This window comes from Rhyacophila brunnea, unplaced genomic scaffold (genome assembly GCF_057557595.1).
Source record: "Rhyacophila brunnea isolate RB1 unplaced genomic scaffold, BYU_Rbru_1.0 scaffold_2, whole genome shotgun sequence".
NCBI classification, from domain to species: Eukaryota; Metazoa; Arthropoda; class Insecta; order Trichoptera; family Rhyacophilidae; genus Rhyacophila; species Rhyacophila brunnea.
Window position 1 is genome coordinate 52850625 of NW_028232859.1, and position 288358 is coordinate 53138982.

Sequence of the window (288358 nt, forward strand, 5' to 3'; positions counted from 1 at the left end):
GACTGACAAAGTTTAGTGTGCACTGTTTATAGTGGATCTTAACAGTCTATGTCCACCCTTCGCCACTGAGACCGGGTATGGTTGGTGGGAACATTAGGTACTAGCGAAACTGTGCTAGCGCATTGAATTTTTCATCCTTTATACTTAAAAAAGAATTACTCTGCTCTTATTGAAAAAACAATATGTGAATATTGTTCACGCCCGTTACATTCGCTTTTTGTACACATGCCTACTTAGAAATGAAATCAATGCATGGTAGTTCTGCCTGTAGTGTTTGCTTGCGTTGTGGGAACTGGAAGTATTTACGGTGCTGTTTATTCCGATGGTGTCGCATGATTAAACCCTGTCTCGTCAAACCGGCTCACGACGCTGCCAATAGTATTACTTTGCAACATACCTATCACTCATTGGTATAAGCACATGCGCATTTATATGCATGTAATGTATGGTGTGACTGGTCAACAATGGTTTTTTTTAATCGGTATTATACATAGGAAGCAGTGGCAAAGGGTGGAGGTAGGCTGTTAAGAACTGACATAAAGAGTGCACACTAAACTTTGTCGGTCATACGTATTAAATTGAAATAAGACTACAATGTTCAGAGAATGTTGGTTAGTTTTTAAAAATCAATTAAACCCTGCCTAAGCCAAACCATAATAGTTTTCGTATGCTATGGGCGATCCGATGAAAATAGTGCACACTTTCTCAGTCATTCTTGTTTGTTTTCGTTGAATTAAGAATAAATATTACAAATGGTGTAGGTTAGCTTTTTTTTTATTCATTAACCCCTGTCTGGACCAAATCATAATCGTTAAAAATATTATTCTATCTATAAAATATCCAAAATGATGTATGATTTAATGGCATAATTTTAGATATTTATAGATATGAAATTATTTTTTGACAGTTATTTATTATGGCTTGGTTTTCGCATGGTTTAATTGAATTTTAAAAACTACATAACCAATACTGTCTTCTCATTGTAGTATCAATTAAATAAATGAAAACAAATACGTATGGCTGAGAAAGTTTAGTGTGCGCTATTTATGTCGGATCTTAACAGCCTACCTCCACCCTTTGCCACTGATAGGTACCAAATAAGTATTGATTTACTGAAATTCATCATATACCTATTTTATGGGCTGTGTAAATAGTATATATTACTAGCTGACCCGGCAAACGTTGTTCTGCCATATAAATTATTTCTAGTGAATATTTTGGTTGTTAAATAAAAAATAACGAATGTATCGTAGGTGTGTGGGGATGGGATATATGACAGAAAGAGGAATAGAGCGCTGTAGACGATGACCGCCGATAAAAACAAAAAAACATCAACCATTCATTTTCTCAATTCAAAATGAGTAATGATGTTCATAATGAATGAATTACCTGTGACAGGATCTCGTTGTTTAATGTTTATGCAATATCCGTCTTGTCCCTTCCAGAAAATTAGCGGATATTGAAGAGCGTCGTATGAACGGTGTGTGTCAACGATGAACTCCAGATTATTGTTTCTTCTTCGAATCACGATTTCTCGCGTCGATGTGCGGTCGCCAACCATGATTCCAGCAATGTCGTCAACAACAGGCGCATTGAATCGACGCACGTGCTCTCCAGCTGGTGTTTTTATCAGGATTGATGACAATAGCGTGATTGTCACTTTGCAATTCGTGCATGTGTGCTTTGAAGAATTTCAATAATTCATTGTGCTCATTCAACAGGGCGTCCAGTTCGCCGACGATGCGCCTGGCATTAGGCGAATTGAGGCTTTTGTAGCCGCAACGTGCATCCACATGATTGATGTCCTCACCGCCCATGAAGTAGATTTGTAAAAATTTATGTGGTTCGTTTGGCATTGGCAGCAATGAGCCTACTTTGTGGTATACTTGGCCTTTGATTTTGAACGTAGAATGGAATTGTTGACCATTTGCCGCAGTATTGTGAACTATTTCTGTTGCTCCGAACGAAGTCATTTGGAAGCATGAATTGAATGTGCGAATGGACTTCAGGAACAGGTTTGAATCTGGAACCGTGCCGCTGAGCAAGCCGTTCAATGATTCTGGTGGTATCTCAATTTCTGGTAGTTGCACTTTTCCTGATGCGCAACACATCCCGGCTGACTCATGTTTGAATTTGAGCGCATGACAATGGGAACATTCTTTGGGATGAGCGGAATATTCAATATCTGGCTCGTACTCGAATGCAAGACGAAGGAACGAAGCGGATGTAAATGTTCGATGTACTTGTTGGCGTTGTCGGTCATTTGCTCTGCGTGTGTTAACTACGAACCGGTGCGCTTGGCTCCGTTCCAATTGTCGTTGTTGATTTCGTTCAGCTCATGCCTCTTGTGATTGAGATGCACGCAATTGCAACATGCTTACACGCACGTTTTTGTTATATTGTTGGATTTGTTCGTCTGTTCTTTCTGCTTTACTATTTTGCATGTTTGTTGCTTTATTCGTTCGACGGCCCAAATGGCCCCCCTTGCGTCTTGCTGGCACTGTGCACTGTAATACACGCACATAAAAATAGATAAATTAAAATAAATCGTACAAAATTTTGCACGCACTGCGTTGTGATATGCCGAATGAAATGTCAAAATGACGCGACGCTTCTCTTGAATTCTTCTCGGACGTAGCGCCATCTGTCATTCAACAACATAAATAATTTCGTTCTGTTTGAAATACGAACGACGGTTAAATTTTTTCATACAAAAATAATAAAATCGCGATTAAAAAATGGGAGGGTGGAGGTAGGAGAGTTAAAATTTGGGGTTATAGGTATTTTTTTATGCCAAATAATAAAAAAAATACAAAAAAAAAATGTCAAAAAAATTTAAATAAATTTTCTGGATAGAGATACCCTAATCACCTAGCGGTATGAAATATACTTGTTGACCTATTCTCATACCTAAAAAATATACATAAAAAAATTCATAAAAATCGGTCGAGCCATTTCGGAGGAGTTCGACCACAAACATCGTGACACGAGATTTTTATATATATAGAGATAATATATACATATTGTGATCAACCAAGTAAATAATCCTCCAGATCTCCGAAATAACGCCTGCCTCTTCGAGTGTGTCGATAGTTTTATGTACCTCGGATCCGTGGTAACCAATAAGAATATCATAAGTCGCGTCCGGAGATTTATACATATGCAGTTCGCCGTATCACAATTCACCGTAAAATGTTGTATCTGAAATTCTACTTTTTTGGGTCGTATAGTACTGAGTAAAATTCATGTCTAAATAAAACACGGTTCTTGTCGGTTTACACTTTACAGGAAGACGGCATCAAAAAACTTTTGAAAATAGCTGATATACTTACTGGATTATTTGTTAGGTTAGGTTAGTAGTTAGGTTAGGTTAGGTTTTCATTCATGAATTCATGATAGACGGTGTCAACGGAGATGCTAGAGCGGCCGACGCACCTGGAGGACACTGCTCCAGGATAGGGGGAGATAGAAAAGTTCTTGGAGGAGACCAGGACCCACACTGGATTGTAAGGCCACTTATGATAACATATATACATATATTGATTTTCTTGACACTAAATGGTGTAAAATATTATGTCAAAGTAGACGATGCGCACGTGAGTGTGTTTTTCACAATATTTGATTTTTATTTATAAAAAAATAGTGCAGCTTAACTATAAAATTATTGTATTATTGTTACACTCAGTGGTGGCTTATACTTTATAGCATAAGCTATGTTTCGCAAAACACCTACTATACCGTTGTCAGCGAGTGAGGCATTCGAGACATCTTGGAAATATTCTTGGTATTGTTCAGATCGATTATCGAGAGTTCAAGAAAGAGCACGCTCCAGACACAGGTCTTACGTACTACAGGATGCATGGCTCCCCACAAGGGGGGGCTGACAGGGCTCTAGCTTGGGGGCCCGGACTCAGGAGGGGCGAGGCGAGGCGAGTCGACTAGATAACTGAGATAAACACACATCACCAATTTGTTGTAATAGTAAAAAAGTCGCCTGCGGCGCTATTTTCCTTTCAATAATATTATTGTTAGAAATAATTTTTTTAATGGTGTATCCAATACTCGACAACGTCATAATTCAAATGGATGTATATAAGTATACAAAAAAACACTAAATATACACATTAATTTTACTGCACACACCATTTGGAGAACGCTACTGTAGAGCGTCACACTGCCTTTATCCTTAGCGATAGGTAGGGGGGGGGGGGCGCCAAAGATCCTAGCCTGGTGGCCCGCTTCAGGATATGGGGCCATGACAGGATGTAAGGAAGGGTGGATTCTAAGTCATACAGTTTAGAGTTTAGACTCTTAGATAAATAATAATTATTATTCCGAAAACGATCGTTTGATTCTAATTAACATCGTCCTTGTATCGCATATAATTATTATTCCTTGATGGACATTTAAAATAGAATGTATGGGTAACAGAGATTATTTAGTTTCTAGTGGAAATGATTTTGTGTTTCGATGAAAGCAGAAGTTTCAACAAGTAATTTGCAATTAACTTTACTGGAAGATGCAAAGTTAATGTCGTCTGCTGAAATGATGGAGCAAAGGCGGCAGGGTATCATTTTACGTCAGGCTATCATAAAATTGCGTTAAGTTTAGTGCCAACTGCCGACTACTTCTACTATTCAACGCAGTGATTCGAAACGTCTGACACGTGTATCAAAATTTTATATTATCAACTTTTTATTGCATTGTATTTGTCTTGCTTTTTCATACAAGGTTTGTACGTATTTTGTGAAAACTGTTCCATTGTGTCGTGTATATAATAATACAATATGTAAAATAAAAAATTATATGTCATCGCATCTATTCTACACACAGGGTAGTTAATCATATTTATGTATGAGGCGCAGTGTTGCCATATTTTTCTATGCTAATTAAAGTACAAATGTGTAAAAATTATAGTATTTCTGAAAAATATATAGTACAGGAACATTTTACGTCTTGAATCCTTTAAAATTATAGTATTTTGGCATATTTGGCGTAAAACTATAGTATTTTACATTTTTCGCAAAATTTAAATTATAGTATTGTACTATAATTGTAGTACCGTTGGCATCAATGATGAGGCGCTTAATTGTTACAATAAGATAACCGTCTGAATTGTCAAAAAGTGCTATGTTTTAACAGCACCTCTCTTGGGTATGTTAACTTTTAGTGCGAGATCGACAGTTTTGACAGTTTAGGCGGCTAACTTATTGTAACAATTATAATACCTAAATACATAAATATGATAAACTACCCTCGATAGCCGCTGATAGCAGCCTTGTGTATAGAATGGATGCGCAGTTTTTGTTTAATTCCTTAATTGATGAGTTTTATTTTGTTCATTGTTTTTGCAATACTTAAATGTATTGAAGTGTAAATAAGTCCTTTTATTGTAGGTGTATTACCACTTGTGTTTTTCACTGTTCAATTTTCCCGCACATTTATTGCTTAGGGTTCACCATTCTGTTTCCGCTATCTGAAACCCACTGATACTTTCTTTGAGATTGTCGATCTAAGAGTAAGAAGTACCTACTTACTTCTTTTACCAGCTTTCGAAATAATTCGTATGTAGCTACTAATTGTCAATTGCACATGATGTGCTCAATCTCTCACTCACTATTATATTTACCTAATAGAGCTTGTGATTTTAAGAGAGAGAATTTAAGTAATTCCAAGAGCTTTTTTAAAGCTTTCTTGAACAAAAATTCTTTCACCGACAAATTTTGAGAAATTCTGTTTGGAATCGTCGTGAGCTTAAATTTTCAGTCGTGAAATATTTTTTCATGGTAACAATTTTTCAAATTCTCGAGATTCTCATTGATGATTTCTCGAGAAATGCGAATTTCGAAAATTCGTTTTATCATTATTTTTGGAGAAATAATTATCGAGACAAAAAATCTCGATCACATGTCTACTGCGGGCGTCTTAGCGGCTATTTACGGAATTATCCGCCTTTCAGATAGGTACACATCTATACCCGACCTCCGATTCGAGCCTATACACTACTTTCAATTTAAATTTTAATTTATTTTACATATTGTGGACATTACAAATTATAAGTTTAAGACGCTCACAACATGACAACAGCGCTAAGAAATCTAAACCATGACGCCACTAACAATGATCTTCTCCAGGCCCGTTTCAGACGGGATACCGGTGTCGCGCTCGTATATAATAAGGAGGCCTTTGTATTCGAATAAAAGGGTCTTTGTATTATGTTTATGAACACCCCAGAGATAATGAGTCAGAGCGTGTCCGGTACATGTTTCCGTCGGCCGCTACATTCTCAAGCCGCCGATACACTTGTTTTTATTGCTGCAGCCAGTTTTATGTTCTAATTTATAACGCGAAATTATGCGTTGACTCATTAGCTCTGAGGCGTTCATAAACATAATACAAAGGCCCGTTTATTCGAATACAAAGGTCTTCTATATTATATTGAGCGCGACACCGGTGTCCCGTCTGAAACGGGCCTTGCGATCTCTGTAAGTGGCTCAATGTAATACACGTAATACAATTTAGTCAACAATCTACGATTAAGACGCCATAAAAACATGAAGAATATAATATAAATGTTTTACAAATTGCCAGCTGATTTTTATTTCGAACAATCGCGTGACAAATGCGTCATAAGCTCATTCCTTCTTGAAATAATACAATATTTTGATTAGAATTCACTACAATATTTTAATCACAATGGGTAGTAAATTTCCGTTCATTATAATCTTTGATGTACCTATATGTTTTTCGATAAATTATTCCACGTGGCATTTATTTATCGAAGCGCAGTGATGTTATTCAATTTATCGGAATGCTGTTCGTTACCATAATGTTGATAAAAACTGTTTAACAGTTTTACCTTACACCCGAAGGATCAATTTAATCACGTGGAGGTGGAAACCGGTCCTCTTGAGAGACTTGTCTCTTGACCGCTGAATACCCTGCATTGCCCTTACACTAGATGTAACTACCAATTGTCAAGTACATATGCCCACAAACATTATAAAGGCACTCAGACAGACGACAATATTACTAATATCATTTAGTCAATATAATATTATATTATTTACCCATAATTATTTTGAAATACTACGACCGCGTAACTTTTACTTTTCCAAAAATGACGTCATAAGTTTTCTTTTTAAACCCAAAACCATTATTACATTTCGTCAAAAAATAATTTACTCAACGTAAATTGTTAAAAAAAAAAGTGTTGATATTGTCAGTATCATGGCCCCCACATCCTAAAGCAGGCCCCCCTACCTAACGCTAAGTTTATTTGCATGTGTGACGTTCAACAGAAAATTATTTTAGAGGTAAATAAAAGAAAGGCCCTTCAATGTATTTTTAGCGTCAAAAATTACACCGCACAACCTCATGGCGAGCACCGCAGGCGACTTTATTTTATTATTAGAGCAAATTCGTAATGTGTGTTTATCTCATATATCTGATCCACCCGCCACACCGGGCCCCCTGACCCCGGGGCCCTATAGGCTACAACCCTGTTAGCCGCCCCCCTTGTGGGGGCCATGGTCAATATAATGCCATCTTGGAATATTTTATTCTCAGAAAAAGAGTTTTGGTCACATTATCAGCAATCCGAAAATTGTGTAGCTACATATAAAATATCGGACATATAAATATTCGCACGTAAAAAAACATTCTGATTTCTGTGTGCGCGACATATTCTGTTCATCGAATTTCGTTATCTCCATACGAAAACAGACATCAAAGCATATGGATCTACACTGAACTGTGATCGAATAGAATTAATATTGTCTTTTAGTATAAAGTAATTTAACATATATGTAATATTATGTTGGTTTTCGGATGTCACCACGTATTCTTACTTCGTTAACACTATTTATATTTATATACCTACCTAAACGTATTCTTTATGAGCACAGAACAGATTAATCTTGTTTATCATAATCTTATCTCTTGAGAAATGGCATCTGCAATGAGCCCGAAACGTAGAGGGGAAAAGAGAATAAAAAATACACGGTATTATTAAACAAAATTACAATATAATAACAACATATTACCTGACAAAACTGTGAAAGTTTTATATTATAATTACGGATTATCATGAGAGACCCGGGGAATTAATCACCGCTGTTCAAACTTTGGAAGCCTCTGCTTAAATGGATGAATGGAGATAAAAGTTTCCGTAGTTAGGTACATATTTATTCTAATGTTGTTATCGATGATGTTAGACCCAGAGCGTATTGTATAACCAAAAGATAGACGTCGAAATCGGCGACGAAACGTCTTTGGTTCTAAACTGTTTTTTTTAACCTACTTTATTCGCATAATAGGTGCGCACACAAGGGGGTGGGGGTACGGGTCCGGTTCCCCTCCCAGGATAAAAAAAAATACATATTGTTTAGGTGAATGGAATAATAGTACGTCTACTTATTTGTCAGGACGTCGTGACTGAGAATCATGACCCGGATGATTTGCCTAGCGAACAGCCTTCTCAAAAAAGTACCCGCTCGGCATTGCGGGACACTTGGATGGTGCAATCATCAGGGACATCGAATATTTGCATTAAGAGCATACTTCAGTGAAACGGCAAATAATTTTCAACAGTAAGTGGGACGTAATTTCACACGCGTTGCCAATCGGAGAGCGATAGTCGACCTGTGAGCACGTCAATTTGTTTTGTGATGGCGTCGGAGGAATTAATTCTTAAATCGTGTAAAGATGACTAAAAAACGTTACGTATTTACTCGGAAAACAAAACATGTCAATGCATATATTATTATTATTACTTAAATAACAATAAATATAACATTAAATGGACGCATTTTGAATTTTTATGGCAAATTATGTTTTGTTCGTCACGCATCGTTTGCACAATCTGCGCGTCGCGTATTCACGATTTTTTTAGACCATGCATCAGCTGAAGTATATCCTTAATAATCTGACACGGCATGTCTAAGATAGCGTGGACATTTTGCTAATTCGGACCCCTACCGCGGCGTTAAAAATCAATTATAAATTATCATCCATAGACATTTTCTGTCTACAACGCCTATCGTACAATGAAGCATTTTAAAATTATTATCTTTAACAAAGTTTTGATCATTTTTGATATGGTAGTTTTCACAGTTCCACGATGGCCCAACGGCTAACGCGTCGGTTTATAATGTCGTGGGTCACAGATTCGAATCCTGGGTCTGGCAAGTACACATATTGTTTTTCTATTTGTGTTTGCCAGACAGAGTATGGACCTAATTGGTTGAGCAAGTGGCTAACATCCATTTCACATAAAAATAAAACTCCACTCTGTGGAGGCCCATATATGATCTTCAAATTGTTCCTTCATTAAACTTCATCTAAAGCACAATATTAACAATTCTTGCAATCAGTGATAGGTGAGTTACTTACTACGAATATAAAAACATACCGCAAAACAATCATACAGTTTACGTAATATTTTATCCAATGAGATAACTATTACTGATTACGTGATTTATTTTAAGAGGCATATAGGAGGTACTTATAAGTTCAATTTAAGTTATACATCTGCACGAAATTCAATCATTACATCCTTTTAGTCAAAATTCGTATAAAAAGGCTTACGTGGGATTATCGCAACGACGTCATGTTTTGGAAAATACGTACGAGTTTCGTAGAAGTGACGTCTTTGTCACACGTAAAAAGGTTGTATAATGTAGGTATGTCTACTATTGTTTTATTATGATTTAAAAATAAGTGTATTACGTACACTAAGCCATTAATAACGGAGGATTACATAACATTTTGTTTCTAGTGATATTGTAGTGCAGGATCCCATAGACTTTTCGTATACATAATATGCGGAACGCATTCTGACAATTGGAATAGGTTTTAGTACATTATCATGTAGTTATAAGAAATCGGCTTTGACATGTATATCATTGTGCAAATGTGTAAGTAGTGTTTGTAAAAACTGTGATCATGATACTTTACTTAAAGCAGTTTGAACACTTGACTTGTTGTTTCTTTTTTTTATAAATGTGTACTTAGTGTGGTTAGTGGTTATCGTTTTTTCATTTATTCACCTAGCTCTATATGCAACCTACACTGTTTCTGGATTAACCATAATACTAAAACTAATGTCATATGCTTAGATATAGTAAAGAAACCAATCTGGGTGATTTTATACAAGAATGCTACTAAATAAAATAATTTAAGCCAAGGAGGATCCTGAGAATCGATAATTTTGATCACATTGCACTCGCTATTTTTATTTTTTCAAATGGGACGAACCGTTCTACGACCATGCCGATGGCATGGTACAATTATTGCATTCTCAATCAATCCCTGATTTGGTCTTGGTTTTATTGAAGAATTCAGAACAATTTTTGGTGGGTTATAAAAAAAATATTAAAACCTCAATAAAAAAAAATTGACCACTAATATCGCCTGGCAACATCGACATTATATATCTTGGTGACCCCTAAAACCTATTCCAATTGTCAGAATGCGTTCCGCATATTATGTATACGAGAAGTCTATGGGATCCTGCACTATTGGAGGTACAGTAGAGAATATAAAATTTATTAGATACTTAAGGCTATAATAATACTTCAGCTGGGGCACGGTCTAAAATGATCGTGACTACGCGACGCGAAGATTGTGCAAACGACGCGTGCAGAACAAAACATAATTTGTCATAAAAATTCAACATGCGTCCATTTAATGTTATGTTTATTGTTATATTAGTAATAATAATAATATATTCATTGACATGTTTTCTTTTTCAAGTAAATGGGTAACGTTTTTAAGTCATCTTTGCACGATTTAAGAATTAATTCCCCCGTCGCCATCACAAAACAAATTGACGTGTTCACAGCTCGACTTTCACTCTCCGATTGGCAGCGAGTCCAAAATTTCGTCGCACCGATAGTTGAAAATTATTTGCCGTTTCACTGAAGTATGCCCTTAAGGCTATACCTCAGCTGAGACATGGTCTAAAAAGATCGTGACTAGGCGATGCGTGGATTGTGCAAATGACGCGAGCCGAACGAAATATAATTTGTTATAAAAAATCAACATGCGTCCTTTTAATGTTATGTTTATTATAATATTCGTAATAATAATAGTAGGTATATTCCAACATGTCAATACATGTTTTCTTTTTCAAGTACATGCAGAACGTTTTTTAATCATCTTTACACGATTTAAGAATATATTCCTCCGACGCCATCACAAAACAAATTGACGTGCTCAAAAGTCGACTATCGCTCTCCAACTGGCAACGCGGCCGAAATTACGTCCCACATACTGTTGAAAATTATTTGCCGTTTGACTTATGGTATTATGTCGGTATGTAAAATCAGTAACGTAACTAGGCAAAGTGCTGTCCTTATGCAGACTTAAAATGCCGTCATCTTTCAAATTGTAGACAAATTCGTTAGTTACTTATTTATATGAGAAAACAAAACATTATGGCCACAACAAATCGAAATTCAGGATGTTCACAACATGAGATTTACATTATAAGAAATATTATTCTCACAAGAGAGAATAATAATAATAAACATTAACGATTTTATACATTAAAATAATGTTTCAAAAACAAAATGCAAAGTACATCATTGAAAATGTCCATGTCTTTAGGGAGCGTATTTACTAATCTTGCACCCCTCGCTAATGGTGGCTGATAGGCTTGACTCGAGGAAACAGTTCTGACCCAGAATAGATCATGGCTGCGACCACATAGGTAATGGACAGCCGCATATAAATTTAAATTCTTTAGGACGCCAGGATTAGAAATCATCCCTCGTGATAGCAGTCAAAAATGTTTCAAGAGCAGTGAATAGCAGAGCCTACTTAGCATTGTTATTATTTATTGTCGGCTATCTTACATAGATAAATACACCAAAAACCTTTTGACATTTTCACGAATGAAACGTACCCTTAAATAAACAGTGGTTGTTTTAGATACGTTGAGGTCTGTGGTACTGACGTGTTTGGAGACACTCTTGTGAAAATATTTCCTGTGCGATTAACTGTAATTGCAATATATTATATAACAATGCTGTCAAGATTATGCTTGCGTGACTGCATCATCTGCTTCGTGGAAACATTCAAGAGTTTTATTATTATTTTCAATTCGTTTCTTCATTTTGCACGTATGATTTGTCTACCCCCACAGAACGTCACTGGTGCAAACAATAATTGCACATATCGACATTATTATCATATTGCGTGAAAATGTGTGCCAATACTTTAATTGGTGGAAGGAATAATTTTATAATACATTGTTATTGGTATAATATATAGAAGGCGGACAGCCAGTTGAATAACTGCAGACTAAAATGACACAAATATGACGTGTCAGCAGTGACATAATGATAGTTGTATTTTACCGTACCGGTAATTTAACCTACATCTTTTTCCTAAGAATACCTTTCAAATTACAACTGGCCTCAGTTGAAAGTAAAGGTAAATTTCCGATGCCATCACATAATTTTCTTGGAATACATTTTGCAAAACAATTCAAACATTATACAATGAGGATTTGAACTTGATGATTTTGAAATAAATTGAATGTCTCATGAATTCAATTTTCGTGACTGGTATAGAGCCAAAATCTAAATGTGGTAAGTGGTGGAAAGTTTTAAAGCCGAAAAATATTTTGGAGCAAATACCAAGAGTACTTATTACATTTTAAGGGTGAAATTTTTTAATGGTATTATTTATTCAGGCAGTCAATTATTTATAAATGTTACACGTTACACCTCAATATTAGGATGTGTAATATTATCATACTTATTGACGTATGTTGACTAGGTTTTTCAACGAAGGTGATTCTGGGCAAAATAAGCGAATAAAATTATTTTAATTTATTTTATTGAATAAATGAATTATTTGCAAATACCAGCGTAAACAGTCGGATCGGTTGATATCTCACGAAATTATGAGCATAAAATGGCAGTCAGAACGCGTTACCGAGGCCTGATTTCCCCCAACTGTCTCGCCAACCTTGAAGATTCGACTGGTTTAAACCAGATATTTAATATTAGAACATTACTTTGTCAATGGCTATGGCAATTATAATTTATAATAAATATAATTTTGAGAAATGCTAATGGAAATCAATGCTATTTGTCGGTAACTTATTTTAATTTTATATTTAATTACTTACCCTTTTCACTACACAGTATATAGGTACGTTGTGGATATATAAGATAAATTGTGAGTATTTTAACTTCTAATGGTACATTTTAATCTTTCTAAGACTCCTTAACAGTTTTCTAACGGTAGATTTGCAATCAAAATAGATTTAACAGTATTCAATTTACTCGTTAAATCGATCTAAGCCTATTTCTTTGGCATTAAGTAGGCATTAACAGCTGTCGTTAGAAGTAGATACTTATCTTCCTGTAACTTTATATTTATGAGTAATGGAATCAATCCGCGGTACGAATACGTACATAGATACCGCCAGGTAAGTAAGTGCAGGCTTATAATTAAGAATCTATTAAACCGATTACATTTTTATCAAGAAGAATAGATTCCAAATAAAGATGATGTAGGCATATACTGTCGTATGCATGAGATTCCCAAAAACCTTATAGGCTATATACTGCACGTTTGTATGCATGAGTACAAACGTAATTAGCTGTTAAGTGACGTCACGAATGTGAGATCTCATTTGTCCTGGTGTTCGTATTATAAAATTTCATTCCCCGATAAATAATTCAAAATTTTGAAATTGTAAATGTGTCTGAAAGTGTGCGAACGGTACCATATAAATTTAATATTTATACATGAATAATTATTATGAACTTTAAATAATTTATAAGCTATTTTATCACATGTATTTTAAAATTATTCTACTGTACGAAAGGTTGTATTGCCAGTAAACTTTTCCATTTGGTGGCAACACTGAATACATTTGGTGGCAATACTGAATATTATTATGACTAACTTCACTTCAATGGGACTTCAATTATTATGAGAAATGTCAAAACAGAATAAGAATAAATGACAGAAAATGCAAATGATTTAGATCTCTGTATAATATTATCATTTCGTCCCCTTATTGCAGAACTAGCCTAACTGATTTTTAGACATTTTACAGGAGAGCACTTTTAAACTTTATTTCGTCATTAATTTGAAAACTGTAAATACAAAAAAATTGATTTAAATATATGATAATGCATTGGTTAAATGATTTGTTTATGTGAAAAAAAAATACAAAAAAGTATATTCCGTCACATATTTTATGCAGATAGGCTACTTTTGCACTACAGTATTTGAAATCAGAACTATCTTATTTGAGTTAAGCTTGTTCTGCATAACTATTAGGATATGGTTGTACTCAGCGCTCGAAATGGGAAAGTTTACGAACCGGAGCGCTCGACAAATTTTCTGAAGATATTTACATAGTCATCAAATCGTATGTGTATTTTATGAAAATAAGTGTGTCAGATTTTCTATTCTATGGCCTATCTAGCTCAGACGGTCAATATATTTTTTCCACGAGACGGAGCGATAATTTTACAAATTTCACGAGCCGGAACGGCGCTCCGGTGCGTTCCGTTCCATTTCGAGCCCTGGTTGTACTACAATAATTCAGATCAGAACTATCTTAATTGAGTTAAGGTATTTGAATGCGAACATAAGGCAATAAAAAATGGTACCTTAAGCGCATTAAGAAGTTAGGCTAAATTTGTATAGCACTACAAAATAAAAATTAAATCTCAAGACATAGTTTTTTTATTCACAAAATCTACCAAACACTTCAACGAACATAGGTACTTATAATATACTGTAGTTATTAATGAAAGTTAGAGTTCAAGAAGTTATATAAATGAAAAGGCAATAAAACCTATTACTCATAAGCATTATTTTTAATTTAATCACTGTCGGTTTCATCCCTATTCACTTCTTGTGGTGAGGTGATCAGTCCTGTATAGAAGGAATGGTAGTCAACAGGGATTATTTTCTCCCGGCAAAGATACATTAGGTCACAATGTTTTAGCTTAGCTATTGGTATGACCGAACTTCTTACTGGCATCAATTTGAAGTCAGTTATCTTTTAAATTAGTGGTCTACGACTACGCTCAGCTGTATTAACTGGTGCAGGCGAATCTTCAAAGTTGTACTCGATTTGGAGTGTGTGTGGATTTTCTGGCATATCTGAGATTCGTTTTATCTTTTGCCAAGAAATTTTGATTCCACGTTCATCCTTATCCCAATTTTTGGTTGTTGATTTCAAGCAATGTAGGCGTAGGGTCTCTTCCTACATGCTGTCGTGCTATTGAATACCACTAGCTCGGCGTATATACTGGTATTTTCTTGGCAGCCCTTTTAATAACACTATGAATCGAATCAACTTCATTCTGCGTGTGACCTTTTCTGAAAAGATATGTCTTATTTTACAAGAGAAATTGGCCGCACAGAACATGTACATACAGTACATGAAATGGATACAATTTTTTCCAGCACGATTATCTGAAAAAAATATGAATTCTTTTATCCTTTCCGATACCTGTTGTTTGATGAAATCAAAAACACAGCTTCCAAATTTCACACACTCCTCTCATTCCAATTGATTCATGCCACATAAAACAATGGCCTTGTTGTGATCCTAGATCATAAATACTGAGATTATATGTGGCATACTTTCGTTTATGTTTATAGTATAAATGTGCGGCTTCTGATCTGGGATTTGTAAGACTTGTTGTTGCGCAATAGGAATGTTTTATTTAAGTTTGCCTGCTCCTTGACATTTATTTTAACTTTCGGGTATTTTTTTTAATTTTTTAGATGAGTATCATATTCTGCTTTCATAATATCTTTTTCTTCATTACTGCTCTGCTCATATTTCAAGAAAAAGTCACACTGGTCCTTCTTCGGAGTAAAGAATAATTAAATTCATTACAAAATATGCCTCTATATGTAGGTACATTGAAGCAATGGCTACTGTCAAGCTTTTTTCTTCGTAGTCCTTTTTATATAGGTCAAACATCTTTGTTATATTTAATGCTGCATCCAAGTACTGCTTCGTGGTCTTTTTTCGGCAATAATGGCTGCTTACTGTAGAAAAGCTGTTAATGTGATCCCTTACGTTTTGCTTCATGTGGTCGCTTACCCCAAATATCCTCTGCGACCCTCTGCTGTCATCAGCAACCGTGCTTGAATTAAGGTGGTATGAATTCTTTGCAGCAGTCTTAACCATTTGATAACGTATGCTCAATGAGTTTAAAAACAATTGGCATATTTTAATCTTGTTAAGATCTTCTGAAAGAAAATTGAGTTGTCAGTCATTTTACGATGACTTCTTTCTCTACCTTCACTTATATCAATTGTAGCTCTTTTTTTTATTAAATTCAACGAAGCGGTTCACGTTGATGATTTATATCACCTAAATTCCAAACTTATGAAATATTGCAACCCTCTGTTCTTGGGTAATTTTTATAGAACAACCAAATTTGCATGTTTGAGGAGAGGGTTCCTTCATTTGACGCTCACATATTACATTGTTTTTCCAGTTTATAAATTCGTTTCTAGAATTTCGCTGCTTTTTTATTACATTTCTGCGCCACAGAGCTTCATTACGATGTCTTTTCCTAGTCTTTTTTTTCCTGCTTGACTTGAGTTAATCACCTCTAGGACAGGTGCTGAAAGTCGATTTACAATATTACCAATACCATTTGATGAGTTTTCATCACTGTGTGATGATAGTGAATGCTGTGGTGGTTCATAGTCTGATCCACTGTCGGTAGAAAATGGGTCCACTTTCCCATCATTATCAAAAGAATCAGATGTCGAAAGAACATCTTGATCATCCATAAAATTATTGCAAACCTTGTCGATGGTTACAGAGTCTGAAAATATATACATCATTGAGCTAATGTGCGGGATAGAAGCAAATTGCAGTTCTTATTTCAGTCAAGAAACTGTTTATTTTTGTTGTAAAAGTGAACAATAAAACTCATAATTACCTCGTTGTTCTAATGTAAAGTGGGCCACTGTGGCACTGATTTCTCCTTCGTTATTTGGAGTCAGCGGGATCAATCGATTTGGTGTTGATTGAACTCTAGTCATGCCACTGAAATGTGTTAACTATCTCATCATCATCAACCGAATTAGATGTGGAAGGAGCCACTAGATAGTCCATAGAATAATTGCAAGACTTGTCGGTAATTACAGCATCAGCGTAATTACGTTGGCAGTTGACATTGACAGCGAACTAGTACATATAAATCCTAACTGCAATAGAAAGAGGCGATATTGCCAACGTGTAGGTGTACTTTTGCGTGCAGAACTAGCTTAACGTCAGTTAGGCTAATTTAGTTCCAAAATATTTTTAAGATTGAATTTAGGCTTGGAATGATCTAAGCTGATAACTTTTTTTATATTGATAATTCAGATACGCCTGTTCTGACTACAAATAGAGAATCAAAAAAGGAATTTTTCTGTCAAAAAAAAAAAAAATCACAAAAAATCAGTTAGGCTAGTTCTGCAATAAGGGGACGATTTATACCAATCACCGTATGACACTATTGATGTTTCCAGTGTATTTTAGAGTTGTGCCTTGTTTATTACAGTTATCTTACAATAATTAACTAGGTAGGTAGGTACCTATTTTGAAGAACGCAGAATGCTTCCACTTGTATATTTTAATGCCAGATACAGCAGTAGGTACATATTTTTGCGGTGGTTTAGCGGAGATATTTTATCGTAATCTTACGTAAGTCCATCTTATGTCTCCATGAGAAATATTGCAAGCGAAATAGGAACGAGGCATTTTATCAGTTACCTACCATCTAGATTATAGACTAGGGATCAAAATTATACGTATTTTGTAAACAGCACGACTAGGAACTGTTTTTAGAGTTCGCAAATGTTTTACAGAATCTACAAAACGAACAAGGGCCTCAACCAAACGTTTGTTGCAATGATTGCAAAATTAAAATGACATTTGAAAGTGACAGCTAAGGTAGCCATTTTGAATGGCGCGTGACGTCAGATCTTATAAGCTATTCGATGGAAAATCGGTTAAATAGCTTATAAAGAATTTGGGAATTTCATACATACGGCCCATAGAAGATAGAGCCTAGATTAACATTGGAACTTAATGAGCGTATACTTACTTAACTGTGGAAAAATAAAAGTACAAATAATTAATTTAGTTTTTTATTCTTGTAAAGTGATCCAATGATCACTTCAAGAATAACAAAAAACTACTATTGAATTAATAAGTATTAATAACTACTCTTTAAATGGCTACATATTATATAAATATATATTATGCTTCGTGCAGTCTCTAGCTAGATGGTAGCACTATGTTAGATTTAATCATAGCCTCCAGAAAGGGGGGGCTGACAGGGGTTTAATCTGGAGGGCCCGGCGTGGCTAGTCGGCCAGATAAGTGAGCTAAACACATATCACAATGTTGCTTTACTAGTGACGAATTTTCCTTCAAGAATATTGATATTTTAAAATACATGCTTGTGCCATAAAATTTTTGATTATTGTGTGTCGATATTTGACAACTCCATAATTCAAGTCGATGTATTAAATACCTAATAAAAAATCACTACAAATACATTGATTAGGTACCTACCCTTAATTTTACCTGGAATATCATTTGGCAAACGATACTGTAGATCGTTACACTGCCTTTAACATTAGCGATAGGTAGGGGGGGGGGGTCACCAAAGATTCTGGCCTGGGGCCATGGCCTTAAGGCCATTGGACCCGTTTTTTCCTGTCTTCTCAGAATCGTGGAAATGGCAAGGACGTTTAACACGAATTGACACATAATAAACACTTTATTTATTTAAAATCTAATAAATAATATTCAAATAACACTTTTTGTGTCATTAAAATTTTCTGATTCGCTTTAATTTTTAAAATAAATGACAAATAGTCGGTCCTGTTTTCGAAATTGGCCAAAACGACTGTCACGCCACAGTGAATTTTTGAACTTAATAATAGTTTTGCAGGTATATATTGTATGAAAGAAATGGGTAAAACAATACATTTCATTGATTAACTTACGTACTTTTTTTAATTTCAGAAAAATAAAGATTTTAAAGCCATTTTAGTTTGAGTATACATCAGCCAATTTTGAATGATTTTTTCTCACAAAATATTATATACTGCACAATAAAAATATTTTTTTATTATAATATAACATTCAAGTAATACTATAAATAATAATTAACAATGAAAAAATAAATAAAACCCTATAAATTCGGTACAATTAGTGACGCTATATTACCAAAACACGTCGTACGTTTTCATGTATTTATCCTATTTTCAGACAATTTAGAAATATAATTATTTTGCAAAATTAACAAAAAGAGACCATTTGATCGATTAATCTATATAGTTTTTCTAATTTCTCATTTCTAACCTTAGTAGGCTTCTGAATTTCAACGGGTGATGACGTCTTTTTTTTCCAAAATTTTTTACTCATAGAAAAATGACCTTTACTCGCATTGCAGTAACAATCAAATTGGCAAGACCACATAACGTAGACCAGGTGTTATAATTTGTGTTGACAAATCAAACATCATAAAATACCAGTGAATGTCAAACTGAGAAAAATGTAGTTATATTATATTATTTATTATCTTGTAATACAAATGGTTGCAGCATGTGAGATATTGTAAGATAATTGAATCTTATAACCACGATGGCTACAAAGAAGTCCTAAAGGTATTCGTTCGGTGCAACATTTATAAAAAAAAATATTTTGGACTTGAGCAGTTTAGATAAAATATAGGTGGACTTTAATTATTTTGATAAATACCTACTTGGTTGGGCTTAATACAGTTTTTATGTACCTGGGTCGCCATGTTTTGTTATTTTCAAAGGGACGTATCCAGGAGTATGTTTATTGGCATTATCAATAGAAACAAAATAATATTATTTTTCAAGGTCTATTTATTATCGATCTTAAGTGGTTTATGTCACAAATAGTAAATTTGTAGAAAATTTAAAGTAAAATACGTTTTCGAATGCTGTCATAGTAATGGCCACTGAAACATGTGTCATAATTTTCCTAATCGTCAAAATAATAATAAAATAAGTGTTTTGGGGCACAAAATCACGTATATGTTTTATGATGTATGTATTTTTCAGATGGTTTGTGGTAAAATCTTTTTTTTTCATACTGCCACAATTCAACTATTCATAATTAATTGTTTGTTAAATTTTTCATTGTGCACTTTGACTTAATAGGTAGGTGATAAAGTTTTTACCTTACTTTATTGTATTAATTTATTGTTAAGTGAGAATTAGCTGCTTTCGTTGTCAGTGTATATTTGAGGAGTGCGCATCCTGACGATGTCGAAAGGCGAAACCAGGATCGCATAAAACGACTCAAATGAAATAGTACAAAACTTTTAGAATTTAATATATTTAATGCCGAGTTGAATTGAATGGAATCACCTTAGGCATTTATTAGTAATTATTTTACTCAAGTAAAACATATATTGAGGTAAGAACCTATTTCATTGAATAATAAAAACAATATTACTCTTCACATCACAAGTGACAAGATTTATATGAATTGTGTATTGCCTGAACTCGTTGATCAGACTAACACGGTCGATGGATATAAGAAACCCTCAATATAATAATTATCAAGTTAACAAATAATAATATCAATTATCAATTAATAGCTATCAATAGAAAAGAAAATAAAATTATAAAAAAAAACAATTTATAATAGTTATTCTAATACAATGCATACCGTTAAACCAATACACTAATTAAGGAACCAATTATTAATTTTCTATACACTAATGTTCCGAAATCCTCCGCGGCGACCAAAACGTACTGCCGTCAAATACATGCTATTATAATAATTGTTTCTTAAATCATAATTGTTGTGTACTAAATTTAAAAAAAAAAAACGTTCCTCGACAAATATTCATTGAATTGCTTTCTTTTATGAGTCATTTTTTTATAATTTAATAAAAACGCAATAATAACAGAAATCTTTCATGTCATCTTGTGAATGTTTTAAACTTATAATTTGTAATGTTAGCTTATGAAAATGAATAAAATTATATTTGTTTACACTTTCGTGTTTTTTAGTATTAGATTTTTTTTTGAAAAATATTTGCACTGAATTTGAACCTAAATATGATAGGTTCAAGAAAAGGTGTCACTTCACAAATTCAGCATATCAATAATATGAGGTTCTTATTTAGAGGTCTACTATTTTTATTCTTATAATTTATTCTACCGACTACAAAAATGTTTATAAAATTTGTTAGGAAAAAAATATTATTAATTCAACACTTTTAAAACCTCTGATTTCGTATCTACTACACGAGAAGCCGAGCGAAGCGATTTTTGTTTTTTTACGCTTCGAGCATTGTTATTTTTCATGGCGCTTACGTCAAATTTGATTCTTGCGAATAAACCCATACGCCTTAACAATCATATTTTTTTAGACATGACAATTAATGTTTGTATTTAATAATCAAGACAAGGTGTGATTTTCGGACACATTGTTCGTAATGCATGGTTCCGAAAGACTCAAAAGGTTAATTGAATTGGCCGTTGTACCGAGTAAACGAACAGAAGACGAATACCGATAAGGTAGAGCAGGGTTTCTTAACCTTTTTGCGGGCCACCGCCCATTTGAGATTTGGGATAATAGCGGCGGGCGCACATCAGATTTCTAAAAATTCGTCAAAACATTATCTTGTATAGGTTAAGGCAGGGGGGGGGGGGGCAAACTGCGGTCGCGGGCCGCATGTGGCCCGTCGGGTATTTTTTGCGGCCCGCCATCATTAATTGTACTTCTGATTACGAATAACTTTTTTATATATTTTTTAAAAAATATTGACAATAGATTAAAATTTAAAGATTTTTTTGTTTCGTAAATGTATTATCTCAGTACGTCTTCCTTGCGTCTCGTCTCACACTATATAACCACTATTTTCTACGTTGAATATCGATTTCAATAGATATTGATAGTGTGCTGACAGAGCTACAACTTGAGATTATTGATCTGTGATCTGCAGTGTGACTGATTTAAGAGAATTGCATCGTCGTGAAGAAATCTCCAAATTTTACAATGCCCTTAATTCAGACAAATTCGACCAACTTAAAGATTATGCAAGAAAAATGTTCGTTATTTTTGGATTAACCTATATATGTGAACAAACATTTTCGATCATGAACCTCAATAAAAATTCTTTACGATCAAATATCTCCGATGCCGTATGCTAATCTAAGCGTATGCTATTTCCGTAATGCTGGAATCTATTTTCAAATTACTCTAAAAGCGTCTTTAGATGAGTAATAAATAATTTTACGTCAGAAATATTTTCACCAATCACTTTTTTCATTCTTGGAAAGTCTACAAGAGAATTTTTCGAAAAAATATTTATCCAAAACTGTATTTTACCTTTGAAGGCTTTTATAGAACTAATCATTTCTGCTAAGTATATCTTTATTTTTTCCGTGAAGTTCAAGATTTAAATAATTTATTTTTTCACAAATATCAGCCAAGTCTATCAGCCAATGATGATTATCTAATTGTTCGAATGTTTGATCTTTTGAAATGAAAAAAAATTAATCTGAAATCTCAAAAATTTATGGTTATTTTGTTGCGATTTCAATAAATAATTTTATTAAAATATATTTTGTTTTCTCGTTATTTAATACTTTGCCGGGGGCGCATGTAAATGACTCCGCGGGCGCACATGCGTAGAGTAACCAAGTGAAGTAATTTACTGCAGAACCGAAAGCATCCTCTGCAAGGATCCCGTAAGGGTAGGCATGTGATGCGTTGCTTAGGGGCGGAAAATTATAAAGGTTTTGCTGAATGAACGAATACCTATTATAAATTTGAAGAGCAGTGGTGGTTTTCGTGAAGCAGACGATGCGGTCGCTTCGTTAGACCGATATCCTAGTTTAAAAATACCGGAAGCATAAAATATCCTGGGAACCTATCTGATTATTGTATTGGGTAATAACACACTTGAAAAAAATCTCAATGTCCTGTTAGGGCCTTAGTTATCCACGAATCTAAAAACGATGACGTTTAAGAGCAGGTTTCGTGGAAATGCTCTGATACTTAGTTAGATGATGTGTATGCATTTTTTTTCCAAGAGTTTTGTTCCGCTTCTCTGTTATATTACAACAGAAGATTAATTTAAAAAATATGTAAGACACCTAACGAATTTGTATATACTTTCAGACTAAAAATAAAATGGGATGGCATTCTAACTATGCTTAATAAGGGCGGCACTTTGCCCATATCTAGAAACTTGTACGTATGCAGTTCGCCGTATCATACTTCACCGTGAAATTAATGTTGTATTGGTTTTATATGGCCGTATATTAAAGACCGTCCAACCTCTTTGGGTCGTATAGTACAGTACCGTATAGTATAGTACATAAAATCCATGTCTAAATAAAACAAGATTCTTGTCGGTTTACACTTGACAAGAAGCCAACAGTAAACAATTTTTGAAAATAGCCGATATACTGGACTATTTGTTCGGTTAGGTTAGGTTTTCATTCTTTAATTCATGAATTTTGCCAAAATCAGCTATGAAAATTGAATTATTGTCCATAGTGAATATAATTAAATTGGAGACCGTATAGTATACGCCGTACGGTCACCTCTTTTCGATAAGAAAGCTCACGGCGAACTGTGCCACGGTGAAATGTTTTACATACAATTTACATGTAACCCACTTTGCTGAGAGACTGGATTGAGAAGTTCGATAACTAATATACGATACTACTGCAGAAATACTATGACTAAAATCCTCAGTCACGAATGCGACGAAAAGGGAGAAAAAACAAAAATAAGGAATTAATAATATTAACAGCTTTTTAGACATACTTATTATTATGATAATCTTGTCTTCTGAAGTGGCGATATGTGTAAGTAGCATTACTTAGCAGTAGTTGTAATTGAACATCATTTATCAAAGTTATATGGGAAATTTTATTCAGTTATAAAATTGATAAGTTGCTAAGTAACTTAGTACCTATGTATTAACGAGATTAGCTTCAAGTCGTATTTGTGGCCATGTGCAAATATTATTCGACTATGAATAGCAAGTAGTAGTGATTTTATGTTCCCGTTTATAAATAATATTGACTCGGGTTAATTCGTTAATTAAACATCTTTAAAATGTCAATATTATAATATGCAGCTATTATAGACTATAGTGTCAATTAAAATGAATTGGAGTTATTTTCGTACATTCAATTAAGTACTAATTTGAAAACATTTTCATTAAATTTGTCCAGTTCTGTCTAATCGGCGGTATATTATTGGCGATTGGATTGAATTAGTCTATTTGATATAGGTACTCGTACTTATTCAATTAGAGACAGACAAAAATCGTAAATGGAGAATAAATTGTATAATTATTGTGTGTACAATATTGGAATTAACCACTGCATTGTAATAATTATTAAGCACAATTATTTAAACTCTCTCCACTATCGTGTTAATTGAAATACATTTTAATTAAAAAAACGACAAAGAAATTTTTATTTATAAGGAAAGGATTGGCTTCATTCCTAAGTTATAATATAGTTATTTAAACTCACAAAACATAATATTAATAAAATAGAAATACAAAAACAGGTCGCTATAGAGCAGGAACGAAGGGTGGAGGTAGGCTGTTTAGATCCGTCATAAATAGTGCACATTAAACTTTGACAGTCATACGTATTTGTTTTTATTGAACTATGACTACAATTTATAAATGGTATTGGTAAGTTTTTAAAAATCAATTAATCCCTGCCTAAATCAAACAATAATAGTTTTGGTATATTTTGGACGATATGACAAAATTGTGGACACTTTTTTTATTTATTTGTTTTTGTTGGATTACGAATTCATATACCTAACATATAACACACATTGTTGGTTCATTTTGAAAATTCATTAAGCCCTGCCTAAAGCAAACTATAATAGATAGCAAATATTATTTTACCTATAAAATATCCAAAATTTTGTATGGTATAATATAATGTTATAATAATTGTAGATATTTTGTAGATAGATGAGTATTTTTTGACTATTATCGATTATGGCTTGGTTTTTCGCAGGATTTAATTGAATGTTAAAAACCTACCACACCACCTGTAGAAATAGATACGTATAACTGACAAAGTTTCGTATGCACTATTTATATCGGGATCTTAACAGCCTAACTCCACCCTTCCCCACTGCTATAGATTATAGATAAATACACTGACGGCATTTTTGGTTTATGACTTAATAAGATGCAAGACATTGAATGCAAGAAATACGTGACCCCTTGGCTTGAATGTCTATTATTAATATTGAATGCGCGTTGCGCACAAATGTTACTATTAAAAATTGCATATTATTTACCGGCTTTCTCAAGTTAATTCTATATTATTTATTGCATCATAAAAAAATTACAGTCATCATAAATAAGATGACTATGTTTAATTTTCATACTTATATATTTTTACGTAAATGAATAGATACATAATTCAGATTATAAGAAAGCTTGAGGGTGTGTTTTTTTTAAATAAAGTAAATACTTTTTATTATCTTTTAAAAAGTATGTAATTGGTCCCTTTTTAAATCATAATTCATTAATCTCCTCCGAACGGTATCTTTGCAGTCAATGACATTTTGCAGTCGAAATAAACTGTTGATACTTTTCAAAAAAGTGCAGATTTTTACAACCTTGGTTTAAAAAAAATCTTTTTAACCCAAAAAAATAGTTCAATGAAAGTAAAAAGTTTTCGGGCGTTTTATGTCCGAGTGTGGTCCTGTTTAGAAATTTGCGAGGTTGTCTCATTTTTAACTTAACCAGTAGACCAAGGGTGCATCTTTTATTGTTTTACATTTAGGCTCCATCTTTATAGAATGTATAGCTTTCTTCAACATTTTTAGTTGTATCGTTATCTTTTCATTTAAAACTTCCATTTTCGAAATGCCTAAATAATCTGTTTATGATAACTTGATAAGAGAGTAGTATCGCAAGATAACATTGTTTTTGTTATTTTCTTACGAACTGGTTACAAATATACTAACTATGTTAAAAGCTTTCTATAAAAAGTTATCATAGCCCTTAGATAACTACTCTATCTCCGCTGCGATATTACTGTATTGTTATTTTGGTGTTGTTAGCACTATCTATTGCATATTAAAATCTGCTAAATTCAATTGTAAATACTAGACTTTGTTGTCGATGCTTATACCAGCGCATACAATATGTCCAGACTTCATTGTAAATTACACACATTCCCAATACCATAATACTAAATTAATGACATTTCAATACACGGTGACTCGAAGTTATTGGAGCTTTCAGTAAATTTTATATAAACTAATTACAAACTAATTATATTTACCCGATTGACAGAGTCAATAATGATAATAATATATTATTAGCACAGAACAGATAATAAATATAATTCCGATATGGTATATACCAATACAGTAAATTTTGATGAAGGGTTTTGATTGTATGAGTGTCTTACGTAAATGAACCACACATTATAGACGTGCAATAGTTTGTGTAATACACCAATATTAAATGAGCGTCAATGCATAAACCAAGAGCAGTTGTCAGTATTCGACTTATGACGTATTCTTGACACGTGTTTAAATTTATCCAGTATTTTTCCTTACTCGAGATCGGTTACCTGCTTCTCCTTACCCGTTACGTATTTCATTTCCCATTATTTCTGAGTTCCTTGATTATTAGTTATCGTTTTCCATTAAAAATCTGCTCTACGCTATGCGCCTCAGATAAAGAGCTCAGCTTAATTCACCCTACAAACGAAATGAACAAATAATGAAGAATTTTTTTGATATTTAATATAAAGGATTTTTATACCATTTAATTATGTTGTCCCTACAAAATGACCTTTTAGAAAATTAATAAAAACCATTCTATAAATTATCGGGATATCGTAGATGTAAAAAATGTGTACCTAAGGTTGTTTCAATAATTATATTTCGCTAAATATATTTATTGCTTTTAGGTCCTGGTATGCTGCCATATCTCACAGCCATACAGGAGCACAGTTGGCGGCAGTTGGTCCTAACAGAATACATCGTTCGACTCTAAGTTGACTGATTGCAGATCTCGCTATGCCCATGCAGATTCCGAGTTTATTGGAAAGACTGTTATCATCAGCAGCCATGGCACATACATATTAATTCTCGTGGTACAGCCTGAAAGATTCTGTCGCTTTAGCTGAACTTCCTCCACCATGCAGCGACTCTACAAAGGCGATGAACACGTTACACAACGAGACGTGGCGATAGATTGAAGAAATCGGCTTGATATTATGTTTCCCATATGCTGCGATGCTGGAGCATAACAGAGTATAATAAGTGTAAAGTCAATATTTGACAAGAATAATGTATAGTTGTCATAAAAAAAGCTTAAATATTTATAATGAAAGTGCAATTATAGTACATTGAGGTAGGCATACACGAATACGGGCACATAGTGCTGCCCACGTTGGACTAACATAATATAATATACCTACATAGGTACTCTGTATGTGTCTATTATTTTAATAATAAATATGTGATTAAGTATTCTTCATACTTGATTCAAAACATTAATATACCTACACAAAACTACTATTAATTTCTAAATTATTTTTAGCATAAGAAAAATTTTGGTAAAACCTGAAAAAGCTGTGGTTTTTAGTTTTGCCGTATATTGGTAAAGCACTCTCAAGAAAAACCAAAACAACGTTATATAAAACTCTCCTACGCCTGGTATTAACATATGGATTAGAATGCTGGGGACTCATCAAACAGGATGAGAGAAGTATGGATATCTTTGAGAGGAGAGTTTTGAGAAGAATATTTGGGGCTATTCAAGAAGGTGGCATTTGGGGGTCAAGGTATAATGAGGAGCTACACACACTTTATGGGGGCGAAAAGATCACGTGGCAGATGAAAATGTAGGGACTACGCTGGATCGGCCACGTGCATAGAATGCCGGAGGATATACAGGCGAGGCGAGCTATGTGTGCAACCCCTGATGGCGAAAGAAGACCTCGACGGCCGAAACTGAGATGGCTGGACTACGCCACGGGAGATTTAAAATGCTAGGTCACAGCAATTGGAGAATGTCGGCGCTGGAACGTCCAGATGGAGGAAGTTTTTGAAGGAGGCCAAGACCCACCAAAGGTTGTAGTGCCATAAATAAATGACGATGATAATTGGTAAAGGTTACATGATAAATACATTTTACATAGCACACATATAACAAATAAAAAACCTTGATTTTCTCTACATACTTATGTCAATATACAATTTTTATAACGATTGATCTTTAAAAAATAGTTATTATTATTATTATTATGACAATAAAATACGTCACACTGATAATACTTCTGATGCATACTGCACCTTTCCCACGTACTAACCGAAAAGGTATGCGAGTCCCTAGAAAAGTGCATGCACCGTGAAATTACCACAGAAATTATTTCCTGGCTATGTCCTATCGCTTTATAAACCTCCCAAGCTGTCATTGTATACAATATACATAGTCATCAAAGGAAAACAATAAAATTATATCATACTAGTCATCCCACCATACACTATTAAGTGAGTACCAAGAGTTCCCATATGTTTAAGGAACTTATATATTATGCAATCAGAATTATAATTATATTTACCTTATTGCATTGCATAATTTTCGATATTTTATAGATAAACGAATACTTTTTGACTATTATCTACTAAGGTTTGGATTGGGCAAGGTTTAATTGAATTTTAAAAACTTACTAACACTATCTATCTACACTTTGTCGTCTTAGTTCAATGAAAATAAATACGTTTGACTGACAACGTTTAGTGTGCACTATTTATGTCGGATCTTAACAGCCTACCACAGCTAAATATCTACATTATCGACTTACCAACTTTTGGTAGCAACCCCACGATTACAAAAGATCTTTATCCAAAACTATTAAGTACTATTTCTGTTTATAAAATTTAAATATTTAACATTTTGTCAGTTTGTTTCAGTATTTTACAGCCAGTGTACATACATACTTTACGACCTTAGTAATTTAGTAGCATACCTACATCACTTTCCTGTACATTTTGGAGCGATGTTTATTCCCATTGGGAATTTATAAAAAACCTATTTATATTGAAATAATATAATATAATATAATTAAATATTACCTGATTTTTCAAAAAAACTGTGTACCTACCTAGTAGGATATTGTTAATAGATCGATAGTGCTGGAGTGAAGAAGAGTAAGGATGCTGTCTGTTCCTGTGAGTTAAATACAATTTGTGTCGTCTTGATAATGGTGCGACAACCGAAATAGCAGCTATCGCTTAGACTATGGATACAGCCAGTGGCGCACCCAGGATTTAATATTGGAGGGGGGGGGGCAAGGAGGAGAATGTAAATTAGTCTATGGGACTCTCTTTTCTTCTTCATATAATTATTTTTACATATTTTCACAATACACGGCGGTATATTTGTACAGTTTCTCCTAGTTTTTATTAAATTGGAGGCATAACGGCGGTAACGGCGGTAACCGTTGAGCGTGTCATCAGCGACTGGCGGATTGGAAGTGACTAACAGCGACCATACTGGACATGTGCGCCTAGTATGCTAAAACATTACCTACTCAAATATTAACGGCTGAGGTACCCGCTTGGTCTAGAGAGCTACAATATTTATGCCGAATTCCACTGAAAAAAAAAATGTTCTTTTGACTTACACTACCACTGACTAGTGGGTGTAGTCGTTCTTTTCGCCGAATGTTTATCGTCGATTTTTTGTTTTTTAATATTGAGGTTCCAAAATATTAATTGAAAATGGACAAAAAAGTATTAGTGCATTTAACTTATACACAAACCTACTCAACACAACACAGACTAATTTCTCGTTTATCGGTCTTTTGTCTATTGCACTCGGTGTACCTACACCATGGCCCCCACATCCTGAAACGGGCCCTCAGGCTAGAATATTTGGCGGGCCCCCTACCTACCGCTATGATTAAAGACAGTGTAAAATACTACATTAACGTTTTTCAAATTGTGTTTTAGTTAAAATTAAGGGTAATACAGTGAATTATTGGCGATTTTTAATATATCTACTTTAATTATGGAGCTGTCAAGTATAGACACATAATAATAATAAAGTATAATAGCGCCGCAGGCGACTTTTTTTACTATTAAAGCTAATTTATGATGTGTGTTTATCTCACTTATCTGGTCAACCCGACAAGCTGGGCCCCCCACAGCCCGGGCCCCCAGACTAGAGCCCTGTCAGCCTTCCCCAGCCATTACCTACACCACTCCGGAATTCGGGTGGACACCGAGATTTTTTTGATAGTCCCATTAAGGATTGGGTTTCTACAAAAACCCGACATTAGTGTTTCGAAATTTTTGTGTTAGAAATTAAAATCATTTTTTGCCGTGTTTTTATTTGTCTAAGCCCAAGGTAGGTATAGTTTATTGGCTTTAAAATTCAATGTTTAAAATCACTCTGATAATTTTCATGTTTGGGGGGTGCCAGGGCCTCTTGCCCCCCCCCCCCTGGGTGCGTCACTGGATATATCTAGCTAGAGCTATCGTCTTTAAACCAATCTGTAGCTACAATTTAAATAATTTAATATAGTGTATAGGTACTATACTGACCATGTCCGACCCTAATAAGATCATATATTATGGGCCTCCACGGAGTGGAGGTTTGTATTAACATATGTCTGGGAAATGGATGTTAGCCACTTGATCTACCACCTATAAGGTTCATACTATAGATACACAAATTTAGATACATTATTAATACATTATAGATACATTATAAATACACAAATTGAAAAACAATATGTGTATTTGCCAGATAAAATAATAATATTGATATGTCACATCGCACATTGGTCGATAAATATGACGTGTTATTTTATGAGGTATATCACTCTTCCATTGCACATTCTATGTGAGGTACCATAGATTTTTACCATTGTTTTTTAATGTGCAGAATTCTTAGTAATGTTTTTAGTCTAGTCACGCGCAAGGAAGTGAATCAAAGTTCATAGCATCCGACTTTTGCATTGACCAACAGCCGATTACACTCTGACTCAAGATAGGTGATGGCGCATCACAAACAGATAAAAGTAGATAAAAAAAAAATAGTCAGTACTGAACATTGGGATTCTATATATATGTTTGTATTTAAATACTAAATTAATAATTATGTATGATTTAGCTACCGGTAGCTGTATTTGACTGTGACATTGCGATAAATAGTCACCGGAAGCTCAGTCATAGATAATAATGCTAGGTATTATTTAAACACGATCACATCTTCTACTTCTGGTGTTTGGTTTTATATGATTATATATATTGTGATGCAGGAAAAAAATTCTTCTTCTCGCCTAACAACGGTGGTATTTGCACTATGAACATAAACCTTTGTAACAAACATAAACCTCATTTTACTCTATATATTAAGGCTTCAGTTGAGGCATGGTCTAGAAAGATCGTGGCTAGGCGATGCGCGGATTGTGCAAATGATGCGCGCCGAACCAAATATAATTTCTCATAAAAATAAAACATGCGTCCATTTAATGTTATGTTTATTGTTACATTACCAATAATAATAGTATAATCATTGACATGTTTTCTTTTGTAAGTAAATACGTAAAGTTTTTTAGTAATCTTTACACGATTTAAGAATATTTTCATCCAACGTCATGACAAAACAAATCGACGTGAGGACACCTCGACTGCCGGTCTCCGATTGGCGACTAGTGAGAAACAGCGGTGCTGAATCGGTCTTATTCTGGAATTGAAAAATGTAGATTATTTCGTGCTTGGTCACTGTATGTAGAACGGTGTAGAATTGTAGATGACCTAAAATTAGTAATTGTGAATAGGTGCCTACTGTTTGAAAATACAAAATATATAAAAATATAAAACGGATGACTATAAATACAGATGAATTTTCGTATAATCGCAAAAATGGTTGACAATCGTAAAAATGATCATTACTCATTCATCCTCGCTGGAATTGTTTTACAATTACCTGCTTACCGCTGATTGTATTTTACACGATATATGTTCTAAAATTAAATTATATTATTATGTAGGTATTCATGAAATGAATATATCTCCTAAAATTCACCACATGTCATAATTATTTTATCCGACGTGATTTATCGTTCACATATAAAATATTTTATTTTATTAATGAAAACAAACAATAACATTGATTATAAATATGTATAAAAATAGATTTAAGGGAAGATGTTGCAAAAAGTAAAGATGTTTCCATATATAATGTATAATAGAGTGGTTGGGCCAATTATCTTGGCCGTCATACTTTATTAACCCACCTACCTCAAATCCTTATGTATTATTGTCGCAAGACCAGAGCGACCAGCAGTTACGGGTCATGAGACTACCGTGATTGCAAATAACATTCAGTGAGCTCGAGTGACATCAATAAAGCGGTCGCGTGCAGGATTATTAGCTTAGCCGTCGATAACTACATAGTGCCAAAACTCATCTGTTCAACCTTCATTGCACTAAATCTGACACGGTTTGAGCGAACGTTGCGTCTATCATCCATTCTGAACTTGTCATCATCATTCATCATCAAAAACCAAGTGAAACCGTGAGAGTGTCATTCCGTTTACCAGTGCGTGAACACCGAACCGGCTACAGCGCGCGCCAGCTCTCTCAATATAAAATGTCAGTGTCTGGTATCCTGTTAACCCCCCCCCCCCCTAGATCCGTAATCCACTAACCAGCATCTTCAAATTACAGTCCACTGCTAAAGCGCCACCATAGAGTAAAAGCCCAAAAGTATAAAGTAATTAGAGATGAAAAATAGAAAAGGGTTATTAAATAATTACTAGCTGAGCCAGCTGGCTCTCGCCAGTCTGTCTCGCTAGGTCTTGCAGACGGCTTGGCGGTGTTGGATTTTATTATAATTGTGAAGTATGCATAGATGGCGCCATAGTTTTCTCTTCGGGATGGATTTTTTATTCACGTCAGACAGTTTGACATTTCGCTGATAGTAGTAGAATGAGGTTGCGGAATCCTTCATCCAGCAGTGGATTGATCCTAGTTGATGATGATGATGATAACGATATGAGTATGTAGATAAATATAATATCACCAATTTTGATAAATACAGCAATTCAAATGACAGAAAGGAAAAGAATCAGGCTAGAGAACCCTTCATCCAGCAGTGGATTAGATCAGGTCGATGGTGACGATGACGACATTAATATGTAGATAAATATAATATCACCGATTTTGATAAATACAGCAATTCAAATGACTGAAAGGAATAGAATCAGGCTAGAGAACCCTTCATCCAGCAGTGGATTGATCCTAGTTGATGATGATAATGATGATAACGATATGAATATGTAGATAAATATAATTTCACCGATTTTGATAAATACAGCAATTGAAAAGACAGAAAGGAGTAGAATCAGGCTAGGGAGGGCTTTATCCAGCAGTGGATTGGTTCAGGTCGATGATGATAATGACAATATAAATATGTAGGTAAATATAATATCACCGATTTTGATAAATACAGCAATTAAAATGCAGAAAAGTATAGAATCAGGCTAGGGAGGCCTTAATCCAGCAGTGGATTGGTTGAGGTCGATGTTGATAAGGATGATATAAATAAGTTTATTATCACAAATTCGTTTAACTGCTAGTAGTAGAATCAGGTTGTGGAACCCTTCATCCAGCAGTGGATTGATCCTAGTTGATGATGATGATGATAACGATACGAATATGTAGATAATTATAATATCACCGATTTTGATAAACACAGCAATTCAAATGACAGAAAGGAGTATAATCAGGGTAGGGAGGCCTTTATCCAGCAATGGATTGGTTCAAGTCGATGATTATGATGACGATATAAATATGAGGATAAATATAATATCACCGATTTTGATAAATACAGGAATTCAAATGACAGAAAGGAATAGAATCAGGCTAGGGAGGCCTTTATCCAGCAGTGGATTGATCCTCGTTGATAATGATTTAAATAATATGTATAACACCAATTATTGTTGAATACCTTTTAAATATTTTTGGGTTATATGAGCCAATTTAATTGAATGTTTATAAGTTTCATTGGTTTAAAAAATTATCATTTAACAGCCATAAAAAAAATGTTGCGTTATTCAATTTTGACATAATATTCTATGGTTGATCCAGTGTTGCCATGTCTACTTAAATTTCAGTAGATCAAATGATATTTTTTGCCAATATACTGAATTTTTGATTTTTTTTCGAAATTCAAGAAATCTTCTGATATTTGTGTTTCTCTTGACCTTTTTTGATGTTATACACTTCTAAATTGACATAAAAAGCATTGTAACTCTACCCAAGAGCGCCATTTTACCCATTAATATCATCATTGCTTACAGTAAATTAATATTATTAGTTATTGTTATTCTTATTAGTTTTAAATCATATCTAATAAACCACATTTTTCAAAATCTACTGATATTTTATGAAATCTACTGAATTTTTTGTCAAAATCTACTGAAATTTTAAATTTTGACTTGGCAACACTGGGTTGATCGCATAGCCAGTGTCGCCATGTCTATCTACTGATTTTTTTAAATTTTGGCTTGGCAACACTGGGTTGATCGCATAGTCAGTGTTGCCATGTCTATCTACTGATTTTTTTTTTTAAATTTTGACTTGGCAACACTGGGTTGATCGCATTAGTCAGTGTTGCCATGTCTATCTACTGAATTTTTAAATTTTGACTTGGCAACACTGCAACCCAGTGTTGCCAAGTCAAAATTTAAATGTTCAGAAGATTTTGAAAAATGTGGTTTATTAGATATGATTTAAAACTAATAAGAATAACAATAACTAATAATATTAATTTACTGTAAACAATGATGATATTAATGGGTAAAATGGCGCTCTTGGGTAGAGTTACAATGCTTTTTATGTCAATTTAGAAGTGTATAACATCAAAAAAGGTCATGCGTAAATCATTTCAAGTTTATTATTGAAAGAATCATCAGTTAATTTACAATTATGGAGAAACACAAATATCAGTAGATTTCTTGAATTTCGAAAAAACATCAAAAATTCAGTATATTGGCAAATTTCAGTAGACATGGCAACACTGCTGGGTTGATCGCATAGTCAGTGTTGCCATGTCTATCTACTGACTTTTTAAATTTCAGAAGATTTTGAAAAATGTGGTTTATTAGATATGATTTAAAACTAATAAGAATAACAATAACTAATAATATTAATTTACTGTAAACAATGATGATATTAATGGGTAAAATGGCGCTATTGGGTAGAGTTACAATGCTTTTTATGTCAATTTAGAAGTGTATAACATCAAAAAAGGTCATGCGTAAATCATTTCAAGTTTATTATTGAAAGAATCATCAGTTTATTTACAATTATGGAGAAACACAAATATCAGTAGATTTCTTGAATTTCGAAAAAACATCAAAAATTCAGTATATTGGCAAATTTCAGTAGACATGGCAACACTGCTGGGTTGATCGCATAGTCAGTGTTGCCATGTCTATCTACTGAATTTTTAAATTTTGACTTGGCAACACTGGGTTGATCGCATAGTCAGTGTTGCCATGTCTACTGGAATTTCATTAGATCTACTGAAATTGTTGTCAGGAAAAGAAGAAATAATGATATTTGTGATGAACAAAAGTCACTTTTTACATGATTTTTTAAAAGACACTTGTGAGAGACACTTGTGAGATTATGTCAATATGCACGCTTTCACCAAACACAATCGTTGAATTTCATACATTTTTGTCAATCAATGGTATTTTGAAGAAAAAATCAAAAAATCTACTGAACTTTGAAAATGTTAGTTGGCAACACTGGTTGATACCTTTTAAATATTTTTGGGTTATAATGAGCTAATTAAATGTATATAAGTTTCATTGGTTCAAAATAAAAATTGATTCAACAGCCTTACAAAAAAAATAAAAAAGTGACATATTTTAAAATTTTCCTTGGTGTCGTAAAACGCCGATATGTCGTACGCCCGCGTTTCAATGAAATGATCATTTTTAATCGGAATTCGTATAAATGTTATTGTTTATTTGAATATTTATAGTTATCTATGGGTGCTTGTTATAAATGTGAGTTATTATATAGTGCTGTGCATTTTTAAATCATTAGGAGACGTAAATAATATCACCTGTCGTTTTTTACATAAACAACAAATAATGACGTATGTTACCTTGTTTTTAAAAGTGATTTTTTTGTGACTGTGTTAAGTTATATAAAATTGTGCTCACTTCAACTTACAGTCACTCGAATGCATCTCATAAGTAAATATGTGGTCAGTCAATTGAAATACCGTATGTTAGTATACATAGCGTAATAAATTTATAGTGTCAAAAGACTTGATTTCCGTCAGAGGTGTAGAAACTTAACTTAAACAGAGAACTTAATTCATAAAAATTTAAATAAATCAGTTCTAATATGTTTATCGATCAATCTTATTATGATTAGTTTGTGAAAATTGATTGTATATATCGGTTAAAACGCATTTTAAATTTAAAGCGGCCATCTTTGTTTAGTCGGTTCGAGTGTTGCAAACATTGTGAAAAAATAAATTCCCATATTGTCAATAATGTGACGTATGTGCCGGAAAGCTTTAGAGAAACATCAATATTATATCGCAAGATAACTTAAATTCGGAAAACCCTTCCTTTCATACTCTATATGACCTATTTGAATTTCGAACATTCCATAAGTGTGTTTGGCGTTTTAACCCATCGGACGTGAAGAATAAGGCACACAATCGCTCGCAAAAACGGGCAAATCTGTAGGATAATAATATATAGGAGATGAACGTAAAGGTAACATTTTTATAATATAATGTATATTATAATTATTTACATAGTATTATTTACATAGTAAATAATATTATGAAGTGGTAAAATTTATGTAGGTACCTACAATGTGAACGTAATTATGTAGTATCTACTAATATTTTCAGTATATTATGCAGAATAGCTATCAATGATAAATCAAATTTATAAATGGATTATGAACCATAACTAAATGCTGAAACTCTTGAAAAGAATGTAGGAATGTACAATTTTTCGATACAATTACAGCTCATCTGTAACGAAGTAGACTGTATATTTATATATTATTCAAGGTAAATTGTGACCTCAACCTTAGAAAATTACTTGTCTGGGTCATAGTCTTCGAGTTACAAAGCAATATAATATACATATCAAATCCATCTACGATCTACATATTATTATATAATTGAATGTAGGTATTAATAATAGTATCTACATGGTATCGATTTAAAATTATATCCAGCGCATCTATTCTATACACATTAAGGCTGCTTATCATATTTGTGTATTAAGGTATTATAATTGTTACAATAAGTTATCCGTCTAAAACTCTAAACTGTCCAAACTGTCTATCTCGCTCTAAACGTTAACACAGCCAAGAGATGTAGGTGCTGTTAAAACATAGCACTTGTTGACAGTTCAGATGGTTAATTTTTTGTAAAAATTAACGGCATCAATACATAAAACTATCGTCGATAGCCGCCAATAGCAGCCTTGTGAATAGAATATATGCGCAGCAATTGATAACACGATAAACTATTTTTTTATTCAACCAATAATTCTCAAAAATTAAGAATGTAACATTCTTTACTTACAATAGAAATACATAATTTGAAAATACCTCAGATACCTACTAGAAAAAATCATTTTTTAAAAAATACGATGCAATGTGCTTTACCGATAAAATTAACCATTTGGTAAAGCACATTGGCACGAATTCAGTGGATACAGTCGCGCGTTGAATTTTATTCAAATATTTTTTCTAGTGAGTATAGGTATATCTGAAGTGTTTTCAAATTATGTATGTTCAATAAAATTGATAAAATGTTCTGATGCGCAATTTTTAAACGATATTTTAACCAATACTATAAGTAAGTTACCATTCACCAGTGAATGAATGAATTGCATATTTTTTAATAAATACCATCTCTTTTCGAATCTGTTGGCATTGATTTACATCAATGTCTGGTTAAATAAGTTAATGCTCTCACTTAACGGCCTCCAGGTCTTTTTGGACCCATTTCGGATGTTTTCTACCATTGGATGACCAGATTTTTCTATTGATATTTTTGAATTAATTTAATATTTATTACATATAAGCGCAGTGGCACATCAGTCGATATAGTTTATAAAAAATACGCCCGTGTGTTCGCATATGCATAGTTGAACGAAAATTATGTTTGTAGTTGAAAGTTGTCCGATACTCATTACTACAATTTTGGTAATGAATAGCCAACATTACGATACTATTTCAGTTTTAACAGCATTCTTGAATTAACTGTTAATTCAAATATGCGGTAAATCGTAGTTACTTCAGAGCCAGTTATAGTACCGGGAGGTCACGAAATTAACCTTTATATTTAAGCATTTCACCGAAGACGTGATATTTAACGGACATACCCACATCAAGAGGCATTCAGGATGGAGTTATAACATTATACACAAATCATCATCATTATCATACAAACCTGTGTGGATGGATATTAGCCACCTCGAAAAGAGGTTTTTTTCGCAGATTATAATGTACGATTGAACACTGATGTTTTTAAGCAGTTGGCTTTGAATCTAAGCACACTGAAAATATAACACGTGGGTTTGTCAGGCTAGGTATTCGAACCCGCGACACAACGCTTCAGAAATGGGAATTCTACCACTCACTCATTGCTGGTGCTGTTGATATAGAAATATTTAACAATCCACATTAATTAATACAATTGCAGATTCATAATTAAGGGATGTTTCTTCTTCCGTCAATCCCCTGGTTAAATTAATCTACTTGAATGTTGTAAACTATACGCTGTCAGTAATCGTAACCGTTGTCCACCCAAGTTTAATTTTATTGGAATCACCACCCCTTAACAGTAAGTAATGCATCGTCGAGGCGTGTCAGGCGATACATTATTCTGTTTTGGAATGGCACCCCGACAAAACCGTCCGGACATTGCCGGCAAACCAAATCCGCCCGTACCAGTGCTCGTCAATACCGCCCGGACAAATCCGCCTAGACAAACCGCCCGCAAAAAATAGAAAAATATATAAAATAATACATGTGCTTAGTGCTTACACTACGTAATTGCGTATAGATAGAAATTATTACTACATACTTAAGATAATTAGTGTAATACGAGATTTAATCCGTTGCAGCTGTTGGTAGAGTAATAACATAAAATCATCAGTTTTTAACACTAAAAACAAAAAAAATGCCGATAATACATGTTTAATCTGATGTATCTGCATAGCTTATGTTTTTTTTATTTGTGTATCTAAAATATAATATTATGTAAAAATAAAAATAGTCTCATTTCTAAATTGTTTTGGCGGCAATGTCTGGGCGGCTTTGTCGGGACCTCAACGTAGAGATTTCAAAAAATGTAATCCTCACTATTTTGTCATTTTGTCAGGAGAAATATATACCCATTCTCATAGCATCTCACCCTCACCTGTAATTAAGTATGTTGCAGTGTTAAAGTATAAATAATATATGATCGACGGGATCCCGACCATGTGCGAAATAATTATGTGCTATCATTTACCACTTCACACCTTGAAATTAAACTCAAAGTCCTTTATCGTCTACTGGAAAGCACACCGGAGGTCTAAAGATTAAATTAATTACCCATTAATTAATAATATACTGTACAAATCAGTGATAATATGAAAGTTAAAGTGTCTTCATGGGGACTGTACTACGTTTGTGCTTTAGCTACTCGTAGTATTAGCACGGGAAAGGTTTATGTGAGTAAGTACTTCGATCAAAATGTTTGATTCGTTGCAGGCCATGTTATTTTATGGTATCCTATAAATGCATATGTGCAGTTAGTTATCTAACTACTAACATGCATTCGGTTTTGTTGAATGCGTTTTCTACAAAGCAATCTGCATCTGATATGTCAATAATAATACTAATAGTCAGCCTCACACTCGACGATTTTTCGTAGGTTTTTCAGACGAGATAGCGTTACTCTTGGTAAGTTACCAGTTATCACTAACTTATCACTAACTTATCACCATCTTATCACCGTACGTCCACCCCGAGAGTAAACAAATAAATATTTGTATTCGAAATAAGTTTGTCGAAATGAAGATAATGGATTATTACAGTAGAATATCGATACAGGGTGTAGGTAAAGCTACGAGCTACATAATATTACCTAAATTTTGTTATGGTCACAATATTGAAGCTCGATTTGACCAACTCGTAAATAAAAAAAGTATTTCAAATTACATACATTTATGTTTTCGACGTTTCTTATCGCCATTAATTTGTTAAATTACATTAAAAATTAAAACTATGATTTAATGTAGGTACATAACAGAAAAAAAAATTTAATGATAAATTTAACCATAAAATAATATGAAGGTAATAACATGTGACCTTTAACAAATTCATTTTTAATAACGTGTTTTTGTAATCGTAACTATCTTTGAGTTAAAAAAACATATTTATTTTTCATATTTTATTGTTTAAACACATTAAAATGTAAATTATCAATAATTAATATACTCAATTAAATTTCTCAACTCACGATGGCCGGGCGGCTTAAGCGTCGGCCTATAGCGTCGTGGGTTCCAGGTTCGAATCCTGGGTCTGGCAAGTACCGACACACATTGTTTTTCAATTTGTGTATGAGTCCAAAGTATGGGCCTAACAGGTTGACATCCATTTCTCCAGTTTACAGTGTTTACGCTTTACAGTTTATAGGAAGCCAGCAGCAAACAAATTTTGGAAATAGCCGATACACTTGGATTATTTATTAGGTTAGGTTTTCATTTTCGTTGAGTGCGCGGTATCAGTCATTTAGACGTGTTAATAATGGCAAAAGTTTTGCAAAGTCATAGCAGGAATCATCAGAAGTCATTTTATTTATCTCCTACTGTGAAGAAGAAAAACGACAAAATAAGCTCATTCGGCCTTTCAACAACGTTATCGAAAGAGTTACCGCGATGACGCGATCCTAAGTTATTGGGAAAAAATGTATATCATTGTATTTGAAATTTGCGATATTTGCGAAAATATATAGATACCTATTTAAGGAAGTGGGAAATAATATCTTCCAATCCTGGCAATACTCCCACAATACTTCGAAATCGAAAACAATACGAGCGCCGCCGCCAAGCATTACGTAAAACTTTTCGGTCTCTATGTGCACACATTCCACGTCGTTGTTTGTGATATCCTCTATGTGTACAAAACCGCCGTGTCCGGAAGCTTGTACGTATGCAGTTCGCCGTATTACAATTCACCGTGAAATGTTGTATCGGAAATATAACATGGCCGTATATTAAAGACCGTCCAACCTCTTTGGTTCGTATAGTACTGACATAAAATTCATGTCTAAATAAAACACGGTTTTTGTCGGTTTACACTTTACAGGAAGCCAGCAGCAAACAAATTTTGAAAATAACCGATATACTGGGTTATTTATTAGGTTAGGTTTTCATTCTTATTAATGTTCATATTGAATCTAATAATATTGAAGAACGTATATTATGTAGTATACGGTCATCTATTTCCGACAAGAAAGCTCGCCGCGAACTGTACCATGGTGAAATGTTTTACGTACAATTTACATGTAACCATAATATCATGGGGCAAACAACACTATCAAAACTATGCATGTATATTTAAATTCCTGGGTGTGCGTTCTGTTGGTGACCCGTGAGGCGTGTCGCCTGTAATAAAAAATAGACCTTAAAATTGTAACAATTAATTATTTTAAGTAAGTAGCTGGAGACAACGATGCACATATGCCCCCAATTTAATGTTAAATTAAACTATGTTGTATTTTGTTTACATTGACAATTTATGCGGGTTAATTATTTGGATAAACAAAAGGAAACAATATAATGGAAAAAAATGGTGCTTGCACCTCAATGACATTTGTCATTGTTGCACCTATATAATAAACCACGTAGACAGTGGCGGCTCTACCTTAAGGGTTTGGGGGGCCCATCCCCACTTCGTTATCATGTAACTATTTAATTAATTTTATCATACTAGGGAGCGAATCAAATGACCCCATGGTGAGTAAAAACACTGTATGTCGTTGTTCAAAACTGATAATGGTAAGTCTGTAATTATTATTATTATGTATTAATTTAGTTAATATTTTTAAACATGCATTTTAGATGTGGTTAAGTAACGACTAAGATAATCATAGTATTTATTCTGATGTGCATAATGTTTAATAATTATTATGAGAAAGTAGGTAGGTATGTTTATTGAATAATTAATGGCTAAACCCCACATACTAGTCAAGTCATCGAGCCGCTACTGCACGTAAATAATAATATTATGTGATTATTTCCGACACGTCGTGTTCAGCGTAGCCAACTTCGCGTTTTTCTTGCCAGGTCTGGCATTTTTCGATATGAATCTAGCTTGCATAAAATGCATCTAGCTTATGGCGTTTTTGTTAGCGTTTTGTGATTCCTCCAACAGCTTTAAATGTGCTGAAAATAAAATATTTAGTTTCTTTATTTTCTTGCATATCAAATTTCTGACCATCAAATAGGTATTTAATGAAGGTAGGTCGGTACTTGAGAAATAAAACAACATGAAAAAACAATAGGAGCTTTCTTTGCGTTATAGTATAGTATCAGATATTATACTACATATATTGTACTACAGTACCTTATGAGAGAACATTATGAGAGGACAAAAATACAGCATTCCCCAACTTGTCATTCAAGGAAAGATCAATGGGAAACGTAGCAGAGGACGGCGCCACATTTCGTGGCTTAAGAACCTCCGTGATTGGTACGAGTGAAGCTCCACTGAACTGTTCCGGGTAGCAGATTCCGGGTATAAGATCGCCTTGATGGTGGCCGACCTCCGCTAGGGGATGGCACAATAAGAAGAAGATATTATAATTTAATATGTGCGATTATCGCAGATTCCACTCCCTGGTATTACTTAATTATGGCGTGCATTTTTGAAGCAAGTATTAATAGACATATTTGAAAAGTTTTTAAATAACAACTGTCAGAATTTTAAATGAATGGTAAGTATTTATTTCAAAGTATCGGTATAAGCCCGCCAGTTTTAATGTTGAATGTAAAATATTGGTACAGCAAGAAATAATATTCAAAAATCAGTAGTAAAAATAAATAATCATTATTTAAATGAAATGGGCCAATAGATAAAATCAATATCCATTATTATTTTGATAGTATGAAAAGTAAAAAACATTCAATGGGGCGCACGGCATTTTAGGGTTACCATTATCGCATATAAAGTATATTAGTCTATGCATTCATGAATATCGGTAGTAACAAACTATTTATGATTATATTATTATTAAAAGAAGATCAAATAAGAAGTCGCAGAGGTGCAGAAAAAAGAGCTAGATGGACATTTCACAAAATAAATGCGAATAACCTCAAAGATTAAATTAATAATTGATCAAAAATATAGGTTCTCTAGGTAGGTACTACAAATATTACAGAGATCATTTTTTTAAAGTAAGTAAGTACCTATTATTGTCTAATTTTATATAAAAAAAATGAATCTCAGTCTTTTAAAATTACTAATTTAAGTAAGTATCTTAATTATTTATATAATATGTATATTATTATTTTTACTATTAGTGGAAATGCCGAATCAGATAATAATTTAATATTGTTAATTTCGTGAAACGTATTGCCATTGGCGAGCCAAAAGTCCGAGGACAATTATTAATAAGTCGTCCGATTTGTCTATGCTCTGATACTGATCAACGAACGAATAAAAAAATCGAGCTGTCAAAAGTTGCGATTATCGGAATGTTTTCCGATAATCCTAAAATGTTGTGTTATTTATATGTAGACTTGCATAACATAATATAACAGTAAAAACAATACAAATTTTATGTTTTCTTTATGAATTTCATAAACGTTTTTAGTAATAGGTTGTAGGTACGTAATTGAAGGAAAAGATTTTTATGTTATCGTTTGACTGGGTTTGTATTCTAGATTATCATTTTCAATCATCACATTGATCGACATCGGTCGTCTTTAGTAATAGGTTGTATGTAATTGATATATCATTGAAGGAAACGTCTTATTCTGTCATATGTTTGTTACCATTGATTATTATTGTGAATTTTTTAACACAAGAAATACCTACATTTATTGTAAACAACTGAAGTCTGTCTTATTATTTAATTCTGATACTGAAAATAATATGTAAAAAGCATTATACAAGTCTGAAGTATGTCTTGTTATTATTGCAAAGTTGAAAATGTATATAATAGACACTACAATTTATTTAACTCCGCAATGAAGTAGAGATTAAGGGTTTGAATCTCATAAGGTAAGGTTACATATATCTTTGAAGTGCGCTTAGATCAAGAGTGTATACCTAACAGCTACCTACAACCGATGGTTCGGAAGGTGCAGTTAAGTTAAGTTACAGCTGATAGTTAAAATGAAATAGTATCTTAAAGGCACTAGAAGCTTCCTCAGGAGACTCGCACTGCATCATTGAGCCATTTTATAGATACACATAATATGCTGCTACACTAAATGGGCGTAAGGTTGGCGTAAGGGATGAAATAATAGAGAAATACCATTCTAATAGTACAATCTGTTCTGGAGAGTCAGATAGAAAAAACAATACTATCCTACTAAATTTAACATAATAAGGAAGCTACTAAATAATTTATTTCTGTAAAAGAAAAAAATCTGCCCAAATTAGATTTTATACTGACAAATTGATATTTATACTTACCATTAATTATTTAAATAATTCCCGGAAATTATTTAAATAATTCCCTATCATAATTTAAATACTTCCATTGTTATATTATAATATTTATAATACTTACCAATGATCATTTTTTATTTGCTGTTCATATTAAATAGTTCCCACCTTTTTAATAAAATACTTGCTCGATTTTTTATTAAAATACTTGCTGTTAATGCATATATATACTTACCCAATAATTTGAAGCCCTTAATTATTACTTGCCGCAGTTTGTTAGATAAATAAAATATTTTTTGTCAATTTTGAAATGAGTTTCTCGGAAAATGTAGAGTAATTTTTACCGGTAGGTATACCGATTTTTTAAAAAAATTTTTACGTTTTTCCGAAAGGCAAAAAAATGGTATTTTCACAAAATCTAGCGTTTTTTCCTGCCAAAATAGTTTCTTTTCGTACCCCGTCTAGCATGTTTTGTTAACGACAGTTGGCAACACTGGTCGTGTTTGTATGATAATGATTGACGAATAGGTTTCAGTGTAGATTTTGATAACTAAAAGGTAGAGAAATGAAACATTACATAGGTAGGTACTACGTATAATATATTATTAATATACATATTATTACAAAATATATTAATCACGTTATTTTTATCTGTTAAAATATATTTTGTAGTTAATGGTGAATGTTATTTCGTTACGAATTTCGGTTAATTTTTTTCCACACCAGTGTCATATTATTCACAGTTATGCAGTGAATGAAAATAGTTATCTTTTTAACTTTCTTATCTTTTTAAGTTACGTACTTAACAGTTATCAGTTTTGAAGTCAAAGTGACATAAATAAACTGACGTTTCCGATATTACCGAGTCGGTTTGACTAAAAATACAGGGTAATAAATAAGTAATAAAATAAGAAATAAAATAACAAAAATAAAAGTAAATGGAAGTTCAGTACACAGAGTGAACTAGGTTGATATAACCTATCTTAAAAACCTATAAAACAACGTCCACCTAAATTTACTCTCACGTAAGTGGAATATATCAATATCCGAAGCAATTTGATTAAACGTAGTTGTTGCTCTCCCAATTGGCATTACCATTGGCAGGTTAGTTCTGTACCTTGGGAAAACAAACAACGGATGCCATCGATTTCTAAGATAATTATCAGAGACACACAAGACAATACCACCAAGAATGGCAGAGTTTCTTTATTAAGATTTTTTTTTTAAATCTTTTACAGTGTAATATAATATTATAAGACGTGTAAGTATTTAAAAAATGAATAGCACGATATATTTTTCATCAAAGATTAGTTACCTAATGGTATATAGTTTTTTCCCAAACTGCGACACGCGCGTCCACGGTGGTATCTATGAGAAGAATTTTAATTTGGTTGAACTATTTTTAATAAAAATGTTCGATGTGTTTATTATATTTTAACAATAATTATTGAATTATATTAGATATACACAATTCAATAATATGTATGGACTAGAATGAGGCCATAAAGAAAATGTGAAAAGCATGTGGATAGATTTTCACCACAGGGAATTCCTAGAAAAAGGGAAATGGAGTAAGTCCATTCTACAATCCCTACGTTCGGTGCCCTGGTTTGTAGAGTCTCCTTTGAAGAGAAACGAGCTTAAGCTGATATTGAAGCTAAGAACAGGACACACAATGGGTAAAAGATTTGATGTCCTCATCGGAAGAAGCGATTCGCAGCTCTGCGATGAATGTGATGTTTTGGAGGACATTGTACATATAGCAGTACAATGCCTTAAATATGAACGAGCCATAGTACAGCTGCGAATTGCGGATATCTTTGAGAATGTCGACGAGTTGAAAGGTGTCCTAGCGGTGGGTAAGACGGAAGAGTTTGGCAAAATGGTAAAGTTCTTTAACAGAATTGGAGTGAGGGTCTGATCGGCGGATCCTCTTCTACAAGCGAGTCGCAGTCAAAGCCTCGGTAAAATTATAAATAAAAAAATATATATTGTTATAGTTAAATTTAATTTTCGTATTCCTTTCTACAATTATTATTGTGGAAACAACATATTACTATCGAAGTGTAATATATTATTTCAGTTCTAATATACTTAACAATAATATTTTATAATAGTTATGGCCTCCTTTTCACGAGTGACAGTCAATAATCGTACCTACATATTATTAAAAAAGGAATTTATTAATCATATAAAGTTTTTGATTGAGTTGACGATAATATACCTTCTATATTTCAATGATTATTCACCAGTTCGTATTATTATGTAACACTGTCTCCAAGAAGTGTATGAAAATTGCTACCGGCGATTTAAAATAGGGTCAATTAACACACACGACGTTTGTGACTCACCGTCGTCGTCGTCGTCGTCGTCGTATAAGATTACTTTTTTCTTTCAAAAGACAAATCTTGGACAAGGTGATCTGTCACCGTGCAGTTTATCGATACATACATTAAAAAAACGCCTTCGAGATATAAATTAACATAACAAAGTCCACGGAAATGATAGCTCGTAACACGTATTTTTTTAATTATTCGCGAACCAAATTAGAAGATTCTGGCAAAGGATTGACGCAGATTTTCCTGTCTTCTCTACTCTATAATATTAAAAGTAAGCTAAAATCTGTTTCCGTTTCCATTATCTGTAGGTATATTTTATATATTAATTTTCATCTATTTCCCGTGTATTTGGATTTTCACATACTCCACGATATCCAACACACCCCAGTGGGTCTATTCTATACTTAACGACCGCTAAAGTGATAAAGTGATAAATATTATCAAACTTAGGGTAGGTTTGTATCAAAGTATTAGCACTTGTTGTAACAATTATAATAAGTTGGCTGTAATTGTTGCAATAATTGCTATATTTTAACAGCACCTCTATTAGAGCGAGATAGACAGTTTTGACTGTTTAGCCGGCTAACTTATTGCAACAATTATAATACCTCAATACAAATAATATGTAATAAATACTATCACTTTTCACTTTAGCGGTCGATAGTCGCCTTGTGTATAGAATAGACCCGCAGACCGGAATTCACGTTTCATAGATTGAATTCTGAATTTCCTGCGTTCAAACACTATTAATCAAGTTTCTCACAATCAGTGGATGGTTGGGCCAATTGTGGTCGCATTCATCCTTTCTGACCACCTACCCTCGAATCCTTATTTATTATTGTCGCAAGACCATGGCGACTAACAGTTACGGGTCATGAGACGACCGTGATTGCGAATAACATTGAGTTATCTCAAGTGACATCAAGGAAGCGGTCGTGTGCGGGATTGTTATAGCTCAATAACAGCTTAGCCGTTATAACTACCGAATGACTCAACAAGTATATGTTTGACTTTCGTTGCGCTAAATCTGATACGGTTTGAGCGAACGTCGCGTCTATCATCCATCCTGAACTTTTCATCATCGTTCATCCCAAAAGCATGTGTGAGTGCGTGAACACCGAACCGGCTCCAGCGAACGCCAGCCCTCTCAACATAAGGGTCAGTGTCTGGCATCCTGGATAACCCCCCCCCCCCCTCGATCTGTAATCCACCTTGCTAAAAGCGCCATCAGTGGAGTATAGGATTCATTTCTCAGGTCCGAATGACAACGTCGGCCTCACGAGAGCTTTGCACTGCCATATTTTTTTCTGCAGGTATTGACATTAATTATTTTTTAATTAGTTATTAACTTAATACTTTGGACGCGGAAGACGCACACGGTGCGTAATGACCAGGCGGCCGATCGATGTAATTAACGTGCATTTTAAAGGGGGCAATTAAAATCTCATTATCTATTCAGCAGCGAAAGCGTTAAGCTAGCGCTACACACCAATTGTTCGTACAGATCAGCATTCGTACCTTTAGTTTTTTTCTAAGTATTCTTCAGAGAATTTTGATTTCGAATACTTGGATATCCGTCTTTAATTAAATGCGTTAATTATATTTATAATTTTATGTCACAATATTAAACATTTTGCCCGATCAAGATTTTCATGGTCTTTAAATGCACCCTAGTAAAAATATCATCTGGTAAAAATTCTTAGAATGAACATTAATTTTATATTAAAAAATATGTAAGTATTCATTGCTTTGCTTAAACTTCTTACCAATCTGGATTTTGGCGTCACGTCTTGACGAGTTTTTAGAATTGGTTACTGAATTTGATGGCAGATATTTTTTTTAATTTCCGGTGATACAATAAGTAGGTACCTACACAATACTGAAATAAGTAGTGGATATCTACTACATATCTTTTTATGTCTCGCTTTCTGCTGGTATTCTTACATTATGTCTGCACGTAACTTAATTGTCAGTGTGGACTGTACAGTACCCATAATAGTAGTGATAAATGATAATCAGGATAGAATGGATGGGCCAAATGCTAGCATTATTTAAATTATCATAAAAAAAATGTTGTATGTTAAAATACACATTATTCGAATAGACAATACAATTATTATTATTTTATTTTGGCAATGGTTTTGTCTGTTAAGTCATTTTATGTCGAAATCTGTAGAAATGAACTAATTAATTAATTGATTAATAATTCTAAATAAATCCAATAGAACTAAAATATTAATTATTGACCCGTTATTAATTCAATTATTATGGCATTTCTTTCAACAAAAAATAACAATAAATAATATTAGTTGCAATATCTAAATGTATTTTTTATTATATATATTTATTTTATTATGTATATTTTGTTGTGATTTTGACTCGCTGTCATATCGCCTCTTCTCTTCTAGAAGGAGATCCGTCGATCAGGTCCTCACTCCTATTCTGTTAAATAACTTTACAATTTTGCCTAGCTCTTCCGTCTTACCCACCGCCAGGACACCCTTCAATTCGTCGACATTCTCATAGATATCCGCAATTCGCAGCTGTACTCTGTGAAATTCATATTTAGGGCAGTGTAGTGCTATATGTACAATGTCCTCTAAAACATGACATTCATCGCAGAGCTGCGATTCGCTTCTTCCCATGAGGACATCAAGTCTTTTGCCCATGGTGTGCCCTGTTCTTAGCCTCAGTATTAACTTAAGCTCATTTCTCGTCAAAGAAGACTCTACAAACCAGGGCATCTCTCGTGGTGATGGTAGAATAGACTTACTCCATTATTTCCCCTTTTCTAATGATGCCCTATGGTGAAAATCTATCCACATACTTTGGCACATTTTCTTTATAGCCTCATTCCAGTCCAGGTTTTCTGGTATCCACTGATATGGTAATGTAATATTGTTTGGGATACATGGGCGTAGCAAGGTATTTTAGCGTCCGGGGCAGTAACGAAAAATGCACCCATACGTGATACAAAACTTGTAGGTATATAATATGCTACTACTACCAACCTACCTGCTAGGTACTACCAACCTATAAATTGGTACTAAGTTCAATGTTATCTGATTACTATTAATATAATTGAATAATACTAATTTTATAACAAATAAACATACATATTTTCAAAAATGTACAGTCCTGTAAAACTGAAAAAATATATAAATCATAAAACTCTTCACATAGGTGCTTAATTGTGAAGGAAAGACGATTGATATTTAATTTTCAATATTACATTTGACCTTGTTTAGGAAAAAGGGCGTAACCCTCACAGAACAAATTTTACAGGGGGAGCAAAAAACGTTTTTTTTAATGATTTTGGTTAAATATTAAAAACATATAGGCACAGACATTGGGTGCATGATGATTAATGATTTGGTGTAATATCTTTTCGATCTAATAATAATTAAAGAAGTTATTACAGAAAAATCATTAACATTGAGGGTAAATGCTTTTTTCCTGAAATTAAAACTTAATTAAAGCTCAATTAAAACCTGAGTTTAGATAATAATTCGGCATTTGCAGCTTACTTCTTTTTTACAGAACGTGTCTTTAGTTGTATACACTGTTAATATCTAATAAAAGCACTTTTCAAAAAATCGAGGGTTACGCCCTTTTTATTAAACACAGTCGAAATTCACCAGACAAAAGACTAAGCAACTAATAAAATATAATCGATAACGTAATACTATTTAATATTACATAAACACATTTAAAAAAAAAAGTAATAAACACTATAAAGATTTGCGCCGCAGGCGGTTTTTACGGAATATCATTACTTTTTATCGTAATGATAAGAAGGTTAATTCCCCCAAAATTTGGTAATTTCAGGATGAAGTTTTCACACTTACACACTCCATATTATATTTTATTATATATATCTTCCAGAATCCGCCTCCAAGACTTGTTGTCCAGGGAAACTTCTATCCGTTATTCTACTCCGATTAAGTCACGCTCGATATTGTGATCACTTTATATATTATGTGATATGTTGGGAACATAAATGTCAGTTGTTATACCCTGCGTGCCGTCAATCCTATAACCTAACCATCTGAGTGGTTTTAACATTACGTGGGTCCAGTGATGTTCCGTGGGGGTAGGCAGATTGAGCGTCGCTTGGGGGCGGCACTAACCCGAAAGGCGGCAAATCGAGGAGAATCATTAGATATGTATATATAGAAATAGCTACCTAAACTTAGTAATAACGAACATATTTTTCCATTAAAGAATTCAGCTCACTGGTTAATTAATTATTATTACAATAAAAGTTTTAAAAGGACTTTATTTTTTTGTCGGGTTCGCGATGTCTTGTTTACTTTCGTTGGCCTTGGACGTCACGTCCTTAGTGAACAGCAATGACACGTGTAGATTTACAAATAATATTTGAATTGTAGGTAGGTACCTACATACTTACATTAATTTAATATTTATCCAAATATCTTTGGTAGTTTATTTGTCGTCTCGTAGATTCGCAATATTTTCTATGAACGCAGAAATGGCATTTAAATGAGATTAATTAGTGGTATTATTAGTAATGTATCCATACAACACATTTCTTAGATATTCGAGTCATGAAAGGATGATAAAAAGTACTGTAAGTATAAAAAAATGTGGCGGCATTTTGGCACTGCCTAGGGGCGGAATTTTGTCTAGGGACGTCACTGCGTGGGTCCTTGTTTAACTCATACAGTATTAAAATCAAATTCATGTCTAAATAAAACAATTAAAATACGTTATAAAAACCATCGGAATACATGGGAAAAACAGAAGAAAATAGGTAGCTAAGTATCTTATATATTTATAAAAAAAATCTGGTAGGTGCACGTAAGTTTTAAGTCGTACCTATGATATCTATAAATATATAATCAATGTATTTATTGATTCTAATATAATTGAAACATTACTGACAAACAACGCAATATTTTTTTAATCCCAATATTTTTTGGTAAAACAGTCCTGGGTGAAATGTGCTACGGCGAAGTGTAATAGTGCATTGTACAATAATAAATTGTAACCATATATTATGCTCATTTACGTACTTTTACCATAATGGGATGAGATATACAATGTCACGCTAGACTGGGGATATAATAATATGAACCCACAAACTGAGAAATAATACATTTATTGTAAGTGATTTTAAAGAATCACACTGTTAACACGAAAAACGTCGGCAATAAAATCTTTTTTATTTTTCCGTTTCGAAGAAACATTTTATTGTGTGAAGCAAGTTTAATGTCTTAAGTATGAATATCTTTCTTTGTTTAAGTTTTAAGTGTACAATTTTCTCAAAGAATCCTGCTCTACGACAATAATATCAGTGGTTATCTAACGCTTTATTGCTTGACCTAAGTGCTTTATTAAATGACTCGCTATCAGTGCAACTCGGAAACTTTATATTTTACGACCACAAGAATTAGAGAGAACATACGTCCAGTTTAGTCTCTGTTTATTAGAAGAATAAATGCATAGTTATATAGTAGGTATTCACATACATGTGATTTTAAAAGGATGGAAAGACCACGCCTATGACATTACACAGAGGATATTAATGTAGGTACGTGGATTATTGGTGATATATATATTTAATTAAAAAATCATCATATTGAGCACATAACAAATGAAAAGAACAGGTACCTATATCAAGTTAGTAGAAAAACAAGCCAAAAAATAATCTTATAAATAAGTGGCAAAAATAAATAAATAAAAAGCAACAATGTATGATTCAACAAAAAATAAAGAACAAAAATAATTCAAGAAAAATAAAAATTAAACAATAAATATTAAAAATAAAATTTAATTTAATTCATTTATCAATAAAATTTAAAAAAAAAACAAAATATATCATAGCGCATCACTAAAATATCTGTACATCTCTAGGGAAGTGCATTGGCCAGCTGCACAGCCCTGGCTGTTGGTGCCCGATGAACCTGACACGAGAAAACAGTTTTCATCCAAAAGAGGTCATAGGCTGCGATCACGCATGTAATTGGCGGGTGACGGGAAACTATACCACGTCAGAGGAGGGAAAAGTACTTTAAGACCTTCAAGAGAATGAAAGGCGAGCATGCCTTGAAGAAAGCTAGTCGGAAAATACTCATTTGAGAAATTATCAAAAGGAAAATATTTAGTTATATAGGTAAGTAGGTACATTGAAATAGAAATGTCAAGATATTATTTCTGGACACGCTCTTAATGTTTTTGAAGTTATACTTCTTTAGGCGCGTTTGGAAAATCAAATCAGAGTGTATTTTTAGCATGTGACATGTAACACATAATTTATTTTTTCACACAAAAATAAACGTACGAATCGATTGCATTCGAACCACCTATTGTTTGGTTATCAGCCGAACGCACTACTATTACGCCACAGTATGATACTCCAATCGTGACGATTATACAGTATAATATTATAGTTTAGAATTTTTCCGTTGTCTAGGCAGCGAATTTATTATTGTCGGCCATTTGCAATTCTTTACGTAAACAAACTATTAAACGTCATAGTAGCAGTTGTTACTTTAACAATAAAAACAACGATAACTAATTATATAATTTAGTAATATAATATAAAGTGTATATAAATAAAACAACGGCGTTCCAATAAGCGGTCTTTTTTCTCGAGTGTGTGATTTAATAGGATAATTAAGAGCTAGTCGAAGAATCTAGGTTTTCACAAGTTTTGTTTTTGTTTTGTTACGCCAAAGAAGTATAACTTCTAACGCGCGTATATAAGTACACACACCGATTTTTTTTATTATTATTTGTTTATTTTATGGTTTGCTGGCGTTGCTGCATTATTCAAGAATGGATAAAAATTATTATCTCTAATTATGAAGATACATATTTCAATTCGTATTATTTAAAAAATGTGTTAAAATAGAAGTGGTTTATATATATATTTTTTGGTAATGAGTAGGTACTTAATAGTCTTTTTAATCGCTTTGTGAATCTATCCGAGCAAAATGAATGCCCGGGGGGCGTATCTCTATTCTCAGCTAAGATTAGGGTAATAGTTTGGTTTCGTGACCAAGAACGATTTTTATTTCAATGTCTCTAAAAGTATTATCTCAAAAATTGTGTCATTGTTGAAAATTGAAAATGGTCGGCGACCCACCAAGCGAGCCAATTTTGGATTTAAAAACCACATTAATAAAAAATGGAATCTCAAAATCAGAAAGTTAATTCGAAGGGATTATTTTAAACATTGAATCGATAGGTTACCTACCTACTATTGTGATCTTACAATAAGTGCAAGCAAAATTAAATACATTTTAAATATTATAAAGTAACGACAAACATATCGTAAGCACGTCTTCACGTAGATGAGGGAGTTTTCTTTGCTGATTACAACACCGGTGTCCACAAACTTTGATAAATAATAATTGTTAATGAAAAATATAAACATCATAATTTTGTATCATATTTAGTCGACACTGATGCAATGAGCGAAGAAAATTCCCCCATGTTTGGAGCACTGGACCACCCCCCAAATTGTGAAGGAATGTGTTGTCACCACATTGGCACATCGGTAATGAATTTCTTGCCTCCGGGTATCGGTAAATATACTGAATAACCGTCGACACTTTAAAGAACAGACATTATGCATATAATATTATAATCATATTAGGTATGTACCTACATAATATAATATACTGTACACACAGGGCCCAAGTGATGTTAATGTAAAATGTATAAACATAGTTTATTAAAGCATTCCATATTAAAATAATATTATTTTAGATTTAGGTTTGTAATAATTGAGTATTACAATTCGATACATTCCTGGAAATGTTTGCTTACATTTCCCTACATTATTGTGAATTTATGCACGACTTACCAAAGTCTAAAACTCCTCTCATTGACTAATTGACGTACGGAAATACGAGAGCTTTAAAGCTCGTGTAACCTTCAATAAGCTTGATTGTTTTTGTTGAACTTGCTAAGTTTATTATCTAAGTAAAGTTCTTGGAATACTATTATTGCGGAAATACTTACGACTTACTTACACATGGATGATGCAGTCAAATTAATTGTACTTACTCAATGTTAACTATTAAAGGCATTAGCGCATTACAAACAAACATATTATGATATCAGATATCATTTTGAAAATATTGTTTAATATCGTGGATGTGGACAAAAATACAATTTGAGTACCTACCTTGCTATAGATATCAAAGACGGTAGCCATTACTAATTACAGCTAGCATAGGCTTTGCAAGATCAGCAAGCCTATTCTAACATATCATTTAACATCAAAAAAGAGCTAATTGTGATAAATATAACACATTTATCACTTTACGTATTTTGGCGGTTAATTATATAAAAAAGTTAACCATCTGAACTGTCAACAGATGATATCTTTTAATTAAAGTCAGAAGGGTTTGACCATGCTAACTTTGAGAACGAGACGGAATACGTCAATTTTACATATTGAGAATTGAGATGCAAGACCGACTGTTTTACTGCAATCGCAATGACATGCCAATACAATTGTAGGTATGTCTGACGTGTCAATACAAAATTCTTGTATTCGGCTCATTAGCGACTAGATGGCGCTGGCTTGGCTTTTCCGCTTGGATTCGGCAGCACGAACATATCCAAATTTTACCAACATGTCTACCAACCTAAATTTTCCCCGTATTACGAATTAGAGAAAACCGCCGATAACCGTTTAGTGTAAAGAATATCTTCCATGCTAATTTGTAACAATGAACATAACGGAAACGTGCTAAAGTGATAACCGTTAAGAATAGACCTGCAGTACTTGGGACAGTAGATAAGCTGAGTGATGCCTTGCAAACCAGATACCTACATGTATTTGAATCCCATTCGGTACATTTTTTTAGGATACTTGGATTAGTATTACTTTTGTGTATTTATTGACTGAATACGCAATGAATAACCTTAGCAGTGTTACCGGAAAATATTTTTATTTTTAATGTAATAATAATTATTATTATCTAAAAAAAATAATGAATGCATGTTTTGTGCTCACATAGTTTACAGTGTTTACACTTTTTGATATATTTTTTACATGCAATGAATAAATTTGATATGTATTTACAAAAAACGCTAATAGCAAAAACAGTAGGTACCTACCAACACACTTACACTTCTTATTTTATTATAATAGGTCAACAACCGATTGCAAGAACCTGTTTTTGACGACTTTGCTCGTATGAGCATAACAAAACGTTATTTATTCTGCACTAAAATTAACTTCTTGATAAAAGTATCTTGGGCTTTCCACGAATTAGACATAATGAAAATATTCTTCTTCTTTGGCTATATCGGCTCCTTAGTTAGAGAATATGGACACCAAACACGTCTCAAAGAATTCCAGTCGCTCACCAGTATCATGCATCTTCAGTAAGTAGTCTTATAACATTCCGTAGCTCCACCATATACACTCTTTGGGTGGTATTTTGCGGTCAGAATCTGGTTGGCTTGAAGAACAGGCAAACCAGGTTGAAATTTTCTTGAAGTAACAGTAACACGTGGTGGAGCAAGGTCCAACGTCGCTTGGTGAGAGGCTGCATGGTTTGTCCTCTTATTCACTCATTACTAATAAAGTTATACGACCCACACTCAATATCCGCCCCAAAAATATGTCCTTGAAGCTTAGTATTAGGTGACTGTCTGAGCATTCATAAGGTGCCATGACTCACTAACGTAAAGCAACACCGTCAGAATGCAGGCGTCAAATTGGCGACATCCAGTTTTAACTGAGAATAGTGAGTTATGAGTCCTATACATTACACATCGAGTTCAATATAGTTTCAGCGATTCCCATGCGAATATCGATCTCTCTTTGCAACGTGATATCTCTAGTGATGTGCACCGAGGTATTTAAAGCTATCGACATTCCCGATCTCTTGTCCATTGTTAATCAGAAGCAAATCTGGATCAGGACAGAACAGGACAAAACGGTTGGTTTTATCTCCATTGATTTTCAAATCGATGCTAGAAGAATTGTTATGCAGTATGTCGAATGCCCTCGATTGGGTTGTCAAACAGGAAATCGTCATCGACGTATTCTAGAATCTAGATTCTAGATCACACAGCTTCACCGTGAGGGTAAAAACTACGCCTCAAATGGTATTGTCTTTCGTAGTATGAATAAACAAATATGATGACGAAGAGAAACGGAGCAAGGACACAGCCCTGTCCGACTCCGATCGTGACCTTAAACTATTATGACAGTGTCACCAATTTTAATACATAATTTGATATTCTCATGCAGAGATTTTGATTACGACTACAATCTTGGGAGGGATCCTGGAGCATTCGAGCTTCAATATTGCGGTCATACGGAAATTAGATTTGATATAAATAAAAATGATATCAACTTAGACACATTTTTTATAAAAATACATTTATGTTTTCAAAATTTCACCGAAACTAAAGTACGGATAGTATCCCCTCATAGGGGATTTTGTTACTGTCTGAAGAAAACATTCATCGAAGATCGTGATTGTGTACCGGCGCATTGATTTGCGTTTACGATCAAGTACGTTTTTTAACAGTAATTTTATATTATTACTAGCTGAAGTACCCGGCTTCGCATAGGGTCGCTTCGTGGTTATATTTATCTTAGATATTTGAAAAATAATAATAGGTAATTATTTTTTTAATATTAAAAAATCTTTGTAATACAATATGGCAATATGAAAATAATTCTAATAGGAGTAAAGGTCAAACATAAGAACACTAAATTAAAATCGAATCCAAAATATGAAAACGTTATTAATGTTATTAATATGTAGTAAAAAAAAAAATTAAATTGGATGGAACAAACAAACAACAAACTTTGTATTTTATATAATAATAATTTAGAAACCTTCGCAGGTGTGCGCACAACAACTGACAAAAGTTTCATCGCAATCGGATGAATGGTATAGGAACGCATACGAATAGTAGAAGAAGATGATTATCTAAGTCAGAAATCTTCGTGGGCACGCGCATGACAACTCACCAAAGTTTCATTGCATTCGGATTAATGGTATAGGAACGCATACAAATAGAAGAAGAAGAAGATGGTTGTACTAATTCAAAAACCTTCGCGGGCGTGCGCACAACAACTGGTCAAAATTTCATCACAATCGGATGAATGGCATAAGAACGCATACAAATAGAAGAAGAAAAAGATGATTGTACTAATTCAGAAACCTTTACGGGCAAGGGCACAACACTTGATCAAAATGTCATTGCAATCGGATGAATGGTATAGGAACGCATACGAATAGAAGTAGAAGATGATTTTCTAATTCAGAAATCTTCGTGGGCATGCGCACGACAACTCACCAAAGTTTCATTGCAATCGGATGAATGGTGTAGGTAGGCATTCGAATAGAAGAAGAAGATGATGGTTGTACTAATTCAGAAACCTTTGCAGGCGTGCGCACGACAACTCACCAAAGTTTCATCGCAATCGGATGAATGGTATAGGAACGCATACGAATAGAAGAAGAAGAAGGCAGTTGTACTAATTCAAAAACCTTTGCGGGCTTGCGCACAACAACTGGTCAAAATTTAATCGCAATTAGATGAATGGTATAAGAACGCATACGAATAGAAGAAGATAGAATAGAAGAAAAAGAAGAAGAAAATGGTTGTATCAATTCAGAAACCTTTGCGGGCGTGAACACAACACTTAGTCAAATTTTCATTGCAATCGGATGAATGGTATAGGAACGCATACGAATAGAAGAAGAAGAAGATGGTTGTACTAATTTAGAACTCTTCGCGGGCGTACTCACAACAACTGGTCAAAATTTCATCGCAATCGGATGAATGATATAAGAACGCATACAAATAGAAGAAGATAGAATAGAAGAAAAAGAAAATAGTTGTAACAATTCAGAAACCTTTGCGGCGTGAGCACAACACTTGATCAAAATTTCATTGCAATCGGATGAATGGTATAGGAACGCATACGAATAGAAGATAGAATAGAAGAAGAAGATGGTTGTACTAATTCAGAAACCTTCGCGGGTGTTGACACAATTACTGACAACAATTTTATTGCAATCGGATGAATGGAATAGAAACGCATACGAATAGAAAAAGAAGAAGAAGATAGTTGTACTAATTCAAAAACCATTGCGGGTGTTACCACAACAACTGACGAAGGTTTCATCGCAATCGGATGAATGGTATAGGGACCATACGAATAAAAGAAGATAGAATGAAGAAGAAGAAGAAGAAGATGGTTGTACTAATTCAGAAAACTTCGCGGGTGTTGGCACAATTACTGACGAAAATTTTATTGCAACCGGATGAATGAAATAGGAACGCATACGAATAGAAGAATATAGAATAGAAGAAGAAGATGGTTGTACTAATTCAAAAACCATTGCGGGTGTTACCACAACAACTGACGAAGGTTTCATTGCAATCGGATGAATGGTATAGGGACCATAAAAATAAAAGAAGATAGAATGAAGAAGAAGAAGAAGATGATGATTTTTCTAATTTAGAAACCTTCATGGGTGTACATACAACCACTTACCAAAATTTCATTGCAATCGGATGAATGGTATAGGAACGCATACGGGACAGACACACAGACAGACAGACATACAGACAGACAGACATTCATTTTTATATATTAGTATAGCCTATACTCTTCCCGCAAGTGCAAGCAATAAGTTTACAAAGTTTTATTGCAATCGGATGAACGGTATGGCTGCGCATTAAATACGAACAAACAAACACACAAACACACAAACACACAAATATTAATTTTTATATATTAGATTTAATTTAATAGTGATAAAATCATAATGCAAATTGTTAACCCTCAGAGGCTACTCAAGACTTAATACCCAAAATACCTCTATTAACTATGCTAATTATTCTGGTCTGATTATTGAATTTATTTTCTAGTAACTTGCTTTAGTTTAAAATTTAGTAATTTACTAAATCATCGAAATGTTTTCTATAATATATTATAAAAAACAATTATAATAGTTTTATGAACAAATTATTGTCGTCGTAAGAATATATCATACATAATGAAAATATGTTCCCAGAATTCCCATATATGTTTCACGACATAGCATACCTGTTCCTCTGACATACCTACCTGGTATTCTCTTCTTAGACAGGGTTGTATTACTGTGAGTATAAAAAAGCGCTCAATAGATGAAAGAAAGTGTTCGAAACTGATTATCTGATATAAATTGAATTTCAAAACGACGTCAAAATAAAGATTTTAATTATGTAGGTAATCTAGTATTTTTTTTAAATTTTATCTGGCATTAATTAAAAATAAATTATTCATAAGCTATGAATTTGTTTTATATTACACGAAATACTATGATCTGATTCTAATAGATTGATTGTAAGTTGTGGTTTGGACAGTTTGCTGCCAAATGCACTTGAATAAATGTGCGTATGACTCGAAACCTAATTATTCATGTCCACATCTGAATTTATTGTGTTCAAATTAAATACTGTTTGGACAGTCCACATCGTAAAAAATGTACGCATCGTTTCTTTCAATGAATGATTAAGAACTTTCGCAATAGTGACACTTGTTTATTTGTCAGTGCACACGCTTTAATTCCGCGGTAGAATACGGAAAATATGGACATTTTAATAAAAAAAATAACATTTAAAAGGTAGGTAGGTACCAGGGAACTCAGAAATAATGGGAACTGAAATACATAACGGGTAAGGCGATAGCAGGTAACCGACTCGAGTAAGGAAGAAGCCGGGTTAAACTTACACACGTGTCAAGAATACGTTTTACGTCGAATACTGAAAACTGCTCTCGGTTTATTCATTTACGCTCATTTAATGTTGGTGTATTACACACACTATTGCACGTGCATAATGCGTGCTTCATTTTCGTAGGACACTCACACATTCAAAACCCTGCATCAAGATGCGGCGTATTGAATATAGCCTATCGGTATTCTATTTATTATCTGTTCTGTGGTAGGTACTTACTACTTATATACAATTTTTGAAGTTTTTATATACTTAATATTTATTTGTTTTTTGACTGATGTATATCGGGCCTTTTAAAATTTCTAGTACCCACTCCTACAAACAATAATACACCCCTTGTAAAAAAAATGTTTATCCAATAATTTTGAAACTTCATTATTTCGTCCTCAGTACTGTACCAGAAAGAAAATTCCATTGTGAAATGGCATTGTCGCGACTTACAGACACCAAGTTTTCATCCCGTCTTGCCAAATAGCAATTCAGATTCTTAAGTTCAAGGCACCCCGAGGTAGAGAGCAATGTCGCATTAGTTTCACCAGAACTATTAAAGGATCTGATAATGGAATACCAATGATGCAGTTTGGATAAAAATCACGCCGTGAAGATGAGCATGGAGTATCGTCGAAGAATATTGAACACCCAACGAAAGTTGAATGTCTATAACCCAACTAGGGTCGACGAAGTACATCGTGGTAGAACCATAAATTATTGTGTACACTGTACACGAATTAGAGGACGACACGTCCTATTTCGATTTAACGATTTCGGCGGGCAGGACACGGAGACGGAACGGAGGATTTGCGCTCGAATAAAAATTGCAATAACAAGTTATTAAATCTATGAGTAGCAATCAAGGCAAGTATATACCTATAATATAAGGCATGGCCCCCACAAGGGGGGGGCTGACAGGGCTCTAGCCTGGGGGCCCGGCGTGGCAAGTCGACCAAATAAGTGAGATAAATACACATCGCAAATTTGCTCTAATAGTAAAAAAAGTCGCCTGCGGCGCTATTTTCCTTCAATAATATTATTGTTTAAATTTATGTGGCTGAACAATGCAATTTTTAATTGTGTATCGATCTTAGATTATAGAAAAATATAGATAGAGCTATTGCAAGTGTTTGTCCCTTGAAACATGACGAACTTTTTCACGCACTTGCCTCGCCCCCTCCACGCTTCCTCCGCGACCCTTTCCTAGGTTATTCGAAAATATGTGTGACTGTGTGCGTGTCGTAGTGTTGCCAGATATCAAATATTTATTCCAATGTTATAATTTTACAAGCGATGTTTTTATAAATTATATTATGGCAACACTGGCGTGTTGGCTATGCACTTGGTAAAACATTACTCACCAAAATCGGCTCATGCAGAGGGCTTGGTATCGATACTCGACAACTCCATAATTCAAATGGATATATTAATATATACAAAAAACACTAAATAATATTAATTTTACCGCGTACACCATTTGGAAAACGCTACTGTAGAGCGTCACACTGCGGTTATGCTTAACGATATGTAGGGCGCCCCGCCAAAGATCCTAGCCTGTAGGCCCGCTTCAGGATGTGGGGGCCATGATATAAGGTCATTACATAATAAGCATAAGCACTACAAAATAATGAAATATTGTTTTCAGGAGATTCAATTCAATTCAATTCATTTTGTTTCTTAACATATTGTGGACATTACAAATTATAAGTTTAAGACGTTCACAACATGGCATGAAACATTATTATAAAGAAGAAAAAAAGTAATAAAAGCGATAAAAATGAAAATATAAAAAGAGAACATTATATAAACATACAAAAGTAGTGAAAATACAATAATTATACATCTATATAAGCTCAAATAAGTACCTACCTACACCGAGTTTGCTAGGACGACCTTATTTTAAGATCAGTACCTACTTGTTCGCATTCTTGATGATTTAAAAACATGTATTTGTGACTTAGTATAAACCACATAATACTAACGATCGGCTACGACATCATCCGCGTGAAATACGAAAAATAATCTTTTTTTTTCGTGATACTTCTGAATTAATAATTTGTTCAGTGTGTCTTTTTTAAATAAATAAATAAATACTCTCAAACGGTGGTGATTTTAGGTACGTGGATGTCTGTGGCACTGACAGGTTTGGAGGCACCCTTGTGAAAATTTTGCCTGTGCAAAAACAAAAGTTATTTATATATTATGTTGTCAGAGTTTTATTATGTTGTCAGAGTTCGATTATTTTTTAAACTAAGGCGTCGATATTTCCTAATGAAGCGAGCGCATCATAGGTTATTTAAAGAAAACTTAAACTGCTCTCAAAATGTTTCTATTCGTTCCTTTATTCGCCACCCTCCTTAATGCGCAGCCCTTTGCAACCCATGACCTTCCTACCCCACGGGACGTCACTGCATATTGGTCCAGTAGTATTTTTTAGCCAGTTCTCACATCTAAACTCGCTCGTCTCACGCACAGCCATAAATCAAACCTTCTAGAAAGTCGCACATAGGCACCTAGCGACAGTCGCGCGTAACCTCCCAAAACGTGGATATATTGGGATGCGGCGATCGGCGAGCCGGTATAGGAATGACCAATTTGTAGGTGTGCGTATACGTTCTGGCGGCTTCGACTCGCAGCCCAAGACGCATGCGATTTGTTGCTAGCAGCACTAGATGTTTTTTTTTAACTAAAAAGTCGCATTCTACCAATGTGCGGGGCTCCATTTGTGTTGTGTTTTGTGAATAACGACGACTTCAAATCGACGTATTCGACACGTTGCAGACGAGACGAATTCTGATGTCTGAGCCGGTTTACATTGGCAAACAAAAAAAGCCATATTTAGAAATCATAGATAGACATGTCAATTTTATTGTTGAGTAGTAGATAATTATTTTGAGGAGCGTGAACCAAAACGTATTCTTTTAGCCATACACAGGGAACTTAGAAATAATGAGATACCTAACGGGTAAGGAGTAGCAGGTAACCGATCTCGAGGAAGGAATAATCCGGGATAAACTTATACACGTGTCAAGAATACGTCATACGTCGACTACTGACAACTGCTCTTGGTTTATGCATTGACGCTCGTTTAATATATGTGTAATTATACACACTATTGGGCGTGCATAATGCGTGTTTCATTTCCGTAGGACACTCACACATTCAAAATCCTGCATCAAAACGTAGTGTATTGAATATTGCTTATCGGAATTATATTTATTATCTGTTGCGTGGCCATAAAAGTGGAAAGGAATTCGTGCACAAGAGTACTGAGGTAATTAAAACGATTTCCGATGAGGTACTAAGGCTTAAAAAGTTTGAAACATATTCATTAAAATCAGAAAAATAACCGCATGAAAACGCAATAAATTTATACGATGGACAACAATGACCGTATGCATAGAAACTTTTGATTCGGTCAATTTATTCGATAAACCTTTGAACTGCATTATCGCTCACATTAAAACAATTCGATTACAAAATTCAACAGTTTCTTGAAAATTGAATACTATCAAGAGTTATACATTATTTATGATTAGCCAAAACGTTTTTATAAGAAAGTCGATATTTTTTTTTTTTGTAAATTTGACAGTCGATTATTCAAGGTGTAAATAATAATAAATAACGTATGACTATTTACACAAGGTCAGGGTTGTTACGATGTCAAATTAAAAAAAAATGAATTTTGTAAACCTGAACATCTGGTTTATACAAAGAGATTTTAATTTTAAAGGGAATTTAAATTTTGTACTATTCTATTTGAGTCATTTTTGCAACTGGGTTCCTTCTAGTCGATAGTATTAATTTTAGTAATACCTACATATTAAAACAATAAAATTATAGCATTTATGAAACGTATTCGTTCATTTGGTAGCTAAAAAGTCAGAGCAGAATAGGTAATTAATGTTTTGTAAGTTTTGCAGATTTGAATTCAAACAATTTAACATTCTTGAATGGAAGCTGTAAGGTATATTCAGTGTTGAATGATACACTTATACTAATTCAATAATAATTGATCATAAGAAATCATAAATAGATTTGGTTAAGGGGGGACATGCTCGTCGAAGGTCAAAATTGAGTTTTTGTTGTATTTTCAAACCATGATCCTGGACACTCCTTAAACGTTGTAGATAATCTATTTATATAATTTTGAAGCCTTATTATCCTTTATAGTTATTTTAAACATTTGATGACTGCATAAAGTATTTTTGTTACATAAAATAGTATTCTTTTAAACCTCTCGCTCTAATGTTTTAGAATATAGTCATATTTCGGTACATAACTGTGCAGTGGTGTTAAGATTTTTTACATTTATTAATTTTTGGATGCATTTATAAAACCATTAGTATAATTTATTACGAGATAATTTTTGTAAAATATTCACGATAAAAAAACATATTGATAATCTCTGTGATCCCAAATTTGACAAGAATTAGGCATTTTATTATTCAAAAAATCGGCAAGATTAACACATTTGAAGATGATTCTAAAGATACTTATTATAAGCTATGTCTTTGACCATTCAAGTGTGATAAAGATCTTATGAATAATGATTGCTTTATAATAATTATTGACCTAAGAATAAGGTAGTGTTTTTTTGAAATACGCCATTTCTTTTATCATTCCCCAGTGGTTAAGCTACAACATACGGCCGTAGCCATAAATTGACAAACTATAATTAAAGTAGGGAGTAAAATTATGTTAACGCGCGTGTTTGAACATGTACCTAACCGAATTTTTTTTAATTTTTTTTTAAACGGTACATGTTCAAACACGCGCGTCAATATCATTTTACTCCCTATTTCAATTATAGTTTGTCAATTTATGGCTACGGCCGTATGTTGTAGCTTAACCGCTGGGGAATGACAAAAGAAATGGCGTATTTCAAAAAAACACTACCTTATTCTTAGGTCAATAATTATTATAAAGCAATCATTATTCATAAGATCTTTATCACACTTGAATGGTCAAAGACATAGCTTATAATGAGTATCTTTAGAATCATCTTCAAATGTGTTAATCTTGCCGATTTTTTGAATAATAAAATGCCTAATTCTTGTCAAATTTGGGATCACAGAGATTATCAATATATTTTTTTATCGTGAATATTTTACAAAAATTATCTCGTAATAAATTATACTAATGGTTTTATAAATGCGTCTAAAAATTAATAAATATAAAAAATCTTAACACCACTGCACAGTTATGTACCGAAATATGATTATATTCTAAAACATTAGAGCGAGAGGTTTAAAAGAATACTATTTTATGTAACAAAAATACTTTATGCAGTCATCAAATGTTTAAAATAATTATAAAGGATAATAAGGCTTCAAAATTATATAAATAGATTATCTACAACGTTTAAGGAGTGTCCAGGATCATGGTTTGAAAATATAATAAAAACTCAATTTTGACCTTCGACGAGCATGTCCCCCCTTAATGCCTGGCGCCACCTATAAGGTCAAGTTACTACCTAATTACCTCCATGATTTTCATAACAACACAGTTGGTCGCTTTACTTTGGCGAATACTGATACATCCAGGATGGTATAGAAATATTATATTTAATTTGTATCTATAAGTCGTATGTTGGCCGATAGCTCATAGGATAAGAATAGTCACCCGGACAGTAAAAAATATGAGATTCGAGTCCCACTTGGTCAACCTTTTTTCTACGAGTTTTTCAAATAGGTACCTATGTTTCTTCTATATAGCAACAGAGAACCTAATGGAAAAATACGAAGCTTGCAATTTGAGTTTTTTTTTGATAATTTACAATAAATATGTATCTGAAAACATTAAAAAGATTTTTTTTTAATTCAAAGATAAACTTACAATTGTAAAAAAATGTGAATTCGTTGCAGGGTCACATCTTATTATTACATTATATTTTATGGTTATATTTATTATTAAAATTTAGTTTATTAAGTTTTCATTTTTTACGTTTAAATTTTTGACCAATTTATCGTTTTAATATGTTTTATATTTATTTTAAAAAACATCGATTTTTATAAAAATATAAATGTGTATAACATGAAATCCTTTTTATTTTTTTTATTATTATTTAAAACGTTTCTGTTTTTGATTTCGATCTGTCAAAATTAAAACGGACCGCTAGCAGCAGTAGTAAGTAGTAAAACGGACCGCTAGCAGTAGAGACCGATAGCGTCTCTACCGGGGAAGCGTGTGAAACTCAAAAGTGTCCGCCACTTTTAGATGCGGTTGTAAAAATTGAAGTAGAAATAAAATATCTCATACAAAATCGAAGCAGGATACTTGAATAAGCGCTTCGATACTGCTTCGTTTATCAGGAACGCAGAATGCAAAAGAGGTAAATTTTTATTCGTAGGGTAAAATTATTTGGCTCATACAAAATCGAAACAGAAAATAAAATATCTCATACAAAATCGAAGCAGGATACTTGAATAAGCGTTTCGATACTGCTTCGTTTATTAGGAGCGCAGAATGCAGAAGAGGTAAATTTTTATTCGTAGGGTAAATCACAATTTGGCTGCAAACGCTGGCAATCATTGCAAGCAACGCGGCGATAGCTACTGACGACATTTCGGTTTTGTGGACGGGCCAGTTTTGTGCGAGTGAGCGCGGTGAGCGGACGCGTGTCCCTTGTCAATCGTGCTGCCCTGATACAACAATATCGCGAACTCTCGGATATCTTACCTACCTGTTAATTTGAAACAAACCGTAAGATCGCATGATTATGTTGCCTGAAGCGCCGGTATACGATTCAAAGTGATATTTCCAAGGATTTAGTGGAGTGAAAATATTTTTTAAAAAAGGAACTCAGAGTGATATAGGAAGAGAGATAATAATTATTTTATTGCTATTGTAGTGGTTGATCATTTTGGATTTTTTTGTGACCGGTCCCGAAGAATCCCATCTACCTGGGGATCGCGATTGAAGAAAGATATCCCGCTGCATTCACACCTGAATAAAAAAGACTTCTTATCCGGTGAGTTATAACTTGGAATAAAATTTATTAAAGTATGCATTCTTATTTGTACAAGTGTTATGTTTACATTTATACGAAATATAATAAATAACACGATGATAGCAAGTTTTCAATAATTTATTATCGGCAGTGGCCTACTTAAATTATTTAGAGGAAAGAAGGTTAAAATGTTTAATAATGCATACATAATGTGTACTTTAAAACAACAAAAATATTGCATAATCGGATCGTAAGTTAATTAAAAAATAAAATAGGAATTTCATTACAATATTTATTTGTGCAATGTGATAAATAAATGATTAATAGACGTTTTAGTTACATACTGCAGAAATTCCACGTGATTATACTCATTGCCATAAATTAAATAAAATGCCAAAATTGACATTAATAATTATTGAATACATTAACGACTAATTAAAATAATTGCTACGTGAAGGCAACAGGGATTCAAGTCAAAAAGTACTAGTTTAAGTAATTGAACATTATTTACGCTTATTTTATACGAATTGCCTAATGAATTACAGTTCAGATCATAAATGAAATAGTACAAAATTTAAATTCAAATTCCTTCAGGTAAGTCTATTGAATTCAATGACATTAATCATTGATTGAATTACATATTTTTCAACCAAATTATAACTTTGATTAGGTATGTACCGCAATATTTTTAACAAGTAGAGATTAACTTTCCCACTGTCTTAACTATTGTTTCCAGGTAGCGAATAGGTACTCCACACGTTGTATTAATTTTTATACTAATGATAATGACGAGGACCGGTTTCGTCCGCCTAACAGAACATTATCAATGTCACATGAAGCAAACGAAACCGGTTCTGATCTTTATTAAATTTTGTGGAATACACAATATTATTATTTGTGTTTTATTTTATTTATGGATGTACTGAAATATGACCATATTCTAAACATTAGATCGAGAGGTTTAAAAGAATACTATTTTATGTAATAAAAATACTTTATGCAGTCATCAAATGTTTAAAATAAATATAAAGATAATAAGGCTTCAAAATTATATAAATAGATTATCTACAACGTTTAAGGAATGTCCAGGATCATGCTCTGAAAATACCATAAAAGCTCCATTTTGACCTACGCGGCGCACGTGGGCCCCTAGCAAATAATTTAGTTGTATTACTTGTATTATTGATTGAACCGGTATTTACGTGTTAGAACTCCATTATAATGGTTCTGAAACAAAAACAACTTTAGTTTATCTGACAGAACCATTCCACATGTTTATTTACTACAGGACGATCTATGCCTAGATTCTATGGTATAGGTATAATCCTAAAAAGTATAAGTACCAACAACTTTGACAGTTATTAATAATAATCCATCTGGTGTCCTTATGAGGTTTCCTATAAGCTTATTTTAGAAAGCGTCCAGAAGAAATTTCTTCGATGTCTTTATTTTAAAACATTTAACTATTTTCCTTTCGATAATTCGTCAGATGATTATTTTTCGACTGCCTTTCTACAAGGCATGCTTACTTTTCACTCTCTTGAATCTCGTCGGTCTCTTCTGCTGTTGAAACACTTTTGCCTGTTATCGCGAGGGATGGTTTCCAATCCTGGTGTCCTAATGAATTTGAATTTCCATGCGCCTGTCAATTACCTACGTGGTCGCAGTGCAGTCATGATTTATTCTGGATTGGAACCGTTTCCTCGTGTCAAGCCTATCAGGCACCATTAGCGAGGGGTGCAAGACTAGTAAATGCGCTCCCTAAAGACATAGACATTTTCAATGATGTACTTTGCATTTTATTTTTGAAACTGTATTTTTCTGTATAAAATTGTATATTTTTCGTTCTCAAAAATTATATTTTTCTGTATTAAATTGTACTTAAGTATGTTTTGATTTTTTTTTTTTTGTTATTATTATTGTTATTATATATATATATATTTCTTTTTCTATATTCTCTTCTCTCTTGTGAGGGTAATGTTTGACTTATAATGTAAATCTCATGTTGTGTACGTCTTGAATTTAGATTTGTTATGTCCACAATGTTTTGTATTCTTAAATAAATAAATAAATAATATATTTTTAATTCATAGACTGACCACACGACTACATAATTGATAAGCAAAGTTTATTTATTCACATCGTTAATAATGTTAAAATGTTATTATATACATAAACAATGTGTGTAAATGTGGTTATCATTTATTAATTATTTTACTTCTAATGTATTTTTAAACATATTTATTATTACAACTCTATGTATTGAATTTGCTGTCCTTGTCTGTTATTGATAAGATAATGTAACAAATAAATAAAATGTCACAAGAGTAACTTTTGAGATTTTGGCACATTGTCCAAGAATCTACCTACAAGTAAGTAGCTTGCATAATTATTATTGGAACTCAAGAGTAATTATTATATTTTGAAACTAGAAATGTAAGATAGGGAAGATAATGGATGCAAGTTTTGTTACATTACTTCACTGTATACTCGTATCTGAATAGGGACTGATTCCTTCAAGTAAAAACATGTGCAAGAAATATGCTTTTCTACAAAACAATGAAATGACATCGCCTGTCTTTTTTGCCACTTACCATCCATTCAAACTTCGACAAACAGAATCTTTTGTTTCTTTCATTTTATCTTGAACAGCATGAGCTGCAAAAGTGTCCCGTTAGTTTTTAAATTGCACTCTCCCTGCTCTCAAGATGTTATCTGTTTATACATGAAAAAACGGCATGAGACGTTTCAAAATAATTATTAGAGAAGTATTAGAGCTTCCGACAACAATGTCTCGGAAAAAATGCTTACAGTCACGTATTCAAATTTCCATTTTTCAACTAACTATAATAGCATTAATTCTGTTATCAATAACTTACAAATCAATAATCATTGTTGACATGATATGTATATTACTGATGACATGGCAATTTGTCGTTGACAAATGCGACTGCTTTCAGTTAATTTTTAAACTGACTGCTGAATCAATTCACTTACGGATGAAGGCGTCGCCAAGCTGATTCCATTCCTATCGTTCCTGTTTGTTGCGTTGTCACGTACCTACCTACACACTTCCGCAGAATTATCTCTTCGATTTACCGAGCACAATATCTAGGTACATTTCATTCGCTGCATACCTCTTGACCTAACTTTCTGACTTGTGTGTCGTGCTCATTTTCATTTAAGGTTTTATCAAATGCCTCTTTTGCACCGTTGCTGGATAACCATCTCCCTTAGCTCCTTCCGCTCTTCATGGTCCCTATTTTTGGTCGCTGCCACGTATATCTATCGAAATATAGGAGTTCGTCTATCCAGTTGGTTTTAGAGTATCCTTGTAGACGTTTAGCGCCTCTGAATGACGCCATTTGTCCAGCGGTTGTCCACTCGTCAAGCAACGTTACAGCCTATTTACCATTTCATCGCTTAATCTTGTCTGCCTCCTTATCCATTAGTTTCCTCTGTGGTCTTTCAGTGTTATGCTCAAAATGCACCTTACTATATGTACTAATATTATTATATTGTATTAAACATATTCTTACCTAGAATATGAGGATACAGATAACTTGGGTGAAAGTAAATGGTATTTCTACCATACAAACGATATATCTGTGTAGTAGTGGCAAAGGGTGAAGGTAGGCTGTTGAAGATTCAACATAAATAATCCACAATAAACTTTGTCAGTCATACGTACCTATTTGTTTTTATTGAACTAAGTCTACAGTTTACAGTCGTGGGTATTCAGCGAAAAGGCACTAAGTCAAAATTTTGCTGTTTTGACTTAATGATGAGGTAATCTTATTAAGAGTACGCTCTATAGTCTACAAAAACACACACAGTCATATCTATAAAACTGGCGAAGATAATTTATGTTATAAGTCAAAAAGACATACATCAATCAGAGAAAAGGCACTAAACGGACTTAGTGCATTTGCTTCTCTCATTCTCAGGCTGTATTCACAAAATTCTGCGTGCGAAACTGCACTAAGTCATACTCAAAGCAATATCGCAGAAAGGAATTTGCCTTTTATATGTATAAAACAAGTTAAGACCGTCCAAACTTTCAAACTCGATTATCTCAAAACTAGTATTTTTGACTTAATGCAGAATACCCACGAGATGGTGTTGATTAGTTTTTAAAAATCAATTAAGCCCTGCCTTAACCAAACCTTAATAGTTTTGGTATATTTTGGGCGATACGACAAAATTGTGCACACTTTTTTATTCATACTTATTTGTTTTCGTTTCGTTATTATTAAAATACATCCTATTACACATATTATTGGTTATTTTTTTTCAATTCATTAAGCCCTACCCTCACCAAATTATAATAGATAAAAAATATTATTCTATCTATAAAATATCTTAACCCAATGCTTACGGGCCGCACAAAATTGTGTTTTTGCTAATTACTTTTCAAATGCAAATTAACACGTTAATTACAAAATTAATTAAAAGGTCCCGTAAGCATTGTGTTAAGATATGTAGGTATGTTTTAATTGCATAATTTTAGATATTTTATAGATAGACGAATATATTTTGACTACTTATTATCTATTATTGCTTGGTTTTGCAGTGTTTAATTGAATTTTAAAAACTAACCAACACCATCTTTAAATTTTAGTCTTATTTCAATGAAAACAAATGCATATGACTGACAAAGTTTAGTTTACACTATTTATGGCGGATCTTAACAGTCTACCTCCACCCTTCGCCACTGCTGTGTAGGTGCCCAATTAATATGTCAATGGATGATATTAATTGACATAATTCCTTCTCATACAGGTCCATGGTGGACTTCTAGTTTAAGGTACTTGAATAATTAAAATAAAATAATACGTCTTTGTAGAATTCATATGATTAGGTTTAAAATTATCGCTTCTTGAATGGTCAATTTTTTATCCATTTTTTTATACTTAATTATAATTAATTATTGTAGGTAGGCCAGTACCTTCTTACAAAAACAGTACATCGTAAAACTTCATTGAAATAGTGATTGCAGGCATGGTCACAATTAGTTATGATTATTTGTAGTAAATACATACTACATACTGGTATTAAGTATTACGAATATTACCTATTCTGGTACCTACTTATACAGATATGTGTATACTATGTTACTCAATGTCATATCTACTGGTTATAATTTTATATCAATGGACAATGACCATGAATTATTCTTAAGATCTCCAAAATTGCTTAATAATGTTATTTATTTAGTGTGCAGAATTACCGGTCATAAAATAATATGATTTTATAACATAATACGATTTTTTAAATATCAAGTTCCAAACTACAAGAAGATGTATTTATTTTATTTTGATTTGGCTTAAATTTGTAGTACGAGATAAAATTATGTATACATACTTGCTATGTTATTATTATACTCGTAATTAACGATTAATAGAGACTTATAGTTTTTGTTACACTTCTTTATTTTTATACCATTAGCGCCGTATGTGGTTGTCTTTTTATGTATGTATGCCTCTTCTATCTGACTGGTTTCGGTATTTCCTACAACGGATGGGTCGACAGGCGAGCGGGAGGTCAAACACAACGTTTCGTGGTTGATGTCGATGCAGACGATTACATGAAAAGTAGTTCAATGAAGTTTTTTTATTATTGTTTAATTAAGGTGTAGTCTTTAATTACCAGAGGCACCTAGCGGATATATACGAAGCTTGCAATTTGAGACATTTTTTTGATAATTCACAATTTAAACTATAAGTATTAATTAATAAATATGTACCTGAAAACATTAAAAAGAAGAAAAAAAAATATTTTAAGTCAAAGATAAACTCACAATTTAAAAAAAATGTTATAAAATGTGAATTTGTTAAATAAATATTATTTTATGGTCATATTTATTATTAAAATTAAGTTTTCTATATTTTAATGACGAGATTTCTAACCGATTCATAGTTTTCATATTTTTTTATATATATTTAAAAAAACATCGATTTTTATAAAAAATATAAATGGGTACAACTTGAAATCCTTTTTATTCAAAGACGCTTTAAGGTGAACCCTTTCTAAAAGAGGCACCTAGCGGATATATACGAAGCTTGCAATTTGAGACATTTTTGTGATAGTTTACAATTTAAACTATATTAATTGATAAATATGTACACGAAAACATTAAAAAGAAAATTATTCTTTATTTAAGTCAAAGATAAACTTACAATTTAAAAAAAAAATGTTATAAAATGTGAATTTGTTAAAGGGTCCCATCTTATTATTAAATATTATTTTATGGTCATAATTATTATTAAAATTTAGTTTATTAACTTTTCTATATTTTAATGAAGAGATTTCTGACCGATTCATAATTTTCATATTTTTATATTTATTTTAAAAAACACCGTTTCTTATAAAAAATATAATATATGAATAGGTATAACTTGAAATCCTTTTTATTCAAAGACGCTTTAAGCCGCTTGTCGACCTAGCTAGGGCGTTTTAAGTTTATCATAATATATTTATTTATCCACAGTCGAGATTTATATCTACTCACTACTGACAGCTTATCCGGAAGGAGACATACTTTTTTGTGTTCCGTCGTTGCGGGTATTAGACGGCAAAATATCGCAAAGATCGGCCTGATAGTTTTCGATTTCCGAAGAGGGAAGAAGAAGAAAGATAATAATATAGAACTGGGGTAACGATTAGTCCCGTTGGTATGATTCAAACTTTCAAAACGATGGTGAATGTGGACGCTTAATTTTACTTAGGTGTCCATTTCAATTTCCTCATATACCTACCTACTTCGGTACCTACTGATCTAAGTAGGTACCTACCTGTATCAAGAGATTTAAATAATTTTGGTTTAGAAAGTTCATAATATCAAATAAATAACTAATTAAATATTCCGTAAAGTAAACAGCTATCCAATCGATTCGCTTATTTATTATCAATTAAAATAATCACCAACATGGAACAATACCTTTATATTAATTTCAGTAAAAGTAATCAGGAAAAATAACTGAATGTATTTAACTGAATAAAAGTTAATAGTCATATATTGTCATCATCAGCCAGGGTCGATGCACTGCCGGTAGAAGGCCTCCCTTAGCTCCTTCCACTCTTGGTCATAATATGTATACATATTGTATAAATCTATCACTCAAGTGCATGGTCGTGATTTTTAAATATTTACCATATTGGTAAATATAGCACAAAATAAAGTTTTTTTTTTAAATATACGTCTCTAGTTGTTTGTTTCGTTATAACTAAAAAACAACATGCACATGTTATATTATACAGTCAGTACCAATCTACTGAAGTTTCATCTATATATCTGAAAAGGTTCTGACATTAAAAGATAAAACTTTTCAAATAGGTATAACGCATTATAATGTATCGCGTTTAGGTAACGTTGTCACATAGCAGCGGTGAAGTGGTGAGGTGAGGTGCGGGTAGAGTAACGCATGGGCATGCAGTCATTATATTCTATCTCAATGATATGAAACCAATCAAATCGAATCATTCTATGTTTTTATACCTACTGTGTACCTATATGTCTACTTTTTATGTCCGTAATCCACGCGAGCATTCGTTGGTTAACAATATTATATTGCAGGTAGGTGGTATAATACTTGTATTCCCGTTATGATATCTCAGAAAAATGACTTTCTTTTAGTTGATGTAAAAATTTCACCACTAATCGGGTCAGCATAACTGCAAGCGGTGCAACATTAATTATTATGATTTCTACCGGTCGTTATAACAATTAAGCCAAAAAGGAATTATAATCAAGTCGGCTTATTATAAAGTATGACGTCGCAGGTATATTATTTATTACATAAACACCTGAAGGCAGTGACGTCCCGTGGGGGTAGGCAGGTTGAGCGTCGCTTGGGGGCGGCAGTTACTCGAGGGCGGCAAATCGAGGAAAATCATTAGATATATATAGGAATAGGTACGAGTAGGTACCTAAACTTTGTAATAACGGAAATATCTTCTGGTTAACTATACTGGTTGGAAAAAATGTATTAATTAACATAAAACATTAAAATTAAATGGCCAGCTGTGAAAGTAAAATGTATCTAATGGCCACACGCCAGGCGTGTCTTTAGCAGTGAAAGAGTTTTAAACAGGATTGTATTTGTTTTGTCGGGTTCGCGATGTCTAGTTTACTTCCGTTGTCCTTGGGCGTCATGTATTTGATGACCAGCAATGACACGTGCAGATTTGCGAATTATAGGTAGGTAATTACTTACCTAATTAATTTATCCAAATATTTTTGCCAGTGATTCGCGAGTTTTGAAAGTTGCCAGATGTATTTTTAAATGTATCTGAAATCATGGACTTGAAATATTGTCTTAAAATTTAAAAATTTAAATTTTCTGGTATATATTTTGTTAGTAATGTATCCATACAACGATACTACTAATAAGTGGCTAACATCAATTTCTCGTAAAAACAAAACCTGTTACCTAATACAAACCTCCACTCTGTGGAGGCCCATATGATCTTATTAGGATCGGAGATGGTTAATGTATATATATAATAATCCGTTATAAATAACACGAAAGTGTTCAACAAACACACATTTTATAATTAATAATCTGAGGTTAAAATTATATTTTTTTGTTGTATGTCAGGTGAGGCTTATTAAGACGATAGGTGCATCAGTGAAACGGCAAATAATTTTCAACTATAGGCGTAACGAAATTTTGGACTCGCTGGCATTCGGAGAGCGAACGTCGAGGTGTGAATACGTCAATTTGTTTCGTGATGGCGACGGGGGTATTAATTCTTAAATCGTGTAAAGATGACTAAGAACGTTACCCATTTACTTGAAAAAGAAAACATATCAATGAATATATTATTATTGTTACTAATAGAACAACAAACAGAACATTAAATGGACGCATGTTGGATTGCAATCCGCGCATCGCCTAGCCACGATCTTTTTAGACCATGCCTCAACTGAGGTATAGCCTTAATACTGTTTATTATTATGTACTACTTATTTATACTAATAAAAAGAGAATTAACAGATATACAATAAAAATACTAAAACAGAATAATAATGTAAAATTAATATTAATACTTTTAGGTAAGTATGTAACTACATATATATATATAAAAAAATATTTGGTTGTCGTAGTAAGATCAGGGCTTCGAACCGGAACTTAACCGAAAACCGTTATTCTATATAATACCGCTCAACACGTCGTACATCTTGGGTCTTGGCCCTTGGAAAATTTATGACTTGGTACGGCCGTGTGTTGCAGCATAGCTATTGGTTTCGGAGCATGGTGCCAGGCTGTCAAAAAAGTACCATAAAATTTTCTAGAAAATATTTTTTTAATACAAATAAAATCATTTAAAAATTAATCACTCGGAGCTAAACCGGAAAACCGTTCTTTTTTCGGAACGAAAACCGGAACCAAACCAATATATATTTTTTTACTTGAACGGGGACGAAAACAGAAACGAAAAAAATAACGGTTCGAAGCCCTGAGTAAAATGTCGTAAGTATCTCCAGTCCCCTGGAAACCTCAAGAGACCATAATAGCGACCATATAATACTGTTGTAGTTCTATGGTTGATCGTTGTCTCAGGTGCTCAGCTGTGCAGCACTCACCAGTTCTGTCAGCCAAACCACTTACTTATAATAAATGTATGATCGGTAAATCGTATTAAATTGCAATGTTTCATATTTTATCGCTGTGTATTACTAGTATCACTGCACTCCACCTTAAATAAATATCTTTATCTCAAGTAAATATGATGGTAAAGAGGTTAAACTTTAACCGGCAGATAATTGATATAAGATAATAACACAGCATTAAAGATGAAACGGTAATAAGATGGTTTTTCCTCATAACAGGAACTAATTTTGAATGAACTTGAAGTTACTTGCAGATTTTTCATTTTTCTCTTGTTTACTAAATCAGAGGTCGAGTTTGTTAATAGAATTGTTATTAAAATTATTATGTATAGTAATTATTCTAGTATGTCAATTAATATAATCGAATGTCACTTAGCATGTTTTTCTTGTAATCTGTACCTACTCTTATTTAGTTCATTGTAAAATTTAATTTCTGATCGAATGTCGGTCAGTCCGTTGAAGCAGGGTTTCTTTTACCTACATAATTGCGATTAATTAAGAATCATTTAACAATCGTCTACAATATAAATACTAGGAGAAGTTTAATAATGACAAATACTTATTTTAAATAAAGTAAAATAATCACTATAGCGTTACAGATAGACAAACAAAATGACATACCTATCTAGCATTAGTTTTGGGTATTTAAACCAGCCATTGGCAATCTGTGGCCAGCGAATCAGATGTAATCCGAAGTTTTTTTTCAGACCAAAATCTATTCGCGTATTTCTTTCGATATTTTATTATTATTGTTGCCTCCGCTTTGCCTTTTGTAGTCCATGGAAGTTTGAGAATGCAAAAGGTTGTTGAAGTCTGCTTTAAAGCGAAATTATTGTGTTAACACTAAAATAAACTTATGTATACAAAACCCATGTTGACTTATGGGTTGGAATAACGAGCTTTATCAAAAAAGATGAGAGAAAACGAGACATATTTTAAAATTAAATGAAGAGTACTGAGAAGCCGTACCTACGTAAATGAAGAAGATGTCAGGTGGCAAGGAAGGTACTACCACGAACTATGAGTGTTTTACGATGATTCCCCCGTAAAATACCATGTTCGATGGTAATTGGAGCATAGTATATGCTTAGCAGATTTTATTGTAAAGTTGTACACCATTGGGTTAATCGAGTCCTTGCTTTGTGTCCAAACAATCATGCCAGACGCGGGATCCGATTAAGTAACCCATGAATTTAGAGGATTAACGTTCTACCACTCCTCGATTACTATCTTCATATCCTTTGCCCCATTACTGGGGATAGTGTTCAATGAATTTACAAAGCGTTGCCAACAATTTCTTTCCATGTGGAGTGATCGTATTGATTCAGTTATTCTTGATTAAGTCGCTTTCTTGATAATTTTGCTCCATCTGAAAGGCGCAGCTCCCTGTAATGCCACCAGGGATCACTTCTCCTGCTCGAATTTCTTCTCACCACGTGACCGAAAAATTGAAGAACGCATCTCTTGCAGTTAACCGATAGGCGTTATTTAATGCCAAATTCTTACAATACAGAGACATTTGTACGCCTGGCCGTCCATGAAATGTTGAGCATCCTCCGCCAGCACCATACCTTGAACGCGTCAATTATCGTCCTATTGGATTGAAGTCCAGGTGTCAACACCATATAGCTAAAATATTAGCTTTTTAACCGGTCTTTTTTTAGTGGTTTATGTGATGGTGCATTTCCGACTCAAGTAGAAAGCCGATACATTCACAACGACTGGTCCTACCTTTCCACCCCTCCCGTTGTTGTCTATGGATGACCTTGTCATTGCCTGTCATTGTTCTATAGAGTACTCATTCTGACGCGTCTGTCGTAGATGTAGATGAGTTAAATGAAATATAATACACTAGCATTAATAGACTTTCTACAAATGTAATGCATAGATTAATGCTACATATTTTTTGGAAATCGATATTACCATCGGTTTTTGTGTGAAGGACTAGTCTGACTTTGACAGCTGATAAATAACAGGAATGTATATTATTTATAAATAACACTGATAGTTATTTTATTTGATTTGAGAATTTTTTATAATTCAATTTGAAACGAGAAAGGGCGAATCAATATATCAAGCAATCTGGGATCTGATTTTGACAGCTGAACAGTGGACCACTCGTTGCTTGTACAAAAAGATATGCTCAGGCTTTATTAATCTAAAAATGGCGCTGGATGGTGCGCATGAGACTACTCCTTCTCTGCCATATATCCTTATAATATAATATTAGTCATTCATTAGTTAATCACGTAAGTAATTAACATTAGCCGTTTACCTGGTGAAACCAGTTTAACCTCAATTTATTGTGATGATTATATTGATTGCTTTGTTACACATATTGCGATGGCTCGATGGGTGTAAAATTTATGCAATAATTTCACTTTTATAGAAGATGTACGGAAATACTATTGAACCAGTGGCGGTTCGACGACTTTCTAGGTGGTGGGGTTTAGCCATTAATTATTAAATATACACACCTACTTACTTTCTTATATTATAATTATGTACCAAGCTACTTATAATAATATGATTTCATTAACGGGGAATCAGTTATTTTTCATAATAAATAATATGATTAACTAAGTCGTTACTTAATCAGATCTAAAGGGCGTACATAAAATAATAATTCAATTAATAATAATTATTATTATAGACTTACCATTATCGGTTTTGAACAACGACATAGAGCAAGCTTTTTTTACTCACCTCGGGGTTATTTCAATCGCTCCCCAATATGCATATACTAACGCTAATGCATTCACACCGTTTGTGGAATTAGACTTTTGTAATACGACGACATGATGGGACCGAGCCATCATCGGTCAGTGAAAAATAGACTCCATAGCTTTCTTAATTTGTACATAAGTGTCACCGTGAAATAGATGTATTATATTAAATTGATTATTTTATCATAATGTTATTACATTATTTACAATCATTGCTTCATTTATTTGTATAATAATAATAAATATCTCTATAAATGGCGATGGGTTTGGATGGACAAAATAGTTGATTTAAACATGTAATTAAATACATAGGTATATTATGACAATGATAAAAATATCGAATATGAGGTGTACCACCCTTGCATAGGCATGTGGTGATGGTCCCTACGAACCCCCTATTTAACATGTCTTTCTTTTAATGATATAGGTAGTTACACTTTAAAATTTGGCCGTGATAATAATAGATTGAATAAATACACAGCATATTTTTTTTCATCGGCAACTAAAGAACAGGTAAAACCTCCTCGCGAGGAATGAGTCGTTGACCGTTTTAAAATAATTTAGTATGCAAATAGAAGAAGTTTTATTCTATAATACCGAGATTATGTAATTTTACCTACTTAAGTATTCGCAAGTTTTTTTTATATGTTAATATGTGTATTATATAAGTATCTAAATTACTTAAAAATAGACGCTGAAATAGATAATTGGTTACCCAGATGTCACATATTGATAACGATACTCATAAAACCTGTTAAGTAGGTACTAAACTCGTTGTATTTTTTGCTTAATATTATAGTTTATTTATAAATATTATCTAATACTATCTTAACGCTCAGTATGTTGTTGAAGCATCCTGTATGGTGTATGCTTATCATGCCCCCCACATACTGAAGCAGGCCCCTAGACCAGGATCATTGGCGGGCGCCACTACCTATCGCTAAGGTTAAACTTAAAGGCAGTGTGACGCTCTGTAAAATTAAGTGTATTCGGTGTATTTTTAGCGATTTTCTGTATTTCTTCATACACATCTTAATTATGGAGTATATACAGTATCAAAAGTTGCATCGTACAACCACATATTTTAAAATGTTAATATTCTTGATGTAAAAAAGCTATTAGAGCAAATATGTCATTTATCTCACTTATCTGGTCCACCCACCTCGCCGGGCCCCTACTGGATCCAGCCCCGCAGGCTAGAGTTTTGTCAGCTCCCCACTTGTGGGGACTATGATGCTTATTTGGGTGACTTCTTACCACAGAACAGATAATAAATAGAATACCGATATGCTATATTCAATACGCCGCATGGTGAAGCTGGCTTTTGAATGTGTGAGTGTCCTACGAAAATGAAGCACGCATTATGCACGTGCAATTGTTTGTGTAATACACCAACATTAAATGAGCGTAAATGCATAAACCGAGAGCAGTCTTCAGTATTCGAAGTAAAACGTATTCTAGACACGTGTGTAAGTTTAACCCGGATTCTTCCTTACTCGAGTCGGTTACCTGCTATCGCCTTACCCGTTGTGTATTTCAGTTCCCATTATTTCTGAATTCCCTGCTTCTTACCATCTACCAATCTGAACAAATGCGTCAGCATGGATTAGTTGAGGCACTACCGGTGCCTTTCTGCTCCTGCTATCTTGGCAATCTGATTTTGTGACTGGGATTTCCCTCACGCGAGAGAAGAAGATAAAATAAAAAACATAAACAATTTTATACAGTAAACTAAAATTTCAAAAACAAAATGCAAAGCACAGCACTGAAAATGTCTATGTCGTTAGGAAGCCCGTTGACTATTCTTGTATCTCTCTGAGAGTTCTGACCCAGAATAGGTCGTGGCTGTGGCTATATATCCATCTAATAGTATGTATATCTATCTAATAGTTAAATAGTGTGTTACTGTGTTTATTAGTTGAATGTCCTTTTTAAATATTGCCTGGTATCTATTTTTTTTAAACGTGATACGATATCTCAATGGGTTCAAACACACATATTATCATGATACGAACAAACCTCCACCGCAGAATCATTATATACTTAACTAATTACAATAATTATAATTAGTTATGTAAGTATATAATTATTATTGCGAATTATTGGGAAACGTTTTATTTTTGTAGTAAGAATCTAGTCACAAGAAAAATCATTTCAGTAATAAGTAGTGAGTGATTTTCTGAGAAAGTAAGCAGTTACTTAGGAACAGTAAGACAAACGAAAATTTATATAGGTAGTATATTGTGCTTCAAGTCTGATAGCCTTTTTCTGACATAACTAAGTAGGTACTACTATGAATAATGATAATAATCTTTCAGATTATGAACCTACTCTATGTGGTTAATATGTAGCAAACACGAGAATGATGTAGTAATGTCTTTTGAAACAACTAATGGACTAGTATACTGAAATGTAGGTATATAATATATTAATTAGTTATTATAAAATTTTTGAACTATGATAATTTGATGATATATTTAATAAATGTGTCTTGAATTGAATATGAGTGTGTAACTAGCATTTAAACACATTGTTTCGACCTCTAACATGCATGCCAAAATCGACAAGCTGTTTACTACATTTTTTTTAAAACGATTTTTTTGAGTATTTTTTTAACCTAGAGTGAATGTTAAAGATAACCAACTGATTGGCATATAAGCGAATGTGTGAAGGATCAAGAAATTAGAATATCAACATGTTTACTCTCAAGTAATCACTAACATTTTGCAAAAAAAAATAGACACGCTGAGCAATCGTAATTTTCTCAATACATACCTACTGATCTACTAATTTTAATCAATGTCATGAATATTACTTAAAATGCCATGTTCTCTATGTTTTCATATACACATGTTAGTTTACTAACGTATTCTGTTTCTGTAATGGTTAATTACACTGCAGACTTGATAACCCACCGATCGTTTGGCCTGATCGAAAAATGTCATTTTGAATCTTTTCGTCGAGTCGTGAGCGAAATAAAAACACTTTATTACCCTATACAACTAGAACTAGACGATTTGGTTGAACGATTATTGAGAACACACGATAATATCAAAAGAACACATCAGGTATTTTTACCTTTATAATAATTATCACCGTATCTTTTAAACAGACATTTATATTGAAAAACAAAAAGATACCTACTTATAGCAGTATCGAAGGGTGGAGGCAGACTGTTAAGATCCGCCATAAATAGTGCACCAGGGAACTCAAAAATAAAGGGAACTGAAATACCTAACGGGTAAGGCGATAGCATGTAAACGACTCGAGTAAGGAAGAATCCGGGTTAAACTTACACACGTGTCAAGAATACGTTGTACGTCGAATACTGTAAACTGCTCTCGGTTTATGCATTTACGCTCATTTAATGTTGGTGGATTACACACACTATTGCACGTGCATAATGCGTGCTTCATTTTCGTAGGACACTCACACATTCAAAAACCCTGCATCAACGTGCGGCGTATTGAATATAGCCTATCGGTATTCTATTTATTATCATGTTCTGTGTAGTGCACATTAAACTTTGTTAGTTATACGTATTTGTTTTTATGGAACTAAGACTAAAATAATTGTCAGATGGCGTTGGTTAGTTTTTTTAAAATCAATTAAACCTTCAATTAAATCAATTAAAGTTTAAAAAAAATATGCACGCCCTGGGGCCCCGCTCCGCAAAACGCTGCCAGTGAGGCCTTACATTTAGTTACAAGTAAGACACTGTCAAGCTATATAAGCTGCTATACCAATAGGCAAGTCTGGAGGTAATCATTGTAATCCTAGTACTGAAGCACGATAACAATGATTTGACTGGTACCTAATTAAGTTATTATTATTACGTCATGTGATATACATTGTATATCTCCTGATGTCACACTTCTTAAGCAGATTAAAAAAGTATCTATATTCTTATAATAGATCACACGAGATGGCAACATTATATTCTTGATCAGGTGACATTTTAATTATCGTTTTATTCACAGTTTCCCAAACATTATAAAAATGAAATAGATAATAGGTAACATTTCGATTTTATCATTAATGGAGGATCAACGCTTTCGTCAAGAAATATGATAAAAAATTGAATTGGTTTTGTGTAAATTATGTTACGATTATTTGGTTAAATACTTAGAAATGTAAGCTTTTATGTATTTACATAATTTCTTATCATACCTTTCCTAGAGAACAGTGAATTTGTAAAATCTTCCAATCGTTTTTGATATCAGTGGGTCTATTATATACACAAGGCGGCTATCAACGGTAATTTATCACAATTAAGTATGTATTGAGAAAGTTACAGGGCTAACCGTTTATACTGTCAACACGTGCTATGCTTTACACCCCTTCTCTTGGCTGTGTTAACTTTTTAGAGCGAGATAGACAGTTTTGAAAATTTAGACGTCTAACTTATTATAACAATTATAATACTTCAATTCATAAATATGATAAACTACCGTCGATAGCCGTCTTGTGTATAGAGTAGAACCACAAGAGTCGATATATTTAGGTATTTTAAAAAGCGATTCTTATTCTTGTCAAGTATCGATAAACTTTTTTTGATAACACATCCCTATCTATTTTGTCTTAATACTACTAGGACCTACATAATATATTGAGTTATATCCTTTATGCATTGTCTCACATAACCAATGACATTATTAAATGGACAACGCACTCAATACCTTGCAAGTAAATTCGCGCATAGCGACATTCGCACATGTATAGGTAGACGTCACGCAATTTCCATTATGCGATATCACGCATCGGGAATTTATAGCAATATGACCTTTATTGTAATGGCGTAAGAACAGTGTTTCTAGTGTTAATGTTCATTTGAGCGAACCCGTTCGAACCGAACTATTAGGTAGACCCGCAATATCACCTTTATTGTAATGGCGTTAGAACAGATTATGCCATTCGGCAGACCCGACAAAAAAGTGAGTGTCATTTTTTTCCACATGCTTCGTCCATATTAATGTCATTGCACATAGCACATTCATTTATGTATGTAAACAAACGAAAGGATGCATCGGAAAAAATGCAGCCACGCTTTATAATATTATTTACAGTATTTACACCAACGTCTTTTTTCCATGTTCGATCAATTATTCTAAAATTGTGAATAAAAAAATAACATTGCAATATTACCTTTATTAATATGTTTAGAATATTGACGCGATCTGAAATAAAATGTTGAAGCAATATTCGGATAATCGATGACATGTTTATTGTGGTTATATAGAATGACGGGACTTTGGGGGGTGTTTATCGGTGTAAAAGTTTCGGCAACATATTGGCCTAGATTTTGTCAGGCCTCAATAATTCTAAGGTTTCAAATCCGCTGCCGAATCGGCACTCGTTGGACGTTCGGCAAGAGAATTCATATTATGCAGTCACTCTACATTCTGCTACCTATTCCACATTGTACTGCTATTATTTCTGATTCAAATTAGATTTGATCCGCCAACGGTCAAGGTCCGTCTAGACCGGAGCAGGGTTGCCAGTAACTAACTCTACAATACTTATGACAGCTCAGTTGCAGTCTTGAACATAAACTGAATTTATATTCTCTAAAGTCTAAAAGATAAGTTGATTTCAATATGTAAGCCAGTTGCCATGGACGAAAGTTTTGAAGCAGGGTTTACTTTATTACTTTAGGGCCTAGTGCTTCCCAACCTAATTTCTGCAAAGCCCCACTACAGTAAGCACATAAGTAAATATGTATTATGTTGTACATGTACAACTCGGAAGAAAATGAGTGCGATCCTTGTGCTATGGTTCGTCTTCACACGATTTTCAAGATTACCTGTTTGCCCCCCAAAACATTTAAATTGACCCTCGGTGGGGCGTATGCCCCACGTTGGGAATCACTGCTTTAGGGTATAAAATTAATGGACACAAAGCACGCCGACTGTTCTTTTGAAATATTGAATGCGAGTTTATTTTACGCGACAAAATTTAATACGTATGATGAGATAGACTATTGAAAGTGACACATATCTATAAAAAAATACAGCGAGATCATAGTTATATCACACCCGGAAGGGTATGGCAGTTTATCCACGCATTCGTATGGCAGCAAATTTTCAATGCCAAGAAATATAGACTAAACATACATAACTTGAAAATACCTCAGAAAATACACCCACTGGAAAAAATCATATTTGAAAAAAAATACGATGCTCGACGGGATTTGAACCCGTATAACCACTGGTATCGCGCCACTGTGCATTAACCAATTATGCTACGAGCCTCTTATCTAATTGCGGCAATTTAAACTAGTAGGTTGACACGAACAAAAACGCCGACCTTCAGTTAGTGTTTATGGCAGAGTATGGTTTAACGACATAACTATACCAATCTAGCCTTGTAGTCAATTCTACTTCTCAATAGCCGTGCGACAACCTCACGACAAGGTACAAACAGAATATATAAGTCCCATGGTTCTAAACTATGGAAGAATCAAGAATGAAATGGTCAAAAAGACTATGAACAGGTAACCACTAGCGTAATCGTTTAGTATTAGGAAGTAAAATGTATGTTGTTTACCTTTTCTTTGTAAATGTAATAAAATTTTACGTAGAAAATTTCGCCTCCAAGGATCGAGACTGCTCAAGTGTAATTGGAACGCTGTGACCACAGGCCTCGAAATGACACGTCGCGTAGATTTGGCGCGATGTTATTTTGGAAATAATTTCCGGGAAATCTCCATTAAACTTAGAAAATAAGTTATGGGAGAGATTGTTTACGTAAAATTTAGCAAGTACATGCTTCAATAATTTTTATAGCAATAATGGAAATGTATGAAAATTGAAAAAGAAAATTGAATATTTATAAATTTATATACTGTATAATTATGAATAAAGAATTTTAATATTAATTTTATCAGCACAAGGTAGAGGCGAACTACCGTTATAAAAATACTGTAAACGCGTACCTATATTTATAGACGCGTAATTATAATTATAGATTTTGTTAATGCTATAACTTACTGACTATAACGAATATTGTAAAAATAACAATTGGAAAAACTTAAGATTCTGGTACAGATGGGTCTCTACCCATAAACAATAATAAATCTTAATCGCGTCTTGGATAAATAAAAGAATCAAATACTGCGACTAAAAATACAAATTGACGCGTGACCTTGAACCTTAACTGAATTCTGTTCGACTAGAATTTACGGCCCAGCTGTGTTGAATTGCCAGATAAAAATAGATTCAAGGTTACGTTTAGATTACTTGGAAAAGCCACTATTAAAGACTAAATAAATTTGTAGTCGCTTGTAAATAACATCTTGTTAGGATTAAGCATTTATATATTTAAGTTGAAATGTTAAGTATAATATTATAGTATTTTCACGTAATAATGTTCGTCCGAAAGGTAAATATCGAATGAAACGTTTTCTGCGACTCCAAATAGTTTTATTAAAACTTAGTAAAATTCTATTGGCCTAAAAAGGCCAAGAGTGGTGGAAAGGACTAGTACGTGGGTGTCAACCTTTCGTTTTGACATTTTAAATTTAAAGACTGCCATTCCCTTATTTAGTACCCGAATACTTATTCCGATACCTCGATGGAAAGCTAGAAACTTTCCCCTTCGTTCGAACACGAAAAATCATATAAAATCAACTATTTTGCCTACGTCATCGCAACGGCGTATTTGAGGGACTTGTTCTAGAGGGTGCTTGAAACACCCCTATTGAAACTTTATTTTGTGAAAATAAGGTAGAGTAATTTTAACCCGATTTAATTAGAAGATATCTCTATTAGAAAGTTGCCAGGAACGGGAGATATATGTAAATTTATCCCGTGAGAGAAAGATATACATCTGCTATCCCTTACGGACTGTTTCCTGTTAAACCTCTATCCGAAGGGTATAAAAGGTGACCACTTTTCCCGTAAAATCATTAGTTTCTACACTTCTCACCAGCGATCTCCTACTAAGCAGCAGTCCTTCCGCGGATACGAGACACGGTTCTCAGTAACATTCGTGAAATTTACCTACAATAAGTCCCCATCGACGGGCAAAAAGTAACGCGAATATCTCGTATCTGCCGGTCGTGACGTGTACCGCAAAACGTAGCGCGAATAACACGTATCTGTCGGTAGTGACGTCGGCCGCTAAAACGTAGCTCGAATACCACGTATCTGTCGATAGTAACGCGCTCGCGGAGTAATTTCATTTTTCATTACTCATCATACGAGGTGACGTAATCGAGATAAATTACGTGATCGGATTTGTTTTATAAAAACAAATTAATAAACTCAGTTTGTAATAATAAATTTTACAAATCTTTTTCGGAATTATAAAATAAATTTTTGAAACTTTATTAAGTAAACATAATCATAAAATAAATTTTAGTAAACAAATTCATAAACATAAAAACAAATTTTAGTAAATAAATTTGTAAACATTAAGCAAACCTTTTGTAAACAAGTCTGTAAACACAAATAAATATTTGTAAATACACTGTGAACATAAATAAACTTTATAAACAACAATAAAATAATTCTATTCTTTTATAAACCTAATACTGTGTGACCAAAGAATAATTTATATTTTCTTTCTTATGGGAAAATATTTCATGAATTAAAAATATCCAAAGAATATCTGCGTATACATTCTCTGAATTAGGTGTGACTTTTCGGGAATTTGTGAAAGATTTCACAGAGATCCTATAGTGAACAAATAAATAGTTTACTGATACTTTAATGAGATTTAATTACGGGGACAATGACAGTTATCCTTATTGTGTGACCGTGAACTCTAGTACCTGAATAAATTCGGCACCACACCAGCTGAGAGTTTTATTCGGGAATTCAAAAGTTGTGATACTACAAAGGAGATCCACCTCTCCTAGTTCATCACTAGTCTCCTCAGTGACGGCCCGGTAGCATTATTGAGCTAGCCGTGAGCCGGGTCATGTCAAGGTCCTAAATGAAATGCTTATCAAATGGAAGGTTACATTCTCAAACTCTTGTGAGTTAGTCGTTGAATAAAAGAAATGGTTTATTAAATAGGTACAGACAATCTGTTGTTAAACATGCTTTTGACCAGGGCTGTGAGTAGAATCGGAACAACCGCGAGTAATTATGTTTTCCCTGTTAATTTTCCATGAATAACCCTCATATCATTATGACATTTTAAGAAAAATACTATTTTTACTCTAACCTACTAATGTCAAAAAATTATGTCAACCCTAGTTTAAGTATTCTAATTTGCGATGGCATGATTTTTAACAACTCTGTATCGACGTCGTATCGCCACTTTTTTCTCGAGTGTTTTCCATTGCGGTTTGCCTTTAATAATAATATTCATGTATTTTTTTGTCCTCTAAGTTTTCTGAAAACTTATTGCGAATTGGGACACAATTTGTTATTTATATATTTTAAAATATTTCTGAATGTTTTTACATTTATCATGAATATTGTGTTTCTGTTTTATGGAGGCTGCATCCGACATCGGATTCTGCTCGTACATTTTTTTTCGTAAACAGATAATCAGACGAATGGGGTGAAAACATAAATCTACATACCTTACAATCCATGCTCATGTTTTTACATAATTGTTCATTTATTTATGTCTTATGACATCAATTTTATGTTAATGTGTTCACTTTATATGCAACTTGCATGGTACCTACATTCCATGTGATTGAAAAATTACCTATTCGTACATTTTAATACGGTTTATTAATTCGCTTTCTCAACTTTAATCTATTTTGATAAGTGTCATTTTGATATTGAAATATCCAATGTTAGGGTGTAACCTGTACAAGTTAATGTGTTCATAAGGTGAGTCGCACATGCAAACTCAGCGACTTCGCGTACGAGATTTAGTTGAGATTCACAGCCGAAAACAACGTCGACGTAAAATTGTTCGTTGGAAAGACAGTTGTCAGCAATTGCAACAAAATTGAAAGGTATTAAGGACGCATGTCACTGAAATGCGTTGATCAAAAACCATGCACAGAATCCATACTGTACATAGCGCGTGAGCCGTTTTAGTCCAAGCGAATGCCGCGCAGGTGATATTCGTATATCTCTGATTGATAAATTAATAAATGTACCCATTTTTGGGGATTGCTAATTTTTCCTAAACTTAAAATTACCCTTTCTTTGTCTGTTGTTCAATGTTGTTTATCTGGTATGCATATTTTAATAATTAAGATTTTAGACATTTCCATCGATTAATTCGCGTAGCCTTGATGCCATTCTTTCGGAATGTGCTGATATCAAGTCGAATGTCTCTGTCTTGGATGCCTAAAACTACGAGCTCTGGATTCCTGTTTGCTAAAAAATTAAACATACCTGCTCAAACTGTTAATAATATATAAACTATAATACCTTCACCTGAGGCGGCTCTCGTGGTGCAGTGGGTAAGGCGCTGGCCTTCCACCCGAGAGTTCTGGGTTCGATCCCAGTCATGACATGACAAAAACGTTTATGTGTTTTTCTCAAAGCCTGGGTGTTTGTGATTGTTCAAAATTACTAACAACCACCTTGTACGAAAAAGCAAGGACTTGGTTATTAATAATTCTAAAAAAAAAAAAATACCTTCACCTGGTTGGCGAGGACGGTTATCGAGTACTCTTTTGCGGTTTCTTGCCTGTGACAACTTTTTTAGTCATACGTTGCATTGTTTATCAGTTTATCCAGTTATATTATTCTTCGTCTGCCTTATTCAACGTCAACTAAACTATTCACTATAATTCAAATTGACAAAGTTCAACGACGGTCGACAATTGAAAGTTTTGCGCAGTAGACATTAAAATTTCGACTGGAACTTTTTTATTGCCTTAAAGTAGGTACCTTCTAGGGATGGTAATCCTGGATGAAATCTCGAGATTATACCATAAAATTATACAAATATTAAAAAAAAAAACAATTTGTATACATTCCTGTACTTAGATCATATCATTATAGGTAAGTGAACCAAAGTTATTCAATGAATTAAATATATAGGTAGGTACCACACCCACGATGGCTGCGCGGCAAGCGTTGGCCTATGCCCTATACCGTCGTGGGTTCGAATCCTGGGTCTGGCAAGTACACATTTTGTTTTTCAATTTGGATATGAGTCAGAGTATGGACCTAATAGGTTGAGCAAGCGGTTGACATCCATTTCTCGTAAAACAAAATCTGTTAATACAAACCTTCACTCTGTGGAGGCCCATATGATCCTATTAGAATCTGACATGATTGAAAGAATACTATATTGAGTTTTTTTTATTAATAACTGTTTAAAAAAAACAACTTATTTCATCAATTTATTAATTTAACTGTTTGCATAACTATGAACATTTGTATCGTCCAATACATACTTAATATGTTATGTACCTACTATCACCTCCGAAATGGGAAGCGAGCGCTTTACATACTCCCTATCGCTTGGTTTCCTGTCAGAAGAATAGCGTAGTCCAGTGGTTCCCAAAGTTGACTGGGCTCCGACCCATCTAACAAAAATTTCCAATCTTGGGACCCACCTCTTAGCTGTCTTAGAGAAAAGAGGGCATACATATTGGTAATGCTCAGATTCCCTAGTGGCGAGTCGTGGAACTTAGTCTTATTTGTTCTAATTGAAATAAAAAAGATGTTTTTTATAAGTGTTACCAATATGAATGAAAGACTGTTGAAATAAGAAACACACTTAAATATTAAAAAAATATTACTTAAATACCTACACCGGCAAGGTTTTTTTGCAAAGTTATTTCAATGGGAAGGATGTATTTGTTTCTTATTTTTCTTCATTACAGTTTTAGAATCAACTTCAACTTTAGTTACTTTTAATCGCAGTGAGTTTGATATATCCAATTTATTTCGGTATTTAGTTTTAATGTTAACCATAGCCGAAAATCCGACCTCACATAGATATGAGGTAGTAAAGAGGAGGAGGACTTTCATAGCTTCATCGAACGAGCAAGGATAATAATTATCAGCAACTGAGAGCCATAATTTCGTTAACTGTTTACGATTGAAACTATTTTTCAGTGACGTATCTTCTGATAAATCAATGAGTGTTCTTCACTTGCTTTTGTAGACATACTAGTTGGTAAGTCGTCTTGAAATGGGTTACAAATCCAACGCAACGAATCAAACTTTTTCATGTCTTCCCCAAAATAGTCGTCAAAGTTATTTATCAACAGAGATAAATGACTGGAAATTTCAGACAGTACGTTCATCTTAGGCTGCACTTGGTTTTCAATAATAAAAGAGTTTCAAAACAATCATACTTGCAATTCTGTAACTGACTGTGCTGCCATCTGTAGTGCATTGGCAATTATAATTATTATTATTTTATCACAATATTTTCCGTAACTTAAGTTTATTTCAATTTTTAGGAATTATAAATAGCTGAATGAAATATCAAATTTATCATGTATACATTGGCGAGGGCCCACTCAATATTCGCTCGCGACCCACTGGTGGGTCGCGACCCATAGTTTGGGAAACCATGGCGTAGTCTGTTGTTTGTGTACGAAAAACACGGATAGTTACTTAGAAAACTGCGATATTTAATTACTGAACACAGATTGCTTTGGTTACTTTATGATTTTTTTTATAGTGTTATAAAGATATTATACGGTCGCAAAAAGGTTGTAGTGTACCTACTTGAAATCTGCTTCTGTTGCGTTCTGTTGATTTTTTTTAAAACTAAAGCCTTGATGCAGCTTGTCTGTCCTAGTCCAAAAATCTACAAGGGCATCTTGCTGCAGCCAATAGGCAACGAGTCGGATAGTGTGACATATCCGCGCCACATTAAAACATTGCGGGTACGAAACAATACTTAAATATTATTATTATTAACAATGAATAATTACATTTTTAGTCTCGTTGTCAACGATGTTCATATTTCTATGAGTCTGTCCGATAATGATTCCAACCTCTTTCAAATGTGACTGTACGACAGTGGCGAAGGGTGGAGGTAGGCTGTTAAGATCCGCCATAAATAGTGTTCACTAAACATTGTCAGTCATATACATATATTTCTTTTCATTGGAAAAAGACAATTTACAGATGGTTTTGGTTAGTTTTTTAAATCCAATTAAACCCTGCGAAAACCAAGCCATAATAGATAATAGTCTATAAAATATCTAAAATTATGCAATTAAACCATACATAACTTTGGATATTTTATAGATAGAATAATATTTTTGTTTTTTTCCCTTTGGTTTAGGCAGGGCTTAATGAATTTAAAAAAATGAACCAACGAAAACAAATAAGTATGAATGAAAAAGTATGCACAATTTTTTCGTATCGCCCAAAGTATACCAAATTTATTATGGTTTCGGTAGGCAGGGTTTAATTGATTTTTAAAAACTAGCCAAAACCATCTGTAAATTGTAGTTTTAGTTCAATAAAGACAAATAGGTACGTATGACTGACAAAGTTTATTGTGGATTATTTATGTTGAATCTTAAACAGCCTACATTTTGCCACTACTACACAGATATATCGTTTGTATGAAGAAAATTTAATAATAAAAAAAACATTTGGAGCAGTGGAGCACTTCAAATTTTTAGTGCTCCTGCTCCGGGTAAAACCCCATTGTTCCACTGCCCCGTGCTCCTGCTCCGAGCTCCGCTCCAACGCTATGCTTGTAACCATATTATGTAATATTATACCCAAATGTAACTTACTGGCCTTGAAGAATAAAATTGTCTCCACGTGCTAAAAGCTAAATACATCAAACCCACCCTCCAAGAATTCTCGCTCAATCATAATATAAACTGTAATAATAAGTTGACCTAATGTCATTACTCATTTGTTTACAACACCTATTAAATTTATATATACTTAGTGCATTTTAATAATACTATTATTACCACATATACATAGTAATCACTAGTCCAATGTCCTTTGTATCTCAATTATCTATTAATTGCACTGTCAACATTACAAACAAATGAAGGTAGAAAAAGTGTAAGTCAAAACCTATGTACGTCAATGGAATACGACGTACGTATATAATAAACGTGCTAGGTACATTGTAATACAAGAGTTTTTTAATGTCCTTTACTCTTTTTTTTTAATCTTCCATGCACAGTTTGTGAATGACGTCAATCTATAAGTTTTTAATAATATGATATTACAAATAGGGATGTGATAAAAGTATTGATACTTTTTGTCTGACATTTCGGTAATAAGATAAAACGCCAAGACGCTGTACAGAGTTTGGGTTAATGTTAATCTAATCATTTGCAATTATTTTAAGCCTATGGACGGACTATGACTTGACAGGTTGCCCAGCCAACGTTGCGAAAAATCGATTGCTGAATTATGTATTTTTCGTCGAAAACTGATAACTCGTTGACCTTTCGACTTCTACATGATGCATATGAATAGAAAATTATGATTTCATATATCTACTTGTCTGATTGTAGATTATTTATTATTCATGTGCGTATTATCAAAGGCATTTACATGTTATGAGACATTTGGATTAAGTACCTACTTGTTGAGTTTTATTCAAACTGGATTTGTGTTTTTTGTTCAAAAATTAAGATGTCATCACGTCGTGATGAACAGGATTAGCATAATATTTTACACGAAAAATCTAATATACCACAGAATAATATTATCGACCATAGACAAAGTGATTTAAAAATAATATAATGAGGCGCATACATTTTTATCTGCTAGAATCCTAGTATTCAAATTGCATTCTTTCGTAATAAAAAGATAAATACCGATTAAATATGTAGATAGAAAAATAAACTTATAAACTGCGTCTTAGTATATAGCTAACTTAATTGTTTGAATCCATATTATTGTATCGAGTGCTTAAAGTCAGACAACGTTATCTACAAAAAAGTGTTTTTTTTTTTGAGATAACGTTATTTTACATTTACGGCTACATGATAGTCAAACAACGTTATGTCAATCTTTTCTAATTTCTTATTAAATCGTCAGTAAAGCTTAACGCTAATTACATAAGTTACCCTTGTTTTCATATTTTTTTAAAACTATCCCTATAAATTTTAACATCATCATAAGCAAGATAAATGTACAATACACAATACATTATAAAATATTAACATTAGGTTTTAAATAAACATTTCCCTTGTTAAATTACAAGAATCTAAAATAACGATTTTTGGCTCTCCTGTAAAGTTGCACTTTTGTAGATAGTGTTGTTTGACACTAAGCCCTCGGTATGTACTTAAAACTTCATACAAATTTTTTGCCAAGTGTTTCTAAAGCGCGACCCAAATTGAGGTGTATGTCGCTTACTGTCACGGGGTGCCGCTACGGGAGAAAGTGTGTATTGTCGTTGTTATTGGTGTTTGAAATGTTATCAGACGGATGCTCTCATCCCGTAGCACATTTTGAACCTTAAAACGAATATTGTCAGTTAGTAAAATCTTCCGTAATCACTAAAACAACAATGAGGTCCCCTCACGTTGAACTGCACTGCATCGGCACCTGCATGATGTTTTGAACGTTTTTATCATATTTCATATGCCTCCACTTTTCGAATGTCATATCAAAATCACGTTTTTTTGTTTTTAGCGGTTGGCACTATGTATCTTCGATAATAAAGTTGTCTATTATCTATGATCTGAAGGTTGGATACTTTTCAAAATATTATCTATGGATGTCATGCCGCAAGTATTTTAACGTACGCACACGTAGAAACTGTTAAAATGAATTGATATTACCATGAATAATTAATAATAATTCAAATTACTAATACATTATAGTAGACACTCTTCACCAATGTTATTCTTCAGTGAATTTACGGAGATGGTGCACGTTCAAAATATTCTGCAAAATGACGAAACCATAGATTAAATTTTCGCCGCGACAGCGTGACAGTAGGCGACATACACCTCAATCTGGCTCGCGCTAAACCGTTTTTGGAAAAAAGTACCTGTGTTTAGATATTGAGTATAGAATATAGATCTTTCCAAGTCGCTTTGCATTATAATTCAGAATGTTATATTATGTAACAGGTAAAATATGTCACAATATTTTGATGACTTTTTTTTGACTTTTGCCATATTTCCACTAAAAAAATATGTTTGTTATTTGGAGGGACGACAATTTTTGGCTGGCACCAGGGAGGCAGTCACCCTTGGTGCATCTCTGCTAGTGCGACAAACCGCCACGTATATGTTGCTACGATTTACACTATTTTTACTCAAATACGCATATTTTACGTACATATTTAGAACATTCTGACAAATCGGTCACCCTATTTGCGTCATGGAAAGCTGCCACTGGGTCAGTCCCTTTGCAAAGGTATAAAAATTATATTATATATTATTAATTGTATCTAAGTATATTTCTGATAAATGATCCTAACTTTATAAGTAATATTATATTAACATTATTACTTAGTAAATTACATTATCACTTACTTTCATAGGACTAATCACTAAGCACATATAAGTCAACAAACTTAGTTGTTTACTTAATAACTGGGATAAGATAACTAAATTGACATACGATATCAACTTTAGCTGATAATTCCGTGGGTTATTCAGATGTTCCTGTAGGCTTAATCAGAAAAAGAAAATATTTGTTTAAATGATTATTATTATAACCGTACGTACGTACGAAATATACCAAAGTATACCAAACCTATTATGGTTTGGTTTAGGCAGAGCTTAATTGATTTTGAAAACTAACCAACACCATCTGTAAATTGTAGTCTTATTTCAATGAAAACAAATACATATATATGACCTAAATTACTACGAGTACTATATAATATAGATAGATAAATTGTAAGTACTTACCATACTAAAATAATTATTCATTGACTGGCTAGACTAAATACATGAAAAAATATTGAAGTAGTGCCAGATGAAAATTGCTCAGTGTCATGTCAAGTGAATTTTTTCAGTAGTCCGTGAAATTGGTGACAAAAAATTGCAACCAACGCATACACACTTACTTTTGTTAGATTTTAGAAGTAACAATATAAAATAATGATTTTATGGCGAAGAAGCGAATTTTGGTACCTACAATTGATTTATAAATACATTATGGAAGTATTATTTATGAATATATTATGCAGCACAGTAACGAAGGGTGGAGGTAGGCTGGTAAGATCCGCCATAAATAGTGCACATTAAACTTTGTTAGTCATACGTATTTGTTTTTATTGAACTAAGACTACAACAGATGGTGTTGGTTAGTTTTTAAAAGCAATTAAACCCTGCCTAAAATCTATAAAATATCCAAAGTTATGTATGATTTAATTCCGTAATTTTAAATATTTTATAGATAGACGAGTATTTTTGACTATCATAAATTTTGGCCTGGTTTTCGCAGCGTATAATTAAATTTTAAAAACTAATCAATACTATCTATAAATTCTAGTCTCATTTCTATGAATACAAATACTTATAACTGACAAAGTTTCGTGTGCACTATTTATGACGGATCTTAACAGCCTGCTTCCACCCTTCGCCACTCAATTGTAGCATGTTTTGTTGTACTGTAGATATTATGATTAACGGGGTCAATTTTAACAAAGATCCCTCCCAGATTTCAATTAAAAATAATTTAATTACTCTTAAACGGGGAAATTCTTTTAAAAAGATTTCATCAATTCATCAAGTAATTAAAAGTCACACATGCTATTATATGAATAAATTGTACACATAACCATGTAATTAAGTATATTGTTACATTTATTGTTGTTAAAATAATATCAGTGCAGTTTGGATGTGCGCTGTCTTCAGGGTCCAATACATGTGTGTCATGTTTTCAGGTTTTTATTCTCCCTCCCAGATTTCGAAGTAATTAAAAATAAGTCAATTACTCTTAAATGAGAAAATTCTTTTAAAAGAGTTTCATAAATTCGTCAAGTAATTAAAAGTCACACATGCTAGGTATAATACGAATGTTGCACATATCTATGTAATTAAGTATATTGTTATATTTAATGTTGTTTAAATAATATCGGTGCAGTTTGGATGTGTTGTCTTCGGGGTCCAGTAGATGTGTGTACTTTCATGCTATTCAGGTTTTTATTATTTTCTTGGATGGTGAGATGCTACGTCTTCTCGGTCCTCTTATATGAAGTAGAGGCTTGGACGCTCACAGAAACGATTCTCAAAAAACTTGAAGCTTTTGAAATGTGGGTATATAGGCGCGTGCTTCGTATCAGCTGGAAGGACAAAGTTACAAATGTCGAGGTGATGTCAAGGATGAAAAAGACCAAAGAAATAGTCAAACTAATAAAAACCAGGAAACTGGCATACTTTGGCCACATCATGCGGCATCCCGAGAAGTATCGCCTTCTACATTTCATCATTCAAGGGAAGATCTCCGGTAAGCGAGGCCCTGGTAGAAGAAGAACGTCCTGGCTCAAAAACCTCAGGGACTGGTTTGAGCTCAGCACTCCATCCCTATTCAGAGCAGCGACGGACAGGGGCCAAATGGCCAAATTCATCGCCGACGTCTGATAACGGATATGGCACACAAAGAAGAAGAGATTCTTTTCTTTATATTTGTAATGTTTAATCGCCCCCAAATTATTAGGGGTTATTAAATCCCTATTCGCCGATCCCTGATTTACATGCTTTCGTGTGTAGTTTTTCATTGAAGGGATAATATGGGTCACCGCCTATGTCACGTATACTAGATTAACGATCGCTGGCTAACCGTCGTGTAGTTTATCTCTCTCAAACAATATTATTGTGTCTGTCGGTATGCCGGGCTATCGCTTGGTGCAGCTGTCGTTTTGGTGAAGCTGCTATTATCAGCTGTTTCGGCAGTTCCTTTCATGTCAGATATCAGCAGGCCCTATACTTGTATGATTAATTTTCGGTGAAATTTTAAGAAGAACTCAGCGCATTCTCATGTTATTTTTGTATGTAATAAATAGAAATAAATAAATAAATTAATTCATCGATTAGTATTGACGACCTCTCTTTACCCCGGCGTAGTGTAAGTTTACTTATTTAGGTGAATTTATATAGAGTATACATTTTATAACTTTGCATTTTTTGCACTCTTTATTACACTGATACCCCTCTTTGCCTGATTACCTCGCATAAAATAAGATCAAGTGATATTCACTTAAATTAATATAATATGTAAAAATAAATAAATATATATTATGTACTTATATGTAAAAAAATATTTTTAGAGTATTATATTACATCTTCATCCTAGAGCCGGAGAGCAAAGTTATGAATCATATAGTCTACCAGGGTATTTTTCAGTAAAAAAAAACACCACCTACGTTATGCAATATGCATACGAAATTAAAATAATTGTGTTTTCAAAACGTAAAAACAAATGTATGATATTTTTTTAATGATTTTAAATTGATTTGCCATATTGTGTGCCATACAAATATACGATACTAGGCCTTGACCACATGGCGCGTTTTGACTCGCGTACATTCCAGGTGCATGTGACCTCATTGAGCCGTCCACATACACTCGCGCCGTGAAGACTGTCGCGTGCGGTCAAGGTACATGTGACCTCATTGAGGTGTCCACATGCACTCGCGGCGGGACACACGTCATGTGGACAAGGAATATTTTAAGAGAAGACTTTGCACGCTTAACATATTTCATTCATATATGACGTCACGCCCTACGAAAGGAAGTGGTTTGATATAAAGTGTTGATTTATGACGAAGGGGTTTTAGAAAAAGTGACGCCAAATAATCGACAGAATATAAACTATATCTTCTGAGGATCTCGTATGGTTTCCGGACAAAACAGAACATGAATAAACAGAACGGTGACAAATCATAACAGCGATAAACATAGCATATCTCGGTTAAAAAAGTTATTGAGTTTGATATGGACGGAATTCGTAAAATTTCCCGGTCAAAAGGAAATTCTTGGCGGAAAGAGTTAAACATTGTCTAGACGTTCATTGTGAACGAAGTTAAAATTTCTTGACAATTTTCGAGAACACAATAAAACTAATTTCGAATTCTTGGGAAAAAATATTCTTGGTTTTGAGAATTCTCGAATCTCGAGAAATCGCGAGTCACAAGTGGGGTAAATTTTTGTGTGAAGTGACCTCCGATAAGAGATGGCACGAGAAGATGATTTAGAAAGAGTTACTGCAAATTATTCTCAAGAGAAATGTTTGTAGTCTACTGATTTTTTGCTTTGATGATATCTTATAGTATAATCTAGGTTACTTCAATGTTCCCCGATCTTTCATTAGTCATTATTACATTATCTAAAACAGGTAAGTGTAGTTTGTCTCGAACAAAAAATATGATCTGATTATTCTATTTGTAACCGCAGACCCGAAGCAAATAAAAATCGATGATTCTTTTATGGTCCGATTCAGATTAGGCTTTGATTGCTTACAAAAAATGATTTGTTGGGTATCATGCATCAATATAAAACAGGTTTTGAAGATACAAAATGCTTTCGGATATCGAACGTTCACCGAAATGAATCACTTGAATTTTTCCTATTTATTGATGTGTGTGTTCGAAATAATTAATTCATAAATATGCCTTAACGTCTTGATTTTTCATTCATTGATAACTTGATTTTTGAATAATGAATGTAAATAACGTGTCATAATAAAGATACGATTTTCAATTTTGTAGGTATCTAGCAGTAGCGAAGGGTGGATGTAGGCTATTAAGATTCGCCATTAATAGTGCACATTAAACTTTGTTAGTCATACATATTTGTTTTTATTGCACTAAGACTACAATTATTTACAGATGGTGATGGTTAGTTTTTAAAAATAAAAAAAAACCCTGCCTGAACCAAACCACAATAGTTTTGGTATATTTTGTTCGATACGACAAAATTGTGCACACTTTTTCATTCATACTTATTTGTTTAAGTTTGATTAAGAATATATTATATTACACATATTGTTGGTTCATTTTTTAATATTCATTATGCCCTGTATAACCAAACTATAATAGATACAAAATATTATTCTATCTATAAAATATACAAAGTTATGTATGATTTAATTGCATAATTTTAGATATTTTATAGACAGACGAGTATTTTTTGATTATTATCTATTATGGGTTGATTTTCGCAGGGTTTAATTGAATTTTAAAAACTAACCAACATCATCTGTAAATTGTAGTCTTATTTCAATGAAAACAAATACGTATGACTGACAAAGTGTGCAATATTTATGGTGGATCTCAACAGTTTACCTCCACCCTTCGCCACTGGTATCTAGTACTAGGGAATGTTTATACAAATTTGCAATTATCATATTGTTGCAATGTGGGTAGATGACGTTTCAATTCCCTTCATTAGTATTTTGTTACATTTTATCGTGGTGTCTCTCAAGTGCTTGACAATTATTCATATTTAATAATAAATTTATTCTAAAACCACAAATATTAGGCAAAACGAATATGTTTTATTTACCGCACTCCAAAATAAAAATATAATATACAGATAATATTTGATGTAGATAATAACAATAATTAATAGACCATACAATACTATATTAGCTATGAGATTAACCGCAACATCATACATTACGTTGATGTACCTACTGCAAGACAAACTGTGTCAAGACATTCAATTTTAAATCCAAATTTTAGACATACATTCATGTTAATATTTTCAAAGATTCTTAATTGAGTACTCATAAAAACACTCGAAAGCAAAAGAATGCGATCAAATAGAGTTTAATAAACTATTTTTTATTCAAATAATCAGGTTGGAGCGGACCCTTTTTTGAGTTGCTCCGGTCCAACTTCACTCGGGTACCTAATGCCGGGTCCACACTGGCAACATGTCGCGCGACAACCTCGTTAAATTTTACGATAAGTATGATAATAATCGTAAAATTTCTTAAGCAATTATGATAATTATCGTAAAATTTAATGAGGTTGTCGCGCGAACATGTTGCCAGTGTGGACCCGGCATAATACTTGCTCCAGCTCCTCTCCAGGATCTTAATAGGTTAGGCCTAGTTAATACGTTAGGTTAGGTTAATAGACCAGGGTTTTCAGATGTAATCAGAAAAATAGAACGCCCGGCAGTACATGTGTTTTCCAATTGGTTCACGACCACGTGTATTCTATCTAATTACGACGAAATTGGCTTAGTATTCATACATATTCCAGGCGATTAAAAAATTGCTTTTATTTTGGCAATCGGCTTTTGTAGTTTATATCAGGTATCAATAGATATGTATATCTGAGGTGTTTTCAAATCATAGTTAACTAAACAACTTTAATGGAAATGGGAAGGTACACAGTTTGAGAAGAGACAATAATTGGGTTATTCCAGTCATCCAGTGATAGCCAAGATGTAGAAACCGTCTGAAAGGTAAACCTAGAGGACGGATGGATCGAGTACCGCTGTTGCAACGTGTGTGACAGAGAGTAAAGGATTCAGCTTGGAGAGACTTTCATTCAGATGTAAATTTAAAATGATGACGCACTTAATGTGAATTTACTTTTTGAATAAATCTTAGTGGTGTGCAATTAAAATAATTGATAATCATTACCACCATAAATTTTGGATACAAAAAATTACAAGTTTGAATTAACAATTGCATACCTGCGTGATTAATATTATTAATAGATAATTAGTTAACTAATATTTTTAATAAAGTTCTTATATTATATAAAGAGGTCATAAACGAACCTTCAATTGTATTAAATTATTTAAAAGCATTTTAACTTCAGCATTGATTTTTACTACACACGTTTCACGTTTACGCCAGATCGTCTCGATTTAAAAAAATAAATAGTACCTACTGGTTTGTTTACTTATCTCGAATCGAAAGAATTGACAATGTGATGTCGTATGACATCATTTAATCCGTACTCTTTCATCTCTCTCACCGTGTAATTATTTGCGTGTACTGCTAATCGTTGGTGGAATTCCATCATAATTAAAAATGTTTTAACAGACAAAACAAGTCTTTATTTAGAAATCTGCGAAAGAAATACAAAAAAAATATCACTATTAATAATATTACACCGCCCCCCAATACCACCATCAAACACAGCCACTCGTGGTAAGCATGCTTCTAGTCACACACTATTTGAATGTAATTTTGCAGAAAGCAGACAGCCCGCAATTTGGGCAAGAATGAGGTATCGCATTTAACATAAATAACACGATTTTCTACGTTCTGCACAAATCACACAGGCTCCCTTTATCCAAAAGTGTTCTTCCATAAAGATCGCAGAATATGCCACATTCAATTTATAGAAAACAGTCAAACTACACAAAAAAGACAATTTTCCAACATAATATGATATTTAACATTAAAAAAGATAAGGACTTGTCCAGATGGCGCGATTTGGCTCGCGCGTAAGAACTCGCGCGCGTTCCAGGTAGGTACAGGTGTCCTCATTGATCCGACGACATGCAGTCGTGGCGAGACACGCTGTATGTAGGTATGTAACATGATGTATAATTATTATACTGTATCCAGTTTTAAATAATCAAACCTAACACAAAAGTGTCTATTTTTCTGTTAATGTTATAATATGTGGACTGGCAGATTTTTACATAATTACGCTCATTTATATGGGATGTCTGCACACGTTGCTACGTAGCGTACCTTACAAGCTTCCCGTATTTTTCCCATGTCTAGATACTCAACGCTTTGATTCTGACAGCTTTAACCACTAGTAGAACATTCAACTGATGGTCACTACAAACTGTCACAGTGATAACATAAAGTCTTACACAATCCTTTCCGGAAATTTGTACGTATGGAATTCGTAAATGTTAAAAAAAATCGGAAATGTTGTATCAGAATTATTTACAGGAAGCCAGCGGCAAACAAACTTTGAAATAACTGATATACTGGATTATTTGTTAGGTGAGGTGAGGTTGTTAAGGTTAAGTTAGGTTAGGTTAGTATCTAATCAAATTCGAAAATGATCCGCGAACAACGCATATTTTTTTCATCTCTTTCCGATAAGAAAGCTCATGGCGAACTGTGTACGGTGAAATGTAATACGTACAATTTACCATGGTAACAGCGCCCTCTGTGCCAAGAACTCATAAAAAAGGAAACCAGTTTTGTGCACCTTATAGTTAAACAGAGTGGTATTTAAACAAATAACGTCTAATTAACTACGTGTTACTACAGTTACTGTGTTCGTTTGTTAGTTATCTTTTACCTGCAAATATTCTGCCTAGCTTCGCAATATTTTCCTTTTGCCTTATTATTTCATTATGAATTAGATTTCAGTTAACAGTTAACTGCAACAAGTTAATAACTACATCGTAGCCATGTAATTACACGCGGGTAAATCATTATATTTGATCAAATTCCGTTACGCTATTGTATGTTTTGAAAAATATTTCAGGCGAGCTGCTTTGAGCAAAGATGCAAGTAATACGAAGTATTTGTATGCGCAAATAAATAAGATTAGGAACACAAGATAAATATCGTCTTTTCAAATATTTATTCAGTGATAGGTTATTTTGCTTCGTGTACGTAAGTTGTACCTACTTATTCCACGGTGACTTCATTTCTCGTAAATATTATGCTAGGCTTGAAAATAGAGTAAAGTACCATCTGTAATCTAGAATGTATAGTCATACTGGTTCGCCCTATTTCTATGGCAAACAATAATAAAATGTTATTAAACGAATAATAATTGTTCACATGATTTAATATTGCAACATTCTTTTATTTCTTCGTCTTCGGCCATATCTTCGAGCATATTATGGAAACGACGAGGCACCTCCAAAAATCCCTGTCGCGCGCCAGTCTTCTTGCATCGTTCCGTGTCAAACCAGCATCCCGTAGCTCCGCCGTATACACTATATTGAGTATAGATAATATTTAGCAGTCTTTCAGGACGCCGGAATCCGATTAGCCAGGCAAACCAGGTTGAAGTTCTCTTCTGGCATCCGCGGTACGTAGCCGAGCCAGGTCCAGCGTCGCCTCTTCACTCTCAGCGTGATGCGAGGCTGCTTGGTGTGTTCTCTTATCTCCTCGTTGCTCCTAAAGTCATACACAGTATCCGTCGCAAACATCTGTTTTCGAAGCTCAGTATACGGTTGCTCTGAGCCTTCGTAAGGTGCCATGATTCGCTTCCGTAAAGCAGTACCGTCAGAATGCAAGCGTCGAATAAACGGTATTTGGTTTTGACCTAGTACAATCGTGAGTCCCAGATACTCCGCATCGAGTTGAGTGTTGCTCCAGCCATTCCCAATCGGATAGCCGAGCTCTCTGCAAAATTCCATTTCCCGTGATGTGTACCCCCAGGTATTTGATGCTGTCGACGTTCTCGATGTTTTACCCCTCATAATCGGAGGAAAATCTGGATCAGGAACATTCACTATATGTAAATAAATAAATAAAAATCATTCTCTATTCTAAGTATCTTCCGAAACGTTCAAATGTCGTTGAATTTTTTTAATAATTTTAACATTATTGTTTACTTACGAATTATTTATTATTTGCTAACACCACTGACTAAACTCGTGTATGTTTACTTGCCAATAAAGTTGGCCATAAAAAAAATTGATAATCAGTAAAAGGTGAATTTGGGAATTTAAAAAAGATTTTTTTGAAGACATTTTATCATCCTTCAAATGATTTTAAAACACACTCCACAATTTCCATTCCTGATTTTCTTATTCTATTGATGCAACGCGATCTTTAATATTGGAAATAATACCTATCATCCTAATAACACAGGTGTATATTATGCATGAGGTGAGAAAACCACTCATTATTACTACCCAAAGTTCATGGCAGTAGAATCTATTAAACATGCACTGATCGAACAAAAAATAAAGACAGGGTTTAATGTCAAACGTTGCTCAACAGTCTACGTTTACTACGATAGAACCCAGTGGTTTCCAAACTCAATAAGGATGTGAGCGACTTTCAGAAATTGAATTGTCTGGTGAGTTACTTATACATATGTATTCCTTCTTTATAATTATTTATAATCGTTCTCTATCGTACAATACATTAAATTATTATATTACTTAAAATAAATTAGGACATCGGACTTCCAATAAAACATAAAATGCTTACTTTAATTATTTATTTATAAACATAATAATACTTAATTGAAAAATACGAGGGTGGGTCAATAAGTCCTTAGAAAAGCCGACAAGTGGCGCGACTAGTACTGTAAGCGGTTTGTTTTCATGCAGCGGCACTACCGATTCAGTATGCTGCGAAGTTTCAATCAGATTGGTCGGGTTGTTGTGTGTTTTTCGTACATTTCAAAAAAAAATTTGCTTGTGGAAAATGGAAAAATGGAAAATGGAGAAAATTGAGTTTAGAGCTGTTATTAAACATTTTAATATAAAAGGGTTAACAGCAAAGGAAATAAAAAATGAGTTGGATTTAGTTCACGGCATATCTGCTCCTTCACTTGCAACTATTTATAACTGGTTATATGAATTTAAACGTGGTCGTACATCAACAAAGGATGAACCACGCTCAGGACGTCCTGTAGAGGTGACTACACCAGAAATGATCAATAAAATCCACGATATGGTGTTAAGTGACCGAAGATTAAAGTTGAGTGAGATAATTGAGGTTACAGGGATCTCAAAAGGTAGCGTCATTTCTATTTTACATGACAAATTGGGCATGAAAAAAGTTTCTGCAAGATGGGTGCCGCGTTTGCTCACAGTCGACAATAAACGCAATAGGGTGGTGGCCTCTAAAGCCCTGTTGTCGCTCATGCAACGCAATCCGGATGAATTTTTTCGTCGCTTTGTGACTGTAGATGAAACATGGATACACCACTATACTCCCGAGACGAAAGAACAGTCAAAGCAGTGAATTGCGAAAGGCGAACCATGTCCAAAGAAGGCGAAAACCGTAAAATCAGCTGGTAAGGTTATGGCTACTGTATTTTGGGATGCATGTGGAATTATTTTCGTTGACTATTTGGAAAAAGGAAAAACAATAACAGGGGATTATTATGCATCTTTATTGGACCAGCTAAAAAACGAAATTGAAGAAAAATGGCCTCATTTAAACAGGAAAAAATCCTCTTTCATCAGGACAATGCCCGTGTTCACACATGTTTACGATCAATGGCTAAAATTGAAGAATTGAAGTTCGAATTGGTCGACCACCCACCGTATTCGCCAGATTTAGCCCTCAGTGACTTTTTTCTTTTCCCAAACTTAAAAAAATGGCTAAGTGGACAACATTTTTTTTCAAATGAAGAAGTCATCGATCGGACAAATGCTTATTTTGAGGACCTTCCGAAAACTTATTTTTCTGACGGTTTAAAAAAAATTGAGAAACGTCTAACCAAGTGTATTGAGCTCCAAGGAGATTATGTTGAGAAATAAAAAAAAATACAAAAATAAAAACTGTTTTAATGCTTTTTTCTAAGGAATTATTGACCCACCCTCGTAGTTAGCGAAAAGAATGGCATTCACTTTCCTCCACAATTTTTTCAATTCTCGATGAGTATCTTGTCACTCCCAACTGAATGTAATTATTAAGATGTAGGTACAGCTGTGAGTCTATTTCTACTTTTAACCACCTTCATAATGGAAAACGTTGATTTACATAAGTAGGTAGAATAAAACAATGCCGTCACTTCATTTCAGAGTCTAGTGATAAAATTTGAGAGGAAAATCCATAAATATGATAAAATATCATACGCGAGCTACCAAAAGTGCCATCGCCAGCTACCGGTAGCTCGCGAGCGACCATTTGGTGATCACTGGTATAACCATGTGATGTAGGTATAAAATTAAATTAATGACAGTATAGTATTCCATAGCCTTCAGTACTCTAGCGTTTGTATATTTTTTGTCTATGTCCTTATTCAAAATATTGACGTACAAAATAAAAAATGGAAGATGTAATATTTACTATTCTGTGACGTGTATTTTACTTGTTAATTGATGATGCGTGACGTAATTATTGACGCCGACGACGTATCATTAAATATTTTTTAATAAATAATAACAAACAAGTTTTTTCTGTCACGGCCTTCAGCGATTGTACGAAAGTGAAACAAAAATACTAATTATTAATTGTTAGACTTCTTCCGCCGTCGCAAAAAACGATCTCACTCAATTAGTATGTGATTATTGTAATTTATGTTTACTTAAAATGGAAACTGGAAACTAATGATAGTAATGATATATCGGACTTGGCCCTATCGATTAGCAATAAATAAGCAAATTGTTTAATTAGTTCTAATGTAATTGGAATAATATGTAGCTGATTAATTTTGATTTATGTAAACCTTTTCGGTCCATTCGCCAAGCGAAGATGTATGTATTGTTTTTATTACATAGCACTTTTTTTTTTTTTTTTTAAAAGAAGAGAATATTATATATAATAATAATAATAAAAAAAACATAAGTACAGAAAAATAAAATTTCGAATACAAAATACATAACGCGGCATTGACTAGTCTTGCACCCCTCGCTAATGCTGCCTGATAGGCTTGACACGATCAAAAATAAATCGTAGCTGCGACAGGCGCGTAAATTCAAATTCTTTAGGACACTGGGATTGGAAACCATCCCTCGCGATAATCTGCATAGATGTTATGTTATAGCATGATCAAACGACATTAAGAAAATGGTATGAAAGCTTATTTTGTCAAAAAAATATTCTAGTTCATTAGATTGTCCAGTGATTCCTGCCGACGTAAATGTATAAAACCAAACTATTGAAAGTAGTTGCTTATCGCCATGTTCGTGATGTGGCTAATATTCTTCAAAATGGTATTTTGTTGTAATTTTACTCTAATGCCGGCGATCCATTGGCACGCAAGTCGGACGATTTACAGTCTTCGGACTTTTTTTTCGCGTGGAGCACCCCTGATCTGCGGACTTTTTAATCCGCAGACCAGGCTCGTTGGATTTCCATGTTTGATATTTTACTCTCTGAGTTGCCAGACTTCGTCCGTCGATCTCTATGCAAATTCGATTTGACATTAATACGCAATCATTCGGACCGAAAAAAATCTGTAATTGTTTTAAACATTTTAATTGATCAATTTCTTAATTTACACATTAGAAAATGAGAGATTTATCAATTATTCTTTTATTAAATTTGAATTTATGAAATTCATAAAATAAAACGTAAAACTTGTGTTGTTTTCACTGCTATATTATTTTATGCAAGTCTACATATAAATAACACAAAATTATAGGATTATCGGAAGACATTACGACAATCGCAACTTTTGACAGCTCGACTTTTTTATTCGTTCGTTGATCAGTAGCAGAGCATAGACAAATCGGACGATTTATTGTACTCGAACTTTTGGCTCGCCAATGGAGCGCTGGCAGTATATTTATAATCAATCGGACGAAAAAATGCGACATGGAGTCAGTACCCTGCATCTAAGCTGGGCGCAGTTGTATGATAGCAATCATGACTACGCAAATAATTATTATATTTTAACCCAATTTTGTGGTAATTAGTTTCCAATACCAGTTAATATCTCAGCAGTTTAATTTATAAATTATTCAAAAAAATGACTAAATACTTACTTTCATATATAGTTAAATATTACAACCAAACAAAAATATTCACATGTTGTTTTATTCGTTAGCTAATTTCCAGAGCGTTGGAGCGGAGCTTGGAACAGGAGCACGGAGCAATGGGTTTTTACCTGGAGCAGGAGCCGGAGCACCGAAAATTTGTAGTGCTCCACTGCTCCGGATGTTTGTAATATTATTATTAAATCTTCGTCCTAAAATCCGGTAAAAATATTATATTTGACACGTTTTTGCAACACTGCTCAGTGATAAATAAACTCACTTTTTTAAATAATGAAAATTATGAATAAACTTTGTTTTAAAGCTTTTAATTTTTTACCATTTGTATACATATAATACCCATGTTTACCCGGAGCAGAGCAGACCCTGGAGCTGAGCTGGAGCACGTATAAGGTCCCGGAGTGGAGCAACTCAAAAAAGGGTCCGCTCCAAACCATTGCTAATTTCTACACAAAGTGCTCTCGAAATAAGTTCTATAGCGTTTCACGTTTCAACGTATGGCGAATATTTCCTCAAATATTATTTTCATCCGACATTTATACAAGCTCAAAGATATTGTGTTTTTATTTTATGTCAATGTATTTTAATGTAGGTGGGTTTACCTTTATTTATACGTTCATTTAGCATCATAAGTTATTTTGTTTTAAAGTAGATACCAATGCTAGGCAATTCTGGATAAGTATTTATATTATTCTTAGAAATGCTAAGGTAAATCCCACTTCTAATAATATGTACGTGATGTACGGGTATACTATAATCAATCATAGTATGTTTCCTTGTTGAACGTTGGATATTCATTACTGTAAAGTTTTAGGAAGCATACTAATTCGTAGAACTTTAATAGTTAGGCACATACTACAAATCAATCTGGGTCATTTCAGATCAGTGAGATGATATATTTTTTGTCGACATGTTATAATTAGACAAACAAAGACTCTAATTTGGTACCCATTGTTAGGTATTTTTTTTAAATTCCAACATCGTTTTTCCAGAAGGGTTTCAATTAATCTAATTAATATTATCCGCATCTCGATTTCATGCAGAACTAGATAATATTATATACTCAGTTAAACCTTACATATTTGAAGTACATTATGTACATCATAGCCCCCGCAAACTGAAGCGGGCTCCCAGGCCACGATAATTGGAAGGCCCCCCAACCTATCGCTAAGGCTGAGGGTAGTGTAATATTCTATACTTAACTAGTGTTCTCCAAATGGTATTCCGCGGAACTCGAGGGTTCCTTGTATTTTTAGTATTTTTAAATAAATCCCCTTGAATTGTCGGCACTCGGCGTCATATTATGAAGCACTGATCGCTCTTCTCTTTTGTGACAGCTAAGTAACATGCCACCCTTCGCCATATTGGATAAATAGTAATTTTTATTAGTCAGGAAACACATTTTAAAATAATTATAACATAAAATTCTGCACGTGAATATCAATCATCATATCACACCAAGTTGCACCGCATGGAAGAACAAATTTGTGGGTGTGTTTATCTCACTTAACTGATCGACCTGCAACGCCAGGCCCCAGGCTAGAGCCCTGTCAGCCCACCTTGTGGGGGCCATGGTAAGTTGTTTTGAAATGTTGGACCCATCGAGGAATCATATACAAGGTCCAACGTTAATATTTTGGACACAGAACCGCCGCTCCTGTATTTATTTTAATTTTTTATGCTATGAGTTTTATTCAGTTCAAATAATTATAAAATAAAATTCTATTAGCAGGTGACTTTTTTTATCATTGGAGCAAGTTTTTGGTTTGTTTACTCACTTAACTGGTCGACCCGCCATGCTGCGCCACCAGAATAGAGCTCTGTCAGCCCTTGTGGGTGCCACGATGTCATATGATACAGACATAATATTATTATGAAAGTAACATTATATTATTTTTTAACACGACGTGTTTATGTATATCCCATTTCTCCACACTCCAGAATCGTACCTTCTTATAAACAACACCTAAGGTAACGACTTACCACCATTTTTATCTTCTCTAGGACCATCCTATCAGACACCTTATAGATTAAGAAGTCATTTTTAAATGAGATACATATAACAATCGAGTCAACTTTATATCGGATATTCGATATTTGAAAAATTACAGTACCTATCCGGTATGGTATGATTCGTGAATACGTTAAATATCTCACCGACAATAACTTACTAAAAAATGGCTTATCTTGGCAATTCAAAGTCGTCTTGCTTTCGGGGACGATCGGACATTATCGCTTGGCAAGTTTAAATCTGCTTGAATAGGTATGTAATTTTTCATGTAAACACCGTTCTCGCTATACCGTAATCATAATAAACAGACACTGGTTTTGGGAATCATCAACATGGCTTCAGATTGCAGACTAACGTTGATATTATTACATTTGTATTTACGATATTCACAAGTTTCTTCCAAATAAGATACACATGCAGAACAGCAGAACTTACACTATTTTAATGAGGGTTTATGTGTGAACTATTTCATAGTTTTCTTCACAATTTGTAGTTAATAAAATATAAAATGCTTCTGATTATATCGAAATAGAGCACTAAATAACGAGCGCCTACGTCCTGCGTTGTATTCAGGCGCAGGACCGGCTTTGAATCCTGTTCTGCAAGGGGAGTGGGCGCAGTGTTACTTGTAACATTGCATTATATTGTGGGTGCAATTTTTCAGAGATTCAAAAGTTATGTTATCAAACTATTTATATTCACATCAATTTAAGTAGGTACGTATTTTTCTCTTTCTCTATAGTAAGATACACAGAAAATATTATTAGGATACCACACTATAAGATTAGGGTACATTCTTTCACTGTGGAGGGACATTTGTGTCGCTAGATTTCAAAATCAGCCAAGTCCATAATAGATGAATAGGAGAAAAACAGCTTTATGTTTTCTCAAATACACAGTCACTAAGGTGAAAGTTTATATTATTTCGAGTATACAATATTTAAAATTAATAAATTCCACATTTTGATAATGCAGGAATGTTAGAAAGCATTAGTTCTTCAGCAATTCACAAAAAAGTCAAAAATACCTAAAGGTGGACTTGGCTGATTTTGAAATATAGCGACAATTTTTCGCCCTGCCATACAACTAAAGATAATAAATAATGTGTTTAGGAAACAGTGGTGAAAACTGAGGTAAACTTTACTTATATTATTATTATTTGAACTCACTACACTGTATGAACAATTGAACATAAACTATAAGTCAACAGTATTCAACATACATAATGACTGCTTCCATTGATGATACTATGAGCGAAATTATAAATAAGAGACCGGCGTGAAACGCGAGAAATGCTGGTTCGATTCCTCCCGGGTGTCGTATTTTGTCAAAAAAAGATTTTTTCTATTAGTTATAATATATTCAATAATTAGAATGTTACATTCTTAAATGTTTGAATAACAAAATAGCTAATTAAAATTATTAGCAAGTTCAAGTAAGTTAAAACAAAAAAAAATCTTGCAGTAATCCCTGACGTCGGTTAGTAATTAAAGTAATACTTTGATTTAAAATACAAAAGCCGATCGCCAATAGTAACTCAATTTTGAAAGCACTTCAGAGAGTATTAAGAGCCATTCGTTAAAATTTGTCGCAATTAAGTATGATGCCTATAGCATAGTGGTCTATGTGCATGGGCGCGAAACCCGAGAGAGCAGGTTCGATCCTGTTGGGTGTCGTATTTTTTTCAAAAAAGATTTTTTGTATTAGTTATAATATATTTTCTCATAAACGTTTTCAAAATTATGTACGTTAAATAAGAGACCGTTAACAGTGAAACATAAGCTATATCACGTTGGAACAACTTTTATTTTTAGTGTGGTGTTTCTTCTTGGAACGAGACAATATTTTCAAGATATTTGATATTGTCATAATTATTACTACAACGGTTAACATAAAATCTTTCATTTGAATTGTAGAAACAGTTTAATGTGCTATGAGCTACGCGAACTGTTTTAACGTTATGATGAATAAAACAAAAATGACTTTATATCTCTCGCTTGATATCACCTGTGATTGAAAGAATTACAACCGAGTGGGTCGGAGAGTTACGCCAAATTGTATGACACCTTTTGCGCCATCGAGACTGCAATGCCAGCCGGTCTCTACAGCAACCGAGTTCAAATAAAATCATTCATTATTAATTGAAACGGCATTGGCCGATCGTTAACTCCGCTGGGATAGCATTCGACTATTATTTAAATATTATTATTTATAATAGTATTACGTTGCAATCACCTACGCATGTCTTCGTATGGATTTAATTATTTATAGTAGATAAATAGCATAACATACATAATTCTGAAAACATAAAAAATAGCAAATAGACAACCGGCAGGAATCGGACCTACGTCTGTTGGGTTTCGCGCCCTGTGCATTACCACTATGCTACGACTGCCATTCGTAATTGCGACAAACTAACTATTGGCCTTATTAATACCTGCTCATAAGCGATCTCTAAATTGCTAGAGTGCGAAAAGTTTAAGTTGATGTGCGGTGGATTGAAGAACTAGAATCCCATCCTTTCGCGTTTCAGTATTCATTTCCCTCACCTTAAGAGCGTACTTCAGTGAAACGGCACATAATTTTCAACAGTAAGTGCGACGAAATTTCTCACTAGTCGCATAATCGGAGACCGACCGCGAGGTGTCCGCACGACGATTTGTTTTGTCATGGCGTCGGATGAAAATATTCTTAAATCGTGTAAAGATTAGATACTAAAAAACTTTACGTATGTACTTAAAAAAGAAAACATGTCAATGAATATATTATTAGTAATATAACAATAAACATAACATTAAATGGACGCATGTTGGATTTTTATGAAAAATTATAATTCGTTCGGCACGCGTCATTTACACAATCCGCGCATCGCCTAGCCACGATCTTTTTAGACCATGCCTCAACTGAAGTATATATATATATAGCCTTAAAAGCATTTGACGTTGAGTGCGCGGTATCAGTCATTTAGACGTGTTAATAATGGAAAAAGTTTTGCAAAGTCATAGCAGGAAGATTATAAGTCATCTTATTTATCTCCTACTGTGAAGAAGAAAAACGACAAAATAAGCTCATTCGTCCTTTCAACAATGTTATCGAAAGAGTCGCTATGACACGATCCTAAGTTATTGGGAAAAAATGTATATCGTTGTATTTGAAATTTGCAGTATTATAGTACCTATTTAAGGAAGTGGGAAATAATATCTTCCAATCCTAGCAATTACCACTCCACAATACTTCGAAATCGAAAAGAATACGTGCGCCGCCGCCAAGCCTTACGTTAAACTTTTCGGTCTCTATGTGCACAAATTTGACGTCGTTGTTTGTGATAACCCAGCAGCAAACAAATTTTGAAAATAGCTGATATAATGGATTATTTGTTGGGTTGGGTTCGGTTGGGTTAGGTTAGGTTTAGTTCTTGAATTCATGAATTTCGCCAAAATCAACTATAAAAATTGAATTAATGTTCATATTGAATCTAATAAAATTGGAGACCGTATACCTACCTAGTATACGGTCATCTCTTTCCGATAGAAAGCTCACGGCGAACTGTGCAACGGTGAAATATTTTACGTACAATTTATACGTAGGTAGAGTTGGGTATTTCTCGAAAAAATTTCAATTTTGAGATTCGGGATTTCCCGAAATGATGAAATTTTGAATTCTCGAGATTCAGGATTTCAAGAAAAGAATTCTCGAGATATCGGGAAATTTAAAAAAAAAACCCGTAATAATCCTAAAATCAGTGTAAAAACAGACAAATTCCAAAAAAATATGATTTTTATTGATAAATAGAAGTAGGAAAACAAAAATAATTCAAAACATTACTTATTAAAATAGAATTTCAAAAAACACAGTCTGTTAATCGCTGCGTCTGACAATCGCGTACGCTTTTGAGACAGAGAAATTTCTCTGACAGAAAATTCCCTAATTCCCCGGGATTTCCCAAAATGTTAAAAATTTCAATTCTCGAGATTCGGGACGGAAAATCTCGAAAATATCTCGAGAATTCCCAAAACCCAACTCTACACGTAGGTACTTAACCAGGGAACTCAGTGTTCTGTATACTTAACCCAAAACCGTATTTATTGTTCACAGGAGAAATAAAATTGTTAACTGAACGAACAAAATAAAAATAAGTGTTTAATCATATTTTGTGTCTATATAAGCATTTGATATTGAGTAATATTAGACAGATGGATATTTTTGAAATATAACAGGCATAATTAAAGAGAGTAATACAGTCTATAATATGTTACCACCCTCACAGATTAAAATAGTCTAACCCTAACCTAGCCCTATCTCTTAAAATGTGTCCCCTCAACGATATTATCATCGGATGATTGATGCATGACCACCTAAGAAGTTGATATAAAACATAAACCACCGGCTTATTGTCAACTACACATGCCATACAAAAACCCGATAACAACTCAATACAAAAAAACTCTAATGGAAGTTTTTCTAAGAGGGATTATTTTGACTGTTCTTTTGGAATTTCATAATGGTTGTGAGAAGATCCAGAAATATCTTAATGTTTAATGGATCACGTTTGAGAATTCTTTAAATAAAGTAAGTCACAAAAAGAGCGTAAAGAGGGGTTTCTATTTACATTTATACTGTATCAGCACTGATGTCACGACTGCTTTTTAAATCCAAAGATTTTTCATTATTTTATTTTGTATAGGTACCTACTACTTACTTAGATTCTGTATTGTTGTTTCCCAAACTTTCGACATCTCTGTAGGTACCCCTTTTATAATTTTCGTAACACTGAGTACCCCTCGTCAAAAAATGCATATACTTTAATAACAATCAAAATAATATTTTTTTTCCTTTTTTAGTAAGTATATAAACGAAAAATAAAATATAAATACAATAAATTAAAGTTATATTAAAAATAAAATTCATTATAATTAAAGAGAAGGATGAAATTGTTTATGTTGAGACGACAGATCATCGTAATTTGGTTTCTTGGCTATTAATTTTAATCTGAGATGCGGTTCCACATCCACGAAACAAATGTTGAAAAAGCAACTTCACGTAGATAATATGAAGTTGGAAAAGGCAAGATGTGTTTCAGGACATTCTCTATTAAAACTGGATGCACATGTTGAATTTGCAACCAGAATGATGTTAAAGTACACTCCTTATATTTATTTTTTAAGAATCCGTCTGAAGTTAATTCAAACAATTGCTCTTCTTCCGCATGCAATACATCTTCTCGCATGGATATTGTATTGATGTTGTATTAAGACGATACATCAGTGAAACGACAAATATTTTTTAACTATAGGCGCGACGAAATTTTGGACTCGCTGGCATTCTGAGAGCGAACGTCGAGGTGTGAATACGTCAATTTGTTTCGTGATGGCGACGGGGGTATTAATTCTTAAATCGTGTAAAGATGACTAAAAACGTTACCCATTTACTTGAAAAAGAAAACATGTCAATGAATATATTAGTATTGTTACTAATAGAACATTACATAGACGCATGTTGGATTTATATGATAAATTATATTTCGTTCGGCATGCGTCCTTTGCACCCGCAATCCGCGCATCGCCTAGCCACGATCTTTTTAGACCATGCCTCAACTGAGGTATAGCTTTAATGCTTGTTGCACCAGGTACAGTCAAAGCCCGGTGCAGCACGTATCCCCATCAAACTCTTCCCGTACCCCAAGGGGTAAGCGTACCACATTTTGAGAAACACTGCACCTAACTAGTCTAACTAACCATGGGTATACAAAGTGTATAATCCAATAACATACGATAATATTAACAAGTTTATATTAAGGGGGGACATGCTCGTCGAAGGTCAAAATTGAGTTTTTATTGTATATTCAAACCATGATCCTGGACACTCCTTAAACGTTGTAGATAATCTATTTATATACTTTTGAAGCGTTATTATCCTTTATAGTTATTTTAAACATTTGATGACTGCATGAAGTATTTTTGTTACATAAAATAGTATTCTTTTAAACCTCTCGCTCTAATGTTTTGGAATATAGTCATATTTCGGTACATAACTGTGCAGTGGTGTTAAGATTTTTTACATTTATTAATTTTTAAACGCATTTATAAAACCATTAGCATAATTTATTACGAGATAATTTTTGTAAAATATTCACGATAAAAAATTATATTGATAATCTCTGTGATCCCAAATTTGACAAGAATTAGGCATTTTATTATTCAAAAAATCGGCAAGATTAACACATTTCAAGATGATTCTAAAGATATTTATTATAAGCTATGTCTTTGATCATTCAAGTGTGATAAACATCTTATGAATAATGATTGCTTTATAATAATTATTGACCTAAGAATAAGGTAGTGTTTTTTTGAAATACGCCATTTCTTTTGTCATTCCCCAGTGGTTAAGCTGCAACATACGGCCGTAGCCATAAATTGACAAACTATAATTAAAGTAAAGAGTAAAATGATATTGACGCGCGTGTTTGAACATGTACCGTTTAAAAAAAAATAAAAAAAAATTCGGTTAGGTACATGTTCAAACACGCGCGTTAACATAATTTTACTCCTTACTTTAATTATAGTTTGTCATTTTATGGCTACGGCCGTATGTTGTAGCTTAACCACTTGGGAATGACAAAAGAAATGGCGTATTTCAAAAAAACACTACCTTATTCTTAGGTCAATAATTATTATAAAGCAATCATTATTCATAAGATGTTTAACACACTTGAATGGTCAAAGACATAGCTTATAATAAATATCTTTAGAATCATCTTCAAATGTGTTAATCTTGCCGATTTTTTGAATAATAAAATGCCTAATTCTTGTCAAATTTGGGATCACAGAGATTATCAAAATAATTTTTTATCGTGAATATTTTACAAAAATTATCTGGTAATAAATTATACTAATGGTTTTATAAATGCGTTTAAAAATTAATAAATGTAAAAAATCTTAACACCACTGCACAGTTCTGTACCGAAATATGACTATATTCTAAAACATTAGAGCGAGAGGTTTAAAAGAATACTATTTTATGTAACAAAAATACTTCATGCAGTCATCAAATGTTTAAAATAACTATAAAGGATAATAATGCTTCAAAATTATATAAATAGATTATCTACAACGTTTAAAGAGTGTCCAGGATCATGTTTTGAAAATACAATAAAAACTCAATTTTGACCTTCGACGAGCATGTCCCCCCTTAATTATTTATAAGTTTGGATACATTTTATAAACTTGCATATTATTGAGTTATTGAATTTAACCTTTCAGTGCATGGCCAGATAATAGAAGATAAATTATTCTAATTGATTTAATTTTGTAGGTACTATTTTTATTCCTTTTGAGTCGTAATACGTGATAGTCGTAGATGAGTGTTGTTTTTTTACGCACTCCTAATAAATGAGATACATCGATCTTTAAATTGAACATGCCATAGATAACTAAGGCCTTACGCTCATGGAAAAACTAAAATCCGACCAACTGGTTGCTGATGGAACTCATGCCAATGAAAGTATATATATAATATATACAAAATATAAACGGGAATATTCTGGCAGCCTGCAGGCGGGGGGGGGGGGGTTATTTCTCAACTTCTGACCCAAATTTTAAATTAAAAATCGGTTCCCCATCATTAACTTTTGACGTCTTGACTTGTCATTGCTTATTCAGTTCAGTTCAGTGCTACCAATTTTGGCAAGAAATTATGAGTTTTCATAGAATCTACTGATATTGGCACTACTGTTTTACTGTGGACTGGAAACTGAGATACTGGGAGACTAGCATGTCGCGTCTCTTCAGTTTAATAGCGAACGTTTTGATACTGAGAGATTCCTGTCTTTCCGTTAGCGAGCCGCCATTGAAATACATTAGCTAGATACTGGCTTGAATTTTAGTTTCAGTTTCGTCTTTTTTGAGAATTCTCGGGAGCGGAAGGCCTGAAAATCGTTTATGCACACGCCGAGTTAGTAATGACAAACGAAGAGTATTCTATTTTCTTTGGCCCAGTCTGCAAGAAGGCCATCTGGTGACGTTGCTATAATCGGCAGCTTTAGAAGTTCTTTGGTGAACCGTAATTCGTCAGATTTATCAAAAACCGACCCGACGAAAACAACCACCGATAAAGTGCCTCACGTTTAATGGTACAGAAAGCAAATTGCCTGATGGTGGACAACGACTATCGAGCCACCGAGGTTTGATGACCTATAAATATATTTACGAGCCCTAAGAATAAGAAGGAGGGCGGAAAACCGGGAAAATTGAAGGAGTCAATCACTCACAATAATTATTATTTAACGGTATTCATATGGAAGTAGTGGCGTGTTTTGAAATCGCAGAAATTATGACATAAGCATGTTTTATTTGCGCGAATGATTTCATAGAAACAGCATTTATTTGCTAATGTATTTAGCAGTGTTTACAGCCTTCTCAGAATGATAGTTGCGGATAGGTATTTTTATGTGAAAATTCATGGAGGAAATTTAGTTGTGTAGGTTGCTTTTTTTTATTTACGTTTGTTTTTGCCGTTTCGCAAATTTATTATTCAGGTACTTTTTACAAATGCATACATATACTTGTTGTTTTTATTTAATAAAACGCATTTTATTAAATAAAAAAAACAACAATACAATGCAGTTCCACCATGAATTGACAGTTAACAAAATAAAAGCATACATATACGCCGAACGGTCAGCTGTTTTTGTATCTGATCAAAAATATTGTCATACGCCAAAACTATTTTAGAAGTACATACTTTATTATACTATTTTCCGACTAACTTTCTTCAAGGCTTTCCGCCCTTTTTGCCCGTCTTTCATTCTCTTGAAGCTCGTAGGTCACTTCTGCTCTTAAAGCATTTTTCCTGCTCTCACGTTCCATCCCCGATATTCTGGAAAATTTGAATTTTTATGCACCAGTCAATTACATGCGTGGTCGCACAGGCATGGCCTATTTTCTTATTTTGGGTGAAAGCTGTTTCCTCATGTCAGGCTCACCAGGCACCAATAGCGAGGGCTGTACGGCTGGTCAATGCAGTCCTTAGAGATGTTTTTAGCGATGCATTATGTATTCTGTTTTTTAAATTCTATTTTATTGTTTAATTTGTATTTTTTTGAAGTATGGTTGTTTTTTTATTTTATTTCTTTTCTATAAAAACTATTTTTTCTTTTGTTTTTTTCTCTACCTTGTTTTTTCTCTAGTTGTTTTAATTGATTTTTTTAAATTCTAAACGTCATGTGAACGTCTTGAATTAATAATTTGTTATGTGCTCAATGTGTCTTTTTTTAAATAAATACATAAAATGCAATGTATACTTACCGTTAAACTTCTCAAAGTTCCAGTTCGCACACAAGGGGTCGCGCAAGAACGAAATATAAATTATTGAGATTGAAATAATCTAATACTCTCCCAACTAAAAAATATGCGTAATAAATTATAACTAGAAAGTTTCAAATAATTTTTGGCATGTAAGAATATTTAGGAAAATCACTTATCGTCTATTAGTTGTTATAAATTGTAAATATAAAAAAATAAGTATAACTCTCTAGCTACTATCATTATCGAATATGACGTATCCGTTTTTTCGTATCACATGTATATAAGTATATAATGGCAGATTGACGAAAAACTGTAGAGGATGCCAAAATACTACAATACACTAATTACTGAACACTAAATACTTATGTGAAACCAATATTTCAGACTTTTCTCAGCAACGATTCGTTCGATTAATCTGAAACATTACCAGAACTAAAATACGACATCACTATCTGAAAACGATTCAAAACGCCTTCAATACAATGCGGTTAAGAATTCTTAGTATTGCTGGTAATGTATTGTTTCAAAAATCAAATAAACCACATTCTTCACGGAATAAACGATAGTTGGGATATCTGAGGCTACGATTGACAACATAGGCGATCAAAATAAAGTTGAATATAATTAGCCCACAGTTTCATTAATTATTCTTAGAATTTTTCAATCTGCCATAAACACAGTGTATTCAAAGTAAATGCATGCGGTAGGTGACTCTGAAGTTGTGGTCGCCGGGTTACAATTTAGAATCCCCATGCTCTTTCAGCTCTTCTCGGTTTTTCTGGTTTCCCGTTAATTCCCCTTGACTACCACTGTATGAATGCATTTGTCCAGCAGTCGTCCATTCGCCAAGTGATATTGCCAATTGCCATTTTATCAACATCGCGACCTCTATCACATCTTGTACTATTGTCTGCCTCCTTATATTTACTACAAACTTCTTTCAATGGCGATACAGCACAAGTCTTGGCCTACTTAATTCTGAAGTCTCCGACTATATTAATGGTGCACGCCAAGCAGCTCCAACGTTTCTCTCGTCACTACCAGCTACATATAAAGCGGAGCCTTGATCTTCCCACCGAGAGCTTGGGGTTTCTCGACTTTTTTTAATTTCTCGAGATTAAGAATATTTGTTTTATCGAGAAATCAACATTATAATCAGACTACCTCTTGCCGATTTGTTTTATTTTTTAGCTCTTTCGGCATTCGGGGAAATGTAAGAATATCTATTAAAATGTCAGTTATATTTATGCTTATTCGATCAAAAAAAAATCAGCTATAAATTTAAGATATTCCGTATTAGTCACGACTATTTTTAAGCTTTTCTTATGCCAATATATACCGCCAATATTTTAATATTGCTGTTGCGGCAACTTAGCCTAATAATGATTTCTTGAATTCTCGAGAATCTAATTAACGATTTCTCGAGAAATGACAATTCTCGAAATTTCAGAAAATTATCTCTCGAGATCCACATTTTTTGATTAATTCTCGAGACGAGATTTCTCGATCACAACCTCTATCTATTCGCACTGTTTTGTACCAGTGCTACCCTACCTATCTGAACCAAATCAAGTGTATATTATACACAGGTTTTCACTGTGTCTAACATATACACTAAAAGTATAAAAATATCTCTTCTTCTTTGCCTCTTCTCATCCTAGATTATGGCGGCTCTGTTCTAAAAGGTCTCATCGTCACATATATCCAGCAAGTTTTGTGTTCCTCCGTCCAGAGTTCTACACAGGGAACAAAATTTTGTCTTACCTGTTTCGACAATCTGCACGATGGTTGCCATGGCGTGCATGATTTCTAATATGATTTTTTTCGCAAATTTGCGTGTATCCCTCAAATATATCGATGACGGTATTGCGTTCCCGATTACAACCGGTTTCTTACCTTTATGGTCATATTGCCTTGGCGAATAATGTTTCTTATGCAAATGTTGGAAGGAGCAATGAAACATAAGCCCACGTATCTAGTCTTCGGTGGATGAGTTATTTACATAAACTTTACTGTGGCCAACCTACTTGCTGCAGTAAATAAGTAAATAATATATCGTTCTAGTTACTATCTAAAAGCGAAAGTGTCGTATGATTTAGATTGCAGAATATAAAAAAATAATGTGGCGAACAATTTTTATAGAATCATTAATTAGTAGCTATTTTAGACTAAGCGCCATCTTCCTTTCGTACACAGCATTTATTACGATTTTTAGTTGCATTGTGTAGGCAGTTTATATGCGTTCCATATCTGGTAGTACGCCGATTTGCCATTAGCCCTGTCCACATACGGGCTTTTTTCCGTTCGTCTCACGAATGCATCAGCTATGGAAGTACTAGCGCAGGCAGATCCGACCCCCTTGGATTTCTGTTCAACACTCCAGCAACTTCGTATAAAACGTATAGGTACTCTACATTTACGTGTATTATCTATGATTTGACCATGGATTAGACTTGACGAAATGAAAGCTTTGATGAATCATGTAACCAGCGAAACAATTGCTTCTGCTTGACGCATGCACAAAACTTCTCGGTTTAAAACCAGAATTTAAAAATTGAAGTGAAAGTGGGTGATGAAGTGATTAGATGAGGACTATTCATCATAATAATATGCCTTAGCCCAGTATAGGAAGGAGCTTCTGCAATTACCTAGAGCCTTTAGCCGACGGTGTGCGGTAAAGGTTGAGAAATCAGCCGTCCAACCACTATCCGACTGAGGAGTTCATTCAGTCATGCGGAATCTGAAAAATTAATAGAAAATGAGAAGATTTTATTCAATTCGTCCATAGTAACAGTGAAATCAAAAACCAAGGTATCGAGCGACCTTAGTGATTAATATGTCTTGAACTTTGTTATCATGTAGAGGTTGTCCGAAGTAGTGATTCATTCAAAAATTGGGGCAATAGATCAGAACGGTACTGAAGGTGAACCAGTAGTCAACAATTTAAAATGAGGTTATTGGACAGTAAGTATTTCAATATGTTTATTCGTATTATGAAAGGAAACTATCGCGTTACATATATTATAATATTTATCAATATTTTATAGGTTATTTTATTTTATTTTTATGCCCTGCCTACTTAAAATAGAATACGTTAGAATATAAATTAATTACAGCTAAATTAATTATTACCGCGTCTGTTTGAAGGATTACAGTCAAATTTGTACAGCATGTCGAAACCAATGTCCTATCTCTCGTTCATGATGAGAGCATCTATAGGTGTTTTAAAACAATATTATAGTATCTATTTTTGAAGTCCATAAAATGTCATGCCAAACAATCCGTGGAGGGCAAGCGACAATGATATTAGTGATCGTAAAGTGACAAGCTATGTTGTGGGTACTATAGTAAATGGCCCACTACAAGTGGAGATTCAAGCACATACCTATTGAAAAAAACAATAAATACTTTTATAAGTTTAATGAAGACATAGAATTATTGTAATTAATTCTAATTCCATAGTAGAAAATAAATAGGCATTCCGACAACCAAAACAATGGTGGCTAAGACATAAAAGCTTGCTCTCGTTTGTTCGCTGTATTGACGAAAACGTGTATTTTACAAAGATTATTAAAATTAACTGATATCTATGTGTTAGGTACTCATTATACACACAGTTCTAAGATGTCGAACACCGAAATTCTTGTTGATTGAATCTCTCCTATTGGAATAATAAGAAACCCTCATCAATTAGAATTTAAATTAAATTTCTGTCATATCCCTGCAGTCCATAGTATTAATTTTTAAAAGTTTTCATATAAGATGTCGATATATTATGCCTTATTTAAAAATACAGATATTTTTTACTATAAACTGAATTTCCATGTATCCCCAGTCGATAATAAGATTTTAATTAAAAACTAAAGAGTGTACCTAACATTATTATGTTTACATACATAATTTAAAACCTTGTGAATTATTCGTTGAATAAAAAAATAGTTTATTAAATTATTAGCAAGTGAATGTACCTACGTTATAACCAAAATTTGGACTGATCCTGACACCGGTTAGTAGCGTATGTATACACTTTATAACTTTGCACTTTTTGAAGTTTTTACAACACTGATTCGCCTCTTTACCTGATTACCTCGCATAAAATAAGATCAAATGATATTCACTTGTATTTATATGTAGTAATAAATAAATAAATAGATAAAATATGTAAAAAAATATTTTCAGTATATACCTAATACATACTAAAAATATTTTTTTCATATTAAGTACTTAATATTATTACTTACATCATTTTCATCGAGTACAAAGTTATGAAGTGGCAACTCTAACTAAGGTAATTCAATGCTTTGATTTTAAATACAAAAGCCGATTACCAATAGTAACAGAATTTCGAAAGCGCTTGAGAGAGTTTTGTAAAAACATTATTTGACTTTATCGCGATTAGATAAGGCATAGCTTAGTGATCGAGCGCATGTAGGCGAATCCCGGGAGGCGCAGTTTCAAATTTTTGGAAAGATTTCAGGAAAGATTTTTTATAGTTATTATATATTTCTCAGCGGATATATTTTATACACAAGGAGGCTATCGAGGGTAGTTTATTATATTTATGTATTGTGGTATTATAATTGTTACAATAAGTTAGCCGTCTAAACTCTTAAAACTGTCTATCTCTCTCTTTAAAAGGTGCTGTTAAAATATATCACTTTTTGACAGTTCAGACGGTTAACTTATTGTAACAATTAACCGCCTCAATAAATAAATATGATAAACTACCCCCGATAGCCGCCTATAGCTATCTTGTGTATAGAATAGATACATACGCAAAAGTGTTTTCAATTTAATAATATGTATTTTCAATAAAAGAATGTTACATTCTTAAATCTTGTGAATTATTCGTTGAATAAAAAAATAGAGTTTAGTATTTTATTTTTTCATCCATAATAGTATGTATTAACTATTTTACATTGATATTATATACATATTATATTATATCCTATATAATACATACAACTTATAAACTACTATAACTGTTGAATGTTCCGCGAAATGACTTTATTACGGTGATCCGACAATATTTTTAGAGAGCTACTCGTGGCAATGAAACCTGAACCATCATAAATAATATTACATATAGTGTCTTTGCCTTTATTTTATATTTTATTATGAGGTGTACAAACCTCACCTGAGGGCATTTCTATATTGTTAATCATAATGCCACCAGGTCTGACAAAACTGCGTCCCGCTACCTCTAGCCATGATATTGCAGGAAATAATCTTGGCAATGGTTTATTTTATTTTATTCTTTCAAAGTATTTATTTTTCTAGGCCATGAATTATTATAGAATATAAATTATATCGTTTTAAGTACCTACTATTACCTAAAAGCAGAGCGAAATATGCTATCAAATGGGGTTAAGTTTGAAAGCTAATTTTAATAGACAGATAGCCCGGTTGCACATACAAAATCTTATATGGCCATAAATCAGAACCGCCAGTAATGTTGCAATTCTCTTCCGCGCACACAGCCGGGACAGTGACGCAATGCGACCAGCTGAAACGAATGACATGCACATGCGTCGCTGCAACACGTTGTATCTTCGAATGGCTGACAGCTACGAGCTCATTTAGTTACAAACATAAGTTTTCTACCAAAATTTTGCATCGACATGGTACATTAAATTACACGTATTTTGTGACTGCTATCAAAATCATTATCTCAATCATTATGTAAAATAATTATTACAATAAGTGTTAATACTTCAATACAAACGTACCCTAGATAGCTGCCGCAGCGGCCGAAAGCAGTCTTGTTTATATAATAGATGCGCTGATAGCATTGTCATATTCTGCATTTTTTGTGTAGTTGAAATAATTACAAGATAAAAAGAACTTTTTAAATACAACGTTTTAAAATTTTACTAAACTTAACTTGACTTGACTAGCTTAAACGATCAAAAAAATTTGTACTTGATAGAAATAATACTTAAATGTCATTTTGACATTTCATATTGATTTCCATAGTAACGCACGTTTATATTAATAATTTAGTTGCTAGGACCCCAGACCTCTAGCAACCAATAATAGTGGATTGGTTTACGGATTTCTTCCGAAATAACTTTTCATACAAAACAGAATTAATTGAAAATGAATTCAATTCTTCTTAAAGATGGCTAAAAGTATTAAAATAATGCATTGGCACCGTGTTCTGATATATTCTAAAAGTTTCAAATGTCTAGCTAGTCGGGAAGTTAGTTAAAAATCGATTGCAAGATTTGTACTGGATAAACAACCACCGGACAAATAAGAATACGACCTAATAAAAACGTTGTAAAATGAGTTGTATCTATATTGCAATACGGGTGATTGTTGCAAATTTGCGTTCATGTATATAGCTCATTTATTCTGCTGTAGTTTAAATTTACTTTGATACTGAAATTTTGTATGGTAGCGTATTATAATTGAATAATCCTTGATTTATTTAAAATTATTTAGTTCTAGAGTTTAAGAGTAAAATTAATATTGGAAACCAATTCACTTTGTATGTAATTTGATAGGCAGACGTCTAAGACATGTTTATTGAATAATATGCAGTTTCAGTGCAGCTCACTCTTCAATTTCGGGAGTAATATTGCAATTCGTCGGCAATAAAATTACTTTCTCACACGTTGTCTGTGAAGGTGACAGACAACAACTATCGGGTTTCTGAAATTATTTTGCTATTCGGCAATCGTAAATTAATTACTGAAGGAAGTAATAATTGTTTTATTTTTGGTGTTACATAAATCAACATGCGTAAATACCGATACCTACGTGTCATCTGATATATTATTTCCGATTTCGATATAGAATATAATATTATGTAACACAGAATAAAGTAATAAATATAATTCATACACACATCACACATCATTTTTAAGCAGGGTTTTAAATGTGTGAATGACCTACGAAAATTAAACACACATTATAAACGTGCAATAGTGTGTGTTGCAACCTTAAAATACACCAATATTGAATGAGAATCAGTGCATAAACTGAGAGCAGTTGTCAGAACGAAGGACAAGCTTAGAATGACGTATTCTTGACACGTGTTAAAGTTTATCCCATATTCTTGCATACTCGATATCGGTTGCTACACCCGTTATGTATTTCAGTTTCCAGTAATTCTGTGTTTCCTGATATGTAACAACACAAAATTTTAAGGGCATGCAGCTTTGAATATAATATATTTTACTTATATATAGTACATAATTTGCACTGAGGCGGGGCGGCGCAAGAGTTGGCGATGGACCGAGGGGAGTGGCGCCAACTTGTGCTTGCCCTATGCCCCAATGTTGGGACGTGACAGGGTGGAAGAAGAAGAATTGGCACTGATTTAGAAATAATTACAATTACAAATTACATAGATTATTTCAGCATTGCTTTTTCAATCCACGGGTCACAGACTAGAAACCTGCTAGTTGGATAATGTATTGTGTGTTTTGATGCGGAGGATGACAAAATATATTGAGCGTATGGTACCTACAGCTTGCAACCAATTCTCGTAAAGAGTCTGCCAGATAACTGTACACTGTTTTCATATGCTTCGTCTAGGAGAGAAAATTATGATTACATAAAATTTGTACATAATATATTATTATCGTAACTGTGATTGATAAACAACACAAAAAATAGATTTGACTGATAACTGTAATTCGTCATAGATATTATTATTTAATACTGAGAGTCACTAACTGTTCAGAACAGCTCCGTTAACCTCAACGATCTTATGTGGTAGCGAGAAGCCCGTGGCTACCTTTAACTGGTCATTTCAGCGCTCCGCGTCCTCTTCAGCTGTTAACTTTGTTAGTAATTACCATCTTCTCTGAATCCGAGAAATTTACCAAGTGTCTATATATAATGACGCCGTGGGCTGATCCTGGATGCCTTAGGATTCTTTTGAGAAGTGTGTTCTATGGTTGTCCATTGGATTCAAAGAGTATTTTCCAACACATTGTACAGACGTCATTTTATCTTTAGTGTCCATATTTTCACACCATAGAACAGATTGATCTTGTGTTTCTTGTTCCAAAAAGGTGTAAGTAAATGCATATTATGTAGAAGACAAACGATCGTGCCTGACGCTCATGGTGTATCTTTGCTCATGGCGATGAATGGATATAAGTGATCACGGTTAAAATATAAGCGCGAGTATTAAATAATATCTGTATTTCTTTTATATATATTTAGATACCTTTTTAACAAGGCAGACAAAAAAAAAGAGCTGGCATTATTGCTTGAATTTAGAAGGTTGTGCTACTAGTAACGAATCAACAGTGATAAAACAGAACATGACAAAACATAAAATGACAACAGAACAACGATAAATATAACTATGTCTTTTCAGGAAAAATATAAATTTAATAGTGAAATCGTTCTATCTCTATTATGTTGATAGATTTTTAATAGCACAGATTTTCAATACGCCATAATAAATCAAATTATATACCTAATTTCTGCATTCCTAACAGCTAGAAAGCCTCAAATAAACGGGACTTAACTCGGTGTTGCCGGCAAGCTTAGGATATATCATCTTAATGAATATAATTATGTTCAAAATGATTGGGTGACTAGGTACAACGAAATACTGACATAACCTAACCTTAACCTAAATAAATACCACAAACATTAATGTTTCATTTTTCCCCTGGCTGTTCTGTTTTGTCATGTTCCGTCCGTGGTATATCTATATTTTATGTCGGTATAAGTATGTAGAATTATACATAGTTCAATAAATACATTTATTCGTATCGAGTTGAAAAGACCTGCCTGTGATTAATGCAGTAAAGCGACAACTAGTGGATGTACATGCAGTTATCGTACCGGTTCTACCAAAGCCAACCGAGTACTAACTGACTTATTAATGCGAAAACAGAAGAACACTGAAGAAATTACTGCGACCGGTTTGGGCTGGCTATAATAAAGTTGAAAGCACTTAGAAAATATACCTTGGAGAGCTTTTTACCTTAAACGAAGAAACACGCGCTTAAATAAAGGGAAATTTTCCCTTAAGCGGAGTTTATCCGGCGTACCATCTGTCTATCTTTTAACTTATGTGATGTATACCATGCTACCTCTGAAGGCTGTTATGGATCTAAAAACTAGACATGTGTATTGTCTTATATCGCAAGAATGGATTGTAATTTGACAGATTCAGACCATGTAACATTGTCATAGTTTCTCTTATTCTCAGAGAATGTGTAGACGAGTAGGTATAATCAATTCTTCTGAATTTAGACACGACAAACCATTATTAACAGTTAATTGATTGATACTACCATATAGGTATTGTGGCGATCTAGTAACAGTAGAGCAAGGTTTCTAGGGTTGCTGAGAAATCCTGGTTTTAACAAGGATGTGTGTAATCTTGTTATACTTTCAAGATAATTTACTCAATTACTTTCATATAAGTACCTAGCCGTCATTAAGTTCTCGCCCTTTTAAGGCTCTTATCACCCCTTGAATATATGAACTAATCCCGTTTAAATAAATATGAAGTTGTCTAGTAGGGAGTGAACACTGTGATTCGCCTTTTAGCTTAACATTATAATGTCATCACTGAGTCTCCAGAATGTGATATAGATTATAGAGACTATAGAGGATTTTGGATTGTTTGTTTATTAATTATTCGTAATTTCTACTAGTTATTAGTTAACATTAATTGCGTTTTATTTAATTAATAATACAATGTATTTCCACACTGAATGACAGTTACATCATAAAATAAATTGTTCATGAATTAGACCGATATACTATGATTTCTTCTGCTTGTAGTGTTGTCTTCTATCGAGGATTAGCGAAACAATAACATGGTTTACATTTACATGTAAACAGAGGAAAAAAGTGTTCCAATTAATGGAGAGCACCTCAGTCACCTGCGCTTTGCAGATAATATTGTTATACTCTCACAAGACCCGAAAGACCTCCAAGGTAGAATGCAAGAACTCGCGGATGTCAGTCAAACGGTCAGTCTAAAGATAAATGTCTCAAAGACAAAAGTGATGAGGAACTGTTTTTCGGACCCTGCGATTATCTGTATTTCTGGCACCTAACTCGAGCAAGTCAGCAGCTACATCTATCTCGAACAGCAGGTGTCCATAGACGGAAGCATGCACGATGAAATTGCTCGAAGAACAAAGCTGGGATGGAGTGCTTTCGGACGTCTGAATAGTATCTTCAAGAGTGACCTACCATTATGTCTTAAGCGTAGGGTGTTCAACCAATGTGTGCTACCCGTGCTCACGTATGGCTGCGAGACGTGGACCCTCAACACGAGAGATGTCCAAAGGCTAAGAGTCACACAGCGAGGCATGGAGAGGTGAATGTTGGGCATCACGCGAAAGGACCGTAAGAGAAACGAATGGGTTAGGAAGCAGACAAGAGTACGCGATGTAATAGACGTTGCCAAACAGCTGAAATGGAGGTGGGCGGGGCACATTGCTCGCCGAAGGGAAGGCCGCTGGACAAATGCCGTCATCCAATGGTACCCAAGGGGTACGAAACGGCCACAGGGTCGCCCTAAATCCGCTGGATTGACGAACTGGTAAAGTTCGGTGGAAATACGTGGCAGCGAACGACACAGGACCGAGAGAGTTGGAGAAAGCTTGGGGAGGCCTTCATCCAGCAGTGGATTGACCCCGGCTGATGATGATGACATTTACATGTATTTGCCACACCATAAATTCTACAACGTGCCGAACATTGAATATTGACATTCTACCAAAAACCAAATCAATATCTTTTTTTTCGCCTATCAAGAAAAGTGAAAATTTTGAAAAATAATTTGCTATACCTACGGAAAAAATGAACACTATATTTTCCCAGAAATGTATCTAAAAATTTACAAAATATCTCATCCTATCCTATTATCTGTATACATTCAATAGGTCCCGCACTATAAAAATATACCTATACGAATTTCAATTAAATTGACACCGACTATTTTACGTTGTTTTATTTCTCATGTACCGACCTACATTCATTAAGTACCTATTTTCAGCATATTTAAAGCTGTTGGAGGTATCAAAAAATGTTAGCAAACATGCCACAAGCTAGATGCGTTTTTCTTATCGAAAAATGCTAGATGTGGCAAGAAAAAAGTTGGCAACGCTGGACATTGATAGTTAATATCTGAGATTTTATATACTCTAGTCAATAAAGCTTCTTTCTGCATTATGCTTCTATCTTTATGAGCAGAACTAGTTCCGAGATATCATCCATATAAAAATTTCGTGACGTACAGTATTTTGAAAATGGAATGACATTTTCATGACAATGCGCGGCATTATTTATTAGTTTACGGCGAAGTAAAACAATGTCGAATTGGACAGAATGGCGATTTATATTTTAATGACGGCGTTTTCCACGCCAGTTTACAAACGGATTGTTTTACTTTGAATAATCCTGTTAGTTGCATTTACTCTCTTTGCCTTAACGATGTGAGAAGGAGAAATTTCACGTAAATCACAACTGCAATAATGTAAAGGCGATATTGTACTTTGAGTAGGCAATATTAAACCGTGTCACGGTTAATACTGGTATCCTATAATACATTCACTGGTTTGACTATAGCTTTAAGTGTTTCAAATTTGCTCCGGTTTGATTTTAAGATATCAACAAAGGTGATTCGAATATACTAATTACGATTTTATAATGAGGTTATTTATTTTGCGAGTGATTCACAATAGGTAAAAGTTGTTTAATATAAAACCTGGTGCGCACACAGAAAAATGATGATAATTTATTTTTTAACGCGGCGGTAGTCTAACAGGTGACATTGACTTCCGCATTTACCACGCCTATTATTTATATCATGTTTTCCGGGTGCATTCCCTATACTCAGCAGTTTTACATTTGCAGCTATAACCTAAAAGATATTTCGACATGTCGCATCAACAAGCGGTTATCGAATGCGCGTGGTCTAATTGTCATGATTATTAGGATCGTTAGTGTTAGAATATTAAATCAAACATTGGATGCCTCAAATGGTTGCACCAATTCATGGGTGCCCTAAATCACATGCTAACAAATTTTGTATTTTTTTCTTTCCCAGGGGGCCAGGGGGGGGGGGGGGGTGATACGGGCCCGAATCCCTCCCCTTTTGTGTGCGCCAATATAATACGATGCTTTTATTAAATTTACAAGTGTCGCGATTCGTACCCAATACTCACAACTTCGTAAGCGGGCACTATTTATAATGCCGAAGTATCACATGACGTGAGTTCTGCAGAGGTAGTTTAGCATCTTGTAAGATGCACATTAATGGTTATTTTCAACAAACTTGAATCTTACACATATATTTAATTTCCATTGCAACACATGGTTATTTACTTTCTGTTACATAATTAATTTATATGCCACTTATATGATATATTCTAAAGAATAGTTACATAAAAATTCAGGTATATATTTTTTATGCTCCGGCTATGTATGCATATTTGGAAAAAAAATGAAACACATTTACATTACTGCTAACTTAGAAATTATCAATAATAATTGAAGGCGTCCCTATAAAAAGGGTCTATATGCAAAAACAAAAATGTTCAGGAGAGATTAAAAACACAGCGAAATAAATATAACAATTTCAATGTTTTAATTTTAAGATAACACGTAATTGAGCAAACAAAAAAACATAATAAAAAAATCAATGTAAAAGTGTCAAATTGTACATCGTATACCTCTCTTCCACGTTAGCTAATCTTTTCGAAAGAATTTTGATAGAAGTGTGGCGATATTACTAAAATCATATTCCCCACTCTGTGTATATTGTTATAGGCCCTTTAAATACAATAAATTCACTTTTGATACCAATGTATTATATAGACTCTTTTTATTGGGACGCCTTCAATTGAATAAAGCTATATAACCGTAGGTGATTATTATTGTAAAATAAATACAAACTTCTCAAAGTAAATACATACATCAATAGTTTGTTACTTGTAGCTGTCAATAATAAAACATATGTTATTTATGAATAAGTGAATCAGTACCAATTTACATTACAATGCACGTAGCTATTCAAATAAATCGCCATGTTTATCCAAGCAGCTCGTGATTATGTCACATAAAATCACCAACGAGCAAGATCGATCTGTCAGTGCGACAGAATACTCCTGTCAAGGCTAAAATAATTTGTACAACCTTCCAAGTTGACAGTGAACTATAATGATTACCCTTTTCATCTCGTGTGACATTAATATTCATTATTTCATATTTCTTGTTACAGGATAAAGGGGGAAACTGAAAGACACCTTTTGCTGAAGAAAGATATTTTTTATACTGAAAATCAGCTGCTGTCGAAGTATACTTTTCGACCCTCTCGGACATCAATTTACGGTATGTATTTTTATTATTAATTTAATAATATTTTGTGTAAATACTATAATTGGGCAACATTATTTATTTGCATTTTACATTCAGCAATGTTCTGAAATTGTGGAAATACGTCTGAGTAATTGTAGTGTTTATTCACTGAAATGTGAAGTAAGTATCCAAAATAATTGATCAGAATCAAAATAATATAATATTTACCAAAACGTGATTGCTGATAGTACATGTAGTATAACGTATAACCACTGCAATTATTTTGATACATTAAAAAAACAATCATTCATAATATGACAGTTTATCAATAATTTGAGAATATTGAGGATATTATTATTTGCATATATTCTGAAAGCAGTGAGATAAAGTGAAGTTTTGAGATAAGTATGCTAATTGATTCATGAAAGTTATACCTACATAATGAATCACTGAGATTTAGAAAAAGAAATTGTAATACCACATTTAAAAGAAAAAAAATGCCGCATTTATTAAAATAATCCAACAAGTACAAAGCAACGGTGGGATAATTGAAATAACTCACTCCAAAATCCTTCTATTATCATCTATTATTAAACCGCAGAGAAAACATACTAAACATGTAGTTAATTCATTTGTATGACATAAACATTAAAGTTTAATCCTCTCAAAACTAATATTTTTGACTTATCCCAGTGTTGCTTTCAAGTAGCGAAATATGCAACTTTATATTATTATAACATAAGCGAATTGATAATTCAGTTATATAATGGAAAAAGGGCACCTTAAAACCAGCTGGATTGGTGGGCTCGTCGATTTCAATAGATATACGTGGCAAAAAAAATAAGAAACCAAAAGGAGTAGAAGGAACTAGGAGAGGTATTTGTCCAAAAGTGGATCAACGAAGGTTACTGCTTTCGGTGTAAGCTATTTCTTTTTGTAATTTCACAATATCTATTAATTAATTTCTTATGTTTGTATTTCACTATTATAATAATATGGTTCTGCCATGTTAACTTTTGTCGAATCAATGCAGGGATCTAAAGTACGTAGGCGCGTATAATATGTGTATCACAGAGGCTTAATTAAGTAGAAAAAAAATGCTGAAAATATTTCATGAAAATGGCTGTCAAAATTACATGTTCTAAAATAAGCACCGCATCACTCAGTCAATAAAGAATCTTCGTCGCATTTAATGGCAGTGCCAGAAAATTGTCATCTTCCTGTTGCAGATCTATCGCAAACTTCGCCACGCTTATCTCGAATAAATATTATAATAAAACTTTTAACAGTTAACTCTTTCTATCCCAAATGGGTTTGTCTCTTTGTAGTTATAAATTTTACATTCTCTGACTTTACTATCTATCAGCAATGCCTACATATTATATTACGACATTACGTTGTTAAAAACATTGCGTTTGGAGCTTTAGGATAAGAAATTACCGCACACAGATCAATTATGTTATTAAACAAATACCACGAAAGACTCTAGGCAGCCAGGATTCACTTCGGATTGAAAAAGTCAACGAAAAATACGTACTATATACAATAATATACATAATATTATGTACTTTGAAAACATCTCATGCATATAATCTTCACACTAGAAAAAATCATTTTGTAGAAACCCGACGGGACTTGAACCTGTATCTGCTGGATTCGCGCCAGTATGCTTTTCCAATTAAGCTACGGGAATCTTATTGAATCACGACAATTTCAACTAGTATTTGATAAATGAAATGCTTATCGAATTGCGTTATACTATTAATTAAGGTACCTATCAATTAATTCCTTAATCACTAACCGCCGTCGCGGATCACTCTGTTATTTAGTTTTTATAACGTACTTACACTTGCTAATAATTTTAATAAACTATTTATTTTATTTAATGAATAAGATACAAGATTTCAGAATGTAACATTCTATATACTGAGTATACATAATTTGAAACACCTTATGCATATACACACTAGAAAAAATCATTTTGTAGAAAAAAATACGACACACGACAGGGCTTGAACCTGTACCTGGTTGATTCAGAATAAAAGAAATAGTTTATTAAAAAATAATTACAAGATAAAAAGAACTTTTTATAAACAACGTTTTTAAATTTTCTGTTGAATCATATAAACTTGACTTGACTAGCTTAAACGATCAAAAAAAATGTTCTTGATAGAAATACTGAATAATGAAATGTCATTCTATATTGATTTCCATAGTAACGCACGTATATATTATTTAATAATTTAGTTGCTAGGACCCCGTAGCAACCAATAATGGTATCGAAATAACTTTTCATACAAAACAGAATTAACTAAAAATGAATTCAATTCTACTTAAAGATGGCTAAAAGTATTAAAAAAATGCATTGGCATCGTGTTCTGATATATTCTAAAAGTTTCAAATATCTAGCTAGTCGGGAAGTTAGTTAAAAATCGATTGCAAGATTTGTATCGGACAAACAACTACCGGACAAATAATACGAGCTAATAAAAACGATGTAAAATACGTGGGAAGGAGGGTAAATTCACTCCCTAGGTATATACCTACTAGTGTTTTATAAAATATTAGTGCAATTTATTTTTACGTGACTAGTTCTTATTTCCGCAGCTCAATGTATTATTTAGAATTAGATGTATGTACATTTTGTAAGAGGGTCAAATTTGCATAATAAAGGCCAGGTGTCGTCTTGTTGTATCGCGCGAGCCGCTAATGCGTTTGTCCTGTAAGAATTCGTGCAAACTTTTGTTTAGTTTTCATTTCCTACTCTCCTCATCTCTAACATCTGCCGATAGTTGTTTGCAAAAGTTCGTACACAATATTAGATTGTATAACATGACAAATTTCTATAGCTGGTGTTACTCTCGGATGATTTGACTCGTGAAATATGATGATTTGGTCTATTCATCGTCAAACCGGCTTCATGGTGATTTTCATACATTATCAACAGTAAATGTATAGCATTTTATTACACGGTTGTGTGGTAGGTACTTACAAATTATTGTCAGTGTTAACTATCTATCACTCGAATCAATTTCTTTTTATTGTAACTTTGGAACCCGTTGTTACATCGCCTCTTCCCGATTTCTTATCCGTAAGTTTCTAAAATTTGGGACATTGTATCGATATGTATATAGGGTTTTTTTCTAACCTTTGTCTTGATAGGCTTGGGAGTAGGGATTCCAATCCCGGGATCCCGAGCTATTTTCGATACCTATGAATCCCGGGATTGATAAACATTATCCCGAAATTTTCGGGATTGATTTTTTTATCATTTTTTATGGAAAATAAAATAAAAACGAAAATATAACAGAAAAAATACTTTTAATAACAAATAACTACATTAGAAATAAACTGAGTTTGAATGAAGTTTGATTTATACCAATGTGTAAGTTGCCGATTCATTTTATTTTTTCACATAAATTAATAAAAAAGAGAAAGATTGGAAAAAAACAATGCTTAGCACTATTGACAGAGTAATTCCACCATGATCTCATACGTTTTACGGCAGTTTCATATTTGGCTGACCAATTTGATTTATGAAGCGGAAAGGCCATAAGTACACCACCATGATTTGCTTTACTATTTTAAATCTCGCTAACCCATTCATTAAGTCTTTACTATCAGAAACAGCAATCTCATATTAAATTCACATTATTATTTATATTACAATATTATTTACTCCATTAAACTTATGTATTTCCAAGATTGAACGTAGGTATACATTATTAACAATAAATGTCTTAAATTATACTAGATTTATTTTTGACCGATTTTATCAATGTTATTTGTAAATATAAAAATTAACAATGGAAAAAAATGTCAATCCCGGGATCAGAATTTTGGCTCGGGATTGGATTCCCTACTTGGGAGTGTATCGAATCTTATAAACACAACCGCAAACCATGTGTCGCAGTAACAGTAGGTAGTAAGTTGTTGATTCTGTGTGTGAAAGGGAAATAAAGACAATTAGTCGTAATAAAAAAAGTCGAATTGCCAAATTGGCCATAGGTACTGTATGTATGCATAACGAAGGAAAGTACGAGCCGAAAGAAGTTATACAAAGACGTAAAAAACTCAGTTTTATATTAGATCTTTGAAACATAGTGTTTTTCAAGATTTGATTGTAGTTTATATCCGTACCAATCCGTATATAACGCCCACGATGGCCGAGCGGCTTATGTTTAGGCTTATAATTTCATGGGTCCAGGGTCTGGCAAATAGACATATTGTTTTTCAAAATTCTGTTTGGAGTATGGACGTAATAGATTGAGTAATGATAACATCCATTTCTCGTAAAAAAAAACTGGTAATACAAACCTCCACTCTATGAATGCCCATTATGATCGGACATGGATCATCGCTGTTCAATAAATAATATTAGGTACATTGTTTTTTGTTTTACAATTTTATTTTGATAAACATTTTACTTAGGTATTTGTAGACACCGATTGTTGGCATTTCACGCAGAAACTTATCACGGTCTAGTTATTCCAAGCCGATTCCTTTCAGTTGCATAATGTATACTTATTACGTTATAAGTAAATAGATGAAACCCAATCATTACGCGAGACAATTGCTCCATGCGTAAATTGCGTGCGTCGTATTCACTGCATGGAAATCACTTTCTGCATGTAAGAATAATCTGATCGCCAAACTGTGTTTAATATGCTATTAAAGCCATCGACCGGTAAAACTTATTTAAATAATACACATACATCCTTTTCTATAATCTAAGCATACATCTTTCCTTTGCCTTATCTATGACAGAGCTCCCCAATCGGTGTGGCACACGAAATGATTGTTGCGTGCAGTAAAATTAAGCGCATATTACCCAGCGTTCCATTTGACGTGATGCACCGATCAACACAGTGACGTTCCTTGGGGGTAGGCAGATTGAGCGTCGCTTAGGGGTGGCAGTTACCCGAAGAGCGGCAAATCGAGGAGAATCATTTAGAGAGGTATATATAGAAATAGCGGTACTGCTCGGTTATCAGGAATACAGCGGAAAACACATTTTGAACATAGCCGATAAACTGGATTATTTATTAGGTTAACCTAACCAAACCTAACCTAACCTAACCCAACCTAACCTGACCTAAACTAACCCAAAATAACAAATACTCCAGTATATCGGGTATTTTCAACATGTGTTTTCCGCTGTATTCCTGATAACCGAACAGTACCGAAATAGCTACCTAAACTTAGTAATAACAAAAATGTCTTTCCAGCTCACTGGTTGGAAACAAAGTGACTGTAGTTTTTTGTCGGGTTCACGATATCTAGTTTACTTCCGTTGTCCTTGGACGTCGCGTCGTTGGTGATCAGCAATGATATGCGCAGTTTTGTGAATTACATTTGAATTACAGGTACGTACATACTTACCTAATTTAAAATGTATCCAAATATTTTTGCCGGTCACTCGCGAGTTTTGGAAGTTGTTGCATGTATTTTAAAATGTACCTTTCTGAAACCGTGGACTTTTTATTTGTTGTCACGTTTGTATATTGAAGCAGAGATGGCATTTAAATTAGATTTAGTGGTATAGGTCTTGTTAGTATATCCATACAACACATTTCTTTGATATTGGTGTCATGAAAGGATGATAAAAAATACGGTATAAAAATGAGGCGGCATTTCGTCTTGGGACGTCAATGGATCAGCACCATAATTCCCTACCCATTATGCACTCTTATTCAGTACAAAATAATTCTACAATCGTCTGCAATCCAATTCTTGCACGTTGAAACATGAGAATCGTATCACTAGTAGTAGTGCCTGTACACGTGCATGGATTTACTGACACCAATAGAGTGCAAATTAAACTATCGCGATAATAACTGTTTAAAGTGCTGACTGCCTTGCCAATCAAGTGTAAGCGAGACACGTTGTCGTCATTGTATGGTACTATTTGACTGGTTGTGAAAATTGGTAAACGTCAAAATGCTATGCGCAGTGTAGTTAGTTTTTTTTTATCCTTGCAGGTTCACCACTATCATTCTACTACGCATGCGCATACCTCATGCTACTGTCTGACAACGAGATTTCGTCGATAGCAAGAAGTCACTGTAGTCGCATATATAAGTCTTCTCAGTGACTATGTGTCATGGTGACAACGCATGTTTAAGTAATGAAATCAACCCTGTGTAACCTTTAGTAGTTTAGTCAGACCAAGCGTTTACATTTTTGTTTTAAAGTAAGAATATGTGTGTCTGTTAAATAAATTTAATATTCTCAGACTTAGATCTACATTTAAAGTTCATCTTGACCACACAATACAAGCAATGCCGAAAAAAATATATTTACATTATTTTAACAAGAATTTTAAAATACATGTATGACAATAAATACTTATGTGGTTTTCCTCGTCACTGTAATGTGTTGCTATCAAAACAAACATTACGATTTTTAAGAATCTTGTTGGTGGGATATAGTCTTATTAGTGAATTAATGAGTGTCAAAGTTTGAAGTACAATTTATAGTATTTGTTGGAAATTTTTCATTTAAATATTATATTCAATCCGAATCTAAATTCAAACGATGACTTCCTTAAAATCACATTAAAGCAATAATTATTGTCTTATAACTTATAACGCATTTTCATACTTGTACGAAATTGTACATAATTAGTGTCTTAAGTACCTTATTGTACATACATGTAAAAAATATTTAAAATGAGATTATAAACTTTTAACGATGTTTTTTTTAATTATATTAATACTATCGACCGGAGGGTACTTGATGGAATTTGAATTTAAATTCTAATGGATTTAAGTTTTGTATTATTCCATTTGAGTCGTTGTTTGCGACCCGAGTTTCGCCTTTCGGCATCTTCAGGCACTATGTGCACTCACCGACAGGTAAATACACAATGACAACAAATATAATAAATTAATACAATAAAGTGGGTAAAAACTGTATCACCTACCCATTAAACCAAGGATCACAATAAAAATATGACAAACAAATTATGAATAGTTGAAGCGTTTGAAAAAAAACCCCTATCACTAATAACACAATCAAATCAATAGGCGTATAAATCGTCAAACCCTAATAATAGATCATTAACTATTAATCAACAAATACGACCTACATACAAGAGGTGTAAAATCGTCAATACTAGGAAACAATGGCAGTGTATTGGGAATTTAACGAAGTAAACTAATGAGATATATCAATAAAACCTATCAGTCTTTAAAAAAGTTATATTAGTAACAAATATTCTTAAGATACAACGAATGGATAGGTAAATCCATTCCTCGTTTAATTGTTTTTTATGTTAATTCAACACATTAATGAAAATGATCAAAACTACGCATTTATTATAAAATTCTCATTGCACTGCAATGATGCATCCGTAGCTAGTGGATAACAATTATCATATTCACAAATTTAAAGGAATGAATAACGAGTATTTTATATATATTTTATTGAACTATCGTTAACGTGGTAGAACTCCATTATACTGGTTTTAAAAATAAGTATATTATTAATTTGACCTATTAATGTTGACAGCTGTTTCGAGCTATAAATCCACTAAAATAACTGAGTAGCTGAAATAGCGAATAAGTATAGAAATCCAAAGAGGTAATGCAGTCAATGTTTTGGGTAACTCTTGAGGGGACTGTGGCTATGTGGCCACCTACTTATATCGTTTATTTGTACACTTTTTGTCATTTATTCTTTTATTGATATTGTTTCTCTATATAATTTATTAGTTCTCTATAAAATTATAAATGTAATGTAGGATAAAACTATTTGTTTGCAATAAAAAAATATTTAAATTGTATAAGATAACTTATGTATTTTAGATACTCGTGGAAACGGTCATCGTACAAATCGACTGATCCCTTTGAAGCACATTTAAAATTAAGAGCCAACAGTATTATCGTAGTCATTTCATGATTTAATGTTATGGTAGTAATTACTAGTGAAAAAGTTTATTGTAAAATACACCTTTTAAAATGTCTAAGTCATTAAAAACTTAAATGTACACTTACATTTAACTTACTTAATTACTTCAATACAATACAAAGTCATGCCTTTGTTGTCAGTCTAGTACCATGTGCCATAAGGTTGGCCAAAATGACAATATCTCGACACCTCCTACGTAGAGTATTGTAACTTCAAAATCGCAACTTTACAGGAGAGCGGTTTAAAGATATAAAAGCTTGGTGTAAGTCGACCTTTTGAATGTTTTGCACCAAATTTGGGATGTCAATTGTAAATTATAAATAAATTTGTTTTGCATTTAAGGATATCTAATATTTTCTGTGGTTAATCAGAAAATGCAGTTACAACATTATAGTGCGGAAAGGAATTTGTTCGAAATATTGTATAAACCACATACAATAGTTTACGGCGGAACCTCTTACATGCATTTAGTTGTATGTGATACTTATCATAATTTACGTCGTCATGATTTTGGTGAAATATATTGTATATGTTAGATACAATCCTTCACCTAGGATTTTTTGCGTATTTAAAATCATAATTCGGTAATAACAATAATTAAAAGTTATTGTATGGGTCGTCAGATAGGTAGGTTGGAAAAAATACTCTATATAAAATTGCTTTTATTGTCATTTAATAAAACATTAAATAAATTTAAGACTTTCATGACATGATAAAAATTAAACATACAGAAAAAAACAGAGAAGAAATAATTTCAATCAACAATCCAATTCAAGAAAGTACGTAAATATTGAAATAAAATTAAAAGCAAAAAAGAAAAATTACAATCACTTTAAGCCAACGTTTTTCGAATAACAATGGGTGATTAAGTGGAAGGGTGCACTTCAGGTTTAATTTTAGTGAAACTGAAAAAGAAATCATTCTGCAACTATATTTTTAGTTTGGAATTAATTTTCAATTACATGATGCGAAAAAAGAAGCATGCACAATTTAAAACATATAACCGAAAGAGATTTTTTACACTGACATATTAATTATTAAGCTGATTCCTCAGAAACTGCTGGTGGAATTTCAGTGGTAGGTATTAACAGGTATAAAATTACTGAAAAACTCAAGATAACGCCCAGGAATGATTCCATTCTTGCACATATGCAGTAAATCATCTGTCTTAGCTTTTGGAATTGGCAATATTTGTGAATAAAGAACCTTTACCGAAAATAAAGTTTCTCGTTTCGTGTGCTATGTGTTACTTTTCACGACCATGGTCGAGTAGACAGTGCTGGACAAGTCGCACTTATAATTAATCTTAAACGGATCATTGTGATTTATATTAATTTGTATTAGTCCATATATGATAATTTAATAGAGCTCTGAAATCAAACATGCTATGTGATTGACAGTGGCGACCGGTGAGTTATTTTACTGGGAGTTCACTTTTTTCACCTTTTGACTGCCGTAAAAAGGCATTTGCCTTCATCAAAACTTCACCAAAAAATCAAAAAAAAAAACTATTGGTTTTTTTAATTTAGTACATTTAAAAGAAATAATAAATAACTCACTATTTATTATTTGTTGTACCTCTAAAAACAGTTTTTCTTGAAAAAAAAATGGATTTTAAACTTTAACACAAACTATTTTGTTTTGACCGAATTATTAGTAGTACCGAAATATCTCGTATCTGGCAGTGACCGGGATTTATTGTTCATTTGTATGAGAAATCCATTCTTCTGTTTTTCATCGACACAAATTTTTCAATTACGCGTTTGTTGAAGTCAGGAATCTCTTGTATCATTCTTTTTTCGATACTGAGCATACATAATGCGTTCAATCTTGATTGCGCGATGGTGTTTCTACTAAAACACTTGATCCGTTTGAGTGTGAAAAAACATCTTTCGCTTTCCACTGATGTCATCGGAATAGTAAAAATTAAATTTAATAGTAAAACCGTTTCCGTAAATGTGTCAATGAGATTTTTTTCGATTAAAATGTTTTATAATGCTGAGGCGCCATCAGCATTATAAAAATTATCCAAGCTGTAAATAACAGACAATTCATTTTTGAGTTTATTTTGATCTCAAAAGTCAGACGTATTACAGAGCTAGTTTGAAGAGATATCATAATTGATAAACATTGTGAATTTAGTTATCAAACTGAAAAAAAACTTGAAGTTTATTTTTAAATTGTACTTCGCCTAAATTTGAGAAATGTTGTCAACATGTGCAGAAATTTAAATGCGTACTGTGAAAAGAATTTATTTTTATAATAATATTGAATAAAAATTGTCATACAATAATTGTACGTCTGATACGGGCTGAATCTGCGTTCGGGCCGAGAGCGACTTGAACTGTCGCTCCCGAGCACGTAGAAAAAATATTTACGTATTGCTGTTCCACGCGCCAGACGACGCTCTTTCTCATTGCAAAGAAATCGAAATTAGATTACTGGGCGCTTTGGTCGAGCGATGGCGAATATCGCTCACATCAACATATAATATTATTATTTAAAATAGCCGGTTAAAAACACATATTAGAATTTGTTTTTGTATATGAATTAATGACTACGGTAATAGATCAGAACACTTTTAATTAATCAAATATAAATTAAATACTCATTTAAAAAAAGTCTTTTCGCATAAATTGAGTGGGTGGGTGTGCACCGCTCCAACGCTCTCAAGGGAGAATCGCCACTGGTGATTGATCTCTACCACATCCTCAGGTTTTCCTTCTTGTTTTGGGCTTGAACGCAGTCCTCTTCATTTTGCGTACGTCCCCTTTCCGAAAATGTGTGCTTTACATTAAACATTGTATTTATGGACCAAATACAGTCATGTTAAAGTCATAAACAATGCGATTTCTGTTCTAGCCTATATTGTTAGAGCAAAACCTGAATTCTTTTGCTTATAGACCACAATAAGTAAGCAACTTGAGTCCTCATTTGCATCTCGTTTGCCTTCAGCTTTCTGCTATATGTATCATGTACCTACCTTTTGTGTAAATTGAAAAACTGTGAAATTTCAAACTGATAATTTACGTTTATAATAAAATGTACTTACTCAAATTTCCGTGAAGGGCATTCAAAATTTTTTGGAAGTCAAAATTCGCAGATACAATTTTGCCGTGTAATGATTGAACATCATGTTTATCAAATAATCTTAACTGACGAGCAAGGTTCTTGCCATAAACTGGGAGTTGCTCCGTGGATGCTACTTGGACTTGTAAGTTTTTGAAAATGTGACATTGGTCACACTGGTCCATTTTAGGGACATAGTGACACAACACAATTTAAAATTTTCATTGATTATAAATAATAATTGATACTGCCTTTCTGTTTGAGCTTTATGTGTGTATATTATGGGTTCATACCATTCATTATATAGTTTAAATAAATGGGTAAAATCCAGGTCGCCATCTAAGTAAAGTTTGCTTGATCGCTGTCGAACATAATCTGATTCGACCAGTTGGATGGATTTAACATGGTCGGAAACACTGGTATTCATATCATCAGTTAATACAACATTGCAATTTTTGTGTCGACTTCGTTGATCAGGTGTTAAAACGGCAGTTTCATTATCCACCTTGTCCAAAGCTGTGAATACGAATAGAGAATGTAGCTAGAAACTTTTTATGCAGACCTTAACCAGCTTCATGTTATTTTCATTTTGATATATCATCAGATGATATTTAATGGTAAAACTTCGCCACGACTAAGTTTCAGTAAAAACTCTGCGTTGCTTTTCATTTATCGCTAATTTAGCAACATATTACCACTTTTATTTCGATCACCCGAAACCTTAGCCACTATAATTGAGGTTTAAAAAAAATGATTATATAGCATTATAAATCTCATAGTTTGTGATAACAGTACCTGATTTTTTACAAAACTAGCTCTATATTTTATAATATATCCAATTACTTTTACTGTTAATCTTTTCGAGAGAATGTAGTCTGTTTGTATCAGCAACGCTGGCACTAGTCTCATCATCATCACAAATAATGTCTAAAAGTTCCATTATCATATTTTAATCAGCACCTGAAGGCAGTGATGACTCTGTTAAAAGCAAAACAACTAAATAAACATGAATTTATAAAAGTTATCACGCGTATAATGTTGCAACTAAAATTGTATGTCGTCGTATAATATGATAAGTACTACATACAATTTATTTTACTAAAATAAGCACGACGTAAATTATTATAAGTGATAGATACAATATTTTTTTTCAGTTTTTTCCGACGTAAAATATGGTAAATATTACATACAATAATAGTTACACGCAAAGAAACGTCGTAGACAATGGTAAGTATAACTTACGATACTTTTTGTTGTTGTACGAGAAAAAGATTAAAAATATTAACTTACCTTGAATCCTAAAGTCACAGTTTCCCTGGGTAGAATTTATTTCGTCCATTGTTGTTTTACTATTATTATCCGTTTCTATAATATTATACGCTGTACTATTAATTTTCCCATCTGGCCTAATCACACATTTTTGTACACGCATAGATTTTCTATCAATTTTTGTATTCTTGACACTAAAGTAAGGCAGTGATGACTCTGTTAAAAGCAAAACAACTAAATAAACATGAATATATAAAAGTTATCACGCGTATAATGTTGCAACTAAAATTGTATGTCGTCGTATAATATGATAAGTACTACATACAATTTATTTTACTAAAATAAGCACGACGTAAATTATTATAAGTGATAGATACAATATTTTTTTTCAGTTTTTTCCGACGTAAAATATGGTAAATATTACATACAATAATAGTTACACGCAAAGAAACGACGTAGACAATGGTAAGTATAACTTACGATACTTTTTGTTGTTGTACGAGAAAAAGATTAAAAATATTAACTTACCTTGAATCCTAAAGTCACAGTTTCCCTGGGTAGAATTTATTTCGTCCATTGTTGTTTTACTATTATTATCCGTTTCTATAATATTATACGCTGTACTATTAATTTTCCCATCTGGCCTAATCACACATTTTTGTACACGCATAGATTTTCTATCAATTTTTGTATTCTTGACACTAAAGTCCTGTAAGGGCGGATATATTGCGCAATATTTGTTGACATTGTCTAGATCTCTTCATTATGGTATTTAATATTTACCAAACCATACAAAAATACAATATAACCGAAAGTTCACAGTGGTAGCGGTGTGTCACCTCCCGTCCGAAGTGAAGTATCGTAATTAGCAGTAACAATACACCCGCGCGGCAAGATCTCCGCGCGTTTCCCGCGTATAGTATTGCTAAATACGTTACCATACTTCACGTCGGAAAAATTTCAAGAAATTTGAGATACAATAATATGCAATGCTTGAAAATTGCACTTATAATACGAATTTTGAAATTCTGTAAATGGCATCATATGTAATACATACTATGGATACGAAAAATGAAAAAAAGTGAAAAACGTCATTTTGTTAGTTACAATATTATACGTAGGAGGTGTCGATCTGTTGAATTTATCCATATAATCGCGAAATGTCACACTCCTGCAGTTTCCGGAGTAATTAATAATTCAAAGAGTATCTCTTATTCTTATAGGTGGATAACTTATAATAGTGATAAATATATTTATATTACGTTTGTATTACATAATATAAAGTAATTATAAGAACCATACTGTATTTTTGAAGTATACGGAGTCAGCCGACATCAAAATGAGATGTATTTTTTCTTTAAAATTGTGCAATTTTCTTAATTGGCCATGTCACGAATTACGTAAGGCAATGGGAAATTTGTGCATATTCATTGTAATGCAAAAACAAAACATGCGAAGTGATTTCCCAGGCATCAATCCTTGACCTATGTCTGTTAATATTTTTATTATCCATAGTACTTATATGTGCGTGTGTATATATTTTTTTATGCAACATGTCTCATTTGAGAAGAATAGTGTTTATTAATAAATTTGGCAGCCATATTTATAATTCCGACCTACGTATTGAGGATATGACAGAACTGCCCACCTTAAATAAAATAAAAAATGCACAAGATTATTTCGTAAGCTTGCGTCATTGGAAATTCCATGATATTCTGAATCTGGATATAATTCATTATTGATTATTGATGGAGAAATCAACTAATAAATATCTCATACCTTTACCAAAAGAATTAATTTCTCCATTCTAGGCTCGCTAATTGCTGTAAATAGTCTAAATACTATCTCAATATCCTTATGGCTAGGAATATCATTATTTTATATGATTTTATCGGTAAATTAAGTTTACTAATAGTAGTAATAATTATTCTCACTATAACTCATTTCAAATGAATAATTTATATTAGCAAATGTTCCAAAAAGAATAAATTATATAGTCTTGGTCGATCAAACATTTCATTAAAAGATCTATCTAATTGTAAACCTAGAAAATAAACCGTAGTGGTAAATATTATGTAACCAACCATTAAAAACCATCATTATATTTATTATTGCTAGTTTGAATCGACCGAAAGAAAGAGTTCACAAGACCAAGGATCGAATGTGAATAAAATTGTCACAGTCTGATACGCTGATTGACGCTAACCTACAAGAAAATAGGAAACAAACAACTCTCATCTATGACGATGGCATATTTCTTTTTCTAAATGTCATGTTGTGAACGTCTTAAACTTATAATTTGTAATGTCTACAATATGTTAAAAAAATAAATAAATTGAAATTGAAATTGAATTAAGATGTAATCTTCAGATGTAGTCGTAGTATTATTGAAATGGTGAAACTATTTTTGGATTAGAACTATTCCCGGTGAGGTCACAATACATAATATTATGTAGTTTTCCCAAAGCTTGGAAGTTTTGTTGATTGTTTCACTGCTACCATTACTCAGTAGTTTCCAAACTTTATGTTACTACGCCACAATTTTAATTTACGTTTGACGCCCTCCTATTCAAATGTATAAAAATGTATTTTTTACACGAACCAATAGATTAGAAGTTGCACCCACTTTGAACCAGTATGCACCCACGAGTTTGGAAAATTTGGAAAGTTTGGAGTAATGATTACTGTTTTTCCATAATCGCACTACTATCATTGGTCATGTAGTAAGTACTAATACTATAATTAGCTAGGTACTAGACCTTTATTATTGATCAACAACATATCGCCATTCGGGTGAATTACTTCTGAAATTGACGTCATTTAAGCCTCTTATGGACTGTCAATCAGGATGGCGGTAACTACGAAGAATAAGAAAGGGAATCAGCATTTACGCACGTGGTTGCGTCAACCAGTCATAGTTTCTGGTTGCTGGCAAGTGGAAACCATGGCTGCAAGAGACTAGTCGATAGTGCGTAATAGGGCAAAGGAGCATTCTCGTAACGAATCGTGTTTATAGCCCGCTTAGGTACATAATAATATAAGATAAAATTTCATGAAAATAATCATGTTATTATCAAAAATAGTATACGTTAGTACTAACGGTTAGTATATAATATTATATTATAGCGGTGGCGAACCTATATGATTTTTCATGGCACGCGTTTGGAGAGAAAAAATATGTATAATAATACTTAATAAATGACAGATCGCATTGTATATGCAAATATTCTTCAGAATAAGCATTACGTTTAATTTCAATATATAATTGCATAGTACGGTCCTTAGACTTTATGCGTCATAAATAATATTGTTGCACTAACCTTATCAGGCGGCGGGGAATGCTGTGCCGCAAACCTCTAATTTTGATCGATTGACAATGCTTGAGACCACTTTAGAGAGGGAATGTCTCATCTGATGAGTGCAATTCTAGTGTAAATTTGTGCGTAAAGAACCAAACGAATAAAAACAATAACAAACAATTTCATTTCTACCCACAAAAATGACTGCACCAAATAAGTAACTTGGTGAAGCTAGTAGTAGTAGTTCTGGCAGACAGTTTCAAAATTGGTGCACCGAAATGTATGACGTAAGCCGTAATTGAAAAAGTGATAAAGCTATATATGTTCTGTGAGTGGTATCTAGAACATCATCATTTTTAATAGAATTTTTAAAAAACTATTTTTTCCTTATAACTAACTGCTCGGTTCGTCAGACAGTTGAAAAATAATATTTGGGAAATTTTGGCACGCGTGCGTAAAAAGGTTCGCTAACCCTGTTATATTATGTATAATTTTAAACATCTCATGTAATGATGTAAACTCGTTTTGTTTCTATTAATGATTAGTCATGTATTTCCTATTAACACAAGAGTGCGAAACTATGAACACTACGTAAAAGTTGTACCTAATGTTACTAACATTAATATTTTTTGCTAAGAAATTGCATCATATACAGAAGTCTAAAGTCCTCTGTTTAAACTTGACGTAATGTGTGATTTCTTAGTACATATTTTTGTTAATCGAGATTCAACACATAAAAATAAGCAGTGTTTGTATTTATAATGTATAATGACGGGGTCAGATGCGTGTAATGTAACGCAAGTTTGTATGGACGGCACACGATATCCACGCGAATCCTGTTCGGGTTCTCGAACACTGCGAGCACCTTTGTGTTCGTGTTAAAAACCGACAGCCGATGAAGACAAATTCGCGTTACATTACACGCGTCTGGACGCGGCCTAAGTGCAAGAACGTAGTGGTCACGCGGGGGCGGCGCGGTGGCGTAAACTCAAACGTATAACCGTGTGTGAAATATTTGTAGACAGTGTCTTTTGGGGCATAATACATACGGTTATACGTTTGAGTTTCGCAAGACGCCACTGCGCCGCGCCCGCCAAATCACTACGGCCGAGCACTAAGGCAATAGATTTTCGGGTTACATGTCAATTGTACGTATTATATTTCACCGTAGCATAGTTCGCCGTGAGCTTTCTTATCGGAAAGAGATGACCGTGTATTATAGTATTACGGTCATCTCTATAACACCGAGATGAAAAAAATACACGTTGTTCGTGGAGCATTACAGACAATAATGTTCCTTCAAGAATGAAAACCTAACCTTACAATAATAAGCCAATATATCGGCTATTATCAAAATTTGTTTGCCGCTGACTTCCTGTAACCCGACAAGAACCGTGTTTTATTTACACATGAATTTTATCTCAGTACTACACGACCCAAAGAGGTTGGACGGGCTTTAATATACGATCATATTATATTTCCGATTTAAAATTTCACGGCGAAGTGTGATACGGCAACTGCATACGTACAAATTTACGGACACGAGATTTTTGGGCTCAAAAGATAGCAAAGACTAAAATTATTCACACTTTTTGTGATTAAAAAACATAATATTTTCATTTATGGCGAGTTAGAAACAGGGTGACTAAGTGATAAAACTTATTTTAACGTTAACATAAAAAATAAACTAAAAGTCATATGATGAAATTTTCGCGAATTACTTAAATTTAAACTACAGGCTGCATTAAAAATATTCAGATTTAATCACGCGTATGTTGGCAACAAAGCAATAATTATTTTGCCAAATTATTAGTCAGCAGGTGATTATTATTTTATTTTATTTGTTGTATAGTATTTACATAATATATTAAGTACATTAATTATAAAAAACATAATTATTTACATTATTATATTGTGTGATGCTGATGCAATAAAATTAATTATTAATTCTTGGTTAAGATATTCTTATATCGTAAGTTTCACCATCCTGAGGCGATCCACTATTGAATGAAAGTCTTTATTAGCTCTTTACATTCTTTTTGGTCCCTTGCAGTTTAAAGACACGGAGGTACGTGAATGCTGGACATAATCAGTTTGTCGATTCAGCGGTTTTTATGACGGCCCCGTGTCAGTTTTATGTGCCTTGGGTACCACTCAATGACTGAATATTTTTAGAGGTTATATATACATTAGTCGAGTGACATGCTAGGTAGTTTCCATTTCATTGGTTGGGCGACATTGCACATTGCATGCATCCTTATCAATAATTGATCTATTTTGTTTTTTGAACAAAATAGATAGTTCAAGAAAAACATGAACCCTTAAGGCTATACCTCAGCTGGGGCACGGTCTAAAACGAACGTGACTACGCGACGCGAAGATTGCAGTTTTTGCAAACGACGCCTGGCGAACGAAATATAATTTGTCATATAAACCCAACATGCGTCCATTTAATGTTATGTTTATTGTTCTATTAGTAATAATAATATATTTATTGAAATGTTTTCTTTTTCAAGTAAATGGGTAACGTTTTTAGTAATCTTTACACGATTTAAGAATTAATACCCCCGTCGCCATCACGAAACAAATTGACGTGTTCACACCTCGACGTTCGCTCGCCGATTGCCAGCGATTCCAAAATTTCGTTGCGCCTATAGTTGAAAATTATTCGCCGTTTCACTGAAGTATCGTCTTAATGTAAGATAAGTCTCAAAATTTAAACATTGTGTGACGTGTGGCATTGAAATGTGCATTTTGAACATTCCGCGGAAATACCACAAAAGCAAAAATGCACGCGTATTTTCTAATATATTATATCAATTAAGTATATCTAATTCATACTGATTATTTTGACTAAATAAAATGTTGTGCTATTTTAATAAAAATATGAAAAATAATCAAAAGACATGGTAAATATTTACAAACTTTTTTACTGACTATTTGGCAGTTTATCCACATTGCATATTATCACAATATAGGTATGTATTAACAATGCGATATTAGTATGTATGACACAAAGGTGTGTATAAAGAAAACCTTTTTATAGTATTAAGTAATTAGGTAGTATTATTTAGGAGTATTTTATTCGGTAGTATATATTTTCAAGTATATTTATCAAGAACAAAAAAAAAAGATAAAGATTATGGTGAGTTCCGAGTGATAATCGTAATTCATAGTATTTTAATTATGTTTATGGTGGTCTTGTCTTTTGTGGTATCTACGCAATTGGAATTATTAAAATATTTTTAGACATGATTTCCCGACCACCGTGCGATGCAATTAAAATCACCATTCATATAAACGTTTCCCGCGTTTTTCCTTTCAGTCACCGAATGTCGCCCGTAATGGCGGACCGTGTTGGATAAGCTCATGTAATTCGATTGCAAGCAAGCCTGTCAGTCAGTCAGTCAATCGCGACGCGTACTCGATCACGAACATCGCGCAACTGAATCCGAATGTAATAACAGCATCTTTATTATACCTATACAAAATTATTTAAATTATTCTTAATTTGAATTTACAACGAATGATGTGAAGTTTAGTGATTTGATTTATTGCCGACAGATCTAGTTGTCTTTAATAGAAAAAGTGTTCCATTTTTAAACAAATAAATGCATCTAGAATAATTACGCCAATGAAAAAAAAAATTAACAACATTATATACCTACTATTTTAAAGATGCTACATAATTCTTTTATTTTTTAATAATAATAAATTAAATACAGATATAAATTAATACGAAGTTAATAATATAAAAAAATGGTTTTGTAGGTACTGAATTTGTATTCAATTGTTGTGAAATATATTACTCATAAATATATAATTATTGCAATATTTTTTGGGCTACAATAAATTTAGATATATTTTTGCGATGTAATTAGTGAGTTTATATTAACCAATCAGCATAAATTTTATTTTATTTCTGAGAACGCTTATGTTTTCATATTAAAATTTATTCGCGATTTTGCAAAACACCCGTCTATTATGCTTAAATAACGAATTTTATTGATTTAATAACACGTTTTACGCGAAGATTTGTGCACACTTTGAATGGTAACTATGAAGAAATACCGACATCATTAAAATTAAAATATTATTGCGATTGTGTTTGAAAGTTTATTGTATTTTATAATTATGTACTAAAATACTAAAAATATGTTTCTTAATTTGCCTTGCATTTGATATTCGCACATGATATTAATATCTTTGGTGTCAAGAAAGCGGGAGATAAGACATAACGCTCATAATACTGTACAGTGTAGATTATATCTATAACAATAGTAAAAATCTTTCAAGTTTAGCCAAGAAGGGCGTCAGGGTCATTTAGATTATTTACAATTTTATTTTCAGTGTTTCAAAAAAGTTTTTTTTTTGTAGGGGGTTAGTAAAGATTATAGACGTTGCAAATTATCACCTACACTATTTTGGATTAAACACGTTTTAATAATAACAGGAGAGCCAGTAAGAATTAGTGGTATGTTTTTGCTTTTTTTATAATACATCTTGCGAAAAGCACTACTCTGATGAACTAAACTTGTCCCCTTATATTTTAAAAAAATGTCTTAGGGATACATTTACATCTTAACTTTATGCTCTTAACTTATCATTCCTCTTATCATTCGGTCCAGATTAATGAATATATAGATTTATTTAAATATAAAACCAAACGTTTAAAATGATAATATATTCTTTTATAATAAGTATTAATTTATAATCTAATAATATTAAGCGATTTTATTGAAAAGTGACCTTAATAATAAACATTTTAAGATGGTTTTAGGAACAGTAAAAATTGCGTTGATGTGATTTGACTGATAATAATTAAAATCGGTTTATGTATGGAATATAAAATTATTATCATTATTTGATTAACGGGTGTAGATACAATTAGATTTTACTATGCGTAATACGTACCTATGGTTTATTGTTAAATGCGGTTAAAAAATATACCAATATTTTGTGGTAAACCGAATTTATGAATGATCATTAACTAACCATAATACCGATTAACTAAAATTCACACCTCGTATCTGACATTCAATATTTTTAGTAAATTTTGATTATTGAGTAAAAATGAAATTAAACAAAATCAAAATTACGCTTAGTGCAAAAATAATTTAGAGTATTTTTCGAGGAACTTAACTGTGGTTTTGTTTTTATTTAATTTTATTATCAGATATTTTATAACTTTCTAATTACACCTATCGAAAATATTGATTGTCAGATACGAGGTGTCAATGTTAGAACACCGATGTGTTGTTACCAATAATAGTATAATGACAATGACAGTGCTTAATTAATATGAAAGAAAATTAAAACAAAACATGGTTATTAAATAAGCATTTAGTTCCTAAAACTATGCACATTAAATCTTATCGAGACTTTTCGTCGAATCTATCGAAATTTCCCAAACCATTTCACCTTTATCGATATTAATATATTTCCAAATATTGAACTTTGAATATTAGTAGGTAACGCTAATATTGTTGATACATTTTATAACACTGTGTTGTTATGCTCATTATTTTATTTAGGTATTAACGTCATAATCTAATCTTTTGGGCTCCATAAATATAGATAAATATATTTGGACTATGATAACCTTCATTGACTATCGACTTACCTTAAAATTTTGGCAACTCAAGTTTGTGTTAATGTGATGTTATTAATGTAATATCGTGTAATATTTCATTACTAAACTTGAAATTAAATTCAATACATTTCAATTGTTTCTGTTTTTCAGGAAAACGAATACACCGAAGTGAACCGTTTAAATTTATTTTTAATAAAATACGTTAACAATAATTAATAATATATCGTGTTAAAAAAGAGGACAATGAGACTTGTATTGAGTTAAAAAGTGTTTTTAATTGACAATTACGTACATTATTATCGCTGTTGAAATGTTTTTGTCTATAAATCGTTTCAACTGGAATGAGTTACTGACCTATGGATTATTGTTTTGAATTGATAACAGACTTACCCAGCTGAAAATAAAACGAAATAGACGCCATCTGAGAATTCTCGTTAAACTACAAAAAGGTTAGTATTTTAATATTTATAAATTATATATAAATTTTTCTTTCTGAAATAATGTTAAACTGTATCACAAATAATGTATTTGGCACAGCGTTTCCCAAATGGGTTCAGCGAGCTAAACTTATGGGTTACTGTTGGTTGAAGGATATGATTTTAACAAAGTGATTGAAAAAGCTACATATTTTAATCACACTTAAAATGTTGATAAATAAAACGGTACATATTACTTATAGCTCGTGTTGGCAAAGTCCTTTGCCATCACGAGCTAAAGTCTTCGTTTAATTGTTTGGACTGCGTCAAAGTTATTGACATATTTTCTAAATCATGTATTTCGTGCATATATTACGCCGAATGTACGAAATTGAATATTACATGAAATGGGCAAAATTTTGCCTAAATCATGAAAAATGCAAGCCCGTTGCCTTATTCATGAATTAGACAAAATATCTGGAGATTGCGTGAATTCAGCAGTATTTTTTCTGCCTAGTTATTTTTTGCAACTAAACTAAATGTTCAAATGCTCATGCATTGGTCAAAATGTACATATATTATCTATGGTCAAAATAGATGATCGCGCTCCGGTGGTGTTTTTTGCAACTAATCAAACTAAACAAATGTGTCAAATGTCATTGATTATAATATAAAAATATACCAATCAATAACTACAATGACGTTCATATCCATTTACTATGCGCAAAAATATCTAGAACTATAATATGATAACGGAAGAATTTTATTGAAAAGTATTTTCGCGATTTGATTCGTGCTTGGGTATCAATCGTGCAATGGTCGATTGAATGTTTGTGATAGTTTGTTGACACTTGATAGCTAACCTCAGAATGGACATTCAGTTGAATAATTTAATTCAGAATTACAAAACCTAACCTAACCTAACCTAATAATAATAATATTATATTATGTCCAATTATAACTAATAAAACCATCCGTATTAAATTTACTTTTTCTTCTGTCATGTTGACAGTTCAAGAGTCCATACCCGGGCGAATTCATGTACTCAGCAGAAAATTTACCTTATTCATGAATAAGGCAACAGGCTTGACTATTACATGAATTAGCCAAAATTTTGCCCATTTCATGTCATAGTCAATTTCGCACATTCGGTGTAACACATACATATTCAAAATTGCTTATTCAATGTTTTGTCATTTTCAATTTTGAATTTCAACTGTGGAGAATTTTCTAGACTACCTAGTACTATTTACACATGCAAACACTTTGGAATGTACACTCCCAAGATTTTTCCGTAAAAATACATACATACTTACGTTATTTTAATTTCAAGATTTGGTACTGTGTGCCTGAGTAAAATATTCGAATATTTGTTCAACATAAAGCTACGTAATTTAAATTGTTCTTATCTTGTCGTAATCAAGTATGTATCTACGCATGTTAATGCTTTACATTAAAGGCTAACATATTTGTTAATGTTTTAATAAATTTATATTCTTTAATTAACTATTTCTTTTATTCAACGAATAATTCACAAGATTTAAGAATGTACCATTCTAATTATTGAACATACATATTTTTTTGAAAAATACTAATTAGTATGAGTCACCTCGTAGCATAGAGGATAATGCGCGGACGAAGCGTAAACCCAAGAGATGTAAGTTCGATTCCTGCCGGGTGGCTTACTTTAAAAAAAAAAAATCTATTGCTTATAATATATTTTTTCAGAAGTGTTTTTCAAAAAATTGTGTATGTTTAAATTTATATTCACAAGAACATTTACTATTCCTATTAGGCAGTTTACAGATACAATTTAGAATTTAGATCTTTATAATATGGGGATAAATAGATTTTGAAATTGTATACAAATTATGTTAATATTATGATTGTGTCTGGAAAATGTGTGCAATCGATGCAAACATGGTTAATTAAATACTCTCTTAGAGTAGTATTTATTAAGAGCATACTTCAGTGAAACGGCAAATAATTTTCAGCAATAGGTGGGACGTAATTTCGCATGCGTTGCCAGTCGGAGAGCGATAGTCGACCTGTGAGCACGTCAATTTGTTTTGTGATGGAGTCGGAGGAATTAATTCTTAAATCGTCTAAAGATGACTAAAAAACGTATTTACTCGAAAAACAAAACATGTCAATGAATATATTATTATTATTGCTTAAATAAAAATAAACATAATATTAAATGGACGCATGTTGAATTTTTATGACAAATTATGCTTTATTCGTCCCGCGTCGTTTGCACAATCTGCGCGTCGCGTAGTCACGATCGTTTTAGACCGTGCCCCAGCTGAAGTATAGGCTTAAGAGTAGATATTTATTAAACATACAACATGCTAGTATCCCAAAATATCTCAAAATGACTCATAACTCATCTGAGTTCCCCACTCCAACTAAGTTGATGAGTATTGTCGTCTTCCACTCATTTTTGGCTCCATTTGTGTCTCACAACAAAGTTTGACCGCGTACCACGCATTCATTAATAACAATAACATGTACCTACCTATTATTTTTGTCAAAAATCATATAAGGAATAATCCAATAATCTCGGGATCTCAAGATTAAGAAATCGAGCTACTATTGCAATTCCTAGCAGAAGGCGATTAATAAAAAAGTTTATTAAATTATTAGCAAGTGCAAGTACGTTATAACAAAAATTTGGAGAGATCCTGACATCGGTTAGTAATTAACGTAAATTATTAATACTTTAATTTAAAATACAAAATTCATAGCGCAAATGCGCAAATCCCAGGGAATGCGAATCCGAATTCGAATGCTGCCGTTTTTTTTCTAAAAAATCCAGTGGTATATTATTTCTCTCAGGTGTTTTCAAATAATGTATGTAAAATTAATAAATTGTAATAAATTTTCCACCTATCTTATATAGTATCTTCTTCTTCCACCCTGTCACGTCCCAACATTGGGGCTTAGGGCAAGCACAAGTTCGCGCCATTTCCCTCGGTCCATCGCCAACTCTCTCTCTTTCTCTCTCTCTTATATTATAATATAAGATGGATTAATTCTCCAACATTGAAAATGTCAAATATCACTAATAATTTTACTGTGGACAACAATGCAAAAAAAACAAGTGCAGAATATTTGCACTTACTTAAAAGCATTATAAATCTTTATAATAATCCAACTGTTTAATTTTTTAATACAGTGGGGAAACTAAGCCCCTTCAACAAATACGTTGTTGTTCCGACATACCACAATAAAGCAACCGATATTTTGTAAACAAAAGAATAATCTATTACCAGCTGCTTGCTACATTTCACTTGGTCGCCAATACAAGCGCTACCTAGCAACATGTTTGATTTTCCTCCCTCTCAAAACCGTTGAGTGCACAATAATGAGACTGTATTATTAAATTAAGTGGATATCTTGCGACAGATCTGAGTCGAGATAATCATCTGGTTAGCAATCTTGAAGCGAATTCGCGACTACGCCTCCAGGTTTCCTTGATGGAATCCGAAGACCCATTCCAGTTCACACGGCTGTCTCGTCTCGAATTCATTCTATCGTGTACGAGCTCTTGTCTATTTGCCTTTTGATTTTATGACCGGTCATTTGGATATGAATGAAATAAATAGAATCGTAATTTTACTGTATCATAGATAAGTATTTCTACTAGAACTAGTTGGTAGACACATGGATCTCATAACATCAGTTGCGAAGACTGTATTTTAGAGGGAGTTAAGTTAAATGATTTGTAACTGTAAGAATATAATAGGTAGGTACATAGTCATTCAGGAGTTTTTAACTTATGGGTCACGACCCAAAAATTAGGTCAGTCGGTATATTGGCTGGGCCGCGAATCATTCATCTACATTTTTCAAATAATTAGCCTACAATGATTATTTTAAAAACGTTGAGTAAACCAAAACTATTATCCTAAATTAAGTTACGGGTCAAGATGGTTAAAAACCCTGCGGTATATAATACGACATACGAAATCTATGGAAATTTATAAACTCACAAGACAATATAAATTTTGTATATTTTACATACATAAAAACACGCCATATAATTTTGAAATTAAAGCTGTGATCAAAATGCACCCCTTTACAGCGATCTTAATATGCAGTGCAATGCTATCTCTCTTTACAAGTGATTTCTAGTCGTTTGAATTTTGAAGATTCATTTACATTTATTTCTATTTTACCATCAGACATCATCATAGGTTTTCATTAATTTTATTCGCATGAATTACAGTCGATATAATCTATATAATTTATAAAAATTATATAGACCACTGTTTGCTCACACTATAGAAACCAATTTGGATGTTGGCCTCCTCACGAAGAGGTTTTTTCAAAAGCTGATTTCATGAGAAATTAATGTTATCCACTTGATCAACAAATCCAGTATATGTTCTGGATTCAATCACACATTGAAAAATAACATTTGAATTTTCCTGACGCGAGATTCAAACTCGAGACCCACGATTTCACACGGATGGACACTTACTGCAACTTGTCCATCGATATGTCTACAGCACAGGCTAAAATAATATTTCTGTCTCTTACGTTCATCTATTGAAAAATAGGTGATTGAGAATTATATACTCTCTTGCATTGCTGTATAAAATACCTATTCATACCCATCGGGAAACGTATGTCACACTTTAATTTAAAAAAAAATATAGGTACATGTGTACCTACAGTACCTATACACAGTTCAGTATAAGACGAATAAGTTACTAACCATTGTGTATATATTAAAACACATGTCATTTATTGAAAAAATACTTAGAAAACTATGTTTTTAATATATGATACAGGTAGATATCGTATCGATTTAAATTTGTATTTATGAAACAGGTAGGTACCTAGTGAAAGTTGAAGTATGGAGCTTTTTCATTAGGAAATAATATGTACATTTCCATTCAATATTATGTATCAAACAGGTATGTCGGATTGTTTACAATAAATCATCAATGTATCTATTTGGCCAAATGTAAGTGTTTATCAATAATCGATGCCAAAGATCGTGGTAAGTAATGTCAATATGCCACTTATTCTGATCACACCACACACCTGTCGTGCCAAATATTTATGCAGTAATTAATGACATTTAAGCTATATCTACGTTTCGATATTTTTTTTCGATAGTACCTACTCTTTTATATTTGACATTGATCTACACCTGATATACGTATAATTTAACACGATGATATAATCCCGTGATACATAAATAATATTCACATATCTGCAGTAATTAATGACATTTAAGCTATATCTACGTTTCGATATTTTTTTTCGATAGTACCTACTCTTTTATATTTGACATTGATCTACACCTGATATACGTATAATTTAACACGATGATATAATCCCGTGATACATAATTTCTAAAACAATTATATTTTTTTCAGTAATAGTGTGCATATGCACAGGTTATTTTATAAATCTTGCAACCTCTATTATGTTGCGTATTTTTATCGACGTCTTTATTTATTGGATTAAATAGATTAAGTAAATGAATAAAAGCCATACCTCGTAAAAGCACTATTAAAATAACCTCCAATTAGCGTAGGCTTGCTCTGAGTTGCAGAGGAAATGGTAATTTTACTCTTAAAATAATATAATATATTTACCTTACTTATTTATACCTTTATTTATATGGTGGTAAAACTAAAAACAAAATAGATTAAATTGAAATCAACACTTCGAAAACCACTGGCTTCATTGATCTTAATATGAGTGAAGAGCACGGCTTATATACTTTGATTTTTACAAAAATGAGGGGTGTCACATATACACCCTATATTATTATATACGCATAAGTAATATGCATAAATGAGAAAAAAGTCGAGTCGAATCAACGCTTCTCAATTTATCAATTCCATACAGAAGTACATATTGGAAATTCCATATAAGTTTGTGAAAAACTCAATCTTGTTTTTCTTTTCTGAATACTAGTGATCTTAGATTTTCTCCCCTTTCCTTTCGCACACAGATATAGTCGACACAATGATACTAGTTAACTATGCAAACCATGTTTTTGTTTAAACGTATTTATTTTTGACGTAAAACGTTTTACAATTAGGTACATAGGGTGGGGGAGGCGAAAGACGCTTATACTACGCGACTTAGGTACTTCTCACTTGACTAACCATTACAAAGACATAAACACGTACAAATATAATAACTTCTGTCTTTATTTTGTTCATCCTTCTTTCATAAATGCAGGTAAAACATTTTAGTACTCGCAAAAAAGATCACAACACTCAACTTGTCGACGTGATGTTTTACGTAAAATTTGTTGCTCAATCGTAGCTTTAACCGTGCAGTTTGTTTCGTAGTAGTTGTTTTTATTACCTGTCAATTTTGATCTGACGTCTGTTTAGATCTATTAATATTAAGGGCGGACGTGCTCAGCGTGGGTCAAAATGGAGCTTTTATTCAATTTTCAAAGCATGATCCTGGACATTCCTTAAACGTTGTAGATAATCTATTTATAATTTTTTTGTAGCCTTATTATTCTTTATATTTATTTTAAACATTTGATAACTGCATAAAGTATTTTTATTAAATAAAATAGTATTCTTTTAAACCTCTCGCTCTAATGTTTTAGAATATAGTCATATTTCAGTACATAAATGTGCAGTGGTGTTAAGATTTTTTACATTTATTAATTTTTAAACGCATTTATAAAACCATCAGTATAATTTATGTCGACATTATTATAGTGAAATATTTACGATAAAAAAATATATTGATAATCTCTGTGATCCCAAATTTGACAAGAATTAGGCATTTTATTTTTCAAAAAATCGGCAAAATTAACACATTTGAAGATAATTCTAAAGATACTTATTATAAGCTATGTCTTTCACCATTCAAGTGTGATAAAAATCCTACGAATAATACTCGTAATTGCTTTATAATAATTATTGACCTAAGAATAAGGTAGTGTTTTTTTGAAATACGCCATTTCTTTTGGCATTCCCCAGTGGTTAAGCTACAACATACGGCCGTAACCATAAATTGACAAACTAAAACTGAAGTAGGGAGTAGAATCATGATAACGCGCGTGTTTGAACATGTACCGTTAAAAAAAAGATTTTTTTTTTCGGTTAGGTTAGGTTAGGTTAAATTAGGTTAAAATAAATATAAAGAATAACAAGGCTTCAAAATTATATAAATAGATTATCTACAACGTTTAAGGAACGTCCAGGATCATGCTTTGAAAATAGAATAAAAGCTCCATTTTGACATACGCTGAGCATGTCCCCCCTTAATGCATACTTGCATGGTGGAGAGTTAATCAATCTTTAACTAACCGTAGTTAAATGTAATATTAGGTAATATTGCTTTAGTTTAATGCTTGGCAATGAAACAGTTAACCTCCCAAGGTCTGTCAGGTTCTTGATAACTCGTTGTAACAAGCTTCATCCTCTTTCATAAGCTATGCCAAAAACGAGCTTCAATATATTCGCGTACTAATGTCGTTTCTTCGCGACGAGTACCGTCGCCTATCGAGCGCCGTGCCGATAAAAATACATCGCTGATAACAGTAGGTACCGCCGTGCCAAACTTTTCTCGATACTTCAAGTATTTTCACATCTCCGTATGATATTTTGAGATTTAATTTCTGTGTTGAAACTGTTAATATTGTGTTGGTTATTTTTTCGTCGCGAAGTTTTCACAATATTTTCTTCCGATTTCCTGTCACTTCGTTTCTAATCTATAAAGAAAAAGTGAGTATTTTAAACATTGTAATCTGTTATCACACAATATGTGTGTAGTTTTAGTCTCTACATTGCAGTTAAAAATGATTAGGTGTCTATTAAAAATATAACTGTATTTATATTATAATAATTGACATTGACATTGACTTGTAAGATCTGGAAATTTAGCTGCATATCCTATCGTGATCATCGTGAGTGATATACCATAAAAATATACTTAATATATTAGATTGTCAACATAATACTAATACAATATTTATCAGTAATGGCAGTTTATTTGCGAGGGTGCGATATATTATCCATGTTCCTTATTGACGTTTTAAATAAAGCACTGCGTTGATTGCAAGCATGTTGATTTAATAAAAAGAAGAAAGCAATTATCTACTTTTGGTGCCGTCTGCTATTGAAGGCTTGCAACAGGTTTGCAGTACCTAACTACATTTCTTTATCTTCTAGGCTTCGACTTAGATCACAGCAGCGTAATGTGAGATCTGTAAACGTATAAGAGTATCATATTAATATTTTATTTAGTAAACTATTTATTTTATTCATCGGATAATTAACAATATTTAACATTGTAACATTCTTTATTGAACATAGATAATTTTAAAACACAGAGAAATATATAACCATGTAAGAAAAACACTTTATGTATGTATTAAATTATTAGCTAGTCCAAGTACGTTACAACTAATATTTGGAGAGATCCTGATACAGGTTAGTAATTAAGGTAATTAATATTTTGATTAAACAAAAGCCAACTGCCAAAAAATAATGCATTTTAGTAAGCGCTTCGGAGAGAATTTTAAAAACTACTAGGTAGTTAATTCCAGCGCAATTGGGCACACATAGCTTAGTTGGCAGAGCACATGGGCGCGAATTACAAGGGCGTCGTAGTTTTTTTTTTGCAAAAATATTTATTCTAGTGGTTTTTATTATATTTCTCTGAAGTAGTATTTATTTTTCTTTTTATAAAAAAATAGTTAACGGTACCTACTACATTAAAACAATCTTGATTTTATCTATATTACCACCCAAGAATCACTAATTGTATTTTCAAATAACACGCATTAAATATATAACTATAAATTTCGATAAACCTTGAGAGGATAAGATTTCAATCTCATTTAAAATAATAATTTATTTCCACAGTTGAACTTCTATTTATTGTTGATCATAATGTAAGGCTATTGCTATCCAAATTAAATCAAACAAATTAAATTCAATATAAACATGTGCAGTTAATATGACGTTTATTGTTACTGTAACGTTAATTACCAAGGCTGTAGAACAATGAACTTCCTCTAAAAACCGTACGAAATTACTAGAGCGGATATGACTGAGATTTATGTGCATATGTTCTAGTTTGTATGTTATTACTTAAATATATCCATTATTTGTTTTCATGGTATGGCAATTGGCAACACAAACGAACAATCAAACATGCATGATTAGATTTAAAAGAAAATTAAGTCCAATAAAGAGCGAGCTCCCTTCGATTAGTTGCATGCTATCATCAGCTTACAGATCTCCGTGAGCTATTTCCAATTTGCAATTTAGTTATTGTAATATGTGCAATCGATGTTGATTTATTAATAGTAAAGTATGAATTGGACCTTGTATTGTTGAAACGTTCTAGTAGTGTGTCGGAGATCTATGCATCCTATGTCCTCATTTCTAGATTCTCCAGTAAATAATATTTAGTTTTTCTTGTGTCTACGCTGGCTTTAATCTTGTAATTATGTATGACATAAAAGGTCTCACAATAATCTGACAATTAAATTATAGAGAATGTTGTGTTTTAGTCCATGATTTTTAATTGTAAAAAATATTCTTTCGTCCAAAGCCGTGGAAATGAGAGAGTAACACGTAGAGGGCTAAATATTTTAAAATTAAGCTCTCAATAAGATAACTAATGTTAACCAATGATGAAAAATACCTAATTTCACATTGCGGATTAATTTGTAGTAAACTTCACAATGTTATTGCCCGCATATGTAAAAAAAATATACATTACATACATTTTAACACAATTTTAGATTCACTAGGATTGTTAATTTCGTACATTATTATATGTGTAGATATTGCTTAGCTTATTAGAATTATTTTTAGGCTTTTTGTTTAGAAATTTAAATTTGTATTATACCTATTCATATTATATTGACATGGTCGACTTGTACTAAAATCAAAATATTCACATTCAATATAGGTTATTTTTGAATTTAATAATGTTTTTCGTATCCACCTGTTATTGGGACTAATACTTTATTATGTATTAATCAATATCGTATACTTATATAATAGCTTGGTAGGTACTCGTTAATCTTAATAAAATAAAAATATAATATTGGAAATATAGTCCGTAAAGGCCGAAGGGACATAAATGTGTAGATGGACAACTACACCGAACTATTATTATTTTGAATATTTAGATGAACGATCACAAAAACTGCGCATTTCATATATACCTAGTTTACCGAAACGTCAAAATATCTGACAATGATGGATACCATAGTTATGGATTATAGTCGCCATATTTTAATACAATAAATTACAGAATATTAATAATTATTCTATGACTATCACACTACAAATGCTGCGGAGTCGGAATTTCAATTTCAATTTCAATTTATTTTTTTAAACATATTGTGGACACTACAAATTAAAAGTTTAAGACGTTCACGACATGACATAGAATCAAGTGTTCTAATACTGTAAGCTCGTAAGACTCCCTCTAGTTAAATACGTCAAAGTTAAAACCCTTTCCTTTTGTCAGTATTCGATGTCATGATAAAAAAAAATGTTATTGACTCAAAAGAAAATTTGTAGAATTTAATTTAGTGTAGAAATATTGAACTTTAAGAGGGATATCATGTTTATTGATTGTTGTTCAGTTGATTTCTTTGGAAATATAAATCTTAGCAGATATATTACTAAGTTTGCATATTTTACCTTGGTAAACAAATAAGTATCTATAATATAAGTGGATCATATCAATAATGTACAGAAGTATGCACTTAAAATGAGTTAAATTAAATTAAATGTTCATAATATCATGTTATTATTATTAGAAATTTATTAGTTTATCTCAAATAAATATATTTATAACTTGATAAATGTATTATCATTATCAATAAAATAATACTAGTGAAGTAAACCGAATGATGTAAATTGTAAATGGATACTTAAAGTTTTAGATAAGACATACTGTTTTGAATTGCAGAACATTTTTTTGAAATCAGGAAGAAGTGATTAAGTATTTCGTGATTTCGGATCCTGACCCCCAACCTGGAACGAAAAAAATACAAATTATTTGTTTCTGGAATATCACTTCTTCTTATATGCTGTAGAATAACATTCACAAAGGGTTGTACCCCTGTACTCTTAGCATTCTACGATACGCAAGGCCTGTGTAAGTGGAACACCTGTGGTACTTATGAATTGGTGCAACCATCTGACCATTCAATGTTTCCTTTAATATCCTTACAAACTAAAAGACAAGATAGCGCGGATGACACAAACGGACACTAATGATTCTAATCATAATTACAATTAGGTCAGTCGCATTCTATACCCACTCGTGGCCAGGTTTTCATTACTAAAAAGCAGAGTGTCTGTGTATGAGGGATCAATACGGAAAAGTGCGAGAGTCCACATTCGAAGCGACGAGAGCACCTACAAGATTTTGTTAACCCAGTCCTCTCCTGCTGCATTAAAAACAACTTATTATACTTAGATATTTTTTCGTAATGGACCACCTCCAAACCACTTTTCTGTGCGCGCTCCTGATTATTGCAATTTTGTAAAATACTAACCAGTCAGTAACTAACTATTCATTATAATAAATTTCTTTTGTTGTGCTAACCGTCAATCCATGGTGGAACTGCATTGTATTGATTATTAATTTAATGAAACGCAATTTTTTTAGTACTTATTCGACTTTCTTACTCAGAATTTTTTCCTCAGAGGGACATTTTCAACTCACTCACTGAGGCGGACGAAACCGGTCCAGATTTATTAAATAATAAAAGTGGAATAAGTGCTAAAATTTGCGTTTTATTAAATTAATCAATAATAATAATAAATGTAATTTTGTTCGTTGTACTCCAACTAGGGCTTCACGCAGGGCGATGGCCTCGCACAGTTTGCGAACCGCTGTCTTAAATCGTTGAATGGAAGACAACAATCACCGCCTCATTTGAACGGTGACATATTTTGAACTTATGACATTTATTCGGTTTCACAAAAAGAAACATTCCCTCGCATCTTACAAACGCAATCGTAGCAACACCTCGTAAGTGATTGAACTTGATTTTTCATTTGGACGCACTCCAAAATACCACAATAGGCATATAGTGAAGTTTCTAATGCACGCATACTATGTTTGTATTTTCAGCGAACTTCTCTTTTTTTTACATTCTAATTATATTCCACATAGTCTAGTCTAGACGAATGTGCATAATATAATATGTCCGTAAACAAATTAAAATTGTACAAAAACACGTTATAATTAATGAGCGTGTTTTTTTATTCTTTTGTGGATGGAAAACATATGTAAATGTACTGTAATCGTCAAACAAGCAAATGCGACATTTATTTCAAACATTTTTCGGAAGTAAAGTCGGAAGTAGCAACGCGTGGTTTATCATCCCACTCAAGGGTATTTTTAGGGTTCAAACATAATAAAGATAACTGACATTAACTAACACAGAACAGATAATAAATAAAATTCCGATAGGTTATATACCAATACAGTAAATTTTGATGCAGGGGTTTGATTGTGTGAGTGTCCTACAAAAATGAAACACGCATCGCAGCGTGCAATAGTGTGTGTAATACATCAATATTAAATGAGCGCAAACGCATAAACCGAGAGCAGTGTCAGTATTCGACGTATGACGTATTCTTGACACGTGTTTATAATTTACGAATTTATCCCGTATTGTTCCTTACTCGAGATCGGTTGCCTGCTTCTCCTTCATCATCATCATCAGCCTGAATCTATCCACTGCTGGATGAAGGCCTCTTCAAGCTGCTTCCACTTCTCTCGGTCCTGTGAATTGCGTTGCCACGTACTTCCGCAAAACTTTATCATTTCATCGATCCAGCGGCCTCTAGGTCTACCTTGCGGACGTTTTGTACTTCTTGGATACCACTGGATGACTTGATTTGTCCAACGATTGTCTCTTCTTCGAGCTATGTGTCCAGCCCATCTCCATTTAAGGCTTTTAATAAACTTTATTACATCGCAAACCCTTGTCTGCTTCCTTATCCACTCATTCCTCTTTTTGTCATTTCGCGTTATGCCCAGCATGCACCTCTCCATACCACGTTGTGCTACTCTAAGTTTCTGGTTTCGTTAGGTATTTCAGTTACCAATATTTCTGAGTTCCCTGTTTTCAACTGTAGTAATGCGTTCATATTTAGTATTTTTCTAAAATGCATTTTATATTTAAAATTATTATTGTTTTGTAACTGTGACATTTTAAATAGATACGTGGTATTTCACTGTTGACAAACACATCTTACTCACTAGTCAATTTGGCTCCACTTAATATGTAATATCAAATAATTCTCCGCTGTTTCAAAAAATCATCCGCCCACTATCAAGCATTTCTTTCGGATACTTGAAAAAAAATTAGAGCTTTCCCGGTTTTTATTTTCTTCTTAGCTTTTCTGTCTGGCAGCTTTTGCCACGGCATCTGAATGTCAAAAGAGGGGAAGTTAATTTTATTTTTAGAGTAATGTTTTTAAATTGCAAACCCACATTATATATTACAATTATTGCAGACGTAGACAATAATATGAGTGCTTTTATACTCATTACTTTGACTAGACACTGAAGAAATAAGCTCAAAATATTTTTGCTAGCGTCTATGTTAAGTTTATAAATGCATATTTCAAATTTAGTTGAACTGGGGATTAATTTAAGATATTTTTCACTGCAATGCCGATTATATGGGATAGATTTTAAATTCAAATTCCACCAAGTACCTAAACTCAGTCGATAGTATTAATTTACATATATAGTTTTAAAAAGCTGTACGATAAAAAAATATTTACATAACGATATTACAAAGTAAAAAAAAATATGTAAGTGGAATATTTCTGTTATTATTATTGTCCTCAAAGTTACTGTCACTTCAATTGGCACCATATGGCAGGTTAGGTTAAATGTTAAATTAGCATATTGGAAGATAGAGAATAGCACTGATGCACTCGATTTCAAATTAATACAATTTGTAAGTTATTTAATTTTGTTCAGACAAAATAATTACTAACGCACCTTGCCTTACCAGAAAATTTATAAATATTATAAAATATTTAGTATTAAGTATGTAGTTTATTTGTGTTTTTTATGTTGTGTGCATTAATAAAAATTTATAACTCAGTAGTGCAGAGTTATAGGTATTGCAAATTTGTCAGATTAAAAAAAAAAAAATTAATATCCAGATATTTTTATCTACCAAATTGGGCTAGACTTGTTTTCTAGAGATCAATTTCGAATACAGTTCGTATCGCATCCGTTTTGGCCGCCGAAAAGAATACAAATCATTGTTGTAGGTGTATATTTCGGATCGCAGTGCAAATAAATGTCACGTGACGTGCATCTGGCAACAATTCAAAGATACGCGGTTCCTTTATTTTTACGACCTTGCAACATTAGCCGGCCTTGGACATGACATATTTATTTTCCAATTCACTCTGCCCACTCGGCGGTGCTTATTCATTTAGTTCGAAAGTGAATTTTCTATTTTCCTGGTTTCAAAATATCGTTAGTGAAAGTCGAAAAAACGTGAAAATTTTATGACACTCACGTATATATATATAATATAAATATTTACAGTGCGTTGGTAATGAATTCCTTGGCATTTTAAAGGTGGTAGGTACTACAGCAGGTCAGGGGACATAATTACAGTATTGAAATACATATATCACAGAAACAATCAACCTTGAGAAAATCACATACGTGGATGCCTAGTGATAACGTGTCGGCTTATAATATCGTGGGTCCCGGGTTTAAATCCCGGGTTTCGCAATTTCACATCTTATTCTTCGATGTGTGTTTCGACCCAGAGTTGAGAGTATGGACTTTATAGGTTGAGCAAGTAGCTAAAATCCATTGCTCGTAAAAACAAAATATGTTAATTAATACCTACAACATCCATTTTGTACAGGCTCATATAGTTTTCTTGGGAGCGAACATGGTGAAGTTGTAGTAGTAAAGTAGTAGATGAGGTCACACTGGAAATTCAACTCGTAACCCCAGATATGGAAGCCAGTGCCTTGCGCGTTGGACTATGATAGACGGAGCTTTTATAATTGCACAATTTTGTCAGAATCGCACTGTGATAAAAACGTATTTTATTACCAGCATTCAAGAAGTTTTTATGCAAATAATCGTAATTATTTAAATATTATTCACATAAAAACGTAAATTAAAAATATTAAATAGGCATGTACCTACGTACTTAAAAAAAAGTATAATTGTTTTGATATTAAGATATTGGAACAATTGCTCCTAATTATTATTCATTCAATGGGGATGAAAATACACTGAATTATGAGTGAATTTGTAATCTTCACTGGAATATATTTAATTGATATTTTTTATAATTAATTTAAAAATAAACTTCCAATTCAGAAAAAAAACTGCGCGTTCTTTCGAAAACAAATTTTAAGTAGAATATTTTCTTCAGTAAAAGTAGTTTAATAATAAATTCTTTATAAGGTACCTAACAAAACGGTTTTTGAAAAAATCATAATCTCATACCTACTACATTTTAACGTTTAAAATATTTAAAATATAAATAAACAATAAGTAGGTACTTATATATTATATTTATGTTTTATTTTTAGGTTTATTTTTTAATATATCGTCGCTGTAGATTGGTTTGTCGAATAAACCAAATGTCAAATGTTCAGGAGACAAAAAACAAATTTCATTATCCTATATTTAAATACATGGAGGTATTTAAATTGTTGTTTTTACAGCATATGAATGCTGTATTCATAACAATGTAATTTAAAGAAAAGGGTGGTTCTTGTCCATTTAGATACAAAAAATCATGCAATTGAATATTCTTAGATGCGTATCGATTATTTAAAATCAAAGTTATCAATTAAATGTATTACATTGCAGGATTTGCTAGAACCGTTACACTCTGTGTAAGGGATTATTTACACGGACTTAGAACTAATCATTAGTACTCGCTACTCTCACTACTGATAAGTAATAAACCCTTAGTATGAGTAGTGATTAGATGACATTCTACTAATGATTAGAACTATGACCGTATAAACAAGTCTTAATGCTTTGTTTTTAGTAAGGTAGGTTTCGATAAAAATTATGTTATATTGAGTGATATTATACATAATATTTTTGTAAATGTAAAAGGCTTACTTACGTTTTTAAATACTGAAATGATGCGTTGCTATGTCTTTATTTCAGGTATGTATCCAATTAGCTCCCTCCCGTGTTGTTTACGTTGACGTGTAATTGTAATGATTACCTCACAACTGATTCATTCCCCCCGAATACCGTCTTTGAAGACACACCAAATCTATAAATTCTAATCTATGCCAAGTGTCATCTGACACTTCTGTACGAATTTCTTTTTTTACGAAGAATACGCTTTTCTAAAAAATGTGAAGTAGTCTAATAAAATATACAATTATTAAGGGGGGACATGCTCGTCGTAGGTCAAAATTGAATAAAATGCCTAATTCTTGTCAAATTTGGGATCACAGAGATTATCAATATATTTTTTTATCGTGAATATTTTACTAAAATTATCTCGTCATGAATTATAATAATGGTTTTATAAATGCGTTTAAAAATTAATAAATGTAAAAAATCTTAACACCACTGCACATTCATGTACCGAAATATGACTATATTCTAAAACATTAGAGCGAGAGGTTTAAAAGAATACTATTTTATGTAACAAAAATACTTTATGCAGTCATCAAATGTTTAAAATAAATATAAAGGATAATAAGGCTTAAAAATTATATTAATAGATTATCTGCACCGTTTAAGGAGTGTCCAGGATCATGGTTTGAAAATACAATAAAAACTCAATTTTGACCTACGACGAGCGTGTGGGCCGTTAAATGAATCAAAACGAATGCACTTCTAGTAACATCAATCTGCACAAATCTAATCTAACAAATGACGCAAATTATTCTTATTACGCATGGTTTGAGTAATTCCTGTGTAGGTATCTCATTCTAGGTACATAGTCTGTTTTCTCTATATTTTTCGTTTTAAATCTCACCTCTGACAATGAGTCAAAACCTGCTCAATAATTGGACTCATGCTGTTATTACTTATTATGAACAGATTTGTGATTCATATTCAAATTCATTTATTTGCAAAGGGTTATCAAGTTATCATCATTACAAACTCAAAGTGTTCACAAGAAGACTCGAAACGTATAGAAAAAAAATCGATGTGTCTACTTATGTACGCGCGTTAGAAGTTATACTTCTTTGGCGTAACAAAACAAAATATTATTGCAGAATTTCGACTTTGCAACTTCGTCACACGCCAAAAATACACTCTGATCTGTTTTCCCAAATGCGCCTAAAGAAGTATAACTTCAAAAAATAAAATAATTCAATATTATTATAAAAAAATATACAAAATGAGACAAGAAAGTGAGCTTATTATATCTAATTTTAAGAATTTATGAAAAATAACGTCGGACTGAACTCACCAATGCAAGTGAATACCTAAATCAATATCTGAATCAATTTAGTTCTTCTTCTTTGTCGGGACGTCATGACTGAGGATAGTGACGCAGATGATTTGGTCGTCAGACAACTTTCTCTACGGCTTTGCTCCATTCCTATCGGCATTCAACGGTACGCAGGGTATTCGTCAAAGTGAAATCTGTTGCATTCTTGATTTTGTCTGTTCATCTGGAGTTAGCTCTTTTTCGCCTCTTCTGACCTTCAACCCGACATAACATCACGAGTTTTCTAGGTTGTCTGCGGGCTATATGACCAAAAAAAACTGAAGAACCCAGGGATGACAAATCTAAGAGAATCTGGAGTCTGGAATCTGGTTAAACTGTGTATAGTATCCAGACATACAGACATAGACAGACATTCTATGTGGGCATTATTTGGTATAGCAAAAAAAATATTTGCATCCGAAGGGTCAAGTGATTTAAACGAAAATTACAATACGATATTATATTAAAAAAATATATGATTATACTTTGTACTACAACGATAAGATAATTATTATGATTTTTTTGACATTATGACAAGTTCATTTTGCGAGTATCGAAGATCATTCTATGAATACGGATATCAATAATCGTATAGTCGTTTATGTATATATTTATCAGATTTTTAAGATTAACAGTTCTCAATAAAATTAACTCACCCAATTAGAATTACACCGTAAAAATTGATAAGATTGAGAAATTCGGGTCTTTGGAAATCGGACAAATATTACATTACATAAGTATGAACTGCGACCGTAGAAAATATTAAGCATCTTGCCATACATATAATACGAGATAATAACTGTGGGGACAACTGATATCAGTTCGTCCATTCATTATCGTAAAAAATAAGTAATATCTATCTAAGGGTACTTGATGAATATTGAATTTTAATTCTAATTGGTAGGATTTTTGCACCAGTCAGTTTTAGCGACTCGTCGTTTTGCCTTTCGGTCTCTTCCGGCTATAGGTATATACAGTGCTCGAAATGGAAAATTTTACGAACAGGAACGCTGAATAATTTTTCAATAATGTGCAATATTAGATATAATATCTGTAATATAAAAAAATATCTTAGTTTTACATAATGTACTTTAAAAAACATTTTCCCCATCACCTTCGCCCGAATCAGTTGTTTGTAACATAAAAAATATATCATAATATAAGTTTACGAAATCGTTTACTAAAAAATACATCATTCATAATAATAATAATTATACAAATATGTATACCTTAATGTAAGTATATGAATCTAATTGGAGTAGGAAACATAAAAATATATGAAATAATGGACAAACCAATACAATTGTCCATTTGTTTCGTCAGTAGTTTGAATAAAAACATGTAAATAAGTGTAAATGGAAACATGAGTGAAGATACCTTATCGTTATTGATTTTTGGGTTTTCACCACGTGTACTTCTTCCTTCTTTCCTCGATATCATGTAATATCTCTTGATAATGGCCTCTGCAACAAGCCCGAAACGTCGAGCAAAGAATGAAGAATTACACACGGTGAAAACGCAAAAATCAATTACGATGACAAACAACCGTGAAAGTCTCAAACAGAAGATAAGTACATTGGTTAAACCAAGTTAAATGCTACTTTATTTAAAGCTAGTACCTAAATTGGAAATATTTTGATTAAACAATTTTTTAATCACATCAAAATCCATCATGTACGAAAAAGTAGGAGCATGGTTCATAATAAATTAATTTTATAAAATTAAGTACTTAATGAATACACAAGTTTTACGAATGTAGCATTCATTATTAAATATGCATAATTTTAAACAACCCCAGACTTGTAGATATTAGAAAAAAATATTTAAATATTTACACCATGTGGGCATGTGGGATAATTTATTCTAATGGGTTTCTGATGTTGTTGAAACTATTAATTATTATGTAAGTAAATTCCCATTGGATTCCTCTATGATTTTATTTAAATGTATGCTACCTCTTTTATTTCGTCAACATCTATCGCATTAGTTTTCGCAATGTATTATTTGCTCAATGCAATCTATATGTTATGTATTATATAATATATAGGTGCATATGAGGGTGAGAAAAAACACGTCACACAGTGATGTTCCTAAACAAAATGCCGCGTCAATTTTTCTACAGTATTTTAAATCTCCCTATGATGACTCAAATACCTCTGTAATAAGGAATCTGTTCTATGAATATATAACAAAAAATACCTTTGCGATAATAGGTATATGAAATTAATAACTAATACATAATATTTATTCGCTTTTTATGTTACTAGGTATAAGATAGAGTTTAGACACTTACCCAAATCACCGGAGTGTAAGGTCCTATTCGATACCCAACTTCTATAGGGAAACAACTCAAAATACATTGTTCTAAGATTTCGTCGTTACCACTTGGCAATACCTACACAGTTTTGTTATTTTTACTCATTTGTACTCTGCTATTATTGTACATTAGGTACCTATATAAAAATCCTTAGTACTATCATAGTACCACTATGTTTGTGGTTTGCATAGTATGCGACAAGTTTCTCCAATCACACGACAAACAATAATTCAAAACACCAACAAAAACTCACAATCAAGACACGATAATTATTATAGTACCTACTTGATTTAGGTGGGTATGTACTTTTTTATAATTATTATGGTTTTATAAATAAATACTATGACGTTGTAAACGACCACGACCACGACCTCTTGTTAGTCGAGGATTGCTGTTTAAACTAATATTTTGTAAGAAAATTTATTCTTTCAAAGCCCTCAAATCAAAAATTACATGTGCTATTAGTTATTGTTTATAAAACCTTTTTTTGAGATAAAGAAATCTCTTCCTTACGTAACATTTCTGTGTATTTGGGAGCAATAAATCTTCACCGACAATATTTTTTTCAATGCACATTAGGTAGGATTCATTGTATTATTATTGAGTAGTAAACAGCTTTGCTACGTAGAAGTTTTGTGAAACAAAAAATATGAACTAAGTAGGTACCTACCTATATTGCTTTAATGATTTATTTCAAAGGACCGTATTACTATGGTTATTTTAATATCCTCAACATTCAACAATATATTTTTTCCATTAGCTTTATTTTCTGTATAACATGAAGGATAGGTAAAGAGTTTAGGTAGGTACCTACCTACGAGAATTTTTTCACTGCGAAGTATTTCTGCCGAACTAAAACCGAAATAAAAAAATAAGAGTAGGTACCTAACTCTAACAAATCTAGGTTATACTATGAACGTTTAAATTTGTTCGTTCCCCCTGATGAAGATGCCCATACACGCAAAAATTGTACAGAGACCACAGACATTTTAATTTACTTGCACAATAGTGTTATTAAACCTCCTTGGATGTATATCGCTCCATACCGATGGGAAGACACACCTTGTTGGTTGCATACCATATAATATCAACAGGTCGACTAATGAACGGCCTCGATTGTCTTATGATGTATTGTGAAAACTATGAATGCGTCAAGCCTACCTAGTACCTAAAGTTAGCTATCCTATATCCTATATTTTACGCAATCGTCAATCGGACAGTTGTTGTTTTGTTTCTTCCATCCATTTCTCTCCCGTTTCATTCCATAAAATATTGTGACTTCCACTCCCGTATTGATTACAAATTTAATGTACTCAAAATCATAACTGTTTGGGAACCCGTGATTTACACTCTTACCCGAGTCAGCTAAGCCCTGTGGTTCATACCAAAGTGTCTAAAATCCAAGCCTTGGTAGATACCTACACAGAGGTAATTTATTTATTCATAAAACATTAATTAACAAATGAATTATTTTTCACAATACCTATGTAGATATTTCATGTGTTTTAATTGAAAATCAAAAAAAAGGTGCGTAATAATTTAACGTTATTATCGATATTAGTAGTAGGTACCTACCCTAAATAAATGATGTATTTTGTGATTTTGTCTGCAAGCAAAAAAACTTGTTGAATAGCACTGAAGAATAGAATAATATAAGTACTATTATCTCATATTGTCTTAAAGAAAACGGAAGAGAGCAATACAGTCATGTAAGGGTGCTTTCTTCAATAAAAACTGTATTTTTTATTATCAGGCATGGGTTGTCTAGAAATGCATTGTTAGGAAAAAATATACCTAGATGCATTTCTAAGAAATTTGCCTGTTATTATCGACATGTACGAATTATTAAAAATCAGGGGTAGTCAACAAGTAAAATCATTGTTTAATAAATTTTTTTTTTTTTATAAATATATTTATATACCAATTCATATTCCTCAATTTCACCACAATCTGAACCGGAGCGCTATATTAAATATTCTGATGAGGCTCGAGAATGTTACGAGACATCTCGCTATCAGGATTCCACGAGAAGGAACGGTAGATTCGAAGAATCCACGAGACGGAACGGAATTGTCAACGAATTCACGAACCGGAACGGCGCTCCGGGGCGTTCCGCTCCATTCCGAGCGCTGGGTATATATATATACATATATATGGTAAATTTACCACTGACTGACTGATAACTGTTGATTGTATATTTACCAGTGGCGGAGGGTTGATGTAGGCTGTAAAGATCCGACATAAATAGTCCACACTAAACTTTGTCAGTCGTAATAATTATCTGTTTTCATTAAACCAAGACTACAAATTGCAGATTGTGTTGGTTAGTTTCTAAAATTCAATTAACCCCGAGGAAACCAAGCCAGAAAGAAGAAAAATGCGCGTACAAAAATTAATATGACAATTTTATAATGAAGTTATTGTATTGGCGAGTCGGTTTGATATCGACGGAGTTATCCTACAATTGCGTGTGTACGGGACGGCTGGCGTCCCATCTTCAGCGTCGCCGAGCTCCCGAGCCATGTAATGTCGGGGGCAATTGCTGCAATTGCCGGATGGGACACATTACGGGACAGCGGTTCGCTATTTCGGTCCTACCACCTCGCTTGCTCTACATTCCTGATACCTCCGCGACCTTCAAATGCTAAATATTATATCATCCTTTCATTCATGCGTTATGCAATAAAAAAAATTAACCTCGATATAGGTAGGGATGTCAAATGGGAAGATATCAGTATAATTATTGTGACAAGGAACATTATGGTTACTCGGATATATTAACACCAGGGAACTCAGAAATAATTGGAACTGAAATACATAACGGGTAAGCAGAAGCAGGCAACCGATCTCGAGTAAGGAAGAATACGGAATAAATTTAAACACGTGTCAAGAATACGTTATATGTCGAAGACTGACAACTGCTCTCGGTTTATGCATTTAAGCTCATTTAATATTGGTGTATTACACACACTATTGCACGTGCATAATGCGTGTTTCATTTTCGTAGGACACTCACACATTCAAAACCCTGCATCAACATGTGGCGTATTGAACATAGCCTATCTGTATTCTATTTATTATCTGTTCTGTGATTAACACATTATTATGTTTCCGTAACCTAAGCTAACCAAACTAAGTAATTCTTCCTACCTATATGTCATATTATCATGTCATTTGCCAGAAGAGAGTTGTTTGAAACAACTTAATTCAAATATTTAATAGATGTATAGATAAATTTATGCATCATATTTTAGTACCTACAACTATTCATGAAAATAATGATGGATAAATCTGTATATATAAATAATAAATAACTTAAATATGATGTTTCACTTCTGTAAAATATTTCTAATGTGAGAAAACAGTTCTGCATTCACTGACGAATTGTCCCATGCATCCCATTGGAATCGAGTAAGAAGTGATAACTGTGTTAGTCAACTTGACAGCTCGCGGTTAACGCGCTTGTGGGCGACCGTGTTAAAAAATATCACGCCTGACAGTTAACTTCCCGGGATAATTAACTGGCTGTTCAATAAAAAGAAATACGTATGACTAACAAAGTGTAATGTGCACTGTTTATGAAGGATCTTAACAACCTTACTTCACCCATCGCTACTGGGAGGTATCTAATAGTCAGAAATTTAATGCGCATGAAAATAAATAAACTAAATATCTAGCGCATTTTCAGCACATTTAAAGCTGTTGGAGGCATCAAAAATGCTAGTAAAAACGCCACAATCCAGATGTGTTTTTGCAAGCTAGATAGTGATGCCTATCGAAAAATGCTAGATTTTACAAGAAAAACGCTAAATTGACAACACTGGTTTGTGCGTCAAGTGTAGCACCACTTTTGTGGAAATGCAATAAAGGTACCTAATTCTTTTTGTATTATCCATCGAAGTGACTATATTATACCTGTGTCCAGTCCAAGTAAAAATATGTATAAAATAATATATTATGTAAATATTATACGTACGTTAAACTCTCAGTTAAGATACAATTAGTATATTATGTTATGATACAAACTGCCTACGGCTACATGCAATGTGGATGCGGAAGCACTTCCGTATTAAAAAATCGTTCAAATTTATAGATCAAGTTTAATAGGTCTAGTCTAATGATTTAAAACAAGTAGTTATTTTATTTTTATTGGTGTTAACTTTTAATAATAATTGCATGAGTGATAAATTAAGATTGATGGATAAATTTACCAAAAAATTTATCCAAATTATTTCGGCCTACTATTCATTAAATAATTTATTTTGTGTGTAACCAAATTTTCTTTTTTTTATAATTTCACCGAGGCTTTGACTGCGACTCGCTGTCATATTGTCTCTTCTTTTCTAGAAGGGGATCCGCCGATCAGGTCCTCACTCCAATTCTGTTAAAGAACTTTACAATTTTGTCAAGCTCTTCCTTCTTACCCACCGCCAGGGCACCTTTCAATTCTTCGACATTTTTAAAGATATCCGCAATTCGCAGCTGTGTCATTAATATTTAGGGCATTGTACAGTTATATTATGTACAATGTCCTTTAAAACATTACATTCATCGCTTCTTTCCATGAGGACATCAAATCGTTTACCCATTGTGTGACCTGTTCTTAGCCTCAGTATCAGCTTAAGCTCATTTATCTTCAAATGAGACTTACAAACCAGGGCACCAACTGAGGGATGGTAGAATGGACTTACTCCATATTTTTTGGTCTTCGTTATCTTCCACATCTCGGAGAATTACGATCACACTGGAACACTGCAAGACTATGAATCAGCTGTCTGGGATATATTATATTGAGACGAATACTAAAAGTATTTCATGAAGATAAAATAACGTAAGATTACCGGTAAGGTCACAATCATGGACCCCACAAGGGGAAGGGCCCGGCGTAGCGGGTCGACCAAATAAATGAGATAAGCTAACTTCTTAAATTTGCTTTAATAGTAAAGAAAATCGCCTGCGGCGCTATGCGCTATTTTATTTCGGGTTTATTACCATTTTAAAATATTAGGTTGTGTGATGCTACGAGTATCTTTGGTTGTTGTGTGTCGACAACTCTATAATTCGATGTGTTAAAAAATCGCTAAAATACATTTTATTTAACCTCGAACACCATTTGGAAAACGTCACTGTAGGTAGAGCGTCAGACTGCCTTTAAACTTGGCGATACGTAGGGCCCCCCGCCAAAAATTCTGGCCTGGGAGTCCGCTTCAGGATGTGGGGGCCATGGTCAAAATACAATGTATTATGAGTATTATGACATAATAAATATTGTGATTGTTTAACTTCTACTATTGCAACACTGTTTCACTTCAGTACTGTAGTACTGTCATTGGGTCGCTTAGCATGCTGTAAACTGTAAAGTATAATGTTAACAACAAGAAGAGAGAAAAAGAATAATAAAATTTAATCTCTTCAAAAGATTCATCATCATCATTTACTTGGTGATGAATTCGTGTTCATTCTAAATTCGTTATTTTATGACTTCTCTGTTAAATAAATTGCGGGAAAAATAATCGAATGGTTTATATTTTTAATTACACAACCTATGATTAAAATGATATATTGTGTTCTGTGTTTTACGTCGAAGAATATTGTTAATATGGATATCTATAGTTTCAATAATATTATGTTGATTGTTTTAAGAGGTTCTGAACCTGCGTTTACTTGTTCGTAGGTCATAACAATTTTATTGAATTTATCAATCACTTGGTATCCGCCACATATAAACAAATAATACGGCACGTGTATCGCTCACATAGTGCCTACTTTTTATAAAGTATATTTTACGCTTGAGAGTATAGAATCTAAATATTGTAGTGGTAAAGACTGTTTCATCGGGTCTCTTTTCTAATAAAATGTCGATTACTACATTGTGAGTGACATCTTAAATTTATTATTATTACACTATGAATGGATGAAGCAAAAATGATGTTTGTCTCCGACCTACGTACCTAATAACTCTTTTACCCCATGAGAGGTGTTTTTAGAAATTAAATCTCTTACAAATTCCTCAATAAAATAATAAAGGTTCCAGCGTCGCTATAATTTCAAGGGTATTATTATGAACTAGTGATCGCCCAGGATTTCGATGTAATTTAAAGAACTTAGGTATTTGTTTTTATCCTACTTTTTTTACTACATATTTGTTTTTTATCTATTACTATTTTTTCACTATTACTATTTTACTATTAGGTACTTTTTACTATTACTGTTTTTTTATAATTACTATTTGTTTTTATCATAAGTTTTTATCGTACTCATTACTCGTTATTTTTTAAATTAATGAAATATACAACGGTTTTCTCTAGGCGCGCGCCTTTAGGCCTCACATTCGATTGTCAACGCGATAAGACAACGATTGGACGTATGTGCATGCTCATTTACCCACACATCACCTCACCACTCCGCCGCTGCTATCTGACCATATAACCTACTTGTAAAGCGCAAGTGTGTTTTTTTTTTAAAGTTTTATTTTTCCTTTGAAACCTTTTGAGTTATCAAGACGTAACTTTAACGCATTACAAACAACGTAGTCTAGCTGTGAAAGTTTCATCGGTGTTGGTCAAATAGTTACAAATAGACATAATTAAAAAAAAAAATATTTGTAGTTTGTCCTAACGTGTGATGGAAATAGTCAAAACGATGGTCAAAAGTAAAATATTTCGAAATCACAGACGGACACTTAAATTTTATAGTTCAAAGTAGAGATTATATTATCATGGAGTGTTATAATCTTGACATTACGATGAGTCTAGTGACAGATTGACAAGGGCAGCTGTTGACGTGACAGACGAAAGCATGCGGGAGAGAGAGATGGCATCTCAGCTTAAACATGGAGTAGGCAGGTGAAATTGGTGGGTATTTTAAAAATACTTTTTACTACGGACAGAAAAAATGTGTACAGAAATAGAAAACAAATGCAAGTGTTATAGTAATATATCGACGCCTTCATCTAGAAGGGGGACATTAAACATAACTCGCAAGAAAATATCGTAACGGAATGAAAATGAAAATTTGTACTAAGCCCGTCTAAGCAAATCCTAGGTAATGTTAGTATCATGAAAATTGCTTTTTTTATTCCTTACAAGATAATATATTATGTATATATTACGTATATGTATAGGCCATTAGCGAAGGGTGGAGGTAGGCTATTACGATCTGATATAAATAGTTCACAATAAACTTATCAGTCAGATGTATTTGTTTTCACTGAACGAGGCCTACAATTATTTACAGATGGTGTTGGTTAAATTTTTTCAATTCAATTAAACACTGCGAAAACCAAGCCATAATAGATAATAGTCAAACAATAATTGTCTATCTATGAAATATCTAATATTATGCGATTTATTAATCATACATGGTTTTGGATATTTTATAGATAGAATAATATCGTCTCTGTTCTGGCGGAACACACTAACTGGAGAATACTAGTTTTGAATAATTTGACTTTGAAGTTGTTAAAATGTTTGAAATGGTCTATCATGTGAGTTTATTAAGTAATCGTAAAAAGGATGACTTTAAAATAAAGACTGTTTATTTATTAACCCAATGTTTATGGGCCGCACAAAATTGTGTTTTTGCTAATTACTTTTCAAATGCAAATTAACACTTTAATTACAAAATTAATTAAAAGAGCCCGTAAGCATTGTGTTGAAGGTTTCCAGACGGTAATGTTTGAAATAAGGAACATTTTGGTATAACTAACTCAATATGTCATTTTTTCGAATTAGTGTCTACTTCTAGGCAGAGGTTAATGAAGTTTATTAAACTAACCAACAACATGTGTAATATGTATTCTTAATTTATCGAAAACAAATAAGTATGAATGAAAAAGTGTGCACTATTTTGTCAAATCGCCTATAACATACCAACACGATTATGGTTTAGTTTAGGCAAGGTTTAGTTGATTGTTAAAAACTAACCAACATTATCTGTAACTTGTAGTCTTAGTTCAATAAAAACAAATAAGAATGACTGACAAAGTTTAATGTGCACTATTTGTGTCGGACCTTAACAGCCTACCTCCACCGGTGAGGATATCCGTGTTTTTCCATGAAAACCATGAACAAAGAAGAAAATAACTGGGTGGTAATTTTATTGAAAATATAATATACCTAGTAATACAGGGAATTTTATAGTGCGCTTGTTTGGCCGCTCACTATCGTGTACATCGCTCCGATTTAAATTTGTGCCTACTAAAGTATTACTCGAATTTATAATGAATGGTTGTTCAGCGAATACATTTTCCAATGTTCGACATTATTTTTAGACATAGACATCCTAATAGTATTACTCGATTATAATAAAGTGACATAGTTTGGATGAGTCGGTTAGTTTTTGACATTTTCTGGCAACACTCACGTGTTTCATACAAGTGGTGTGGTTGGGATTTTGATGCGGCTTCTCTAAGAATACCATATTAATATTTTTAATATCCATTTAACGGCGTATTAAGAGTTCAAACAATATGTCATGTTGAGTAACATAGAATATTGGGGTTGCGGATGTGACCCAAATTAATTATACTTTAATAAGCTTTATTTAAATGTCGAGTACACAGTAAATTTGTATTGCACTCGTCAGTCCAAGGAGATTAGATTGGATAATTATTATTGGTGGGAAAATGTCCTTAATATAATTATCCACTATCCGGTATATTATAGGTAGCTCTTGGTTGGGATAAAAGAAAGGACGACTCCGTTTTTCGGATGTTCTGCCTTCGGCGATATTGAAATTACCCAATTCATCTTCCTGTGCCATCCGTTATCGGACGTCTGCAATGAATTTTGCCATATTTTACTTGTATAACAGGAATATTGTATGAATAAGTATTGCACCTTTTCTTTAATGTGAATTGTATACTAGACACCAATAATAATTAATGATTTGGAATCTAAGAGCCGTTTCAGACGGGACACCGGTGTCGCGCTCGTATATAATATATGAGGCCATTGTATTCGAATAAAGGGGCCTTTGAGTTATGTTTATGAACTCCCCAGAGCTAATGAGTCAACGCATAATTTTGCGTTATAAATTAGAACATAAAACTGGATGCGGTAATAAAAAACAAGTGTATCGGCGGCTTGAGAATGTAGCGGTCGACGGAAAAGTGTACCGGACACGCGTTGACTCATTAGCTCTGGGGCGTTCATAAACATAATACAAAGGCCCCTTTATTCGAATACAAAGCCCTACATATTATATACGAGCGCGACACCGGTGTCCCGTCTGAAACGACCCTTAGTGTTACGTTAACCCTACGAACTATTTACGAAGCCGTTATGATTTATTTCTATCAAGTAAAAGTTAAATAATTAGTCATAATTATTCAGAACACTCAACCATTCTATACCTTCTGTCTGTTTACTATGTGGGTATAGACGTAGTAAAATCCTAATATTTCAATTAATAATTCAATAAGTAATATTTTATCTAAGATACAAAAAACCAGATCTCAGAAATAATGGGAACTGAAATACCTAACGGGCAAGGAGAAGCAGGCAACCGATCTCAAGTAAGGAAGAATACAGGATAAATTCAAACACGTGTCAAGAATACGTTATACGTCGAATACTGACAACTGCGCTCGGTTTATGCATTGACGCTCATTTATTATTGGTATATTACACACACTGTTGCACGTCTATAATGCGTGGTTCATTTTCGTAGGACACTCACACTTTCAAAACCCTGCATCAAAATGTAGTGTATTAAACGGCGGCTGATTTAGGAATTATGAGGTTACTTGTGTAAATACGTATGAATAATTTTTTTGAGGTTGCGAAAGTTAACATTGCATTTTACAATGCAGAGGACAATGCAACTCTCGGGTCTATGAGGGTTACATCGGTTGTGAAACACTCAAATGATGGCAGTCCCCATTAGCACAGCTTGTTTACAAACACGGACAAACTGTCGTCGGATAATTTTGATTTATGATTTTGATTTATCGTTCGTCACCTATCCGTTTCCGGCCAAGAATCCCGCCCATCTTGGTACTGACCTGCAGGTGACCTTTGAGGACGATTTGCGATAAGGATCCACCCACAAAGAGTAATCAAATAGTAGGCTCAGACGGTCACGATAAATGGAGTTTCGTACTTTGTAATCTATAAATAATGACTAGGTATGGTCATAGTCCAATACCAAAATTAAGAACATTGTCATCTGTTGCAAAGCTAACTACCTAGCGATTCAACGTTGTACCTATAAATCAGCACACATAGACATGTGAATGCGAGTTTCCTTGTTATGATTAGTACAGACTCCATAGTCCAGATCAACAAACATAATAATGATAATATGTGCGTGAACAAATGAATGTATAAAAAACAACATGTTGTTTTTTTGTATTCATATTATTTTGTATGCGTGCAGATTGGTCTGGATTATTTTGACTGGAAAAGATGTCGACATTATGTAAAAGTAACTAATAATTAACCCGGTGCATAGTTGACACTTTGATAACATAATACATTACATAGAACATACTAACGTCGCTATTGGTGATCAAAGTGTTTTTCTGTGGGTATAATTTAAAAATATTTAATTACCATACAATGATAAAAGTTTCAAAACTGCGCACCATAAATTGAATAATTATAAATAAATTAATAACTAATATAGAATTTAGATAATTTGCTTAATCATTGAATAAAATGCACGCACCGCGGCTACAGTATCCCTTGCATTTATAGTTTAGACAATACTACTTGAATGCTGGTATTACCTATAACGTAATACTACGTTGATGCACGTGTACAAAAGTAGTTTCAATAGTTTGATACTTAATATAATAATATTATTATTTTTATTTGCTTTGTCGGAAACAAGGTAATGCTAATGACATTCAGTACTATATTTGCTTGATTTCTGCTTAGAATATTTATTTATAAAAAGAGTATTACGGCATTACAGCTATTGGCCAATGCGCCATAATACTTAATAAATACAAATGTATATAAATATCTTAATTACAAATAACAATAAAAAGACAGCATGTGTAAATATTAATGAAATATGATAATTTATACAATTATAAATTTAGCCTATTTAATACGTCCACAAACATTATATAATTAATAAAAAACAAATCAACCTTTATGGTGCCATCAAATAAGCTAATTGCACGATATACAGCATCATGAAACATAACATCTGTCCTGCGACGAGGTATCTTGAAGACCGTGGAGCTACGAGTGATATTGGTGGGAACATGAAAATTAATATCGTAGTATATTCTTGGGTTTTCACCGTGTCTCCTTCTTCCTTCTTTACTCTTACGAGTAAAGAAGGAAGAAGGAGACACGGTGAAAAACCCAAGAATATACTACGATAAAAAACAACCGTGAAAGCCTCAAACATTATATGAAAATTAATATTTGCCAGTATATACGGATTGTATATGAACCCACGAATAAGTAAAAAGAAATGCTTTAAAAGAACAATCACTATCCGGGTAGACAGGGATTGCATTGATAGCATACCCAGAAGAAAACGAGTCGGGAAATTCATTTTATTGTCATTATCATAAGGAAAGAACCCGTATGTTCTTAAGTAGAGAAATCTTAGAAATCTATTGTGTATATGTATTTTATTTGTTACCTGTCACCCATTATGCGTTATTGGCTACTTAACGCATAATCCCATTCGTTTACATAATTATAGCAAGCTTAAACATAGCGCCCGCAGTGCTTATCGTATTTAATATGCTGTGAACTAAATTACAAATTATATGTACTCACATAGTATTGCTTTTGTTATACTACTATACTACTACAACTACTTCACCCTGTCACTCCCCAGCGGTGGGGCACAGGGCAAGCACATGTGCGCGCCACTTCCCTCAGTCTATCACCAACTCTCGCTCCTCCCGCCACGTCAGACGTGAAGCGCGTAGTTCGCTTTTGTAGCATCGCTGCAGGGCCATGGCGACGTGTGTCGCACTCTCTGCCGGTATCCGGAACGCATGTCCCGGCTACGCAAAGCGTCTCTTTGTTATTATCTCAATCACCGAGTGCTTCAGTGTCTGTGTAACGTGGTCGTACTAATGTAGCTAACCTTAAAATTCAGCGGAGACATCGATTTTCAGAGCTTAAAAGCCGAGGCCTTTCGTTATATAATGACAATTGTAGGTTTTGAATTAAAATTTTAAGAACAAGGATTATAGCCTTAACTGCTTATACTATATCTTGGTTGCGGACGCTTGGATCTGTGGAACTACGGATCCTGGACACTTTCAGATAAAAATGTACACTTCCGACATCCCCTGCGCATCTATTCTATACACGAGACTGCTATCGGCCGCTATCGGTGGCTATCGAGGGTAGTCTTTCATATGTTTGTATTTGAGTAGTAATTTTTTTACAATCATTTAGTTGTACTTGTTACAATAAGTGCTATGTTTTGACAGCACCTCTCTTGGCTGTGCTAAATTTTATAGCGAGATAGACAGTTGTGACTGTTTAGACGGCTAACTTATTGTGACAATTATAATACCTCAATATAAACATAGGATAAATTACCCTCGATAACTGCCGACAGCAGTCTTGTGTATAGAATAGATGTGCTGAAGTACGTAACACTAAATACAATGCTACAAATTCAGCAGTAAATATAGATATGATGGTGGACTGCAATATAGATATGTTGAAAGGATTTGCAAAATCAAATATTGGATTATTATTGCAACTTTGAGACAGAGTGTGATGGTTTTGACCTTTCCTTCAATCTGATTCCTGGCCTCGGCAATCACGTGGCTTCCTGCTGAGTGCCGATACGCTGATATGTTCGCTCTTGTTCGTGCCAGGAAGAAACGTAATCAACATCGAATATTTGTCTACCTACAACGGAAAAACCAATAATCTTCACTGTTATAATGTGAAACGGCTTAAAATGATTGCTCTGGAAGTCCACAGGTCTATAATTATTATTATATAACTATTTATTCATTACGATTAACGTATTAATATTTCACCTGCAAGTAGGGATGTCAAAAATGTATCATATTTTTATTACATTCAGATAGATACTTTTCTTTTATGATACCATTAATCTTTGGTCCTATTCCTTTTGTATTAATGTCCGATTACTGTTTTTCGATACGATAGCGACATTCGTATCAATCGAGATTTTTATTTTTGTTTTCAAATCAGTGGATCCGAAATATTCTTTTCTTCCCTGGTGAAGTTTGAACAACTATAAAGCTTTCTTTTTATTCTTTCACCCTGTCACGACCCAGAATTGGGATAAAGGACAAGCACAAGTTCACGCCACTCCCGCCATTCTAGACTTACAGCGCGTTGATCGCTTTCGTAGCACCGCTGCAGGGTGAGGGAGGTCCGGCCACAACGACGGGACCCTTGAGGCTGTGCTAAAAGGGTACGAAGTGTCGCACTCTTTGGCGGCAACCGGGACGCATGTACCAGCCTCGTAAAATGTCTCTTCGTGCTTCAAACTTTACTGAGTTATAAAATGATTTTTTTTACCTTGAATGGCATCTTTAACTCACTTAAATTTTGAGTCCGCCTTTTTCCAAAAATACAATAAACGGTTACGAGTTTTTTTTTAATTCTTGCAGAAGGAATCCTTGATATAAATTAATTATAAACTCTCTCGTTAATATAATATTATATATCGTGTAACTAAAGGCACTGCGATATGTAATTAATTGTTCAGCCAAATCTCTTAAATGAAGTCTATATAACCAATTAGTAAGGAACACCACACACCCACTAGTGTCTGTTGGTCGAATACCTTAATTCAGTGCATTTTTTTACGTCTGGCCGTGCAGTATGTATTTATAAAAGTCGTAGACACTTTACACACCTCTACGGTGGTCTTGACAATGAAATGTGCATAATATTGTGATAGTATTTTACCTGTGGCACGTAGTTTTGTAATTTGACCATAGACATCGATTAGTAAAGAATGCGAATGTGACATTAAATTTGATATGGCATGGTATGACATACTACCTGCCATCTGTTGTGATTGATTCAAATTAATCAAGCGTAGGTATGATTTTCAATAAGTCTAATAAAATCTTTAAAAAATCGTGGCTTCTATGTTAAAGCCTACATAATATTATTGCTTCGAGTATTAACCGTATATTCACCTCACTAGTGCTAATAGGTGAATGGTAGACCCTCAACTATCCGTACTAATTTGGGCTGACTGTAGCCCGAATAATGTTAAATCCGGATAAAAAATAACAAAGCATTTATTTTACTATTTATTATGATTAATCTTTTTATTGATTATATTTTAATTACCACACGAAACTGATGATTAAAAAGAAATCTGGATTATCGGAAATCCGGATAATACTTATAATTAGGGGCAGGATTTATATGCTAGTGCATGTTTTGTTAGGGTGTATGCACACATACGAGAGTTGCACAGAAATCCGTTTTGAAAGACACAGAATCCAAAAATAAAATTTTATTGTGCATGTAAATGTATATTTGAGACGTTAGAGCATATTTGAGACATTAGTGCACATTTCATAAATAAATGCATATTTTAGGGCTTTTGCATTTATGATTTTTTTTTTTTTTAATTATTTTATCGAAATATTACTAAATTATGCAGGTAGATAGTTTAGATGCACTTGCATTTTTTTAATGGCATGCCAGAAAGTCAACTCGGGCACCTTTATTTAAATTTTGCCCAATCACCTCTGTGGACGTTGAGAGATTGTTTTCCGCACATAAACAAAATACTGACAGATTTGCGGAAAAATTAAATGTCTAAACACAGATATTTTAACCTATTTTTTCAGACAAAAGCACAGCAAATAATATTTAGGAATACCTAGTTAAGTGTGTCGTTTTTGTTTTTTTAAGTGGTGTTTAGTTTACATTGCATTTCTTATTCAATTATTTTGAATTAAACAAACTTTTTGAAAATTGTAATTGATTAACTTTATATTGATTATTTGTGTTTTTTTTGTTATAGTATTATATTGATTAAGATTATTAATTTGTTATTCGATTTTATATCAGTAATATTGGGTGAAGTGAGTATTTACAATTTTTTTCATAAAAAATGACAAATTTTAACTGCATATTTCTTCGGTTTTAGTGCATATTTTAATGATTTTAAGTGCATACGTGCATGCATATAATCATGTTTTATGTTGCATATAAATCCGCTCCCTGCTTATAATATAAGTATAATATATAACTATTTCTTTAATTCAATCAATAATTCATAAGATTTAAGAATGTAACATTCTATATATTAAATAAACACACTCGCGTGATTCCAGCGGTTACAGGTTCAAATCTCGTCGGGTATCGTATTTTTTTTCTATAAAAGATTTTTTCTAGTGGGTAGGTAGGTATATGCAATATTTTCAAATTATGTATGTTCAATATAAATAAATTTCTTTTGAATTGCCAACGACCTTTTCATCTGTCTATCCAGGCCTTGACTTTAAAAGATGACAATTAAAATATTGTCATTTTTTTTGGTTTTATTTTATTCAGTATCATCATAATAAAATATGGTTTTTAAAAAAGCTTATTATTTGTAAATACTTACCTATGTTACATAATGTAGTTATCGTAGGTACCTACTTATTAAATGATCAAGTTATCTACCTACTAAATATATTTTAATTCTTTTGTAAAGTAATGACACCCACGGTGGCCGCGCGGCTTAAGCGTTGGACTATCACGCCATGGGTTCCAGGTTCGAATCCTGGGTCTGGCAAGTACACATATTGATTTTAAATTTGTGTGTGAGTCAGGGTATGGACCTAATAGGTTGAGCAAGTGGCTGACATCCATTTCGCGTAAAAAACAAAAATCTGTTAATACAAACCTCTACTCTGTGGAGGCCTAAACCTAACCATATTCATAACACTTTGTATTTCTCCAAAAATCCTCTCTCATATAAATTTATTATAGTGAAATCTCTCGGCTTAATATTTTGGGAGGCAGTATTTATTTAACGGCTTTCGTGATATGATCCTATTAGGATCGGACATGGTAAAAAAAAAATATTAGTGTATTTTTTAAAAATACTTCCAGTAACATTGCAACAATAACACGCAATTATTTTTTTCTGTTTTGCAATTGACAAATACATAGAAAAATATCTTATTCACGATGGAATTCCCATCCATTAAAAAGATATTTTAGCGGGCACTGTATTGTAATTCAACATGTCATTAATTATGTATTTGAAGTTAAAAAAATGTAAGTTCAATCGTAAATGGACAGATTATTTTCATTTTGTACTATTCAAAATTATAAACACATTATTAAAAAAATTCTTTTACACTAACAGTATTTATCTGCAGACCAGCGTTGTCAATTTAGCGTTTTTCTTCCAGATCTAGCATTTTTCGATAGTTGAAGTTTGTCGCAATTAGTATGTCACCTCGTAGCATAGTAGTCTATGTGCAGGCCGCGAAACCCAAGAGATGCAGGTTCGACCTGCCGGGTGTCTTACTTTTTTCAAAAAGATTTTTTTCTATTGGTTAAATTATATATTTTCTCAGAAGTGTTTTTCAAAATTATGTATGTTCAACTGTATTGATATTGTACATAATTATTTCAATTTTAAATATGTAATATTAATATTACCTAAGTACAAATTTTATAAGTTAAGAATGTACCTACACAGCTTCTTGCCATGTTAATAATATGTCGAAGTCGCGCTCCAATTGGTAAGTATAGTTTAAAACAATAAATATTATTTTTATAATATAATAGTGAGTGTACACATACATGTCATTACTGCCAGCAGTATTGTGTTAATTAAACTAACGCGATAATAACTGTTTAATCGCAAAAAAGCTGACTATAGCGTCAATAATTTCATTCTTCAAGCGTAAGCGAGATCGTGTACGTGTGCAGTTTTCCGTATTACACTTCACAGTGAAATGTTTTATCAGATATATTATATGGCAGTATATTAAAGACCATCCAACCTCTTTGGGTCGTATAGTACATACTGACATAAAATTCGTGTCTAAATAAAACACGGTTCTTGTCGGTTTACAGGAAGCCAGCAGCAAACAATTTTCGTAAATAGTCAATATACTGGATTATTTGTTAGGTTAGGTTAGGTTTTCATTCTTGAATTCATGAATATTTCCAAAACCAGCTATGAAAATTGAATTAATGTTCATAATTGAATCTAATAAAATTGGAGACCGTATAGTATACGGTAATATCCGTCCGATAGAAAGCTCACGGCGAACTGTGCCACTGTGAAATGTTTTACGCACAATTTACATGTAACCAAGCGAGATGCGATGTCGTCATTGTGTGGTGCTGCTTGACAGGTAGTGAATATCCGTAAACGTCAAAATGCTTGTTTGAAAATTCGGAAGACTTTTTTGATCCATGCATGCAGTCTTGCAACTTGCACGATAATACATATTTATATTGTTGCGGTCGCGACAATACGTACTGCCAGCAGTTAATAAATGCATGTGTAAGCGGACTATAAGTAGTTATTCAATTCAATTCATTTCAATTCATTTATTTTTTTAACATATTGTGGACATTACAAATTATAAGTTTAAGACGTTCACAACATGACATTTAGAAACAAAGATATATAAATATAAGAGTTTTACATTGCATAATATATATATATATATATATATATATAAGTGCGATGCGAGTACGTTTCACTCATGTCGTCACTTCAAGATATAAATTTATTGTAGGTATACATTAAATTAGCTGTAATTCACTTACGATCACAATCAATACACTGTTATCACTGTTATCAGATTAATATTATTAGTTGCTACGGATGTATTAATACAAAATGAAATTGAATAAAATAATTATTGTTTCTTCCCAATAATTAGTCGGTGTATTTGATCAGTGTACCCACCACGTGTTTCAAACTGTTCTCAATAATCATTTTATTTTCAATGTACTCGACAAACAGTAATCTAATAAAATGAAGTAATAAAATTATCAATAATAATTAATATTAAACATTGACCCCGTAACTGTTTACGTAGGTCTTGTAATAAAGTAATTGATAATAGTTCACATATCACACTTTACGAGCGCTATTATCACGGCAAAATACTTAGTAAGATCATGATCATTGATCACACATGTACCTACATGAAAATACATATTTATGTTTCATAGTATTTTTCTAATTATTAGTCTCCATTCATAAAAACGATGAAACACAATTCCTACAATGTTATCTAAGATTAAGTAAAATAATGTATGACGTTTTTCACTCAATAGTTTAAATCAGGGGTAGGTAACCTGCGGTTTTGTAGGCCATTAAGCGTCTGTGCCAATATGAACCACCGAACGCAGCGTCTGACCCTCCGCTCACCTGTCGATTCTTCCGCCGTAGGAAATGTAGTAGTCAGTCGGCGCGGTATGCCTGTATGGGGATAGACTCAATAGAGAGAAAAACTCAACCACCAGACGGTGTAATAGGCAGGCAGCCTATATGCGACCTTTTGAATGAACCCAAATTTTGTAGCATTAATCACGAAGAGAAGATTTACGTGGCTGAGACATGTATTCCGGATGCCGCCAAAGAGTGCGGCACTTCGTACCCTTGTGGCACAGCCTCAAGGGTTCCGTCGCCGTGGCCGGCCCTCCCTCACCCTGCAGCGATGCTACAAAAGCGACCTACGTGCTGCAGGTCTGACATGGCGGGAGGCGCAGGAGTTGGCGATGGACCGAGGGAAGTGGCGCCAACTTGTGCTTGCCCTTTGCACCAACGTTGGGACGTGACAGGGTGAAAGAAGAAGACCTATATATCGCCTTCTCCTACATAATCTAAACCAAGTTAAGGACGACAACCCATACCCATATGGAATCTAGAACTAGATGATCAGCTAAAATTGCGTACCTACATATTGCTACCAAATTTATATTCAAATTCTTTTCTACAAAAAAAAAACTGTCACAATAAAACATCAGTTAGCTTTAAAATTTAAAAAATACCAATATACTATAATATATAATAATACTTATCAACTTGTGAATTTATTAGTGCTAAATCCAATTATATCACATTTAAAAAAATGTTAATTAATTAACATAAGAATTTGAAAACACCTCTGAGAAAAAAATAACTACTAGAAAAAATCATTTTGAAAAAAAACTACACCCAGCGGGATTCGAACCCGCGACCCCTGTGATTTGCATTTGGGATTTTTATTATATTTTGCACAGATGTGCTCGAATTATATATTAGGTATGTGCAATAAAAAATGTTCCATTCTGAAATATTGTGAATTATTCGCTGAATAATAAAATAAATTGTTTATTTATTAGTTTTGTTTTACAAAATAACAATTTTAAATGCAACTAATTAAACTATCTTCAATGCGGCCTTAAAGTGGCCTTCTAATATGAAAAGATTCTCCACCGTCTCTAAACAATAGAAAATCATTATCTTGTTATCTGTTACAAAGAAATTTTTCGAAACCGATAAGTATCTCCTGTATTGTCGATTAACTATAATATAAAACGTTTTACGTAATTTTTATCATACTTAATTAATACATACAATGTCCAACATATCGTGTACAATGTCTGCCCGTGATATATTATTTTTAATAATTTGCTTATGTACTAATTTTCAATTCATTTAGTTGAACAGAAAATTAAGATTTTTGTGTTACTCATTGTTTAGTCAGTTTAGTGTATTACAACGAATTATTATATGGTGAGTACATACTTGATTAATTATTAAATTATCTACAAACTACATATTCCTATCGCCACTTTGATTAAAATTAATTAATCACAGACCTATTCGTGACCATCCCATGATATCTCATCGCATGATCCGTCATTGACGCACTTTGGAAAGTGAACAACCTCTGGACAATGTGCTTTTTAAATCTGAATAATGCACGATTCTGTACCTACCCATGGTGGAAAATTGTTTGATACTTGCACTATATTGACTAAATAAATGATTCATCTACGATTATTTTTTTTTAATAATATATGAATCACCGTGTTCGGAAATTTGTACGTATGCAGTTTGCCGTACCACAATTCACCGTGAAATGTTGTATTTGAAATATATGGTCGTATATTAAAGACCGTCTCTTTGGGTCGTATAGTACTGAGGTAAAATTCATGTCTAAATAAAACATGATTTTGTCGGTTTACACGACGCCAGCGGCAAACAAATTTTGAAAATAGCTGATGTACTGGATTGTTTGTTGGGTTAGGTTAGTTAAGTTAGGTTAGATTAGGTTTTCATTCTTGAATTCATGAATTTTGCCAAAATCGGCTATGAAAATTGGCGCAGTTCCCGCCTGGCTTCCTATAAACCTCGGTGCTATAGAGATGACCGTATAGTATACATACGGTTATCTCTTTCCTATAAGAAAACTCACGGCCTGGCAATATTGCACGAGTACGCCCTATCCTATAAATCAATCTTCGATCTTACTCTAATTGATGGTCAGCTCTGCGCACAATTTGTCGTTCCACTGTTGATTATACCATGCATGTAAATAAAATTTTCGGCCTTTGCAATACGGGTGATATTCGGAAACTGGTGATAACGGTGTTAACGCATTATAAGATGATATTCGTAAAAGAGATAACTATATCTTGCTGCGCTTTTCTGTCATTGGTTCAGTTTCAAATTGACAATCGAATATACATTATTCAGCCAAGTAATCATTAATGGTTGAAACTAGGGAATCCAATCCCGAACCAAAATTCTGATCCCGGGATTTCGGGATTACAATTTGACAATCCTGGGATCCCAGGACTGGTCCCGGGATTGGCATTTTTCCAATCTTTCTCATTTTTATTAATTTATGTGAAAAAATAAAATGAATCGGCAACTTACACATGGGTATAAATTAAACTATATTCAAACTCAGTTTATTTCTAATGTAGTTATTTTCCATAATAATTGAAAAAAAAAATCAATCCCGAAGGTTTCGGGATTATGTTTATCAATCCTATTCATAGTTATCGAAAATAGCTCGAGATCGCGAGATTGGAATCCCTAGTTGAAACTATTGGACACGTAGGTATTCAAGTCTAGATCTTTGATGTGCAAGAAAATAATTTCCTCTCCATTTTAGAGAGATAAAATTAATTTAGAATGCGCAATGTCGTATAATATTTAGCGGATATCATTGAGGTACTGAGAATTTAACTGTTGTATAATAATTAACTTTTCACTAGGCATTCAGTTAAATTTACTTGAATATAATTATTATCTTTCTCATTCGAATTATAGCGGTTTTAAAATAAAACTCCCGTAAACCAATGACAGGATTCTTGATTTACCGACGTAACCAAAGTTAACGTTTAATCATTATTTATTTTAACGACCGGCGTAATTTTAAAGTAACCTAACCTGACTTTGAGACGTGGCTATGTTGAATAGGTAATTCATTGCATAACCTTGTATAATGTCAATGCTATGAATATTTACTGCAAATTATAAGGTGCAATAATAAATTAGTCCCTTAATAATTGACATTCCATATTGCTTTGGTATTCCGGTAACAGTGCGATTTGTTGATATTGACAATATTCGTAAATGCAGTGACAGGAAACAGAAATTGTAAACAATATCTCAATAATATGATAGCATCGAAACTAGTTGTTGTTTTTGTGATAATCATAGAGTGATCCTAAACTCCCGTACACGAACTCTCAATAAGAGGAATAAGAGGATATAAGTTGAACGAAAGATAGTAATCGTAAAAATTAATGTTTACATTAAAATAAGTAGTATATTCTTGATTTCACCAATACTATACGATTTTAAGCAGTTACTATTGACACTGTATGTCAAATAATAATGGACGTGACCCCCTTAACCATCGATTGTGTCAAATTTGTGACAAATTGAGATATATGTATGTACGTGTTTTCAATGTCAGTGAAGTTGAAAAAACAAGGAAAAACTTTATTAACTATTTTTTTATTCAATGAGTAATTCACAGGATTTAAGAATGTAACATTCTTTTATTGAACATAATAATTTGAAAACAATTATGAGAAATAATCACTACAAAAAATACTTTTGAAAAAAAATATTAACAAGTGCAAGTAGGTACCTACGTATACCTATATTTGGAGTAATCCTAACACATGGGGTGTCTAACACCGGTTAGTAATTAAGGTAATGCAATATTTTGATTTAAAATCCAAAAGGCGATTGCAAATAAGTAACGCAATTTAGAAAGCGCCCTAGAGAGTATTGTAAAAACATTAGTAAAATTTGTCGCAATCAGATAAACCACGTATAGCATAGTGGTCAGCGCACATGGGCGCGAAACTCGAAGGGCGGAGGTTCGTATCCTGCTGGGTGATTTTTTCTAGTGGTTATATATTTCTCAAAAGTATTTTCGAATAATGTATGTTCAAGAAAAACTGTATATTTAATGCAATCATATGTATTATCTCCAATGACGTCCCGTGGGGGTAGGCAAATTGAGCGTCGCTTGGGGGCGGCAGTTACCCAAAGGGCGGCAAATTGAGGAGAATCATTAGGTAGATATATAAGTAATAACGGAAATGTCTTTCCATTATAAAAAAATCAGCTCACTGGTTGGCAACAAAATGTATTAATTAGATACCTACTATAAAAGTTTTCACATGATTTTTTTGTCGGGTTCACGATGTCTAGTATACTTCCGCTGTCCCTGGACGTCACGTTCTTGGTAAACAGCAATGACACGGGCATACCTGATTTTAAAATTTATCCAAATATGTTTGCCAGTTATTCGCGAGTTTTGGAAGTTGTTAAGTATATTTTTTAATGTACCTAGTTACCTATCTGAAACCGTAACCTCGCAATATTATATATTTGAGCAGAGATGACATTTAAATTAGATTTATGGTAAGTATATATATTGTTAGTAATGTATCCATAAAACACATTTCTTAGATATTGGAGTCATGACAGGATGATAAAAAGTTCTTTATAAAAAAATGTGTTGGCATTTTGGCACTGCTTAGGAGCGGCATTTTGTCTAGGAACGTCACTGATTATCTCTCTTTTAAAATGAGTGACACAATTTAAAGCTAATTTTATCTCAGCTTGGTAAAAAACATGGCTTGATTAACATCATACCATAAGTGATACCTGTAGATTTATAGCCTTACTAATAATAATTATGATGTGCCCTTTTATTAGCAACACTCTTCGTCGTTACACGTGTAAAATTGTTACCTGAATTTAGGTTAGATTTTCGATAGCATTGTGTACCTACGGTTATAGAATAGTAGCTTGCATGGGAAAGTATTTGAATGATGCTGTTTCTCAAGTCGATGCAACTATTAAACTACTACTACTGACGATAAATCATCTCATGTAGTTGAAATGCATTAATTATTAGTTTATGACAGACCGGAAAAGAGGTTGGACAAGTTGCCATAAGTGAAACAAGATGGACGTCATTTTGAGACATTAAAAATCAATTCTGTACGATTTATGTCGTTTGTAAAGTAATTTCGTTTATATTTTTTGCGACTGTTTTCATTATAACTATTATAAAGTAGGTAGGTATTACCGTAAATATGTGGTTACTTTTGACTTTGACAGCAAGAGACCCGTCAATTGAAAAATTCGGCGTCATTTTAATTAGAACGAGGATATATTTTTTTTATTCAACGAATAATTCACAAGATTTAAGAATGTACATTATATAATATGTTCAATAAAAAGAATGTTACATTCTTAAATCATGTGAATTATTTGTTGAATAAAAAAAGTTAATTAAATTATTAGCAAGGGAAGGGTAAGTTGCAACAAAAGATTTGGAGTGATCCGCGACGTCAGTTAGTAATGATGGTAATTAATACCTACCTACGTTGATTTAAAATACAAAATCTGATTGCCGAAAGTATAGGTAATTCGTTTTACAGTGGCACCATGGGTACGGCAAATGCGGCTTGCAGTTGTAGTGGTATTGTTTGCTAGCATTGAAATAGGCATTGTCGCAAGCAATTCAATACACGCGCGAATCGCCTATGGTGCCACTGTAGAATTTATAGCTCAATTTAGAAAGCACTTCAGAGAGTATTGTGAGAGCCGTTAGTTAAAATTTGTCGCAATTAGATAAGACGCCTATAGCATTGTGGTCGATGTGCGTATGCGCGAATCCCGAGAGACGCGTGTTTGATTCCTGCTGGGTGTCGTATTTAAAAAAAAATTTGGTTATTTATTTTCTCAGAAGTATTTAAAAAAATATGTGTGTTTAATAGAATGAGAATAAGTGAAAATTTTTAATTTTAATAGAAATAAGTATCTATTAGGTATATATCAACTAATAGTACAATTTGAGTGTATGTCTGCCCGATTGTTTGGCTATAATTAAAAAACTACGCGACCAATATTGATTTTGCAGTTGCACAGCTTATTCTCTTATGGTACATTATTGGTAGGTACCTACAATTTTAGTATACTTTTAGAAACTTTAATCTCGATACCCCTAAATAAACATCTACACAGTTGCAAAAATATGAAGTCGGCACAGGCAAGCGCGCGACTAGGAATCGAACAAATCCTGTGTCAATATAGTTTGTATGGCATGAGTAGAGAAAAATGTGGCTAGAAATTAATAAATTAATACCTAATACGAATCAGTTTAATCTGTTTACTTTCTTTTTCCGTATATAATGTGGACGAAGTCGTGGCCGATCATTATATAAAATGAGCGGCATAATTAATGTATGTAGTCAAGGCCCACTATAGTCAGGACGTGACATGAAACTGTAAATTTCTATCGTAGTGCTAGTTATTGCACACACTTTAAGTCCAATATGGTAAACTGTAGTAGAACATGATGATTGTTTAATAATACTGTAATATTGATTTGAACAAATTTACGTCAGTCGAATGCATAACTATTCTAACTCACATTTGAAATATTTTAAAACGGAGTTCTTTGGAACAACCTGCTTAAAATATTTATTGTTTTTATAGATAAATGTATACATAATATTTTAGTAGGATTATTATATAAATAATAAATATCTTAAATAGGATGTTTCAAAGAACACTTGTGTAAAATATTTTAAATGTGACTTAGAATAGTTCTGCATTCAACTGGCGAAAATATGCAATCGAAAATCTTCATTTACTGCGAACAGGTTACCGCATTGCATTCTAAAATAATCAATCACTAGCACTACTTCTTTTCTTTCTTTCGACCATGTCCGATCCTAATAGGATCATATCGTCGGTGTTTTGTAAAAAGGGCGAACCAACCATTTTGGCGAAATCGAGATTTTAATGAAAATACAATATGTACCCCACTAGCTTTGTTGTGTAAAAACGGCGAATTTTTATCTCCACAGGAAAGTACTTAAAAACGATAATCGACTAAAATTAAATTAATTAAAATTACGAAATAAAAAGCAAATGTGACATATTGTGCCTTTTAAAATATTATACTTATAATAATACATATTATAATGACTGTATTCTTACTAAGCTTTATTATAAACTCGTTAAATATTTATAATCATCTACAGGTAAAAAACAAATAAATGTCAAAAGTTAAAAATCCTCCTCCTGTAAAGTAGCATTTTGGTTAATTCGCCCTTTTTACGAAACACCGACGATATGGGCCTCCACAGGGTGGAGGTTTGTATTAACAGATTTTAGTTTTGATGGATGTCAGCCACTTGCTCAACCTATTAGGTCCATACTCTGACTCATACACAAATTGAAAAACAATATGTGTACTTGCCAGACCCAGGATTCGAACCTGGGACCCTCGACTCTATAGGCCGGCATTTAAGCCACGCGGCCATCGTGGGCGTCTACTCCATTTCACTACTATTGTAATTTTAATTCAGTAGCCCGGCCTGTGTATAGCCGACTATGGTATGTAGTAGATATTTTTTTTATTACTAGGTACACTGAGCCCATAAATTGAATTATTGGTGAAAAAATATTTTATTTTAGTTATTATCAACTTCCACCTCTTTTTTATGAAGAGAAATATGACTATTTTTATTGGTATTTTTTTTAGCCAATAATTGTTCGAATAGCACTACGTCAAAACTGGTAGGATGAACTGACAGACTTGATGAATTGATGACTTGCTTGGGTTTCCTGGGACTATGTCTTTCAAAATAAGTCCAATAGTTTATGATCATAGTAATTATTTTTTTGATTGCAATCTTGTCTACAGACATCGTATAATAACGGAAAACATGAACTGAGTGTTAAATAAATACATACAATTTGACTTGTTTTCTTTAAAAATTACTACCTGAGCTTAATAAGTTAAGCATACAATAGCAATGCGCATCGTCAAAGCACAGAACACCGTAACTTCCAAGGTAAATCCTCCCAAATTGAGATGGCAAAAAAATTACTGTCTTGAGAGATACCTACGACAAAATAACTTCCTCGAATCAAAATCCGTACCTTAATAGTATGTAGGTACACATCGCCTCGAATAGTTGTGTCTAAACGACTTTGAGCTGTAAGTAAAGTTGTATCTAATTGTAAGTTATGGCGAACTTGTTCACTTGTTTGACAAAATAATAAAATCACACAATAAATGCTACGTAACTACTGTTTATCAAAATCCGGTGGAGGAACATTTTTTTCTCACAGCTCTTTATCTGAAAAGGTCTTCGCCGCATACACTGAGAATAATATTTTACAACGTTTTTATTAGCTCGTATTCTTATTTGTCCGGTGGTTGTTTATCCATTATAAATCTTGCAATCGATTTTTAACTAACTTCCCGACTAGCTAGACATTTGAAACTTTTAGAATATATCAGAACACGATGCCAATGCATTCTTTTAATACTTTTAGCCATCTTTAAGTAGAATTGAATTAATTTTCAGTTAATTCTGTTTTGTATGAAAAGTTATTTCGGAAGAAATCCGTAATCCAATCCACTATTATTGGTTGCTAAGTGGGTGGTCCTAGCAACTAAATTATTAATATATACGTGCGTTACTATGGAAATCAAAATGACATTTCAATATTCTATATTTGTTTGTTTTTTATTTACTTCATGTCAAGTACAAGTTTGAGCATATTGAGCATAATAATTGAACAGAAAATTTAAAAACGTTGTATATAAAAAGTTCTTTTTATCTTGTAATTATTTAATATTAATAGTCTCGACCAAAGGTACTTGATGTAATTTGAATTTAAATTCTAATGAATTTAAGTTTTGTACTATTCCATTTGAGTAATGTGTGTGAGTGTGAGAAAATCGATTAGAATACTGTTTTTGTTTAGAATGTTTTATTTTATAATTGTACGTTTACGATTAAATTTACATTTTGTTAAAGTTATTTCGTATAGGTAGGTACCTACGTCTCTACTTCTTCTGAAATCATTTTCAAAAATTTATTAACTAGGTGGGTATATTGTAAAAAAAAGTGTGTTTTAGAGATTCTTTTAATCCAATTTCGCAATACATCTCTATGGGTATAATATATAATTATGTACCTACCTATCCAAAGTATACTAGGATTTATGATTAAAAAAGCATTATTTCAAAATAAGTAGAAAACCAAAAAGAGTTTTGGCAATTAGTGTCGAACAATCTGTCAAAATGCCATTATAAATTAAAACAGTCAAATTTTTATTAAAATATTTTTTTTTTCAAAATATGCCGCGAATATTCTTTTAGTTGATGAATCGTGGAACCGAAGAAATGTGGCGGGAAGAATAATAATTGTACGCGAATAATGCGCCAAACACCTCTAAATCATTGAAAAAGTTAAAAATAATAGGTTCATCCAATTTTTGTATTAGAAACGTCACTTCTAAATTGTATTAACCTATAATACATTTGGATATATTTTATTGCAGTTTCTTTGAATGGAATATTTAAATAAATTAATGATTATTTGTATTATTAAACTTTGTATTTTTATTTCGCATCTGCCAGTTTTTGTTGCGAAAAATTATATAAAATAATATGACAAATAATAGTTGTCTGTCACTGTACGTATAATAATAATTATTTAACGATGACATGTAAGAAATCTTTGGTATCTAATTATCAAAGTACTCTTACAGAATAAAGTGATTACAAAAAATAATATAGAGCCTTTTACAAATAACTTGCCTAGGCGTGTTAAAAAGAGGAAACTTGGCACTCGGTCTTGGAATTAATATAATAAAATACAATAATTATTTCTCCTTGGTTTTTCATAGTTTCGTCTCCACAGTTATTATTCTGCACTAATTGTTGTTCCTGATTTTCTTCACACGCTTTCCCGTCGATTGGTCGCAGTTGGTCCACCTCTTACTAACACCAACAAATATATAATATGTGAATAATAAAATATATTGTATATTAATTAGATTTCAATATATCCCACGATGGTCGAGCGGTAACGCGTCAGGCTTATAATGTCGTGGGTCCTGGGTTATTATTACTATTGAATAAATTTCAATAGCTCACTGACGACATAAAATTTAGCGATGAGTTTAAATTACGTATTTTCGTAAATAATTTTTTTAAATTATCTAATTATTAATTATTTTGGACAAAGGTGAAGTCATAGACAATAATATTATGCGCAAAGGTTTAGACTTAGAGCCTACCGTATTGCATACATTGCGATAGACATGTTGTCACGTGACATAAAGTCCATACAAAAAAATTAATAGATGGTTCGCAATAGCAAATTTTTTAAACCGTTGACAGATGGTTCTGTTGTCTGTGTATACATATTTATAATACATGTGTAACTACATATACGACAGATGTCGACAAATATTTTTTTAGCAGAATATAAGTGATTATTTAAATACATCAATATGCAATTAAAAAATATTTTCTTAAAATGGTGGGCTTTTTTTTTTAAATAATCACCTAGTACGGAGTCTTCGCCACTGCAATACATTTAAGTATATTTTATATTTGTACTTATTTTGTATACTGACCATTAAATATCATATATTATTATTAAAAATTATGGACACTCAAACACATTGTAGGTATGTAGTAAAACCATTTAAGATATTTAAACGCTAACGAAAATTGCGCCTTTTTACCAATAAACAAATATAATTATTAGAAAAGCGAACTAAATTCTACTTTTCGTCGTAATTTATAAGATAATAATATATATATAAAATGAAAATGAAATAATGTTAAGGGGGGACATGCTCAGCGTAGTCAAAGACATAGCTTATAATCAGTATCTTTAGAATTATTTTCAAATGTGTTAATCTTGCCCATTTTTTGAATAATAAAATGCCTAATTCTTGTCAAACTTGGAATCACAGAGATTATCAATATATTTTTTTATCGTAAATATTTCACTTTAATAATGTCGACATAAATTATACTGATGGTTTTATAAATGCGTTTAAAAATTAATAAATGTAAAAAATCTTAACACCACTGCACTTTTATGTACTGAAATCTGACTATATTCTAAAACATTAGAGCGAGAGGTTTAAAAGAATACTATTTTATGTAATAAAAATACTTAATGCAGTCATCAAATGTTTAAAATAAATATAAGTAAAGGATAATAAGGCTTCAAAATTATATAAATAGATTATCTACAACGTTTAAGGAATGGCCAGGATCATGCTTTGAAAATAGAATAAAAGTTCCATTTTCACCCTTTTGAGCACTTTCGCCCTTAAGAACGTTATTTTTTTTATCAAAATACTGAAATATCTCGCTGGTCCCTGCAATCGCATTTTTAAATACGCTACTAATATTTTTGAGAATATATTGTGTACATTGTATTATGCCATATAAATAAGTATGGGACATTTGATTCATTACAAGATTATATTATATTACTTTCTGTCACCTGCGCCATTTTGATAAAATTGGCACTCTTGGCGGTGCCCGGTACCTACACAGTATTACACTCTCGAAAAAAAAATCATCGTATGATTTATATTTCCGCTGCAAACATAATAGCCACAAAGGTCCCGTGAGATCAGGTCAGACCGGTTGTTAGTAGTAACTTGAAAGACTCCTGAAAAATAACAAAAATCGCAAGGACCTCTTTACAACCGTTCAGAACTCCTTTGGCGGTAAAAAAAAACAACTAATAAAAATTCGCCTATTGTACAATACATATCTCACAAAAGATTCTGTTTTAGTGGGAACTCAGGATCTGTGAAAAAATAAACTAGATTAGTATGTGATATATTATATATATATATATATATATATTCTGATTCTAGGAATTATGTTGTAATACAACTATTAGAAATTATTTGTTTTATTATGGTCGTTCAATATTCATACGAGTATGTATGTATATCAGTGGGGAAGGGTGGAGGTAGGCTATTAAGATCTGATATAAATAGTGCACACTAATCTTTGGCAGTCAAACGTTTTTTTGTTTCATTGAAGTAAGGCTACAATTTATTATGTAAATAGTGTTTTGTTAGTTTTTAAAATTCAATTAAACACTGCATAATCCAAGTCAAAGTAGAAAAATAGTCAAAGAATATTCGTTTATCTATAAAATATCTAAAAGTATGCTATTAAACCATACGTAATTTTAGATATTTTACAGATAGAACAATATTTTTTATCGACAATGGTTTGGTTTAGGCAGGGTTTTATTGAATTTTAAAAACTTACCAGCACCATCCGCAAATTGTATTCTTAGTTCAATGAAAACAAATAAGTATCCCTGACAAAGTTGAGTTTGAAATATTTATGTCGAATCTCAACAGCCTACCTCCCACCCCTCGACACTGATGTACATACACACTTGGTGTTCTTTAATTCTCCTGATTTCTATGAGTATGCACATTTTTATGTACTAGGTATCCGAAAAAATCCAGTTTTCCGAGTATAGAATAAGTCGTTTTTAAAAATTATCATTTTTATGACTATTAGTTAGGCTTCACAAACTTTTTCACGCCATGGCACACTTTTCAAATGTTAAAAATTTTGCGACATACTGAAGAATACTTACGGTGGTACTCATTCCTTCCAACACTTAAATTAGTATATATTACCTATGTAATTTTAATATAATATAATACCGTTATAATCTATAAATATTTCATCTCGATAGGTACTTACGTATGTTCCATATTGATTATTAAAAGTGGATTAGAAAGTAAATTAATATGTTTAGTGATGTTTGATTTAATAAAACGCAATTTTTTTTTGTAGTACTTATTCCACTTGGACAGTTGAAAATGTCCCTCTGAGGCGGACGAAACAGCTCCAAATTTATTTATTAAAGTGGAATAAGTACCACAAAAAATTTTGCGTTTTATTAAATCAAACGACAATACAATACAGTTCCACCATGAATTGAAAGTTAACAAAATAATAGAAATTATTTGATGTTTATTTTATAAGCGGAGCATGTAGGATCTACAGAGTGTAATTTTTTTAAGGGATGAATATTTGTTAGCTATTCGACCAATCCGTTGGGTCTTTGCACTGGCTCAAACACACATTGAAAAAAACAACGTGTACTTTTTGACCATCCGCGAGAATGAACCCGCGAAATCACGGCTTGATATTCTTACAGAATCAACTAGGCCAACATGAGTTTAATTAACTTTAATATATAATTATTGAAATTGAGAAAAATTAGGTGTTCAGTTACATGATAAGTAATTAATTCTTTTAATTAGATGGGTACTTGCACTTTCGGAACATATCATTAAAAAATAATTTTAATGTCATAGTCATCGTATCAAGTGCAACGAGTCTCGTAACGTTGGGGAGACGCACACCGGTGTGCCACGCCATGCTTTTTGGGAAGCTCTGGTCCTGAAATCTTATCAGTTTTATTTAAAAAAAAAAATAGTATGTTATCTAAAATGAATATCACTTATCTTATAATGTAGATTGTATAAAATGGCGCCAGGATGATTAATGCAACGCGCCTTCAGTCAATGTTTAATTTCCATTTAAAGTGTTTCTAGATTAGTTTTGAGAAATTATAATTATTAATAAAAATTGTTCTTGCGGAAATATATTCTGCAAAAAAAATTGTGATAATGTCTAGTTGCTTTAAAAAAATCTAAGTGTTCTTGTGGTGAGAAATGTACAAATTATTACCCATTAAATAATAATATTATATTGTTTTATTGCATGATTTTACATCGTATCTCATCCAGAGATTATATTAAGTTACTCGGTAGATATCTAATGAAGTTATTGTAAGATAATAGGTATATCTTATAATATTATTATTTCTACAGCAAATGACACCAACACTGAGTTGGATATTGTGAGATGTATTGAATGTTATTAATGTTTTCTGTTTTCCTTCTTGTATAAAATTAACCATTTAGTGAGGTCTAAAACTATTATTTAAAGATAATTAATAGTTATGTGTGCAGAACACGTGCGGTAGAGTAGAAATGAGGCTTGTTTAAAGTAGTTTATTGAAAAGAAAATGGTTTTCTCAATTTTGTAAAAAGTGTAGTATAAATTTATATTCATGTCATCTCATCTCTCTAGAAAAATTCCCTTGTGTAATTCATTCAATTGGCTGTAAAGATGAAATATTTCTAAATGAGAACTATTTTCAATTTGTCGTGTTGCACCTATTGATAATCATTGGACATTGGTCCATATAAAATAAAAGGAAAATATCAGAGTCTGCCAGACAATTATTTAAATACCTATTATAATCTCTTCATAAAGTTTTCAGTCTGGTCATATCTAAATTATTACTTTCAGTCAGTAGAAGATTATTTTTGTTTACATTATGTTTAATATATTTTTTTTTTTTTTTTTTTACAGATTAGCGAAACGAAAACGATGAAGATCGCGGGGCTGTTTTTGCTAGGGGTGTTAGCGGTGTGTGCGGGTGCTGCTCCTCCACCGCTGTGCCCGCCAGAATGCGTCTGCTCCACCACCAATGAAGGCCTCCACAAAGCCGCCTGTTCTTCCACACTCAACCTCTACAAGTTCTCCTTGAGAAACAAGCACAACAACGTCAACATTATCGATCTTTCCAACAGTAGTATCGCCAAAATCAATGGCGACCTTGATAAATTCACAGAAGTCGTCTCGATAGACCTGTCTTCCAATAAGATTGAACAATTCGAAAAACTTTTGAAGAACTCGAAAAAATTGGTTCATTTAAACCTCGCCCGCAATGAAATGAAATCATTTAGTGCATCGTCAATTCCCAGCAGTGTCAGTTCTTTAGATCTCACTTCGAATTTATTAACGGATGTTCCTTTAGACTTAAACTTTCTGACGGATTTAGAACATTTGGAATTATCTGGAAATCCTTTATCTTGCTCTTGTGAAAATTTAAAAAGACTCAATGGTCTCCGAAATAGAGGTATCGTTATGGACAGAATAATCTGTTTAAGACCATCCAATAAAGGAGTGTTTTGGGGGGAAGTGGACATCTTTGATGTGTGTTCTGAAAAAAAGTCGCATCAAAATGGGAAAATTCATAATTTAATGGATGACATGATGCTCGGAGATCAACCGGATGATGTTGAAATGATCGGAGTTGAAACAACACATAAAAAATCAATGACAATGACGGCTTTGAGCGATTTAGACGAAGGAGAAGTTTGGGAAGATGACGGAATGCAAAACGATGACGATGCTAAAGAATTTATTGGAGTCGCTAGTGAGAACCATTTAAAAGTCTCAAGCACTCCACAGCCAGACATTGATCTTATTGACGGTTCAGGAGATGATTCAGTTACGGAAATTATCACATCAAGACAAAGCGGCTTGAGTTTTGCTCAATTAAAAATAGATGATAATTTATATGAAAACACTACTACCGATGAACCTGAAGGATCGGGAGATTTTGGTTCTGGCATGGATTCCACAACATTTGATGATGCTGCAAATGCCACACAATCGACAACGATTGATCCCAATATAGATTACTACGATGGTAGCGGAGACGATCTAGAAAATATTACCACTACTACGGAACCGTTTATCACGGGAGTATTCAATCCATTTTTCTACAATGGGAATTTTGATGACAACACTACAACATTGGAACCCTTCGTTATTCCTGACATGCCATCAGTTTTTCAAGGAAAAGTTGATTGGGATGCTCCGGAAGAAACGACTACCAAAGCACCGGAACCTGTTGAGGAGATATTGACAAAAGTGGATATTGGTCAAGTCGAAAGCGGTCTCGTCGAGGCATCAGATAATGAAGCAAATAATGAAGAGCTACTCGAATCCAAAGAGGCCAGAAGTTCATTGGGTACATATGTTTGTATAGGAATACTTGTAGTTCTTTTGGTGGGTCTTATCGGTGTGGCTACAATCAAGAGTCATATGCGTAAAAAGCGCAATCAAAGACTTGAAAGACAAGATAAAAAAGATGTAGAAAAAGCAGGCAGGGAAATGGTCGATATGAATAAATCATTATTAGGTAAGCCTGTGATTGCACCTAACTCGAAGAAAGTCAACGGTAGCTATGAACTTGTTCCTACTCACGATACTAAAAAGAAGAATGAGAATGGTAATATAGATAATAAGAAAAGTGTTGAGGAAAATATTCCTAAGGTGAAGGTTCCTGAAGTGAGTGCAGCACCCAACGGGAATACAAATAAGCCAAATCCAAATGTTCAAGTACCTCACCAGGGTAAATACACTCCTCTCGAAGACCCTCCACTCGTTGGAATTATGCCACCAATGTCGGAACCCGACGGTCCTATGACAAATGGTAATAAACACCCAGAAATGAATCTATTACCCCCACCGCATGAGGCCATGCCAGTGTATCAGCCGGATTCTGGAAGGGTTCGAATAAAATTGACTGAAACTCCTAAACCAAAAACACCCGTTCTCGTAATGAGAAGCCGATCTGATGCCGATGGAAAAATCATTACCACGCCATCTCTGGATCAAAGTCCCAAACACAAGAGTGATACTTGATTATAGACATAGTGATGTTATTTTAAATAACTCAGGGCTTCAAATAATATTGTTGTGTTTTAAATGAGAGTTTATAATGATGAGTATAAAATTTGTGTGTAGCAAAATTATAGGAGACGACAATTTGATTTCTTTTATGATTTAAAATTTCTGCCAAAGTGTTTGTAGTCCTCGGCATTGAACGTGCCTTAGTTTATATATTGTAGAAACATTAATGCGGGGAGAATTCGATTTAACAAAATAATTTATCTGTTTCATACGTTTTAATCAGATACATGAATATATTATAAAGGTATATTTTAATTGTTATCTATCGCATCATGTAGGTACTATTTATTATAGAATTTAAACGGAACGCTGATGACTTACGACGACGACAGTTGAACGCTTTTAATACGATTTTGAGAATGGTGCATTTTCTTATTTATGATTAATGTTTAAGTGAAATTATTACCATGCAAGGCTAAAGTGTCATTTATAATAAACTATAAAAGAAAATAAATAATGTGGTTTAGAGCTCTTGGTACTTATATAAGTGAGTGAATGATGACGCTTAGTCTTCAACTGATTAAAATAAGAATAATTATTGTATACCTAGGGAAAACTATTTTTTATGAAGATTTTTGCAAATAGTTCCTCTTCTAGATTCAACAAATTGTGATATATTATTCTAATCTTAGTGATTTTCTTTATAGAATGTTATCTATAGTCAATGGAATAAAAAATATTTTTTTTTTCACTGTTAATTCTTGATGGAACGACATGTTATTTATTGCAACAAACAAATACTTTGAAATGTTTAATTATAATTTTATTGGTAACTTATTCCACAGTTATTTATTATATTATACTTTACCAAGATCGCAAGAAGGCGTCCTAACAGATATTTTTAATTAAAAATACCCACTAGGATTAAACAATACCCTGTTTACACGTGCATGGATTTACTGCTGATTGTACGTATTATCGCGACCATAACAAAAAAATGCTTGTGCAAACACGTATTATCGTGCAAATTGCATGCATGAATCAAAAAGTTTAGAAGCTTCTAAACTTTCACGCGACAATTGGACTGTGCAATATGTGCGCCTGCGCAGTAGAACGATAGTAGCGAACGAAAAAAACGAACGTTAACCGATTTTCGCAACCTGTGAAATAAAATGACAGTATCATGTCTTGCCTTCTCTTGAAGAATGAGATTGGCGAGATAGTCAGCATTTTTACGTGTAAACAGTTATAATCACGATAGTTTAAAATACACACTATTGATGCAAGTAAACCCATGCATGCGTGTACAGGCACTATATAAGTCTTGGGTGCAATATAATAATTATTGGTAAATAAGTACTAATAAAATTATAACTACATAATATACATTTTAAATTATTTATTATTTCTAATAGCAATGACAAATAATTATCTTTATCCACACTGTTTTATTCTTGCAATAATGGTTTTTGGATAGCAGTCAAGGGCGCCCCATCCTAATGTGCATACGGGCGGCAGAACCGAAAAGCCCATCCATTTGTAATCATTAATTAAAAATAATTTGTAAATTTTTATCAAGAAGTATGCTTACAAAGTTGAAAGTGAATTCTTGAAATATTATTTTGTTTCCATAAAAATAATTACATAACCTTTATTCAAGTCACCCTCTCACAAATTACAACATTTAAATTATCGACCTGAATGATTTTAATGATTGGCAATCTATGATTATTACCAACTGGTTCAAGTTACACATTTAATGATGGTGTTACACACTGGACATTTTACTGAGACTGAAATTATACAGGCGGCCTGCACATTTGGTTTATAGCCATTGGCCGAATAGTTACCCTCACAGTTGGTCACATCCCTCGCGGCGGCCCTGACGACAGTAATATCAAAAGAAACATATTTTTTTATAATATTTACACAATATAATATAGGTATGTAATAGTTATTATAACCTGTTCTTTGTCTTTGAAGACAGTGTTTCCCATAATTCTCTATGGTGATACTGAGACACAACAGTTTGGCATAATTTATTCTTCTTACTATTCCAACAGAAATAATAAAGTTAATTACTTACCTAGGTGTTTACATTTTTAGAAAAATAATAAAGATGGTGGTGAGATATAATCATATTTTTATAGAAATCTGTGAGATTTATATTAGGTAATATTTTTGTCTACATGCTGCCATTTCATGATAAAAGTGCCATTTGCTGTTTCATTATATAGAATTAAATTGTATGAAACAACTTACACACACTTTTCCTATGACAATAATAATTATCAAACCTTTCACCCCATGGATAATGAAATTATGATCAGAATTACAACTTTATATACTTACTAAATTTATAACAAAATTAAACCTTATATTTATTTCAATAGTTAAATTTAGTTAAAAATAAACAAAGCAGGTCATCATTCAGTCTTCCATTTTTAATAAACGATTGTGTTACTATATTATTATAGTTACAACTATTTCTGTATGTTACCAGAAGAGCAAGTTATTAAATTATTTTATTGATCCCCAAATACACTTTGATACAGTTACTGATTTGATTTTTATTTGATACAAGTGTCCAAAAGATTGCAAGAGCCAATAAAGAAAGTTTAGCAATCCCATCTACATTTTATCCCAAATAAAAGAAACACTAAGCATAGATTTCTACCTTTATCCTTTATTTTTTAACGTAAAGATTACCTACGTGTTATTTACAGAGATGGCACTTTACTACTAATGAATAAAATTATTTGAATCTATTACTGCAGTTTGTATGTAAAATTAAAATATTTTACTGTATGAAGACATCCCACTAGTCTTCTATTGTTGAAATATTTAACTACGAAATAATAAATGATTTGCTGCGATGGTAACATTAATAATGATAATAGTATATAAAATAATGTAAGTCTATGTATTTCGAATATAATTTTAAGTGAGCTGTTGAAACATAGGGAACAGAGGAATAAAAACTATTTGAACTGAAACGAGCGAGAGAAACAAAAGTAATTTGAATGTAATCGATTTTGTGTTGTATGTACATGAATTTTTATAAGCTGCGCTTATATGTAAATGTTATTTTAATGAAATATATATTATATTTGCTGATTTGCTTTGTTATTTTAATCATAAAAAAGTAAAAATTCAACAATGTAGTCTGTAATGTGTATTTTTTTTTACCATAATTTGTTAATTAAGCAACCATTTTTTTTTGTTTTTGTCGACATTCATTTTTCCATTACTATAATTTATAATTATTTGTTTGAGGGTATTGAGTCAAATAAATAATAATTTGTAAATTTTGATTCCTGTCTCGTCATAACATACCTACCTAAATAATATATCGATAATAATATGGTTGTAAATAAAACATTTTAGGAATAATACTTTATTGTAAAAAATTAATCGTAGGTAATTTGATTTTTAAAAATAAAAATCCAATGAAGTTATGTATGTAATTCTATTTGTTTAATTTTTTTACCAACCCATATTATATTAAATAAAATACCCCATCTCGAGGGCTTAAAGTCAGACAACGTTATCTACAAAAAAGTGTTTTTTTTTTTTTTTTGAGATAACGTTATTTTACATTTACGGCTACATGATAGTCAAACAACGTTATGTCAATCTTTTCTAATTTCTTGTTAAATCGTCAGTAAAGTTTAACGCTAATTACATAACGAGGTCTTAGTGTCAAACAACACTATCTACAAAAGTGCAACTTTACAGGAGAGCCAAAAATCGTTATTTTAGATTCTTGTAACTCAACAAGGGAAATGTTTATTTAAAACCTAATGTTAATATTTTATAATTTATTGTGTATTGTACATTTATCTTGCTTATGATGATGTTAAAATTTATAGGGATAGTTTTAAAAAAATATGAAAACAAGGGTAACTTATGTAGTTAGCGTTAAACTTTACTGACGATTTAATATGAAATTAGAAAAGATTGACATAACGTTGTTTGAATATCATGTAGCCGTAAATGTAAAATAACGTTATCTCAAAAAAAAAAAAAAAAAACACTTTTTTGTAGATAACGTTGTCTGACTTTAAGCACTCGATAAGTTACCCTTGTTTTCATATTTTTTTAAAACTATCCCTATAAATTTTAACATCATCATAAGCAAGATAAATGTACAATACACAATACACAATAAATTATGAAATATTAACATTAGGTTTTAAATAAACATTTCCCTTGTTAAGTTACAAGAATCTAAAATAACGATTTTTGGCTCTCCTGTAAAGTTGCACTTTTGTAGATAGTGTTGTTTGACACTAAGCCCTCGATCTAAGACTATAGATACATCTAGACGCCACCCATTGCATTGCTAAATGAATCTGCGTGCCGTGCGTTTAGTTTGTGGGCGAGTGAACGCATTCGTATTCAAATGTTCGAGACCATAGACCATTTCGTTAGTGCTCGCCCAAAGTGCTCGCACTAGACGCTCAGAATTAAAGTATATTTTTCTATTTTTTTACGTTATATAGTATTTTTAAGCGGTCAAAATGCAACCATTAGATAAAAATATCCATAATTTAAGTTATTTTAAAGAAACACGGTCACTTGATATTAAAATATATAATAATATACAAATAAATTATCACGAACATATTGTATCAACTTACCTATGAAACGTAATACCATCTTCTTGCTTATCAGTACGGCTACCACATTTTAATACAACACACACAACCATCTTTTCTACTTAATTAACTAAAAATATTTACCACTGACTTTATGTTTAACACAAAAAATAGCAATTTTAGCAACATGGTTATCGACGCTTAGTTAAGCAATAAGGTAAGATTTGGCGGCTACACCGTAGCAAACCATCTCCCACATCTGTAAACCTTTTATCTTACTCTAGCGCGTGTTGCAGAGATTATAAGGGTGCCGAATACTATCTCACTCGCACTTATGCATCGCTTTTGTTCAGGCCTTGTACCCCATAATTTATTATAAATCAGGTTGACCAATTTCATACACTTAGAGAAATATTGTCACCTAATACAAAAATAATTTATTTCTAGAACTATCAACGTTTACTTAGTATATTTCCTTTAGTTCATGAAGGCATGTCCTCACCCTGCTGACTTCGTATGCAGAGTAATTAGATTTTATTTCTCTAAAATTTTGTCTACTGTGCATCCCGCTTAGCACAGTGGGGTGCACCGTAAAAGATCTAGTTCATGTTTATAAAATGTATTAAATTTTTCATTTGTATTATTCTCCACATATTTAAATTACCTATTTTACGACACAAATACTTCATTCACAAAATGGTAACCGAAATACACTTGATTTATATTACCATGTGAGCCAAACAGGCGTTTTAAAATAATTTTGTGACAAAAATACAGTCTTACATGTAATTTGTAAGTAAAACATTTCACCGTGGCACAGTTCGCCAAGAGCTTTCTAATCAGAAAGAGATGACCGTATGCTATACGGTCCCCAATTTTATTAGATTCAATATGAACATTACTTCAATTTTCATAGCTGATTATGGCAAAATTCATGAATTCAAGAATAAAAACGTAACCTAACCTATAATCCAGTATATTGGCTATTTTCAAAATTTGTTTGCTGGTGGCTTCCTGTAAAGTGTAAACCGACAAGAACCATGTTTTATGAAACATGAGTTTTATGTTAGTACTAAGTATACAACCCAAAGAGGTTGGATGGTTTTTAATATATGGCCATATATTTCCGATACAACATGTGACGGTGAATTGTGATACGGAGAACTGCATATGTACAAGTTTCCGGACACGAAAGACAGAGTGGTAAACGCATTTTTATACAAAGTATAAAATGCTGGAATACTGTTGTAAAAATGAAAATTATTCCAACCACATTTTATAATTTTATGTCACACGTCATACTTGTTCAATCCATGGCACCTCGATTATGGATAACAATACAATATTTTGTGAATAACTTGTTAAAAAACTATAATACCTATAATATCTATCCTCACAAAATACATGAATGAAATTAAAATTACCCACCAATTTTTCTTATTATTTATTTAGTATTCTGTAGAAATATATTATTATTTTAGGTCGACAATGTCACCTCTTCTCCCTATTCCTTATTCTTTTTAACGCTACAACAGGTCATGAGGCCCAATAACAGTAGTGCAGTGAATCAGTAGGGTTGTAAAAGTGAAACAGTCACAAACACCTAGGCCTTGCGAAAATCACAAAAATTTGTTGTGACCTCACCGGTAATTAAACCCGGAGCCCATGAATGAGAACTCAACACACTGGAATAAGAGAGCTGCCTCTGTTTTATATGTCAGCCTTATGGATTCTATCATTGGGGCCAATTCTCATCACCTTGTAAAGATATTACAACCTGATATTTGCTGAAATGTTGATGTGGTAAGAAAGAATGGACTGAGGAATTGTCAATTTTGGAGCGTGATAGAGTGAAGTAGTAGTAGGTAGTAGTAAATAAATTAAATCTTACTGTGAGAGTAGTAGAGTAGAAATACAATAATATTGTAAAAGTGAAACAATATATTTATTATACCAGATGAAATAGTAAATAATGTCGATTTTGAGTACTGACATCTGTGATCACTTTAAAATAGACTCTTTTATATGAATTAATGCTAGCGCCATCTTTTGATATTATTTTTATTTAGGCTAATATAAAAAAATACTTTGATAATATTTTTTTTTATTTAAGCGATAGATGTCTATGATAGTAGAATTCGTAAATTGATTATTTTATTATAAAAATAAGTATAACGGAATTCAATGCACCAAATAAAGTAAAATAAACAATATTTATTTTCTTAAATTCTGTGTAAGGTGTCAAAAAGATATATGTAGGTACCATATTAGATCGAAGTATATCGAAGTAGGTACTGTGTAATAGAATATCTACAACACTTTACTTTTACTAGATATTATGAATCGAATGTTTTAATTTTATCCTTTAGCTACCAGAGGGACCTAGGGGAAAAATACGAACCTTGCAATTTGAGAAATTTTTTCAAGATTTGATATAAATAAAATTTTAAGTAGGTATATAATAGTAGGTAGGTATATGAGTAAATATAAAAAAATATTAAAACTATGAATTAGTCAAAAATCTCTTCATTACAATATAGGAAACTTAATAAACTAACTTTGAATAATAAATATGACCATACAATAATATCTAATAATAAGATGGGATCCTCAAATTCACATTTTATAACATTTCGTTACCTTACTTTGAAAAGGTTCTAATTGCATTTGATCATGTTTTGAGCTATGAGCGTTTGAAATTTGGAATGGTCATAATTTTCAATATAAAAAGACATGCCGGCATATTGTTAATTCCCATATTTGATAATAGATGACTCTGAAATGAACGTATATGATAGAATATGGCTAATGGAACCATTTTAGACCAAAATGTCAGTTAGAACCTTTTCAAAGTAAGGTATCGATTTAAAAAAAATTATAAGTATATTTTTGAGTTAAAGTAAAAATAATTTGTTTTCATTGTTTTCAGATGGTATATATTTATTTAAATTGTAAATTATCAAAAAATGTACCAAAATGTAAGTTTCGTAGGTGGAGGATTCGCCATTTTCGATTACAGATAATTTTCCAGCAATTTTTTTTTAATTAAGTATATTATGTCTCGTAATTTCATCACAAGATTTCTCTAATATTTATTAAACTTGTGGTTTCCAAGCTCAATGCGGTTAAAATATGTAAAATAACAGTAGGGTTGATCTTGTAGGATCGATGAAATAAATAAATAAATTAGGAAAACTATTTTAATAAACATATAACAAACAGTTATAATATGTCCATATTGAAATTAATTTATTGTCAATAAAATGCTACATTGTAATACATAAATACGTGACAGTTTTTAAATATTTACAATAATTTAAGACATGTTGTACTTAGATTAATCAGTCAGAATAAACATTGATAAGAAATTCAAATTTCGAAAGGGTTTTATAAAATGAAAATCAAAAAGTACAAAATATTCTACGGGAAACTATACTAAGATTTTGTATTGATTTTTTTTTATAAAGTGTAGAGCGCACTAGACTGAAAATAATATTATGGCGAAGAAGCAGTAACGTTACTTTCTATGTATCTACATGGTGAGTGGTGACCTGAGACGCTGCCAGGTGTAGAGCTCTTTTTGCGAATCGCCAAATATATCATTTATATATATTTTGATTTTCTTCCATTGATTAAGATTTTTGTACTTTCCGACGAAGCAAATGCCTCATAGAAAACCGTGACTAAGAAAATAGAATAAGTACTCATTTATAATACGGTATAAGCGACAGGAATTCTTGAAGACGTCGTATACTATAGGCCTAATTACACTAGGAGACTCGCAGATCCAAACAAATTCAACGATCGTCGCGAGCAATCGTTGACTTGAAGCTTGATTCAGCTACCAACGACGATTGTTGATTGATTTGATTGGTTCATACGCTCAGTTTCTAGTGTTAACAATTATAAATAAAGCAACAAATCAAATTTAGATGAAGTACTTAATGACTTATTGATAGTATTTACAATGATACATATTATTTTTGTTTTGTATTATTATTGTCTGTTAAAATAATGAATGTAGTCAAGACAGTCATCGAATTTGTGGTGTTACGCCAAACGCAAAACATGATACGCTCCGTGTCCGGAAATTTGTACGTATGCAGTTCGCCGTATCACACTTTACTGTGAAATGTCATATCGGAAATATAATATGATTGTATATTAAAGACCGTCCAATCTCTTTGGGTCAGTACTGAGATAAAATTCATGTATACATAAAACATGGTTCATATCGGTTTACAGTAAGCCACCGGCAAACGAATTTTGAAAATTGCCGATATACTGGATTATTTTGTTGTTTTTATTTAATAAAACGCAATTTTTTATAGTACTTATTCCACTTTTAATTAATATATTAGGACCGGTTTCGTCCGCTTCAGTGGGACATTTTCGATGTCCCACTGAAGCGGACGAAACCGGTCCTAATATATTAATTAAAAGTGGAATAAGTACTATAAAAAATTGCGTTTTATTAAATAAAAACAACAATACAATGCAGTTCCACCATGAATTGACAGTTAACAAAATACTGGATTATTTGTTAGGTTAGGTTAGGTTTTTATTCTTGAATTCATGAATTTTGCCAAAATCAGCTATGAAAATTGGCGCGGTTCGCACCTGGCTTCCTGTAAACCGTATTGTATCTAAAACACTTAAAACGTAATAAAAACTACCGAAATACAATGGAAAGTCAGTAGAAAATAAGTATGTAATTAAATTAGAAATACAGTACAACGCGTAATTTTTTCATCTTGGTGCTATAGAGATCACTTTATGTATACGGTCAACTCTTTCCGATAAGAAAGCTCACGGCAAACTGTGCTACTGTGAAATTGTAATACATACAATTTATATGTAACCGACAGGCTCGTAAGGCCACACTTGGAAGCTCAATGTTAATTGGGATATTTTCGTAATCTTCGGCACGATCGTGTCCAAAAATAAGAATGGTTCCAAATCTGCCACGACTTCAGGGAACGACTCAAAAATGACTTTTCACGATCGGGCCAGACGGCTGGCCTGAGAATCTGCCAATGTAATTTGAGCTTAAAATGAACGCTGAATGCTGTTCACTTGAGATTCACCACATAATATGCTTTACGACACATTCACTAGTTGAGTTTTATCAAGCAATCAAAATATATCTAACAATTTATCAGAATTTTCAAACCATCTAATCGAAAATGATCATAACTTTGTTAAAATACAGTATTTTCAAAATACTGGCCGAGCGGTTACGCTAATATATGTCAGGGAGTGGGTCCCGGGGACCAACCCCATGTGTGACAAATTCACATGTTATTTTTCGATGTGTGTTTGGATCTAGAGTATGGACCTAAAAGTTTCAATAGGTGGCTAACATGTATTTCTCTTAAAAACGAAAATGAGTTTGCATTAAAAACTCCATTCTGTGGAGGTGAAAATAAATAGTTTAGATTCCTGAAAAAAATATTAATAAATAAATATATAAAAATATAATAAAAAAATACAGCATTACCAATATTAATTAATAAGATTTTAAACTGTAATAATTATTGTTCCCCACTCGTCAAAAATTTTCACCCTCTCTACTGAATTATAAGTAGAAATTTGACCAACCATCTCGTCCTATATTAGTTATTACTTCCTTTTTCGCCTTTCTAAACACAGTAACGACAAGAATTATAACATTACATAAACGAAAATGTACATTTCAGTATTCGTACTTAATAAAACTCCAGTGAGTGAAACATGTGTCGTAAAAAATATTTATATATGGTGAATCTCAAAATATGTTATTCATTTTAAGTAAAAGCTGAATCTCAGAAGTACAAATTGGAAAAGTCTTTGTTTTAACACCTATATTGATTGATTCTTACTTAGTATTTTCAATCACAAATTATTTTAAATAATATATTATCCTAAGTTATTAAATTAATCTCTACCAATAATAAATAATGATTAAAAATGAGTCATAGTCATACCATAAAATAAGTATTTAATTTAATAAAAGCGAAGGAAGATGGATTTTGTTTTATAAAATAAATGATATCTAGGAAGTAGGTATGTACTCTTAAACAAAGTTGGACGAATTTTGATAATATGCTTCAACTCCCTTATATTTTCTTATAACAAAATGATCTCACGTTTGCACGATGTTGAGTCTTAATTAATTTGTTAAAAAATATATTTAATTTCTTTATTCAGCCATATTATAAATCACTCTCATGAATTTGTCCTCTTGTCACTTCAACGTGTCCATCTGCACTATTTATAAATGGTGTAGCAGAAAAATCTGTTTCTCCCTGTGGAGACGTTTGCAATACTGTAGATCGCCTCCTTCTTTGATTTCGTCTATCCTCACTGGAGTTCAATTCTTCGAGAAGATCTCCACTCGAACGTGTTCGTCGTCTCGCTTTCTTCTTCTGCTTCGTTTGGCTCAGTCCAACTCCTGACAAGGAGTGGAAAGACCCGTCCAATCGGGGCATCAGCAATGCTTCGTCATATGTCGGAGGTGATATCAAGTCTCTGGGATCAGGAGCATTTCTTTGCGCTTCCTGTTCTCTTCGCATTCTATCTTCTCTCAATCTCTCCCTTGCTTCTGCAGCATTTCTTTCTCTTTCAACCTGCGCGGCTCGTAGTTTAGCCTGGTTAACGCGACGAACTAACGAAATTACGATGAACACACCAAAGAAAGCACAGAATATTACGAACATAAAAGAAAGAACTCTTTTATTATCTCCCAAAGCGGATTGAGGGTTCCAAACGTAATAGCAAGCTTCCATCCAATTTCTTCCAGATAGATTAGGAGGACTATGGCATAACAAAGTATCATCGCTCCAAATTTTACGAGGATTATATGTCAAATATGCGTAAAAGGCTTTCATGTCGTTCTCAGAGCAATCACAACGCCATGTATTATCTTTCAGAGATATTTCTAATAATTTACCATTGCCTGCAAAATATGATATCTTCCACATGTTGGTGAAACGATTTTCCGATAAATGCAAAGTTGTCAGTTCCGGCAAATTAAAAAAAGTCGCGTTGTCAATCGTGCTCAAGCGATTATAACTCAAATCTAAAACTTGTAAACTGTCAGATTTCATACTGTTAGAGAGGTGGCCGATCAAATTTCTCGAAAGATTTATATCTATGATTGAATCAAGATGTTCAAAAATATTACTGCTTAGAAATTCAATTTCGCACATGCTCAAATCCAGAAATTGCAAAGAGCGCGAGTTGAGACTTCCCAAGGTGGAAATATAATTTCGGGAGACATACAGTCTCGTCAAATTGGGTGTGTACGAAAATGTTTCAGAGTTCAACGATGGGAGCAAATTAACAGATATATTTAAAATTTTTAAACTCTTCAGTCCTTCAAAAGAGTTTTTGTGTAGAGACGCAATCGAGTTTGAAGAAAGGTCAAGAAAATCCAGCTTAGTATTGTTTTGGAAATACCTAGCATCTATAGTTCGCATCATATTACCACGAAGATTTGCTTTTTTCAAATTTGGCAAACCAGAAAGATCCGCCTGACCCATGTTACAATATGACAAGTCAATATAATTTAAATAATCAGAGTTTAATGTACCCATATTACTGGAAATCGTAAGTCTGTAGTTATGTGATAGCACCAATTTCCTTAGGACAGGTAAGTATTTAAAATCTTCAGATCCGATGTAGCTAATTTCACAATAGCTAAGATCTAAATATTCTAGAGTATGTGATACGAGTTTTGTTACTTTTTTCAAAGGGTTGGAGCTCAATATTAAACGTTTTAGAATAGATAGACCATTTATTGGTGATCGTCCATGTACTGATGTAATCCCACAATTGCTTAGCTCTAGAGAGATCAAAGATTTGCTAACCAAATACTCTGAGGTTTTCAAATTTGCGAATGTGACCAAATTGTTTCCGGATAATATAAGTGTGTTTAAGTTCTCAGCTGGCAAAAGTATATAATTTGCGTTGATATCTGTCCATGAATGAATTTGATTGTTTGATAAGTCCACAACGTTTAGCGCTGTCATGTTGGTGAACACCGTTGGTGGGAGTGTTTTGATTTGATTGCCACTCATGTCCAGTTTTCCCAAAGCTGTCACTGACGAAACCTCTGTGGGAATGTTGTCGAATACATTTCCTGACAGATCCAGTACATGCGTCTGAAATTGTTAAAAAACAAAAATAATTTAAGTACGTAAGTACTTACATAATCAAATTATTTTTAATTACGGTTATAGGATGGCGTGGCCCCGGATGGACGAGGATCGATCGAATAAGGATTGTGAAGGACCGACAGGGCTTAGGACAATGACCCACCCCGAACTGTTCCGTCCAGCGCTCTAAATAAAAAAAATTACGAACCAGAGCGCTCTATAATTTTCCGAAAATATTAATATATTATTTATCTAATTATATGAAACGTCTAATTTCAAAAAGCGATAAGTCCACATTTGGTCAAAATCGAGAAAAAAATACGCACGTATTCTTTGTATAATTTTACACAATATGTATTGATCTATAAATTCCAAAACGCGACATAACCCTACGAAAAAAAATATTTTAAGTCTCGATTTATTACAAAAAGCGCCAAGTCCGTGTTTCATATTATTTAAAGCTTGGTTGATTTCGCGCGCGTCAAGTCAACCAATAAGGGAACGTTCAATATTGAAAAGGGCGTCTCCCATGCTGTAGCATCTGGTAAACTCATGACAGTGCCACGGAAACGGCTGAAACAAATTGCCATTTGGTTCTAATTTTGACATAGAATACAACGGAAAAAATAATCTCACGTTAAAACAAATAATTGAAGCTTGAAACATAAAAACGTTGTTTCCCGAAAATATTGAATTGTGGACTTGTCGCTTTTTGTAATTAGACGCCTCATATGTGTGTTTTATAAAAATAAGTGTGTTTGGTTTTGTGTTAGTTACATGACGTAGGTAGCTCAGATTGTCAAATTATTTAATTATTTTTTCCACCAGACGAAGTGATACTCTCGGGGATTTAACTAACCGGAGCTGAGTTCCGGTGCGCTCCAGTTCATTACGAGCCCTTGTTTCGTCACGAACGACGATTGTGATTGAAATATAAAATATCTTCTAAACGCCTGTCTATATAATCGGGATATATTTACGTTAATCGATTGGCTGATTTCCAGAATGTATTAGGTAGGTATTTATTTAATTTGTTATGGTTATTCGCTATCATATTATATTAAGGTGACGCATCAGTGAAACGCCAAATAATTTTCAACTGTACGCGCGACGAAATTTTGTACTCGCTTCGCATTCATTGAGAGAACGTCGAGTCAGACATACGTCACTTTGCTGCGTGATGGCGACGGGCCAATTAATTCTAAAATCGTGTAAAGATGACTAAAAACGTTACCCATTTACTTTAAAAAGAAAACATGTCAATGAATATATTATTATTGTTACTAATAGAATAATAAACAGAACATAAAATGGACGTATGTTGGATTTATATGAGAAATAATATTTCGTTTGACAGGCGTCTTTTGCACCCGCGACCCGCAATCCGCACATCGCCTAGCAACGATCTTTTTAGACCGTGCCTCAACTAATGCATGGCCTTAATCATATTATTACATAACACAGATTAGTGTTTAATGGTGTGACTACCTAAGTATCAAAATACCGAAAAAAATATTTTGTAGAATTTATTGTGTTTTTTATTCAATAAATTAAAAGATTAAATGATGCAGCATTTGTTATACATAATTTAAAAAACCTCAGAAATAAACCTATCAAAAAATAGGTACGGAGCGGGACCTGAACCAAGCAAAGGGTCCCAAATTATTTAAGTACCTACGAGTAATGCAATTTCTTCATATTTAATAAACCATTTTGTTTTATTTAACGAATAATTCACATTCCATATATTGAACATACATAATTTGAAAACACCTCAGATATACCTATATATACATACTAGACAAAATCATATTTGAAAAAACAATACGATGCTCTACGGCCTCTACGGGATTTGAACCCGTGCAATCACTAGTATCGCGCCAACTGTGCATTGACCGATTATGCTACGAACATTCTATCTAATTGCGACAATTAAAATAGTAGAAACTGCAAATTTCGATTGTGGTGCTATTTATCAGTAGCAAAGAATCCATTTTAGGCTATTATTGAAAGCCTAGCTTCTTAATAATAGTATTTTTTAGTTACCTATTAACTTAGGTACATAGCTATTTAAATATTTTATAACATATTATAATTTGTCAACGACACCTGTCTGTAAGTATATATTTTAAATATATTGTCGGTTTGCTCAATCAGACTGATATGTAATTATGGCACTGATATATAACCAGTTATGATACTCATACAATCAAACAAGGGCTGCAACTAATTTGGTACATTTCAGGCATACAAATAATATTATATTATATATTATAATTACTAATTAACAAGCCACTATAACATCATAATGGGAGACTTTAATACGCGGATCGGCTCCTACCATCGCGACGATATAGCTGTCGGGCGCTTTGGATACGGCCAGAGGGACACAAGGGACGACATGCTGCTCGAGTTTGCCGAGAGAAATAACCTGCATGTCATGAATTCTTTCTTCAAAAAGAAGCCTCCTCGCAAATGGACGTGGAGGAGCCCAGCAGGAGGAACCAGTGAAATTGATTACATTCTCACCAACAAAAAGGATATTTTTCAAGACTGCACCGTACTCAACAGATTCAATACAGGCAGTGACCATCGCATGGTGAGATGCAAGATAAGATTTAACACTGATCTCGAAAGATCCAAACTGCTGAAGAAGCTCAAGGGTATTATACACTTGAGAAGCAAAGCCGAATTTCAAAATGAACTGACAAATAGACTTACATCTTTCCAGGCTGAACATGATCCTATATCCCTCTCAAATGCAGAAAGCATAACGCGCATAATACTAAAATCTGCAGAACAATCAGACAAAGTCGCATCAGAGCCCGCACCCCCAAAAAAGCTTTCAACCGATACGTTAAATCTAATGAAACAGCGAAGGGAAACAAAGAGTCATATTCAAGTATCAATCGATCCCGAATACTCTACTCTTTGCAAAACTCTCAGTAAAAACATACGTGAAGACCTCCGTAGAATTAATATGACGCTGACACAGGCTACTGTGGAAGCAGGGAGAAGTCTGAACAAAAACAAACAACGGTTGGGGATAGGGAGAAGGCAAATCACAGCACTTAAAGCGGAGGACGGCACTACTGTTTTGCGAAACTGGGATAGTTTATTTAACAGAGTGGTGGAATTCTACAGTTTGCTCTATAATGACGAAAATGGAAAAAATGCGACTAGTTCAAACCATCTGAGGAACGATGATGAGGAAAACTGTCTTCTTGAAGTCACTACCGACGAGGTAGAGCATGCAATAAGAGGTATGAAAAATGGAAAAGCTCCAGGAGAAGTGGGTTTACGATCGACATTCTCAAGAGAGCCGGACAGACCGTGAAAGAAGTGCTAGCACGGCTGTTCACAACCTGCCTGCGCGAAGAAAATGTCCCAGAGGCGTGAAAAAGTGCCTCGATCATCATCCTCCATAAAAAGAGAGATCAGGAAGACCTGAAAAATTATCGGCCAATCAGCTTATTGCCAATTCTGTACAAAGTCTTTACAAAAATACTTTCCAACCGCCTAGAAACTGCTCTAGATGAGAATCAACCGAGAGAGCAAGCTGGGTTCAGAAGATGCTATAGCACGATGGACCACATCCAAGTCATCAAAGAAGTTATAGAACGGTATCAAGAATACAGACTGCCACTATACCTTGGTTTCATTGATTATGAGAAGGCATTTGATTCAATAAAAAAATCTTCTATTATAGACGCCCTTAGCAACCAAGGAATTTCCAGACGCTACATAAACATTTTGAACAGTATATACAGTGATGCCACAGCATGCGTGAAACTCCATAAACGGTCATGTAAATTCCCAATCAACAAAGGTGTCCGGCAAGGTGATACCATTTCACCTAAACTATTCACCGCTACTCTTGAGGAAATATTTAGGAAACTTGATTGGGAGGAAAAAGGTGTTCCAATTAATGGGGAGCACCTCAGTCACCTGCGCTTTGCAGATGGTATAGTTATACTTTCACAAGACCCGAACGACCTCCAAGGTAGAATGCAAGAACTCGCGGATGTCAGTCAAACGGTCGGCCTAAAGATAAACGTCTCAAAGACAAAAGTGATGAGGAACTGTTTTTCGGTCCCTGCGATTATCTGTATTAATGGCACCCAACTCGACCAAGTCCTTCATCCAGCAGTAGATTGACCCCGGCTGATGATGATAGTATAATTACACACGTATTGTAAAAAACACACACATAACGTCAAAACCACAGTCATATTATCGGTAGTTATATTAGCCTAACATATTTATAGCGATGTAATTTTTGTATATATTATAATATCTATTAATTTACTCTATGAACTACTGGACAGTGGAATATTACTGAAATAAAATTCATGTCTAAATAAAACACGGTTCTTGTCGGTTTACACTTTACAGGAAGATAGCAACAAACAAATTTTGAAATGAGCCGATAATATACTGGATTATTAATAATTGTTAGGTTAGGTTTTCATTCTTGAATTTGCCAAAATCAGCTATGAAAATTGAATTAATGTTCATATTTAATCGAATAAAATTGGAGACCGTATAGTATATCTTAGGCCATCCGTTTCCGATAAGAAAGCTCACGGTGAACTGTGCCACGGTGAATTGTTTTACATGTAACCAATAATTGGGTGGTTTCCAATAATTATGGTCAAGTCCGTCAAAACAGGTCCTGAGATATTTGGACCTAAAGTTAAAACTCCTTTTGTAAAATTCAGGAATATTTTCATTCTATATATTATGTACTTACCATATTTTGATAGTACATGGATCAATTTAAATAAATAGTCGAAGCATAAAGTATATTCAGGCTTTATTAATATTAGCAAATCAATGTTAGCAAATGCCTCTTTATACTGCTGAAGGAACTGTCATAATGGACATGATTCACATTCAATTTGATGTCTTATAAATACTAGTATTGCTATTTATGCGGAAAATTGCCGAACTACGATTCTGATATTAACACAAAATATAGAAATCTGTTTTATCTAGCTATTGAAAAAACAATCGAATTTTATGAAAATTTGACTTGATCCATAATTATTGTGAATCATCCAATTTATGTTTATATAAAATGTACCTAGCACTTACTCCACGTCTTATACCTTTTCATACTAACCCTACTGTTTAGAAATAATTAAAAATATGCAAGTGGAAGAAAGGTTTCTAATATGCACACACCGTGTGGTTGCTAATTAAATTTTGCAGGTGTAAATTTTATTTTAACTGATGCTATCAGAAGGACATACCTGCGCGTCAATTCCTTCGGGAAATATTCCTAGTTCTCGATTTGAACAGTCCGCCTTCAACATGACGTTGCTAGTGAAATAGCATTCGCAGATCCTGGGACAGGGAAGACCGGGAGCTCTAGCAGATGATGCAGTTCGAAGCATGCACCAGGACGCAAGCAGCCAATAGATTGTCACAGTTGGCCTCATTTTTGGCACGGATATATGGATGTCAACAGTACTGAAAATTATAGTGAAATAATACTAATATAAGTACAAGAATGTAGGTAACATTATTAATTATCGAATTTACATTATTTTTCATAACACATCAGAGGTGAAAAATATTCTTTTTTACATCGAATGGGGTTTCAACACATAACTATCACATTCCGGATATTGTAAAGCTGTGATTATATTGAGATGCATGTCGCGTACTGTCACGTTGTCACGACGATAAATTTAGTCTATGGTTTCGTCATTTTGCACCATATTTTGAACGACTACCATCCCTGTAAATTCAATGGTGGGGAGTGTCAACTCTAATGTATTAGTAATTTTAATATTTATTCATTATTCTAATTTTCAATTAATTTTAACAGTTTCTACGTGTGCGAACGTTAAAATTACTTGCGATATTACATCCATAGATAATATATTGAACAGAACGCAACCTGCAGACCATAGATAATAGACACCATTCTACAACAACTTCTACTGCCAACCTCCAAAAACAAAAAACACGCGATTTTGAGATGAGTCGAAATTGTGTAGGCAAATGATAAAAAACGTTCATTGAGTTATGCAGGTGTCAATGCAGTGCGGTACATCGTGAGGTAACCTCATTGTTGTTCTGGTGATTTCGGCAGATTTTGCTCACTGACAATGTTCGTTTAAAAGTTTATGTGCTCGGGGATGGGAGCATCAGTCTGATATCATTTTAAACACCAAAAACGACATTACACACTTTTCCCGTAGCTAATTGTGACGTCACGTGATAGTACGCGACGTGCACCATGATATATTTCGCGCTTAACTTTCAACGACGAAATTTCAAACAGTACGAAACAGAGTTCTTATTTTAAATATTGATAGTTTTGGCGACCATCTTTTGTTATTTTGAATCAAGAGAATAGATTTACTTATGAGGCTTATTGCATATTGTGTTCTTTTAGAGATTTAGGTACTTACTCAATTTTTCAAGTCTTTAATTAATCATATTTTTTATTAGAATTAGTTGAAACCATTACTTTGTATTAGCCTTAAACCTACTGAATACAATACATAACAAAGATATACCTACTTCATATCATAATATACATGAGAGAGTTTTTTTTCGAAAAATATTAAAACAATATTATCTTCTATTTTTGCTATCTCGTATTGGGTAAATAATGATATTATTTCATTTTAAACGTTTCCCTATTGATAGTCAGATAAGCAAATAAATGAATAAAAAAAAAATCTCTAGGATTATTATAGCATTTTTCAATATTCTCTTTCCAAATCAATTGTTGTATTGAGTATGGAATGTGTCATCAACATGACAAATTTTTACATTAAGCAATCACTCACCAAAAAAATATAAACATCACAATCTGAATTAAAGAGCATCACTAGAGTATATTATAAATAATTTAGATACTTGTCACCAATGTATATTTATAATTTATACATACACTTATTTCCAATTAATCACAACAATTTGGCAAAACAATAAAACATGGCCGCTCATGTTTAGGATAGATTGTACTTTTTTTACAACTTTGTACGTGCGTTACATGTTGCTTGTTTTCATTGTATGAGAATATTTCATGAAGCGGCACTAAGCCAAAGTAGGATAATGTACGATTTCTTATCTCATCTTATCTGGTTATCATTTTGTAAGCCAAATAGATAGTGGAAATGAGGCAACGCCTTGTAACGTGGGTTACAAGTGTGCTTGTTGATTTTTTTGGCAATTTACTGTGGTATCTATGTGCATTTATTAATTTTTGTTTGTCTATCGATGTAATATTATCACATTACAATTTGTGATACATAATGTAATATAAAAATACTTTTGCACATATTTTTATAAACATACTAGAGAAGATAATAAATAGAATTCCGATAGGCTATATATTTACCAATACAGTACATTTTGAAGCAGGGTTTTGAATATGTGAGTGTCCTACAAAAATTAACCACGCATTATAGACGTATAATAGTGTGTGTAATACACCAATATTAAATGAGCGTCAATGCATAAACCGAGAGCAGTTGTCAGTATTCGACGTATTGTGTTTAAATTTATCCCGTATTCTTCCTTATTCGAGATCGGTTGCCTGCTTCTGTTTACCCGTTGAGTATTTGAGTTTATGAAAATACATAATTCATCTGATTTTTTTTTCTGTATTAAACTAAATTATTGCACTATTTAAAAATTATAAGTGCATTGTCTACAGCAGCGATTTCCAAACTGGGAGGCGTGAAAAGTTGAACAGAAATGTAACCACTGGTTTGCAGATTGCAAGTGCATACATAGTTTATAAAACGGCATAAGACAGAATCCATTTGTCGATGAACAAAATGATGAATTTGGATTGAAGAAAAAATAATTGATGAATGATCATGCGATACTTCATCGAAACAAGAATTTCATAGTGAAACCCTAGTTCAATTAAAGTGAAGAATATATTAAGTACTTTATCGGGCAAAGTAATGCAATTACTGCTGCCATTCGTAACATCATATGCATACGATACGGTATATTCTGCGTTAGCTGCAATGTAATCCAAATATTGAGCCCGTTTTTTAGTAGAAAAATAGTTACGAGTAATACTCTCCATAATGACACCTACATTTGAATTTGATAAACTTTGTGCTAATAAACAAGCATATCCATCGCAATAAAACAAATTAAATAAAAAAAAATAATGAATGTATAGTAAAAACTTGCTGTTATCTTGTCATTTGGGTTTTTTTTTTAATTTTAATTATTTTGTTGTATTAATATATTTTTTACCATTTAAAAACGTGTATTATTTTATAAAATAAAAAAGAGGGAGGCGACAAAATTTTATTTTTTAAAGAGGGGCGTAATAACATAAAGCTTCGGAACCACTGGTCTACAGGGAGCGTCATCAACAGTATCAGCAAAATTATAATATATACACATCGATACCTCAGTTCCAAAGTATAAAAGTTTTGAATTTAAGTGTGAGGAAATGCTTAGAATACCGACATCTATCAGTTTCAAAATGTAACAAGTCAGTGATAATCTGTGATTATTTTAGAATGACAGTGAATATTATTGTTTAGAATCATATTTTAATCCTGTGGAAACCTCTGAAAACTCCTATTAATAATATCAGAAAAACATAAAAATATGTTTAGGTATAATAATATTATAAATACTATAAAAATTAGATATACAGTAGAAGATTAAACCTGCCCAAAATCTTGTTTCAAAATTATCTCAGAACTATGCTTTGTTGCTTGAGTTGTTACACTTTGGAACTGAGGTATCGATATATAGTTCTCATGAAAATGTTCTCTGCAACGAGCCCGAAACATTGAGGAAAGAAGGATAAAGAACAAGCGGCGACAGCCTAAAAATCTATTACGATAACCAGTGACGTTCCGAGACAAAATGCCGCCCCTAAGCAGTGCCAAAATGCCGCCACTTTTTTTATACAGTACTTTTTATCATCCTTCCGTGACTCCAATATCTAAGAAATGGATGGATACATTACTAACAAGATATATATCACTAAATTTAATTTAAATGCCATCTCTGCTTCAAAAGATAATATTGCGAGTCTACGGTTTCAGATAGGTACAGTACATGCACAACATGATTTCTCCAAAATTTAAGTCATTTATAATAAATGAACAGCATGGATTTAGAGCAGGCCGATCAACGGAAACTAACCTGATGGTATTTACCAATTATGTGTCATCGGCCCTGGATAGAGGTCACCAGGTTGACTGTTCTTACAACGACTTCTCGAAAGCATTTGACAAAGTCGATCATGATGTCCTGATGGAAAAACTCCAACTTATTGGATTGTCTGATCGATTTTTGAAGCTATTCGGGAGTTATTTTAGGAACCGTCAACAATACGTATCGTACGGCCTTTATCAGTCACAGACCTTTAACACATTTTCTGGTGTCCCTCAGGGCTCAAACTTAGGGCCGTTGCTGTTCACGATTTTTATAAATGACATAGCATTGGTAATAAAAAATGCTATGTTTTTGTTGTTCGCTGATGACTTGAAACTCTTTTTGGAAGTTGTCACCTTGAACGATTGTCGTCAGCTCCAATTTGATATAGATAATATATTAGATTGGGGCAGGCGTAATAAACTAGAATTCAATATTGATAAATGCAATCTTTTGTCGTTTACCAGAGCCTCAAAAGTGTTGTTTTTCCAATACTCGATGCATGGCAGAGTTCTGTCACGAATATCATCTGTAAGGGATCTTGGCATTACGTTTGAGAGTAAACTGACATTTATTAGCCATATAGTTACCATTTGTAACAAGGCGCTTAAAATGTTGGGCTTCGTCATGCGTACTTCCCGGGTCTTTTCGGATGTTACGGTATTAAAACTTTTATTTAATTCTTTAGTTCGAAGCAGACTTGAGAGTGGGTCTATTGTTTGGGCACCGCGTCAGTTGAAGTATGGCCTTATGGTGGAGAGGGTTCAGAAGAAATTCTTGAGACTCCTTTATTTGAGGTTGTACGGATACTATCCGTGGCTTTATCCAACTGACTTTCTCTTAGGCATGCTTACATACTGCAGTTTGCAATTTAGAAGAAATCTTTATTTAGATATGTATTTTTTTCGACTTATACGAGGTATAAATGAGAACTCTGCCATTCTGGGCAGTGTTGACCTGTGTGTCCCTGATAACTATCTTAGAAATAGAGAACATCAGTTGTCTATTCTCCCAAGGTGCAGAACCAACCTGCCACTGGTAATGCCAATTGGGAGGGCGATAACTATGTTCAATGAAATTGCTTCGGGTGTTGATATATTCCACCTACGTGAGGATGAGTATAGGTGGACGTTATTTTATAAATTTTTAAAATAGGGTCTGCTTAACTCATCCGGTGTATTTCCATGTACCTATATAATTAATATTTTTGTATGTACATATTTGTTTAATAACATATTATCTATCTCTTTTTTATGTCATGTTGTGAACGTCTTAACTTATAATTTGTAATGTCCACAATATGTAAAAATAAATAAATTGAAATTGAAATTGAAAAGACAACTTCCAACACTCGCAAGTGACGGAAAATTTTTAAATTAGGTATGCACGTGTGATTGCTGTTCACCAAGAACGTGAAGTCCAAGGACAGCGGAAGTAAATTGAACATCGCGAACCCGACAAAAAAAGTCCTCTTAAAACTTTTATAGTACCTAATAAATACATTTTGTTTCCAACCTGTATGTTTTAATGGAAAGATATTTTCGTTATGACTAAGTTTAAGTAGCTATTTCTATATATACCTAATGATTCTCCTCGATTTGTCGCCTTTTGGGTAACTGCCGCCCCCAAGCGACGCTCAATTTGTTTACGTCACTCGATAACAATCTTCAGCGAAAGTCTCAAACATAATATAAACTTTATATTATTTAATGATTGCGTTATCAGTGGATAATACATACATATTATACATTAGGTACTTAATGTTTAGTTATTTTCTTATATAACATTTCGATTCAGTAGTTTTTTTAATGCGATGAATTGCGTAGGTATAACTGATATTGACCATTATTGCTGAATACTTAAACAGGGTGGGGAGGGTGACTTCCGGCGGAACGACTCGGAAAATGGTTTTAAAAGCAAATCTCTCGACTCCTCGCACAATTTATGGCGGCTTATTGGAGTCTCCAACGAGACAAGCTGGCTTATTTTTCTCCACTGCCGGACGCTGCCCAGATAATAGGCAAAATGGGACAGCTTGGTACAAAAAACGCTTGCCCTAAAACTACTAAAAAATAGCCGACTACCCCTCTAATAAATTATGGTTATTGAACATACATAACTTGAAAACATCTCAAATATATACCCAATAGAAAAAATCATATTTAAAAAATATATGATGCCTGACGGGATTTGAACCCGTATAACCATTAGTATCGCGCCAACTGTGTAGTACTAGTAGGTTATACAAGAAATGCTTATCAAATTCCGTTATTATTGACTATCGGTTTTTGTGTATAAAATCAAGGAATATTAATTACCTTAATTACTAACCGGCGCCCGGCTCTTGCCAATTATTTTAGTTATAGCGTCTACTTGAACTTGCTAACAATTTTGAATAAACTGTTTCTTTTATTCAACGAATAATTCACAAGATTTTGAGAATGTAACATTCCAGTTATTATATATGTGCAATATAATATGAAATGTTACATTCTCAAAATCTTGTGAATTATTCGTTGAAGAAAAGAAATAGTTTATTTATTAAAAAATATGGTCATAGTAATTTTGATACCACGACGGCCGAGCGGCTCACGCGTCGGTTAGTCGTGGGTTCCATGCTCGAATCCTGGGTTTGGCAAAAACATATTACTTTTCATTCTTAACATATTATTTTTCAATGTTTATTAGGAGTCAGAGTATGTATGTAATAGAGTGAGAAAGTGGCTAACATCCCTGCACTGGGCTCACCCGGAGGCTCCAGGTTCGATGCCCGGCGAGGTCACACGATATATTATTTATGTCATTTGATCAAAGCCTCGGTGTGTACCTATGTATAGTTAAGCTTCTACTACTGTACTTAATGCCAACCACATCCTATGGGAGTGTCTGAGTATGTGCTCCGAACGAGAGGAAATGCTCAGGTCGATCCAACCAGCTGTTGGACGCATCGGTCCGTCTAACCTGGTTGCTACTAAGGCCAATTATCTTTCTTTCAAAAAAATTGCGGCGTCTTACTGCGGGCGTGAAGATCTCTTCACATACATTTTGCTGTCCGTATGATTAGCTTCGTTCTTTTGATTTAATAAACAACGTAAATTCACTTTCTTTTTAGTAATTTTCATGTGCTTTTTCTCTCCCCGGCACTTTGCATTAGAGTAAACTCAGTAAACTCAGTCAGAGCTCACTCTGAGCGTAGCAACCTAAGTCTTGGGCATTTTCTCCCAGGACACTCCCAGGCCAATTTTTAGATGCTTCCATCACCAATTGAAGGGTCCCGTGATACTCTCGATTAAGACCGAGGGTGGTACGGGGCGGGTTTGGTGGAGGGCTTATAACTTCAATGTCACTGGGCATTATGACCTGTTGTAATGTTAAAAAGATATATACTTACATATAAATATATTTATTTTTCATTATAAAATAAAAATTCTCGAAAACAAAATGTGTTACACAACCTCCAGTCTGTGGGAGTCCTCATGTGATCTTCTTAGGATTGATCATGGTTTTAAAAAAATAGGTACAGAATCATTAATTACTTGATATCGGAAAAAAATATACAAACACGACTTAAAACAAAACTGGTTCTGAGATAAACATATTAACACCTGGGTACCACTATGTTCGTTAATTGAAATAATAAAAGAAATAAAAAATATTGGGTTAAAGTTAAAACCATCAAACAGATTAATATACATGCGGTTACTGCCAAAAGATGATAAGTCGATAATTTAGGTATTTAAAGTTAACAAATGATTATGTGTCTATATATATATATATATATTATGTATGCTAGAATCAAGGCCATCCAATATAATAATGCCTGATTTTAGAGGGCATGTCAAACTTCAAATTGCAATTTATTACTCATTACCTTGATTTCGAGAATTACCAACTTTTGGCAGTATATATTATATGAAAGCTGTCGCCAAGGACCAACCCAGATTCGGTTTACAATAAATACAAAGCCCGCTTGAATGTTCTCAAATATTATCAATATTGAATGCCCGTTCTGTTCATGTATTATTATTTACTATAGGTAAGTAGTGCGTGTATAATATCGAATATAATATTGTTTTAAAAAATATATTATTTTAAAAAAGTGGTTATTGCTTTCGATCCGCGGTGTATTTTGATATCGGTAATAAGTCAGAATCAGCAGTATGGATACAAATAACCGGACAAATCTCCAATAAAGCATCAAAACGACCATGTACTACTAGAATTGAATTTTCAAATAAGCATATTATGTATCGCATCTTGTAATATTTATTATTATCTACTATCTATATAGTTTAATGCATTTGTATGATATTATGTAAGTGTGTTGTTAATTGGTGAATGAATGTGCTCCCAAGCATTGTTTTCAGTCAAACAACTATCTATTCTATGGCGACATATTACATTATTACATTACTATTATCACTTAGGAAATCTAGTCGTGGCTTCGTAGGATTTATAAAAAATCAATGCGAGGAATGAGTTGGCGGGTCGACCAAACCCGGTGGTGGAACACATTGGCAAGAGGTGGACGTAGGCTGTTAAGATTCGACGTAAATAGTGCAAATAGTGAGTTGGGTGAAATCTGTCCCGAAGTCTAGCGCCGTAGAAGCAGGGACAGGGATATTTATTTATTAGGATTAGATATAATTTTCTGGACGATGTGCAATATTTATTCAATACTTGATACAAAAAATACCTAACAGTGGCGAAGGGTGACTTTTGAAAAGAGGTAGACTGTGTAGATCTTAGAAAAAGAGCATACTTGTCAGGTAATAAATAAGAAGATAATACGATATTACTACTAATGAATAGGCACACACTAATGACAACGACACACTAATTCAATGAAACTTAAAAAACTCACTGACGACATAAAATTGAGCGATGAGTTTATATTACGTATCTTTCAAAATATTTATACAAATCAAAAATCATTATATCAAATTTATTTTTATTTTTAAAAACAATCTATACTTTATTAATATGCGATTAAACACTATAGAAATTATGTTTTAAAATTATCTTATAATTAATTATTTTGGACAAAGTGACAACAATATTATGCGCAAAGGTTTTAGGCTCTGCCGTGGGAGCCTACCATTTGTCATACAACTCGATAGACTGACTGAAGTTACATAACGTAAAATCCATACGAAAATATATCACAATTCTTTGACAAATAATCCGACATTTATTTACGCCAAGACAGATGGCGCACTGCGATATATTTTTTTAAACCTTTGCAGATTGTTTTGTAATCTGTATAATACATTCCTATATATACGACATCTGTCGTTTTTTATATTTGTAAATTAAATTATTTTCATAGAATATAAAATAAACAAGTGATTATATAAATATGTCATTATAATATAATAAATATTTTTCTTAAGAACGGTAGGCTTTAAATAATTCCACTGGTACCTAATATATATATATTTTATGCAATAAAAAATGATTATATTCTTATCATCTACCTAGTGGTATTATTTATATTTATGTTTTTTTTATCTTTACATCATCATATCATATTTATGACTAATAATTCTTAGTATAAATATATAAGTGTCCAGAGCACTACATAATACTACCCACGGTGGCCGCGCGGCATAAGCGTTGGACTATCACGCTGTGGGTCTCAGGTTCGAATCCTGGGTCTGGCAAGTACACATATTGTTTTTCAGTTTGTGTGTGAGTCAGGGTATGGACCTAATAGGTTGAGCAAGTGGCTGACATCCATTTCTCGTAAAAAAACAAAATCTGTTAATACAAAACCTCTACTCTGTGGAGGCCCATATGATCCTATTAGGATCGGACATGGTCAAAAAAAAAAAAAAAAAAATATATTAGATATAATGCAGTTGTGTAGATGTTGAAGCAACCGTGATGAATCGTTGCTGTATAAGCAATATGTATCCCAATAGAGTGATGAAAGTGTCTTGATCAACGTTCCCTCTAATTTTTCTATTGTGTGTGCGGATCATCAACGCATCTGAGCAGTGGCGTAACTAGGGTTGGTGTCACCCGTCAGTGACGGTAAATTTACACCCCCCCCCCCCCTCCCGACAAACACACACTTACAATTTTTCATCAAAACTTATATTTTAAGGTATTTATTAATTTCAGCCTTCCGCCTTTCGAGAAATGAGTCGAAGAATTGTGCATGTGATGGTTTAGTGCTTTCGAGCAAAACTAAAATCTGGCAAAGGAAACTTTCTTTTACAATATCTTTGTGTGAGGACTGTGCGGGGGATAAAAACATGTGTGCGGAGACATTTTGATAGGTGTGCCCGCGCACATGCGCACACCTTACAGGGAACATTGGTCTTGATCCAGTGTATGGGTGTATTACCAGTGGAAAAGACTATCTGTTAGTCGAAGGTAAACGATTTGCATCATACGAAAATAATAACAATAACATAATAATAACGAATATTTCATAAGGTATAAGAATGTAACATTCTTTATTGAACATACATAATTTGGAAACATCTGTGAGAAATGTATCACCACTAGAAGAAATCTTTTTGAAAAAAGAGGTTACTACCAAAACTCCCGAAATTGTGCTATGAAGTAAAATTGCAATTTCAAAGTTTGACAATATGTTCTCTAAAATCAAGCACAATGCCAATTTCTTTGTACTCTATGTGGATGTTCTATATATCGGATGACCGTGATTTTTTTTCTCGTATAAGTACCTACATAACATATATTATATTATAATAATATATAAGTCTGTGAACTCTAAATACCTAAATTATTGACTTTTAGCGGCAACCCCATGATATATTATTCCTCATATTATCTGTTTTTAAATCATTTTTATTTTTCCACAATTTTCCAGTAGGCATTTGAAGGTGTCTCTAGTTTACCAAGTTGTAATTTGATGTGATGCCAATTGGGAGGGCAATTGCTCTTTTTAAACCAAATCGCTTCGAATGTTGGTATATTCCACCTACGTGAGAATGAGAATATGTGGACATTGTTTTATAATTTCATAAAATATGATCTACTTAGCTAATTCGGTGTGAATTAAACTTAACTACTTTATATATTTTTTGTATTTTGCTCTATACATTTTTATTTAATACTGCATATTATATTTCTTTATTTTTAAATGTCATATTGTGAACGTCTTCAATATATAATTTGAATTACTTACTAACGGAATTATAAAACAAATTGTGATTTTTGTGGCAGTTGCTTTATATGTATAGAGCGATTGTCACTGGTGAATAATGGATCATATCGCTTTCCCGAATCACCGTTTGAATATAACCTGATCAAATGGCATTCAACTTATTCACGTATTTATTAATATAGCGCCATTATATGTAGGTAAGTTTCGAAGGCACATTTTACGATCATACAGCAAAAATATAACATTAGGGTAGATTTTTGAAAATACCTTAATGTTGTTGATATAATAAAACTATTGGAAGAAAACACTATCTGCACGAATATACACATATTTGGTAGTATACTTCAAATTATTATTTTTAATGCTATATATTATATACAATTGTGTTGTATAAGTATTTAGTCATTATTCATTAGAATCTTTGACTTCTCTTTACAGTATTTCGATGTTTTATTAAATATATTATTCCATAACGATGTCATTTGAGTTTCGACTTTGCCCGAACTGGAGGCGGTCTATTGAAATTCAATCCTGGATTATTTGGGTCTGCAAACGGAGAAATATTAAAATCCTTTAATAGCATTACAGTTGGGAGAAATAGTTGGCTGACCATTCGGCCCCGTTCTTGCGCCAGGAGTGAGTGAACTTTCGGACTTGGAGGAAATGATATTTTACAACGTTTTTCTTAGGTCGTATTCTTATTTGTCCGGTACAAATCTTGCAATCGATTTTTAACTAACTTCTCGACTAGCTAGACATTTCAAATTTCTAGAATATATCAGAACACGATGCCAATGCATTTTTAAATACTTTTAGCCCTCTTTAAGTAGAATTTAATTCATTTTCAGTTAATTCTGTTTTGTATGAAAAGTTGTTTCGATACCATTATTGTCAGTTGGTCCTAGCAACTAAATTATTAAATAATATATACGTGCGTTAGTAAATCAATATGAAATGACATTTCATTATTCAGTATTTCTATCAACTACAATTTTTTTTGATCGTTAAGCTAGTCAAGTCAAGTTTATATGATTCAACAGAAATTTAAAAACGTTGTATATAAAAAGTTCTATTTATCTTGTAAATATTTATATTTATTTTTGAGATGACCTTATATATGACAAATTAATATTAAATTATCATAAAGTTGGGATAAAATTTCTCTAATTTTTATATAACGAGGATGTCGCTGAAACCTGCGTTCTGTAGGTATAATGCCCTTTTAGGGAAACTTTCTGCCAACCACCAACCTAATGAAAACTTGCAGGCATTAATTGAAGCCCTATCAGTGCTTGTAGTGAAAATCATTTCTTGACAATGTAATTTTGTGTTAGCAACTGTAGTTTTGTTTCTAGTGACTGTACACGTGCATGGATTTACTGGCAGCAATAGTGAGTATTTTAAACTATCGTGACAATAAATGTTTACACGTAAAAGTGCTTACTGTTTCTCCAACTAATTCTTTAAGAGTGGGCGAGACTCGATGTTGTCATTTTATGGTACTATTTCGTACTATTTGACTAATAGTGAAAATCGGTCAACCTGAAAATTCGTCCGTAGTTCGTTTTTTTTGCCGGCAACTTCGCCATTATTGCTCTAGTGCGCAGGTGCAGATCGAAAAAATCCAACTGTCACATGAAAATTCAGAAGCTTCGATTTTTTTTTGATTCATGCATGCAATCTTGCTAACTGCACGATAATATATGTTTACCCATACATTTTCTTGTTATGTAATACTTACTGTCAACAGTAAATCCATGCACTTGTAAATGGGGTATAATGCATAGTAAATGTTTATTAGCGACACAACAACGGCGTTGGTTTCGAGTACCTAGGTACTGATTATCAACGCAGATAAGAAAATATATCTGACTTCGTTTAATTATTGACATTTATCATGTTTCTGTGCGGACGACATTTAACGATTAGTGGAGGATAGTATATCACGGATGAAGAGAATTGAGAACGCCAGGACTTGATTGATTGAGTAAACAATAAGAAGAATAATAAATATTGTACACGTCTTCAAACATGCAGTGATGTGTGACAAATTCGTTCGAGCAAACGCATGATGGACAGATTTTTTCAATTAGTTATTTATATTGTACCTAGATCTTAATTAATCGTATAGACTCTTGGATTAACGTAGGACTATTAATATATGTATCAGAAAAAAAAACATAATTTTAGTGAGTGTAAAGTAAGGAAAAATATTCAAATCATCATTTATGGCACAGCACTATAATCCTTGGCGGGTCTTGGTCTCCTTCAAAAACTTCCTTTATCTTAGACGATCCAGTTGCTTTGACCGAGCAATCTAAAATATCCTATGGTCATCTCAGTTTCAGCCGTTTAGATTTTCTATTGCCCTCGGCGTTGCGTACATAGCCCGCTTTGCTGGTGTCTTCTCCGGCATTCTATGCACGTGGCCGATCCAGCGTCTTTGCATTTTTATATGCCACGTGATTTTTTCTCCCAAAATGAGTCTACAGGTCCTCATTATACCTTGACCTCCAAAAGCCATCTTATTGAATAACCCCAAAGATCCCTCTCAATTCTCTCCTCTCAAAGTTATTCATATTTCTCTCATACTGTTTGCTGTATACCCAGAATTTTGATACATACGTTAATACTGGGTGTAGGAAAGTTTATATATAGAACCCTATATTATTTTTGTTTTCATTGAGAGTGCCTCATTTTTCAGAAGCCTTTGGAGACTAAAATAGCACCTGTGAGGTTGATCCGGCCAGCGATTTATTTCGTCTCTAGTATTATTAGTGTATGTAAACAAATACACATACAGTTTCAAAAGGGGTCTAGGATGATTCGGTGCCGGGAAAACTGGACGCCACGCAATATAATGGGATTCGAAAATAAATAGACGTTCGTGAATTAGAGATACTTTAAAACTTATATTTAAATTATTATATTATTATTTAATACTTGATTATTGGTGGGATTTTAAATATGCATACGTAAATAATGATTTAATTGTGCATAGCATCGAATGTCCGCCCAGAGCGAGCCCGACCAACAGATCTCTGGACCTGCGGGAGCCAAGCCGAGCACGTCTGAGGCGGTGAGTAGTCCGGGCCGCGCCAAAGTTGGTGTCGGCCCACTCATGTCAACTAACCTCCGTAGCCCTAGAGCCGATCCTGGCACACCATACGTACCATGCCGATTTACCAGTAGGGCCGAAGCTGGCCGCCTAGTCACTAATAACCATAGCTATAACGCCCACCATGCATGTGATGCTCCTGCCTCCGCCCCGACTCCAAACGGACAATTCCAACGGCGGGCCAGAAGGACCGCCGATCGCGGTACTAGTGACAGGAGTCGCCTCGATATCGCTCGCCACCAAAACACGCGCATGGCTGGTGACCCGCGTGCCAATGTTGTATATAGGGATCGATCAGGAGCTACGCGGAGGCATGCAGCCGACGATTGCACCAATAAGGCCAGCGACCATTATGATAAGTGCGTGTTAACTAAAAATAGATTCGTATTAGACGAGTGTGATTGTTGCAACGAGATATGTAGTGCTAAGTGTGAAATAACTAGTGATAGTGTGAATAATGTGTGTAATATGAATTCCGATAACGTCGACAAGGCCGCTGCGGGGGTATACAGTGTTTGGGGGGGGGGGGGGGGCGCTCCTGTTCTTAAGGGGGGTCACCTACTCACGCTGCCCTTCCGCATCGAGGGTAGCGGGACGGAGCACGACGCCGTCATCGACACGGGGGCCACACACACCTTGCTGCGCAGCGAGCTGTACCCCCATGAGGCAGCGCCAGGCGGAAACCCACAAGTTTTGGTCACGGCCGGGGGCGGTTCCCTGCGTACCGCGGGGGTCGTCACTGTGAAGGGCTTCCTTAGGGACAGCCCCGTAGTGGTGCAAGCGCTTCTGGTCAGCGGCCTGCACGTCCCTTTTTTGATAGGGTTGGACTGGCTAGAGGCGCAGCAGGCGGTGGTCGACATGAAGCGACGCTGCATCCACTATGGCAATGACCTGCGGCAGACGTTATACAGTAAGCCGCTCCGGAAGCCCCTACCCGGTGGGCCGATTCAGTTGGCCGCGTTAGCGCCCGGTATCCCCGATTCGGCCCGTACCACCTTAACAAAAGTCCTAGAAGATTTTGCAGACCGTTTCGCCGAAACGGGCCCCCTGTGCCGAACCACGGAAGTCCAGATCTTCTTGAAGAAGCCGACTCCGTTCCGCCTGGGACCATATCGACAATCGGAACAGAAGAGGAAACAAATACAAGAAGATGTGGAGCAAATGCTGGCCGATGGGGTGATCGAGCCGAGTTCTAGCCCGTACATAAGTCCGGTTGTCCTGGTACCTAAAAAAGACGGGTCGACGAGGTTTTGTGTTGATTACCGACGGTTGAATTCTTAGACGGAGGACGAGGCGACCACGCTACCGCTGATCTTGGAAACCCTGAAAGACCTAGGAACTGCCAAAGTCTTCAGTTCGCTAGATCTTCGCCATGGATACTGGCAACTAAAATTGCACCCCGAGACTAAACCATTGACAGCCTTTGCAACTGCCGATGGCGGCTGCTACCAGTTCCGTGTTCTGCCGTTTGGGTTGAAGCAGGCTGTGGGATCCTTTCAGCGTCTGATGTCACAAGAAGTCCTGATCGGCTTAGTAAACAAGATCTGCCTCGTCTACCTCGACGACATCATAGTGTATAGCAACACCTGGGAGGAACACGCACAACATTTAAGGCTAGTGTTCGAGCGATTACAGTTCCACGAGTTACGGGTCGCTCCAAAGAAGTGTCAGATCGGGAGACAGGCTGTAGACTACCTAGGGCATCGTATCACGGAAACAGGAAACGAGCCCCAGGAGCATCACCTGGCGGAAGTGGAGGCGGCCGCGGTGCCCAAGACGAGGCGCGATGTACGCGCCTTCTTGGGGCTGTGTAACTGGCTACGAGAGTACGTACCGCACTTCGCCGAGATGGCTGTGCCGCTGACGAAGCTGCTTCGCACGACTGTGAGGTTTCAGTGGAATGATGACGCGGAGGTCGCCTTTCGTCGAATAAAGGACGCTCTGAAGCAGCCTTTGAGATTGGCTAGACCTGACTTCGAGAGACCTTTCTGCCTCCAAACGGACGCCAGGTGAGACGCTTAGCCCGGAAGAGGAGTGTGCCCGAATCGAAGCACCCACGAGGAGACCGGAAGCTACTGCGATGTTGCTGGAGATGGTAAACATCCGGGAGGAAGTGATCGAGAAACAGAAGACCGACCTCCGCACGATGGAGTGGGTCGCGCGCCTCATTTCCCCCGAATACGCGGGAAAACGACCTGCCGGACTCGCCGTACGGGATCGGATGCTGGTGCAAATTAAGGATGGGTGGGATCCGAGGTTGATCGTACCCGACGGCACGAGGGTCGAAGTGATGAAGGTGTACCACGATCAGAGTGGACATCCGGGTGCCGCGGAGACAGACCGCTCCATAAGGAAGTGGTACCATTGGTGTAAGAGACGGCGTGACGTCGAAAGATACGTCCGTAGTTGTGAAGTATGCGCCGCACGGAAGAGATGCGCCGCGCAGCCTTCCGCACCTCAAACGTCCCACGTCGAGGCGGTGAGGCCATGGGAGATCTTGTCACTAGACTTAATGGGACCGTATCCGACGACAGGACGCCTCAACAAGTACCTACTGGTGATAACTGACATGTTCTCACGATGGGTGGAGGCTTTCGTGATGAGGTCCGCGACGGTATCGACGATCCTACCGTTCGTCGAAGAACAAATCCTCAAGCGGTACGGTTATCCGCGGGCGATCCTGACGGACAACGGTACTCAGTTCGACCACCCAAAATGGCGGACGGCGCTAGAAAAATGGGGAATCAAGCACTGGACGACCGCGATCTATATGCCACGCTGTAACCCCACCGAACGCCGGAACCAAGAGATCAAGAAAGGCCTCCGGGTCCGCCTGGCTAGCAGTGACCATGGCAAATGGGATCTGCACGTCGCTGATGTCCTGTATGACCTCCGATGTCGGAGGAACAACGCGACTGGGTTCTCTCCCGCCGAGGTGCTATGGGGGTACCCCATCTGCCGGCCAGGGCATTTCGCCAACCCGCTGCGGACGGGTCGCGACGACGAAGTACAGCTGAACCGTGAGGAAATGAACGCGGCCGTCTTAGCAAACCAAGGAGCATACCTCCGGAGTCGGGGTACCGAGGCAGCTACCGGACCGCCAACGTACGAGATAGGTGACAAGGTGTACACCAAGGAGCACCCTAAGAAAAGGCCGGGTGCCTGCGCCGGACTGGACGCGAAGTGGAGCGGGCCGCATACTATAATCATGAAAATAGGGCGCACCCAATACTATGTGAACCGGCGCGGACGCCCTTATAAGTTTCACGTTGATCAAATCCGACGGTACCTTCCCTCTGCTACCGGGAGACCGGGGGCAGCAATTGAAGGGGCCGATGGTCCGGCGCCAACGCTGACGCCGCCCGCCATCGAACCCGTGGACGTGGAGGACGTAAGGCGAGAAATCGGCTCCGACGGGAGTGAGGACGAGACAGAAGGGCTCCCGGAGTTCGACGAAGAAGTCGGCGGGACCTGCCCCGCAGGAACGGCAGATCCCCACCGGGACGTCTGTACTGACGGAACCGGTAGGCGTACGCCGCCAAGACTCACGAGTTCGAGTACACCCGAGGTTGGCCACGGTCCCGCCATGCCGGACGTGAAACGGAACCGGGAAGACCGGAAGAATGTGTTAGACGACATCCTCGACGACACGCCTTTCCGGTCCCGACCGCCCAAACGGAGGTATCGACTCGCGGGCCGCGCGGGGGCGCGCCGCCCGAAGGACCGTAGCTCGCTTAGCCCCGGAGAACGCCATAAAAAAGCGTAGTATTGCATACCACCCCTATCCGACCGACGGAGGCATTGTTCTGTCGAGAACTTATATAGAATATCATACCGAATATTAGCCATAGAACTTACGAAGGCGTCGCACGCGTCGGCCAACGCCGCGACGCCTCTCGAAATTAAAATTCAAACATAACTCAGAACTATTTCATCCAAGAATCAGTTCCTCTATAATAAAATTCAAAATGTGTAGATGTGCGACGTGTCATGTGTAGCATATACGTCACTTCAATTAACGGATTAATGAGATGATAATTTATGTTTAAATTCCAACGAAAAGTGAGTTATTTTTTATATAAAGCCTCAGGCATGAAAATTCTCAATCCGCAACAAAAAACATTATGGTAAGACCAAAATGAATTAAAACTACTAAGTCGTAGATAGAAACTGATTATAATTCCTCAGCTACTTTCTGTACAAAATTGTAACAAACGTTTATTTATTTCATTCAGACAGCGCGGCGTCCAATAATTGTCCCGGCGTCCAGTTGTCCCATTTCCTTCAAAAGCGTCGCCAATTATAAGGCTGCTATCATTATTAGTTGCACTGTGGAGAACTGGCATGAATTTTGTTTTACTTTCGTTTATCTTTTATTAGACCTACAGTAGGTATGGACATGATAGGTTGAGCAAGATGTGGCTAACATCTATTTCTCTTAAAAACAAAACATTTGTTAATTCAAACTTCACTCCTTGGATGCCCATCCATACGATAGTATTAACACATAGCTTACGGGCCGCACAAAATTGTGTTTTTGCTAATTACTTTTCAAATGCAAATTAACACGTTTATTACAAAATTAATTAAAAGGGCCCGTAAGCATTGTGTTAAGATCGAACATGATTACGTAATCAAAAAAGTTTTTAAATCACGGTTTATAACTTACTGGTTGACTATGCCTTCAATGAAGTATTTATATGTAGGTAAAGCTAGAAAATACTACGTTAGCAAATTCTAGATTGACCTACGAGTTTTAAAGAATGATCCGAATAAGGGTCTTTTATTCTATAATCATTTTCTTTATAAACATGGGGTCAGCTTATTTTTTATTGGCTGAGATATTCTACGTCCAAGAAAAAAAAATGCCTATCTATAAGGATTATGAAGAATACAATTTCTTTCATAAAATTTATTATAATGATATTGTAAATATTTTATATAAGTAGGTTATATGCGAAATATATAATACCTATATTAATTATGTATTCAATCAATTGATTAATAAAATCTATTTTTCATTCATCACACTCAATCCATAATTGATCTAAATCATCTCAATCTCTTTTCGATTTACTGATGCATGAAGTATTTTCTATCTCCAGCCTATTTAGTCCTTCGTCTTTTTACCATGCATTTCTGTTTCTTTAGTATGGCCATACTACTGAAGCTCAATTCGATATACATAAAAAGGATTTTTATCCAACTCTAGAAAACTCTGAATTATTCAAAAACCTTTTATATTAAATAGAACGTATCAAGTTAGGTATATGTTTATGATAAAAATAAACCGTAAAAAATTAAAATAAATAAATATTAAAAAGAACGTGTACAGCGTTTTTTTTAATGTTTTAAATACGTATTGATATTAAATTTATAACACGTTCAAATGTTAATTACAGTGCTACAAACTTATCTGAAGAATATATTGGGGAGCCACAGTCGAAAACTATCCAAAAAAGACTCGCAACTGGACAGAATCTGACATTCGAATGACGTTTTCAATATGGCGTCCATGTGGCGTCATAGTAGTTCCATTTTTGTTCATTCTTCAGAAAAGTTTGTGGGATTATAATATCAGTTAAATAATATATATTGAACTTCGTCTTCCGTATTTTGTTGCTAGATGCCTCCACTAAATCCATGGTAGCACTGCACTTAATCTTAGAGCGTAATGCAGAGTTGTTAGCGTAAAGAATAAAATTAAGAAACTTGTCACATGTTATTTCACACTTACAATTTGGCGTTTTAATAAGAATAATATATGTTTTTCTCACTGAACTTCGTCACTGGTCGCCAATAATAGCCTCTTAAAGTTAGGAGCGTGTCTTAGGGACTTACGCGGCTAAGTATGGTTCTGCATCTCGCTCTTAAATAATAATACCATCTAAATCTAAATATTATGCATGTTTAAGAAAATCATCATAAAACATTGGAAAACTTATATATCTCTTTCGGTGTCCTTTGTGCAATACATAACTAACACAGTATGGAAATAATACATTATTTAAAACTAAAAGTGCTCTAAAGCTAAGTCCTTACGAATATTTGTAAGTCACATCTCTTCTATTACGAATGTGAGGTTTTGTTTTGAGGCTTTCTTTGGTACTTTTCCTTAAAGAGCTTTTCTTATAAACATCAACAGAACGAAGACTGGTATGGTTAATACGTTTGTCAATATATTGCCATCAGTGCTTTAGTTTATTCCAGTAATATCTCCTGTAACCCATCAGTTCTTCGCGATAACAGAAACGAATTGGTGAATACGTTGTTTCGTATCGAATCGTATGTTTGAGGTCAGTATTAAACGATCAAAGATTTTTATGAATAATATTTTATAAAATCTTTTACTGTTTAATAATTTTACAAAATATGTCTTTTATAAGAAATCTTTTATAAAAGGCTTATTATATTTTATTATATTACCTTTTCTTAATCAGTAGATTGAAAGAAAAGTACTAAAATCAATAATTTTATTTATTAAAAATATATTAGTGGTCGTATAAGCGTAATATTGTTATAATTTCATAATTATTTATTTACGTGTATACAACTAGGGATTGCAATACCGAATGAAAATGTCAATACCGGTTTTTCGGTATTTTTTATTGATTACCGGTATTTCTTAAACATTAAAAAAAACAGAAGTAGGTGCTTATCAATAAATAAAGCTATTAAAATATTTTTAAAATATTATTTTATAGAAAAAACCTACTTATTATTTTATGTTAACATTTAATAAGATGTATTGATCATAATTGTAGAACTAGTGATTTTTTACAAATAATTTGAATATATTGATAATTTTAACTAAAGCCCTCAAAAGTTCATTAAGTGCAAATAAGTCCGTCTGCAGGAAAAGCTACTTAAATTCAACGCTAGTACAGTCATCAATAATAAAATTATTATAGAATAATTAAACATTTTTGTCACGGATGTTTTCTATTTCGAAATAATATTATGATAATTCATCGCGACAATTAATTTATTATTATATAATTGATTAAATATTATATTTGATGAAATTTGTTTTATTATTTTTTCACATCTGTTGGATTCACTCAATATATTTGCATTTTAGCAGCACATAACTTATAATTCATTTTAAAAACGTAAACGAGTGTGCTTTCTTAATACCGAAAATTCCTGTATTTTGGATTTTTAAAACCGGTATTCCCGTATTGATAAACACTGGAATACCGGTTTTGAAATACCGGTATTGAAATCCCTATATACAACGATATAATAGCTCTAAGGAAAATTCGAATTGATGTTAGAAAATTATTAAAAAAATCCTGCAAACAAACCAACACCACAGATTTTCTTAATACACAATGAGTATTAAACATCTTAAAATAATTGTCTGCTTTAGAAATGTAGTATTTTCAAAATAAATAGTTCATGTTTTTCGTTTATCCGTACCACCGCTCCCCACCATTAGCCCGGAAAATCGGGAGAATACTGTATTATTATATTCATATTGCCCCACGGCTTATTGTCGTGGGTTATACTTATTGTCGTGGGTTGTAAGTTCGAATCCTGGGTCTGGCAAAAAATACACATACTGTTTTTCAATTTGTGTTTGGAGTCAGAGCATGGGCAGAGATTGAACTATTTTTCGTAAAAAATCTGTTAATACAAACGTCCACTCTGTGGAGGCCCATACGAACTTATTAGGATCGGACGTGGTCAAAAGAATAAGAATATTCATATTATTATCAGTAGATCTACTGAAATTTCAGTAAATATAGCAACGATTGGCAGTACTGTTATGACAGCTCATTAAGAAATAGAAGACGGCAAGAAATTAACCAACAAAATTACTAATTGTAGAACACGAAACATATGAAATGCTAGAGAGAAAGAAAAAGATAAGAAACATAAACGTATAAGCCAACATATTTTTTTATGGATGTCCATTTTTTAACCTAACTACTAACTATTTGGTCTGAGGAATGAATAAAATCTATTTAAATGAATGAAGTATTACTTACCACGCGGACTTGTGATGGTTACATGTAAATTGTACGTAAAACATTTCACCGTGGCACAGTTCGCCGTCACTTATCGGGAAGAGATGCCCGTATATTATACGGTCTCCAATTTTATTAGATTCAAAATGAACATAAATTCAATTTTCATAGCTGATTTCGGAAAAATTCATGAATTCCAAAATAAAAACCTAACATAACCTAACAAATAATCCAGTATATCAGCTATTTTTAAAATTTGTTTGCTGCTGGCTTCCTGTAAAGTATAAACCGATAAAAACCGTGTTTTATTAGGCATGAATTTTTATGTCAGTACTATATGAATCACAGAGGTTGGACTGCCTTTAATATACGGCCATATATTATTTTCGATACAACATTTCACGATGAAGTGTGATACGGCGAACTGCATACATACAAGTTTCCGGACACGACTTGTGATTACTTCCAAATAATGCTGGCATATTCGAGGATTGTGTGAATACTCAATAAAAATGATACGTAGGTATAATGGACGCAGCACTCGAAATAATAACATACTATGGTTTAACTCAATCACTGCTAACCTTTTAATTACCTCCTTTAAATACCACGTTAATTATATCTAATGGCCAACGACTCCAAACGCGCCAGTCGCGGTGTTAGCACTAAATGAGTTTGTAATACAAAGACTCATTATTATACTAAAAGTAAGTTTATTTATAGTTTTGAAATTAATTAACTGTAGTTTTAGAAATATTAATAGACGAAACAAAACGAATTGTCAATACCAATAATTACATATTATATTATTATTTGATGTCCGAGGATTGGGTATTTCTTTGAAATAATTTCGACATTATTTACGTAACATTCAACAAGCCCAGTTCTCCCCTGGCTCATAAGATATTGACGTACGTCGATATTAACCCCCACCCTCAAGTTCCGCCCACGTCAGCCCGCTGCTTACAACATCGGCACAGAGATGGCTCTGTCTGTCTCTATCCGCTCACTAGACTTCAAAATCCTTTTCACTCTAGGGTTGGAAAAATCACTACAAAAATTTAAAATGGAAATTTTTTCAACTATTCATTTATAAGTTGTTAACAAGTTGTTTTTTTTATTTTGCGTGACAATTAAATAACAAGTATTATTTTTAATTAAGTAGGTATATCATTTTGAAAAACCCCAGGAGTCTATTAGAAAAAAATTGATAAAAAGTTAAACTCAGTGAGATTCAAACATACATTCTTCACTATCCGTATGAATGCTATTATCCTATCCATTTACACGCAAAAGGATTAGCGGTAAAACATAATAAACAATTTATGTGCGGGCAAGAAATCTCCAAAAGTATTTATGTTACTACAAAATATATTCAAGAATACAACACAAATTTAGGGTGAAGTCTTTACTGAGCCTTTTTTAAAGAGGCACCTAACGGAAAAATACACTTAAATATTGGGACCATACATAAATAAAATTTGATATAAATAAAAAGGATTTCAAGTTATACACATTTATATTTTTTATAAAAATCGATGTTTTTTAAAATAGATATAAATATATTAAAACTATGAATTTGTCAAAAATCTCTTAAGTTTTGCTTAGAAAACTTAATAAACTAAATTTTAATATTAAATATGACCATAAAATATATGTAATAATAGGGTGCGGTCCGATTCAACAAATTCACATTTTATTACATTTTTTACAATTATAAGTTTATCTTTGACTTAAAATAAAAAAAATTTTCTTTTTAATGTTTTCAGATACGTATTTATTAATTAATAAAGTTGAAATTGTAAATTATTCAAAAAAAAAATCTCAAATTGCAAGCTTCGTATTTTTTCCGCTAGGTGCCTCTTTTATAACGGCTCAGTAAAGGCGTCAGCTTAAAACGAATTAAACATACTTAATTATAAACTGGGGATTCAGGACTAAAGTTAATCGTTCCCGTCGCCACTTACATAAAAAAATGCTTAACTTGGCTACGTTTTTGAAATAATATATTCTGACGATATAAGTTACAAGCGACGGTTCGCGGCGAGCTGACGCAGGTATATGAAAAAAATGTTTTCGTACTGTTCCATTTCGGAGGTATGCATGGCGTGACAAGACTTATTTATAAAATTAGTTAGGCCTGTTTAAATCCGTGTCCGGAAACTTGTACGTAAGCAGTTAACCGTATCACACTTCACTGTGAAAATATATTGTATCGGAAAATTATGGCCGTATATTAAAGACCGTACAACTTCTTTGGGTCGTATAATAGTACTGAGATAAAATTCATGTCTAAATAAGACACGGTTCTTGTCGGTTTAAATTTTACACGAAGCCAGCTGCAAACAAATTTTGAAAATAGCCGATATACTGGATTATTTGTTAGGTTAGGTTTTCATTCTTGAATTTATGAATTTTGCCAAAATCAGCTATGAAAATTGAATTAATGTTCATATTGAATCTAATAAAATTGGAGACGGTATAGTATACGGTCATCTCTTTCCGATAAGAAAGCTCACGGCAAACTGTGCTACGGTGAAATGTTTTACGTACAATTTACATGTGACCGTTTAAATCACGTTAAATTTCAATCACAATAATGTATCGGCTTGCAACCCAGTGCCAAAGCAATTACTTATAGAACACACGACAATCTTAGTAAAAACTAAGATAAATAAATAAATAATTACAAGATAAAAAGAACTTTTTATATACAACGTTTTTAAATTTTCTGTTGAATTATTATGCTCAATATGCTGAAACTTGTACTTGATATGAAATAAATAAAAAACAAACAGACAAACAAATATAGAATACTGAAATGTCATTTTGATTTCCATAGTAACGCACGTATATATTAATAATTTTGTTGCTATGACCACTCCCTTAGCAACCAATAATAGTCTTTTTACGGATTTTTCTGAAATAAATTTCCATACAAAACAGAATTAACTGAAAATGAATTCAATTCTGCTTAAATATGGCTACAAGTATTAAAAGAATGCATTGGCATCGTGTTCTGATATATTCTAAAAGTTTCAAATGTATAGCTAGTCGGGAAGTTAGTTAAAAATCGATTGCAAGATTTGTACTGGATAAACAACCACCGGACAAATAAGAATACGAGCTAATAAAAACGTTGTAAAATAAATTCTTACTTTTCGTATTTTCACATCCCTAGAATCGAAGGGTTTATTTGTGAGGGGATCTCTTTCGGATCGGCTGGTTTGCGCGACATATCAGCTATGACATGTCGCGAGTGGTTTTCTATACTTACTCAAACTGCTCCAGAGTACGTTTATAAGATGAAAAAATACAAAATAAAAACAGGCTTACTGGTTTAAGACTTTCTCAAGGCAAAGGATCTCATACCTCCCGATATATTGTATTTGAGTACAATATCTGTATGAAATTGAACGTGTGCCGGTTTGCGTCCGTCTTAACTGGCTTTGTGCGGCTTGAAAAAAACATTATTAATTTACGTTTGATAAGGGTATAGTAAGTTCTATATTATTATTTTTTGAAACAAAAATTTAATTGCGGGGATTTGGGATGCGAAAAAAATCTTTAACTTTACTGTAGGTAATAATTTACTGTATGTAATTTTACAACACAAAATTACTAAATTTAATAAAAAGTCACTAATATAACAATATAAATAGAATGGTATTAAAAAATTCATTCATATTTCAAATTTGCTGAGTGCTTTTTTTGAACGAGAATTATAATATTATTAGTAAAATATATTATTTTTCAATGATAAAATTAATATTAATATTATCGACCGAAGGTATTTGATGGAATTTGAATTTAAATTTTAATGGATTTAAGTTTTGTACTATTCCATTTGAGTCGTTTTTTGCGACCCGGGTTTCGCCTTTCGGCATCTTCAGGCACTATGTGCATTCACGCAAAAAAGTAGGTATTATGTAAGAATATTATTGAATATTAATTGTTTAACTAATACCTTTTTTAAGACTGATATCATAGATATATCATATATCTCATTAGTTAACGTCAAGTTAAGTATGGAAGTATGGACGCTAAACCAAGAGATGTCACGGAGACTTGAAGCTTTCGAGATGTGGCTGTATAGATGCATCCTCAAAATTCCTTGAACTGACCGGGTGACAAATGTTGAAGTTCTCAATCGAATAGGGAAGGACCGAGAAGTTCTACGTAGTATCAAAACCAAGAAACTACAGTACCTCGGCCACATTTTGAGAGGACAAAAATACAGCATTCCCCAACTTGCCATTCAAGGGGAAGCGTAGTAGAGGACGGCGCCGCATTTCGTGGCTTAAGAACCTCCGTGATTGGTATGAGTGCAGCTCCACTGAACTGTTCCGGGTAGCAGACGACAAAGATAAGATCGCCTTGATGGTGGCCGACCTCCGCTAGGGGGTGGCACAATAAGAAGAAGAATTAGTTAACGTTATTAAATTCCCAATACGTTACCATTATTTCCAGAATGGACGATTTTACATCTCTTGAGTGTAGTACTTTTGTTGTTTATAATTACTAATGATCTATTATTAGGGTTTGACGATTTATACTCTTATCGAGTGTATTTTTTTTTACAAACACTTCAACTATTCATAATTCGTTTGTTATATTTTTTATTGTGATCCTTGACAGGTAGGTGATAATGTTTTTATCTACCTACTTTATTATATTAATTTTTTTATATAAGTTAGAGTTAACTGTATTCGTTGTCAGTGTGTATTTGCCTTTTGGTGATTGCGTATAGTGCCTGAAGATACCGAAAAGCGTAACCCGGGTCGCAAAAAACGACTCAAATGAAATACTACCATTAAATAAAATTAATAAATTAAAAACAATAATTATTGATTGTTAAAGTCTTTTCTGTCAATAATTAATGGTGAAACGACATTGTATTAATTTTAAAATGATACTGAATATATTGTCATAATATTATATAATATGAATAAGCCGTTATTATTTCAATTCCAAGAATCCAACATTGTCTGTAAAAAAAACTTCCTTCATATAATGATAATATAATGAATGAACGAGATAGTTACTCTGGAAAAATACTGATGTAGTTTATGAATAAGAATTAATATATTCAATGTTATCTTTTACAATCTAACTAGGTATATGATTATTAGGTGCATCCAATAATTATGTATAAATTCAAAATATTATAGTAATTGTATTTGAAAACCTATATCACTGCATATTTTAAATTAAGTCACCAGTTTTGTGACAGTTAAAGTGAATAAGATTGCTTCGGGGTGCCTTTGAAAGTTTCCGCAGGTGGTGTCTGTCGGAAGGCTTCTGAAATGAAAATCCGTTTGACGTCTTTGCAGGGCGGAAAAGCTCCCGGAGATATTTCACTAAAATTAAAGATGGCACTTTCCCGAATGAAATTCTTTTCAGAGTGGTGCACTGGCAGCGACTTAAATGCATTTTGTTTCATTCAATTTAGAGGTTTCGCGGAAGGCATTCAAGAGTTGCGAGAGCGAAGCTTATTTTGATAAGAAAATGCAAATTTTATATGCCTTTATGCGGAAAAGTTACATAAATTTACTTGAATAGAATAAGCACTAAATAATATTATTATGTGTGGCTGTAAAATATGTATCAATATGATATATTATTATTATGTAAGACCATAGCAAGATATTTTTGAAAGGAAGATTTTGAGAAGGCTCTTTAGAGTCATATATGATTATTGGTATACAAGATGTATTTATTCAGTAATGCCAGGTGACCCGAAGGTAGCCAGGGGGCGACCCCAACTATTATGAAATTTATATTTAATTGTCAATTTATTAAAAATAACATACTGTGTCGCTAGATTTCAAAATCAGTCAAATCCATAATAGATGAATAGGAGAAAGATAGCTTTTTGTTTTCTCAAATAAACAGTCACAAGGGTGAAAATTTATATCATTTCGAGTATAGAATATTTAAAATTAATAAATTCCACATTTTGATAATGCAGAAATGTTAGTAAGCAGTAGTTCTTCAGCAATTCACAAAAAAGTAAAAAATACTTAAAGGTGGACTTGGCTGATTTTGAAATGTAACGACAATTATTCAGTCGACACTGATGCAATGAGCAGACAAACACCGCCATCTATGCCATGGCGTATGATCGACGAATTTATCATTGTTTTCACTTAACATTGATTTAACATATTAAGAGATCACTATCGTACCTATCGATATAATCTGCAATCATATTAATTGGCATGCCCCTTTAATCTTCTTATTTCTTCCTATATAAACTATATTTTCGTTTTTTTTCTTCAAACTTTAAAATTTTGCATATTTCACCTCATATACAATTATTTTTATTAATTATAACATACGTTAATAATAAATGTACAGGACTGATTTCGTTAAATATAAACGGCCATTATCTATCAGTTCTGTTTAGTATTAAACTAAGTGGAATTAGTAATATATATTATTTTAATTGATACAGCGTATTTCTACCAATAATTGACAGTTGACACCATAAAGAGAAAAAAAACAATTATTTTTATTAAGATTTTGTACGTTTTGCCACATTGGTAATGTATTTTAATTATACTAGCTGAGGTACCCGAGTTTACACGAGGTCGCTTCGTTGATCGTTATACATTATCCTTACAAACTAATAATAATTGAATTTTCAATATCATAATGTTTATGTATGTATAAGTATACAGTTTGTCAAAATGAAAATAATGCTCTACATAATAATATGAGTACAATAAAATAGTGAAGGTCAAACAATAGAACTCCTAATTAAAATCGAATTTAAAATATGCAAAATTTATATTATTCTGTGGTAAAAATTCAAAAATGGAAGGAATAAACAAATATGTATTTTATATTAGCTTGCATTATGTCGATTTTGAACGTGGCATATCTTTGAAAATATCAACAGAGTCAAAAATCAACAGGGTCGAGTTTAGATTAGGAATCAGTGTGTTGTCCAAGAGGTTTTAGAATATTAACATTATATTAGTGGTGCACAACTTATTTGAAAGAAGGGGTAATTTATCCATTTTATAATTTTTCACGGGTCGCAGTGGCTAAATGTATTGAAAAATAATGATAATACGAGACGAGACATAAAATTCATTATTTTAAACGTAGAATGACAACATTGCGACATGTATCGCCAATAGAGTGACGCATTTAAAAAAATGAATTTGATGATGAAGTACTTATTATATTGGGCCGCATGTGGCCCACGGGTCACGGTTTATGCATCACTGATATAGATAGATAGATACACACTAAAGAACTGTATAAAAATGGATGCAATATTCATGTAACATACAATAACGAGTATGACGGATTTTTCTAATTATAATTGAGTTAAAAAAAACAAACACTATGATTTCAATTGTTGGCATGGTATAAAATGAATGAGTGTATCACAAAAAATGGGCGAATGGTAAATACACAAATGGACAAAATATGTATTCACGAAAGTTAACACGTAGTATAAGTCATAGTAAGGGATGGGACGCTGGAGTAAATAAGTGGGGCAAGTGTTTCAGAATAACTGGGGGTCTCAGTGTCACGTTCCATTCGCCAGTGGCCAAAGTAGCTCTTTAATGACCCCTAATTGACCATTAGGGGCAACATCATTCCTGGTATACTTCACGGCGAACGTTTGCTTTCTTGTGTCCGGCAGTTGCTTAACACTTTGGAAACACCATCATTTTAATTTAGACATCTATAATATATGTCCATGAATAATCTGTTATTTAATATATACTCGTATATCTTATAAAATTGGAATAAGGAAACATCATTATTATATGTCTCATTTTCTGTATTGCTTAAATAACAAGATTGAAGAATGTTAGGTTCATGCTATGAATAATTATATGAATATAATTTAAAACAAATCTTTGACCGAGTGGGATTTGAAGTCACATCATTCAATATACAGCTAAGTGACCTTATCAATTAAACTAGTCACTAGTGAAAATTATTTCTAATAATTACTAGTTTTGTAAATTAAATATTATGGTAAGTACATATTAATATCTTGATATGTTGATAAACCAAGAGATGTCACTGAGACTTGAAGCTTTCGAGATGTGACTGTATAGACGAATTCTCAAAATTCCTCAGACTGACCGAGTGATGCGTAGTATCAAAGCCAGGAAACTACAGTACCGCGGCCACATTATGACAGGACATAAGTACAGCATTCCCCAACTTGTCATTCAAGGAGAGATCAATGGTAAGCGTAGCACAGGTCGATGCCGCATTTCGTGGCTTAAGAACCTCCGAGGTTGGCACGAGTGCAGTTCTACTGAACTGTTCCGGGTAGCAGATGATAAAGCTAAGATCGCCTTGATGGTAGCCGACCTCCACTGGGAGATGGGAGATTTAGTCCACTTAATTGAATAGCAATCAGGATAAAGAAGATTTTTCCGTTTAATTTTGCATAAAATTAAGACGAAGACATCCCCAATTAACAATGTGTGCCATGTGACTAAACACGATTAATTTTAAATAGTATTTTTTATACAAAACATAGTTTTGCCTGATGCATTTATTAGCTGTATTCCTGACTTAAATTGTGTCAACTGTCAACTATTGTAGTTGGAAACACGTTATATACATAAAACCAAACGATATAAATTATGGCAGTGACATTGATAGTCAACTAACTGGATTATCGTGTGCTTGGTAAAATATTGCAGTGTTAAAAAAAACATTGTATTGAAATTATTCAAAATAATGTAAAGAACTATGAATGATACTAACCTAGCCATCCCATTATGTTTATATTTATATGTACAATAAAAAATATTATATGAGTAATTTGATTTAATGATATTTATTGTGCACAATACTGTTTGAAATCGATATTTGTAATTCAGTAACAGACGTCAGTTATCGACTGATCGTTTTTTTTTTTTTTTAAATAAATAAAAATGGTTAATGTCATTGTAAAAGTAGTAGACAACGTAAATTTCCATTAGACTGTACTGAAACAAATAATAATTTTGATCAGTTAACTTTCCTGTCGAGGCAGATAATACATAATATTATAATGAATGTCCTCTTATATATTTAAGATTTCCGTTACATGCTTCATTTATTTGAATTATACTTTACAAATAATACAATAATAAATAAACGCATTTTTTCATGCTTATTTGCTGAAATCAAGACACTAAATTACAATCTCGACATGATGGTGGTGTGGATCTTCTTTTACGAAAGTTACTTGGCCCTATCAGCAGAGAAGATTCTCTATAATGCAGTAATGGGATTTTTCTACAGGTAAATCACAATTAAGCGCTAACTCGCTGAGCCACGGTTCCGTACAGCCCGCTTACTTTACGTGATAAAATTTTCTTCGAGATATTTTTTTGTGTATTTATGTATATGTATATAGGTACTCACTTATTTATTATTTTATTATATTAAAAAAAATCTTATCAAATCGTCAACGGTAGAATATTTGAAATTGTTATTTGTTTTTAGAATAAATTTAGATTTAAAATAATGTGGCAATTAAAATTTTAGAATGATAATGTTAATAATATTTAATATGTTCATCTATTTCGATTCCAATACAGTTGTCAACATCGGTTTAGGTTAGACTCACCTACATTAAATTACAAGGCCAACTATATACAGACCGTGAAACTGAATTTAAAATTACGATGGTAGTGCTAGTTATTGATTATCTTCAAATACAATGCGGAAACCTGTATGCAATAAATGAAGATTTTCTAATTATTACCATTTATTTCAATATGCAACAATCTAAGTTTTTAACAAATAGTTTACCATATTACTTACGAAGTATGGGTAATAACTAGCACTACCATCGAAGTTTACAGTTACAGAGGAGTCAAGCGAAAAAATTCAAATTTTATACGATTGATATGCCAATAATACGAAAAATATACACCACGTACCATTTCCATGAGATACACTCAAATATTGGGAATACAATGCTTATATTATTTAATATAAATTGTATTTGAATACTGTTTCATGCACAGATAATATGTATGACTCTAGTAATATCAAAACTATTTCGAATGCATTCTTTAATTATATGTTAATTATTATACTCATCGAGAACGCAACAAGCAGCCTCTCATCACGCTGATAGTGAAGAGGCGACGTTGGACCTGGCTCGGTCACGTGCTGCAGATGCGAGAAGAGAACCACAACCTGGCTTGCCTGTTCTTCAAGCCAACCGAATTCCGGCGTCCTGACGGGGTGGTGCTGGTTTGACATGAAACGAAGTATGAAGTCTGGCGAGCGACAGGGATTCTTGGAGGTGCCTCGTGGTGTCCATATGTTCCATCTAAGGGGGTGATATGGCCGAAGATGAAGATAATTCATAGTACCTCAATTATACATTACTTTCTACACTTAGTGCAATATAAATGATTTATTATTTACTATCAATTAACAACAGTGAGAATTATGTTGAATTTTCTATATAACATCATATTAAATAGGTGAGTCCTATCAGATGTTCTGTATTTACATTCAAATTGCATGCTCATTATCAAAGCGTATTGAGTTTGTCTTATAATGATCAATAAATATATGCTTTGGCGATGTTACTCGATGTATTTTAGCTAATTAATGCTCACAGTGGCCAATGAATGCTATTTGGTCGAGCGATTCATATTTGTTTGTACTCCTTTGCCATATCTAAGATGCTAACCACAGTTTACATATATATATGTAAACAGTGGTATTATATATATATATATACACATTATCAATATATCTATGTAACTATGTAAATAGTTCTAAAACGTATACAAATACCTCCCGTGTTTTCAAATATGGTAGAGAGAGATATCTTTAAATAAAGTCTATTTCTGACTATGTACAATCTTTAGAAACAATTTAATTTTTTGTTACATTATCATTGAAGCATGTCAGATTTTTTAAAGTCTCCAAATATATTATAATGTTATTATTGCATGTTTGTAAAAGCAGAATGTGGCCGAAGTGGATTCGCTCGCTTACAGTGGTCGAAGTGAAAATTTTAGGAACCGGAGCAATCGATAATTTTTTCAAAAATACGAACATATTTATCTAATTTTTTCATTGCTTGCCTGTCAATTATTCATGGTGGAAATGCGTTGTATTATTAATTTAATTTAATCAAACGCGAATTTTTATCGTAGTTTTTCTACTTTTATTAATTAATATCTGGACCGGTTTCGTCCGACTCAGAAGGACATTTTCAACTGTCCTTCTGAAGCGGACGAAAGCGGTCCAGATATTAATCAATAAAAGTAGAATAAGTCAGATAAAATTTTGCGTTTTATTAAATTAAATTAATAATATTTATCTATATAAGTTTATGTATAGTATATAACAATAAATTAATACTAACATAAAATTAAGTAATTGATTTATAATAATCCACGACCCGGAATCCAATCTTTCATTTACACGAAGCGATAATCTCGGGGAATTCACGAACCGGAACTGCGCTCCGGTCCATTTCTGGCCTTGTCGTTTATTTAATACGAATAACTACTACTATGCGGGGGCTCAGTGATATGAAACAACGAAAGCCGTTTGACTGAAAGATTTATTTATTTATATGTTATCAACATCATGTGTATCGAGATTGTCTTGTTAACATATTATTTAAGAAATTTATTTCATTCTGTGTTATTATAGTAATCGATGTCATGATTGTGGCGACCATCTTGTGTAGTTGTCGAAAGTCGAAAAGAGATCTCTGTGTCAGCAATGATAGAATATCTAGGATCTAGGTGGAGCCGTTTGGCCTCTCAATACAGTAGGCATCAGTAATTTGTTTCCAGTGGTATCAAGTAGTCAGCGAAGTCTTTTACCAATAAATAGTGGACTTATTTCATTTGCGATAAAACTTAATGTTTCCGCTGAAAAAAAGTATCACAAGCAAGCACAAACAAAGAAATAATAGGCCGTCATAATTACGGCTGGATATTTAATTTAAAAAAATTCTATTATGTATATTTTTATTCTGACCATGTCCGATCCCAATAAGATCATATGGGCCTCCACAGTGTGGAGGTTTATATTGATAGATTTTGTTTTTACGAGACATGGATGTCAGCCGCTTGCTCAACCTATTAGGTCCATACTGTGACTCATACACAAATTTAAAAACAATATGTGTACTTGCCAGACCCAGGATTCGAACCTGGGACCCACGACGCGATATGCCGACGCTTAAGCCGTGCGGCCATCGTGGGTATTATAATATATATATTTTAAATACATATAATCAGTACCCAAATGGGAACGTGCCCTATCATACTATTACTAATACAGCACTAAATACTTTTTATAGTATGTGAATATATAAACATTTACACACATATATACATAGATTTGAGTTTAAATTGCAAATATATTTTATATTAATGTCTTAATTAATAATTATGTATTTATTATTGCTTGCATATCACTTTGATAATATCAAAATTAAGCCAAGTAAGTATGCTCTAAGTAAAGCTAGTTAGCAGACCAGACCACTTACAAGTTTTAGTGGTCGCTCTCAGTTTCCCCACCCCTGGTTCGTTTTAATAAGGGGTCGAAGATTCTGGCTGCAGCCTATTAGTGAGGCCACTCGGTCTAAAACAGAGACCAAAGAGCCTGAGATGACGTCCGTTGAAGCTCTTGAGGTATGGAAAGTGGGCCTCTTAACTTATCAACTAGCTAATGATGTTTAACGTATTTATAGATGGTCAATGTATAGATATTTTGACCATGTTGTATTACAAATTATTGTTCGACTTTGATTGACCGAAGAACAGCAATCATTACGCAATAAATAGTTCAAAATAGAGACTTGGCGATTACAGTAGGTACTAGAATTACATAACATTTATTATTAATGTGCTGAGGATTGAACGGATGTAAGTACATCGAATTTAAAGTTAAATTATATATAATTGTAAATTCTACGTAAATATTTGAACATTCCATAAATAGGGCATTACTTCTTAGATGATCTATTATTATTTTATTATTGAATGACAAAATATTGATATTTATTAGAGTTTATTCATATTTTAAGGATGATTAGTCAGGCCGAATATTTTATGTTTTAGGTTTACATGCCTAAGTTGTAATATATTTTTACAACATATTTTTCATACGAGTATAATCGAATGTTAGGACTAAGATGTTTTTAACTGCACTTATCAAATAGGTATATGTTTGAAAGCTGTTTCAAACATGCATACCTACATATGTATATTTTGTGATATATGTAATGTTTTTATGGTTTATGTCGACAATATTCTTGGAAGCTGACAATTCTGTCATTATACAGTATAAAGATTTTGTACGTCTCAGAAACAGACTTATCAATAAAATTTTTAAAATAATATTGTATTAAATGGCGTTCGAACATAGATCTATCATATTTCAAACATTATCATTTTAGATATTGATCCAGATAGAAGCTTAATTATTAAATATATTGACTGCTTAATGTACAAACTAGTTAACTGTACTTTTGACCAAAAATGGCATTTTGTTATAAAGCATGTTTTCTATGCTCACACAAAATTTCAAACCTTAAACCTATAAATAAATGCGTTATCGTTCTTCACACAAACAGTCAACTGCAGGTGCCAAATATCCAATATCGTAAATGAAACAACTCCGATCTTTCTATACATTTTCTTTATATATAAAAGGGAAGCTAAAATAGTGTATTAATCCATAGAGCAGTCTATTTGTGAAAAAAATTCCATGTGTATTTTTGGAATTGTTAAATTTCGCTCGATCGATAAATTATTAAGTTTTAACTCCTTCATGAACAATTTGCCCAAATGGAGTTAGCCAGTTTGCAGATTAAACAGTCGAAATGTAATTGGTATAGTAGTTTACTTTTATCCAATGAAAAATACTTTTATTTATATATAAACTCTAATATTTGTTCCCCGCGCTTTTTCTATTAAAGATTTGTACCCACTCTACACAATAATTATAAAATGTTCACGTGGCTCATTTTCTATTCCGTGCCATATACTTTTTTATAGTAATTATAATACTATATTAATTTCAATGTAAAATGTCGGTACCTACTCATAATTTGAAAAGTTTTCCATATGAGTGAAGCACGACGTAAAAAATAAATGTTGTACCTACATATGTGGTAAACTCCAAAATACATTTTATAAATTATCATGAAATGTTTTCATTCAAAATGAAAATATCTCAAAAATATTGTGTCAGTTAAAGTGATGTAGTGAAATTTCAAAAGAAATGATAACAATACAAAGTAAAATGAAAAACATGCTTCCACAATAATTGTACCGGAATCGCGGCGAAGTAAGTTGTTGAATGTAGGAGGGTTATTTCATGCTTGTCTCCCCGTAAACGCTCCATAAACCAGATTATACAGTTGGAAAAATAAACTTCTCTTATATATTATAATCCGAATAAATATTATAATTTTATTTCATAGCAATGGCAATACAGTATCATATTGTAATATATTCTATTAAATCCTACTACTTAATCCTTACTAATAATTTTATACAATTCCACAAATGAAAGGATTATGAAACATATTTCTAAAGTAGTCATAAATATCAAGTAATTTGAGTTGAGATCTATTAGATCTATTATGTCATCAAGTCAGTATGATAGCTCATATACCTACCTATTATATTATATTTTTTATTGAATTCCGAGCGGTACATTGACACCCTTTAGTAACTAGTTTATTAAATGATGGATAAAAACCTCTATGAATCAATCTCGGCCTTGAATTCAGTTAATACAAAGAAAATTAATTATTACTTTTAATTTAAAATGAACATTGATAAGATCTATTGTTATCGATATTATGTTTAAAACTTATTTTTATTTATGAATGGATAGTTCTCACCTCCGGAATAACTACCCAAAGTCAAAATAAAATTTGTATAACAGAAAAAATAATCTTTGATGTTTTAATCAATCACATTTTTCTTTTTACTGTTATTTCGATTGCAGTTCAGTACTTATTTTTTATTATATTGATGTTGAAATACTAATTGAAATTACTTAAACATGTTATAGTGATGTCGTTTTTATCGTGTATGACTTTAAAATCTGAAAATTTGACTATTTCATACCAAACTTTTAGTCAAAGTATCGAAGTATCGGTCAAAATGTTTCGATTCTCGCATATGTCGGTATCAAAAATGATGCTTGTCTGGAAGTGACGACTTTAATAACATGGCTAATAAGTTGTGATTTTGACTATGCATGTCTAATGAGGTGAAACTTCCCAAACAACAAGGATGTCAAATGAAAAATATAACTATGGGCTTGCAATAATAAAAATATTTTTATTCTTGCTTCATTTGATTTTTCCATACCAAATCGATAGCATAAAATGAATTAAAAAGGGTAGATACGTAATTGAATTCTTTACAAAGGTACCTAGGGAAAGTATCCAAATTTTTTATAAAGAATATAATATGCAGTAATATAATATTATTTTTAAATACGGAAAAATTATTATTAAACATTATTAGCTATATTATTTCAACCATACATGAAAGAAACAAAAATATTCAAAAGTTAGCTAAATTTAAGTTTTTAAATAATTTCTAGTAGCTAATTAATAAATAAAATTAAAAATATTATGTGGATAAATACAGCTTTTTGAATAAATTAAAATTATTTTATTGGTTTATATATATTATGTACTAATATCGTTTAATTTTATACCTTTTGTCACTTATTTTGTTTTACTCTTTTATTATTTTTCCGTATAATTTATTAATTCCCTATATAATAATATAATATTATTATGTAACTGCTTATTTGCAATAATAAAACCCAATTAATCAAAATTAAAATTGTATTTGTATGCACAATTGCTGTCTTATTTTCGAGTAAATTGTATTTATTATGAGTACTGTACCATAGGGATAAATGCAACAGGTTAGTAAGGGATGAGCTCCCCTTATAAAAGCTACAGGCTTTATCTGAATCTCGCCACTTTGAAAAGCTACTAAAGGTTTTCGGAGACAAATAAAAGTAGTTTTATTTTATAAAATTAAGCCGTTAAAAGTTGTCAAGGATTATTATCAATAACATATTTCCGATTTCTTAACTTAATTAATATAATTATAAAATATAACAGTGTTAATTTTATTTATAAAAAACAAATTTTATACAAATGAGAAAGCTATTTTAAATAAAACATTAACACGGTTTACTGGCTATATTTATATGTTACTGTCAGTAATACTTTATTATAATAAATTATTCTATTCTTCTAAAGCTTCTAAAATAATAATATTAATCGACTGCTGTTTTTTGTTATTATTAATAACCATGACCTTGCTTTTTTGTACAAGGTGGTTGTTGGTAATTTTGAACAATCACAAACACGTAGACTTTGAGAAAATCACATACTTAAATATATTGTGTCCTCACCAGGTCAAACCCAGAACTCCCGGATGGAAGTTCAGCGCCTTACGCACTATACCAAGAGAGCTGCCTGACTGTTGTTTATTATAAATTATACCATCACAAAGGATTTTCGTTTAACAACTAAAATTCGAGTCAATGTTCTATAACTGATAACTTTATGTAACGATCTAAAACCTAAGTCATTAAAATCAATGGAGGATCCAGAAACTCTATGTACCTATCGCAGAGTAGCGTGTTAGGTTTAATGCTGTTTGATATACATACAAATTATCATTTAAAATTTCAGAAAACCAGCCATTTAGTTTACGCGGATGAAAGAAGAATTTTGATACAAGATTTATTTAGGAGACCGTAGTTTTTAGAGGATGACAAACCGCATTTGGACCGAGATAATCAGAATGAAGAAGTAGAGAAACTTCAATTACAAACAGGTGATGGTTTGTAAAATGATGTAGACCTGCACCTTCAACGTCATTTTAAAAGTCAGTGACGTAGCCATAACGGTGGTTAAGGTGAAGATAAAGAAATTAAACAAAATTTTCAGACGCACACAACAGAGGAATATTAAAAATTAAATAAATTATTTAATTTGTAACATGACTGTCACAAGTATTATGTTTTAGAGAGTTGTTCATCTCGCGGAAAATACAAAGTGCCTGCTTGGCGCGTAACCCCGGCTGATCGTAGTTCTAGCTTTAGCGGTGGTACTGCCTCTACGCTTCTACGTTATCTCAAGTCAGCCGGTCTACGACACCATTTTATACCAGGGTAAATATCTATTATGTATTAGAAGTTAAATTGCTTCACTTTTGAGATATTTTTACGAAATTTAAAAAAGTGACGAATAAAATAGTTACTTAACACATTTTTTTAATATAAAATCCATATTTATTAAAATAGGTATACAAAAAAATCATAACACCTACGAATTAGTCAAAAAACTTTTCTATTCATTAAATAAAGCCTAATTAATTAAATAATAGTAATAAATCACTTAAATTCTTTAATGAATTCACATTTATGACTTTTTCTTTGAATTAAAATAAAAATATTTTTCTTTTTAATGTTTTTAGATACATATTTATTAATTAAAATACTTTAAAATGTATATAATCAAAAAATGTATTAAATTGAAAGCTTAGAATTTATCCGCTAGTGTTGATAATATTACTGTAATTATTATATACGATTTTGATAAACATTTTATTTATCTGACAAGGTACCTACTGCGTGAAGGTCGAAAATATATTTTTTGGGTCTCTTTGTAGGCTTAGTCTAATTAATGATTTGTCGAATTTGTAGAAAAAACATATATTATGTGATTACGATATCTTGTCTTTTTCACATTAATGACCATATATATTTTTTTCCGACCATGTCCGATCCTAATAGGATCATATGGCCCTCCACAGAGTAGAGGTTTGTATTAACAGATTTTGTTTTTTACGAGAAATGGATGTCAGCCACTAGCTCAACCTATTAGGTCCATACCCTGACTCACACACAAATTGAAAAACAATATGTGTACTTGCCAGACCCAGGATTCGAACCTGAGACCCACGGCGTGATAGTCCAACGCTTATGCCGCGCGTCTACCGTGGGTGTCAAATAAACTGTCAATGTATCAATGACCATATAAAACATGTTAAAACCATAAAGAGTAAAACATCGTCGCGTTAAAATTGAGAACAAAGCCTAATTTGGTAAATCACATATCTATGGTTATAACACTTTTTAAAAATATTATTTGGTGGTACCTACCTTCTGTCACTTTTGATCATCTAACAGGAAGGTAACAGTATTTTAGAAAACTATAATTTTATACTATTTTTTTATGGTTAATATTTTTTTGTTAGACGTTTGTTCTGAATTGTAATGAAAATATAATACACATCTGTCAGCTATGCTATGGTGCTGATTTAACAGAAATATTATTTAAAAAAACCTAACTCCTATATATATTTTTTTCCCGCAGAGCAAGGCAATGTTTATCTGGAAAAAAATGTTTCATTCGTTGTGCAGCTGGGATACGGAGTTCTGGGTGGTGGGGTTCACTAGATGTCGGAGTAATATTAGCGGAGGTATTTTAACTGTTGGGGGATATGTACTTAGCGTGTCATCAAGAATGTTATTTAATATTGTTTTATATGTTGTGTTACTGTTTATCACTGGTCTTTCATTTTTTCTTTTTTTCTCCGGATTTATTTTGGGGGTTATATTTCCAGAACCATTATTTTCAACCCTTCTTAAACGTCGCATATTAAAAATTTGCTATCCTTCTTTCCGAAAACAAACCATAAACATCAGAGTTGTACCTCGATTTCCAATCGCCATTTTCGCCATTTTTTTAGGATTTTCATCATTGAATCAATTGATATTCCAAAAATATTCATAAATATGTAAATATTAATTTGATCATTCAGATTAACGACTTTAAAAAATCTAATAGTATTCATTCAACATTCTTCCTTAAATCATATATAATTTCATATTGTCACAAAACAATTTTAAAAGAAAGTGCATTTATTCTTTATTGTTTAATTAGTTTTTTTTCTTGAAGTATTTTTGATTAGAAATTTGTTGTTCATTGTTGTTTTTTTAAATTTATTTTTTGCTATAAGAATATTTTTTGGCTTATTCTTCTACTCACTTGATTTACCTGTTATTTTCATTATAAATGTCATATTGTGAACGTCTTGAATTAATAATTTGTTATGTACTAAATACGTTTTTTTAAATAAATAAATAGTACTACTGTTTAGGTGTAAATATTGAGATTTTATATGCCAGTATAATTTATTATGGACCTCTTGTAATCCTTAAAAAATTGTTAATCATTCTATGATGCACATTATTATTGCGATAGCTAATATCAATTAAAAATGGATTTTGAACATAAGATTAGAAGTGTGTATTGAAAAGAAAACTTCAAAAAGCTATATAGCCTAGACATCCTCCTAAACTGTTTAAATTTTCAAACACCGCAATAAATTCACCGATACATCTAAGAATTTACAAGTCCCGCTCTTAGCAAATATAACTTAGCATATTAAGTAAATAGATAGGAACACGTGAAAGCTTTCGCTGGGCTCTCGAGGTATTAACCGCCAACAAACTTGTATGGAGATGGCCAATTAGTATCCACCCCGGTCCGAAAATTCTCCTTTAACTTCCACAAGGCAAATTATATACTCATAACTTGGCTATAGCGTAACTTGGGCGAACAATCTAAGTCGTCAAAAGGTTTTTAGAAAAGGGCTTAGAGCCTCAACATACCTTAGACTTAATACCGTGTGGGTCTTGATATATTTTTAAACAGATACTAATCTTTCCACGAGTAAACTTAGAGGGATAGTTTTATATGAAAACAAAAACATAATAATCAAGTTTTATTTCGAATTATATTCGTATTTGCCACTGTGACTGAAGCATAAAATATACATGCTAAACATTAGTGATGAAGGGTGGAGGTAGGCTGTTAAAATCCGCCATAAATAATGCATACTAAACTTTGTCAGTCATACGTATGTGTTTTAATTGAAATAAGACTACAATTTATTTACTTATTTATTCAACGTTATGCATGATTTAATTGCATAATTTACGAATTGTGAAATTAAATCACATAAAACTTTGAATATTTTAAAGATAGAATCATATTTTATAATATATAAAATAGTAATGAAACACATCTCTCGGCGAGTGAATGAGTGCTTGACAAAATGCTGACATACAGAAAGGTCTGCCTAACAGCCTCTAATTTTTATCAGGACTGCCTTAAAATTCACTGGATCAACAAATTAATTAAAAAATCTAAGTACCAAAACCAGCCACCAGACACCAGACACCAACACAAATTTTGTCATCAACAGCGAACCAATCGAACGTGTGACCCATTATAAATATTTAGGTACATGGGTCAATGAGAAATGGGACCAGTCTCAGGAAATAAAAACTAGAATTGAGGTCGCAAGGAGCGCCTTTCTCAAAATGAGATGCCTCTTTAGCAATCTAGATCTTAACCTAGGTCTGAGACTGCGTATGGTACGTTGTTATGTGTTCTCAATTCTTTTCTATGTTATGGAAGTATGGACGCTAAACCAAGAGATGTCACGGAGACTTGAAGCTTTTGAGATGTGGCTGTATAGACGCATCCTCAAAATTCCTTGGACTGACCGGGTGACAAATGTTGAAGTTCTCAATCGAATGGGGAAGGACTGAGAAGTTCTACGTAGTTTCAAAACCAGGAAACTACAATATCTCGGCCACATTATAAGAGGACAAAAATACAGCATTCCCCAAATTGTCATTCAAGGAAAGATCAATGGGAAGCGTAGCAGGGGACGGCGCCGCATTTCGTGGCTTAAGAACCTCAGTGATTGGTACGAGTGCAGCTCCACCGAACTGTTCTAGGTAGCAGACGACAAAGATAAGATCGCCTTGATGGTGGCCGACCTCCGCTAGGGGATGGCACAATACGAAGAAGAAGTACCAAAAGGATTGGATGAAGCTAGCGATGCCTCTACCTATTTGATGATAAAGTGTCTAATAATGATTTACTTTAGATGTTTTATAAACTATTTTATAAATATATGAATGAGTACTTACATATTCCAATATTTTTTTTAATTAGATTGATCCATAATATCAAAGAAAATATTTTAGCTATAATATCATAATATTATTACGAAATTTTGCAGATCCAGAAAAATAAAGCAATAATAGTGGATCAATTAGAACTCATCAATAGGATATAGGTACACTAAACATAGTATGATAATAGTTTTTTAAGCAAATTATTTTTTTTTATCATGGATTAACTCCACTGCCTGATAAATCAAGAGTCAACTGTATTATTAAAAAAATATGGTTAATGTTATAATATTTTTATTATATAATGTTATGGTTTATATAATATGATTTGAAAGAACACAAAACATATTGCAAGTGATTGATGATAGTATCTATTAAGCCGCCAAAAACGTATTGTGAGTATGAAATTTTCTGCCAAAATTGTGGCCATAAACAAATGCCGTATCCTTTTAATAAATTAAATATATTGTAAGCCTTTTGTAGTCATTGCTACCTCGATACCCTCTTTTGCGGTAGGAATCTATCAATTATGTCCGCTGGAAGTATGCAGATAAATCGAGTAAGTTTCACAATATTATAAAAGAGGCGCTGTTTCTTGAAAACTCAACTACCTATCAAAAAAGATTCTCAAACTAAAAGAATAAAATGTGGATTTTCAAATATTACTTCAAAAATAGTTTAAATGTTATCTTCTATATTGAGAGATTTTGGGGATCGTTCTTGTTTTTTCATTGTCTGGGCATTGATATATTATATATATATATATATAGATTAAAATTAACAGTTAAAATATATTACCCACTTTATTTTCTATACTAAATTTTAACTAGTGATCGCCCGTGACTTTATTTGTATTAAATATAAAAATATACAATGAAGAAATATATAAATTCGATTAGATTGTAATTTATCTATCCATAATGATTATTATTATCTAGTGAAAATTCAGTGCCTTAGACATGTACCATCAATATAACACTAGACTAAGCCCGCGAGATTGACAACGTTCTATATTCACCTCACCTTACCACACCACCGCTGCTAACGACAATTTTGGAGAAATTTTATCTTGTTACAGTTATCAGTTAAAGTGAAACTATACTACATCGGTAGCAACAATGCATTTTATAAGCTGTACAAGTTTAATCAAGTTTGGTTTAGCTATTTTTTAAAAAGACTGTGGTAACGCATCATGGAAATAGTAAAAAAAGGCGAATATTTCGCAATCATAATCACACTGAAAAAAACTTTAAAGCGAATACAGTAAAAAAGGAGAGCGAATTGTGTGAACAATTAATACGTAAACAAAATATGATTTAAATTTAAAATTTTTAAGGATAATAATTTTAAAAGTTGTAAAAATGTAAAATATAGATGTTGTATTTTATTTTTAGTAGGTACCATATTTTTTACGGAAATAGTAATAATATATTATACTACAATTAAAATATTTTTGTTAGTCGAAAAATTCAGTATATTATGGAAAGTCTTGAAAATCCAGTACTAAAAATTTGAACCGATGTTCACATATTGTATGTTTGATAATAAAAAGATTAAAATGTGTAAAACATTTAACTTGCTTGACCGAATTCTTTTACATATTATTATATAATGTTGTATATTTAAAATAGGAAATATTGTAAAAACCTATGTTGAAAAATCTTTTTAAATTGAGTTCTTGTGAAATCTAAGAATTTATGCAGATAGTTGAGACTAGCGTAACTACTTTTTACTGATGTTATATTTTTTGAAGATAGTGTAATTTGAACACTTTGGGAAGCATTCTGAAGCATACAGGCCCAGGCCTCCCTACACACCCCGCGCTGCTCCTTCACGACCCCACTCGCTGTAGGTAACTTTTAGCAAAGCCCGGCTTTACAAAGGCACTTGATCATATTTATGTGTTACTTAGATTATCGGGAAGTAGCAAGCGCGTCGCGGCGCTTCGACGGGAAGATGGCGACGCCGACGACGCTCTACACCGGGCGCCGTCTTGCGATTGAAACTTGCACAGGTGACCTACTACGGAAGGGACTATAACCGGAAGATAATATTAAATTTATTTGAATAAAAACGTATTAAATATAATAAAGTTAACAATACATTTATGATTCTTGTCAATCTTTGAAAGATTTTCATTATAAGTTAATACTGATGATACTTTTTATTTCGAATAACATTTTTGTTTTGTTTTTAATAATGTTATGTAATATAGTATTCATTTCAATTTATTCCAAAGATAAACTCTGCCATCACTCTTGCCAGGAACATAAAAAATATCACACGAACTCACAGGCCACGGAGCAGTGCGAGCCTATCTAAAAGATTTAAATTGAAGGACGATGACTATTGTCCATGTGACGGCTACACATCTCAAACTGTTTGGCATGTCATCGACGATTACCTCATACTAGAAAGGAAGCGATAGAATCTCAGGATAGCAGACAGCATAACCATGAAATTGACCTCCAAAAACCTTACGAAATACTAAACAATAAAACAATACAAGTACACTATACAGAATATTTTATTCTGGCCATAACGAAAATTAAAGATATAAATGGAGGAACATAATTAACTAAACATCAATGCAACTAACCCTCTCAACCACCTTGTACGAAAAAGCAAGGTCATGGTTATTTATATTAAAAAAATATAGTATTCAATATTCAGTGAACTCGGAAATATGATGACCACGGTACTACTTAACTGTTAAAATATACGAGAGAGAGTAAATTAAAAAAACTATCAATAGTTATAGCCAAAGGAAGGTTTTCTCTACAGAAAAATCTAGAAGAGAAGGTAACAGAAACCGTTTTGATTAATACTTTCCAGAAAATTACTATAACGATGTAAAGGCAAAATGATTTCATTGATAAATATCTGATACAAGATTGGAATTAAAAGAGTCGTTACACTGTTTTACGTAACATAGAATAGAGATGCCTACGTCAAAGTAAAGTTAAAACGCCAATGTGTGTGGTATGGTATACAAAGATAATTGAATATTTAATCGTAGACGTAGAAAGCACTCATATTTATGGGTACGAAGAGTAAACTGGATTGTACAAAGCAGGTTTTTAAAAACTGTCATAACATAATTATAAAGGAAACGTTAAGAAAACAAGAACTCATTTTAAATAAACACAATACTTAATAACAAATTAAAGACAATATATATAACTTATTATTCTTCCGACCATTTGCGATCCTAATGAGATCATATGGGCCACCACAGAGATTTTGTTTTTACGAGAAATGGATGTCAGCCACTTGCTCAATCCATACTCTGGACTCATACACAAACTGAAAAACAATATGTGTACTTGCCAGATCCAGGAGTCGAACCTGGGTTCCATGACGCTATAAGCCGACGGCTACGGCCGTATGTTGTAGCCTAACCACTGGGAAATGCCAATAGAGAGGCGTATTTCAAAAAAATACTACCTTATTTTTAGGTCAATAATTATTATAAAACAATAATTATTCGTAAGACGTTTTATCACATTTGAATGATCAAAAACATAGCTTATAATCAGTATCTTTAGAATTCTCTTCGAATGTGGTAATCTTGCCCATTTTTTGAATAATAAAATGCCTAATTCTTGTCAAATTTGGGATCACAGAGATTATAAATATAATTTTTTATCGTAAATATGTCATTATAATAATGCCAACATAAATTTTACTAATGGTTTTATAAATGCATTTAAAAATTAATAAATCTAAAAAATCTTATCACAACTGCACATGGATGTACTGAAATATGACTATATTCTAAAACATTAGATCGAGAAGTTTAAAAGAATACTATTTTAGGTAATAAAAATACTTTATGCAGTCATCAAATGTTTAAAATAAATATAAATGATAATAAGGGTTCAAAATTATATAAATAGATTATCTACACCGTTTAAGGAATGTCCAGGGTTATGCTCTGAAAATAACATAAAAGCTCTATTTTCACCTACGCTGAATATGTGGACCGTTAAGAGAACAAGAACTCATCGAGAAACAAACTCGAAATAAAGACAATTATAAAATATTAATATGACAACTTAATTTAAATATGTGCTTTTTATCGACTGTAAAATACGACATAGATCTTAGCAGCTTCACGAAAAATCATATTAACAGATTTTTAAAAAAATAAAATGGATATTAGCAACTCGTTCAAACTATTAGGTGCTGTGGGTCCAAAACGGTATTGAAAAATAATATATTGATACGGGATTCGAACCCATGTTCTATGTACAACGACTTAATAAGTGGATACATTACTACTCATCCGTCAAGGGCTAATCTAGTTATACATTTCTTTTAAGATATGTTATTGGAAATTTAAAATCCTCTGGCAAGGATTGACGATCAATAGATATATTTTTGATCTTCGATTAAGCATGTTACTTTTTAAATAAATAAATAAATTGTTACCATATTATATAGATTTATAATTTTAATATTTTTATGAGAGTGGTAATAGTAAACCCTGAATTAGAAGCGCCTTGAACTTATTAGTTAGATTCGTCAAAGCTTAACAGAGTACTAAATCGAATTACAGCACTCACAGAGTAGACTCTGATTCCATTGGGTCGCCTATATTTTGTCCTGATCAAAGGGTTTCTCGAGGCTTCCCCAGTACACCTTTCCATCTTGCCAATAGACGGCCCGAACTTTAAATGATGGCGACATTAATGTCATATTGTTTGAAAATCAATCTCCTCGCCATGCTAACCAAGGCGGCGTTGGAAATCTTAAAGGATTTTTGGAAGAAGTATGTTTCCCTGCTATGTGCGAAACTTAAGACGGTGGCTTACGAATATGTTTTATGGCCGTGTAAAATGATTTAAGTTAATGCTTGCTTGTTGGAAACGTAATTGATTTAGTGGAAAGGTAAGATGGAATTATTTGGTTCATACATTTGTTATTATTTATTTTCATACTTGATTAATGTGTTGTGTGTACGCGTAAATAATGTTATCCGTCGGTTTTATGTATTGACATGTCAGAAATAATGCTAGGTAATTATTTATAGAGACATGGCAGAAACTTTCATGTATTGGTCCCAATACATTGGATTTATATTGTATGTTGAACAAGTGGCTAATGTATATTTCTCGTAAAAAAAACTGTTTGGAAACCTGTTCGAGAAGCGGTTAAGATCCATATCGAATTGTCCAAAGAGAAGAAGACGATTACAAGATATTTCAGTATCACAGTTACGAAGGGTAGAGATAGCCATAAATAGTGCACACTAAACTTTGTCAGTCATACATATTATGTACTATTATGGTTTGGTTTAGGTAGGGTTTAATTGATTTTTAAAAACTAACAAATGCTATCTATAAATTGTAGTTTCATTTCAATAAAAACAAATACGTATGACTGTGTGCATTATTTATGGCGGATCTTAATAGCCTACCTCTACCCTTCGCTACTGCCAGATAGTGAATATCATATATATATAATATATCTAGGTATATATTTTCGGAGATTTGATCAAAAACTTTACTGAAGAATGAGATAACACTCATTGTTAATAAACACAGTTTATTTTGGATCACTTTTATATAACTTTAATTTGTAGTTTGTGTATTTTTAAAAATATTATTTCACTCTAGATGGAGTATAATATACACTTCTACATAATATAAATTAATATATTATAACACTCATATATTTTTTATTCAGTTAAGTTTACATAATAAATGACAACAAAATAAAGCGTAGTATTTTCTGCGAATTATAATATAATACCTATAAAATTAATATCGATCTAATCTTTATACAACCGGGATGTTTTAAAGTTGAGCCTAGAACTTTTAATTACTTCGCTTGTCCAATACCTAATAATTAAAAATCCAGTGAATGTTTTCCAATAAATCACGGTCCATTCTTTAATACGGTTTTAAGCAACGCCTTAAGCCTGGATCCAGAGTCCCCGCTTCCGCCTTTTGTTTTAAGAATCTGAAAAGGGGATTCCCTCCAAAATGAATGCCGTAAAATTTCAATAAGTGCCATAAATAACGACGCTCTAATTCTGAAAGTATCACACACCGAAAGCGGGGAAATTTTAAACGGATTCTTAACCAATAACGATAATAATAATAAAGGAATGGTAACACTGCCAAAACAGCTAAGTTAAATTTTTAAAGGGTAAATTATAAGAAAATGCGTGGTAATGCTATATATAGAAGTAAATTTAATATGGTTTATGACTTGCAATTTAATAGTATAAAAATGGTGGATGATAATTTTTTAGTCTGTAATGCGAAGAAATACTAAATTTATTTGTTTCAAAAATCGGTCATCAAAAATTCAGTATATATAATATATTATGGAATATTTGTGAGTTTTGCCGTTTGTATTGCCAAAATGTTTGATTTTTTTATACTACTACTACTTCACCATGTTCGATCCTTAGAGAATCATCGCATCTAATCTAAAGGTACATAAAACTTCTATCGGCCGCTACGGCAGCTATCTAGGGTAGGTTTGTATCGAAGTTTTAGCACATATTGTAATGATGACAATAAGTTAGCCATCTAAACAACCAAAACTGTATATCTCGCTCTAAAGTTAGCATAGCCAAGAGGGGGTGCTGTTAAAACATAGCACTTATTGTAACAATTACAACTACTTTATAGTAATAGTAAAATAATTCGATATAAACTTACCCTAGATAGCTGCCGTAGCAGCCGGTAGAATAGATGTTGTGTATAGAATAGATGCGCATATGAGCCTCTACAGAGTGGAGGTTGTATTAACCGATTTTGTTTTTACGAGAAATGAATGTTAGCCACTTTCTCAACGTATTTATTAGGTCCATACTCTGACTCCAAATACAAATTCAAAAACAAATGTGTATTTGCCAGAACCAGGATTCGAATCTTGCATCCACGACATTACAAATCGACGCAAGTCGCTCGGCCATCGCGGGCGATTTTATTATCGGTAAGTAGGTATATGATATTCGTAATAGTTTATTAATGTCGAAAAAATGCGTGAAGGAATGGAGACTCATCAATTCTAGCAAACAATAATATCTTATCCTTATACCAGAAATATTTTATCATTATCATCATCACCAGTCAGGGTCGATCCACTGCTGGATTAAGGCCTCTCCTAGCTCCATCCAATCTTTTCGGCCCTAGTATATATAAATGGAAACCAACTAGATAAAGAGACCATATAAAATAAATAAACAGCCGTGATTTCAATCACTGAATAACGTATTTACTTATTTCAAGGATGCACTCCTCCACTCTTAAGTATTTGGTCTTCAGAACATTGAAATTTATCTACTTCGCTGTTTATTTAAAAGAATCGGCGCATTTTATCCATTATGCTACGGTATGACATACTAATAGCGACAAATTTAAACTATTGGTCACTGTAATACCTACTCATTAGCGTTCTTCGAAATCAAGCTACTTTGGCAATCGGTTTTTGTTTATTAAATCAAAGTAGGTAACTATTTTACAATTACCGACGTCGTGGAGTTTCTCCAATATTTTTTTCATTTTTCCAATATTCAAAGTAGCTTGATTTCGAAGAACGCTAATGAGTAGGTATTACAGTGACCAATAGTTTAAATTTGTCGCTATTAGTATGCCATACCGTAGCATAATGGATAAAATGCGCCGATTGGGGCGTTTACCCGTGGAGATGCTGGGTTCGATTCCCAGCCGGGTGGCTTACTTTTTTCAAAAAAGATTTTTTCTATTGGTTACAATATACTCTCTCAGAAAGTGTTTTTCTAAATTATATAATGTTGAATACATAATTTTTATTACAATGTAATTGTGTTAAAGTATTTACTTTGTTATACTAAGTGTAATTTATACTCATATGACTTGTTAATGCACTTACATAGATGTAAGAAAAACGAACCCCAACCCTGCCTTGCGTATGTCTATTATATTGAAAGTAATTTCCTTGTTTATTTATTGCAGCTAAGGCTTTATGTGCAACATATTGTTGTAGTTTATATAAATATTCAGAGCGGAGGTATTTAAATATTAGTATAAAAATAAAGAGATTAAAAATCAAAAACAAAATAGATCCTTAAATAATATTCTAATGGATTTAAGTTTTGTACTACAGTACTCTATCAGTAATCCACCACCCCAAAAACCAGACAAGTGTCCAATTAGTGAAAGCGGCGGATTTTAGAGCATACATACAAAATATGGTAAAAATTAAAACAGGTATTTCCTAAAAAAATACGGTTCATTAAGTATTTACTAAATTAAATACATATTTATAAACTAAGTTTATTAACTTAATATTAAACAGTAAATCACTTGACACAACCGGTTGTTCAGTAAGGCAGATATTCTTGAATGGCTTAGGATTCCTGGCTTTCCCTATAACCACGATCTTCAGTTTGTGTGTCCCGGTTGCATTGGAGCACGGCATAATAATTGTGATGCGGTCCTTGGGCACTTTCCTCTCTGGTACATTACTTTCTTCGCGATGAACGTACATACGTTTTACGAAGGAGAAGTTTCTAAAACAAACCTGTATCATCTGCTTTGCATACTTGTACGCGGCGGACTACTGAATTTGACAATCGAATACCGGCAAATTATAGAGATTGATTTTGTGCTTTCATCTAGTAAAAATAACGGCGGATTATAGTAGTTGTCGGATAATCTAACGGCGAATTACTGAAAGTGTACTGTATTCCATTTGAGTCGTTTTTGCGACCCGAGTTTTGTTTTAACTCTAACTTATTATTAAGTTTTGACGATTTATACGCTTGTCGAGTGTATTAGTAGTGATAAAGTAGAGGGTTTTACAAACACCAATTAATCATAATTTGTTTGTTATATTTTTTATTGTGATCCTTGACTTAATAGGTAGATGATAAAGTTTTTACCTACTTTATTGTATTAATTTATTATATAAGTTAGAATTAACTGTATTCGTTGTCAGTGTGTATTTCTTTTAGTGAGTGCACAGTGAAGATGCCGAAAGGCAAAACTCGGGTCGCAAAAACGACTCAAATGGAACAGTCTTCGACCATGTCTGATCCAAATAAGATCATAATATGATATAAGATCAAATCAAATAAGATCATATTATGAGCCGCCACAGAGTGGAGGTTTGTATTAACAGATTTCGTTTTTACGAGAAATGGATGTCAGCCACTTGCCCAACCTATTAGGTTCATACTCTGACTCCAAACATACACTTGTATTTACCAGACCCAGGATTCGATCCTAGGATCTACGATATTATAAACCGACGCATAAGTTGCTCGGATATCGTGGAATTGTAGAAACCTGTTATTATTAATGTGTATTTGGAATATTTTCTACAGTTCCCTACTAAAAAAAATTCTTTTTTCAAAACTCGTTCCATACATTGATAACAAGAATATGAATGAAAGAATATACACAATGTTATAAAGTTAGAATAAATTTAATGAAACTTCTGAAATTTTGAAGAATACATGAATTATACTTGGTAATAAATTTTGATTTTGTTAATCAAACTCAACATCCATGAGCTAATGATTTCTTGGAATTACAACAAAATTAATAATTGTGTTCGTTAGACATGTCAAATAGGAATGTGATTAAATTTCTGTATTTCAAACAAAATAAGAAGTAAGTCTTCTTAACACTTGATTTTAATTAAACAAATTTCACCCGCTTTCTTTGTATAAGGCAACATCTCGCAACTTACTTAGGTGCACGTATTCTTACCCATACTGACTCTAAAGAGAACAGGTACAATAGTAGATCAAGTTAAATGTGAATAATATTAAAAATATCTGCGAGAAAAGTATTATTGTATAAAATCAAAGGTATTGAAGAATGTATTCTTATACTTATAGAAAGTAGAGATGCAAACATAAGAAAATGAGGCAAAGAAAAAAACTCTTGAACTATTTATTAATTTTCATATAAACTTATATTTTATGGAAAAAAAACAAGGGCACTCAAATCAAACTGAAACTTTCAGTAGTGATTTTTACAGGAAGAAGGGTTCACTTAAAAGAAGATTCAACATTTTTGTATAAAACTCTGATGGGTACCAGTATTTAAGTATCGTAACGTAAGTCATCACTATTTAGGGTATTAATCTAATTTCATTAACTTATTCATATGGTTGCAGTTAGGAATTGCAATACCGGTATTTTAAAACCGGTATTCTAGTATTTATCAATACCGAAATACCGGTTTTTAAAATCCAAAATACCGGAATTTTCGGTATTAACAAAGCACACTTGTTTACGTTTTTAAAAATGAATTATAAGTTATGTGCTGCTAGAATTCAAATATATTGAGTGAATCCAACAGAGATGATAAATTAATACAACAATTTTCATCAAATATATTTATATAAATAATTGTCGCCATGAATTATCATAATATATTTCGAAATAGAAAATATCCGTGACAAAAATGTTCAATTATTCTATAATATTATTGATGACTGTACAAACGTTGAATTTAAGAAGCTTTTCCTGCAGCCGGACTTATTTGCACTTGATGAACTTTTGAGGACTTTTGTTAAAATTATCAATGTATTAAAATTATTTGTAAAAAATCACTAGTTTTACAATTATGTTCAATACATATTTTTAAATGTCAACATAATAAATGTAGGTTTCTGCTATGAAATAATATTTTTAAAAGATTTTAATACCTATGATTTTATTGATAAGCAACTACTTCTGTTTTTTTAATGTTTAATAAATACCAGTATTAATACCGGTATACAATAAGAAATACCGAAAAACCGGTATTGACATTTTCATTCGGTATTGCAATCCCTAGCTGCAGTTTACCAATGTCATGAGAAATAGTATCACTGTGACAAGAGTATATGCTTTATAACTTTGTACTCCGGCTCTATGATGAAAATGCTGTAATATATTCTAAAAATATGTTTTTTACGTATATCATATATTTATTTATTTATTACTACATATTATATACAGGTGAATACCATTTGATCTAATTTTATGCGAGGTAATCAGGCAAATAGGCGTATCAGTGTAGTAAAAAATGCAAAACATATACTCTACAAATAAATACATTCATGGTTGATAGTATTTTTTCCATATTGTTCCTTGAATTACTAAACCGACTTTATAAAATATTTCGTGTATTTGCCAAACGTGGGATTCATACCTGCAATCTACAACTTTATAAGTAAACACTTGCCGGTAAAGTGATTATCAATCACTTTAGTATCAGTATCATACACTGTAGGCGGTCGAGAAAATGGTTAACAAACAATTTTTGTAAAATATATCTAAGAATAGATGCCTGGGAATCATAGTGAAATACCTTACAAATGATGATTACCAATATGAACTGAATTTGATATAATGCCTAAGGCTCATATGTTTTTGTAAACTTTGGCGAGAAAAGTATTTTACAAAATTCTTAATTGGTTAGCGGTATTACCCGGAATCCGATGGATGCAGGTTCAAGTCCCGCTCGATACCAATTTTTTTTTTGGTGTCACAGGTATTTCTCTGAAATGTTTCAAATTATTTTGAATTATGTCTGTCTTGTCTTTCCATCATGTGCCCCACAACGCGAAGCGAGCCCCCAGGCTAGAATCATTAGCGGCCCCCCTACCTATCGTTAAGGATAAAAGCAGTGCGACGCCATAGAGTAGCGTTTTACAAATGGTGTACGCGGTAAAATTAATGTGTATGCTTAGTGTTTTATTGTATTTAATACATCCATTTGTTGATTTATTTATTGATACACAATTAAATTTTTATTATTAAAGCAAGTTTTTGATGTGTGTTTATCTCACTTATCTGGTCGACTCATCTCACTGGGCCCCTCCTGAGCCCGGGCCCCCAGGCTAGAGCCCTATCAGCCCCCCATGTGGGGGCCATGCTTTCGTTACAAGGTGTGTATTTGATATTTAGATTTAGTTTTTACTGTGTTGTATTATGTCATCAAAGAAAAGCTTAATTTTAGTGATGGATCAAAAGTAAATTAAATATTATAGTCATTTTCTTCCGTACGTATTTGTAGTTGTGTGAGTCGATTAGAATCCTGATATTTTGTGTAAATTATTATTTCATTAGAGCTTGCACTACATTACATAAAAACATATGTATAATACTGGATGAATAAAATTCATACAATTGAATATAGTATTTGTTCAGAAATTGTACGTGAACATGTGTGGGTTCAGTATGAAAATGGAGGGGGTATCGTCTCTCAAAAGAAGAGCGTGGCACATAAAGCAAAATTTCTATTCCTTTATCCCCTGTTATAATAATCAGGGTGAGGCGTAAAGATACCGAGAAATATATTCATTCAACAGGGCCGCTGACAACAAAATTCATACCAATTATTTTCCAAAATAAAAATATTATAACGTACTTAGCTGTATTATTTTATAACCGAAACTGAAAGCACACAATGTTAATTTACGCATATTATGCTGTTTGTATGTTTATTAATTTGAGGTGTTATATCATAAGTAGACACCGGATATCTGGAGTCCTTTTTTTTTGGGACGGACTCGAATATTACAACATTTTTTAATTAAAAAATGCGTTAATAATTTATGGAACCTATGTTTTTCAGAAAAATAAGTTGTACGATGTAGTAGGTACAATGAAATATGAAATAAATGATATTGATAATATGTGCAAGAGACTTTATCGATACTTAATTATATAGAAACGCTGCTATTAGTAGGTAGATATACTATACTATTTAGAGAAATTAATGAAGCGCTTACGTATAGAGTGGAAAAATTAGTTGTTAATAGTAATATCTATAATATTTAATAATATTCCACTTTTTATATACATACCTATTATTGTAATCAAAGCTTAAAATTTCTACTAAACTACTTTTATTTTCACTATCAAATAACAAATCACACTTGCTCCCATAATGAGAAGGACCTGACAACTAGTGTATTATTAAAATCGTACCAAATCTGAATGATTTCGTATATTATGTTGATACTACGAAAATATATAATATGAAAACATATTATTATATTATATGGATTTATGGATGGGTAAAATGGGGAATATCGGACCTATGTGGTTAATGAACCCCTTTAGAAAAAGTTTCGTACGAAAGATACTTCAAATCGTACTTTTGTGTTTCAAGCAAGTGGTTGGACATATTGAGATATTCAATTTTAATATATAGGTACTGATGTTGTAATGTTTTTTTTGACATTTTATAGGCCATTTTCAAAAACTTTATATTCATCATGCAAAATATGTAAGTACATGCGTTTTCTGTTAATTGCTACTCCCTAATACTATAAATTATATATCATAGTATTATTTCAATGAAATATATAAACCCGATATAATTATTTATTTCGGAAGTTATCAAAATGATACAATCATAATTAGTCGACATTGATACATTGTGTATATATAGTACCTAATACCATTGATAATAAATTATTTTATCAAGAAAATATTAGATATAAATAGGTATAACACAGTTGCAGTGCCTACCATTTGCCTTAACAAGTTGACCTTGGTTCTAATAGTTCATTGATTTATCCAATCTGGGAGTTCACACATGAAACTATAATTTGATGTTATAGTAATATGGTAGAAAAAACAAAAAAAACTTAACCTGCGCGTTTGTTAACTGATCTACGTATTTTCTTAAAATCCGAGATCACTTCAGTTTTAAGGATTATGGATTATAGCTTAAAATTGTTTATTTGTTTTTATTTAGTGAGTAGGTATATTTTGTGATATTTCACATTAGCTGGTTCCATTGTTTACGGGAAATGACGATTTAACGGGCTTACCTATTGAATGTATTAATAGTATGTAATATATTCATTACGGGTTTTTCACAAACACTTCAGATAATCAAAATTTGTTTTTTACTTGATCCTTTACTAATAGGTAAGAAGGTTTTAACAATCTTTTATTATGTCAATGTGCATTTACGATCGGTGAGTGCGCATAGTGCACGAAGAAGCCAGAAGGCCATAAGCCAGAAGGCATAAGCCGGGTCGTAAATAATGACTAATAGAATACCTAGTACAAAACATAAATCAATTAGAATTTATTGATTAATATTTTTGCCACTCGTACCCGTTAGATATAGGGACCATTATACCACTTTCCTCTAGAAGGTGTATAAGGTACTTTTAAACACTTTGTACATTTTGCATTTTTGTTTATTGTTATTAAATCTTAGTTGATATTATTCTTTTGACTTATTAACTTAAAAATAACAACAATGGATGAAATATAATATTCCTAAATATTATAATATGTCACATATATAATATTGTGTAAGTATATAATATATAATTATCAAGCCTCGATAGCGAAGGCTGCGTGACTAGCAAATGCACTTACGACCTATGTAAACCTGCCGCTTTGTAATTTTATTCTTGTAAATCCACGGTATTATAGATGGTTGCACTATTATATCTAAAATGTAAACATAAATTTATATGCAATATTGGTATATACTACAGCTGATGATGATACATACTATCGTATGGAAAATAATTCATTTTTAAGTTGTGGGTTTCTTGTACGTATCATGCGACAAAAGCAATAAAATCGTCTTCAAGTTTTTGTCATTGGTCGGGAACCTTTTTTGATACATACACCTACGGCAGGTGAATTTTAAACACAGCAAATTTTTCACAGTTTTGAAGTAACGCTATTTCTTAATGTATATAAACCAGTCATTTAATAAATAAGGACAAATATCACCAACAAGTTAGTTCAAGTAAACAATCGACTCCCACGTCCTCTATACTTAATTGACTTTTTATGCAATAATATGTACCTACCTATATTTTGTACTGTTATTCAATTGAAAATGTCCATTAGGATAAAATCGGTTGAATATCAACACTATGGAATAAATGTGGAAAAAGTACGAAAGTACATATTATAAAGTGTTTTAATGAAATATGTATCTAGGTACCAGTCGTTTTATGTGATGAATAGTTCTTTACACTTTATAATATGTAAGTATTTAAATCAAATACATAATATAATCATATATCAGATAATTTCTTTTTAATAACAACATTTAAATATAATGCTAATTATGTCGAATGGCCACCTAATCGGCGCGCCTTTAGCGTACAATGTATTAAATGGGACGGCGGGACTTTTTTTAATGTTACACACCTACAAACTTACCTGTAGAATGGCCAAAAATGGAACTACGAATTACCATAGGACGCCATTTTGAAAATTTCATTCGAATGTCAGATTTTGTCCAGTTACTTAGTTACAGAGGGACATTTTCAACTGAATCTTCCCTTGTTCGGTTGAAAATGTCCCTCTGATGCGAACGAAACCGGTCCTAATTTATTGATTAAAAGTGGAATAAGTACTACAAAAAAATGCGTTTTTTTAATTAAACAACAATAAATATTAACGTAATACAATCACTAAGTGAAAATCTGAAGTATTACATGGGACGGCGGGACTTTTTTTTAACGTTACACACCTACAAACTTACCTGTAGAATGGCCAAAATTGGAACTACGAACTACCATAGGACGCCATTTTGAAAATTTCATTCGAATGTCAGATTTTGTCCAGTTACGAGTCTTGATTGGGTAGTTTTCGACAATGGCTCCATTTTTTTTGTAGTACTTATTCCACTTTTAATCTATAAATTAGGACCGGTTTCGTCCGCCTCAGAGGGACATTTTCAACTGAATCTTCCCTTGTTCAGTTGAAAATGTCCCTCTGATGCGAACGAAACTGGTCCTAATTTATTGATTAAAAGTGGAATAAGTACTACAAAAAAATGTGTTTTATTAAATTAAACAACAATAAATATTAACGTAATACAATGACTAAGTGAAAATCTGAAGCAATATTATATTGCAAAACCTTTAGAAGAATGCAATTACGGCTTACGCAATACATAATATTATAATAGTAGGTTCAAACGAATATTTTCAGGGATGTCTCGCATCTTCAGATGTACGCCACTGGTATTTTGAAGATGAAATTTCTTACGATCGATTTGATGAAATTCTTCAATGTCAATAGTTTATAATCAAATAGACCAGTTTGGGCAGAGCATCCTCAAAATACTTAAATATCTAAAGAAATAAACAAGTAGGTATGTGACTTTTTTATCGATATGTAGGTACGGTATTGTTGCTTGTAATACTAATAGGTATCAATATGATACATTTAGAACATAAAACGGGTCAGCGGACAAAATCTTCCAATATTTGTATTTATATTAGTGGTAGGTACGCAAAAGCTATTCGATATTTAATTATGAAAAAACATATTCTACACGCATTTTATAAAAATGGTTTACCATTACTTACCTGCAATAAAACAAACCATCAATTTTGTAATGCGATCTTTTTAATTGCATTTTGCGAATTTGAATTCGTTTGTCGTAGCCGCAAGTCGCGTTATAATATTGGCAAGACGATTATCTTAATTACAATAATTACCATCGCACCTGAGCTGCCAGAAAAAAACAACTGACAAATTGTAGAAATCCATACTAAAAATCATTTGGGCAAAAGTCTCCTTAGGATATTGGATTCGTCCACCATTTTAATGTGTTTTTTTATGGGTTGACGGTTAAAAACTTGAAAGATCCGGCCTTTAATCATAAGTAAAATAATTTCTCAAATTAATAAATAAGTAACAAAAAAAATATCATAGACGTTGATGAGTTTAGTATTATTTAGTTTACTGTACAGTACAATTAATTTACTGTACAGTAAGAAAGTCAAACCCTTTCTTTGTTTGCTATTTTGATATGTTACACAGTTACATCCACAGAACAGATAATTATAATACATAGAGGTACGATAGGCTATATACCAATACAGTAAATTTTAAAGCACGGTTTTTAATGTTTGAGTGTCCTACAAAAATTAACCACGCATTATTGACGTGCAATAGTGTGTGATACAACAATATTCAATGAGCGCCAATACATAAACCGAAAGCA

At 33.0% G+C, this 288358-nt stretch overlaps 3 protein-coding genes across 7 annotated transcripts; 2 read left to right on the plus strand and 1 right to left on the minus strand.

The window, feature by feature from the left end:
* The first annotated feature begins 67403 nt into the window (after nt 1-67403).
* wdp (Leucine rich repeat protein windpipe) lies at nt 67404-211392 on the plus strand. Of its 5 annotated transcripts, XM_085947290.1 has the most exons (4): nt 67404-67789; nt 134053-134162; nt 155421-155719; nt 208153-211016. In XM_085947290.1, exon 4 carries the CDS (start codon nt 208171-208173, stop codon nt 210277-210279), a length of 2109 nt encoding a protein of 702 aa, XP_085803416.1. In that variant the 5' UTR covers nt 67404-67789; nt 134053-134162; nt 155421-155719; nt 208153-208170; the 3' UTR covers nt 210280-211016. The 5 variants fall into 5 exon arrangements, with proteins under 5 accessions (XP_085803416.1, XP_085803415.1, XP_085803419.1 ...); XM_085947289.1 differs by lacking the exon at nt 155421-155719; XM_085947292.1 differs by lacking the exons at nt 67404-67789; nt 134053-134162 and adding an exon at nt 153001-153134.
* Nucleotides 98109-98531, plus strand: LOC147072506 (uncharacterized). The gene has a single exon (XM_085947325.1). It carries the CDS (start codon nt 98109-98111, stop codon nt 98529-98531), a length of 423 nt encoding a protein of 140 aa, XP_085803451.1.
* Nucleotides 211393-220967: 9575 nt separating the features above from the next.
* LOC147072507 (uncharacterized) lies at nt 220968-230043 on the minus strand. The gene is made up of 3 exons (XM_085947326.1): nt 229920-230043; nt 228262-228481; nt 220968-223012 (listed from the first exon to the last, which is right to left on the minus strand). Exons 2-3 carry the CDS (start codon nt 228448-228450, stop codon nt 221063-221065), a joined length of 2139 nt encoding a protein of 712 aa, XP_085803452.1. The 5' UTR covers nt 228451-228481; nt 229920-230043; the 3' UTR covers nt 220968-221062.
* Between the last annotated feature and the right edge of the window lie 58315 nt (nt 230044-288358).

Coding starts and splice junctions, on each gene's coding strand:
- LOC147072506 (XM_085947325.1), top strand. CDS start 98,109: ATGGTGAGATGCTACGTCTTCTCGGTCCTCTTATATGAAGTAGAGGCT.
- wdp (XM_085947290.1), top strand. CDS start 208,171: ATGAAGATCGCGGGGCTGTTTTTGCTAGGGGTGTTAGCGGTGTGTGCG.
- LOC147072507 (XM_085947326.1), bottom strand. CDS start 228,450: ATGAGGCCAACTGTGACAATCTATTGGCTGCTTGCGTCCTGGTGCATG. Junction 223,013..228,261: donor CCGAAGGAATTGACGCGCAG/GTATGTCCTTCT, acceptor TAACAATTTCAG/ACGCATGTACTGGATCTGTC.